The sequence below is a fragment of the Anopheles stephensi genome, chromosome 2, assembly GCF_013141755.1.
Source record: "Anopheles stephensi strain Indian chromosome 2, UCI_ANSTEP_V1.0, whole genome shotgun sequence".
Taxonomy (NCBI): domain Eukaryota; kingdom Metazoa; phylum Arthropoda; class Insecta; order Diptera; family Culicidae; genus Anopheles; species Anopheles stephensi.
This window is the reverse complement of record NC_050202.1, coordinates 68,936,175-69,192,798: the sequence shown is the minus strand read 5'-3', so window position 1 is coordinate 69,192,798 and position 256,624 is coordinate 68,936,175. Positions and strand designations below refer to the sequence as shown.

General features: G+C 44.1%; 4 protein-coding genes across 14 annotated transcripts; 2 read left to right on the top strand and 2 right to left on the bottom strand.

Moving 5' to 3' along the window:
• The first annotated feature begins 11,680 nt into the window (after positions 1-11,680).
• Positions 11,681-12,658, top strand: LOC118502447. The gene has a single exon (XM_036034676.1). The coding sequence runs from the start codon at positions 11,681-11,683 to the stop codon at positions 12,656-12,658; it is 978 nt and encodes a 325-aa protein (XP_035890569.1).
• A 22,587-nt stretch (positions 12,659-35,245) lies between these two features.
• On the bottom strand, positions 35,246-236,237 carry LOC118504520 (papilin-like). Of its 10 annotated transcripts, none has more exons than XM_036039052.1 (10): positions 236,164-236,236; positions 230,457-231,139; positions 213,072-213,140; positions 119,349-119,899; positions 116,884-117,854; positions 67,301-67,737; positions 53,001-53,223; positions 45,802-45,929; positions 40,940-41,108; positions 35,246-38,255 (listed from the first exon to the last, which is right to left on the bottom strand). In XM_036039052.1, exons 5-10 carry the CDS (start codon positions 116,951-116,953, stop codon positions 37,612-37,614), a joined length of 1,671 nt encoding a protein of 556 aa, XP_035894945.1. In that variant the 5' UTR covers positions 116,954-117,854; positions 119,349-119,899; positions 213,072-213,140; positions 230,457-231,139; positions 236,164-236,236; the 3' UTR covers positions 35,246-37,611. The 10 variants fall into 10 exon arrangements, with proteins under 10 accessions (XP_035894945.1, XP_035894946.1, XP_035894955.1 ...); XM_036039053.1 differs by having other exon boundaries at positions 119,655-119,899; XM_036039062.1 differs by lacking the exons at positions 119,349-119,899; positions 213,072-213,140 and having other exon boundaries at positions 35,246-38,233; positions 231,073-231,139; positions 236,164-236,237.
• Positions 132,673-134,409, bottom strand: LOC118504521 (histidine-rich glycoprotein-like). The gene has a single exon (XM_036039063.1). It carries the CDS (start codon positions 134,321-134,323, stop codon positions 132,710-132,712), a length of 1,614 nt encoding a protein of 537 aa, XP_035894956.1. The 5' UTR covers positions 134,324-134,409; the 3' UTR covers positions 132,673-132,709.
• Positions 180,936-185,085, top strand: LOC118504519. Of its 2 annotated transcripts, none has more exons than XM_036039051.1 (2): positions 180,936-182,291; positions 183,594-185,085. In XM_036039051.1, exons 1-2 carry the CDS (start codon positions 180,942-180,944, stop codon positions 184,935-184,937), a joined length of 2,694 nt encoding a protein of 897 aa, XP_035894944.1. In that variant the 5' UTR covers positions 180,936-180,941; the 3' UTR covers positions 184,938-185,085. The 2 variants fall into 2 exon arrangements, with proteins under 2 accessions (XP_035894944.1, XP_035894943.1); XM_036039050.1 differs by having other exon boundaries at positions 180,936-182,456; positions 183,711-185,085.
• Positions 236,238-256,624: the final 20,387 nt, after the last annotated feature.

Genomic DNA, 256,624 nt, shown 5'->3' with positions numbered 1-256,624 from the left:
GACGAATAAAAAGGAGAATTATTTGGAAGGAGAATGTAAGTGGAAAATGAAAACAGGGCGTGCTGATTAAAAGAAGATATTACTTATGTAATAGTACAATTCGTAGAGAATCCTGATGCTGGCCCTGATTCTGTGGAATAGTAAAAGGTAAGTACAACATACCATACCAAAGTTTGTTCCTCCCAGTTCGCAACCTTGATCATAAATCTTGTAAGTGTTTGGTTCCGTAGGAGCAACTGATGTTGTTGAACTTGCCGACCTGACCTACGTTATTCCATGGAATTATGACTATGTTAAACATACGGGCAGTCGACGCTGCGTCGTGTTAATTGTTGCTGCTACAGGCAAGCAGCAGTTCCTCGAAATTCTAGCTTTTCTGTTAAGAGGAACAGTCCCAGCCGATGCGTCTCGGTAGTAGTAGTACTAATGATGCTGATGCAGACATGTAATCACCGCTGCTTCTCGTTACATGTGAATCCTTCGCTAGAACAACCTCCGATTCCATGGGCAGCTATGTCCTGATCTGATTAAGCGTAGGAAAGATATGTTCTGTGTACGATCGAGTAAGTGATCGTAAATGGCACATGGGTACTAACGGAAAAAATCTTGGCCTTCGATTCTTGACGACATCAGTACAGGCCTCTATGACTTAACTGCTGGACTTCATGCCGTTACTATGAACAAAAACATTAAAGCAAGCCTTCGTTTGAAATTTCATCTAACGGCAAAATTCGAATTGCTTATTCACTTAACTCAAATATGACTGTTTATTTAATATTTACTCCTAACAAATTCAATCTTCCTCAGCACGAACCACAGCTAGTATGCACGTATCATTAGCGCAAAAGTGTGATCCGATTGTACAAGCAGAGCAGAGCACACACGTACATTCTCTGTGCACTTTTCACAAAATTGTTTGTTTCAAAATCTATTCCACAGCTTTGGTGGCGTGCCAACCGGAACTGTCGCGCAAAAAGATACACATCACGCCAACCGCCACCACCATCGACCATTACCACAAAAACCAACACCATTTTCGGTGGGTCTGAATCTTCATCCATCTGACAGAGCGCATTTCATTTCACCGGTTGCCAAGGAAACCAACACTGCACCGATTGCACACGTTCGAAATGCGATATCACCACCGAAAGTGTTTTCATTGCAAGAAACTCAACTTCAACTCCACCGCCGGCTTCCATCGAACCCTTTTTTGGGTGAGGTTGATTTTTCCGGGACGCTGCCTGTGTGTGTGGGGTGTGAAGCAATAGTTACCCCGAATCCACACCCTTAACCACCCATTCCTTTGCTCAACTCTATCGAGCGCAAGGACACCGCGATTGGGATATCCGCACCCCCTGCTGGGCTAAACTCTTTGGTAGCGCGTTTGTGTGCCGGTGTTGACCATGTCGACGCGCTCGGAACGCAAGATTGGCTCGTGCTGGTTGCGGTTTTGCGGTTGTAGCGCGCGATTCGCGCACGGGAGCGACAAACAATCGACCGCGGGCTGGATGCTAGTTGCGCTGGATGGTGTCGCGCAAACGTCAGACCGAGGTTTATTTATGCGAACGTGACAGTGAAATTCTTGTGTCAAAGCGAGAAAGCACACCAACGTTCAACTGTGATGACATTTTGACGAATGTATATTATTTATCTTACTTACAGTCGGAATGTCTGCTGCCATTTCAACCCGTTTGATATTGGTATTTCACTGTACTCCACGAAGACGTCCTCTTTGTCGCCTCGCTTTGCATCTCGCTGGTTGTGAGATATTGTTTCCTTGGAGGTGAAGGTCCTCTGCGGCCCTTTGCTTGTTCCCTTTCCCGACCAACAACACCGCTCCATTTACGAATGGGCGTGATGCATGCGAATGGTTCCGCAGTCGAGCGAACGGATAGCAGCGGTACGCAGTGCACCACAGCACCCGAAAACAGTCAAGGATGTTGGAAGTCGTGATGGGCTTCCTGAAGGCGTTGGTGCGGTTTTGTCTGTGGCTGCTGCAGGAAGGCTCAAGACAGCCGTATGATTTATGGTGATGGGTTAGAATATTTTGCCAAACAATTGGTATCGTACGGTAGATGAGACGCCGGTTTGGCATGGCGGTAATGTCACAGAATCTTGGTACGTACCGCCAAGGCGAGGGTTATTTGTAAGTTGACAAAGTCACCTGAAGGTAGTTTTGGGTCGTGAAAAGATAAGTGGAAAAAGAATGATTTCTGCAGAACCAACCGTACGAGCACGCTGGTTTGCCGAAATGATTGGCAAAGATACGTTTTTTGTTGTTGTTAGCTCATAGTGCAGCAGATGTAAGCTATATTAATGACGCTTTTCATCTGTTTTGCTCATGAAATAGAGTAAAACTTGATTTTAATTATTGATAGTTTGTCATCAGTTTCATGACCAAAACAACACAAAAAAAAAACCATCCTCCACTTCATTCCTGGCAAACAAAGTTAGTTTGTTACTCGTTTCCCCGAAACCTGTGCCATTCCCGGAACGCCATAAGAACTTCAGGAAAGTTGTGCAATGAAGTGAGCGTACAGTACTTAGCCAGACAACAAGTGACGACTCCGTTCCGAGCGATTTTCTTTTCTTATGCCCCGGTTGTTTTTGCTCGGCCCATTTCCCCAACTATTGGAGTAATTTAAGCCTTCCAGCCGGTCCAGCATCTGCACCATCCTAGCTGCAGCATTCGTCAGCAGCTTTTCACCAGGAAGGCGAACGACCAGCAAGCAGTAGAAAGGGAAGAAAACAAGCAACTTAAAACTCAACTCTACACAATGCGCTCGAGTGCGCCGTTTCTCGCATCCTTGGTCCTGCTTCAGGTTCCACCAGGGGTTTCCTCTGGTCCCTACCCCCCCTCCCGCAAATGGCCCAATGGTTACTAGGCTCATCATGTTCTCATTAGGCTTGACAGCAGTCTGAAGTGATGCTGCAAGTGCCGGCATTAAACCATTACATCGGTCGCTCTCGCTTCTACGCTGCTACCGTAACCTCATTAAAACTTCCATCCATGTCCATTTGCCAAGCGGGAACCGTTTTTTTTCTCGCATTGTTGATGTTTTTCCCGACCATCCGTCCGTTCGTGCGGGGACGTAAATTGGTGAGTTGTTTTTCATTTGCAAACGAGGCAGGCAACCGAACCGACACGCTGTAAAGGAGTGTAAGTGGGATCGCTTCCCAACCCACCGTGCTCGGCCGGATGGCGACCGGTGACGGCAATTGTTAGTTGGGCGAAAGTTTGAGTAAAATCTAAGGTAATTTGCATTCGTACTGCGGACCCCCCCCCTTCCCCTTCGCCTCCGAAATGCAAAGGCAAACTTTGGACCCCAAACCGACCGGCAGCTGAGTGGCGAATGAATTCAATTAAAATCGATTGTTTGTTCTGTGTGGGGAAGGGGGTAGGGAGGGCGGGACGGGGCTGGTGAGGAGACGGAGAGTTTCCTTCGCTCATAATTGGCCATTTCGGGGTGGAGAACTGAGGGAGTTAGTAGTTCTTACCTTTTCATTGTAACCGTTTGGCGTACGATTAAGGGTGGCGTGTGCAATGGAAAAATGTAACTCATATGAAATGTCAATTTTGCTTTGAATAATATCAAAAACATTTGTAACTATACAAAACTTACGAATAAATAAAGCTTTAAAATGTTTTGTAATTGAAACTGTTACCATATCTATAGCCAGCTTCTTCTCGAGTGATCGCCCGGTTGGGAAGTGAAGCAGAGGAACGAAGTTTTTTACGTAAATCGAAATTTAATATCTTATTGAAAGTATTTTATGGGGTTTTCCCTTCGTTCGAACGGAAAGTTTTTCCAGGCGCCCGGGAACCGAACGGTGCAGCAAGCACAATATGGTTCATTCTGTGGTCATCCGAAAACTATTTTTCGTAGGGATTGAAATTTGACCATTCCGAATGGGTTGTTGGTCGGCACCGGCCGAGCAGGTCGTTTCCTTAAGGATGGAAAAAGTTGTTCGTTCAATTTTTCGTCCTAAACGTCACCCCCAGTAGCTCGGCGAGAGTTTTTGGGAAGGGATGAGGTTTGAGAGGCAACGGTACCTTCGCGGCAATGGCATAACGTTTTTTTTTCTATCCCGAAAATCAGGCGAATCCTTTCGGGCGAAGATGCAGTTAGGTTTTCGGTGTGATTGATTCTAAAATGCATCCATTTCAGTAAAACGTGCCCAGATGCAGAAAAACTAACTCGGTTCGTGCGCAAACACACACACACACCTCACTCGCCGGAGTGGTGTGATTCCCGCAGCAGAGCATCGTCATTGTGGTGGACCGTTGTTACCTGACCTAATGTCGTGCTTGAAGGTGTTAGTTGTGTGTGTGTGTGGGGGGGAGAACTGTTTTTTGTACCCGTTCACTAACTGACTTTGGGGGGTTATACTCCCTGCTGCAAGAAGCAACCGGGCCAACCGTAGTATTTCCCAACGAGCTGGAAACCAACCGTATGCATGCACGGTAGGGCTTTCGCACCGCTGTGCAGGTCTGGAGCGATCCGTTTCAAGGAAGGCGAACAAAAATAAAACAAGTTGTTAGATGTCGTGAATGCAAGATGCACAATTATTTTCCCAATGTGCATCGGCCGGGAAAGGGAGGTTTCCAGGATGGTATAGGGCTGGGAGTAGAAGCATGGGTCAAATTCCAATTTCCCACATCCATCACCTGAGGGGACGCCGTGTGCACCGTGCGAACGGCACCGTCAGGCTACGGCAGCAAGTTTGCTGCCATCGAGTGGACGTATCCTGTCGTCGGAGCAAGTCCTGCGGTTCAAGTGGCGGAATTCGACCCGACACCGAGAAACTTTGCCCCATTCATCTCGGCCCGGCCGGGCAGGCGATGAAATCTGAGGCTCCGAAGTCGTCGTCGTCAGACGATGCCCGGGCCAAACCGGCCCGAGCCAAACGACGACGCTCGACAATATCTTCATCTATCTTGGGCAAACGGGCTTCGGACTGGTTTGGCAGGCGTGTGTCCGGGACGGAACGGCAAGCACGGCAAGCGGCGCGGTAAGTGCATGATGCCGTTGCATGAACAAAGTTCGTCAGGATCGTAGCTCATTTAGAATGCAGGGCGTAGAAACCCTAGCACGAAGTTCCACTCAAGTATCACGTAAATGGAAAATATTTAAAACTTTTATTTCCAAAGCTAAAGCGGCCAGGGTTTTCCATCCGCTCCTCCCCCCCTCGTATGCACCTGTTTTCTGTGTACTGTTCTGCGTGCCATTGCGATTGCACCGACAACAAAAGGCTCCAGCACACACTCCGGTTTCGGTACGGAATGTTACGCTTCACGCAGCAAAAACATCACATCGCCACGTACGGAGAAAAATAATAATAGTAAAATATCATCATCTAACTCCAACGCATCGATGCATCTTTTCGCCGGGGGGTTTTGTTTTTTTGTCAGAGGATGTTTTTCGTACAGCTCTGTCCATCGTCAGCAGTAGCTTCAACTTGCACGATGCATTCCATTTGCGCCATGCACGGTATTCCGGAACGGAAGAAGTATTGCCAGTAGGTGTCCTCAGATTCTGGAAAGGCAAATCAGTGTGACTGCGGTAGAACACCACAGTCAAGCTGGCGGCTGCATTATTGGGGGGAACATCTTCATTTGGTACCGGTGGTCTCGCTGCAAGACACTTTGAGATATTGTTTTGACTGCGTCGGAAAAAGCACGGTTCGGGTTCAGAAAGGAAAGCTGCCATATGTTGGCAATGTCAAGACGCCAGCAAACCGTACCGTTGACAAGACGAATAAGTTACGCGATGAGATTTAGAACCGAAGTCAAATAGTTCTCATGTTTGATGGTACAGATTGTGGGTTTTATTGCGATGCAACCGGTGAACTGGCCGAAGAGCTTTGGGCGGGATACGGCTGATGGTTTATGTATCTGAAAAATATTGCCTCAGTTAAGGCGATTAAATGAGAATATGGGGGATTCATTTATGTGTCACGATGTAAGAATAGCTGAAGATATTGCAAAACAAAAACTCGAGAGTAGTTTTTGATTGCGGTGGCTTTCACTGAAATCTGACAAACTTCTATCTAGTAAATCATTCGGTTGGCATTACCTTACTGGAAGAAGAAGACAATAAAATTCAAAGTGCGTTAAGGCTATAGGTTATGGCTATTCACGCATCTTCTAATTAGCATTAGAATTCAACACAGGTTGGAGCCTTCACAATTGGGGTCTTCATGGCTCATGGGAAATAACATGATGCGAAACTCAAACGAACTGAATGTACCCTTTTTGTTTTGAAGTTTCTTGAAATTATTTTTTTAAAGAATTCGGAACCTTTCTCCTTGATTTTGTGCTAATATCTGTTAGGGTAGTTCTTGCGATTCCAGATCTCGGATCCCGAATACCAAGATTTTGAATACCAAGATCCCAAGATCTTTGGGGTCCTGGATCTTAAGGTTCGAGAGCTTAGGATATCGGGATCTAGGGATCTTTGGATTTTTGGATCTTGGGTTCGGACCTTGAGATCAGTTTTCAGGGATATGGGATCTTGGGATCTTGGGATCTTGGGATTTTCGATTAGTTTCCCGGGATGTGGGATCTTGGGATCTTGGATTTGGAAATTCTGGGAACTTGATCTTGGGATCTGGGATGTGAGATTTTGGGACAGCGGGAGCCTGGTTTTTTATTTTTAAATATATGCTCTTTTTTAACGTTTAACAACTCATAGTTATTTTTTCCCGATTAAAGGGCTGCGCAACATAACTCTATGGCGTACGCAAACTCTACGTTATGTTCAGAAGAGTTCATATTTTAGCTTTATTTATTCATAAAGAACGGCCTGGCCGTATTGCTCATATTTTAGCTTCCTAGAAATAAATCGGAAGTCTAGTAAACGTCATATGCAATGTATCATATTCATGACGTGTTACAAAAAGTTGTTTAGAACGCACACAAGTTCAACAATGAATCGTTTATTATTTGCTATAGTTTTCTCCACATTTTGCGTAATGAATTTACCATGGGATTCGCTACAAAAAAAAGAAGAAAAGCTCTAGCGATTAATTAAATAAAGTTTTGTGAGCAAATAAACTTCCATCCTTCAATTGCGCTTTTCTCACGTTCCGCTCGTAGCCACGAATGATATCATTTGATTTGAAGCGGCACCGGTCCAACAACCGGAATTGAATGGCACGTTTGGGAAAGCACTAAAAGATTTCCACGCTGCCCTCATGGTGGGAGGGGATGAGAGAGGGAGAGAGGAGGAGAAAGAGCACATTAGATGTTCCCACCAGGTCGTTCACGCTTCCTATCCATCCAGAAAGCGCCGGGCCCGTGCTTCTTAAATAAAGCGAAAAATATTGCAATGATCTTGTGTGCCAGGGCACACATGGCAGCACACATCTCACGTGCTTCATGATTTATGATGAAGCATAAAACACTAATATCCGCCTTACCTTTCAATACCTGCCAGAATCACTATATTGTACGACGGTACGGTGCCCGTGCTGCCCGAGTGCACGTTTTTCACCTGATGCGAGCGAAGAATTCACTCGCCGGATCGAGTCTGACACCCTGCACCAACACTCCACACGCTCATTTCCCCCCCTCCCTTTCGCTCCTTCCTCCCCCTTCCCTAAGGGTGTGCATATTTCAGCAAAACAGAATGCATCTATGTGCCCCGGTACGGCATATGTGCACGGGGGGTTATGATTTGTTCGGCAGCCATGCAGCAAAGCATCGTATCGGGCCAGGATCTTGCCTGAGACACCTGCTTGCTGGTAGAAATGCGCGCGCGCGCGCGAAAGGCCGTTTCTTGCCCTTGCTCCCATGCCAGCATTACACGCAAAGCTAGCGAAAGAATATCGGGCAGGCGATCTTTACGGCATTGGCGGCCGGGGCCGGGAATGACAAACCGGGGAAAGCATCACCTTAATCTTCTGTTTTGTTGAGCGGGAATTGCTGCACGAGCTTTCCGGGGCAGCAAAGACCGGCACGTTGATGGGAGGGAAATGGTTTGAATGCATGAATGAGTTTCAGCGAGGAAATTTGATTAGTTTATGCAACCGTTATTCGGTTGCATTGCACCACATATCGACGTGAGATTGGTATGCTTAAGACATCTCTCGATGGTTGATGTGCTGAGGCTGTGGAATTCGTGGATTGTGGGTTATTTTCACATTTCATTCAAAATTCTTCTCTATTTGATAGAACTGATTGGGTAACAATAGTGCACTCCTCATGCAGCTTAGCATAAATAGTTTACGAAAAACAAAACGATTTAATTAAGAAAATGTTTGTTTCCATCGTTGTGTGGAAGGGGCACACAAAATCCACACATATGCATTTATTTTGATTGCCTGCAAGCCTTTATAAGCGCGTATTGCCAGCGCACGCACGGAAATTTTTCTTTGGAAAAACGTTCCCATTTTCCACCCTCTTTGCGTCGTACCGCAGTCGGGAGAGTAGGTACGTGAAGATTTGCGTTTTTGGGCGGCAAAGTTTTGTGAAATGGCAAAAGTTTTGTTACCGCGACGAATTGTGGTGTGCAGCATTTGCATTTGCCGTGCCGTTCGAGCGAAAATTGAGCCTTCGGGCACGTACCAATTTGTGGGGAGTGAATATGCACCCGGGATTACAGTGCCACACCACTGCCAAACCACAATGCTCGATGGTTGTTTGATGTGCGGTTGCATCGGGCGAATAATCGAATCGAAGCACCGCGGAAAAAGTTTGGGCGCCATGGGGCGAAAAGCAGTGACGGTGTGGTTGAAGATTTGACGAAACTCGTTCAATAAATTAATAAAGTGAGAGCGAGAATGGTAAAGTTGGAGCTGTTTTGAAATTTTGTACGCGCTTTCTTTGTGGTTGAGATATATATATTAATGGATATCAATGGTGATCTGCTGCATGTCGTGGGAGCATATTATTATTATAGCCACCGCTTCTGTAAAAAGCCGTGATTACCATTAACGATATCCCAGCTGAACCCCCAGACTCATCCATACCTTTTTCGTTGCGAATACGTCGCTGATGCAGATGGGTATGGATCATTCGAATTGTCTGGTCCACCAGATGTTTTGGATGGATCACAATGGGGGAATGCCTTTCCCCATGGTCATCTCTTTTCCGACCTGGGTATCTATACGACGTCTCATGACTCTAAAGTGAGGGCACTCAAACATCACGTGATTAGGTGTCTCTCTAAGCTCCGGACATTCCAGGACATTGTGCCTCCTGATTAAGCTTCATCCGCTCAAGGTAATTCTGAAGGAAGCAATGTCCTGTTATCAACTGTAAAGTGAAGAATTGAACTTCACCAAAAAGATGGAACGCACAGGAAGTCACTTGATGATCTGACGTGTCCATGCGTCAGGATCATACTCTTGCCATTTTCGCTTAAGCTGTTGCAGTGAGATCACCCTTGCGACTAAGCTAGTTGTTTGATGTTTGCAGTCAGTGTCGAGATTGATCGTGTTAGGCGTTCTGCATATGCTCGATGTCCTGTAGGTGTTCTTTTATAAAATTTTCAAGTGTTTTAAGAAAAGTTAGAAGCAACAAAAGTTTTAATATTATTTTTTTATAGATTATAATGCCAAGATTATCACCCCCCGATATATACCCCAAGATTGGGGCGGCCCGGTGGTAGATGCGACATCGGCGCCGGTCTTCACACGGCTTAAGACCAGAAGACTTTAAGACCCAAAGGATCTTAAATATTTCGTTCTAGAAAATCCTAATGTGTTGCCTTAATGGATGGAAGCTAATTATAGCTTTTTCGTTTATTAAATGTTATACCAATTTAACGCAAAACAATACCTAATCTGTAATCTGTGCTGTGCTTGTTCCGAACGAGACAATCAAACGAGCTAACAGCGTTTAATGCGTTTCTATTGAGTGAGTCAATGATAAAATACACAGAAACACACACAAATACACTACCCATCGTGCCCGCTGAATACATTAGCGAACTAATTAAGATGTTGTCAGGCGTTTGCAGTGCTTTTTTTCCTCTCACTTTCCACCGTTCAATACATATTTGCAAAATGCACTGCCACGCTTTGCATTAGCATCAGTGTTGATTTTGCTGTACTGTTGCCCGAACAGTTGTTAGGCGTCGGTAGGATGTCGTTAGCTCTCAAAACAGGATAGTTGAGTTACTGAAATGGAGCATAAATGAGCAAACTTTCGCACCGCCCGGCCACATAATTATATAGCTCCAGCAGCTTTGAGGTTGACCCGCGTCATGCACTGCGAATGAATGAATGAATGACACTAACATCCTGTCCGGACAAAGCGAAGGGTTTTGTTGGGATTTCCTTCCAGTGTGGCCGCCACTGCCCGACTGCACCGCTGTGGATGCTGTGGCGGAGATGTAGGTGCAATGATTTTGTGTAATTACAATGATTATCCAAGGTTCATTATTTGTAAATAGTGTCACGATAGCGGCGAGTGTTTTAATGATGCTGTTGCTGCGCGTTGTAATGACTGATGCCAGCGGTGTACAGTGCGGGACAAATAAGCTCAAGTGCTGTAAAGATTATGCTGCCGAATCATAATTCAATTGCTGTGGATGTGCTAAAAGAGCAGCTGTGCAAAAAGTTTGAGTTTGATGATAAAAGAGTAAAGTTACGGTAGTTAGAGATTTCTTTTTCGCAGCAAGTTAGCTAAGAATGTGGGAAATCATGACGAAATAATCGCTTCTTCACGCATGTGCGACCGTAAAGTATGTCAAACGTAAAGCAAATTTTAATTAAAACCAAAAGTCTCAAGCAGTGTACACTGCTTCGCTGGTGTCGACTAGACATGTATCTGAATGCTTCATTACAGTCAGTTGCAGGAACTTCCCAAGACGGGTCGCTAATGAGTGTCACGATGTAATTATAGAATGCATCTGGAGGGTTCTGCATCGTTACGGTTCTTTGCACGAGAAACAGTCGCCGAGCCCGAATGAAACGACGATCGTCGTCCGCTATCCGGTAGTATTTATCTCCTGCCAATGATGACGACGACGAATCGGATGGGCGCCATTTTCTTCCCCAGCTCCCCATGGTACGGCCAACTGTCAACGTTGCTCATACAAACTGTGTACACTGTGTACTAGTTTGCCGGTGCTGGGTGATTGTCGCATTGAACACGCCGTACATTGGGCTAAAGTTTTGGTACGGCCAATTCCTTGGGCACTTTTGGGACAGCACTAGAATATTCCGGGCCGAGGAGTACGGTTCCGGGTACTTGACGCCAGTTCATTACTGGCGGCTAGACGAAACGGCATACTCGCCTGAAGTTTCCGTCGGCAGGCAGGAAATCCTAAACACCCCATCGCATGTCCCAGTGGGTGCGGGAGAGAGCCCATTAATTGCCAAAAGTTAGTTCAAATCACCTCACCATTGCCATCAGTCTAGAAATGGTATTGCGCTCCGAACATTTTCCACGATTCCATCTTGGACTTCGTCACGTTCGATTGGTACTTCTTCGAGCTCCGTTGTTTTTACGTGTTTTCAACGTGTTCTGCGTGCCTTGCCGTGTGAAATTTGCTGTCTATAGTTGCACTGGTGTCTTGTCCTCAATTCGTGTCAGATTCCGGCCTGATTTGTTGCATCACCGCGCTGTTATCGACTATTATTCGAGCTAGCGTCCTCGACGTTTCACGCACTCGTTCTTGTTTTGTGTTAGTGCGTTTCGTTCCTGTGTCAGTGCAGCTCAGTGTTTACGATGGCTACGTCCTGTCCTTCGTGCTCCCTGCCTGTAAACAACGAAGAACTGTACAAGTGTGCGGGCTCCTGCGATACATCTTACCATCTTCGTTGTATTGGAGTCCCCGAAGCTGCTCTTCCGGAATTCACACGGCCCGATGCTCAAGCCCTCTGGATTTGCGCAAGTTGCAACGCATCGCGGCTTAGCGGTAGAGCTATATTCAATGAGCTCAATACCGCTCTCGATGTTCTGAAGGACGAGTTGCTTCGTGAATTTGACGGTCGTCTTACTGCCGTCTTGGATGCTGTGCGTGCTGATGTACTGTCGGCTGTTGACAGGAGCAATTCCAACACGCACACGTTGATGCCACTCGCACCACTAACATCATCAACCGCCGCAGCAACGCCATTAAGCTCCCGCCCCGGTGAACTGGACCGAGCGTCCCAAAACGCTCCTAACCGCAATGCGCCTAAACGTAGGCTTGTCGATTTCACGCCTCCTGATGCCGTTTCTGCGCCACCTCTCAACGTTGGCACTGCACCGATTTCACCATCGTCTCGTACCGTGCTGACCGTCCCGTTGAATGTGTCCAACGGGCCGAAATTCTGGTTATACCTTACCAGAATTGCTCCATCGGTGTCGGACTCCGATTTCAAGCTGATGGTGGCTTCTCAGCTAGGTACTGATGACGTCATCACTATTAGACTGGTGCCACGTGACAAGGATCCAGGCACTCTCAGCTTTATCTCCTTTAAAGTTGGGATGTCGCCTGACTTAAAAGAAAAGGCGCTTTCACCATCCACTTGGCACAACGGTATAGTGTTCCGTGAATTCACCGACCACCGCACTTCACAAACAGCACAGAATTTTTGGCACACAGGACCCCGGGAACCACTTCCGACCACCAGTACACGAGTCAACTTGCCGCCCAACCACCTGAATCCGCCGCTCTCCGATCCGCACCACGCCACTATGCCCGAGCCACCACTGCCTTAACTACACGTGTTCTCCGTGATACTCCGCCGACACATGCACAGGCTCCTAACTTAGAGCTTCTCCTATACTACCAGAACGTCAGAGGACTGCGCACCAAGCTGAACAACACCCGACTCGCATTATCTGAGGCTGATCTCGATGTATTGGTACTTACCGAAACCTGGCTCGACGAATCGATACCCAGCGCACTACTAGCTGACACGCAATTCATCGTATACCGTTGTGACCGAAGTACTGATAACAGCATACACTCTCGTGGTGGAGGTGTGCTCATCGCTTGTGCCGCTTCGTTAAACAGCTTCATGTTACGTCACGCTTTCTCATCGCTTGAGCTCCTGTGGGTGTGCGTAAAACTTCATCGCTGCAGCCTGTTCATCGGTGTGATCTACATCGCTCCTGAACGCAGTTCCTCTGTGGATGTGTTCGACAATCTGCATGAGAGTGTATGTGACATTTCCGAACGTATGTCGCAAAACGACCTACTGTTGCTGTTTGGTGACTTCAACATGCCAGCTATTACCTGGCATGCCGCTACCGACCCACCACGCCACTTCATGCCCAACTATTCATCATCCGGTTGCTCTCTCATCGATGGCATGACCTACAATGGATTGCTGCAATTGTCAGGGGTGAAAAATCATCGCGATCGCCAGCTGGATTTACTTTTCGCTAACCCTGCCGCCGCTGAAAGCTGTTCGTTTGTTCATTCCGCATCATGCCCCCTTGTGCCTATCGACCTGCATCACCCCGCACTGGAGACCACTATTTCGGTTCCGTCACCCCCAGCCGCTCATCTACCTCGCAGTGACCGTGGTCTCCGTGGATTCAACTTCCGGAAAATGAACCATTCGAGACTTATTGCCGTCCTGTCGGCTGTCGACTGGTCTTTCATCGAGGAATCCTGCAACATCGATGCTGCTGTCTCCAAGTTCAATGAGAAGATCACCGCTGCCTTTCCTTCCTGTTGTCCCTTCCTCTATCCCCCTCCTCACCCCCCATGGTCGAACAGATCGTTGCGCACTCTGAAATCCGACAGGAATCGAGCTTTTCGTAATTATCGTCGCAACCGTAACCCGACTACGCTTCGTATTTTTAAATATGCATCCAGCGCTTATCGCTCTTATAACCGTTGGCGCTACGCGTCCTTTGTAGTACGGCTACAAGACCGCTTCACAACCGACCCCAGATCTTTCTGGCGGTTCAGTAATGCGTGTCGTAATCCTAACGGCATCCCTTCTATCCTATCCCTTAATGATGAAACCGCCTCCAATCCTCTCGATCAATGCCGCCTCTTTGCCAAACACTTCTCTAGTGTTTTCGTTGATCCTTGCAGTAGTGCGGTGCCTTTAGTCGACGGTCTATCGTACACCCCTTGTGACGTCTTCTCCCTAAACGATGTTCACGTTGATGTTCCCTCTGTATTGTCTGCCCTGTCAAAGATCAAGTTGTCCTACTCGCCTGGTCCTGATGGTATCCCTTCCTCTGTCCTTAAGAAATGTGCTTCCTTTTTTGCTCCCCTTTTGACTCGCGTCTTTGTGAGATCCATCAATGAGGGTTCCTTTCCTACCATTTGGAAGTCTGCTTGGCTGGTCCCCCTTTTCAAAAAAGGTGACCGCTCTGTATGCTCCAATTACCGTGGTATTTCACTACTCCCCCCCATTTCCAAAATCCTTGAATCAATTATTCTCTCCTCCATCCTTCCTATCATTGTTGGTCACCTATCCCCGCGCCAACATGGATTCATTCCCAAACGCACAACTTCCTCCAACCTTATGTGTCTTGTATCCTCTGCTCTATCGAACATGTCATCCGGTGGTCAAACTGACGTCGTATACACCGACTTCAGTACTGCCTTTGACAGTGTTCCTCTCGATCTGCTGATTGCCAAACTCGAAAGACTTGGTATCGGGGGTCGTTTACTGTCCTGGCTGAAGACTTACCTGGTTGCGAGATCGTATAGAGTTAGAGTTACGTCTTGTCTGTCCGATTCCTTCGTAGGTTCCTCGGGTGTTCCTCAAGGTAGTGTCCTTAGTCCTATTTTATTTCTGTTATTTGTTAATGACTGTGTTTCCATCCTCCCCGCCGAAGGTTTTCTGTTTTACGCAGACGATCTTAAGATCTTCCTTCCTGTGTCCTCGTCTGCTGACTGTTGTCTTCTCCAAACTGTACTTGATTCCTTCTCTGTTTGGTGTCGTAAGAATGGCCTACTCCTGTCCCCCGATAAGTGTTGTGTGATCTCGTTTTCTCGTTCTCGTTCTCGTTTCCCGTTTAGCTACACCCTCTGTGATACAGTAATACGTCGTGTATCCTCTGTAAAGGATCTAGGTGTGTGGCTCGACGAAACGCTGTCCTTCAGTTCCCACGTTGATTATGTAATTAGCAAGGCTAATAAATCACTGGGTCTGATCATTAGGCTATCGTCCGAAATCCGCGATCCCCTCTGCTTGAAGTCCCTGTACTGCTGTTGGGTGCGATCCTCCTTGGAATACGCGGCTGTAGTCTGGTCTCCCCCAGGCTCCACTGCGATGGCAAGACTGGAGAGTGTTCAGCGCAAATTCACTCGTGTGGCTGTTCGTCGCTTCCTTAACGGCTATCATCTTGCTCTCCCTCCCTATCCAGTCCGTTGCCGTCTTCTTGGGCTAGAAACCATTGAGGATAGGCATTTCCATATCCGTGCTAGCTTCATTGCAGGTCTCCTGTTAAATGAACTTGATGTCCCTTCTCTTCTGTTTGCCATCCCCCTTTATGCTCCTTCCCGTCGCCTCCGCGATAGACCTCCCCTTTATATCCCATCCCGCCACACCCGTTACGGTTCGAACGATCCTCTGCTACGAGCTTTGTCGGCTTTCAACAAGTGCTATCACCTGTTCGACTATAATGTCTCCTTGTCTCGTTTTCGTGTCCGTCTTCGAGAAGTCTCTTTCCTTGCCACCTAATCCTGACTGTCATCCTCGCTTTCCCTTTAAGTGTTAATGAACATTGTTGAACCATCATTGGCGGACAATATGAACTAAATAAATAAATAAATAAATAAATAAATAAATTATTGAACGAAAATTGCACCGGAACTATAAGATGGAAGCTGTAAACTGTCCAGTTTGAAGCTTTTCGAAAAACTTCAGAACCACCACCACCAGGTTGCACTATTTTGACATGCAAGATCTCGTTTCTCGCAAGTCTACATAAGGGCACCGACTAAATAGAGTCATGAGAGGCAATAAAATCATTTCTCAAACACAACGGTTCCGGTGTCGAAGTGTCGAACGCCCATACCGTAGGTAGTAGGAGCGTGGCAGAAAACGGGAGCGTAAGTTTTTTGGGTTGGAAAAATTATTTGAGTAATTGAATTGATAAGTGGTATAAGCTTTTCCGAGAGCCGGCATGCATGCAAAAGTTCCCGATGAGTGTGTGTTGCAAAAGTTTGTTACGGAAAGATAATTGTTTTTCTTTTGGCTGGAAAGTCTCGTCTCCAACATGTACAAACTGTGTTTGAGTGTGTGTGTGTGTGCTCGCATAACAAATTTGCCAACAAAGTTTCAACATCCACTTGACAGAAATTTCATGTTTGGTTTCGAATTTGGTGAGCTTTCGATATGAAGTAATTGGTATGTGTACCGCTACGGCTTTTGATTCTCCGTAGGATAGTTTATTTGTTGTTGAAGATAATTGGGTTGTTAGCTGTGCTCTAGCAAAATGAATGTAAAGCTAATCTTAAATATGAAATTTTGCATATTTGCTACATAGTCCCAACTTATCTTTACCATTTAACCATTCAGTATAATAAAATTTCAAATACATGTTTGTTTTCTTCTTCAGTCAGTAGAACTTCGATGGGAACTTGGCTTGCTCAAGAGGACTTTCTTGACTTGATTTTCGTAAAATCTGGGAAGGAAGCCCTGTATTCGTGTAGACGTTCCTGGGGGGATTTGATATCCGAATCTGTGAAGTTAATGATTTTATTCGACAGGAACGGCCTTATTGCAGGCCTTAAATATTGATACAAATACAATCTCCAGACAAAAAAACATTGTTCATAAACATTCTATACCATACAGAGTCTTCTTTGTATCAGAGTATTTTCCGCCCAGAGTTCTTAGCGCAGTATTTTAATAATTTACTCCAAGGGTGTTGACTGATTGGGCAACAGCTTTTTGGTACCGTGCACCAAAGAAGTGTCACTACCTTTTTTCGCTTTGTCCGAGGGTGCAAAAGTTCGTTACGAGCCAGTCCAATTTTCCTGCGCCAAGTAATAGCAAAGTTGATTTTTTTTACGATCATTTTATCGCATCCTTCTTTCCCATCCAGCGGAGTGATCTCTAGAGCCTAGAGTCCAGTGTTTCCGGCCATTCCGATCCCTCCCCAGACCGAATCGCAACAGCAGCGGCTGGTACGGCTGCTGGTTCATATCATTTTCATATCTCATCCCGCTAGTGTCGCTAACCTACTGCACCCGGGGAAGTGGCTGTGAGCGAACGGAAAAGACAATCACTTTATTGCAGGAAAATTTCATCTTCCTCGGCCGTTTTACCGTGCCGCGTCCGTGACACACACCAAAAAAAAAGCTTATCATTTTCGCGCGTCTGCCTGTCATAAATTTTATTCCCATCCTCTCGGCTCCCGTTCCGGGACAATAATCGACCGGAAGTCGCCTGACGATTGTCTTTCCCTCTCTCTGTCTTTCCCAGTTCGGTCTACGGTTGACGAAAACTCCTCTTCCTGAACTTCAGGAACTTTGATCCACGCTTGACCTGTTTCGGGGCGTTTTCTATGATTCTTCTCGTGGTTGTGCGCGCACCAACGGACGGTGTAGGTAGGTGGCACGTGTGAGCACAGTACAGGATGTACAGTCTGCAAAGTAGCGCAAGATTCCTATTGAATTATGCTGCGATGCTGGTAGGATGGACGAGACCCTATCGCACATACGTGCGGCTTCTTCCGGCACAACTACACTGTGCACTGTACGAAATATTGGATATTTGATTGGATCGGTCAGCGGCTGGCATTTTTATAGAAGAATGTACCCAACGCATACCATCGTTCCCGTGTTCCCAATTCTACCGAATTCACCAGTTTGAAGCATTGCATGAGACTAGATAACATGGGAGGGCGAGAGAGAAAAAAAAAACATGCGAATTGATTGCAGCGCGTGTTTGGCCGTTTGATGCGCTCGTAAACCTATTCGCCGCCATTTCGGGGTGGGTTTTACGATACGGCAAGAGTTGAGCTATTTGTCAGGTTGCCCCTGGTAAGACATGGCGCTGCGTTTTCATTTTCGTCTTTGATTGCGCTGCCGGGTTGCTGGGGTGGGATTCGTCAGATTGTTGATTTGATAACGGCCAGTTCCATCAGATTGATTGATCCTTAACCCAGTAAATGGCAATCGGATCGTTTCGGTGTTTATGATTTTTGTGTGCGTTTTTATGCAAAATAGGTGATGACATGCTGACCATTGGACGCTTTATTGTGTCCGCCGACGGATGGTGGGCGATAGCAAATTTTTAGCTTGCAGGAAAACACATTACTTTGATTGCGTAGAAATCATTATTGGGATTTAATGTTCGCTGGCACGGGTAACGTAATAAATAGAATTGAGTGAATGCTTACCAGTTTTAATTCTTGATGATATAATATTAGTGGATATATTTTACGATGCAAACGAACAACAACCCAGAAGCATTATGATGCGTTGATAATATCAGCAATTTGAAAGCATTTTGCTTCAGCTGTAATAAGTCGATTTAAATTGGTGCCATTGTGTGCGCCGGAACAGAGCAGCTAGAAAAATATCCTCTCCCATGTTAGGGACTTGCCTTATAATCTCATAAATGGAAACCGTTGTAATCCAATGTAAGGAGTGATGTAGAGCATCCGAGCGGGAAAGCATCCGGCAAAAAAGGCAACAGAAACAGAGAAAATAATCCAACCTTTCCCTTTGCAAAACGGATCGTCAGACAGCCTCCGCACAATAGATTCAAATTAAGTAGAAATATCAAACGTTGAAGAAGGAAATAAAATAAAGTGCCGGGCAGGCAACGGCAGCGTCAACATATGAAGCATATCCTTCGCCGGCACGGGACCAGGGACCACATAATGGGCCAGCCCTGATGCCCGATCATCACGGCACATAATGATGTGCTGCTGGCCGCGACACAGGCGCGCTCGGCGAAATAAGAAGCAAAAACACACCCGCTCGACACATCCTTATCCTGTTTGTCTAACACAACTTAACGATTTCCCGCCGATTCCACCACGCAAACCAGCTAGCCAATGAAGGAAAATGGCTCACACATTTCCTCGCAGCACGCGTCGCTTAAGCTTTTTCCTTTCTATCGCATTCGCCCGGTGTCCTTCCGTTGGTCGATGCCACCGATAACGCCCGATCCAGCTTTACAACCAGCTCGTGCCGGCTAACTCGCAACGGGAAGAAGAGAAACACATCGGAAACGAAAGCAACACTGACCGATCCCCTTAAGAAAAATAACAACCCACTGCAAAATGGCCAATGGAGGCATTACCGCTTCGTGGTAGCAGCTCCGTAATGATGGTGAAGAAAACGAACCAACGAGGGGCAACAAAAACAAAAAAAAAAAACAATTTTGTTGAAATTAAATTATAGAGGATTTTATTAATAAAAACGAGATTACGCTGCTCAGTTATAAAATTGAATTTACAACCATGTCCTGCTGCGGTTGCTGCGGTCAGTACGATCAGTTCGGTAGTGAGGTTTCGGTGTGCCGGGTTCGGTTGTAGTTGTTGGTTTTTCTCCGGTTCGGTCCTCAACTTTGGTGTGCAATGGGCGCAGGGCCTGGGCATTCCCTGGTTATCAGTAACGAGCCAGTGTTAGAGGTGGTTTGCGTGTGTGCCTTCGTTTTCCGTGTTAAAGGATCATATTAGGTTGGCCCAATTTTGCAACATTATTTTGCTCTTTAATGGGGTAAAAAGGTGGAAGCACTGCCAGTGAGAAACAAGCTTTGGGATGCTGCTTTAAACAAAACCCTCCTTTTTTCTATTTACATCGAGTTATTCAATAAACCTCTGATCACGATTTAACTGATGCAAAACTGCACACAAGTGCATTGGAAACATCCGATTGACAGTGTGCAATGAATGGTTCCACTTTGGCCAAGGGTCGGAAATAGAGTTAAAAGTGGATTAAATCAATGCACCAAATCCTAACGACCGGTTTGTAAATGTCCTTCAATAGCGCCGAATCGCGTCGAATTGATTGAATGTAATGAAAATTGCTGTCGAGCAGTTGAACTGGTCGCTTTTCGGTTCATGTTCGTGTTTGAGAATGCGGGTCATGCGTTCAGCTCGACTGCTGTCGGTGTAGAACAATCAGTCCGTGCTGGAAGTGGGACTCCTCGCGAAGGGAAATATTTTGAAATTCAATTAGCCTGCTACTACATGCTTCAAATTGTTCGACGAGCTTAGAAGTTTAGGCCCCTTTCGCAGTGGCTGAAGCACATTCCGACAATCGACAAAAATCTAAAAATTCATCAATTGAGCTGACGGGACTTTTCGGATGAAAACTCGGGTGACAATTGATAGACATGTGATAAATGTTGCAAGAATTGTGTGAACTATATGCCCTACCTCGTGCTTGTAGAATTTTTCCCAAATTGAATCGCTGTAGGGCGCCATTTGCTTTGCGGGTTCGGAGCAGTAAAAGTATTTTCCTTACCCAGTTGGTAGCTCGCTGAAAAATGCCGGTAAGGATGGTCAGCACAACCAGCACACAAAAAACGGCATGTATAAATATGGACCATCCTGTTCGGTCGCAACCCACCCGGAAGCACAAATGAGCTTTCAATTATAGTCAAAGCACAGAAATGACCGTCTATGGACCGCTCCTTAGCTCGTTGTTGTCATCGTTACGGAAGGCCGATTTGAGACCAACCCCGATGACACCGGTGTCGGGGACTGTCGTGCTGGAACGTCACCACACCACAACAACCATTACACTCTTTAGCGCTGGATGCCACTGGCTGGGGGGTTCGAGTCAATCTTCGACCGCTACGTACTACGCAAAGCCGGTAAACTACGGCAACGGAAACCGAGGCTCAGGGAGAGGTTACAGTTGAAGCAGGGTGGGCGTGTGTGAAGAGGGGGGCAAAATAAAAACGGATGAAGTACGTACTGTTGGCAGGCAGGCAAAAGGCTACACCATCCAGGCACCAGCAAGGCAAATGGTGTCTCATAAACGAGCGAATTAATTTTATTTTTATTTCATTTTTATGTTATCATCCGCATTTCCATTTCTGCATCCGACTGTCGTTCCGGGCAGGACTCCGGTCCGATGACGGTGGACAGTGTGCCATGTGCTGTATGTGTGTGTATGTGTGTCCTGTTTCGGTTGTGCCAACCAGCTGAAGAGGGACGCACTTGGCACATCGTGACAAACGGGATGGGTTGTGGCATTAATCGGGCGCTTCAGCTTCCGGCCAGGTAAGGTCGAGCCGAAGGTAATATTAAAACTTATCATTATGGCGCGTGAATATGATTAAATGATGCGCGAATGGGCGCGAGCTTCGTGCCTTTGGAGCCCTCTGAGCGGTTGTACGTGTGCTGGAAGATGCTTCAGCTTTCATAGCAGCTTTTACGTTTGAGCGGCGGGATGATGCATATAAATGTACGCTTGAATTCGTTATTTGCCATTTATCACCCCGTTTCTAATGGAATTAAAGGGCACGGAGTGAATAAGAGATTCCAGGATTTTGTGTGTATGGGTTTTCATGTTATTTTAACAGTTTAAAAAATTATTAGCTAGGCAATACGGTCAGGCACACATGACACGGTAGTGACACATGAATAAAAAAAGGTAGTTTTCTGCTTGAAGTTTTAACAAACGATAATGATAATCCGTATTACTTAAGATGAGTTAAGATGGATTCTGGGAGATGGAATCTTATAATAGACATATAGATCTTTAATCATCTTAGATCATCAGACTTCACCTTAGCAACGACGTAAGCACTGAGTAAAGCAGCTAAGCATGCCAAGATTAAACGCCTATTCGGGGTGATACGGTGGCAGAGGCGAAAGCGGTGACGATCTTCACATGTCCTGACTATCCAACTACGGGTAAAAATCATGTCGCAGGAAGCAAGACAGCTAGGAACCTTTCCAAGTTTTAGTGCCAAAGGGGAAGAAGAAGTAACGCCTATTCATCAGGGAGTCGATGCTGGATTCGAATGTGATCTGATGATTGCTTGCTCAGATCTCTAACTACTGAGGTTCCAATAGGAGGAACCTGATTGATAGAAGATTCAATTGTGGTAAAGATACAAGTTGAAGGGATGCAGTTAAAGTTGCTATAATATGCTATAATATGCTATTATGCTCATACATTTTGAAGATCAGTACAATTATTGGGACCAAATGCTGAGTTAATACTCTTTAGGGTTGTCAGTTTCAGATTTGCTTAACGACCTGATAGGTCATGCGTTTGTCATTTTTATTTGATAACTTGATAATGAGTTCTTGCTGTGGTAAACGGTCCAGACGAAATTCAAAACCCGTTGCTGCCTTGCGAAAGAGCTCACTGCCCCATGAAGCCTTTTCATCGTAGGTTAAGATTACTTAACTGGGGGCAGCAATAGCAAGAGCAGCTCTGGACTATACACGGTAAGACCGGGGTTCAAATCCCACCCAGATCGCCTCACTGTACGCAGGACTGACTATAATTACTTCCATCCTTCCTTGGCCCTAGAGCATCGAAAGGTCTCCGCCTGTCATTTCTGTCATTTTGTGAATTGATTTTACCCGCAGTAAGATAATCAACCCTATGTATAATAAATAAAAGTTTCTTTTACTTTATGAAAAATCTATCGACGGAAGGAAGGATATTCTTGTGCGTGGAGTTTTTTAATAGTTTTATTTCCATTTTGAAAACATTGGTACCATACCATTTTCTTTTTATATCGTGATAAGACTACAGTCAGCCTTCTGAGAACGAGCTTAATGTAGTCGACTCGTTAAAGTATCAAATTTAATTAAAAAAAACGCTTCATACGATATAACATTTCAAATTTCAAAGAAACAACTTACCATTGATTTGCATAAATACAATGTAAAGCTACAACATTACTCTCTTTATGCACTGCATTCCATACATTCATGCTGGCAGACTTTTCCGGCTGTACTCATTAAACTTTAATGCAAAGTTTGTTTTACAACACACACTCTTACGCCGGATATACTCGGAAAGAAAGATTTGCAAATGTGTTTTTGTCATATAGATGAAACTTTTGTGCACTAAATGAAGGTGGCGCGCATGATTGCTTACCCGTCGTTTTGCTGTGAATGAATGGAATTGAAAACGCCACTCGCGTATTTCATTTAACAGAGGCCATTCTATCTTCCAACCACCTATTGAAATATAGCTTTAGGTTACCGAACGCACACCAACCAAACCCCTTTCGCAAAGGGGCTAGAAAATATATTAATTTAAATTATGAATGGTGGTGAGCGTGGGAAGGTGAAAATAATGTTCATCTCTGTTGCACTGCCTTTTTTTTGTTAGGTTGCTGCTCCTTCCGAACCGATATTTAATTAAAATGTTCACTTAAACTTCCTTTTCGAAAAACTCGCCCCACCGAACCAGCAGCGCAGATCGATGGAAAGTTTTTAATGGAAACAGAAATGAAATATTTTACCATCTGTACCGATTGCGAGGCTAGTTCTGAGGCGAGGGTTGAGCGTTTTTGGCAGCTACCGGGCAGAGGAGCTGAGAGAATGTGTAGGGAAATATACTTACTAGTTGCCGCCTTTCGCAATGTCCAACGAACCAGCCGCGGTTTATGGGCACGCGAAAGGGATAAACGATCACGCGCCGTTGAGCGATGAATGATGATGACTGGAGAACAGAAAACAGTGCTTAAAGTGCTTTTGCTGGTGGGTTTTTGCCAAACTCCGTCGCTCGATCGCTAAGCGAATCCGTGGGTTGTACCGGGACTGGCGTGTGGTGGTGGTTCGTGCTTGCTTCCAGGGAAAAGGCAGAACATTTCGAGTGGTGGAAATTGTAAGGCTGAACTGTGCTCGACCCACCCGGTGGAACTGAGAAGGCGGTACCGGTGGCTTTTTCAAGAGGGAAACGACAAACAAAAAAATGTAAACAAAACTTTTGAAAAACCAAAATACAAAACCCACTCTGTGTCGAACAACCTGGAGAGAGAGGGAGAGAGAGAGAGCGAGAGAGCGCAACAATTGGAGAGCTAGAGAGTGAACGAGCGCTATTGCCTGAAACCTTGATCTTTGACCGAAAAGGTTCGATTTGAAGTGAATTGCTTATGGCCGTGCTAACGTGGACCTTTTTCGAGCCCGAAGCTGAAAAAGCTGGCTGTGCTTCGAAGGTGAAAAATGAGCACTAGAGATTCCCCGGAAAGGGAAATAATATTAATATAAAAACCATACACACACACACAACAACAACGGGAAGGAATGATTTCTTGGGGATTCGAAAGGAAACTTCACCAGCGGTGGTGTTGAATGAATTTTCGTCTACCACACCGGCAGTAAACTGAAGATGTCGTTAAGAAAGTTTTAATTACTAAAGTTAAAGTGAATGATTATTTCACTGTCTTATTTATCGTTTTTGATCTTTAGTCGAACTTACTGCGGGGATGCGCTCCCGGCGGCACGATGCCGAAATTATGCACGGGTTCGGCAAACCCCGGTAACCGGGGTGGCTTATTAAATCAGATTGTTTTGGGGTGCTTTCGGTTCCTTTCCGCAATTTCTAAAGGAATGACGTAAATTTTTCACCGGGCCCGGTTTAGCGTTCGCTACCGAGGGCTCCACGGCACCGATTAGAGTTTAATGAATGGGAACAGGGAATGAAATGGAAATTGGCAAATAAATAGAAACGCAACGTGTGCCCAGTGAAAGTTTTATTTTGCGTTTGAGGTACGATTTATATTTGGATGCTTTGAGATGAATATTATTGGGACATTAAGGTCTTGCTGAGTTCTAGTGACAGATGCGGGAGGAAGAGTTGGAAAAGAGTTAGGAAGCACGTCAAGCGAGGCGTATTAAATTAAAAGACATTTTTGTTAAGAGTTCATGGGGCGATGTCGAGAATAGCTCAGTTGGATTTGCACACTCTAGCACTTGGAAGCTGTTTTGCTTCCGTCTTTTCTAGGATGTCCCTTGGTGGTAGATACTGGTTGACGAAGAATTTCACATGTTAAGCTTAGACATCTGCCAACATTACTAAGTTTGTTATAAAATGTTGAAGATGTCTGTAAGCTATGCAAAGCTGTGTATGGGACAGACAGGGCAAATATATTTCGAGGTTGTACAGCCAGAGAAGAAACAGAAACGGTTCTGTTGGGAATTGAACCTCTGTCCTGTCATGAGAAATGTGAATGCCGGTGCCGCTGTCCCCTCGACCTCCGGGCTGCCACAGTTTTTGTATTAAATTTACTGACTTTTCATGTACAGTGGATTACACGGCCAATTGTGGAGCCTAATCGTAACAGATGTCTCTAGGTGACAGATACTAATCGATGAAGAAAGTCATATCATAAGCCAGGACACTTGCCAACATACTTCAAATTAATGAGGATATCTGTAAGCTTTCCATAGCTTTGTAAGGGACAGGCAGGAAAGAACATCTTCCGAGGCAATAAATAAAAATGAGAGCTTCAAATATCAAGTTATAATTCGAGATCATGTAATGATAGCCATCTATAGTTTAAAAAAAGTAAAACAATTTAAAAAAATATCCCAAGCGTTGGTAAGTTTTGCTAAGCTTTCTTGGTATAAGTAAAACATAAATATATGTAATAAAAAAAATACAACCTCATCGTTGAGGGAAGAAAAGTATAACACTACCTTCTTTTGGGAGTTGTCTACAGGGAGCGCAAGGGAAGATGCACCACAACGAAAGACAAAAGCATAACGCTCAATTATCGACAAAGCATAAACAAACATAAAGCAATCCAATTATATTTGACTACAATGTTATCTTTCGTCGATGTTTGTGTCCCGATCCAATCAGACGAAGAGCAAAACAAAACCATTTATCGATCTTTATTGGAGTCTACATGGCGTGCTGTAAGCCACGCACATAGCCATACCGAGGCACACGTACGAAAAGGACACACAGCACACAAACGTGTGCGTACGTACGTACACACAGGCTACGCTCTATTTGTTTATGTGTTTTGAGAGACTGCTCCGGTCGGTCGGTCGGTGCGATGCGCTTACCGTGTTGGCCTTTGGTCTTCTGCACCAGGCTATAGCATTGCCGGCCTGTGTATGTGTGTGGGACGGTACCGGTTCCGTTGTTCCGTTGATGTGTAATTGTTCGTAAGCCGTTTCCATTGATGCTCCCAGGCTACGATGGATGCGAGGGATACGATGGGTTTGGAAAATATTTCCAACAGCCGGGCTGGCGTATCAGCAGTCCAGCAGTCGCATCCTGTTTTCTTATCTGCTTTATTGGGTAAGGTTGGCTAAGTCGAGAAAATATGAACACAACATGGACACTGCAGTAAAAGTGGAATCCCGATCGGTTGTTTTGGGTAGTGGGTGGCCAACGAATGTGCGATGTGTGTTGTTTGTGTGAGTGTGTGTGTGTGCCCACGTGTCGTATTCTCTTATGCGCTTTCCCATTGTGTACCACAGACACAAATGCAATAACGGTAAGTAGCTCAGCAAGGAGCTGGAAGGACTTGGATGACTTTTTTGGTTGTGGTTCAGGCAAGGTTGTGCCATGCGGGAGGAAACGCAGAGTTAGTAACGTACGGAATTTGTCCGGTTTTCCCGGTATTCGGGAGCCATGCGATGCGTCTTACAGTAAAGACGATCAGACAACGGTGCCGATGATGAGGGAGACAATGATGACCGATAATCTGCCCTTTTTGCAGAAAGGAGGGAGAGAAACCGAAACGAGGGCTACTGTTGGAAAATGTAATGCGCTTAACGGACCGATGCGGACAACAAGTGGGGATGGGTGGGGAAGGAGGAGGGTGGGAGGGTTCGTATAGGGACCTGTGCATTGTGTGGCAGCAGTGTGAAGCCGTTTCCCAACAATTGGCTTGAGATCGTAATGCTGTAATAAGTTGACAAGGTCCAGGAAGGAACGCTGAGCTCACGATGATGATGATGAGCGTTGCCTGTCAGGATGGTGGGTTGAAGGTTGAGCCGCGAGGGTCGATCGATAAAGGTCGATAGCTTTTAGAAAGAGAAGGAATGAGTTTGAGAAAGAACTTCTTTTTGAAATGGGACAGGTATGGCGATGGGGGATGCCTTAAACGGGTCGAATCCTAGGGCGGGGTTGGCGGTGTCGGTGTTTGTCATGTTCGTATCCTTGCAGCTCATGTGTGAAGATGATCGAAGTTGGTAAACAAGCCCTCACGAGACCGTGTTGCTATGGTAGGCTTAATCTGTTGAAGTTCCGGCGTAGCAGTGATACACGCGCTGCACCAATTCTTATGGTCTGAAGCGACTGATGGCTAGTAGAATACACTAGAACAGTCATAAACCTTTAAAGCTTGGAGTTCCAACGAACTTTGCAGTGGTTTTTGCTCTAAACGACTCTTGAACGTGTTGTTGGAAACACAACGCCAACAGAACGGATAATCTATATTGGTAGGTGCAAGAAATGAGTATCTGCATATTAAACGAATGGGATAATGAATGTGGCGGGTTTGACTTAACAATAAACTATTATGCTATCATCCTGCTCCAGGGTCTTTATTCCGGATGCCTTTAATTCGATTTCTTCACAATCTGTGCCTATGGATTTACGGGACTTGAATCCTGGTTTTTGGTTCTGGGATCTAGTTTCCCGATGTCAGATTCTGATTGTAAGACAATGTTTTACGACAAAATATTGCTCTAACTATGTATGCAATAAATGGAACTCACTGCGAGAACTCTTCAGTTTCGTGTACGACTTTGCTTACCTGCTGAACGTTGTATGGCGCAGCCCTGTAAATGGGTCACACCAACGAGTTTAATTAAACAGAATTACATTACACTCGATTGCACTAACCCGCAATTGAATCAATATCACCTTTGTCATGTTTTATCGGGCAATCGGAGAGCATTTAATTTTTATTTCGTACGCATGCATGCCGTACATCGGAGCTTGCCGTTTCATTTGGATCTTTTTCCTATTGGTCGGTTTCCAGGTCGCCGCGTCGTTTCTCGAACTCGAAGACAATTTCATATCAATGTGTCCCCACACATACACGCAAGGGTGCACTTTTGAGGTGCGTTTGGGTGCACAGGTTGAAGCAGCAACACCATCTTTCATGAGCATTCCTCATCGATGGCATCTGTCATCTGCCAACACACAGTGCCTCTGATTGCATTGGCATCGGAATCCTTTCGGTGCTTCCATCGCTTTTTCACCGTTTCTCCCAATTCTCCACCACACTCCAACCGATTGCCGCCGGGCTGGGTGTCACTTCCTTTTCATCAACGAAACGGAAACCAACATTGACGATGTAAGGGATTTTGCGGAAATTAAACTTTTAATTGCTCCTGGCTCTTGGGTTGCATTCGCCACTGTCTTTAAGCGCACGGCCCGGTACGGTACGGTAGAAAGTATCTCAAGCAGTTTTACCACCGGAACTGCAAGGCACAAGGAGTCCTTTTTTGTTGTTGCATTCCCCTTCTTGCACATCGCAGGGCCCGATGCGTTTCGGAAGGCTCAATTCAAACACGAGTTTTGAGCACGAGTGTATCTACCAACGTGCTGCCCTCTGCTATTGATTAATGGTTGAATATTCCTTGACCGTTGTGGCACTGCTTCACGTGTGCAATCCATTTGAAGTAGTGGAACTTATTCCTTCAAAACCGCCACTCCATTTTCCTCCGTGCCCCCCATGCCGGTGGATCCATCTTGTCTGTGACTGGCTGTATCCATTACGAAACTTTCCAACCACACCTGCTCTGCCGGTGCTGCCTTTGTTGCCGCCCGAATCGGCGGACAGCTGCGAAAGGTGGTGGAATGCCACCACCCGTACCGTGTCGGATTCTCTTCCGGGAAGAACAGCCAACCGATGGGTTGTTAGACAGCTTTTCCGAGGCTTCCTTGAGCAGCAGTTTGCTTTCTGACAAGTCACTTTGCTAATGCGAACGAGCATGGTACGCTTTTATTCCGGACCGGTACGCTTCCTGTGACGGTGCAACGTGCTCTATCACTTTTCAGATTGCTTCATCTATTTTCCGCTCCGGGACCATACCCGATGCCCGCTCCCCCCTCATCCCTCCACCCGATGTTCTAAGGTGCCTCGCCAGCTGTCTGTGGCGGAGCAGCTGATGGAGTTGGCGGCGGTCGAGTCGATCGAGTTCGGTTAAGGGGACGATTAGAAGTAGTTTTTCAATTCAGCAACCAAATGCCAGAGTGCATCGTAACGCGTTTCGGTACCCGGTGTGCCGTGTGTTGTCTTTGCTTTTTGTCCTAGCATCAGCGAATAGCGCCACTTGTAATTCTGCTAACTCGACCGGTTCGGTCGGTTCGGAGAACGTTGTACGTAGATTTAACACGGTGGCAGATGCCGGTGTGGAGTTTTGGGATGTGCACGGTGAGTGTGTGTGTCTGTGTTGAATGAAAGGAAACAGCACCGATCGGTAACGATTTGCATGTCAACTTTGCTGCACAATAACTCAAGCGTTGCTGCTGCTGCTGCTCGATGTCATGTATCCATAAAGGCTGTGTTCAATCATCATTCAGAGCACTTTTCTGGCGCACGAATCATGACGTTGATGTTCGCGGGATCGGAAAGTAGAAGGGAGATGGAGAAAATCTGCTTCGGATTTGGAGTGCATTACGCAGAGAGGTTTATTGTTTTTTTCAAGTATACCATTCAAAAGTTTATGCTCGTTGGACACTACCCGCTTGAAACGTGAGAGCTAAATTTGTTTTCAAAATGTTAGGAATCCAATAGGTTTAGCTGGTTAGAGTTTTATTTCGCTATACATTTAGTTTTGACCTAATAACGCAAGCGTTTGTCAATAATAAGTGTAGAATAGGAAAAAAATCAAAACCATTACGCATAGTTGGTGTAACCTCTTAACTTTGGTTGACTTCAAAACGCTTTTGATGTAATGAAATGCTACAGTAAGCTAAGGTTGACAGAACCGCACCGACCGGCACACTTCTTGGTTGGCATTTTCCGTAAGACGGTGAATTGAATATCCTGAACACTACCAGCGCCAGAGCCTGAACGGTTGGCAAACCTCAGACTCTCACCACAACCAATTCCACGAACCGATGGTGAAACGTTCTGTCAGATGTTTTGTCAGAAATCATTGACCGACTCGGGTTGTTTCATTTAGATTTGAGTAGATTGAGGTTAATTAAATAATTTGCACTAGCGATCTTGCTGGGTGATGGTTTTGCAGAAGGTGCAAGCGATAAGGATTTAATTAAATTAGATTTATTGTGACAGGCACTGTAAAGCAAATGAAACATGTCTGCCTTCCGACAGGGCAAGAGGGCAAGCAGTTGGGAGCAAAGTCATTACAGTGAAAATCAGTGTGTGTGTGTGTGTGGCGTGATGGAATGAATGCTGCTACTTTTGGTGAGTAATATAATGGTATTTAGTTTGATAAGTTTTTGTTGGAAAATACGTGAGTTTTGTGTTGAATTCCAATTTCAATAAAAATGTTGCAGTTTTAGGCCCACGTTTTGTTTGGCTAATGGGTTGGTTAGCTTGAGAACATTGGGAATTTTCAAACAAAAATTTATACAAAAAAAAACTGTTTAACATAACAATAAAATCAAAAATATTCATTGCTCTTGCTTTTATATTACTCTCTCACAGGACACTTACTTACACACACACTTGTTAGGACAGAGCTTTCTAGTGAGCCTCACGTTATAGGCAGAGCTTTTTTGTCGGAGAAGAGTTTGTTATTGATGAAAGACTCAATGTTCGAGGACAGAGCTGCGCTAGGAGGGAAGAGCTACCTATTTATGGCAGAACTCCTTTATTAGGGCAAAGCTACCAAGTGAGGTACCTAGAAATGCCCTTAAGATGTATAGCTGTATAATAAAGATAAAGCTAACTTACAGTAAGAGGACAGAGCTACCTGTAGCGAGAGCAGAGCTTCACAGTAGGAAAAGAGTTTTAAAGTAAGGGAGAAGATTCATAGTGAACTGTGGCGGATTGAGCCCTTTGGAGGGGCTAAGCAGCATGAATGTTGGAGGTCCTCACACAACGAATCTGCTGACTGAGCCAGAGTTAAAGGCCAAGCAAACACAAGGCCTCTTTTGGAGCAGTCGGCTATTTGCATAATCGAGTCTCCCGGGGATCTTATGTGAAGATACACCTATGTGAAAATGATCGAGGCCCATGAAAGCTCGGAGCTATGATCCTGACAGTGAGTCTCATGCTACTTTTTTACACAACAGAGCACAATGGAAGCAATCAATTTACTAAGGTGAGGTATCAGTGTAGTGATCGAGCTCAGTACCCAACACGAGGTATAATGATGCAAACCACTGGAATATTTTATGCTCATAAGTTTTGCTTCAATCAAATTTATACATGATTACATTAAATATTAAGTATTTTATGAAAACGGATGTTTTTTGTTAAATAAATTTATATTTTTTTCTATTCAACTATATATATATAGTCGTGACGTTATTGTTGATATCGTGACGTTTTTGTTTTATGAAATCCCGATCGAAAAACTAACTCCAAGCACATTAACAACACAACACAATGTTAAGTACAGCCACAGCTAACATATGTACTTGGTTGAGAGTTTTGAATTCGAATTGTAAACTGCGAGCACACTTTCGGGCTACATTAATTTGTAAAATCGTTTGATGTAGACTTCGCTCAACTGTACGATTTATGTTGCAGCCTGTTTTTCTTTTCTAGAAATGTGCTTCAATTGTTAATTCACTCCCAGTAAGTGTGTGTAACATTTCGGAAAATGGGAAACTTATGCTTATGTGTTCCACAAGCCACCATGTTCTCGTGTGTGTGTGATAAAAGGAAACTGTAGCAGGTAAGTTTACTGTGTGCGCTTGCCGGTGCGAAGGAAAGGTATGCAAATCACGCCTTGTGCAGTCTGGCGTATGCAAATATTTCATAACCAGCAGCAAACGGACCTGTTCGTGTCTGTGATTCAAGGAATCGTCGTTATGGTTTTCATGCCGGTTTAGTTTACTTGTAGCTTGCGATGTTATGCAATCGTTTTTTCTCTCTAATTGAGTAAATAACCAGGCCAACTTTAAGCATACGAATAGTAATGTGTTTAATGGAAAAAGACGGTTGTGAAAACTTTTTCTTCGCTGTGAATTGGTTGAGTATCTCACGTTTGAATTCATTTCTATGGTACTTCTTAGCATGTACATTCCATTTTTGCATGGTAAATCAATTGTAAGTACAAAGTTGATGGTTAAATATTGCAACCTTTTAAGCATTTGTGCACAAATCCATGCCAGTGGGCGTCCAAAGGAAACGTTCGACAACATTCTGGGGCTTAAGGGCAACGCCAATAAGCTCCTTTCTGGACACACTCACACACATACATCAACACCTTAGCTAGGTTGCCTTCCTTCCTGGGGACGAAAATGACAATCCTACGAGCGATTCGAACAACGTGGCGACATTTATAAGTATTAAATTCATAATGTCAAGAGTGTATGAGGCAATTAAAACGTAGAAAAGCCATAAAAACGCAGCCACTGTACGTTACTGTGGGGACTCGAACTGGAGCTGGTTTTGCCGTGGCGTGGAAGGTTTTGCTGCCGATCGTCGTTATGAGCGATTCCGTCGCTGTTTCGCTGTTCGTCTTTAATTAGTGATATTTATGGACTCGACATCGCACAGCTAAGGGGGTTGTGTCCCGTGTCAGCGCTGTGCCTGCTGTAAGCTTATGGCATCCTAGACGCCATAGTGGGCAGGGTTTTTTTTTATTCGTCACAACGACGTGCATCGGGGCGCTGGTGCAGCAGCTGGCTTACCCGTGCTGGATGGTGTAACACTTGGAAGCAGCCTAATAACTACATCGATAATATTACGATTTGCTGCCCCTTTTCGTAACCTTTTGGAGGCGCAAAGGGTCGATACCCTTGTTAACCGCACCGTGCACGTAATACGCTGTGGCGTCGGTGAGCGTGTTGGACCGTGTGTGTTTGTGTTGGGGTTAGAATCTGCTCGAATGCACATGTCGGTTGAGTGTGTGGTTTTATGCTGGGCGCGTGCACGTCAGCACTGGGTAAGGGCTCCACACACGGTCGCGCTATTGAAGTATTGAATGTGAGTAAATTAATATGTCGGGGTCGTAAGCATCTGGGTCGACGGTGGGTTATGTGGCTTCTGGAAATATTATCGCTCCTTAATTCAAGCGCTCCTGTGTGTGTGTATGTGTACTGGGTTTACCTACATAGTGGTTACTGCTCAAGCACAATTGGGGAGAACAACCCCATTAGAAGGAAATTATAATACGTGTTCCAGTTCAGCTACTTGGAAAGCAGCGGGTGGTTTGTAAAATCCGTGCATGTCGTGTAGCTTGCACAAGGCGGTCCGTTTACACACAAAAGCGAATAGGGTTTAATCAATAGCGCACATTTGTGTTTAACATTAAGAAGGTAAAGGTCTTGGTGCTATTTATGTTCGTTTATAATTATACATTCTGAATACAGTGAGACGCTCGGTACATCGATACAGAATAGTTTGATAAAGCACGTTTTTCTCTCAAGGTGCTTAGCGATCAACTTCTCAAAGATTCGCAAGCGTTCATATTCTGATCTTCTTGCTTGTGTGAGTTAAACACATTGAGGTACAGTTTAATCAAGATGGTCCGCTTTATTTCGACGACTTGTTCCAGTGAGGGTCTATGGCCGACAGAATTATTTTCATTAGTCACGGGTCAAACAACGTCAGTTTTCTTGTTGGTCAAAGTGCGGGACTGTAATTTACTTGTCGGACGATTATTCTGTTGGCGAACAGTGCTGAAGAACGACAGAATACGGAGAAGTCTGTTGCTTATTGGTATGTATATTCTTCCATGTACACGATCAATACCTGTACCGGATGAAAATGGTGACGTCTGTCATTGAGCTCTGGAAACCTGACAATCTCGAAAAATCATCAGTTGTAGCATTGGATGTCTAACTTTGGTCTTATAACATCATAACGCTCGGTTTACAGTTTTTTCAATGCTCATATCAGTGAATTTATAGCTCAATATGTTGAGTGCGCATTCAGAATCGCAACCATCGTTGCATTGGTTTTCCTTTGATTTTTGGTAATTAGACGTTGGTCTGTATTCAGCCTCCTTTCCAAAGATCGATGTAAGATCGGCGATTCTGCCATTGGGCAACTAGATCGATACAAATAACTATCACTTTGTGATAATTCTTTTGTAAATATGTATCATAAGAACTTCACCATTCGCCTGCAGAGGACTCACATTTGCACGTCGTTTGTCTACTGATCCTAAATGTCAACAGTTGACGTGAAGGACGGGGCTTAAAGAAGGTTTCCTGTAGATACCGGAGCTATGAGGGTTGTTCCCTCAGGGTTCTTTCACCAACTGTTAAGGTCTGACCAAGACCAAGCGCAGATTAGGACCAAATATATATTTTACATCTAATTGAATTGATGCCCTGATGCTCAAGGTGGGCCGTCGTCCAGTGATATTCTCTTACCACGTAGCGATGCGTTGTCATCATAACAGGCCGCTGTTCCCACGATCGTTTAAGTTTTAATGTTATTAGATTAAATTTCAAGTTTTTGTTGATTATGATATAAAAAGTTAAAAACCTTATTGCAATATCATGTCTTTCCTGATTTGCTATGGCAGAAGTGAATCAATTACTTTCTTAAATACAGATAAACCCAGGTTCTCAGTAGAACCATGAAATTGCAAGAGGTCTTTATTCAATCTTTTGTTTTTAGAATTTTGTGTGGTCCATTTGAGAGAGACCTCACAGGTTAGCTGAATGAGCTTGAACAGAATCGGATTTGAAGAGTATTTGAAGAATAATTGCACCTATTAGACCTATTGTTGTTTTTACTTGATGTATCTTCAAGATATGCAGAAACAATTTTATATTTTACATCTTGTTGAACCTTACGTTTGAAAAAATGATTTTATAGTAGATAATAGGTTGATACAGAAAATACAAAAAATGTACAGAACAGCATAGAATCATTTTTTTTTAAAACTTTAAAAACAACAGTTTAAAAAACGATTCTTTTTTAACTCTACCAATATCATATAACGATAATTTTAATATTGTTACATTGTAAGATTGTTCCAATGATTGGACGCAGGAAAATCTTTTACAAAGAAAATATTAAAAATAATTCTTTGCCAAAAAACCATTGCATACTTGTAGGCGATGTAAAACCAGGCCACCCCGTTCCCAGTACTGCTTGAACACGGTTAAATCAGCTGTGAAACTGAACTTAAATAAATTACCTTTACCATTGAAATGCCCACTGGGGTGCTACACATCGACACGGGGTTCGAAGAACTCTGTCAATGAACCACGCATTGTTTCGGATAGAACTCTCCAACTTGATCATGTTCTCTGTTGTAAGGTTTTATTTCATATATATTTTTCCATTATTTTGTACATTCATTTATCATATATTGTTTTTTTTCTCTCTCTTTCTCTTTCGCTTTCCATTTTGCTTTTCACTTTCTCTCACTTTGAACGGCCAGCCAACACCGCCACTATTTGCAACCTGCACTCGGTTCGGTGAAACGGTTACAAGTGCAGTTATATATTCATCTGTTCATCGTGTTGCGCTTCAGTGTTCAGGTTGATCCTGATTAAATTCATCGACTGGCCAGTGATCATTGGACAGTGCAATGAAAACATGATTTTTCTCAGGAGCTTTTTTAATATGTTTCACACAAAACCCCCTCCCCATCAACTTTGACTGCATCCACGTGTTGTGTGTGTGTGGATGGGAGTGATTTTTTTTTAATTTCTCCAGTCATTTGAACGCTCATATGTTGGCCGATAATGAGTGCTCGAAACGAGGACTTACACAGGTTCTCGATGCTATTCCCTACCCACACACACACACACACACACACCAACACGCGGTACAGACAGTTTCATTGTGTTTGGGTTTCGTGTTTCGTTCTGTTCGATGCAAAGCGTTATTACCATCTACAGCGCACACCCGTGAGATGCATGAAGGAAAACAAGGGCTGCTTTCCTCGTTACTTATGTCATTATTTAAATCTTTTTCATTTACTATTTTCTGCTGGAAATACGGTTATGGTTCAGTGTGAATGTGGGTGTATCTCTGCGTGTGTGATACAGTTTGATGATGGATTCTGTTGCTGTTCGGATGATTTTTTTATGCCCGTTGTTGTGTGTCTGTTTTTTTTTGTGAGACAGGTGTGAGATTGAGATAGATTTTTTAAATCCACATTTAACCGCCGACGAGCGCTGCCTCTCCAACGCTAGCCAGTTGCCGTGTACAGGGGGATGTTCGAAATATGAAAAATATCACTCAATTATTCCAATAATATTTCGTGTACTCGCTCCTTTTTTTCCGGATGTTTTTCCGCATTTTACCTTTTTTGTTGTTGTTGGTTTCCTCTTGTTATATTTTATCATAGTTTAACGAGTGTTTAAAATTAACTTAATAACGTTTCTATCTCTCTGTTTCCAGCGTTTTTGTTTTCTTTTCTTATGACCTTACTACCCATTTGTCTAGAGTGCCTGTTGATGTTCAACACTTAACAAAAGCAATTAATGACCCTTTCCTTTTTTTTGTATTAACTTTTTGCTCCTTCGCGCTCCTTCATTTGACTAACCTTTGGTTTGACCATGCGTTAGCTACTGACGTACGCATCTCCGACTTTTCCGAGAGACAACGTTTGTTTTATAGCGTGTTTTTGCTTGTTTGGAGGACATGTTCTTGTTTGCAGTTTGATTTACATACTTCCAGGGGGATGTTGGCTGTTGTGAATAGCGGGATGGTTTTTTTGTTTGTAATTTTATTTTATCTAAAGTCTGTCCCACCCGGATGTTTGCTACCATTTTTTTTCTAGCATTTCTTACCCCCATTCCCGCCCCATTTTCAGCTACACTTTCAAACCGGCACCGGATCATCGTCCATGGCATGTCTTAAAATGTACTTAGAACGTTTGCCGCCTCGCAGTATCTGCGGCCGGTAACGTTTGCATTATCCTAGTGACGGCAAACACGCGGTTACCGAATGTGTTTCCTTTTCTGCCTTTGCTTACTTTAATACTATATAAGAGATACCTAAAGATAAATCAGTTTAACAGACTTTTGCTTAACTTACACGTTAGATGTAATGTTGTCCCACTACCCACTGAACTCTCTTCTTCTCCAGCCTGTCTGTCCTTCTGGCCGTTCGGTCACTTTACGTTCATAAGCACTCTCGAACGATCGTTATTAGGTCACGCAGTTACTTTCGGCATTGTGTGTGTGAGAGAGTTTGTTTTGTTTTTAATATTTATTCTTTCACTCCTGTCTGTAATCTCACAATTAGCAGTATGATTAAATGGGGGATTCTCATTCCGACGTCTACCGTAGATGGTTGGATGTGCAAGTATTACGCTCGGAGTTGCTTGCTAGAGTAAATTTACAGCCTACACCAGCAGACGCCCCACAAACGGTGAGTTTGTGGTGATGGTAGTGGGTTTGTTTTTTTTTTTTACTATTTCCAAGTGATGTGGCGCTGATACTGCACTGCCGGACATAGCTTAACTGCTTTTGTAACGCGATTTTGTTCACGATCGGTTTTACATCTCTTTGTGTCTGCTTGTTTGATAGCGTAACCGCGTTTACAATCTACATGATCGTGAAGGAAGTGATCGGCTCAACTTCGGACAGCTCGAGAAAAGGGGTGGCTGGCTGGAAGGACTTTAAGCCTTCATGGAAAGATAACAAAGAGTGCCATTAGTGGTTGTGAGAGTGGCGTGTGGGTGTGTGTGTGTGTGTTTGTAAGAGTACAGAAAAGAACACGCTCTCATCGAACGGTGCAGGGATGGCCGCCGGCGATCCTTAACCGCCGTCGGGCAATTGTTGAAGTTGAGTTTTGACTGCAGCTCACACACGCTCGATAGTCTAGGGCGTCTAGTGCCGGCGGTTCCGCGGTCCGCCATCGGTGATTGTGATGGTACCAGAGGGGTGCGTGTGCGGTTGACTTTCCCCACCGGTCTCGTATGTGCGATGGGGCGGAAAAGCCGTCGCCGAGCGAGGTCGACCACAACGTCAACGGTAAGGGAGGGCACGTTCGGTGCGGCGCGGTGTGAAGTAAGGGGTGGCGCAGTTGCGCGGGAAGCCTCAGGCGCGCCAGGAAGGTGGACCGCGTCCCGCAGCACAGTCGGGTGCGTGCAATGGTGGCGACGCATATTAGTACGCTTCGGTGCAAGCAGACTACGACGAGACGAAAGACATTCTTGGCGGCCGCTGCGAGTGGGCGCGAGTGTTCGGGCCCGAACGCCCACCGGATGGGCTCGGTAGCCGCAGCATACCGATGGAGCAGAGCAAGGACGAGACAAGCGCCGAAGCCAGCACCAAAAGCGGATGGTTGAGTGGCGTGCGATGATGCGGTTGTCCCGCGCGCTGCATTGCTGCTGGGTACTCCCCTGGAAACGGAATGGGAAACACCTGTCAAATTTTTCCCTCAAACTGTTCTTAACCAGTTGGACAGAATATAGTTTTATATTTATATATAGTGGCAGATAGGATAGCGTACGGATCGGCGGGTATGAGCGTGGGGTGGCATGTAAATGAAGCAATATTATGAGTTGTTGTAATATAGTGTCCGTCGGCTAGTAAGTTAGATGTCATTAGGAAAGGATTATTTTATAGCACTCTTATTCCACTGATACGGTAGTTAGAAATCTGATAGATAGATAGTTAATATGAAAAAAGATGAGTAAGTAATATTGAATGATGATTACAAAATACCATTGATTTTCCAAATTATAGGAAGCCTACACTATAAAAAAACATATTACAATAAGAAATAAAAAAAAGTGTGCAACATAGGACTGTAAGTTGCAAAAAACTTGTATTTAAATTATTTTTTTGATCATTTTTAATGATTTTTATCCTGTTACTAAAAAAATAATCTTAAGCTTTCAAATGGTTTGAATCTTTCTCTCTCTCTCTCTCCTTCTTCTCAGAGCTTAGATTAGACTTAGACAAAAGCTTAGATTGTCTAAGCTATCCACTTAAGAAAACATTTTGTCTAGTGTCATGACTTGGCATATAATTACTGTTCGTTACATTAGTTTTATACCTGAGCGAGAATTTTTAAACAGTGAAAGCCTTGTGGCTTCCTGATGACGGATTACAATAGATTCGAGTTGCAACGTAGCTGACGTAGTAGCAACTTATCTCCAAGGCTCATATGAAACATGGAAAAAGCGAACTATTATTTTAAAGATAGCCATGGCTAAGTGAGTGTATAATTGCTGAGTAGCAACATTTTAAAAGAATGGTGCTTGGATGTATAAATCTACGTAAGTGTAATCTAACGAGTCATCCGAATCCACAAAAGTGATGAACAAATCATGACACAATTATAGGATAATAAATTTCCATTTCCACTACAAAAGCAGACAAAAATGCTGAAAAAAGCAATTAAGAAACTATTACACTTGTAGATGGAATGTCTCGCAATTCAATTTGTTTTCGCTTCTTTTGCCCCACCAGTATAATCGCTCGCACCCCATCAAAGCGAATAAAAAGGAATTTGAAGCAAAAAAAGAGAAAAAAAATGTCCCAAAATGTAATACCGTGCAAGACGGTTTGGCAAGTTCGCAGGACATTCCGGGTGCCGTGTGCAACGGCTGTAACCAATATTTCCATCCCGTCGTTAAACAAAGCAGATTATTGGCAAAGTTGGAACGAATCAGAAATTAACTTTCCATAATCATTTCCCCTATACCACGGGCCGGTTCATTTGATCGGTAAACTTTTTGCAAATCATCCCTACGGACGATGATAGCAGGACTTTGGATCGCTTTTGGTGTGAGATGCTTATGGTGCCAGAGATTGGCTGTTCTGGGCAACGAAAAAAAAAAGGATCGCTTAAACATAAATCAACCATCAACTGTCCGTTGCATGGGCACGAGTTTTTTTTTTGTTGTTGGCTAGTGTGTGCTTTTGGGAACGAAAATAGGATGAAATAAGATATTAACAAATTTAATATTGACCCTAGGTTAGTTAGTCCCGGGGAATAACATGGCGGACGCAAATGAAACCCCTCAGCTCAGTGTGAGTACGATTAGTTTGTCGTGTGGATCTGTCTGCCCGGGTGAAGATTGCGTGCTGAGATTGACATTGATAATATTGCAGTAAGTTTCTCGTTCCGGTTTAGCACCAATGAAATCGTTGTTAAATTCGTCTCCCACTCTCGTACCCTGGTGCGGCTGAGTGGAAGCATTTTAGTCGATTTAACAGCTTACGACCAGTGCCACAGCTCCGGTGTACCGTTGGGGATTGAAGAGGACGCCAGTGGGGGGTTTGAAAGTGGGCGCGCTGAAACACTAGCACAATACTGTCCAATGTGTCCTATTGCAGCGCGCAGACGATTCAAGAAAGGGACTGTCCGAGCAGGGGATGGAGATTTATTGACATTCCCCGGCAAAGGAAGGCACAATGGGTCGATAGCAATCCTTTCAGTCGAGCTCGTAGGTTGCTCGTTTCTCGGGGTTGTCTTGCAAACGGAGTGAAATATCGCGTCGAAACTTCTGCAAGAAAACCGATCGACAGTGAAGAGTTTTCCAAACAAACGCTCTCGCCATTCGTATGCAACTTCGGTGTAACGGAACCGTGTGCGTCCAGCGAGGAGCTTCGGCCCCGGGAGTCGGAAACGGAAGAGAAAGGATTCTCCGTCTGGGGAAACATTCATCAGCCGGTATTGTGGCACAGAGCACAGTGCCCTCGCCCTTTCTCGCTCTCGTTAGTTAGCTTGCTTGAATTCGCAATCTAATAAAAGTCCATTATTGGAACGATCAATCAAGATTCAAAATATACAGCAATATAAACGAGACCTTTGAGACGCCACAGCGGACATCGTTCGGGCGACGGACAGTTGGAATTTCTCAAGAAGCATAGGTGCATGGATGGACCACGGGAATTGCGGGCGGCAGCGAAAAGCTGGGGAAAATGGTAAGATGGGCAATGAAATAAAATGAGCTTGTCAGTGCGCTACGACGGTGGGTCCTCGACGGGTCCCGACGGGCGTTTGGGTGCCAAGGTTTTTGTAGTTGTTGTTTTTGTCGTGCTTCGTGGTTTTTGGTCGGGGATTTATGGCACGGGACATAAATTGGTAGACCTACCGTTTAGGACGTGCACGGTGACACTTTTGCTTTTGGCGTTGGACGGATTGCACGTGTACTGTCCGGAATCCGATGGCCGTGCGTTCTGGATGAGCAGGAACGAGGTTGTCGTGTCACCTTTTTCGGTAATGACCGAGACGCCACCGCGCGGTGAATCGTAGCTGATAATCTGTAAAAAAATAAATAACCAAATATGTAATTAAATGTTTGAATTGAAAGGTTTTGTACCAGCAGGACATGGGGAAAGTCCATCAAGTATAATTATGATTTTCAGTACGTTTAATTGAGGAACGCTAACTTTCGAGGACTTGGTAGCTGGCAAACATATAATTTTTAAAACACTTCGGGTGACTTGATTGAATAAGATGGTCAATACAATGTGTTTGATAAAGAGGGCCATTTCGATGACAGATGTGGTAGCGATTCCAGTTTTCACACGGCAGGGCCGGGAATTAAATTCCGTCCAGACTGTCTCCCAGTATGCAGAGCTTTCCAGTAATGGCTTAAAACTGAGTTAAAAATGCCATAAACTGGCAAGCTGGAACCTTTGGAGGTTATAGTGTAAGAGGCGAAGAAGTAAATGAGAAGGTGATAATTATAGATGCTGCCGAATTGAGGACCTTACCTTAGTATCTAACTGCCGTTCACAACTAATTTCCCTCACCTTGTAAAGTATTACCAATGGTCATATCGAACCGTGTATCGTTCGTAATTGAGTTTTTGTTTTCATGTCCGCCGTCGAAAAGTTGGGCAGGAAACAGCAGGCGTGTCAACAAAATGGTATCGAGAACGTCCCCGTTCCGAAATGTGTGGTCGTCGGTTTAGTGCAACTTGTTGATTGGGCTGTCAAGTACAGAGGGCAACGGCAACCGCTAATGATGACGGTGGCAACCGATGGGCTGTTGACCGTGGCAACAGTTTCTTTTTGTTTCCCTGTCCCCGTGGTCCGTGGGATGTGACGAACGAGCATTCATTTGCTGTGACGGTGTGTCAACAAATATGGTGGCCTTCGGTGGCTGCTTGTTTCTTCCCGTGCCACACATCCGCTTCTAGTCAATATCCGGCCAGCGGTTATCATAATCATCATTATCAGTGAACGAGATCGTCAATGGGTAGCGTCCGTCCGGGTCGTTCATCCCGTAACGGATTGTCTCGGATTGCTTCATTTTTGTGAGCTTTTCGCGTAAAATGTGGGTCGAATGTTTTCATCCGGCGTTTCCTGTGCGGTGGCGTTTGTTCGCCGGTTTTTTTTTCTTCCTGTCGGACTTTTACTGGTTGTGAAGCGTCTGCCGGTGGTTGGAGAGCAAACGCATGAGCACAATAGCTCACATCAGCAAATAAATAGAGCAACCATAACCGGCCGGGCCAGGCCAGCCAGGACCTTGAGCACTCCCGCTGGTCAACGATCGGGCGACGTAATTTTGTTTCATGAATTATTGATGAGTAAATATTTGCGAGTTGCGCAGCTGTTTATACTTTATCACAGCTAACCACCACCCACCGGCACGGGTTACGACTGTGTGAGTTTCGCATAAAACCGAAAGGTAAAAAAAAAGCAGGAGGAACATTTCACTGTGCAAAAGTTTTCCATTTTTCCATGGTTGTACATTCGCCGTTCCCAGTTCCTGTGTGCACGGAGATCGTTGCCGTTGTTTTGCACTCGAAACGATGCCAATCCATTTATCCGTTTCGCAGTAGTACATCAGCATCCCTTAGGTTCCAGGCGCTGGAAGTTTGTCAGCCCCGCCGGCCCGGGCTGGTCGGGCCCGGGTTTACCTTACCGTGAACGTTCCCGATAAACAGTGGAACCATTCCCGGTGGGAGAGTTATTTGTTTTTGCCTTTATTTTTCCTTGCAGGTGAACGTTGGCATGTGCCATTTTTTTATCGCTCGTTCCACCACTGGAAGCAGCGGACTTCTTCAACAGGTTAGTAGCACGGTGCTGGAGGTATCGACGGAAAGGCTAGCATCCGGCATCCGGCTTCCGGTTTCCGGTGTTTATCAGCAACATCAATATCAGATTTAATAATAAAAAAGGCGGCATACACACATTTACTTTTACGCACGCGTCCGATGGGTATGTATCGAGTGGTAAATCGAGTTTATGTAACGAAGTGAGCATGTGAAAAGAATGTGTTGCTTTTGCCAGTTTTGGTGAAGACTGGAGAATTTCAAACGAGCTTGATTTTAGGATACTTCATTTTTTTGAATCGACAAAATTCTGTTCCCGAATGATAAAGTCAAGCTTTGGGTTTCAGAAATTATTGTTGGTTCACTTGAGAACTCAAAATTGAAAAACCTTAAATAAATAAGAAAAGAATGAAACAAAATAAGTAAATGTATCGCAATTGAGTGACAATATTGAATGAAAACTTTCGAATCGCATATTTGTTATAAAACTTCAAATGAACTCCTTTAGCTGGTTCGAATCCCGTCCGTAAAGTCTTCTCGACCACATAGCTAGCTTTCTAGCTATGTGTACGTTGAAGACACTGAAGCCCGTAACGGCAGGACACTAACTGCTGAAGTGTTTGTGTCAATTGGGAAAGAAAAAAAATGAATGAAATGTATTTTTTGAGTCCATTTCCTGAATATATTAAAATTAATTTAAGCCAAATAAATGAATTTAAAAAGTTAATAAACGAAACTTTAAATCTAGGCTTTCGACAGAATGAAAACATCTTTGAGATTTGAAGGAACCTTAGCCTTTCACCCTTTACCTTTGATAGCTAAGTATAACCTTAGTAAAAGAAGAACTATAACGAAATCTTCTGAAGCAAGAGATTTTATCATTTAAAATTTGATACAAAATTAGCAATAATTAATTCAATTTCTAATTAATAATACACCATAAAAGAATTATTGAAGGAGGGAGTATCTTAGACATCTTTAGACACAAGAAATGTGAGGTTTTTTAGTGGTTCAGAAAAAAATGTGGAAGAAAGTTAATTTTTTATAGCTGTTTTAAAAATGCCTCGTTTTTAGATATCTGTTTGATGATCATTACTTTCAGAATATCAGCGTGAAGTTAATGACAGTGAAAGCTAGCTCAGTAAAGGTATGAAATGCTCTCCGACGTTCTACATCTACAACAGTTTGCATCCATTTTTCCCCCTATTCAATCACACCCGTGCCCCAATCACCATTATCATCACCATTTCGGTGACGCGAGTGAAGTTGTCAGCTGCATTTCCGGTGCCAAAATACTGTCAACGAGTCGGCGAAAAGCGTTCATTTCAATTTTCCACCTGACGAACCGGACCGGCAGACGGTGCCCGATTCCCAAATACTCTCCCAATGTTCAATATCCTATTAATTCATTTAGTTTTAGCTCATCTTTCCGACGCTACGGCAAAGAAGTGCGCTCAGCCAGAACGTGTACATCGCCGATGCTACACACACACACAGCCATGCCACACATTCGTTCGATTTGGCAGATTGGAATGCCCATTCGCGCAACGGTACCGGAGCGCAAGCAATCGGAATGGATAACGTGCAGTCGGCGCAGCACGGAGCGTAGCGAGGCGCACTGATGCGCCAATGTCATGCTTAATCTACCTGTCCATGCTAACGGCCAGTTCGACTGGTTCGGTCGGTAAATGGTTCCAGCCGTAGAACCCATTTGCACTGTCATTTATGTTGCACCAAGGGTTCGTACGGCCGAACCCTTCACTCAAATGCCCGGCGCTGTTAGTGCGCCGTGAATCGATGCCTTCGTTTGACACCGCGTGCCAAACCACCCGAAATCGCAAGCCAGGAAAGCATCGGGTGCATCGTGACCGTGCGCACTGCAGCTTAGCGCACCGTTGCATCCATGAATATGGTAATGGATTTTACGGGAGACTGAAGTTCCCGGGTGGAATATAAATTAGCAAACCAAGGTGAAACCAGATCCGCTCGGTTCGTCGCACACTTTGCCAGCGAAAGTGCAACCCTCGGCGTTGGACTGGGTGGTTTTTTTCTATCTGTTTTTTTTTTTCTGTTTGAGGTTACTCATCGTCCTCCGGACGTGATGCTGCTAAAACAGCTCATTCTAGGGGGGCGTGCGATACCGCAGCAACGTTCCCGGTTTTCCATGCTCCGGAAAGGATTTTTTGGCCTTTCGAGGCGGCAAATAATGGAAGAGAAAAAGAGAAATAAAGAGAGAGAGAGAGAGAGAGAGAGAGAGGAGGAAAAAAATGCAAAAAATGGAAATTTTGTATGCCTTACACCGCTCAAGGTAATTCCATAATGCTTATTACGGAAATGGTGAGGATTTTATCCAGCCCATCCAGCCCTCAAGGGTACCAAGATTTAAGTGGTGCAAGTAACACGGATGGTATATAAAAACGGAATGTAAAATCGAATCCCGTGCCAACATGGCCGATCGCGTGCACTTGGTTGGCGGGTGAGCCTTTGGAATCGATGGCAGCAGTTAGTACGAGAGCAATCAATTACTCCCATTATGTGCGACAGGAAAAATCAATTGGCGCTCTTACCCAGTTCATCAGCGGATGAGAGCGTTCGAAGTGTTTTAAAATTGGTTTTAGCTGGTGTTGAATAGCAAAGAGCGAGGAATTTGAAGAATAAGCTAGTTTAGCCAGAGCAGTGTGATCCGGTGACCTTCATTGGACATTTTCAGTTATAGCATTGTAAAGTCAGATTTGTTGTTTATTTAATATTTATTCACTGATGTGACAAGGAACCAAGTGCACCACTCTTCCCTAAAAAAGGGATAAGAAATTCTATTTCCAAGATAGTTTGCCATTCTTCAATTTTCCTGAGGATCACATCGGAATGGTGCACGTGGAAGTCAATATGTCGAGAGATGTTTGTCGTTTTTCCTTTTTGACAGTCGCTTGTCACGTACGCTTTGTACTCACCGCATTGTTATGGTTCCAGAAAATGTAAGCTGGCGGCTCGGGAGAATCCTTGACGACGCAGGTTAAATTTATCGTCGATCCACTCTCAATGTACAGATCCGGGGCGCCTATTATCTCGGTCGAGGGTTCTGTGAAAGATATGCACACGAGCGGTTAGTGCTTCCTGCTAAACCCGGCGCTATTGTGTATGTTTGGAGGCAAACTTTGGTGATAGCTTTAGAATTGTAATGAAAATAGATTGTGGTGTTCTTGGAAACTAAAGCAAGCAATGGAAATGTGTACATTAAACGATGGTGCCTTGTGTTTGATTCCAGCAGCATGTTATATGGCTGTATGAAAAGTGTGCGAAGTAAGTGTTGAGAAGTAAGCATTGGAATGGATGATAGCCATGGGTGTTTGGCTTAATTTTTTTAAGTCATTATTCATTGAATTGCAATAGAAATTTTTGACTGATGTGGCAAGGGTATATTTAGAATATTCTGAATGCTTCAATTTATAGTAAGAACTGGGCAGACATAATTCCAATCTGTCGTTTGCTGTCGGTACCAGCTTCTGTCAATCCATTATTCCGGCCGGCATTATCTACCACACTATCTATCCTGGGGGCTGGGTCGTCTGGTGTCATTCTCATGACATGACGAGCCCACCGGAGCCTGGCGAATCTAGTTCACTGCACGTTGGTAGGATCATCGTATAGCTCGTTTAGTTCGTGATAACAGCGACTCTTTCATTCCACAGATATGGGTGTAAAATTCCTTCTGAGTATTTTCCTCCCGAACGAGGCTAGGAGGGTTTCCTCTGTTTCGGACAGAGTCCATGTCTCAGAGGCGTATGTTAGTACTGGAACCATGCATGTCATATACAATCTTTATGTATACTTGCACATTATTAAATCTTTATTGAAAAGATGTCTAGAAAGTGGTGCAGAGTTAAAAAATATCTTCAACATCACCAGTTAACTTTAGAAACCTTGTGTTTTCCTCCATGATACTCTTTTTAAAGGAACAACCTACACATATTTCTATGAATAATTTTTCAGAGCAACAAATATTTGCCAATATGTCGCAGCTATAGCTCGAAGGTACGTTGTAATCTAAGAACGAAAAACCCATATTCAACTGATACAGAAAGAAACAGTCAAGAGACAAGGGATACCTGCCAAGTCCTAGAAATGGAGCCAAAGAAACCGAGCACTGTAAGCCGACGATGGTGTCACAGTTTTAAGGTTACTTTTTGCCAAACCCCTTTTTTTGTACCCACAATTCCGGTACGTTCAATCGACGGACTGCACACAAATACACACACTCCTTTCCGTGGGCAGCTTCGTAAGTGAATGGATCTTCTTTCTATTTACGTGCTATTATTTTGTGCTATTTCATTTCGAAAAGATTTATGCGCCCTGTGCCATCCTAGCGGGAAGGGTTGTGAAATTGGTTGTGAAGTAAGAAGGAAAAGGTTATTTTCCTTTGCTATTTGCCGCTAGTTTTGAAGAAGAAGAAGGAGCAAAAAACCTGCCATCCTGTGAATAATACCGAAGACGATACCTTATGTGGCAAGAAAACTGAGCGAAGGAAAATAAATAAACAACAAGCAGAAAACACATAACACAAAGGTGAAAACGGTTGTGTTGTGCCTTGTTTTTAGTGGTGGAATGGTTTCTGTGTTTTCTTTCGTTTTTTGAGAAAATGACCCCATGCTTGGGTTTTCATTTCGTGGACAGTATCAAGTTTCCAGCGAGGACTTTAGACTGGTAGGTAGGACAATTTTTCATGAGAAACAAAACAAACAAGCAAAGGGGCAAAAAATCGCCTCCGAAGGTCTGGTACGCCTCAACGGATGGTTGCAAAGGAATGTTCGTTGAGAAATGGGATAGCTTGTGTTTGGGTGCGTTTTGAAGGGATGGAATTAAACCAAAAAAGGAACGAGAATTTCCACAAACGGTAAGCTGAGCACAATCGTCGAACACGTTTCGACGTGGCCAGATATGTACCGGGTCGCCCCTTTTGTTTGACAAAACTCAATAGGCATTTATTTGCGTTCGCTTTCGAAGGTCCGTTCGATGGTTGAAGGTCCTCGCAGCTCGTATATGCCTTGCCATGCCGGCTTATTACTAACACGGCGAGTAATAAATCAAATATTTTCACTTGATTTTATTTCCTCCCAGCACCCGGTACAGCTACACGCCCGGTACAGCCATCCTTTCGCAACTGCTGCTTTAAATCTTCGGTGACGGAAATGATTGAAAACGGGATGGCTTTGATTGGGGCACGGTTTTTCGGTGGAATGGAGAGGAAAACTGCCACAGGTAGGTAGGACCCGGTTGCACATCCGGTTTGCCAAAGAATGTTCTTGTTTAGTGGATCGATAAGAAGCGTGGTAAAGATATTGGGCGTTAATTCCAAGCCTTACGGAACTTCTTCGTCCGTTCGATCGGCATTGCTTCATCATTCTGTCTGCCCTGTTGAGCCCTTTCTTGGCTGTTTATTGGTGTGCCAGAGGAGAGTGGGGAAAAGGGAGAATAGGGGAGACAGGGGAGGAGCTCAGTGTGGGAATCATCCTGTCACAGGAAGAAAATGGATGTCATTTTAATCCCGCGTATATTAAGCCAGATGTTTCGCATACGATCGGAATTGATGTGAGCGCGTGTGTGTGTGTGTGTATGGAATTTAGCCATTAACGGAATTTATGATAATTCATCAATTTGTGCGTTTTTTTTCTCTTCCTTGACGTCAGTGAGGAATGTCCTGCCCGGTGTTATGTCTTGAAATTCGGCAGAGGAAAATGTTTTATTTTTTGTTTGTTTGGTACGCAATTAGATTGAAAATTCCAAAGTAATTCTTGCTGATATTTATATTAAATCGTGAATCCTGTAACTATTTAACACGGTACAGCTTTACCGTTTTACCTTTACCAAGGTACACTATTACTTCACAAAACGGATGCTACGTACTCCTAGCTCCGTACAGAGTCCGAAACATTTGTCTGGCAGTGGTCTGCCCGATTTGAAGATAAGCTAACCTGTGCCCGGCAACGCGTTTGCCAATGTTGTAATCAAGTTTATTTCGGGCCTGGCGGAAGTTTCCCAGCGTACCGGTACCGTACTGCTGGCGTACGGAAATCCTTGAAACTTTCTGGAACGGTGCTCGGATCGACTCTGCCTTTATCAGCAAACGGCAGCAGCAGCAACGATGTGTGCTATTTTTGGGCCGGCATGTAACAAACAGCACCGTTGCACCGTCAGAGAATCGGGCACCGGACAAAAAGCGATTTCGCACTCGCAAATGTAACTTCCGGCCGAACGAAACTTTCGACCTTTTCTCAACAGGAAGTCCTCCCCGTCCGAGGGGTTTCACTTGAACGGCTGGCCCGTTGGCCGGAGGGGCGGTTAGTTCGGAGAAACTAAGCGAACTAGCCCGCTCTAATATTTATCGATGGTTTTAATTGCTCCACACTGAGTTTTATGAGTTTGTCGATTAAGTCGTGGTTTGGTTTATTCCTTTCGAATGCAAATGAGATGAGCACGGTTTATCGAAGCCATGAAGACGAAGAAACAGAAGAAGGTTATCGCTAGGGATGTACACTGGGTCGGGCCGGAGTGGTGTTGGGCGCAGAAAAACTACCACCCTTAATGGTGTGTGCAGTGTCACAACACTAGTCGACGAGCTTCATCATTCGACCCTCTTGGATGGTGTTGGTGGGTGATCCCTGTACGGCTGTAGTGGGATTTGATACGGAAAATTGCATTCGAGGTTTTGCAGTGATTTATTGTGACCGACCAACCAGGCGTCATCAACGGCGCTGCCTCGAATGGGCAGCAGCAAATTTGCGGTACATTCTGTTCTTCTGCGCCGTCACTCGCTTAAGGTTGCAGATTATGGGTGCAAGATTTAGTAGAACGTCTGACATGGATGCTTTTGTGTGTGTGTGTGTGTGTGTGTGTGTGTGTGTGTGTGTGTGAGTGGGCAGTATAAAGCATCACTATTAACTTCGTGGTTTGGAACTGTAATTAGTTTCATTTTATGTGCCGTTTGCTTCTTTATGCGTAGTCAATGGTGTAAGAGTAGGTCGTTCAAAACGTCCAACGCAATTAATAGCCGCCATTGCGAAGCAGTTAACAGGTTTTAACAGTCGTTTGAATGGTAATTTTTTGCTTAATTCATGGAGTGTTCATTTCTGTTAATAAACTGTATTTCAATTAATATCAAAACATTCAACTCCTTCGAACGAAAATCAGTGTGGTCAACTGTTTTGTAAAACCTTGTTTAAAAATAAATATTTTAAAGCATTAGATTAAAATTGAATCTAACATTGCACATTTTTCCCTCGAATCTTTTCTTGTTACTTTCGTGTTACAACGCAAATTGCTTTTACGTTTCTACCTGATATTGTAGTAAATTGGGGCCATGCAATACCGGCGCCGTTCTTCAAATCACTGAACCGGGGTTCAAATCCCATCCATACCGCCTCCCCTTTCGCAGGACTGATTTTCCAGATACGAACTAAATCAAGGTTATAGTACCAACAAAGAAGAAGTTGTAGTTGATAGAATAGCAGATAACAATGCTCGCGTGGAAGATGCTCCCATCTGTGTGACATCTTACACTATCGAAGATAGTTGAGACAATCTATCTTAGAGGATCGTCTTTTTGTCTATACTTGGTTCTTTGGAACTATAACTCCTAGCCCAGTCGAGCGAAGTCGGCCTACAGAGTTCAATCGTATGTTTGCGGTCAACGATGATATGGAATTAACAGGGATTGTCTGTTGATAATGTTAAAGCTTAGATTCAGAAGAAAAAGTAAGTTCGTAGCGAAATGCGAGAAGAGTAACCTTTTATTCCAGGAAGAACCAGATCATCTATGTCGTAATTTTCAAGGTAGCAGCCACATGATTTGGAGCCAAACTCTCCTGTACACTGAAGATGCCGTCATTTGGCCCTAAACGGTTAGATATAATCTTTGACATCATTGCAAAGAATGCACAATCTATAATAAAATGCTAATATTTGCTTGTTGATTTTGGAATTGTATTATTTTATTTAAAAATCCAAGTGATACCTCATCATGCGAATTGTTCTTAAGATTACAGAAACAGATACATATTATGAGAAATCATCATAAAAAATTATTTCGATTGCTGGTCTACTTAAAATTAACTGCGTAGAACAAATGTTATTTAGGTGTCATTTGCTGCTATTGGCCCTCAGTTAGATGGCTTCATGGCGTTTAAGTTATACAAATCCACCGCCATTGGCAACTGTATCGATGCATACGTTCCGCAGAAAGTCAATCGACTCAATGCAATCGCATTACATGGGCACCAACGCGTTTTCACTTCCCGTAGCTTAGCCCGAGATAATCTCTTAAGCGGTGGCCAGAGAAATTGCATATTCCACACACACTCAAGTGTGACAAAGCCGTTGATGGGTGAGTGCAAAAATCAAGCGCAAAAAAGGAAAGAAAAATACAGTTCAAAGAGCAGACTATCACCAAAGTAGTACAAGCTTTTAACGAACTTTCTACATGTTTCATACTATGGACACAGAGCCTTTTTTTGCCATCGATTTGAGTAATGAAATACCTTTGAAAACAATTCGAACTGCAGCAAAGCCATGCCCTGCACTGCCGTAACGCGATGCAGCTTTACTTTACAACTTGCAGATAGTGCAACGCAGATGCAATTGTTTGTGATATTCTTGACAATCGGTTTGTTTGCCAAACGATCTCATTGCGTGGTACGAAGCTTGCGCCGTAAAAGATGGTTCGAAGGGTCGCCACTGTTTATTTCGGTTCGCTGCCAAAGTAGTGCTGGCGATAAAGGATCGTTCGACATGGTTCGAATGAAATCGTTACGGAGCGGACGTTTGAACTTGTGCTGCATTGCGCAAGAGTGTCTAAATACGAGGTACGAGTGTCGAACTCTTCGAACCAGCGACCAATTCTTCGTTCCTTACCCAACATTGGCGTTGCGTTCGGCAAGTGTTCCTGGAAAAAGGCGATGGACTATTCCCCAAAATGGTTTCTGCCACCGACAAAACGCAATGATTATTTAATGGCACTGTTTACAGTCGGTAAAGATAGATTTTACGAACCTTGAATGAGAGTGTACGAAGTGTTGCTGGCAGAAATATGTGGAAGCACACGATTCTGCCAAGCAACGCACAAAGGATTGGGTAGCCAATGCACCACTCCTTGCTGTAAAGACAACGGGCTGCGGTTGGAAGAACGTTTAATTACTGCATCGTATTTGTTAGCTTAATCCGTTTTGTTGCGTTTTCAGAAGTTAACACATTTGTACGATTGAAGAAACTTGATTTGCTAAGCAGTTCTTAATCGTAGCGTGCAGCAAAATGTGCCAGCACATAAACTAGAATCGTTGGGGAAATATTTCCGGTGGCAAATAAAATTCAGTTTGCAAATGAGGCACGATTAGCAGATTTGTTTCTATTTCTATTTGAGAATCATTCTAAACTTCGTTTCGTGACATAAAAATGATATCGCCACGACAAATAATTGCAACTTTTAATTTAATCTAAAGCCGTAATGCATTGCATGAGATATTACAAATGTTGCAGTTGGACACATTTTCAGGTCAACCATTGTTGCTGCTAGTTTCTCTGGACCGTAGCTACAAATCTCGCTACACACATTGAAACGATCCGCAGCCCGAGCTGTCCGATTGAATTCCCCGAGTGCCATGTGGTGCTATATTTGCAAAACCCCGGCCCGGTACGGTGTACCGCTTTACATCTTTACAGTAACGTGTCGGTAGTGCATTTTGTTCGCCGGCGGGCAGCACCAGCACCCGGTGCTCGTCGGTATGACTTTACGATGCGGTCAAAGCGTTTGGGAATTAAAATTAATTTAGAAATTGCACTGCAAAACCACCGTGCTCGGTCGTCCGGATCTAAAGTTCGTCCAAGGATGAGGTTGAGTTATGCAAGGGATGCAGCTGCGCTTCCAGTGCAGTTTCGTGTGAGGATGGTCGGCGTTCACGGACGGGATGAACGGTCACGGACGATGGACGTCACGATTTGAGTGGAATTTAGGTGTGTTGAAGGCATCCTGGCATGCAAACCTACCCAACCCCCCCCTCGTTTTGCGCACGTACCTGAACGTGAGCAATGTGTGTAATGTATGGGTATGTGTGTGGGTGGGTGGAAAGTTTTCAAACACCTGCTGGTAGTGAAAGATACTTACCGATTACATTGAGATGCACGAAGTGGCTCATGTGGGGTGTCGTCGAAATCTGACACTCGTAGATGCCGGAATCGCGATGCTGCGGGTACTTGATCTGTAGGCTCCAGTCTTCCGTGTGGGGATGATGTATCGCCCGGAACCGCTGATCGGAAGTGTACGTGTAGCGGCCAACTGTCAGCAGATGAATGTCCCGGTGACGTACCCAGGACACCTGCAGCAACATCTGTTAATGGATACGGTATTCAGGGGTAGATTGGTTAGAAATTGTTGCCGCATGAATCACGAAGGCGTAACAATGAAAATTTAATTCGGAAGATGAGTTAAAAATATGTTTAATGTCTCCTTGAAAAGAAATCTGTACTATAGTATCTTCTCCCGAAAGAACAGGAAGGCAATCGCCACATTCTTTGTACACGATTCATTAAATTCTGACACACATTTTCACTTAATATCCATTCCGACACGAAACGATACCATTTGCGTTGAGTCATCGGACAAGACATTTTATGGAGCACTTCTGGAAGCGGCTTCTTGCAGCATCGAGCTATAAACCCGAAACCAAAACCTTTGACAGGTCTGGTTGTTGCTAAGCAACAGGCGGTAACATTGTTGAAGTTTATCATTTTAATAGTCATCTGGGTCAGTGAGCGGGCCTTTGGATAAAGCATTTTGCAGCACGTTAAACCGATCACCGGCTCACGGGTTGAAACCATCTTGCCATCTTTCCCCTTTCCGATTGTCTTGTCAGTGTGGTTTTGTGGTTGCTGTCCGGGGAAGGAATGTCCAACACAATGCAACTGCAGCTGACTTCAGACTGGAAAATCGCATTAATAGTTGTGCATTAGCCATATGGCAAATTGAAAATCTTTTTCAAACGCTTCAGCGTTAGTGCAATCCAGCTTGTTGCAAAACAAGACGTTTCAGAGGCAGAGCACATAATTGTGTACGAAAGAACAGTTAGGTAAGTTACGTTCAAAAGCCTTGTTAAATTGGGTAGGAAAATTTGATAATGTTTTAAACAATTCAATTTTTTAACCGACAAAAACTCAATGGTAATGTTCCTCGTAAAATATTCCCCTATCTATACAATTTTACGCTTAAAGCCACAGTACATTAACAGCATTTTGTTGTTGCTTGCCGAACGAACAGTAAGGGGAACATTTCCCAGATGCTGCCATAAGCAGAGGTTTTTGAAACAGAAAAGTGCAACGGACAGTATGACAATGTGCAATCCCATGAATAATGAAATCAATTAGTTGGTATCCCCTGGTAGGGACGCAACGGAGATCAGAAGCATCTGGCGAATGTCATTTCGGTTTGCCGGATCAGGGAATTTATGGCATGAAATCTTGCTTCTGCTGGCTGTGGCTCCCAGGGGACTATTTGAAGCGGTGCATGCATGATTGGAGTTTTCTCGAATCCAATTGGACTTTACTTTTATTAAGGTCATGTACGATATCTGCTAATAATTATTGGGAGAGCATTCAAGAGAACTATGTTCAAGTATTTTTGTTGGAACAGAGAAATAATTTGCATTGAATAGCTTTTTCAATCGTATATAGGTGAAGTGAATAAATATCTACTAACTTCCAAGTGCAATGCTAAACAATTCCTAATATTTTTAAATTTTAAAGTCCATTTATTTAATTCAAAACGAATTATCATTTGTTCCTTTCCATTTGTTTGGAATGCGCAAAACCAAACCAATAAACCACCACGTTAAAAAAGGGCGAATAAAATCAACTTGTGAAGCATCTGTATTTGATGTGTCGTGCTCTGAAGCAACTGTCGTACGGATGGAGGCGCCCGGTTGTTCAGATGGAGGCGCTTGGCCGGGCTGATGGAGGCCCCTGGTAGTAAAACCTTCCCGTTGGTTAAACAATCAATTTATCTTTTCCCACCATTTGAACGAGCCAATTTCGTAGCATGTCGGGTGTGAAAATTTATGAGCTCTCTATACTGAGAGCTGATATTATGGTATTATTTGGGCGTACCGTGTCCAGCACACGCTAGCTCGATGCACTCGAGGCAAAACGACCGAACATACTTTAGCACTTAAGCACGAAGATTAGACCATCACAAATCATGGACACGCAGAGTTAAAGCACGGAAGGAAAACAATAGAAAAAACACAAACAAACAACCACCTATCGTGGTTCGCCGGGTTAGGAGTGTACTTCTGGCGAGATTTGCGTATGACAGGCAAAATGACATACAAAAATGGTTTGAAGTAGTAAGAGAATGTAAAAATAAAAGGTTTTATGGATGTAGTTGAAGATTCCTTACTGGACACATGTCAACATGGTCACGCAATTGATTCATTCATGTTTGATCCACGGAAGTCTCACAGAATACAGTACAACGTTCTTTGTACAGATGGTAAATGGACTACGCTATCTGTTCGTTTGAGGATATAGCGTCGTTTTTTGCAAAAACCTTATTTAGATTTTGAATAACATAGACTTCTAAAGCTGAAATTGTTGACTTGACTGGAAACATTGTATGCTTTGTATTCTGTAAGAACACGTCATCAACGAGAGTCTTTTTAATCTCCATCTGTTCACGTTTCGGTGTCATAGATCCGATGCTGATACGATGTTATTATTTTGTCACGGTCCGTTCTTCAATACTGCATGCCATCAAGCGTTTGCTGTCGTTGAAGCAGATCGCCTCATATGTGGCGATGCGTGTGAATTCAAGTGGTCGTAAAATGTTCCTTCCCCGAAAACATAGGACTCATCCGAAGCAACCATTCGGTTGAGGCTTTCATTTCCGGTCACACACAACAGACCACGCTTTTCGCTGTGTGTGTGTTTTTTGTGCTGCTTTTCTGCTTCTTACTGTACACAAATGGCTGACGTAACTGAACCAATTTGCGATGGAGACAATCTAGCCGTGTCCTTGTACCGTGAAAATGGTTATGCGGCGGCGAACGATGTAGCGATTTTCCGGGTGAATTGGACATGCATGGACAAGGACGCACTGCATACGAGCGGCACGAACAAAATCTTGTCGAGCAAAAACGGACCAGACAATGAAAAGTATAAAACAAAACGCATACATTCATACCAAAAAAAAGCTTTCCATTCCTTTACTACCACCACCATCGCGAACCGTCACCCGGAGCAGAGTCAAGCGGTGGTAAAATAAATAAAATAAAATATATTTATTGCTTGTATGCTGCAGGAATAAATTATCCATGAATGTTTTGGTTCGCGGTGATGGAGGGTGTTGTTGTTGTTATGCAAAACGATGAAACAAAAAACCAAAAAAAAAGAAGCGGAACCTCATCGAAAGCAGAATTGTCTCACGTTAGCCCTATCGGATGTGGAACGAAGCGTGGTTTCAGCTAAATTTTTTTTTCACTGTGATCGTGAATTTACTTTTACAGCCAGCAATACTGGAGGTTGATAGTTTGGTGGGTCTGTTTTGTATTTTTTTTTTTTTGCTTAACCCTTTTGTGTTTCACTTCACACGGTGGACTTTTGAAGATGGGTCCGGTTTTTTTTCGGATTACAAAATGGGATCGGATAGTTGGTGCGCACGTGGACCTATTAATATCCGGCAGCGGAAAAGTGAATATCGGATCTCGTTTACGTTCGGTTTGGGGCCGAACGGAAAACTAAAAACGCGAAGGGAAACAAATACGGAACGCCTGTGGTTTTATTGTTTTATCCAGCAACGATCAACCCTATGTTTGAGGCTTTAATTATTTTGCTGATAGCGGGGAATGGATTCTTCGGATTCCGCTTGAAGCAGTGAATTACGAACAACACAGCTAATTTGCTGGTGATTTAATTAATGATGGTTTGTTTCATACGGGGTGCATAAAGATTGGAAAAGAAACTTCTTTTTGGAATTCATCCAAAGTAATAGTCTTACAGCTGATAGAACAAGTGCATTTGTAGAATACAATGTAAACATGTGAGAACATTTCCTACCAATATCCAAATTTTTTAAAGACTAAATGGTCATCTGCAGACCATGAATAAAGAAAAAAAGTCTTGTGTGTATAAGTGTTTGTTAGCAATACGGTCAAGCCGTCCTTCATGAATAAAAGCTGTGGTTAGTTGTTGGACAGTTTTATTAATCTTTTATTTATCATTTTTCCAAGAATCTTGAGAAATCAGTTATAAATTGATTTAAGAGAACATTCAAAGAGATGCGTATCCATACGATGATAAATCTTATGTTTATGGATTGGAAAGCTGTTCGAGTACATACAGTAACATATGGTTTTGTGGTTACCTTGATGAACAAGTTCCCTCGATTTTCAGTTATTTACGTAAACAGATTTCGTGGCGATATTTCTCCCACAGAACGTCAAAGAGTCTTGCTTACATTATTCGCCAAAAAACCGATAGGAAATTATTCATGAGCACCTCTTACAACTATTCCACCAGTCTCCTCAATACCATTTCCTTCAATATCCACGGAACTGCTCTGTCCAGCTGAGAAATATCATTTCTCATGTGATGTGATGTGTGGTAGATTTGGAAATGTTTTTAATTGTGAAATCAGCAATGGAAAATTTATTCCAAAGTTTGTCCTATGGTGTCCTGGTTAGCTTTATAAGCCAAATATTATCTTCTTCAAAATGAATTGATTGATTATCGCTTAATCCTCTGCAAGAACTGACTGAGAACTCTTCTCGGTAGATCACAGCATGATTACTCCACCCATACCCAGTCGTACCCGATGAAATTAGTTTACCAATTGAATCGGTATCGGTGGTCCCTCACAAAACAAAACAATTATGCACACTACCCATAAACGTCGTAAAGAGCCAAGCCAGCAACTGGATTTATGTCTTACGAAATCGAGTGATTATCATTAACTTTTCTCGCAGTTTGCATCATCATAAATAAACGGTATATATAATCCTGCAAAGCGTGCGGGAAACGTTCCACCCTACCGTGGTACGATATGCATGCAGTTCCAGCCCGGTCGGTTGACTCGTTCGGACGTTCCTCTTTGGCTGCTCGTCGTGTTTGAATAATGCATGAGACAACATAATCGAATATATTGATTGACTTTTCCAACAAAACCACTACCGTGCGGCTGCACAACACATCGTGAAGGTTGTCTCCCGGGTTGCCACCCTCCCCCGAAAGTTTGCTCGGTGCGAAGAGACAAGACAAAGTGTAACGAGCACCCAGTGTGGTGGTTCAAGTTGCCAGCTCGGTTCGTTTTCTCCGGGTGGAGTGGGCGAACACATGTTTTCTTTTTTGGGGTTTTAATTTTGTTGTCAAACATCGGGTAGGTGGGCATCGACGGTTTCTCGCTCTGGTTCTGGCGCTCTCGCCCCTCTAATAATGTCCCATTATGGAGTTCGAACAGTGTGTCAGCTACTATCCGTATCCGAAGTTGAAGCGGATGAATAGCGCACTTAACGAGACGTACTCAACGATGATCGTTCGGACGATGCTGGTGGATGCTGGTCGATGAGAGTGTAAAACATGCACCGCTAGCCCGGGGGGAGGTGGGTATATATCCATCAGCGTCACAACGGGACGAGTACTCCTCTAACTCCGATAAAAATCAATGAAGTAATAGTCTGTCTCGTTTAATATTAATGGGAATCAGTTTGAGTTTTTCTATCAAAAAAGTTGCTCGTTCTCGGGCTGTCGCGGTGTGGTACGTAGCGGGCGAATGAGTATACGAGCCGACCGTCTGCACTGTCGGCGGCGTCATCTCGTGGAGTGTAATTAAATTTCTGCTCCCACCAAAGCACCAAGAACGCAACACAGTACATTTACACCGTACACTCGGCACACAGGGAGAAAGCATATCGACGAGTGATGTTGCGAATTTTTCCTTCAATTTTATGACAATGCGCAGTGATGACGCTCGGCCACTTGATGGCAGAATGATGACACTGCCATCGGTCATTCACAGGACGGATGCAATGTTTCTTTATGCTCGTGCCAAACCTGTGTGCCTGAAACAACGTTGTCTTAATTGATTGAAACGATGTGCAGTAACGTTTGCGGTGAAAAGTTTTATGAAATAATTATTTGTGCCATTCTGACAAAAACATCTTTGTCACGAGACGAGACAGACTTTAATGAAAACTGTGTTTTATTACGTTTTGCGCAGATATTAAATTCTACGCTAGTCATAAAATTATTAACATGTTTATAACGTTTTATTTCTGCTCCTGCAAGCAGTCTGATGGTCTAGCAGACTAGCAGAAGCACCAACTTTTAAATTATCTTAGAGTACCTTTCTAAATCTAATTTTAATAAAGTAAAGTCTATAGATTTCTTTGTTTCCAAGGGTATAGAACTCGAGAAAAAAAACTGAGGGAAAACAGTCGCACCACTTCCATTCACTTGATTAGTTTGATTGAACGGCAATGAATTGAGAAAAAAATACCTAATCAAGAAAATTGTTTACTCGCGTGCCTTAGCACTGAGGAATTTATTGTGTTATCAGGGGAGGAACAACGAACGAAGGAGCACTTTCTGGTGGATGTTCTCTTCAATGTGGATCAAATTTGTTCTGGTGGTTGAGAGAAAATGAAGGTTACGAATGCTATCGATGGTGCGAGACAGAAAAGGGACATTTGAACTGCATTATCAAGAGTTTAGAAAGCTGGTAGTAAACAAGTACATAATAGTCCTCAAAATTTACACTAATGGCTCAGCGGAAAACCACTATGCCAGCAGAGAAATAGTAGCAATAAATGCAGAAAGCGATAGTAGAAAGCTTCCTGATAATGTTTCTATATTTTCAGCAAAAGCTTTTGCCATCTTAATAGCATCAGAAGAAACCAAAGATGTGAGCAGTTTTTCGTGAAATCATAGTTTGGCTCTTGGGTGTGGTTCGTCTAGACCAGCTTTAATATATCATTGCACAGTGCAATGGCCTGGTTGACAGAGAAGCTACGAAAAAGTAGGCAAAATGTTTGGAATAATGCATATTAGTGAAGCTCCATCTTTTAAAAATCAAGCAGACAGTGGATTACTGGGCCGATCCTTTGAACCAATGCGACTACGGAATGAAAACGAGATTGAGAATTGAGCATACTCGTTTGACTAACACACATCAATTAAAGAACTGTGGCCTTGAACTCACAGTGCATTGCATATTGTAGGATGGATCAAAGTGGAGCGAATAGGCTTTTTTTCATAAATATTTACTACAACAACGTCAACTTGAACTACTCATAAATATTCACTGAAATAAATAAGACAATTAAATAAACTGAACTGTTCACTGGAAGAGGAATCTACCAAAGATTATATGAATTTGACATATTGGGATCAAACCTTGATGGTAAATAAAAAAAAAATTAATAAATTCATTCAAATTTATCTACAACTCCCCTCATCGTATCACGAAATCTGTTAATTTGTTCACCATTCTCAAAGGGCTTGTAATTTCCATTTATGAGGTGCTACGCTGACTGCGGGTGGGCAAAGTTATGCCCTCTTAACAAGCCCCAACAATCAATCCACTACGACAGCTCGATGGTGCTTTCTTGGTCGTTGCATATGAAAGCACACCATTCGCCCAAAACGTTGGCCAGTTTAGCGTCATCCTCAGCACGAATGCATGGAAAGTTTGCATAAATATTTTCATACACTTCCTCTTCATCGGAGAGGTTTTGGAAATATTCTTCCGGCGCACGGTCTTCCGGTGCTCCGTTTCCACACCCAAAATCCCTCGTTCAAGATGAGTGTGTGTGTGGCAATGGGAAGGCAAAGAGAAGAAAACGGTGTCGAGTGTCCCGCGTCCCGTTTGCTTTCCGCTGCGTTCAGTTTCTCATCACTTTTATTGGCTCGTGCCTCATGCTAAGCGGATCTAGCCGAAGGGTTTTTTTTGTTTTTTTTTTCGGCTGATGCAAACACCGGAGCCGAATCCCGTTTTGCTGCAACCTGCCACTAAGGTTCTCCGCTCCGGTAGTCATGTCATGTTTTATTCATAGCCACCCAAAACACTGGATGCAATGAAAGGAATAATAATAATAATCATGTACGAAGGAAGTGGATCTTTCCTTTTTTCTCTCTCTCTCTCCCTCTCTCTCTCTCTCTCTCGCCGAGTAAACATATAAGCAAACACACGCCACACAAAGCGGTGTGCAGGCTTCTGGTGCAGACTTCACAAGTCATCCTGTTTGTTTTACGCTTTCACCCGCTGGAAAAACACCGTCCCCCAACGTTTCCGATCGCATCCAACGTTGCTCGCCCATTTGGCCAAAACGGTGACGATGGTGATGGAAAAACCAAAGAAAATGGTTACGAACGCGAGGCGGGTGAAAGATGAACAACGATGAGCGCGGTTGTGCAAGTACAATTGCTTTCGGTTTTTGGGTTTTTTGTTATTGTTGTTGGCTCCACCCGACGAGGTTCTGGCAGCCAAAAGGTTTTGCCCGTTTGTGATGACCAAACCAACCCGTTAGCCTGACGGTTCGGTGTCCCTCTTTTTTTCTGTGGATTGCATGCTGTGTGCAAAAAAGTGTCTAGTACCAGCCCCCGCTTCGTTTTCGAAGTAACTCACTTAGATTTATGCTTTTATCGAGTTCCTCCCGGAACGTACATCCTCGAAACGATAGGGTACATTCGTCAAATGTGAAGGAATAGGTCGGTCAAAGCCGATCGTCGAAACTGTCGTTTCGGGCCAGGTTGACGTCCATGCTATGGCAATGGTTCAGGCTCCAAACCCACCGATGAATGGCGTGGAAATTGGGGGAAGAAAGAGGGTAGAAAAGTGAAAAAAAGAAACTAAAATGAACAGCAAACAAAGATGTCATTTGTGCCAGAACGATAAATGGACTTGCTGTCTAATGCAGTAACGAATTTTGGTCCCTTCATCTCTTTTGACAGACGACCTTTTGCAGGGCAGGGACACTGACTTCCCTATCTTCCCAGGGACAATCTCTCGGTACGGATGTGTGAGTGTGCGTGTGTATGTTTGATTTGATGTCCCTTTTGGCTATCGTAGCGATGAGTTTTATGTGGTGAATTTTGCTGAAAGGATTGCACAATATTTAAGTCCACCGTTTCGCACCGCACGGTACGTAGTCCGAAGAAAAGGTTGAAGGTTAAAAAATTAAACCCCAAATTGTGTGTGTGTGTGTTGCCACTTCCCTTTCTGTCCTTTCAGTTTTGCTCAGTTTTGAGACACCGAAGCAGGTGTTGGTGAACGCTTTTCACTTACAACGCCTCACAGATGCTTGTGAGCACGAGGTTTCGGTACCAGGGGCTCTTCTATCGGGCTCGGCCCATCTTTACCCATCCCATCCGCTGTCCACATTAAGACTAATGAGCGAATGGCATTCCATTTTGTCGGTCTAATAGCCTCAACTAGGCCGGTAACGATAGGTGAATGTTGGAAGCCATTCTATGCCTAGTTAGATCGAACTTCTTTAAGCTCAGCAACGCGAACGGTGGAAAAATTAATGAAACTTTCATGAACTTACTCCCCTGACCGGTTGGGCCGGGCACTTGTGCGGACGCCGAAAAGCCACTGTAGTTGGCAGCAAAGCTCCGGGAAAATAAAACTATTCACATTCGGTGCGAACGCGCATTTCGGACGCGGTCGAAATCAACGACCAATTTAGGAGGTTGCTCCATCGCTTGAAGATCTTCTTAATTATGCTGCACTATGGTGGTGCAGTTTTCGGAGGCAAAACAAGTTATATTAAAGACAGTGAAAAAAAAGAGGTTCTCACCTAAAGTTTTATGGTGAGACGTGAGCTTACAGAGCAGAACTCTGCAATTCCCGGTTCGTATGGCTTCTATCGACTTTCCCCGTTGGGGGAGAAGCAACATGAGACACTCTTGCCAGAAACCTTTCAGCAAAAAACCTTCACCAAAAAAAAGGCTCCGGCTTGAGCCGAGTGCGCCTTATGGATAAGAAAATGAAAAAGGATTCAATCTCGCCCGGGCGGCTTTTCGGGACGCTTTCGGCGCAGAGAGTTCATGTCCTTTCGCTGGCACGGTTTGCCTTGAAAAGACAAAGTTCTAACAATGATGATGGTGTCCAATTCATAGTTCACTTCCCTTTTTTTTGCCTTCCACGGTGCAGGACGGGAAGTATGCTGGAAGTGCATGAGTCGCGAGATAGGAAGTATTTTTTTGTCTATATGTGTGTGTGTGCAAGGCTGTTGAAAAGTTGCTCCTGCAGTTTGCTTAACAGCTGAACATTGAACATCCGCCTAGGGGGATTTTGGAGTGGATCAGGGTTCGGGCAGGGATGGGATCGACCAAGGCGACAGCGGCCACAGCGGATCGGTATTATACAAAAGCGGATATGCCGACACCGTACCACTACTGGCCACTTCCACTTCCCGAGCATTTGATACCCCCCGGTCGATTGGGTCGAGATGGCAGCAGCTGAGCAAACATAATGAGAACGCTCTTGCACGGACGGGGTGTCGTTAATTACCGGAAAACTCAGCAGGCGGGGAAGGGGTGCTAGGCGAAGGATATTGGATAACAATAGGCGGCGGCTGGAACTCGGTCCGAAGAGCGCAGGACACTGGCGGGCGCTTGCATGTAGACGTTGTTGTGCAGAAGTTTTGAAAACACATTTGGCTCCCGGGATCCATTTAAGTTGGCCCGGAACGGCAGAGTTGAACCTGGGATAGTTTGATGGTTGCGCGGTGAAAGATGATCGACTGACTTGTGCAGTTCACATTCGATCGATTTGGCAAAACTTTCTTCGCTGGCTGTTTTTCGGGGGGGACGAGAGTGAAATCAGATCGCATGGGAGCAAAAGCAAGGAAAGTCCTGTTTTCCTCGTGTGCTTAGAAAAGCTTGCGGTTTTGCGGAAGTAAAACTACGAGTGTTGTGGTGCTGGATGCACAGAAAGATCTATATTTTGAAGAAAAGTTTAGCTATGCGTTGACAAGGAACATTGTTTTCGTGCTTTAGTCTTAACCATGGTGTTGTTATTAGTTCCTGGAATAAAATCCTATGAAAACCAGTGAAAATTGACCCAAAAAGATTGGACGATGAGAAGGAACTTGGAGAATTTCTGATTTCCAGTTCTGCTCTGGTTTAACCGTGAACTGGAACGCGCATTGATGCTCAAACGTAACATTATTTATTGATTATTTTGAGAATTTATGAGCTAGCCCACATAGATCGGGGCTTTCAGAGCTGTCAACGGTTAACGCCGGAATGATACAATGCTGGGACATGCACTGGCGGATCAAGCACCTTGGAGGGCTTAGGCGGATTAAAAAGTGGAGCTCCTATCAGCTAGTTGTATGATCTAGAGATCTTCTGGCTGGATAGGGGGAAAACTTGTTAACTGTTACAAGAGCAACGTAGCAGGCAATTGTGTTATTGGGGAAGGGTGTGCAATTGAGTAACGATTGGTCAATGAGGTCCTGGGTTCGTGTGACTAGAGGAGTAATTCTCAGCGAGGCACTTTTTGTGAGACCTCACCGTCACTTGTGGAGTAAGACTAATGGTTCTTCGATCAATTCCGTCCATAAGTTAATCCGCCACTGGAGACATGAACTCTGTTCAATACTGACGAAAACCCACATATTCGCTAAGGATTTTCGGCCTCATATATGAAGATCAACAAAGAAGGAACCGCTGCAATAAAGAGCCCTACTGGTAGTAATGTGATCTCGCCATTGAGCATCCAATTATACATATCATCCCTGGCCAGACAGCCAGGGTCATGTCATGAAAACAGTACCAGACAATCCAGCTCTTAAAGTATTTTTAGGCTGGATGTAGATAGAGACGGAGTGGTAGGTACAAATTGAGATGGAGTGATGGTGTTGGAGTGATGGTGTCCTTGAGAAAGGCATTCCATTCCTACGAAGCGGTTGAAGCGCCGAATAAGTCAGTTAGTATTTAAATTGTCCAGTCCTTCCTAGTTCTCGTCTGGATATATCTCAAACAATAGTTCTTGTTGAAAACTTTTGCTGCATGACTTAATGTAATACAATAGTTCACATATTTTTGTTTCAATCGTTTCAATTATAGTAAGACGTTTATTGGCCTAAGTTGACATGTATTGCAGGCGGGAATTATCCAATATCAAATAGTATCATACATTTAACCGAGGTGTGAACTGTCGAACGTAGTTGTAATTTCCTGTGAAAAATAATTTGCTCCAGTGGTTGTGAAGATGAACTGCAGCCACGAAATTGGATCGAAATCAATCTAACACAAACCATTCCGTCCGTTCGTACGTGTACAGAACACCGGGAAGCCGTGGCAGAACCAGCTACCCAACTCCATCGATCACATAAAAACGATCAGCACAAAACATGACGATGCTCGTCAAACGGTTGGCTAGTGTTTCGATGTTGGCATTGTGTTTTTTTTCTTTGCCCGCCATTTGCTCCATATTCCGGAACACAACCACGTACGAGCTCTGGTGGTACAAGTGGGCTTCCATCCTTGGTGCATCGAAACGATTGTCACCTTTTTTGTTGTTAGCAGGCCGCAACACGGGATGTTGCATCTCGAATACGTCGATGAACGCAATGAATTGTTGCTTGAAACCGCACGGCGAATCCAGCAAAGAACAATTCTGGCAACAGTGGGATCATATGGTTGTGGGCTGCTGCTACTTTAAGCAACCTGACTGCAGCTTTTCGCTTGTTCGTACCCTGGGCAATTGTACTTGTGAGCTTCAAACATAATTTTTTCTCTTACCCCTATTTCATACTAGATACGTTGCGTATGTGCTAGGCATTCTAGGCACCGTTCCGCTTTTTTCGCCATCCACCGTTCGATGGTGATGCGCTGCAATTGGCATGAACATTGGCACCACGGAAACATCGTACCGGACCAGCTGCAGAATCATCATCGTGCAATCGAACAGAACAACGCGCATTCTCATCGAGTTCAATGGACATCGTGTATGGCCTGGTATTTTTTTGTCACGGTTCTCCCTCTCTCTCTCTCTCTCTCTCTCTCTCTCTCGGTTGAGTAAGTAATGGTCTAAACCGTCAGATGTAGCAACGGTTCGGTCAGGAATGAATTGTTCAAATGCAAATCGATCCGGTTGCCGACCGTTGTCTTCACGCGATCAGGCGCACGGGAACCGACTGCTGGCGTTACTGGGCGCTCGTCCTGGACACCGAAACCTGCCAAATACATTCGCGAGATGATGTACCGAGGTTGGCGATGGTTTTTTGTGTGTGTGTGTGTGTGCTTTCCTTTTTGAGTTTCATCCTCGCGCTCTGCGAAATATGGCGGAATTCTCCGATTGGCTTCATCGCTGTGGTTATCTGGGGAGGGTTTTTCTGAATCTGAGCTTCCCGGGAAGTGTGAGCGAAGCAGCATGGATTTTGTGAGGGGGTTTGGACGCATTAGAGGGAGCCGTAAAGAACATGAATTTAACATTGCAACTGCAAACTGGTACGAGTTGAACATTTCAATGGCTTGAAAGAAACGGTTAGTCGAGTGTGGGTGGACTGGTAACATCAACCGGCGTTGGCGCTGCGTTAAGAGCTGCATTCGTCCCGATTGGCAACGGCGTGTCGGGCATGATCCGGTGGCCTTTTTTGTGAGATTTGCTTTTGGTTATAGATCCCGTCCGAAATTGAACAGCGCTATTGATTTACGTAAAGAATCGTTTCAATTAGATACGGGGTTGAAACATGTTAAAAAATCATTTCGCTTGAAAAATTTCCGTTTCCAATGTCTGTGAGGTAGAAATGATGTATGCTGTCTGCAACTAGTGCAAGTGCCTTTTTTAATAGGACCTAATATCCAGTTCCAATAAGTGTACAAATGCTTAGCGGGTTTTTGGAAAAGGGTTTAATCGTTGCATTTGCAGGTACATCCTAATGCTCTTTCTTTGCATAATGACCAATGGAGGATCAGTGATCAAAGATGGCCTGACAGAGGCTCACTGAATGCTTTCCACTTCTAACCATCGATGGGTTTTGTTTGACTCAAAAAATGGTGAAACGTTCAAGCAAACAGACATACCTGAGGGGGTGAGATTTGAGGGCTTCCCTGTAGGGGTTTTTTTTTACCGATTCCAAAGAATTGGGAACAATGTACCGACTGTTCGTAGTTGCATAAAGAAACGGCAAGCTGCTTCCGTTACTTTGAAGCCCATCTGCACGAGAAGACCTTTTTTGTGCAATGTTTTGCAAGCAAAAATCTTCTACCATCAGCAAACCTGGATGGGAGGAAGGATCTTAACCAAAAATTTCCCAGTAAGCCTCACCAAATGTTGCACAGGGCCAGTCAAAATCCCTTGCAGCTGCAACGTACAGTCGGTACAGTTTTGTGCCGGTGTGAATTTAATTAAATCAAAGTGAACACGAAAGACAACTTGATGCGCCTCGGATGGTTCGTACTTACCGTCTTGTTGCCGAGATTTTTAACCCGACAGTTGAGATACGCAGTTTTGCCGAGCAACGCTGTAACGTTCTTGGAGGCGGCCACGTCAAAGTACGGCCCAACGCGGGACTGTTCCGTCGGCAGGGCCGTCGTTTCTGCGTGGGTTGGCCTGCTGCTGCTACTACCACCGACGGATGCGCTACCGGCAGCACTGTTGCTGCTGCTGCTGCTGCTGCTGGTGGTGCTTATGCTGCTACTGCTGCTACTGCCAGCACTGGTGCTTGTGCTGCTGCTTACACTAGAACTACTGCTTACGCTACTACTACTACTGCTACTACTGCTGCCGCTACTACTGCTGCTGCTGCCGGCTAGCAAATTCGGCTGTCCTTGGTTGCTGTTGTCTTTCGTTGATGTGGTATGCTGCTGCTTCGGTATCGTTTCTCGTTGTGCTGCATTGACTGTGGAGGAGAGAAAGGCAAAACAAGGAAGGCAAGGTTAATTATGTAAACTTTTTGGTGAATACATAGTTGAAATCTCTTCCAATGAAAGAATATGTGGTGTTATGCGCCACCTGCCAAACAGCCTTAGGCTTAGCCTAAATTAGTCGCTCAACCCGTGAGCATAAACCGGGGCCGATTAGCTTCGAAGCAACGAAGGATATGTAGGATGAGGATTTAGGAACATAAATTGTACGGCCGCGCTCTTAAGCGAAAACCTTCGGCAAATCATCACCTAAGAAGCAAATTAACAAAAATTTTATTTTGTTTCGTAGCTTCAAAAATTACATAGATTTCTGAAATAGTTTTTAGAAGTGAATGAATCGAAAGAACAAAAGAGCCGCCATTAATGTTACCAATATTTTAAACAAATAGCTTTGTGGAATAGTGTCAAAAACTTCAGTAAAAAAGAAGAATTGCTCATGCAAAACCTGTTTCCACCGCATTTTCTGAAACAGCTTTCGCAGATAAATCGAATTTGCTTCCGTGTAAAAAGCTTTACATGCCTCGGGTCGGCGAACAACCGTAACCCAAACACTGCCAAACGCGTAATTTGCTGATTTATGGTGCCGGAGAGCGAATTTTGTCAGGCAGCAGAACATCCAGCGGGCAAGTTGTTTTGGTCGGCTGCCAAATGCACTTTGCCTGGTGTCTGGGCTGATCGAAGGCGGCAGGGGAGTGAGGGACCGGTGGGTTTGGGATGTAAAATGCAATCACTTAACCTCGGTTCCGCTATCACTGTCCCCCTCCCCGAACTCCGATCGAATATTTCCGGCTTACCGAGGACTTCCACCCGGTGAGCTTTAAATGAGTGAGCTGAGCCCACATCCGGCACAAATCCATTACACCATTGCTCACTCTTGCTCTCTGTGTCTGGCACTCGCCAAAGGGGGTGGGATGAAAATTTTGGGCAAAATTAATTTAGCCAAATGAACGCACTCGCAGGCAGCAAAACATTTGATCGATAGCGTCGTTGACTCGGGCGCTGTAAGCGATGTAATTCAATTTCGCGATGCAGCGATGCAGCCGGGAGAAATATTTTGCAGCGATCGAGCAGTGAATGCGCGCCAGGGAATGGTACGCTATGTTTTTTTTGTTTTAATTTCTTCACACGTGTTTTTGTCTGTTTTTGAATTCTCGGCATTCGAGGTGGGTGTTCGAGTTGCCAGGCATTGGATGTGGAATCATTTTCAATTTATTTCGATTTCAATTGGTTGAGCTGGTTCGCGCTGTTGATTAAAATGCACTTTACAACTGAACGAATTTTGAACGCAACCGAATCAATCCCTCTGCCCCCACCCTTCTGCTGGTGGCGGGAAGGGGGCAAGGGTGACTGGAGGAGGGGGCTGGTTTTATGGTGGGAGCAGCTTAATCATACACATTCGCCAGCAGGTGTTTACGGCTGGTATTGGTAAGCTTAATGCGTTTCTGCATCAAAAAGGGATTGATTTCATCCATTTTAAATAATTCCTGCTTAAAACGATGATAATGATGATGGAAAATGTAAATACGGCACCGAGAGCGGGCGAATAATCGTTACCATATTGCGCTTATTCTGTTTCGGTGGAAATGATCATCGTTTCGCAGGGAATCGATCTTCATTACGCAGCCATAAGTGAATTTGGGCCGGCATTCGGACGTTGCGTCGCTGGCTGACAGTGACAATGCGTGTAACGCGTGTAATTGATGCAATGCTGAGCGTGAGTTATTTTTGTTTTGTTTTTACGGGTAATGTGTAAGGTAATGTAACGCTTGTTTCACTGTTAGCGAAGCAATTGATTCATCAGGGTGATTGTGAGCTTATTATTTTTTAAGGTCTTATAAGGACTTGAAAACTAGTATTCTTAGTATATAATACAGAAATTTTGGAGTGCGTCATTATTAATTTTTCTTCATCATAACGTAGAATATTTTTCTTCGCTTGCGTAATTATTTTCACCCCGATTTCAATCTAACATTAATCACATTTCCAGGCGCAATTATTGAACTAAAATTATCTTCGCTTCTCAAAAAATTTATCGGCAAATCCCTCCGGCTCGAGAATAAGCATTTTCCACCTCCGAATGAAATTTAGGTCGCATGCATACATTTAAATACCCAAGTTAGAAAATAATGCCGGATGCGTGCTGCCCGGCGCAAGCCAAAATCAATCACCGGCCTGCGAAAAATTATTATGAAAATGAACCACAGCTCACGAAACCACCGGGCGGGGTGGGAATCCCCATTTACGGGCACAAAATGTCACATTATAGAATGATTTCCCGACGATTGCTTTTTCTTTGACGCGCTCCCCAAAATCGGGTTTGGCTTTTTGCGAAAGCCCATGATTAGAATAATCATTCATGGTGGGGCCGTGCGTGCATATCAATTTAAGCTAATTAGTGTCCCATAGTTGCGCGCCGTCGTGATCAAAACTTTCCGGTTGTTGCTCATCCGTTTGATCGATTTGCAGCACAATCGGTCCACACGGTTGGCAGGTGCGGTTGGCGCTAGGCTAAGCGCGACGGTGTGGTGCGGCTCATTAGCGAATTCAAAGCATTTTTCTCACCTTCCCTAAGCTAAAACTGTGCGCTGGGGTGGTCGGTGTTGTTGGTGTGGTTGTACATTGCCGATTGCCACTTAAAATCTGCACAACCACCCTTCCCCATCCGTGACAGAGCGTGACGGGCGCGTGACATGCTGGCGGTGGGCAGAAATCTCGTGATTGAAATCACTTGATCGAAAATAATCTCTCCGTCGGCGTCACGGGTGCCGTTTGTTCCCGGCTTTTGTACACCACAATGAATGGAGGCATCATTAATCTAATTAAAAATCAATCACCCTAGCGTGGTAGTAGCGGAAGAGTAGGGATGGGTTGATGGGGCACGGGGACAGTTGGGAAAATTCCCAAGGCCCACAATGTGTTTGTACAGGTGAGCCAGTCAGCGCGTACAAGCGCACTGCTTATTTTAATCTGAATGTTGATGCTTGTTGTTTTTTGGTGGTGAGCCACCATAGTCATTGCACAGGAAATCGATCGATAGTACAATATTTGTCGGCAAAAACTCATTTGCAGAAACGGCATCCGGTCGTCAAAGAGTTAAAAGTAGTCCCTGGGTGAAGGAGCAAAAACCGGAGGGGTCGTTTTGGGGTAAAGAAAATTGAATGTGCTGAGGTTTCATCTAACCCTCCAACAGCTCTATACGATGACCTAGAAAAGCCGAAGGAAGGTGGCTGTAAGATTAATCGCGCCGAAATCCGGTGGGAAACCAGCCGGTATAAACTGGGCCTTGGGAGGGTTCGAGTTTGAGAAAGGATAATGTAGCATTAGCTATCGGAACCGGCATCACGGAAGCCAAACAGAAGAGATGAAGAAGGGATGGTTGCGTGGAAGCAATGGTCGCTTTATTGGTTAACAAATTTACCAGCCACCGCAGAATGGTGCAAAAGCTCGGAAGAATGACGACGCTGAAAGTTCACGAACGTTTTTCATCCCCGACTGCGGCATAAACCCACCAAGAAGGTTTGATGAAAACGACGGAGAAAAGACAAAATGAAAACTATTCATCCAAAGAGACTTCTAGAGTTCTAGAGACTAGAGTTCGATTCATGACAACATCAACTCAAAGTGTCACCCATTAGATAGAATCGCGAGACCTTCCCGAACTGGGGTTTGAGCAGGGTGTTTAAAATAAAACAAACTAATTTCCCTTAATCTGGTGGCATTCATTTTCGAGATGAATGAAGATTAAATAATTTATAGTCAACTTTTCGCATTCCGTGTTCCTCCCCACCACACCCGAAACGTTTCAGCCTGATCGGACGAACTCGGGCGTAATTCGATTCGATTTCATCCCTGTTTCTGTTCATGATTCACCCGCCAGTTTTGGGGTAGACGCCCTGTCTTTATGGTTGCTAAATGGAGAGAAAATTTTTCAGCAATCATGCTCATTTTTCGCAGCCATCCCACTGACATACCACCCTTCACAACCTCTGTTTACTCGGACTCGGTTGAATTTGCCCCCGAAAAAACATTGTTTGTTTCTTATTTCGCGATAGAACAGAACCGATGGTGCACTTATTTACGCGCGTTGATTAATGAAGTTTATCTTCGTCTGGAATCCGTACGGTTTGTTCGGTTGGTTCGGTGACGGGACGATAAGGAAGTGTATGTATGTGTGTGTGTGTGTGTGTGTGTGTGTGTGTGTGTGTGTGTGTGTGTGTGTGTGTGTGTGTGTGTGTGTGTGTGTGTGTGTGTGTGTGTGTGTGTGTGTGTGTGTGTGTGTGTGTGTGTGTGTGTGTGTGTGTGGCTGTTTGATGTGTAGATAAAAGCCAACGGAAGGACAAACAGTGCCCGGATGGGCCGATAGTATGGTGGATTGTGTCAGATCGACAAGCTCATTTGTTTTTGCTTCCTGCCCCGTGATTTAGGCAATGCGAATCACACTATACTGGGTTGATGATTTTTGTGACATCATTCTTCTTGCTCCGGATCCTTTTAGTTGATCGTTTGAATTATTTCAAGCAAAAGTTTTTTTTATTGTGGATAGGGTTAAACTTAAAATAAATATAAGTTTTTTGAATTTCTGATAGCATTAAAAAAATAGTTTAATTTTTATTTAAAGTGTTTGACTGTTGAGTAAGCGTATCCATCAATATCAATTATTCTTAAACTTCCTTTAAGCATATGCTTTTTTTTGCTTATCTATGTCAAATCTTAACAATATTATTCATTACTGGAAACTTATCCTAACTCCAAAGGATTTGACTATGGGCCGAAGAATTTCTAGGGACTGCAAGCCAAACAACCAACACAACAAATATTTTGAACATTGAACTAGCAAACAGAACACAGTCTAGAGACATAAAGGCAACCAGAGAAATCACAAGTAAATCGTTTCAACACTCCATGCGTTTTGGCCATCGATGGTATAGGTGAGACCTGCGACCAGTCAAAGGCCTAGGTCCCTGAAGACAAAGACACGATTGACGCGAGACCTGATTGATATGGTGGATGGACAATGTATTGATGAAATATTTATACAAACATCAAAACGGAAAATTGAAATTGGTAATTAGGCCGAACAACGTTTCAACTAGTTAAGTTTCTTAGGTATTTAAAAATGAGTCGATCAATTAAAGGAGATACTTTTGCATTTGAAGGATGAATGTCAATCTCCGTACGTTATCCCGCTTCTCGGTTACACCATCTGGTTTCACAATTTTTAAGCTTCTAGGAATGTTTGAAATTTAAACCCCAAACGCTAACAGAATATGGAAAAGCATGTTATGCCATCCTCACCACGGCCCTATTGGGAACGATCACACAAACTCAAATCGTATTGTACAAAACTCGACTGACTGTTATCCAGTTATACGCTGCGTTAATCAATTTATCGTGGAAGAATAAATTATGGAAATGTAAACATTGTAAGAGGCATAATTTATTCAGCCGTGGCTGTGCTGTAGCTGTCTCCTCATTTTTTGTCGTGGAAACCATTTCGAAAACACGAGCCACTCACACACAATCCGACGCCCCCCTGGTCGTTGGTTCTCCCGTTCGGTTCGCACGTCCCCGTCCTTATTTTAATTATAATTTCACAAATGTTGCTAAACTGTCGTCTTTGAAAACTTTGGCACAACAACACCATCCACCAGCACCAAGTACCAGCTCATTTGCGACGGTTGGTAATGGTTGGGCTTGCAGTTGTAACATAACGCTTAATGTCCGACATAATGCATTTATTGTGCGCCGAAATTGTTGGCGCTGTGGTGCTGCTGCTTATGAACGACAATTACCGGCGGTGAACGGTGTGCGAATGCTGCCCATGCCCGTGGCGCATCTTGTCTGCGCGTTCGTATTCCCTTTTCGGCAGCGCTTTGAATATTTATAAGCATCCAAGGACCAGGTCGCCTGTGGTCGGCTTATCTGTATGGTCGTGTGTCCTCGCTTTCGTTCGTCTGTGTGTTGGTGGGGCTTTTTTCCTGCTATTGCTGCTGTTGTTGTTGTGTGGTTATTCCGGCGTCCATAAGATAGCTTCTTATTATTACTGTGCGGTGCCGCTTCTTGGCAGCCTCACTGCCCTTGAGCGTGTGGTTGAAAGGGACCGCTGTTTGCGCTGATAAGAATTGACAGATCCAATTAATTTAAACATCCTCTCTGTTTAATATTTGATTGAATTAATTTCTCCTCGGTTCGGGCTACTTTGCCCAGCTTATTACACACAGCGCTGCGGCGTGCTCTCAGCGCACGGCAATGGGAGAGTGAAAGCTCCCTGGCAGTAGATTTCAGTGGGTAACGACACAGACGACCGAAAACGGCGGGGAAAAACTCGCTCCAACGGTAGATGCCTAACACGGAGCTTACATGTTGGGCAAAAATGAACGATCCCAAAACAATTCTCCAAGGAAATCTGTGGCCGAAGTTTTCGCCTGACCAGCTTGTATTATTTGTTCACCGTATGTGTATGTGTGTGTCCGCGAGAATGTCGACTGAAATTGTTGTTCGTTTGCTCTTACGTTGGGAGCAAAAAAAAGCGGTTCACGGTCTGCTGCTTAGATTGTGATGTTCGAGCAAGGGACGATTAATTCCCGCGCTGGGACAGTGACGTTTGGATGAAAAACCGAAACAAAACCTAACGCAACAGAACAACTGCAAAACATGACGTCTTTACATGAGCTGAAGCAATCCGAAAAGAACGAAGGAGATATCGGGCGCTACACGGTCTGGTAAAAGAAAATACATTATGGAGGCACGCTAGAAACGATTTGAGCTGCAATGCTCAGTCAGACGTTTCGAGGCAACATTGTGGACGTTCTCGGAGTGTAACAGAAATAAAAGAACTGTAGTTTTTCTTTCAGGCAACCGGCTAGACAATTACTTAAAGTTAAAAAATTAGATATATTTGCAGCAATTTACTGTGGCGGTGAGTTTTCGCAGAAAACCAAAGCAAATGAAGACAGCAGCCTTTCGAAAATGTTCACTCCCTTCCGCCATCGTACCACCGAACCTTGAAATGAGATGTAAAACGAACAAAAGTAGCATCGGCACAAGACAAATAGAGATGAAAAGCTATCGATTATTTAATCAGTGCTCGTTTATCGGTTTTACGCTTCCCTCTAGGGTATCAAACCTACCCTCTGGACGGAGAAATGCCGGCCGGGACGAGTTAAAACCGATGAAGATCTTTACGTCACAATTTCTCCCGAGAGCACCGGAGAAGAAGAAACCCCTGCCCCCCAGATTCCTCTCCCGTATCGCTTGCCCGGTGAAGACAGTTTGGCGGGGGGACAGGATGGAACTCCATTTGCTAGGCGCCTTTCTTGATGCCTGATAGTAATTTTTCTTGTGCCTTGAAGTTGGCGTTGCTGTTGTTCCGTCCCTTGCATGATACTATTTATCTTGATGGTTTCAACGATTGCGCCGCGCGCAGCGTGTTGAGAGTTGATGATGTTTGCCGATGATGGTTGGAAAAGACAAAACCTAGCCGTAGTCGACATCTTCCACGGTGCTTTGTGCTTTGTCGACAAAAGATTCGAATGCTGCACGAGTCAACTACTCCACCGTACATGTCAGATAGGTCGGTTTTGGTGGGGCAGAAAAGTAGGTCAATCGTGTTGGAAAGGCGAGGCACAACCGTGGCAGCATCTTTGATAGTGAGCGAGTGTGGAGGAATAGAAGCGAATTAAATGCAGCGCTGATTTGGTTTGACTGTATTAATCCGATTGGAAGTCGATGGAGCTGTAGGATATGTGTAGAGTGTAGAAAATATTTGTTCACTAATAGCGGTACAGTAGAGTAGGCTCGTCAGCAAGAAGATGAGATTTTTTTTCTACGTAATCAAATAGATTCTTCAGGATATTCACATTTTTAAAGCATTGAAGAACATTTTTTTGTGTTGAGTTGCGTTTAGGCAAAGCTGAAAACCCAAATCAACAATGAAAAAAGCAAAACAACGCACACACAGAATCGGGGGCAATGGAGATGCACGAGGCAGTGAATTGTTCATGGAACGTTAGGACACCAGTTCTGCAAAACCCGTGTTTATTCATCGTGTGTAGGATGTGAAGTTTTCCAGCTCGCATTTCATGCCAGTGCATTTAGATGTGGCTCATACGCATTCAAATATGGTAAGCAAACATGAGAATCATAAAAGAAAACGATACGATCTGCTCACACCGATACACACGCACGCGCACAGATCTTCCCGTTCGCTTCATCCATTCGCCCCCAATCTGACCAGTACCCGTAGCTCGATTCTCGAAATGTTGAACCCTTTTTAAGGTATGGAATTAATGTTACTCACACAGAAAACCCCGTTCATGGCCCCGGGGGCCATCGGTGGAATGGGCACAGAGAGTGCTGCTGCGCAACCGGGTTCGGTAGGTTCCATGTAGCCGAAGAAAAATGAGCTAAAGCTGAAAGCAAAACTTGAAAGGCTTTCCATTGCATCCTTTTCCACCGAAATGTCTTCCAGCGTGCTCACATTTGCCGTAAAATGTGATTCAGCAGCAGCAGCAGCAGCAGCAGGCCAAAGCGAAACAGGCCAAAGGGAAAAACCGTTTCAAGACTCACCAGCGCTGAAAGTGACATAAAAAGCTTGCCCGAAAAGCTTACCCTTCATGGCCACACACACACACACACCCATATGGGCACAGCTAGCAAAAGTTGAACAAATTTGAATATGTTTTCCTTTCACTTTGAATGCGTTCCAGTCGGTCGGAGCTCACATGTGTTCGTGCGCGTTTTGTGTGGGTATGTGCGTGTTCCAGTGCTGTCAGTGCAAGGAAGGAAGAGAACTTTTCCTTAAGAACCGACCGCACCGACCGCCGTTTGGCATGCTCCCTTAATTTAGCTCCGATTCCAAAGTGGCATAAAATCTCTTTCCTTCGACCTTTGAAAGTCGAAAGGCAAGAAATCAAACGTCGTGCACGTATGTGTGTGTGTGTGTGTGCGTGGGTATGAATGTGTCAGCGTTAGTACGAATGTAGGTGTAGCTGTCCTCCCGTAGGCAAAGTTGCAGAACTATTTCAAAATGGAGACGAGTTGAGTGCTTGGTTTGTTCGTTCTGTTGGGTTGGCGATATCGGAGCTACATATACAGACACACGTTCATGCGCGTATCTGAGGTAGGCAACTACCGGAAACAGATCCTTCAGGATATGGAAATAAACAGAGCGAACGGTGGTTAGCCGGCCGAAGGAATGAGATGCTTGTTCCTGCTCCGGCTCCAGCAAACTGGAACGAACCGGTAGCACAGGTAGGGTTCCCTGGCTTTCCCTGGCCAAGAGCGTAAAGCTGCAGAAGGACGGAAGTTTATATTTGCTTCATTATATTCAATAAATAAATCCTTCGTTTTTGTGTCCGCTCGCATCCGCATCCGGTAAAAAGGGAGAACGGTTAGAGAAAATTGCTCGGTAAAATCTTTTCCACCGAACCGGATGGCCTTGGTTTGGGAGGGGGTTGAGTTCTTGAGAGCGTAAGGTTATCACACTATTCAACCGTTCCGGCATGTAGAGTACGGTGAGGTGTGCCGTGAAGATAAATGGGCCAACCCCGGTCAGAGTTTGTCGTAAAACAGTGTGGTTCACACAATTTTCCGTTCCCCTCAGTGACTTGGAATCTTACGCGAATTTGGATTCCAGCGTTTAACGCATACGGTAGCGTACCGTTCAGGCAGAACTTGTGAGATATTGGTGAGTAACAGGGAAGCACAACTCTAAACAGCTTTCGGTTCTACTGGTTCTCGGCGCTTGAGACGTGTCACAGCTTGTGTGTGTGTGTGTGGTGTGTGGCTCGTTTAAACCAACACCTGGGCACAGTAGCTTTGCTGGAGGGATTCACCACCACGACTCTAAGCCGGATTCTATCCATCCCACCGAACGATGTGTCCTGCTCTTTGGTGATCTCGTTCTGACCTCTGTCTACGGGGTTTTTGGTCACCCTGGACGCATGGTGTTGTATGGACAACGGGCAACAATCATAAATACCCTGGACAGATAGTGCCTCCCCGTTACACTGCTGCTGTTCAACATTCAAACAAGCCTTATCGGGGATGAGTTCCCGAGACTGGTTGGGGCAGGGAGCACATGATTGCCCTGAATAGTGCTTGTAGAGTTGCACTTTTCGAGTGGTCAGAATTTCACTTAAGCCTGAAACCAAAACATCCGCACGGCAAGGATTTCATCCGGCCCAACTACTATCAGGAAACAAAAAAAGTACACACACAGAGAGAAGCATGATGGATGGAAAGCACCACTAGACCACTTGGGCGAAGAAGTTGTTCTGTATGTGTGTGGGTGTGTGTGTGTGTATGCGAATTCTTCGTAGTAGGTCCAGTTCGGTGAGCCAGGATGGGATGCAGATTTTTACGGCACTTTACTGCCACTTCCAGCACCTAGGCCATTGGGCTCTGGGTTGTGTATGTGTGCGGGAGCAAAAAAATGTGTAAGTGCAAAAAGGGATGTAATTTATTTTGCTCTCTCATTTAAAATTAAATCCCATTTGTTTTCATTACCGGCTGTGGTTTGGAAGTGCCCCCAATCTGGCGCGAGGGGGTGCCCTCACTGCTCCACCCATCCGTCTGTCCCATCTATCAGGCTCGATGAGAACGTGCCTGTGCCAGTTGATTCCAGTGGCGATGGATAGTCCAGAGAAATTATATACTGTCCCGATTTCGGTAGCTTATTTCAGCAGCAATGATTTAAATGCAATGGTTGTGATTTGCATCGAGAGTAGTGAATTACAGGAGCAGTAGAAAAAACGTGCTGCGAAATTGACTATGTTGAAGAGCATTATTTTGGACAGCGATAATGAAGTTATGGAACTCATGCTGAACCCAGCGAAAAACAAAGCAGCAATTTAATATCCGTAGTTTTGATGTACGGAAAACTGTAAAATTTGTATTGCAGTCCCTTTGAAGATATGATCAATGCTTGTGGAGCCCATATTTCAACAAAGCAAAGTGCAGTGCACACAGAAAAGAACAAACCCCCTATTCAGGATTAAAAACACTCCTCGAGACTGTGCTTCCCTATCGATGGCGCTTTCCACTTTCGCAACAAACGAAACGGAACCGTTTTTCCCGAAACGACCAAAAATCAACAGTCCAGCTCAACGGGGTTTTTCCCAGGCCCACTACGGTCCCGCTTTTGCATGGCTACGGCACTGGGGCGAAACGCTCGTCAAGTGGTTCTTTCTTTTTCGACGGTTGGCTCGTTTGCCCGAGCGTTTGCTTTTGTTTATTCCGTAAGCCGTACCAAGGCCGTACGAAGCTGGGCACCGACCGATGCACAGTCCACCTGGTGCACCAGGAAAAGTTGGGCGTGAAGGTTGAGAATCGCGTGAGCAAGGCAACGACCAAATGCGCTAAGCTACGCTTAAGTAGCACTAACAGGAAAGCTTTCTCAGGCCGTTCTCATCGCCCGTGGGCACTGGTTCGGGTTCGTTCGCCAACGCCGGAGATGTTGCTCTGCGCGAACGATAACGTTTATCGTTCTACCCCAAAGGTAGACTAAACAAGACAGCGAAGGAAGCACGAGCGATACTCCCCAAATATCGTCCTTGTGTGCCGGGAGAGTTGCAGAAGAAAAATGGAGCAGCAACGAAAAGCAAAAAAAAATCTCCCGGCCCTGCCACAAAAGCGGTGAAGGGATTCACAGAAGCAAATCAGCAGATTCCACCGCGGACAGCAAGGAGCGACTGTGAAGAAGTGTGCATGTGTGGAAATTTGTGGCAGGGAAAGCTGTATGTGTGTGTTGGTAGCTAGAAATTGCCGCTTAAAATAGGCCAAGCAAACAGTGAAGGCATTTAAATTGGTACAGCATCTTGGTGCGCTGTCAGGGGGTTTTTCTGCGCCCGTTCCTGGGCACGATGCACGTAGACGAGCACCAAGGCAATGTCGAGAAACTGGTTAAGCTTAGTGCATCCAATAGTAATAGTAAAGAGTTGGAACAAATGGCCGGAAGCTAGCCAAGGCACGGTATGGCAGATACGAGCCTTTCTAGTGTCAGGTTTTTTTAGCGTTCTAATTTTCCCCGGAGTTTACATTCTATTTGCCATGTTCCAATTTTAGACGGTTAATGTAAATATTATACCTCGGTTGAGATGCGGTACGATATTAATGGCGAAACGCTTGCATTTACTTGGAGCGATTAGCTTGCATCAACACCGGTGTGAAAGGTTACCAACAGCTCTCGGAAAGATTTAGAAGTGGCTTATTAGTATGAAGTTGAAATGAAAATATAATCTAGATTTGAGCTTATATTTTGCTTAGAGGCATCAGTTAATGAGCAAACTGACTGAGGTCTTCTAGTAATGGGACAATGACAGGAGTATATGACAGGAGTTCAATATCTATTCTATCTAACCGTATCGTTATGCGGGACTGACTGCTGAATTACAGACTAAATGAAGTCAAGGAACTTATATACTTGCAGTTGCGGAGTAAAAACAGAAGAAAATCAATAATTTTAAAAATAAAAAATCGCGTGGATCGTGTAGATTAAATAGTTTAGATATCATTTGATCGGAATAACAACTTCTTTTACTAAAATAAAGACCCAGTTTAATTCATTTGTTTATTATTGGATGCCTTGGTTTATCTGGGACAATTGGCATGAAAAAGGAGTAAAAAGGTATAAAACATAAATAGAACGTAGGGATTGGCAGGATAATGGCCTCCAATTATTTTTATCCTAGTTTACTGTAATATTCAGATCAACTCAATTACTTAAGATATTGCATGTCTCCTTCAATTTGATAGTAAGGTCACTCGCACTTTGTGGTTGTGGATAAATGTGGCATCAATAATTACGGACATAGCTCTATGAAGTATAATTCACTATGCCTTCTTTCTGCTATTTACAAACGAGTCTAGTTGTTAAAAAGAAACATCAGTTTTAGCTTATTTAATCACACAATAGCACACTATTCTTCTGTGACCAGTGTATCATGGTCGTATAGGTGTATGTCTTCTATTCAATTTTTCTGCTAACGTAACGATTTCATTAGCTTCTTAATTGCATGTGTAACTATGTATAGATATAAACGCTCTTCAACTATCCCAGACAAAATAGTTGATTTTAGGCTCCATGTTTAAACTATAATACTCCTGTTTGTTCATCCGCAATGAACCACGATGAATGCAATCGTTACAGAAACGTCAGTGAATTCATAACGACGCATACCTCATTGTCAGCAGTGGCGATAATCTACGGTCCCGACTGCTAAATAGCAAAATACTGCTGCAAGGGCATATTTTACAGAATTATAATCCAAACGTGGGCACAAAAACCCTCGCTCCGATGCGGATCAAATGACGGGTACTGGGGTGAAAAGGAGAGAGAGAAAAAAACGGAACGCAAACCGCAGAACCACACCGAGCACTGTAGAAATGATTCCTGCGGTTGGTTTTTGGAAGAGATTGACATTCCACATTTTGCACCCCAGCCATTTAGCAATAGAGATAGAGAGAGAGAGAGTGGGAAGGAGAAAGAACAAGAGAGAGAAAGGGAGCACCTTTTGGCACTTGCAATGGCTTTTACATCAGCGCATAACAATTAAATGCACAGAAACGCTTTTTTCGCATTGCAACTCGTAAGAGAGAAAAAAAAGGAAGAAATGATCAAACGCTGCTCAAGCTCACTTTCCACACCGTTGCACCGTTGTGTACGCTTGGCTCATTTTAAATGTCCAGGTGAACGGGCTTTCTGGGTGCTGAGGAGGAACCTTTTGCCAGTGCTAAATGCTGACATTGCGGCGTTGCCAGGGATTCCGACTACCGAGAGCGCTTTTTGCACAATTTTTTTTCTGCCAAATCCACAATGGCTTTCTGTTTTACCCTGTACCCTGTTGGGTGCGCTTTTATTAAAGTGCCAAGCGAAAGACAAATAAAGTAAAACTGAAGTTGCACTTAGCATTGCAACTCGGTGCTTGGTACCCCGCTTTTCGGTGTTTTGTTCCACAGATCGCCTAGAGACACGTTCTTTGTCCAACTGTGGCCGATGATTGCACCGAAACTAATGGACAGTAGCTGGAATAGAAATACTTTCGCTGGAAGTGTGATTTTATCAAAACCCAAAGGCGCTCCGTTTGCTTCGTTGGTAATACAGAATAGTAGTAACAAGTTTTGTGGATGGATAAAGCCAAGATGCGAATCTTATTACTCTGTTACTGCAAAAAGCACTCTAAAGTAATTGCAGATTCTTCTTTTTTTTGAGGAAAACAGGAGGTTTATTGAAGTCTTATTGTGGGGAAAATCGATTATTATGCCATTTTGTTTACTATTTGACTTTCTTACTAGAGTATGTTAATGCGAATAGTAGTAATACTGTTGCCAGAACGAGGCTGCAAACATTTAGGATCACCTCTACTCACTCGGGGCGCCTTCAAGAAGGTTAGATTACCATACGAAGGTTAGATGCCATTTTTTTTCCATACGACCGAACGGAATGAGTGGCCATTTGTCGTCAGCTGATAAGCGGCAAACGGTTAGCAGAACAATTTCATGGCCCATTTTGAAGCCCTTATAGCTCATTTCGCTCGTCGCTATTATTTTTTTTCGCCAAAACGCCCTCCCCCAGTGCTGAGCGCTTTCACTTTCGCTACATTTTCCATACTTTTAAGCAAAGTATTTTGAGGCCACTTTGCGCAAAGCTTACCAACTGTCTCCGCTTCCTGTAGTAGGCCGTGTCGGAAGGAAGAACATTTTCACCTTGCAACCATTTTCTTTTCAAGCCCGCACTCAGCAACGCAAAGCTCGTCTTGTACCGTGCGGGCGCTGCGTTCGGCAAGACCGTTCGTTTGGGGCGCATCGTTCATCAGGACACGGGTCTTCAAGTTTTGTTTCCATTCGGGTAACCGGGCTTTCCGGCACGCCCGACTGACTGTAAGATGATAAGTGAAGACGCAAATGTAGTGTAAAGATGAATTTTCGCATTCATGCAGAAAATTTGCGGCCACTCAAGGAAGGGCAAAGGCACCGTAAATCGTTTTCTTCTTCTCTTCTGCCGCCATTTTTTCCTTGTGCTGCTTGGTGAACTGCTGCTGTTGATTTGTGATTGCGGTTGAAATGGTTTTTGTTCTTGCAGGTGCTGGGGGACAAGCAGTGTGGTGTGGAAATGATCTGCTGAGCATTTGCCTTCAAAAGATGTCCCTTTTTTGGGTGTCACAGCTACTGTGTTTTGGGGCTGCGAAAATTTCCCAGACATTGTTTGCAGAGGTCTGTTGGGTGATGTGTATTGGGCAGAATGGTAATGATTAACTGGCTGTTTGGTTTGTTGACATTTGGACGAACCTTGTTTGTTTATTGATTTTTTTGTACGGAAAATGGCATTGGAAAGGATATCGCATGGGTAGAATTTAAATATAAAATGCCTTCACAAATAACCTACAATTGAAGACTCTCACTTGATGGTGGAAGCATGTGCATATTACGTATTATATTATTCCAATGTGATTACACTGTGAAGTTGATAAATCACATCCTATTCCGACCAAAGCTGGTCGTAATTATGCTCATAGATTTAGCGCTGATTGTGCCGAATTCAATCGAACCTGATTGATCTTTTCCGGCTGCAGCGGACCCGTACGTAAGCAATGGCGGATCCCAGCGTAATGATCTTTCCAGCATTAGCTTCCGTCGAGTATCCGAGCAACACCCGTTATCCGTCGTTTTTTATGCTTTCAACCCGGAGCGGGTTAGAATGAAAATTGAATTATATTTATCGACGGTGTAATCCTATTCCGGGACAAAACCCTTCCCAGGAGAGTGATTTACATTTGATGAAAGTTTGATAAGATTTGATTAGATGACATTTAGTTGGTTCGTTCGGCAGAACCGATGATGGTATTCGACCTGTGTGTGTGTGCATTTGGGGAACACCATTTTGAGGATCATGACCTTTCGAGAGTCAAACACACATACATACACCTGTGCTTCCGACACGCACATCTTGGCGATTCACCTTCGATGAATATTTGATGTTCTAATCAGTACCCTTGGCACGTTTTTCACGCTCGCCCATGTAAAGGGCATGCCACGGGATGGATGTTTGTATTTTTTGTTATTGTTGTTTAACAATTTAGTAACGGAGCAAAGAAAAAGAATTATTCAAAAAGGGAAGCGATGAGCCATACCGGAAAATGGTAAAATAAATAGATCATGCTCAATTCTGTAGGAGAGCGAAACAAACCATAAACATAGGTAAAACATAATTCAACAAACAGGAAGGACAAGATTAATGCTTTTTAATGTTGTGAATACAAGTGACCAGTTTAATTTAAAGGCAACTTACTGTTTATTTGCTTTGGGTTCTTGTCTATATCTGGAATAATTGATGCCGCATACTTGGATAGTCAGTCCTCAGTATGAGGAAACAATCGGGACGGGATTTGAACCCCAGTCCTGTTGTGTGAAGACCGGCGCCGCTATCGCGTCTACCACCCAACTACCCTCATACTTTTACAATTACTGCTATATTTACTTGCCTTGTAGCATGCAACCAAATAGTATGCATTTAGGCGTAAACGGTGAAACAAGGGGAAAAATTCGAGTTTACTTGAACAAAATAATAATGGAAAGAGTTTTCAATATTCAGAGAGTTGGCATTCTTCTACACATTCAACCGAAATCAACTCCGGTGGGTGTTGATGAGACATTTATTCCGTTCCATTGGATGGAAAATTGGCACACAGCATTTAATTGAGCAAAAATGAGAAATGAGCTGCATGTGTGCGTGTGCCCGTTAAATGTATATGTGGTTCACTTATTGTCAATTAAGATAAACCGATGCTCTTTGCTGACCGGTCGCACAGCGATTGCAACGTGTTCGTTGTTCGAAGCCGGGCGGATCGGTGAAAAATAAGCCGGTGAGGGAAAATAGACCGTGAGCGCATGTTTACGGTTTGTAATTTATGCCAGTTTGTGCGTACGGGGTCCACTTTGCTGTACAACAATCCGATACAGTGAGTTCGATCAAAAGTTCGTTTGATTCGGTTTCTTGCTGGAATCGATTCGTGTCACGGGCGGGTTCTAGCGTGAACGATAAACAATGGCCGCGAACACGCAGCGTCACACACGCACAAACGAAACAGTGTTATTGTGAAGCAAATCAGCATTATAATTAATATTCAATTATTATGGTTTTATTATACTCACACCCTGCTTCTTCTTTTGTAACCCCGTTCGTTTCGTTTCGTACTACCATCTCTGCTTTTTGGCCGATCGATCGAATGGGCAGCAAATTGTGTTGTAAATGGAGCCGTTTTGTAGGATTGAATCGAATACTATACAGAGCTGGGGTTGTTTTCTCCGCGTTTTTCATATACACTACTTCATTTAAAGTTGAAGCTCCCCTTTTGCTGATTGAGTCATTTATGCTTCATTATATGCTTTATGGTATAAAGCCAGGAGTGTAAAAAAAACACTCAATTTATCGCTACCAGATATATTTACATTGAGTAAGATCAATTGATGGTAAATCGTATGTTTTAATGGTCATTAAATATAATTCCAGCAGCCACATCTTGTCTGTGAATGTAATGGTTTTCACCGTACACACCCTACACACATGTGCACATATTTTATTTAAAACTGTTTAATGAGATTTCAAGCGATTACCGAGGTGGTGCGACATCATTCATACGTGGTATTGCGCCCTGCAGCATAAAACATGCTAAAGGGTAAAAATGTAATTAACACTTTGCTTGAACTACAAACGTGATGCGCTCGTATTACGCTGCTCAATAGATACAGCGACTCGGTATGGCCATGAGCAACTAGCACGTCCTGACGTGTCACCCAACTATGGCAGGAATGTCGTCGTCGCGCTAGTTAAAAAGGTGGATCGAAATTCGTGGAAGAATTCATAATTACATGTAGCGTGGCCTTGCGTAGGTGGGAAGTTTTTTTCCTCCATACTTATCCTCGCATTATCATCACCTGCGTGTGCGTGTGTGTGTCTGTGGGCCTTTCATGTCATTCATCTCCGTTCGCGATGCTGGCAGCGGTGACGAGCGCGAATAGCACAGCACACTTAAGAATCGAGTGTCATGTTCCGCCAGTTATGCTCATCCTATCCGGACCAGCTGTGGTATTTCAATTATGTCGCATCAACTTCACCGATAGTGCGCTAGGTGTGTGCGTGTCGGCTACCGACCGAGTTTATGGCTCTATCGGCGAACGGAAAGCACATCCACTGGGAAAGTGGTGGCCGAAGTCGTAAAAATGAATGTAATGATTATGGGACACCCTCAGGAACGTCAATCGGTTCGATCGGTTCCTGCGATCGGTGTGGCAGCCCCCGTTCTTCTTACGGCAAGAATTTTCTCCCATTGCTCGAGACTCCGAGGTGCTCCGATCTGAGTGAGTGGACCAGTTGAGAAACGCACTTCTGCCCTTTTATGGGTGAGCGTACCAGCCCGGGCCAGCGACATCATGAATATGTGTGCCGTGGTAGGCTACGGGAAAATTTGAACTGACCCGAAAAAGGTGGTGTCAACGGTGAGATTATTGGGTACTTAAAGGGACAACTAATGTCGTCAATATCGAAATGGTTCGGCGAAGTTGTTTAGCGGTCGCCACCGGCACGCAAGCGAAACTCATTAGCCAGTTCGCCGGTCATTAGCAGCCGGTTGAGGTTGGGTTCCCAATTTCGCTCGATGCCATTGCCGCCTATTCAATTAGTGGGGCTATTGGGAATGATTTTTAATATAGTTATTTTGTTGGCCTACCGGCATAGACTGGCGTGGTTTTTGCGGCGTGTTCCGCTGTACAGGTGCTTATCTAACCGATATTTTTTCCTAAATGACCGTCAAATGCGATTACAAGCAAAATAAATGTGTAACATGCTGGCACGCTTTTACAATTCAGTGCGCGTGTGTGTGTGTGTGTGTTGAAGGCTGTACGCGAAACGCCATTTCGCCTAAACGCGCAACGAAAAAACATGTGTGCGGATGAATATTCCTCTAAGCGGAACGGTTACATGTCGAAGCCAGTAAATTCATATTTATTGCCATTTATTGCTATTGATTCATGGTTTCCGTTTTCCGCGTAACAGTAGCGGGCAATAATAACTTGTCACCGAACCGTGTCAGATTGCAAAACGGGCAGTCTATCAATCGGCCAACCACAAATCGTCGACTCGCCCAGCTGTGAACAAAACTGCAACCGGTGCTGCTGGAGCTGGGCGGTGAGGGTTTTATTTATTTCGATTCAAATATTCACAAAATGGCCACATCCTGTCGCCCCTGGGCGCTCCCTCGTACCGTCCATCCGTGTGTTTTTGTTTTGCAAAGCGCGAAACATACTCTTTGCGTGGGACCCCGTGCTTTGCAAGCATAAATCACATTCAACCCTAAAGCTGGCCTGGCTGGCGAAAAAAAACTGGCATTACACATTTCTAATGCCCACCCAGGGAAGATTTATGTACGGTGCTTGGCAGTGTAAACTTATGCGCTTTTCGTCTTCGTTGAACAGCACCACTGAATGTGTAAATTCTTCGCACAAAACTCCTCCATTTTGTTGCGACCGAAAATACCGTTCAAAAATGTTGAAACGAAGTGCGAAAAATAAACTGTTTTCTTGAGCGAAAAAGGATTAAACCGTATGGCGAGCACCTTGTGTGCCCATTCTCACCCAAGGTATATTGGGATTAGAGTGATAGAGTTTCGTGACCATTTGCGTGTGTGTCTAGGGATGGTAGATACGTCCGTTTTCTTTATTGCACTAGTTGCTCCCAGCTGGTCGCACAGGACCGAGGGTCAGGAAGATGAGTGGACAAGCCCGGCTCACAAGTACCACCCGACCAACAAAAAAACAGAAAAACAGTTCCCCAAAACGCTTGATCAGCGTATTATTTTGTTTGGTCTGCCGCAAGGCACACCGGGATTCAGGTTTGTGCCCCCGGTTTTGGGTTGGCTTCCGGGTTTTGCGGTTCCCTTCCGGCAGAGCATAAATCACTACGGTCCCCCCGGAAAAGCCGGATGTTGAAGCTTTTCCTAGGGGGTTTTAACGAACTAATGTGCTTGCCGCACATGGCCGTGTAGTACGGTCGGGCGACACTGTCAAGCTACTCTCGAACAATGGCGATCACGCAGAAATTTCTTTACGCGGAAATGCTCCAAAAACCGAGACAGCAGACATTTACTACGAGCAAGAGCGCTATATATCTTGTTGTTTATTTCTTTCATGTTGTTTGTGTGTGTGTGTGTGTGTGTGTGAGTGAAAGCTTTGTTTTTCTACCTTAATCCGATTAAAGTGCGTGTCGGGAAAGGAAGTATTTTTATGGCCATTTTATAAAACAAGAAATTGAAAAGATGAGATCTTGGTGATCGTAAAGTGAATTGGAATGATCGCATAAATTAGAGCATGAACATCAATGACTATTAACGCACATAAGTGGGGTTGAATGGTCTAAACAAATTGATTGATTTAGTAAAATAGGTTCGTTTAACTTTCGGTTGAATCGATGTGGAAATTTTTCCTTCTAATATTCAAAAATGTACAGGCGGCACATCACAGAATATTTGTCAGCAAATGTTGTTCATGTACTTCCTGTAATTTTCGCAAACAATACGCTTATAACTGTTGCGGGGACCTCGAAACTACCCATTTTGAATTGGTAAACTACATGTTGTGAATTCTAAAAAGTTACTTGAAATGCTCAATGCAATAGTTTGCCTGCTTACAGTGAAACAAAATTTGCCGAATGATTTTCCACGAATATCCTACACTGGCTTCGCCCATTCGTTTCCGGGCGTTTCTGTGTCAATGCGTTGAATTTTATGAATCACACTCGGCACGCTAGCACGGAAGTTTGATGGTTTTCCTGTACGTTGCACTTACAATGCGAACGCTTAACAGCTTTCTATTTCACAGAAATCTACGTGCACACGGTAGCATTTGCTCATAACCAAATAAAAAAGGAAGAAGCAAAGGACTCCACATCAAAGTTTTCTCATTTCACTGGAGCAGTGTAACGGAATTCGTGCAGCATTCTCTTTCATCTGGCTGAAAGTAATGCGATCTCTGCACCAAGGCCACCGACACCGAACAAGATCCACGTAGCTTAGCAATGTCTGGCATTCATCCGTAAGCTAATCAAACAATTGCAATTGTACCTGACGTTACGGCGTTGAGGGCAGGATGTTGCACGCCAAGTGAAGGAAACGTATTTGGCAAGAGAGCATAAAACAGGCTGCATAAAGAAAGAAATGGAGAAAATTTTTGATGTGATCTGGTGAAAGCGGGAGAAAAAAATAAACACACCGAAGAACATCGCTTTGTGTTGGATTCGTTGTGTGTACAATAAATGTTACGCAGTTTGATTTACTGTTCGGACGTCATTGCTGAAGTTCGTGAGAAAAGATGCAGTTGGGTTCTTTCTTAGATATCGTTTTACATATTAGTTAAATCTGAAACACAGCTTCTTTAAACGTTTCCTTTTTTACTGGTATGACATTTCTTTAAAGAAAACTTTAAATTATTCATTTATACTTCAGCTTAAGTTATTAAAAAAGCTGCTTCTGAAAATCTACCTTCTAGAAAGACTCTGAACTTAACAAAGGGTCTAGCTTTAATGAGAAAGCCAGTGAGAGCAAGTAAGATCTCTTGATGTTGTAGAACTTAGGAAGATTCATTCGCTCCAGACTGAAAAAATAGTTTGAGAAAAATTTAAAGAGTATTAAGCACTTGGAAAGATTTCACTAAACGTATGCAAATGCTAGCCCTATAGGCTCTCACATATCACCAGCTTGATCCATATACCTCCTAACAGACGGAAGAGTGGCGTGCTAATGTCCAATTGGTACACTTTTTGTGACCTCAAAAAACACCTTTTTACTTTTTTCCGACAGGAAACTCCAAAATAGCAACGTGCCATGTGACCTATTCAAGCACTCTCCTGCTCGCTCTATCTCTGAAAAAAAAAAACACTATGAAAATGCCGAAAAGGAAGGCAGGGTAGCGATTTATCTTTGCCCGTGTCGACTAAAGATACGCCATTTGGATTGATAAACAGCGCTAGTTTTGGAACGTGGCCAAGGTTTACCGCGGTCCCGAAAAGAGGGAATCCTGTTGTAGTTCAGGATTCAGGGATTAGGTATCGAAATGGACGGCCATATTTCACTTGACCTGTTTTGTGTGCTTGCCTTTTCGCGGCATGTGTCGTCCACTGCTTGTTGTAGGGCAGGATTTGTTCGTGAAAAAAAAAACGGAAAAAGATCGAAACGTTGGAAAAGTTTGTCATTACTTGAACAGATCGAGATCAGCAACATTCATTTGAAGCGTCCTGTAAGTTCGGATGCTTATTATCATAAATTTGCGTATGTAGCGTCAGATTTTAGAGAACATTTCGCATCTCAACTTTTGTTTAACATTAATACACACACTTGCCGGCTAACAATCCGGTACACAAAGACACATACGGATCTGCCGTTGTCAATTGAAAATCAAAACCATCAATTTGTGCGATTATGAGAGCATCATCAAGAAGCATCATCGGTTGTTACCGCGCTGGAAGTTGAAGTGAATACTGATTATGCATGAACGATAATTTCAGTAGCAGTTGTGTGCAAGCAGAACGATACGCAAACACACAGCTGGTTGACGCACAGTGGTTTGCAGAACAGGTCATGCCAATGCTACCTGACATTCCAATGCTACCAACACTACAATGATTGTGTCTGGAGGGAGATGGAATTGTTTCCCAAACATCTCCTCTGTGCGGTATCTGCTCGGGTGCCATGTTTTACCCAAGATCATCACCCAGCACCGTAAGTGCCCACATCTGGGGACATATTTCTTAAGAAAAATCGAAATGCGTTATCATTGAGAAGCAGCTCGCGTGCCTCGCCGGGTTTCAACTTATGTCTTGCCAAAATGATAATGCCTACATTCCCTTTCGCCCAGGTCCCCATCGCACCGCGACCCATAAGTCGCGCTCGAAAGAAGTCGCGGTAAACCTGATTTTCTTTAACGGTTTTCGATGGCGGCACTGGTGATGGCAGCATCAGCAGCAGTTACCTAACTTATTACCATAATTTAATTTAATTTATTTTCCGTTCCTCCGATTCCCCTGCTGCGGTTTGCGCTAAGAACACCACGATGGGCACGAGAGAAAACATCGACAAAATGACTGTACAAGTAATCTTACACGGTATCTCGTAAGACAGGTTTCGTCGAGCCGTCAGCTGGTCCGTGGTTTTTGGGAGATCTTGTGTCTAGTGAGGCGTGGCTGTGGTTCATCAAGCGAAACGCAACGCAAAAGGGGTAGTTGACAGGGATAAGTTATCATTTCGTGTATGGATCAATCAATGGAAGGATGTCGGTGATTGTCGGTGGTGTTTGTGCTCGTAAGTCAAACAAGGTGGTGGATAAAAATACTTTGTTTGGCTTCTAAGATTGAAAGTATGAGAAAGATTTGTGATGCTATAATACGTCTCTTTACCCAACATTATTAAATATTGTTTCTTACGTGTTTATCATTTTACTGAGCAAAGATGAAACGTAAAATGCCGGAGAGAAATGTAAAGATACCTCTACCACATATAAGCTGCAAAAAGGTGAACAAGAGACGATGTTCCACGAGTCAAAACTTTAACCAATGTTTGTGTCCCGTGGAAGAACCATAGCTCCATGGAAATAAACACAATTGAGCAGCGTACTTAGGCAGCTTGCGCCAGAAAGCACTTGAGAGATCCTTTACAAGGTCCCTTTTCAGGTTGTTTTATCTCCGGTGGGGCTGTCAGACGATACCAAGCTCGAATGACACTTGACACTGTTGGTTATGAAGCTTTAAATTCACGTTATAGTTTAGTGTAGTTGGCTCCCCACCTACACACACACACACAACCCACACGTGCCGAAGCTCGTTGGGGTACCTTGCTCGAGTGCTGCTGTCTTATCATGAAAACCTCATCCTTCGTTTTGGTTAGTTTGAACAATTTCCACTTGTCACCGCAATTGATACTGCTGGCGGTGCAGAGAGCACATGGAAATACAAACTCATTCCTCCTAAAATTTAAGGAGTGCCGTAACGTCGTCGTCCCTTCCGTCGGTGCTGGTTGTTCCCACGGTAAAATATTCGCTCGGCAAAGCAGCCACCATACGGTGGCACGCTTTGGTTTTCCCCGGGTAAGGGAAAAGCAGCAAGTTCTAACGTCGAGAGCACTCGCATAAATTGTGATTCCATTTCCCTGCCAGTGGCATGCTCGTAAAATATGAGACATTGAAATTCGAACCGAAACGCCACCGATGCCTTAACCTCTGCTATCACCTCCCCATTGCCCAAATAAAGCATTGCGCCAAGGAAAAAGCTTTGGCTGTCGTTCTGTGTGTGAGTGTTTTTTTTCTGCAACGATTTTATTTTTCCTTGTTACTTGCCCGCTTGCGTGCTTGCGTTTCGTTCATGGTGTTTCCTTGTGTAAAAGCCGCCGGCTGTATCATCTGCGTCCCCGGTGCAGTAGATTCTAGTGAGGAAGGGAAACAGTAGGAAGAAGAGGGAACACTTTCATCCCTGGACGAATGGAAAACGCGTCCCAAACATGATGCTCTCAAGGCACAGATCTGTTCGGAGGGAAGGAGACTCCGTTTCCTTCAGTCAATGCTCTGTGTGTGTGTGTTTTTTTTTGCTACTCTTCTGCATGCCATTCGTTTGAGGTTTAGCTGCCCGAGGGAAAACGCTACGTAAAGCGCACGGTATCCCGGATTCCTCCGCAAGAAGAAGCAAAAGACTGCGCACTAAATGGAACATTTTTGTCCCATAAATACCCACCGGCACGGGCAAGGAACCGGTCAGCAAGGAAGAGCGTTCGCAACTGTCTCCAGTTGGTTGAGGCGAGTTTTGTGTCACAAATCTGCATGCGCTAAATGTTGCCCTATCTTGACCTCTGCTCCTGTTTCCGTTCCAGGGCTAATCCAAAGCAGTTCGGTTAGCAAACGGTTTAGAAAAGTTCGGGGCAGATTGGTTGCCAGAAGAATGGCGGTCTAAAAACCACTTGGCAGCAGTTTAGCTTTTGCAGTGGTTTGTGATTATTTGTGTTGTTGCTTAGCCGCCAGTTTGTCACTTGAAGCTACTGAAGCGGTTGCTGGCGTGTGTTGCATTATGGCACCCGAAAATGCAAAACAGTTCGGCGATAGTTTATGTACTCGCGTACTGTTATTTCGGTTGTCAGTAGCCGTTGGAACACAAGTATAATGCGGTACACAAGTGAGCTTTGGTGCATTGTAGTCCCCGTGGGAAATGGTGTAATTTATGGCTTTCAGATAAGTGCGGTACAGTGAAGGTGGTAATGCAATAAAAATGTCTGCATGATTAGGGAAAAGTGCATTCGGTAAAGCGGTATTAATCATGGGAGTTACTAAGCCGGATGATAAACGCATTTTAACTAGGACAATCAAGTTGGTCCTCAGTAATTTATTCCCGTGTTAGCCTCTTTTTTCTTTCCATCAGAGAAGTGATGGGATCTACCACTCAGTAACGTGAATTAAATCAGAATGAATGAGTTAAATCATATTACGACTATTTTAGAGTTTAATCGAGACGAATGATTTAAGTCCCATGAAATGAAATCAACAACTCATTGGTGATTTAACTCTCCGTGCCAATTTAATTCTCCCTCACTAAGTTATAACTGACTCACTTCTTTTTAACTCACTCTTCCACTTTGACTCACTCATTCGTTATAATTCTTTCACCGGGTTTTGAATCACTCAGTACGTTTTCAATCGTGAGTTTTAAATTGTATTACACCATTTCTGTCGCAAACGCAAATTTTATTTACTCATCTTGTCATCGTGATTTAATTTTTCAATACAATCTTTAACTCCCGAGTGAGTGAGTAAGCCGGAAAAGAGAGTTAAATCATAAGTGAGGTTAAATAACTCTTCCTGATGTTTTAAAACACGCTGTTCTTTGCTTAGATCTAGCTCTATGACTTATTTTGACCTAGTTTGCACATCACTACATTACAGATTACACTATTTGGATGAATATCAAGTTACAAATAAATAATTGTAAATCAAGGAAGACAAAAGACCTGTCAACGATGAATGTTCCCTCTGCTTTGTCTAGATAAACTGTTGTTAACGTAACGCAACATGATGTAATCTCAGCCAAAAGATGAAAATCTGCATTATTTTTCACCCATATAAAAGTTCAGATTCGAAGTCGTCCGAGGGATTGTCAAACATCTAATCAATGTTGAAACACTTCCCTAACGTATGGCTTCCAATTAGGTACATTTTTGCTTTAATTCATTCGAGAGTGAAAAACAAAACCAAATAACCCATCACGGGCCACAGCTCCACTCTGTAGGGTCTGAGAAGCGAACGATGGGTGGAATTATTATGAGTTCATTATGCCAGACCAGCCCGTGTGCCCCCGGAGGGATGACGCACAGCACATAGGCACCAACGTTTCCAATTGGCCGTCACCGGGCGGACCGAGCGGACGGCAATAGTCAACGTCCACAAAACGTAATAATAGATTGAGCACGGTAATTTGCTTTCCGCAGCTTTGCGCTTGCTGCCTGCTGACGACGCAAGACACATCCCGAGTCGCCCGGGCCCTGTGTGCTGGCCGAAAGCATAGCTCAAGCAGCGCTACGGAGCTGCCGATGTCCAAGCCATTTTAGCAGCTGGCCCTCGACGACTGTGGTGGGCCATCCTTCCCTGGAGAGAGTGATGGCCGGTGGGGTTTCTGTTGGAAAAATGTTTCGCTTTCATTAAATTCTAATTTATTATTCATTCAATGTTTCAATCAATACCATGCGCCGGATTCGGCCCGACCAAGGATACCTGGTAGCGGCAGCCGAGGCAGTTGCTGTGTGTGTATATTGGCGACAGATGAGTGGGAGAGCTAGCAAAAGGGCAGCCTCCCTGCTACGGACCGGGCATCACGACAAAACGCACTTTTTATTTATGATTGCTTCCCAGCCGTCGGACGTCAAAATCATTCGCACGGAAAACGGACCGATGGAAATGAAACGAATGATAACGCAATCAAGCAGAGCGAGTGGCTGTCGCACTTTCCTTCGCCGGGCGAAGGATGATGGACGCGTCCAAGAAGCTGGCGCTGGTCGGGTGCACCATTCCAAAAGGTGATCGTTTTTCGGTGGTCTGGTTTTGATTCGAGCTTTCCTTCATCTGCCAGCGTACCTTTGGCAGCGTTGGTGGTCCCATTTCGCCGAAGTGGCTGTTGTGTTTTCTGCGTTATTTAGTGTGTGTGTGTTTTCTTTAACGTGCTCTATTTTTTCACGTTGAAGAAATTGAGACGATTTTTTACTTTTTATACTTCATCGTGCTACTTCACAGCCAATTTTATGCTGACCAATTTCGTGGAAACCCGCCGAAGAAGATCAAGCTTGCGGCGGTACGTAGACGGGGAGTGGTGCTTGGTGCGGTATGGCAAATGGTGTAAATGGGACCAATCTCCCGTTTTACCCAATCTCTCCCCCCATCCCCCCCTCCCCTCCGGATTGTCAGTTGTCCTTGCACCCCTAGCAGCAGTCAATTCAATTTTTAATTCACCCACGTTGCTAGCAAACATTAGCAGGGTGAGAAGATGCCTTGGCAACGTGGCCTGGCCCGTGCAACCAATCAATCGTGCTTTTGCGTGGTAATTGTTTTCCCAGGAAAAAGAAACCTTTCCGAGTGGAACGTTTTCACGATGGTTTGTTGTTTTTAGCAAATTTGACCCACATAATTGCAGATATGCCTTTCTGGAGATTAAATATTGAAAAAGGTATGGCGAGAAGATCCGTTCGCCATTGGTTTGCTTTCTAACTAATTAGCAATCCTGCAAACTGGTTGATGGATTGACAGCAGCACTTGTTTTGCTGGAACAGGGCGTTTTCTTTGTACGGTGTTGTGTATTTTTGTGAAGTTCCTTATAATTTATAGCTTTTCTAGAATGGTTGGCAGCTATGTTTTATAGAAAAAAGTTTGATCATTTTAATATCTTGAATTTTAGATAGAGTAACTCAATTTACGCAAACAGATGGTACATTTGTTCCGATGTTCCGATTTGGAAAGAAATTAAGAAAAAGCAGGATCATGTTGCTCGTGCTTGAAATGAAAATGACTTGATAAAAGTGTCCATACATCAAAGAGATAAGCTGCAATGAGTTCCTGATGAGATGAGCTCAGAGAAGAGAAGGACCACAGATGAAGACCATACAGATGAGCAACTAGTGAATTGTCCTTGCGTTATGATCTTGACTAGACAAAAAATAGTTTTCAGCAGAATTTGAACCCGAATCTTAACTCTTCTTTTGCACATGAAAATCACTTAAATAAACTGTACACAATCATGCGAGCAAATCGTGATCAGAAGTTTATCTGCCCTGCACGTCCACACGTGTTCCAGCTTTTGCAGCTTTGCACACTGTACACAAACTACTTAAGATCAATCTATCATGTTGCGCAACCTAGGAAAGGGTATCGCTAGAAAGATCCGTATCGTCTAAATATGCACGAGATGATGGAAAAGCCTTGGAAGTGAAAGGAAATTCAGTTTGAAGTCAAATTTACAGCCTAATCACGTTAAGTACTTGCGTAGCACCGGCGATAAAGTGGTGAAATTTGTTTCCCTCTTATGCGCCGCGCGCGCGTGTAACTTAGTTAAGTGAAATCTCATTAGCACGGCGCTTATGGCTTTACGCTAGAAGATGTTTCCAATCTACTGTAACCCCATGACGACGACAACGACGGTGACGACACCCGGGTGGCAACTACCAGTTGCAAATACGGAACGTAGTGCGCCCAGGAGAGCGTACACCGAAAACGTCAGACACACAAAAGTAGTTTGCTGCGAAAGTTTGCCCCGTTCCGTGAGTTGGGTGCATCGTGTCGCACCGTCTGCATCCCCAAGTTACCGTGCTGGATGAACGTGGAATGAACAGTGAAACAAGGTAAGTGATTTGCAGCAAGTAATTTATTTACCGGCTGTAGCAAATAGTCTTTTTCTCTGCTTTGCACTAGCGATTAAAGTTTACTCATAAGCAATGAGATGGCTTTGGAGGTATTCGTGTAGTGTGAAGCAATGCATGCCTTACTCTTAAGTAGCGCGGGAAGTTTGAGATCGAAAACATTATTGGAGCTACGGGAGAGATTAAATAGCTCAGGGGGATATTAATGGTAAAAAGCAAAGCATCATCAGAGCAGTGTCAGTCACTGTTGAAGACATGACCCGGGAGTATCAATCTTGTATCGATAGAGCAGAGCAGCTCTGTAAGATAATGGGTCACAAGTGTCAAGGACATTCTATTCTTTTCGGCATTGCATCCTTGAGAGCTCTCGATCTGTTATTTACCTGCAGCTGGATAGCCAGTCTTGAGCATCGGAAAATGGTCTGAAAGGGACTTGATACACAGTTCTGTCGTGTGAAATCTTGGCACCTCTACCGGCTTTACTATAGAGCCATACGGTATTACCCCGATAAAATGGAAAAGAAGTCTCTCCAGCTGCGTCCATGCTTTCGACTGTTCAATAAATAATTTCATAAATAAGTTCATAAAGCAAAGGCTAAGGACGTCCCGATTGATCTTATTTAGCAAAGTGCAATAGTTTTCAATTAGCTTTGTTTGGTGAAATAAATTATCCAATTTGTTTTATTGATAGCATTGTTCCATCGAGCGTTCGGTTTTTCTTTTGCCCTTTCACCACGAATTATCTATTCTCGTACGAAAGCCATTGAAGAAAAAAAAATGGAAGCTTTTCTGTGCCACTGTTGGATTGCCAATTTCAAAACAGGAAGTGACCAATATCATGCCAGCGATGAAAAATGGCATGATGCTACGCTACGCAAAAGCTACATTTCGGTGTACTACGCAGGTCAGCTAATGAATTGTGTTCGATTTCGGGAACCCGTTTTGCAGAAATTGCCCGTACTGATGGAAATTGGTTGGGAAATAGAAATTGAACAACATTTCTCAACGTATCGATTGCACATTAGTTTGGTGGCCGTACAATTCTTTCACAAGTTGATCGTTTTGGTGGAAGGAATGATGGTTTGCACAACGTAATTGCAACTCGCTACGTACATTGCACGAGGCACACGATTTACTCACTGTTGTTGGGCCATTTTTTAACCAATACTCTAGACTTATTTTCGGTGACGAACAATCGCATCCAGAAAAATATTGTTTTTTTTTTTTAGTGATGTTGAGTGCAGACGCACAGCCGTTCCGTTTGAACCTTTATTACGGTTAGTTGTTTGATTAATGAGATACATATAATTTACTCGGAAAGAACAGTAAAATATGCACTGTTCAGTGTTTGCTACATCGAATTAAACGTATAAGCAGCCTAAAATAATGATCGAATGCGGAAACGTACTGATATATGCATCTGTCAAATCGTATGAAGAATGGGTGAAACGTTTCTGGTTTTTTGCTTCCCTGCCTGAGTTTATAACATGCTACGGATGTTGCTTGAGGGTGCAGGGAGAAATATGACAAGCAAAAGTGTAGAAATAATGCTGAAAGTAAAGCCAATTACAATGTTGTTCATGGTGCGATGCAAACGACTTGAGTGCCCGGGTACTCCAATCGAACAGTGGAATAGAAATTGGCGTTCTCTTTCGGCAGCAGCCTCATCGATGATTCCCGGCCCAGTAGGGTATGTGTTAAATACCGTTTCGATGCATGGCACGATGTGCAAACGGTCCCTTCGGAAGGTAATTTCATTTGCACCACCATGCAGTAGGTGGGTTAGTTTTCCTTCGATTGACCGACAGGTACCAAATGCCAGCCTACCTAATATCCAGCTCGCACAACGGATGGCTTTCATGTAAAGCAGCGGCAGAGCTTGTTTGAACATTTGCTTAATGTTAGAGGTTCGATACAACACACACACACATTACGAGGTCATAATTCAAAGCACGAAGCAAGCTAGTGGAGGTTGGTCGGTGTACTACCACCCTGTGCGGTCTGGCGACTGGGGACAGGAATGACAGTCGAACGTAATTATTGGACGATAAATTATTCAACCACACATTCCCGACCCTGGGAAAGATCACCCGATCCGGCGAGGAAGTTCCCATTCGCTACCGAAGCCCTTCGAAAAGGCCTGACGGATAATAGCGATAATAATTCGCCTAAGCACAACTTCCAAGCAATGGTCGTAGTGTACTTGTCCCCGTGTAGTGTCCCCGTGAACAGGAAGGGATTGGTTTTGCTCAGCAATTGAGACGCTAGATCGTGTGTTGAAGGTAGGGCTGAGGCTGGAATTCACCATGCATATGCTCTGTACTCTCAGCGGACAGTGTGCATGGAATATAGAACGCTTACAAAGTCTAGCTGACCTACATCCCTTTCGAAATGTGCGCTCTGTTGGTTGAAAGCTCCGATTGCTCGTACCGTTGGCATAGTATTACATTACGAGCTGTAGACGCTAGTCATTTGCTTGATATATATACTATTGCTTGTGCTAAATTGTTCTATACTTATTTCGTGAAAGAGTGAAGTCAATACGAAAAGATCTTTCAGAGATATTATAAAACTGGTTCCAACCTTACTCATCACGTCCAACATCCCTTAACAAAGGAATATATTTTTCATACACAGTACTCAAGTCATCACGCCTCTAGATAGTTTTTAGCTGGTCGTAAACGTGTGTTATTCTTCTGCTTATAGATAAAAAGCTTAAGAGACTTTTACCATTCTGTCTAAGGGATCTTGGGTAGCCCTAGTAGCTCTCAGCGATATAATCCGACATCTTGATGCAAGTTGTGCCAAGTTTTACGCATACAAACTACGCACGCCGATACTCGCTCTCGATAGCATCTAATCTACGCTCAGCGTAGACCCTTTCGTTGCGTTCCAACCGTAAGAACTCGGAAAGGGTATTGAGAAATGCAAGCAAGAAGCAGCAGAACAGAGTATAAATAAAGCAAAATGACTCCTTTGGAATTGTTCATTGCGAGACATTCCGCTAGCAGCCGCACCGTTTGTGCTGTGCGATAAAACGATTTACACTTTTATAAATTGCGTCCATTAATCTGTGGAATACCGGAACCAGCGCGAGCAAAGTGGAATGCTCTTTATGCCATTGCGTTGCCCTTTTTTGTGTGTGTGTGCGGTCCTCCAATAAGTTCCAACTGGAAGGATCGTAAAACGGACGCTGAATCGCAGCACCAGCACAAAGAGGCACCACCACACCGCACCGACAACGATCAGCATCGCTCAGCGCAATCCGCTCACTTTTCTTTCGGGGTTGGAGCTTCGAGGAAAGTGTGCGAAAGCATTCGCAACCGCAGCAATTCGCTATGCAAAACACCGTACACCGAAACATAATCTTTTCCCTCAGTTTTTTTGCTCTCTCTTTCTCTCTTCCGTTTTTGACAAAACTGACAAAAAGAAGCAACGGCAGAGATTGCAAAAGGATGAAAGGTATTCCGAGCGCTGGTGGGACTACTGGGTGGGAATGCTGCTAGAGGGCGCATTTGTCATTGGAGGACACCTTTTTCGACACCTTCAGTCACCCGAACAGACAGATCTGATGGGTCAGGGTGATGACAGGTTTGCGCTGGCCATGGATGGTTTTTGGAATAAAATAACTTGCTTCTGTTTTCGTGAAGCAACTTCGGTTGAACAATGTGCATGTGCGGTAGAAGAACCTTTTTCATACGGATCCGGTACATTCCCGGGCTGTTTTATCTAGCATCAAACAGTCGGGATGTAAAAAGGATGTGCACCCATTTGCGGGAGAGTGTTAAAATGTGGGATTAAGAAGAATTTCTTTACGCTCCTGCGCCATTTGGCAACGAATGTGTTGGCCGTATCTATTTTGGGCCCATTATAACCCTCCGTATTTAGGGTCGGGAAGAGATCGTTTTGGAGTGAACAATCCTTCGAGATATGATTGAGGTATGCTTAAGACAAATAAGATACCATCTTAAAGAAATTTGTGTAATTTGTGAGGTTATTTTTGTGTTAAACAAGTGAAATACCGAGTAACCAATCAAAAGGCATAAGAAATACTAGTAATTTAAATCATTTCCTAAGCATAACTGAAAATTTACAGACCTTTGTGTCTGAAAGTTTCCTTTTACTTTGATTTTTTGATTTTGATATTGTTAAATTGTTAATATTGAATTGATGCGAGATTGAAAGATTTACATGATGCGCTCTGATTTATTGGAATTAAACATATTTAAGCTGTATTTCATTTATATTTTAATTATTACCGTAGGAGCCGTATTGTCACATACTTAAACTTTAAATACTGGTTACTATAAAAGGGACTTTAGATGGAATTTTTTAATTTATTTTCATCAGGTTTAAGAAGCTGAAGCAGTTTCGCGTGTAGTTACTGAAGTTACCGATCGAACCGACACCGTTTAGATTGATAGAGTGCCACCTGCCCTGGTGTCATTGAAATTAATGACGCTGGCTACTAAACATTTCTGCCTTATCTTTTCCCCATTTTTATCACCTAACAGTATCAAAATGTCATTCTGCCTCTAGCTTCCGTGGCGATAAGACGTGTTTCGCTGTGGAGCGTCAAACGGATCATTTGCGTACGGCAGATAGTGGTCATTGTCCTCGTGTGCGATTGCGTAATCAACGTGATTACCCGTATCGCACTAATCGGTGTCTCCGCCTTTCTCCGGCTTTCGCTCGGAGTTTGTGTTTATCGATCGAGTGGCGCCTAGCCCCGATCAACGTGTGTTCTTAGTGTTGTGAGTGTGTGTATCTGTCGATCGTTGCGATAAGCAAGCGTATCGCTGCATCGTCGCATCGATCGTGAACTGTCTTGTGTGCGTGTGTGTGTGTTTGCTCGTGCGCGCGTGGTTGCTTATCGTGTTTATCGGTAAGTTTGTCTACCCCTACTTCCCCCGTTGTCTCCGGTCCTAACATGGGGACCGACTTATCGGATTCGGAGAGAGAGATAGAGCCGAATGTGAAGCGTAAGCCTGGTCGCCCTAAGGCCGCTCCTGCCACCAAAAAGGTGGCATTGGAAGAGAAGCCTTCTTCCTCGAAGGCATCGAGTGCCCCGCCGACAAACAGTTTTTGTGCCCCGCTGGCGAAAAATAATGATCAGCAATCTGAGCATCGAGCTCGTGCTTACCCGGTGTCGTGGGAGGGTAAGCCATTGGTGTATTTTATGCCACGCACCAAGCAGCTCGACGTGAGGACGATCGCGGCATCGTTATTTAAGAAGTACCCGGGCGTTGCCGATGTGTTTCGGATGCGCCCTAATAAGATCAGGGTCACCGCAAAGGACCGGGCTCAAGCCAATGTCATTGCGGCTGATCCAGATTTTACGGAGCACTACCGGGTTTATATTCCCGGTAGTCTGGTTGAAGTTACCGGCGTGATCGAAGACTTCGATTATCCGGAGGAGGAGGTGGTTAAATTCGGTGTAGGTGCATTTCATGCACCAGACACGCCGAAAGTAAAAGTCCTTGAGGCAAAAAAGCTTTTTAAGCTAGATGCCTCATCGAAAGACGAAAAGAAATATATCCCGACCACATCCCTCCGGATCACGTTTGAGGGAACGGTACTTCCGCAGGCCCTCATTTTAGAAGGCCTCCGGATACCCATCGACCGGCCATACGTGCCAAGGGTGGCCACCTGTTCGAAGTGCAGCCGGATTGGACATGCCGATCCGTTCTGCACTCGCAAGATCTGCTGCGGAAAATGCAGAGGGGCTCACGCTACCGAGGAGTGCAAAGCCCCATCCCAGAAATGCTCGCATTGTCGGGAGGAGTGGCATGAGGTTGCATTGTGTCCTGTGTATCGGAAGCTGCAAAGGGAGCAGACCAAAACGATAGCCGAGCGGGCACGCGGCTCGTACAGCGATGCTCTAAAGGGAGCAAACGCATCGAACCCCTTTGCAGTGCTGGATAACACAGCTGCAAATGGCGAGGCCAATCCGACTGCACTCGAACAGGTGCCATTGAGATCGGTAAAAGTACTGAGAGTGCCTTATAAAAAGGTACAAAGGAAGGTACTTAAGTTAAAAAACAAACCTTTGGCACCACAGCGCCACGCTAAAGTTTCTTCCCCCGGTCCAAAACGTGACGCTGATCCCAAAACTCCCGCCCCCCAAATTGCCAGGAAGCAGCCCAAGAAGAAGCGATCACCTCGGGCCGAAGCTCCTTTGGAAAACCTAGCTTTTCCGACTGAGCCCAAGGGCTTCCCGAGGATCCCTACTCCGTCCCTTTCCGAGATCCTAGAATCCCTCCTCTTGACCCTTAACCTCCCGCAGCATCTGCACATGATCGCAACTTGGGCCCTTCCTTTCCTGAAGGGGATGATCAAACAGTGGCTGGCTCAATGGCCATGCTTAAGTATGATGGTCCGTTTGGATGATTAATGGCTCCTACGGCTACTATCATGCAGTGGAACTGTAGGAGTTTGCTTGGCAAGCTAAACTCTTTTAAAGCATTAGTGGGCGAACACAACTGCGATGTGTTTGCCCTCTGTGAAACATGGCTATCGGATGAAATTAAATTAACCTTCCCGGGATATAACATAATCCGTGAAGATCGCGTTACTAGGGGTGGGGGGGTACTGATTGGTGTTCGAAAGAGTCACACTTTCACCAGAATACCCACCCCTAGACAAGAAATGATAGAAACTGTCGCAGTTAAGGCAAAACTGGGCGTTCTTCACGTGACAATTGCATCCATCTATATCCCCCCGATAGCCAATAATGAAAAGGAAAAAATTGAAAAGTTCAAAGAGGATCTTGGAAATTTAGCAGTGGTCTTGCCTGGACCGCTTTTGATCCTGGGAGACTTTAACTCCCATGGAATCGACTGGGGGTGCGAAAAGGATGACATTCGCACTCCTATCATCCGAGATTTCTGCGACAGATTTGGGTTTTCGATTCTCAACTCAGGAGAGGCAACTAGGATGCAGACACCTCTAAGTAGGGCGAGTGCACTGGACCTGTCTCTATGTCCATCAGCAATGGCCCTGGATTTTAGTTGGAAGGTGATCCAGGACCCTATCGGCAGTGACCACTTGCCGATAGAAATTTCCTTTATCAAGGGAGGATGTCCAGTAGAAGGAACCCCCGTTAAATGTGACTTAACGAGGAACATCGACTGGACGAGATACGGCGAATTAATAGCCGCTTCGCTTTCTCTTGACTTGGAAGATTTGTCTCCTGTCAAGGAGTACGAAAAACTTGTTTCAATTATAAACAAGTGCGCCCTTGAGGCCCAAACAAGGCGCTCCCACCAAGCAAGGACATTTAAAAAACCTCCCACTCCTTGGTGGGACAAGGATTGCCAAGCGGCTTTCACCAAGAAGCGTGAGGCATTTAAAGCCTTCCGGGACACGGGCTCGAGGTCCTTATATGAAAAATATAAAGGACTGGAGAGAACGTGCAAAAACCTGTTGAAGGCGAAGAAAAAGGGTTATTGGCGTAGATACGTCAATAATCTAGACCCTGCCACTTCACTTAATTCGCTTTGGAGAATGGCTAGAAGGATGCGAAACAGCAACAACATCAATGAGAGCGAAAGCTTTTCTGGCGAGTGGCTGTATGAATTTGCCCACAAGCTTTGTCCCGATTTCGTTCCTGCGCAAAGCTTTACACAACATGCGCCTGGTAGTGACCCTAGGATGGATTCACCGTTCTCAATGGTAGAGCTATCACTTGCTCTCCTATCAAGCAAAAACTCCTCCCCAGGTCTGGATCAGATTGGTAGCAAATTGCTTCAAAATCTTCCTGACATAGGGAGGAAACGTCTGTTAAGTATTTTCAACAATATGTTGGAGGTCAACAGCGTTCCGCAAGAGTGGAGAGAAGTGAAAGTTGTCACTATCTTGAAGCCTGGCAAACCGCCATCAAGACACGATTCGTATCGGCCAATATCGTTACTGTCGTGTCTGAGGAAACTCCTTGAAAGGATGATTCTTTTCCGGTTAGAAGAATGGTTGGAATCGAACAACCTTCTCTCAAATACCCAGTTTGGTTTTCGTAAAGCCAGGGGTACTAATGACTGCTTAGCCCTTCTGGTTACAGAAATAGAGCTTGCTCGTGCACGCAAGCAGAACATGGGATCTATTTTCCTGGATATACAGGGGGCATTTGACTCAGTATCACCATACAAGCTGAGTCAAAAATTAGAAAATGTGGGGCTGGGTCCAAAGTTGAACAACTTTCTGTTCAACCTTTTGTCGGAAAAAGCTATGAATTTCAACAATGGTCATGTTCAGCTAAAGCGGACCAGTTTCCATGGACTAGCACAAGGGTCCTGCTTGAGCCCCCTGCTATATAACTTCTATGTCAGTGAAATAGATTCTTGTCTAGCACCGAACTGCAGCATTAGACAATTGGCTGACGACGGCGTCATATCTTTTGCAAGCAAGGACGCTGCCGAAATACAACTGGCTTTACAAACCACTTTGGACAATCTTTCCGAGTGGTCTGAAAATCTTGGTATCAAGTTCTCTGCAAAGAAAACTGAGATGGTAGTCTTTTCTCCTTTCAGCGACACGACGAAAAACAGGGAGAAAAGACTATTTGACCCGAAAATTGATGTCTTTTTATACGGTGAAAAGATATCAACTACCGACAATTTTCGATACCTTGGTGTTTGGTTCAACTCAAGGCTAAACTGGAGTACACACATCACCCATCTGGTGCAAAAATGCAGTAAAAGAATCAACTTTCTAAGGACAGTCACAGGATTCTGGTGGGGCGCACATCCATCAGACGTCCTGCGACTGTATAAGACAACGGTACTATCCGTGTTGGAATATGGAAGCATATGCTTTCATTGGGCATCCAACACGCATATCCTCAAGCTAGAGAGGCTACAGTATCGTTGTCTTAGACTCGCACTAGGGAGCATGAAATCAACACACAACATGTCCCTAGAAGTGATGACCGGAGTGATGCCGCTAAAACTTCGTTTTGAAATGCTGTCGCTTCGCCTTCTAGTCCGTTCTTCAGTATCAAATCCCTTGATCGAAGAAAATTTTAAAGCGCTTCTAGAGACAGGTTCTAAGAGCAAGATCTTGAAAATCTATGAAGATTTTGTTGCCCTACAAGTGCATCCTAGCGCCCCACAGGCATTAAACCGTGCTGCCCTTCCTGAGACCTACAGTTCCCTTTTAACAACAGATTCCTCGTTGAACGAGGAAATTAAGACCATACCGAATGATCTTCGCCCGATGGTAGTTCCGGGCATTTTCAGGGATAAGTATGGCCATTTAGACCAAAGAAGCCAGTATTATACTGATGGATCATCTTCTAAGGAAGGCACCGGCTTCGGCGTTTTTAGTGAGTCCGCCGAAGCATTTTTCAAATTGCGGGAGCCGTGTAGTGTCTACACCGCAGAACTAGCCGCAATCTTGTACGCACTATTGATTATAGCAGCGAGACCTTCGGATCAGTACTTCATTTTTACAGATAGCCTTAGCGCTATCGAAGCACTAAGATCCCCGAAGGCTGTTAAGAGTCAGGATTTCCTTGTCATTAAAATCATAGAATTGCTTGGCTCCATGTTCGACAAGGCGTTCAGGATTTCGCTAATTTGGGTACCTTCTCATTGTGGAATTCCCGGCAACGAGAAGGCAGACTCACTGGCCAAAACAGGCGTCCAACAAGGCGCATTTTACGACCGTCCGATCTCGGCCCGAGAGTTTCTTCGCCTACCACAGCAACTTTTCCTGTCTCGCTGGCAGAGCATGTGGGAGGCGGACGATCTCGGGCGATTCCTTTTCTCGATCTCTCCGCAAGTGTCCCTGCGGCCTTGGTTCGGTGGGCTCTCTGTAGACCGGGCGTTCATACGCATGATGTCTCGACTTATGTCGAATCATTTCGCGTTGAACGCTCATCTGCAGCGTATAACTCTGGCTCAGACGAAGGTGTGTGGCTGCGGTGACGGATTTCACGATGTGGATCACCTTCTGTGGTCCTGCGTGGAGTTTGAAACCGCAAGACCCTCCTTGTTAAGCGCAGTCGAGGGCATCGGCAGACGACCGGGCACAGAAATTAGAGAAGTGTTGGCGACCAGAGACCTCGCATACATGAGGCTCATCTTTCGATTCGCCAGAGACAACGGTCTTATCCTTTGATTCCACATCCCCATTATCCTACCAAACCATATCCGCCATTCCTTTTTTGTTATTCGTTGTGTTGTCTTTGTCTTAAGTGTTAAGTTTTTTTTGTAGTGCCACGGGTGATCCGTTGACGAAGCAACAGCATCCGGGGTCAAAGTCGGCACTGTCGTAAGAAGGGAGGCAGAATTTTCTGGAACAGTGTTCTTCATCTCTGTCTAGCCTTGATGGGGCGAGCTCGGCCTTGCTGGCGTTGGGTTCGGAGGTGGTCGGCGGGTTCAACCCCGTAATTAGCAGAGACCCTGCTGTTACGGGATGGAACTCGCCGATAGCTTCTGAGTTCGGTGCTGGCTTGATCGAGCTTGGGCTATCACTGCTGGGCAGTTTGAGGAACACTGTGCGCAGGTAAATGTTTGTACTGTACATATTACTGTTTTCTTTTTGTATTGTTACAGTCCAGATCCGCTACACGGAAGGATGTTCCGTTCCACACACCACACTACCACCAACATAGCAACAGAAAGCAATAGACCCGGACCAAACCATCAACACAACCTCCACAATAGACATGATACCACACTGCAAACTCCACACACCGACAACCGAGCATGCCCGGGATAAGGCAGAATAACAGGGAGGAAATGCCTTGTTAATTTATTTGTACTTGTATTCGTCAACACACGCGGTGTTGTCAATACGGCGCCAAGCCGTCTAACTATAAATATAAATAAATAAATAAATAAGTATCAAAATGTTCCTTGCACGGGAGTAAGCTTCGGACCCAGAAGCTGTTCACCTGTCCACGTTAATGCTCATAATAATCAACATTGCCATAATTTATTCTGCTTCGGCTTTACTCACACCCCAAACGCGCATTTACCGTCATCAGCAGTCTACTGCTTACTCGCCGTAGAAGAAAATGTATTGAATACGAGCAAGAAACGGCGGCACAAGAAAAAAAAAACACTTTCTTTCATCCACATCTTCATACACCGTCCAGGAAGGTTTGGTTGGACGAAAAGCGAACCCGAAAACCGTTTACAATTTGGCTTCGAATTGTTCCGTAGCTATGCAACAGTTAGCAGAAACAAGGTTCAACATGACGCAAGGCTTGTCTTATTTCTGCTTAGTTGTCATAATCCTGACAACGAAAGCGAAATAAATGGCTCCCACAAAAACGGACCGAAAAAGTTGGGGAGTGTATTGCGGGAACGATTGTTTAGTTTTTTTTTTTTTTTTTTTTTGGTGGAAAAGTCTAGCGGTCGAACACAATGGAGGACTGTCTTACTTACGGGCGGGTGTTTTACCAGCTTCCGGTTGCTGAGTTTTGTGTTGGATCAGCGTGCAATAAAAGGTCAGTTCGAAAGGAATCTTAAAGCTGAAGAAGGCAAACGTATCTGGAACTGTAATATCTTTATAAAACTTAAATCAGGTTGCTTCTAAAAGTTCATAAAACTTAAATTTATATAAGTAATTTGTTTTCCTTCTCCATCTAAGAAAGCCGAAAGTAAAAAATTCTAAATACAAAATTCCACTATAATTTAAATGGTCAAACATTCTCCGAGGTTTTTCATCGCGGAAAAAGGGACACATTTTATTTAGGGTCACAGCGGAGAACTTGTGCTGGTGGGTTGGGAGGTCTTTTGCGGTGCGGTACGAAGAAAACATTCTTAGGGATTAGCAAACATTTTCCGAGAGTCGACGGTCGGTCGGTCGGTCGGTCGGTCGGTTGGTTGCGGATTAGCTTCCCAGTCCCGGGACGGGGCCAACATTTTCGCATCGCATGCCACCTCCGGCTGGTCGGGACATGTCTTGGAGCCTCCGGTCTTCGTGTGCCCCGTGTACCAAACCCGTGACTCGGCGATGGTGCTATTTTGTCATCATTACAGGGCTGCCGAGGCTTGTTGTGCCGAGGCTGGTGGTTGCCGGTGTCAGTCATGTATCTTCATAATGGTGACCGAAAAAGCTAATACCGAGCTCCACAAACAAATGCCGACCACTAACATGGTGACAATCTACCAGTCCGCCTCCGACGAACGCCGTGATGCTACCACCAGTCAAGAGATTAACCATTTTTATTTGCATACATTAACTGCTAGACTTCGCTTACACGGCCCGTAAATTCAAATTAGCTGCACGTCGCAATTAGCCAGCGTGCTTGTGGTTTCGGAAGCGAAAAGCTGCCCGTTCCCCATAGCTTTGAGCGATAACTGGGCGTGTTAATAAATTGGCTGATAGATGGGACGGTTCACGGGTGTGACCACCCCCGTGCTTTACTATCCTTGAGCAGTCCCTGCGAGACCAGAACTCACACGCGAAGTTCTTGGCCTGTCGCGGGAAAGTAGTTCGGTAAATATATCTTGATTATTGACAGGCAAAGCAGCACAAAGAAGGCGTAAGGCGGCTTCTCGGGAGTGGGTTTAATGTTGCATTCTTCACAAAGCTGTTGCCGACCAAGGGTACGAAAAATGTCTCTTGGTAACATTGATACATGAGTATTGATAAAAATCGGCCACTTCTATGGTACCAATAAATTATTGTAACGATAGGATGTGTTTTGGTGAGTCGGAGTGTGTGGTGTGTCTAGTTTCCATTAGTCGCCACCGCACGGGTGATGATAAAATATTGTTATTGATGTGATGTGAATTGCTGGATGCTTGAGTTAGGTTCATGCTACTGCAGTTGACAACGAAACCCACAAGTGTGTGCATGAATCGTCCCTAATTTAATCTCAATTGTTGATGGAAGGTTTATTAATAGGCGCATTTGATTGGTTGTTATCAAAAACATGTTATTTGATACTATTGGGTAGCAAGAATCATTAAAGATGTAATTATTAAAACGTTAGGTACCGGAGCATTTAGTTTTAATTAAAAACCAAATAATTAATGTCAAACTCTTCAGCGAATTGAAAACCAGCTACAACTGTATCGGATGAAATATTTTTCTTTCTCAGGAAAAACCGATAACCACCAGCTCATCATATTGCATTAATATGGATTAAATAATAAATTCAATCACCACAACTCGGCAAACTGTAGAATTAATTGACTCGCTGTTTGAATTGAAAAATTGAACTTAGGTGGAAAAAAGAAACATGCTTTACAATATTTCTTCGAAAACCGCAAACACTCGACAATGCTCACCAGGTCTCGCTTTTCACGAAACCCAGCTCACTAGCATCACTCCGTACTTCGCTACTCTACCGAGCAGATCGGCTCCACTGCACTGAAAAAAAAAACGAAGAACGGCGAACGGAACGCAAGGGATAGCAGCAATGTGGCAACGAGATCCGGTGCACGGATTTTTCCACGTGCAAGGGTTCCAACCGTATGATGGAGTTTGATTTATTCTGCATAATCAGCATGGTCGTAAATATTTCTACTTTGAAGGCAAGCAACAGCGCGCTGGCCATCCGAATGTCCGTCCGTAGTCGACGCCGAGACTGGACCCGGTTTCAGCTTAGTCAGGATTTTATTTGACGTGAGTGTTGTGTTCTTGCGTGCCCGTGCCATTCGTTTCCTTCACCCCTTGTGCACGGTGTCCCTAGCGCAGAGGATTAGTTGTGGCGGTCCGGGCAGCAGGGTCCGGAAATGAACCAGGGTCAGATGATTGGACAGTGGGGCGTCCGAAGCGGAAGCAATCACTGAAAAAAGGTTTCCAGAATTGTAGGCGAGCGTTGCATGTGCTATTTTGGCTGGGTGTGTGCGTTTTTTTAAGTTGTTGCCGATTTATTCCTTTGCCCTGGCCATATTGTTTTCCCATAATGTTTTCGATCATGTTTACGGTATCGATATGGTCGGGCAATGAATGTGAACAATTTTGATTGGTTTAGCGGAACAGATTGATGATGAAAATGGAGGGATTTAGAGTTTCGGGGAAAATCCGTACTCGAGCGCAAGGATGCAGTGATTGACAAAATTTTAACGATAACCATACCATCGTGCTGGTAGAATTTTAAGCCGGATGTGTAACACATTGCACGCAGAGATTAATTCCACTCCCGGAGGAAGGTACAGTAGTGGAACGGGAGATTGTTTTCGTAATCACATTAAAGCGATTGGATCGTTAGCTTTGTGCGTCGTGTAACGTGGAGTACAAATGTGACATGGAATTCCTTTTTTTGTTCTGAATTCGAGAAAATGCAGTCGGAAATCAACAACCGAATGGGTTTTCAAATAATTATACTGTTGCCAGTGTTCACTGCCTCGCACAGTCATTAGCGTCGAATGCGAGTGTTCATTTTCGAAACAGCATACTTAACGAATTAATTTTAACATCATTTGCGTATTTGTTAGTGGAATCTCGTGCCGATCATGCCCAAACCTGCCTTGCGCGTGGGAAAATAAACTGTTTACTTTATCCCTGGAACATTGTTGTTCTGGCGCATCGACATTTTCTGGCATCAACGCACACACACGCGCGTTGTTTATCTTGTTGGGATGTAAAATTCATTAAATTTCAGCATGCCCGCAGAACGATGATGTGAAATTAAATGTCATTGTTTTTGGTTCAGAGTCCCTTTTTTTAAGCTGTTTTGTTTTGTGAGTTATCCACATGAAGATAATATTTATGGAACACCATGAATATCGCAGTGTGTGTGTGTGTTTTTGTGATAAAAATCCAGTTTTACGCATGCATACCGCTAGCGATCGCCGGTTTCGTAAATGCAATTCGATGAAATTGCGTTTCGCGATACGCCCTTTAGCTTTAATGTTGGTTTTTCTCCCGCCAAAGCCGAAGCGGAATCGATCCATAAAATGGGCAAAACCATCGTGGCGCAAAAGCACGAAAAGAAAGTATTGGTGAGCAACAGTACACCGCTCACGGCAACTTAGCGAAGCGTTCGAGTGGTTTTAATGTGTAAATGTGGTTTCACACTTTGCCCACAACGACCGACCGACCGATTGAATCGATTGCTGTTGCTGCCAAACGAGGGTTCAGGTTTTCGTGCCCGAGCACCTTACACGAAAGGACCATCTTCCAGCAGCGAAAACCTTGAAAGAAAGTGGAGCGACTCTCCTACCGGTGAACTTTCCATTGTGTGTACAGTTGCGTTGAACAATCGATTCGTACTATTCTTTCTGCGCTGTCTTCCATTCTCAACCCAGCTAAACGGTTCGGCACTAACGCATTGAGCACATCGAATTCATTACTATTATCGCATAACTTTGGCGCAAGATAACGATGCGGGGGAACGGGGTCGAGTGATGAAGCATAAACGAACTGTCCGTCCCATAACGGGCGGCTGTAAGCGGGCGCGAAACCAATGCATCCGATGGGAACTGGAAGGAGCGAATGGTGGTGGGCGACAAGGGTCAGGGTATTGCGGTTGATTTGATCAATGATACGTTTCAGCGATTTTTCCAACCACCACCAGCGAATGGAAAAGCATAATTAACGATTATTGCTTCCAATCCGGCGTGCTTTGGTGATTTCTGCGTGTTACGTTTCGAAGATTGGATTTTTTTTCCAGTGTTCTGCACGATCTCGCTCCATCTCTCTTTTGCTCGCTGTGTGTATGTGTGTGTGAGGGGCAGAACAGGGGTTTAACGTAGTGAGGCAAAAATGGGAAGTCCGATCTGCTTACACACAGCTAACGAAGCAGAACTCGGTCAAGCTTTAATTGTGCTTCACCAAGGGTGAATCAAAATTTAGGTGAATCACATCGATAAAAATAAAGTATAAAACTGGCAAACGCAATGAACGTTAGCGTTGAATGTTGGTAGATGGGTGAAATATGTTGAAGAGCTTTGTTGAAATATTGTTAATGAAAGATTTACTTAATAGAAAAAAGATCAATGTTTAAACAGACAGTATATAATAATAATAATAGTATATTAGTAGGTTACCGGTAATAACTTGATTAAGTGTAGTATATTCGAATCTTTATATATTTTGCTATGAAGCTTAAGCTAATTGATTGGATTGTCATAATCGAGCATCAGCTATCGATTGATCCCAACGAATAAAACCAAACTGATGTTTGATTACATGACTCAAATAATATTAAGGGAATCAAATGGAATATTTTTAGTTGGCAATTTAGTTAATTATGCTAACTCAACTCTTTTCAATGTAAAGTGTAGATAGACTAAGTAAAGATAGAGTTGGATCTACCTTGCATGTTACAAGTGATGTTTGAAGTTTGGAAGTTATATTTTACCTTCGTATTTAGTGATCTGGTTTGCTTACTTATCTACTTATCAGGCGCCGCAACTATTTCTCGGGTTTTTCTTGAAGACCTCGACACCATTCAATGTCGAGCGCAGAGGACGCCAATCTATTCCATTCTAAGCCCGATGATTCTGACGGATACTTCAATGCAAATAAACATCAACTTTTTATTTCCTAAATATAATGTCCTTGCAGACATTTACAAATCATCTAATGAGAGTAACATGGCCAAGGCCACATTTACATAGACGAAGGAAAATTGTTTATATTCAATACAATCATCAAGAAACGTCTGTATTCAAAACGCTGTCAAACTAGCAGGAATATGCTTACACTTATGATCTTATTCACCTGACTTAGTCTTAGTTTCAGTGGACGAAGCAAAGGATTTGCTGACCTTTATTTGTCCTGTATTCATTGAAAAAATAATCAATCCAACTCACACTATGCGTAAACATGATAGATTAAAATGTTTAATGTCGTTAATAAACAAAATTTCAATGAATATTAAATATGTTTGCTAAGTGAAAGCAGCGTTAAAATTTAATCGTAATATTCATGAATCTAATCCACTGATGATTGTAATAAAATAAGCACATGATAAAACTGTTGGTTTTAGTTCAGCTTTTTGAATGCATTATGGATGCCGTGGATTAAGTTTGTGGTTTCGTTTATCGTTTTATTTCAAGCTCACTTCTTTAGTGTTCAGTAAAAGACCTTCGTTTTATAGGTAGGATTCCGTTCCTGCATTCAAATCAGCAGTACAAGAATAAAATCATTGTCTTCCAACCCGGGGGGTGATTATGAATTTAATGCCAGTGTATTATTTACCGTCTGTTTAACATAAGCCAATCGCTTGATTACGGACATAAATCAAACATCAGAAATAGAAATTGCGATTAATCATACGAAGCTAGCCCAGAGCCTAGGAAACTTCCATTCCCACCTGAGTCTATGTGCCCCACGAATGCTCTCAAGCGGCAAATAATTCTTCCCGAACTTTTATCACTGTAAATAAACGTAAAAATTTATATTTGTTTCCAAACCGTGAAGGACAGTTGCAGGAAGCACATACACACGCACACACCAAGCTCAGGCAAATGTTTCGCTTCGTTATAAAACACCAGGCGTCTCCATTGAGTCATAAAAGCTCGCTTTAAAACATTTGCCCGCAGGCTCACGCTCACGCTTCACTGCACACTTACTTGTGCAGGGTTGTGCACTTAAAGTGCGCTCCCATTTATGGAAGTCACTCGATCCACTCGGTGCTGCCTCTCGAAAACTCGGTGTTAAACAACAAACACACACACTCGCACATCATAGGAGGTGCAAAGTTTGTCGGATTGTGATTATTTGACAAGCAGGAGGCAGGCACAAGTAATCAGCCTAGACCGATAAAGTCGAAAAGTTTATTTCACCCTCGTACCACAATTCTTTCCCCGTCCCCCACTCCCAATACAAACCCGCTCCACTTGGTTGGGGTGGTATGTACGTGCGGCACACCGAGTAAACCGATGGTAGTACAACAATTCCAGTTTTATGTCAATCATCAAACGATTCTTTGACGACGAAATCCAGACAACAAGCGATGGGATGCAATCAGCGGAAGGAGTGCTTTTCCGCGCGTTAAGTACTTGCGGAGTGTGGTGCTATCGGTGCTGGGGGATGGAAAAGGGGGTCGGTGGTGGGGGACGGTGCGAGGTAAAAATAAAACCGGATATTTGCATTTGATTTTTGTTTCTTCTTTCAACCGTCGCAATTTTGCCTCATTTCAGCGGGAAATGGGAAATTTACCGTGGAGATGGGGATGGCTATGTCCCACACCCCGCAGCTCAGGGAATCCCGCAGGGATGTGAGCCAAGATTTTGATGGCTTATTCAATTTCTTTTCGGAATGTATGGAAATACCATCGGGCGCCCGGTATTCGATTTTCCGTTTATCCGCATTCCGGGCCAACCAAACAACCCAAGTCCCACCGAAGAAGGCATTTCGAGTTCGCTTTGGCGTTGATCATTTGCATGCGGAATTACGATGAGACTGTTGGCTGTGTGTGTGTGTGTGTGTGAGTGACAACAGGTGCAGGTAGAGACGAGGGAGGTGGTAGCGGATACGGATCCGTTTGGTATTTTAATATTGATACGCAACGCAAACATCAGCACCGTTCACTTGGTGGATCATATATCATCAGGCCAAAGTTTGGGCAGGCTGATCGAAACATTTGGCTGCCGCCCGGCTACCCGACCGAACTGCTCGGTTGTGCTGCTGTTTATTTAGGCAGCACGAGTTTGTTGAGCGATCCGAGTGTGGCAAAGCAGCCAAGCAAATACACATTAATGGAAGCGACCGGCGGATGGGTTGCGTAGGCGAAGAGGAAGTGTGGCAAGCGAGAAGGCTCTCATCGCACTCATCGCACAGTGTCTTTCGAGTGTCGAAGTAGGGGGTGGAGGACTTTTAGCAAAGGATGCGGTTTCCATAATTCAGTGCTTCTAATGCAAATCTTTTATTTGCTTTGGCGTACACTTATCCCAGTCCTTTTCTTTGCTCGAACAATTAGGAAAGATATTTGGGATTGTTTTGATGAAAAGTTGTTCGAGCGAAATGAGTGAATTTATTAAGGGTATCAATCCGGCGCGGCACGATGTATCGACGTAGTTTCCAGCTCAGGGCAGATAGAAAACAGAATAAAATTCAAATTTCAATCGGTTGATGATAAGTAGTTACCAAACGAAGTAAAGTGATCGAGATGATGGAATAAATCTTGAAACAATCAACTTGTAGTCGGTGGAAAGCGTTCTGATACGCTTATGGAAAGAGTGGTATAGCAGAATTAGAATAGTAAAATTACTACAGATAACTTAATGAAAATTGGTTGTTACGTCAGTTGAGAGGCTTGTCGATCGACTAAGTGTTGACTACCAACTGCCTATATATTTTCATAATACTGCAGGATATTTGTCACTATGAAGGTGGGTGATCGGACCCCTGGATCCAAGTTTTAGTGAGATATATCGCCAGACCATAAAGCGTTGTTATCTACGTTAGCATCTCATTCTTTTCAGGGTCCTTGTTTTATATGACAAGCCCGAAGGGCAAAAATAGTAGCGGCGCTAGCTATCCACAAGCTTTGGTAGAGGGCCAAACTATCTGGAATTTCAAGCAACGATTATATTGATTCGAGGTCATCTCCAGCTCAAGAATTCATGAGGTTGTAGGATCAAAAATGAATGTGAAGAAAGGTCCTATAGCAATGTTGCAGTCCTACCAGTTGAGGTCTTTATATTTTGTAAAAAAAACAATGCATATCCTCCCTGTTATTTATCCCGGGCGTACTCGGTAGGTTTGTGAAATACTTGAGAGTTATATTTAGTAAATATATCATTGTTATGACAGCTAATACAAATTTTAAAACAGCGGAAGTTTTTTTGTCGATGAGTCTTTGATGGTTTTTAAGAATAACGCGAAAAGTTTATGATTATTATAACTTCTCTCATAAATACTTTCAACTTTATAGTTGATACAAAAACTCATGCCTTACAACACAATACATGACTTTTCCATCAAGGCGTAGATGCCCTCTTAACCGTTCTTCAGAAGATTCCGTGGAAGAAGCACTGGTCCTTCTATGATAAATGAGCTCAATTTCTCTTTAGTTTTTCTTAGAAATGCTGATAGACATGACAGGCTCTTGTCCATATCTGGCGTCGGAAGAAGGTGCAAGTAGCTAAATAGCTTAAACGATACCATCATTTGTTACTACAAATCACTGAGAAGTGGCTGGGAAAAGAGAACTGAAATTAAAGCTACAGACACCAACCCGCGCACAACCCTAACGATCGACTCTTATGCACGACCGTTGGCTAGTGAGTAGTTGCGCCATGAAACATAACAACAACAAAAACAACGACCCAACTACGGAAGTCTTACCTGTGCTGCTCGAGCAGAAGAAAATAATCATCCACAAGATGCACAATATGTGTGCCTTCGTCATTGTCATTTTGAATGCGCTCAGCCACTCGGGAGGGAAAGCTGTGTCCCGCTCGGTGGGTTTTCCCGCTGTCGTTGCCGTAATCTGTTCCGCTTCCTGTTCCGGGTTGTTTCTCGGGCTCTCCCCACCGTCCCGCGTTGGTTTCGAGCTCGATCGGGTGGTTCACTCGCTTCCGGCCGTTCACCGGGGATAGCACCGCCGGGCAGACGGCAAACACTTTTTTTAAGTTGTTTTCTTTCCTTTTCTTTTAACACTTTCCACCCAACCGCTTCGCACACTCTCACACACTCCCACCTTCACTGTCGATCGGATTGGCTCACTCACAGGAGCGCAGCGTAGTGAACAGATAGCGCGTTGTGCGCACGGCATTTGCATACGGCCAATTGCACTCTATACCACATCCACTGTTTCGGGTGGAGCTTTATCTTTCGCTGCACTGCATCTTCGAATGCACTTGGGGTCGTCGTGAGCGAAACCTTTTTTTTTGCCCTGTTTTGAAAACCTCAACTAGCACAAACCCGGCCACTACCCGTACACCACACACGGACTTGCGGCCCGGGCGGTTACACTGTAAAGGTCACACGCGTACACAGACAGCCACATTCTCGCCACCCGCATGGTGATGGTGGTTGGTTGCTGGTTCACTGCTCACTTTTCCCTGGCGCTCAGGCTCAAGGTGCTGCCGGGGCAAACGTAAAAGGAAACACTCGTTCTCGTCCACTTTGCATGATCAAAGGAAAAGCAGTCGCGCTTTCCGGGTTCCGTTCTTCCTTCCTGCTAGCTTCACCGTGATCGGCTAACTTCGAGCCTTAACTCGGTTTTTAGTTTTGCTGGATGCAAATGTGCATCCCTTCCGGGTTACTTTCAGGCCGTTGTTGCACTCTGCACTGTGTCACAAACACTTACACTGCTGCCACGCAAAAGGGAGAGAGAAAGAAGGAAAAAAGTTCGAAGCGATTCGATTATTGAAGTACACAGACACAGTAACTCGTAAGACGGTCCTGCATAGTGCGGTCGTTTCCGGCAGCGCAGTAAACGAGAGCCGCCGAGATTCGCCCAAGGTAAGTACACTTGTTTGCGTCTTCGTGTTCGTGTATTCGTTCCTGTTGCCTGCTACCGTACGGTAATGGGTCTTCTCGAAAGGGTGGTGAGCTGTTCCTGGATGAAAAGCACTACATGGCACCTCACACACACACACACAGACACACGAGCGTTGGTTTCTTTGGCGAGAGATTGTGTGTGTGGGATCATGTGCACGTGAGGATGCACACCGTCCTAGCAATTAGGATTTCACCGCCGTTCCTGTCCCGAAAGGATACAGCGAATGGGGTTTTCTTCGGACTTCCGGTTTTCCCCTCAAAATGGATGCCGGAAGGATAATTTCTAACACTACCCTATGCACACAAGCACACACACTCACACTCGGCGTAAGTTTGAAAACCTTCAAAGCACTCAGGATTCTCGGTGGTGGTGGTCGCGTTCGTGCGCTGCCTTGTTGTTTTATTTTCTGGTGTGTAGTTTTTATTTATCTCTTCGCAGCATTTTTCCCTGCCGAACCGTGTAGTGTGCCTGCATCAAAATCCCGGGAGGGTTGAAAATTTCTTGCTTCCCACACTTCCCGGAGGTGGTGTGCCGTTGTGTTACGTACGATGCTTTGAATATTTTATTATTTTCGCCTCTCGAAACCGGGTGCTCTAACCGATTCGCAGCACTCGGCAAGCATGGGAACAAAACATAGCGAACATTTTGTCTCTCCTTTGCCTATACACAGACGCACACACACACACACACACACTCACTTACACAACTCACACAGGCTAGAACCGGGACGACAGTTTGAGTGGGCCGTTATTTCATTTTACAAAGCTTCACGCTTTCCGCTAGCGCCGGGTCGGTGCAGATCTGATTTTTCACTCCCGAGAGCCCGGGAGAACCGGGAGAACCCAAATCTCGTTTTTGTTTTTTTTGCTGCAACCACTTGGCCGCCAGGATGGTTGCTGGCTGACTGGATTAGGATAAGTTTATTTTCGCCTCACTAAATGATTCATCCTTCAAGCACATTCACACACACACACACGCGCGAATCACAAAATCCTAACAGACCACTGGACTCCGGATGAACCTCATCGACGGGGCAGGTTGGGCAGGCCAGTCCTGTGAGAGATCAGTTAGCGACCAGCGGCATGCCAACAGCCGTAGCAACACCGACGTCATCCGCAAACCTTTTGCCACCGAACCTTTATGGTTGTGTGCACCCGGCGGGTATATTATTGTATTCTTTTATAACCATTCTGACTCGGTGGCACCGTGGCAACAATCGGTCCCATCGGTAATCTGGCCAGCAGTGGAGCCGTACTCAACACCGCCCGGTTGCATCGTAGATGAGCACTATATTTCAAACTACCTGCTGTGAGTGTGTGTGTGTGTGGCTGTGTGATTTTAACTGTTTTTCACCGCACAACAACCATGCAATCACCCGTCGCAGGATGGACTCGGGCTTTTCCGCGGCAAAAGGTTCGCACTTCCGGCCACGAATTCGCGAGTGCGCTTAACGATTGCTGCCAGGCGTCTCCGTTGCGCTTCCGACTGCTGCAATCTCGAACGATTGAGGGAACTATCCTGTTTGGCTTATCGGTGCCGAAGCTAAACGATCTGGAAGGCTTGCTGCCCTGCCGTATCAGCAAACCGGCAACCTGATGGTTAGCGATACCTAGCACTTGCTGGTGTGTTCCTGTTCTTTTTTGCTGTTGCTTCTGCTACCAATTTGAAGTCACTTGTGTAGCTGCAGAGCAAAAGCGATGCATCCGCGCACCCGATCGATAGGTCCACGGCTTTTTTTTTGTTTTGTTTCACCCAATTTATTTATTTCACTGACGCTGGCTGTGCTGCAAGGTTTTTGCACGTGTACGCCAGCTTCACGTTGATTTGCCAGCTCGCGACAGCGAAACCTGAGGGCTGCGAGAGGAAGATGGAAGGAGAAAACGAGAAAAGAAAATGTAGGTTAGTAAGCTGACAAACTGTACAAACAAGCGCTATGGTTGATCAAGCTTCCCGCGTGTGGTGCACACGTGTATGTGTGTTGTTTATACGGTGTGAAAATTGATTGGTTAAATGAGAGGGTCTTGTTTGACGAGTGTTGCGAAAAGCGAAAATGATCATGTGACCGTGTGCTCACTGGAGTGGAGCTTCGTTAGGGGACGACGATATCATTTTGCCAATATTTGGTTCACGTCCGGGAGATATGCGAGTAGGGTGCGTGGAATTGAAAACAAATACAATGATACGAGACTCGTGATGCGTTTTACCGGGATTTATTTCATGATTTATTGTATGAAATCTCTTTCACAAAAAGGTGGTAGTTCTAGAAAGAGAGCCAAGGATAGATTAAATAATTTGTCGCGATTTTAATAATAACTCTGGAATAGATTACTGCAGATAGGAAAGCGATAGTCAATTTAGAATATTGAAAACAACAGTGCAATAAGAGTCTTTAAGTCTTGGACGATGGGATTTTTAAAGTACTTTTCAGACCAACTAACAACTCCCAGAATATCTTCGAGAGCTCTTCTCTTCTTCTTTCTTGGCCTAACGACCTCTGAGGTCATGCCTGTCATTTCTGGCTTACTAGACTTCTTCTTACCACATAGTTGGATAGTCAAGCCTCACAATGGGGGAACGGTCTGGATGGAATTTGAACACCGAACCTTTAATGTGAAGAAGAGCACCGTTGTTGCATCGACCACCCAGCCACTCTCACACTTATACTATTACTGCTGTATTGACTTGCCTAATAGCCTGCAATGCAACCATGTTTGTTTATACTGTTCTACAATTGCTCCCTGCAGTGATTGTCCCTAGAAGAATTTAAAACACTTTATTTAGAGACTTATAAGAGCTAAGAGATTTTGGCTCCTTGCGCAGGGGTGACTTCTTTGACCAAGAAGAGCTAAGAGACGTTCATTATCCAACATCACACAAAACTTCATTAACAACAACAGTATTTCCATCTAATTGGCTACTACACTTTTCAAAAACTCCTTTTGTATTTCCCTCTCTCCCTCACCAATATGTCCTGCGACATCAATGATTGATTGTAACTCAAAGATTTTGGGTGCCTAGATTGATGGTTAATTTAAAATTTTCTCTTTTCCTTCTGCTTTGCATAGTAAGATTAGCCCAATTCTGTACACATGTTAGCATTTCTGGGAATAAGTACGGATCGTTTCTATCGTGTCTGTTCGGTGCCTAAATTTCCTTCCAGCATAACATCTGTTCCGGTTTATAAGTGTTGTACGAAAGGGATGTTCAATTATTTGCACACATACGCAGCACATAGAAAGCGATTTTTCCCCCCTCTCTGCACACAACAAGTCCTTGTCCATTACTTTTCCACGCTGAGGCTGAAAATGTAAACGATGGTGCTATGATTTTTATTTCGTGTTTGATTTTGCCATTGCGTGAGAAGGGGACGAAAATGAGAAAATAAAACACTCACAATGTCCCGAAATCCCTCGACAACCGAAAATCAACACGTCATCCAACCAAACACACCCGGGCGATGTATGTAGGTTGGTGAGTGTATATATCGCCCAACACCGTGGTATATTACATCAAACGGGTACAGTACACGAACCATTTGCCGAAGGGAAACATCAAGCCAAATAAGAAGCGAGAAAGTGCTCGCCGTTCCTTCCAAGACCAAACTCGAATAGACGTGCTTATGTACATCAAACGGATTGAGCAAATGTTTCTCATCCTTCGTGGGCTAACCGAACCAAACCCGAACCGAACGTACGAAGTGTACACAAACCGCAATAAAGATGTAAAAACATTTGCGTAACGAAAATTTTAAGCATCCTTCTACGTGTTTGCAGCAGTGTGTTGGTGAGGGTGCCTGCTGCCCTACTGTCGCATGCCGAGTGTGTATGTCTTTTCCGCCAGCGTTCCCGCACAAACGAAGCCGTAAGTACACGTGACTCTCGGTACGAGTACTGAACCGCTTCCTCTTCTACCTTCCACCATCTTGTCAATAGAAAACAAAACATTGATGTGGCATCGTTATGGGGGAGAAACTGGGCATGGGATGGGAATGCAGGGAACACACATTGCGCCCGGCATATTATTACGCTTTTATGAATGTCAAATTTTCTTCCGACACGCAATGGGTCTTCGATCGAAGGGTGAAGCTGTCAGAGTTGGAGCTGTTTTGCCATAAAATATCCGGCTCGAGTTTTATTCAACCATCACCGATAACTGGCTGTCCATTACATGTTCAATTGTATTTGCCAATAAATTAGCTAAACTTTGGGGGAAAAAGAAACTGAAGTAGGTCCATACAGCAGGTAGGGAATATAAGAAGTATTCGAGTTCACCAAAAGATGCTCAAAACAGTAGAATCTAAATTTAAAAGAGGACTTGGTTCAGCACGAACGAGCCTTCGAGCGGTTTGCTTTTATTTGCAGATTATCTGACGAACATAATGCAGTTGGTTGAGTCTGTACTCTTGCGAGTGGACCAGCCATCTTAACTGACATAAAGGCTCTTGACTTGGTTAAAAATAAAAGAACCCATTTAAGATCTTTAGCTTTGAAACGATCTTAGATCTGTTTCATATTCTGGCGCTTGGCACATACGTTCCTCTTCAATTCAGTGATCCTTACTTATAAGATTGTTATTGCTGTTTTAACTGTTTGAAAAATCCACTTATGAACAAAAATAGATGAATGAATGAATTATAGTGCATTTATGAAGAGTAACAAAATTATGAAATATTATTAGTTGTTCTAAATTCTTGAACCAATTGGAATTCTTTAAGTCTGAAGCTTATTAGATGGAAAGAAAAGGTTGATTGACTAAGGTCATCAAGAAGCTCTCTTTGTAAGAAAGTTAAACTTCACTTAGACCAAACTCGATTAAACGATCGAAAAATCCACTGTGGTTGATCAAATTTTAACTCATCAAAAAGCAGAACTCGTTACAGCCAAACCAAAAGCTAATAAAATGATGATGAAGATGATGATGGGGCTGTTGCTTTTTTATTAAAAGTGTCACTGAACGCTCAAGCAAGTCGGTCTTGCGACGCAGCTCTGCCGAAGAAAAGGTTGACTTATTTTTATTAATTACATCAGCGCCAATTTTCCCTCTTGGGCCACCTTTGCAAAATCATCGCATTTGTCACTTGCCAAACCCGAGTTGCCAAGGCCTGTTTACTGTCCACCAAAATAGGGCTTTTTTGTGTTGCGCCTACTGCCTACTCGACTGCATGTATCTGTGTGACGTTTGGTGTGTTTGTGGTGTGCGGTCGCGAACGTGACATTCCGAATCGTTCCAAATTTTCGCTGATGATGACCAGTTCGACTACGGTACCAACCAACCTACTGGCTCCATCGTACTTGTGTCCTGTCCCAACCCGACACCCCGCGCACGGGTGATAAGTAGATCCGATTTCGATGGCGTTTTGACGAATTGCTGACTGAAGCTGGGTATTTTTTTTTGGAAACGGGCCGGCTGAAACGTGTTGCGATGCGAACGGTGCCTCGGGCATGCCGGTGATGACATTCCCCAGCATTCCCGATCAATATCGAGCCGGTGCGAGCTTAACGCCGCAACGATCATGAAGGGCGCTGTCATCCCGATTTGGTGATGATTGGGTGATTGCATTATTAGATTTTTCCGCGGCTCGACGGTGAAACCGAAGGCCGTAGGTGTTTTCGGGTGAAAATGTGTTCGGAAGAAGTGACACTCAGGCTCATCGCACGTTTCGATGGCACTGTCAACACTGAAATCATCTGTTAAATTGGAAAGCTCCCTGCTAGGGGCGTGTACAATGATACTTCACTCTCGCATTCAATGCGATAAGGGTTCGTGTTAATATGCACCGGCGATGCTTTCCCGGGTAAATCCGTTAATTTGTTAAGTAAATTTTGTTAAGTTTAATAATTGGTAAAAGGGTAATGTATTGAAAGTTGTTATACAATTACTATACAATTTGTTTAAATCTTGGGTGCTGTGAAGAAATAATAAAGACCGGTCATACATTGATGCAGAAACTTTCCGAAAACTTTATCCTTCCTAATGTTTGATTGATTTGTTTCCATCATCTTCTGGTTCACCGTAACCGCTCAGATGTGCCCTTCCTTACGCTGCTAATCATTCATTATCGCCTGATGCAATTAGCAAAGTCGTCCAATGTTTATTGAACTCCCGGGCGCTACGAGAACGAGATAAGTTTGGCTCTGTTTGGCTGTTTAAGGATCGCAAAGTCACACAGACACTAAATCACTCACCAGCACACTCGCGCAGAGCAATCGGAACGGAAATGCAAGTGCCGTACGTTCGCACTGCAGAATGTTGCAAAAGTTCGACAACTTTCGCGTGGAAGCTATTGCCTGGTGCCAGCCGGAGCCGCACCGGGCCTGGAACACGTTGATGAATTTCGTCCAAATTCTCGAGTGCCATTTGGTTGGTTGGTTCATCGCAGAGCACGAGCGAGGCTGTTATTTTTTTTACGTTTTTCGATTCGCTGTATGCACATCCCACAATAAAGTTGTTCGAACGTTCCCTCCCCAAAACTTTGGCAAATCGATGCGCGCGAATAGACAAATAGTTAAATAACAAGGAAACTTTCTTCGAAAACAACATCCCCGCCTACCGGGTGGTTGTGGTTTTCGGCAGCTTTTGGGTTGGTTGGTTGGGCCGCGCCGTGTTGAGCTCAAACTTTCAATCTACCCATCCGCCGATCGCTGATGCATTGAGCAACTTTCCACCGGTGCGGGAAGACAATCTCGATCTTCGATACTTTTGCTCGGCCGGTTTGCTGGATGCTTATTTATTTGATCGAGCAGAAGCAAACTGGCTCACTAGGGGAAGCAAAGATGGTAGCTCTTGAGAAGATTGATTTTTTTTTGTGCTGTGTAGCTTTGGTGAAGTTTTCCCCTGAACTATTCCAGCTTGAGTGAGGATTAAGGGTGAAGTCGGCAGATTAAGCGGCCGTGAGAGGAAGACTAGCTTGATCTGACAAATATGCTCGCTCCATATGCAAGTAGGAATGTGTGACAATTATGCTATGCAAACATGAAACCGTATCAACTCAAACCGGTTCAAGGTTAACCGGGTACGATGGATAAAGTTGAGCAACCATATTGCTTTGCATGGCACACACTCCCATACGCGTGTCACGGCCTACGCTTCATTGGAAACCCTTTGTATGAAGGTAGGAAAAAGTGGGGAGAGAGTGCTAGAGAGCCAGACCGACTAGAACCAACAAACAATACCAAGTCCCGAGAAACAATCAAACACAACAGAACACAAATGCGCCAAAAAGTATGTCACCCGTCGATGCAATAGTTGGGCCCGGGGTTTTGTTCATCTGCCATCGAGCGCACAAAAACAGTTCTTTGGTTTGCGTTGGCTTTGTTGGGAAAGTTTTCCATTCGCGCTTGCTACGTATATGGGTGTGTGTATTTTCTTCGTCCTTGGTCATTACCATCGCTGTTGCGCCGGGGCGAATGAAATCTTCCTGCCCGAGAAGCATGTTTGTGCTTCGGGTGTTGCACGCCGGGGCGCCCACGAGCACTTCGTTATCATGGAAGTTCAGGGCAATGGCAAAGTTTTCCTCCACCGTGCCGATTTTCCAAAATGGTGGTGGCATCTGCCACCATGTTTTTACTGCCACCGTTAAGATACGGCAGGAGAGGCCGCCGGTGCCTATCCACGGGCGGCAGGGAGTTCCCGCGTTGGCAGAGTGGCAGTGTCGCAATTTTGTTGCAGCTGCAGAAGAAATCGTGAAAGTATGCACAAGAAATAGCTCTTAGCCCCGTTTGTTTTCTTTGTGCGGTGCGATGCTATTCTTTCGCGTGACGGTAATGTTGGTGCGGTGTGGCGTTGGCTCAGGTGAAGTGTGCAGGTGGCGCTCGGATGGAGCATCGGGCTTTCGCCTGATCGCATTGCAACAATTTACTTCCTGCTGGTGTCCGGTGCGCACAACAACTTTTTGATATACTACCCTCCGGGGCATAGTGGAATTTTGCTATTGGCTGTAAATTCGCGGAGCTGGGAGAGTGGTCTGGATAGGGCAATGTAGTGTTTATTATTGGAAGGAACATTCAAATATCTTGGATTACTTGACAATTGAGCATTACTGCCTGTGCGTTGGAATTCACTTTCGGGCAATATCGCTGTGAGATTTAACTGTATTTTGGTAAAACCATAACTGCGGAACATCGTCAATAAGGCATACAGAATGTATTGTTTGTCCTTGCTCTTGAGATAATTATGGCGTACCGCAACTACATCCAGTACAAATTCGCAGCATCATCAAGCTATACACAAAAGTGTTTGTGATGTTTTGTTTTGTTGGTGTGCAATTACATTATTTCGCACAAACAATCAAACCGTTCTGTGTGTGTATGTGGCTGTTTTGTGTGAGTTGCCGAAGCTTGGTGGATTGGCTCATCGCCATCGGGGCTCAAATGTCCACCACGAATAAGCATACACGAGACACTTTTGCTAGGAACAACTTTTCGCCCACCGCACGCCTGCGCTTCCAGCCCCATACTTCAGCGACTAGCCTGCACTGCCGACGCTGAGACAAAGTTTTGCGTGATGAAAACAAAACTCCGTACCGCTCGGTCGTACATTGACATTGGGTACGGGTTTTATTTTCTGGCAAGTTGCTATTTGGTCAAAGTTGCAAATGATTGACACTGACGTTGGTCAGAAAGTTGCGCGCGTAAGAATAAACTCAAACCGCCCGGGTCCTCGCACCACGCACCGTGCCGAACACATTACGGTCCACCAACAAGTCCGGCCGGCGCTCTTTTCATTGTGTGAATGTTTCATTCGGTTGCCTGTTTGTCTGTCGGTCGGTTCGTTTTCGTAAACAATTTGTAGGTTTTGGTTTCCTGCTTTGTTGTCGTGCGGATATGTTGGTTGGGTTGCGACCGGTGCAAGCACCATTTATGCTGGCCGAATCGTTTTCACAGCCGTCACACGACACTGGTTCAGGAAGGGTAATTGAAAGCACAAAGTAATGGGAGTTTTTTTTTTTATTCGAACCATATGAAAGGGCAATATAATATGTCTTCATTACTGAAAACTTGAATGTCGTTACATTAGGTTTCCGTTAGTGTTTGATGCAAAACGATTACGTACAATCTCATACAGTTACCCTTTTTTCCTGTTTCTCTTTCTGCAACATCAAACATCAACAGTATATACCTCAAGCTTTCGCAAACAAATGCAAAACGAATCCAATCTGCCAGTGTGCTCCATTTCTTGTTACAAACATCGTACACTGCAATCGTGAATCGGTTGACAGAAAAACTAGAACGGGGACAAATTTAAAAACGCATCGCGCACCTCCTCAAGGCTTCTTTCGAACGGTCTTTTCAGTGCTTTCTTTTTCGTTGCTCTCGACCGAAGAGCAGTGAAAAAAAGAAGACCCCAACAAACCCACCACACTGAACAACATTCCCATCGCATCAGGTTGTGTGTGTGTGTGTGTGTGCATGAGTGCAACACAGCTACGCTATAAAATTCATAGCTCATCTATATGCAAAGATGCTCGCACGTCGACACAGTCATCATCATATTGACTTGGCATTGGAGTTTGAAGGTGCCATCTCCCGGTGCTTGTTTATTGTAGCGCAAAGTACACACCGAAACAAGCAAATTGGCAACAAACCCGAAAGCTATGAAATGATCGACAGCTTAGCGTACCCGGTTGACAGACTACGGCGTTGGCGAATCAGGTCCTGTTAACGGGTACGAAGCCAATGTGCGAAAACTTTCTTTCGAAGTAGGGTTGGCGTTTCGTGGAAATAATAAATATTATGGGGCAATGTGGTGGTAGCTTCTGGTTCCGGTTCCACGAATAACCATTTATCGAGGGATTTAAGCGAGATGCACACAAACATTGGTGGTTGGGTTTATTGAATTTTTGGAAATCGTTGGTGGGAAAACGAAAAGCAAAGTGTGAACTAGTGACAAATTTCTTCGTAACAGCGATGCAGATTACAAGCGATCGAGTTAAATGGAGGGAAACAATGGTTTCTACTGTTTGTTTATTGTTAAAATATTCTAAAACAAAACTTCTATAGATGAGCAAGAACTTTGGAGATTAAGAGAAATGGAACTAGATGACTAGATGAGAGACTGATTGAATAGTCTCTCAATAGCTTTCAATAGCCCGAAGCGGCCCGGCGAAAGAGGCGACTACGGAGCCGGTTTTCATACGGCAAATCTGGGGCTCAAATCCCAACCAGACCGTTCCCTGTAGTGAGGATTGACTATCCAACTACGTAAGAGGTCATAAGGCCAAGAAGAGCGAGTGAGAGTTAAGTGTCCATCATAAGATGATTAAGATGATTTACAGTTGAGATTTCTTTGTTCTTCTTATTTTGAAGTTATTTAATTTTAATAGGAAGTATTCTTTCGAACAATTGAGTTAGTTAATTTTTGACAATTTAACTAAAATTTCAAATCGTGATTTGTCGTCTACCTTTGACGACTGCGTCACACAATCACTCTTATTAGAACCATTTATTGTTCCAGCACCATACCACACACGCAGCCCCACGGTGGGAAACAATTTCCACCACAAACGTTTGATTTATTGGTGGCAAACAAAAATGGATAAACACTCATCCGTAAGTGTGCATCGCTTTTGCAGCGGCAGTGTTAAAAATATTCATAGCCTCATTTAGGACTAACAAGCACGGAGCAAAAATGTGCCCGCTCCATCCTTAATGGGGACCAATTTTTCTCCCCAGAAATGGTAGCGATTCATCGAAGACAACAGAGGAAAAAATGGAATGGTAGAGAATATGTCCAACCCACGGCCGGAAAGCTTTGGGCCCGTTCGGTTGGGAAAAGAAATCGGTGCTTCTTCATCCGGGCACCGAGCATCGGTTCCGGGCGCACATAAATAATCCATTCGTTTTCTGTCATGCGCCTAAATGGAGGCAACTTATCTGGTAATTTACTTCTTATTTATATTCCCAGCCCAACACACACACACACTGGCGCGCTGGGGAAGCGTTTCATCCGTAGTGGTAGCTGCTTCGGGTGAAGAAAACAATCACAACGCCACCTTCGTCACCTGCACGGCTGGGAGAAACTTTCCGAATCTGGTCCGTGCGGTCGGTCTGCCGGTTGTTCTTTGGTCTTCTTCGGTACTCGCAGTCTCATGCCTTCACAATAATGTCACAACATGATTTACGGAACCGTGTGACAAATAACAAGAACAAAAAAAGAGCACACCAGAACCTGAAAAACCCGAAGCCACCGATGCTGGCCGGATGCTGAGCGGCCTTTGGAGTCTCCGTTAGACTGGGTGGTGGAAAAATCCAATACACAGGGTTCACAGTAAAATGAAGCCAAAACGAGCGAGAACCGTTGAATGGGTGCTAGGTTTCGGTAGTACGGTAAACTTATCACCCGGCGTTGGCGCACGTTTTTCGCTCGAATAACATTTTCCAAATTATGATCCGATGATTGATGGCTCGTCAGGCCAAACATTGCCGGTTCGCGCTGTCGCCCGGCCAACGACCGCCGTACTGTAGCATAATGGAACATCGTACGAACGACACCGGATGCTTTATACGGGACAGAGGTAGAGAAGCTCGAAGGTGTGATGGGGCAAACGTGGACGGATTGTCTGTGCCGGGTTAAATTTTCAACATGCTGAAGTTAAACGATTGTCATCTTGGCATGCCGTGCGTGAAGGAAAGGCCTACAGCACCGTTCAAAATGTACGCTGAAACAGGCCGCAACGTAACAACGACTACAGGCAAATAATTAGTGCCGGAGATGTACAAATAGGGTAAAGTTTGAGGATAGCATAAAGATGCACTTTAACATTCAATTTTCCACCTTAGATTGAATTAGTGGTGTACAACCCGCACCAATCTTTGCATGCCTACTCCACCACAACACGCTCATTGACCTTATGTACATCGACGGTTTAATTTAATGCTACAATGCCCTATTGTGTGCCATAAAATAGTAGCAATTTATTGGTGCTTGGTGTAGGACGGTAGGCCCAAGTCAGTTTGACCCATGCTCCCAACTGTCCCAAGTGTGTCTGTCGGACTTTGTAAAGGCTTCACCGTGTCCTAATAACGCGCTCGTTCCAACGGAGGCCAAACATCACGCATCGGTTCTGACGGTACCGACCTATCAGTTCTTCATTATTCTCCACTCCACCGATGCTCTTCGCGTACGTTCGCGTCATTTGCGTCCAATTTACCCAGACGATACGATGCCTCCTAACCTCCGGATGTATTTGCACGAAATTTAGAGCCCAGGTCCAAGGCTATCCAGTGCTCCATCCAGTTCGCATGCAACATTGCCCGGGTCCCGTGCGAAACCGCCGATCGAAATAGGCCGACGACCAACAGCAGCAACGACCGTTTGGGCTTGGGATCATGTTAAGTAGACTGGAGAAACCGGAGCATTGATTTATTGGAGGCATAATCATACATCACAGTGACGGATGGGCGTCGCCGTCGTCGTCGAGTATCACGTCGGATCTTCCGCGCCGCTACGCTAATATTCGCTTTAGTTCGCGAACGTGGCTTGGTCGTGGATCTCGGGCGGGCGTTGCGACGTGATGCTAACAATTTTTGACATACGACGCGACTCAACCGAACCGTTCCGTCACTACCGACCAGAGCGAGAGATAGCGAGCAGCAAGGTTGACTTTCATCATCATGCCTCCTATCGAACCAACGCATCCGGCGGTGTACATTACAGTGTGATTCATCCGACCGAGGATAGTGGTCCCTGGTCAGTGGCGCGGGAGCGAAAGTCAAAGTCATTATCAAACAAATTGACTTCAAACTTGTTCCCATGGAGAAACCACCCGTGCGGTGATGTCGGTGGCGAATGTTTCCGCGGAAGATTTCCCTCATCCTTCTCGGATCGCAGCATGAGATACTAACAGAATGACTGTTGATATAAACGGATCGGGCGCACGGGTACAAAATTTCGTGTGCGTGTATCATCATGCGCCCGGAATGACCGGCAAACCCTTTCCCCCGACAGAGCGGTCGGAGCTTGTTCCGAGAAATATAAAATTTCTCATCCGAAATAGTAACCCGCTCACGGTTTGTCAATCGATCGGTTGTGCGTTGATCCTGGGACTGCACGGGCCGTCCCGAATATGGCAAGGCCACGGTACACGCTTTGACATTTAACACATTGATGGATCGTTTGCCGAGAACGGGTAACAATATCCGGAGAATGAACAGAAGGCAGCAGCAGACCAAAAAAGGTAGGAAAAACAGGAAAATCCCCACACTGCGTATGATTAATTTTGTCTCCGAACGCACATGACACACGGGCTCGGGTTCAAAAATCGCACAACATTGCTACCAACGTTGCACGGACTTCGTTTGGAGGCTGCTGTTGGCAACCCGTGTGTAAAGAACGCAATAAAAATGAAATAAAAACAACCTTTCAACCAGCGACGGTGGCCGTAGCAGCAGAAGGAGCGTCCTTTACCGCTACGGAAGGATACGGTGACGAGAATGGAATATTGGATGCTTTGCTAACGAGAGAACCGATTCCTGGTAGGGTGTAACGGGGTGCCACGCTTGAATATTATGCCATCAGGATCCTATTGAATTTTGCCACCTTCTGTAATATCGTTGATGAGTGGGAACAAAGCGGACTCTAGCAGAAACGGTTGGGTTCATTGGGTCGAAGCAAAATTAATGTTTTCGCAGGGCGGTGAAAGAAGAGTTGGGGGTTTGCTGGTATTGCTTCCCCCCAAGAACCCCACAATAGGTGATGATGTCTCGGTTTTATTATCTTTTACAAAAGCGGTCATATTTTTCCGACAGGAACCTGGCCGGAAATGTGATTGTATTAAAAACATATCTTTTGGGTCATTTGCAAACGATAAGCTTTTTGCGGCCTGGTTCGACACCGTTTTATGGAAGTTGATTGAGAAAGGGATGGTTGGGATGGTTAAATGATTCTGTATTGGCTTAAACAAGATAAAGCAATGCTTTAAGGTAATAAGTGCGAGCGGTACGGTTGGAACATTTTAATACCTGTTCTAGCGTTATCAAATTGGAGCTTTATAATCAGCATGCCGTTCAGAATGGGTAGCTTATGCATAATTTTTTGTACGAAAAAAGGGAAGTTTTACCTTCTTTATCGAGTGATATTATAATTTAATAAAGCTGTCAGCACTGCCCAACTGAAGAATGATAATAATCACCTTCCGAACACCCGTCTCGATTTGTAACAGCTGGACTAGTTTGGCAACTGTTTGAGCGCGTTAATGTACCAGACGACGATTACCCAAAAATCAGGCCACTTTTGCTTTGCTGCTTACTTGATTAATGCCTGCGTCTATGATTAATGACTTGTCAACTGTGATCCGAAAAGTTTGATAATATATTATGAAGCTGATGGAGAGGACTGTACCAGTCGAAACCATATGTGTACCTCTTGATTTTTCTTTCATAATAGAAGCGAGTCACGAAACAAATAATCGTAATGCTTTGGAGATTTCAAGGGAAAATTATGATAGTAATCAGCATGGTTAGTAAAAATAATTGATGTAACCATAAAATTATAGCTTCTTTCAATAAGAGTAATCAAAGCCGTAAGTAAAATTCAGAAGCAATGTTATTCAAGATCTGAAAAGATATATCATACGCAAATAAATTTCTCAAACTTTTCCACCAACTGCAATTGAAGAACCATTTCAAGAATTAATGTTGCGATTACTTTATTAGAAACTGTTATCACTTATTCCGTTTTCTCCTCCTTCTGTTCCGGCTCCGGAGCGGCAAAGCGGAATGACAGCTCCGAGGCAGCTTCGTGTCCACCGTATCCACCGTGATGTCCATAGCCATGATGTTCGTGCACTGGCTGGCAAGGAACCTTCGAGACCGATGGGGCACAACCGACGAGCAGGTTCGCTCCACACTTCACTGGGGCGGCGTGTCCACCGTATCCACCGTGGGATGGTTGGTGATGAGTGACCGGGGCCGTGTAAGACGCGGACCGGTAGTGCATCTTCTTGTGCTCGTATCCGCCGTGGCCATGACCATGCGCTTCGTGTCCGTAACCGTGTCCGGCGTGAGCCTCATGTCCATGTCCATGGCCGTATCCGTGTGCTTCGTGGCCGTGTCCGTATCCCTTGTGCTCGTGTCCGTATCCCTTGTGCTCGTGGCCTCCGTGCCCGTAACCCTTGTGCTCGTGTCCGTATCCCTTGTGCTCGTGTCCTCCGTGTCCGTATCCCTTATGCTCGTGTCCGTAACCCTTGTGTTCGTGTCCTCCGTGTCCGTATCCCTTATGCTCATGGCCATAACCCTTGTGCTCGTGGCCATATCCCTTATGCTCGTGTCCACCGTGTCCGTATCCCTTGTGCTCGTGTCCGTATCCTTTATGCTCGTGCCCATAACCCCTGTGCTCGTGTCCGTATCCCTTGTGCTCATGGCCACCATGTCCGTATCCCTTATGCTCGTGTCCTCCGTGCCCGTACCCCTTGTGCTCGTGGCCCTTGTGCTCGTGTCCGTACCCGCCATGCTCCATATGTCCACCATGTCCGTATCCCTTGTGCTCGTGTCCATATCCACCATGCTGCATATGGCCTCCGTGTCCCTTCGCCTCATGATGTCCGTAGCCACCGTGTCCCTTTGCCTCATGATGTCCATAGCCACCGTGTCCCTTCGCTTCATGATGTCCGTAGCCACCGTGTCCCTTCGCCTCATGATGTCCGTATCCGCCATGACCCTTCGCCTCATGATGTCCATATCCGCCATGACCCTTCGCCTCATGATAGCCACCGTGGCCCTTCGCATCATGATGCCCATAGCCGCCGTGGCCCTTCGCCTCATGATGTCCATATGCACCGTGTCCCTTCGCCTCATGATGTTCGTAACCATGGCCTCCGTGATGGCCACCATGTCCTCCGTACGAACGCTCGAACGCCACCGCACTGTCCAATGCACTGCTCTCCGCGTCCTGGTCCTGATCGCACACCGTCCGCATAACGCCATCATCTCCTAAGAGTTCGGTACATGCAACTGATCGCTTCGACCGAGAACTAGCACTCATTTCACTACCTTCGACAGCCTCACCATCGGCCGCATCCTCCTGCACGTAGTTGCTCACTTGCTCGACCGCATCGACGACGGCCGCATCCTGTTCCTTCTCTGCTGCAACAGCCACCGTATCAGCATGTGCAGCCGGCGCATCCGCACTTTCCGCCTGCTTCAGCTCCGTCACTGGTCTCAGCTCTTTCTTGTTCGGCTCGGCATTGGCGGGCAACTGTTCCGCATTCACCGGTGCTGCAAATGTCAGCTGCAACGCGGAAAACACTACACCAAACACCAACAATACTGTGACGAACTTCATCCTGCTGCACTACTGTTTCTCGGTTTGCTCCGTACGACGGCACACCGATCCCGAACCACAAACGCAACTAGCCGGCGATCAGCGATCGATGCTTTGTTTTATTGACGGTCGATCGGTCAGCGAGCGTTTGATCGGTCAGCGAAATTGGAAAAATAAACAACTTTTTACCTGTCGATCGATTGGGCAGCTGCACAAAAGCTGCACCGAATGAGGGTCGTTTGGTTTTCCTCATTGCAAGCGTCATCAAATTAATAGGAATGAATGTAGGGCACACGTAGGTTTGTTTGGTTTCCGTGTCGTGCACGGTAACAAAAACGATTGCTTGAGTAAGGTGTTTTCTGTCCCTCAATTCGGTTAGATGAGACAAATACTGTTTCCTACTAGACAGCATTCGGAGGGTGTATCAATACCTCCATTAAAGAAGAAACCAAAAATGTTAATACATACATACATTAGTAAATTGAGATGGACGGATTTTCTATCTCTCGCTCCAGCTGAGACTGATTGACTAATTTCGTAAAGTGTAGCCCTTCAATGTTGTGTGCAATATTAATACTCAATCCTATCTAATGCTCGTTACCGCCAGCTTGGTCTGAATATTCCGAATGAAACAAATTATGCATCGAGTTTGCTTTCCGCCGACCAGCTCAGCTAATTACATTACTTTTCTGTTCCCATAACATATCTTCTTAATTATGTATCCACATTCAGTTATATGCTATAGTATAGAGAACGCTTATGAGCTCAAACAGCTCATTGGGGCTAATAATAAATTGTATTGCTGTATTAAATAATGCCTCAAATGATCTTAATAATGTAAGTTATTTCGATGTAACCGGTTCTTAAGTTCACGAAAAAAAAACCTCCATGCGCTAAGCACACAAAAAGGTTCATTCGACACAAACGTACATGCAAACAGCTGTTCATGCGGAAATGGTGCGTCCTAGATTGATTCGTCCAAAGCTAGAGATTTAATTTCATAACTTGAATAGCAATTGCTTGCTTACTGCTTTAAAGCCCACCAGGCTTCAAACGACAAACTTGTGTGTTTGAAGAATTTGAGCACAGCCATAACAAATGATTGTTGATTGTGGTTGTAATGTGAGCGCACCGTGCTGGAACGCCAAGCGTTATGCGTTACGAATAGTTCTGATGCAATCCGAGCAACGATTTTTGCTTTCGTTTTGCTGACGTTGCCAATGCATTTGTTTTTCTTCGTGAAGACCCACATTCATGTTTGTTGGTTAGTTTTTGTCACATTCTTGCTGGTAATCGAGTTTGCCGGCGGTCGTAGACCCCATATTGTTGACGTTGGTACAATTTTTCTGACCGTTGCAGTAGGAAATTAACTGCCTCTTTTGCACTGAATGCTAGTTTGCCAAGAAAAACATTTTTTTTTTTACATCGAAAGAGCAAGTAAACAGGGGCAAATGGTACAGTGAGATAATGTTAATAATAAATTGCCTGAAATTTTATGGAATTTAGGATTTAATTATCCTACATCCTATCCCAATCCTATTCTTTAGTTAAAGAAACCTTACCAAATGATCGTTTACTCCATATTTGTTTTTCCTCAACGCTTTTCCTCAAGAAAATATGCACATTATGCATGAAAATTTGCGTGCGATTCTTTCGAGCAGCTCTATCGCTCTTAAACGCACGCTTACTTCAAGCAAAATTGTCGTGCTTTGTATATGCAGCGTACCGTACAACGCTTACATATTGCTTGGAAAAGTTTTTCCTCATTCAAAAACCAAAGCCTTTCACCAACAAGCGCACGGACGCTCGAAAGCATAAACAACTAGAAGCTCTATATGCGAAGCTCATATGTTTTCCCTCGCTAGGTAACGGCGCTGCTTTTTGCCCTTACTTGAAGAAAGTGGTAACAATTTTCAACTTTAATCACCCAAAATGGCAACGAGCGATAGTTTCACCTGTTCCAGCGAAACCCAATAACCCCAAAACACTTAACAGGGTCCAGTACACCGTTTTACCCGCCAGCTTGCTAGTGCTGGGTCGTGTTATTTAATGGCGTACACGAAGCTAGCGCCACTAATCGATTCTAGCTTTCGGAACTGACGGAGGCACTAACGCTTCCCGTGACCCATGCCCATAGAACCCGTACATAAAATGCAGGAGGAACAAAGAAAAACAAGGAAAAGGGGCTTGGATGGTTCCGGACTGTTTGGTTGTTAACGACACGCTGGTGTGATAGTGATGATCCAGGCGGGTACATCTCCAGGCTTTACTGGACATTGAGCTGCTTCATTGCATCATTTTTCTTTGCTTATTTTTATAGGTAAAAAAGGTTTTGCTGTCACAAGAAAATTAGGTAATTCCATTTGAAACATTAGAAGAAAACAATTAGCAGAATTATTTTTCCAATGTAGGTAAAGTATTTCGAACGAAAGCTCATTGCAGACAGAACTGTAATATCATTGATGACAGAGAAAATGGTGACTTATAAAACCCCAAGCAATCGTGAATCGTGGCCAACAGCGCAGCGTCTCGGATTTCTTACCCAGGAAAGATGTCCTTGAGCAGTTCTGCCAAAACCATCGGTTCAACTTTGCTCGCCCATTCGTTCGCGTGCGCCGAAAGTTTGCCTACACACACACATCCCCCTTGCTCGGTTGCCTTGGAACCCGCGCCGTGCTTCGTAAAAACTGTTTCCGAAACTCATTAGCAGTAAATTTTACAGCTAACATATTGATTTCCCAGGTGTGCCAGCGAACGTAGGCCAGAAAGTTATACTACCCACGGGCGTACCCGCAAGCTTCGAGACCGAGTTAGTGGAACTGAAGCTGGCCGGAGGTGGATGGGAATCGTCAATTTTGCTGCAAATATCGATACTTGTGAAGTGATTTCCGATCTATTCTTGAGGCAATTGCTTCCTCCGCACATGGATTTTGCCGAAAAGTTGCCCAATTTTTGATTGTATATTTAAACTATTCTTTAGAACGTGAAACCACTTGGTAGCACTGAAAGGAAAGCAAAAAAAAAAAACCATACGCAATAAGCTTGCCCTATCAACATAATCTGCAGGTTACTTAAATATGCAATACGATTTGGTCGTAAATTTTTCAATTGCCAATATCATTTCGTCCGGCTCGATAGCTCGCATGCAGATAGCCGTACCATCCATTTTTCTCCCAGCATTAGGTTATTATGCCACCCTATACGACAACCGTATACCGTAATCACAAAAGCACATCCGAGCAGGCCGTCCGAAGGCGCACACACACTAATGCCACCTAATCCAATTTTTCATTTTAGGATGGAAGGAAAATGCAAAACTGCCACAAAACCTCATATTACCCCAAGCCCTAGCTGGCCACCGGTTTGCGAAAGATGATTCCTGGCTGGCTGCAATGTTTACACGCGATCAGCAAGAGCGTGGAAGGATTCGATTATCCGAAACTGTGGTGGCCGGGGGCGGGCGAGAAGGATTGTTTTCTACAATCCGCATAGAACCGTCCCGGAACTTGCAAGCGTATACCGGGCACGAAGTTGACAGGTTCCACGGGTTTCGGTATGCGTATGGAATTATAAGCGTTCCTATCAACAAAAAACCAGCATGACTGAAGCAAAAACAACCTGCGAACATTCGCAGATATGTGTCGTCCGGTGGCAATGCCGGAGTTCTGCCAGCTTTCTTTTTTCTTCTTTCGTTACGTGCTGTGGACTTAAGACGATGAGTGAAAGAAGGAAGGAGAACTGGCAAGCGAACCGGCATGAATCGAATCGAGCATTTCGATACAAGGGACCACGGGTCTATAAGCTTCAAAACCACAATCTTCTCATACCACGGCGGGATACCGCAGCGTGCCAGTGTCGTTTTTCGGTATTTGATGTCTGCATACAAGAGGCTCGGTCTCGCCTTCTGTTGGTTGGGAAAATTGGGAAAGAAAGAAAAAAAGGGAAACACTCTTACGATGCGATAATCCGAAATTGCTTTCCTTCTACTTTGGTTTGCATTTGGATGGAATCGGAATCGGGCTGAAGGTAGTTTAATTTTTTTTCCATTCGTTTTACGCGTAAGATTCTTTCACGGATAGATTTTTTTCTATTCTTTTCCTTTCCATGTGAAAACTACTGCAAATAAAAATTTCATCAGCAGTAGTTGCGGAATGGAATTGAATTTGTGTACCGTCAAGTACGCTCAATTGAATGGAAAAAATGCTGTTTTTTATTTATGGGTTTATTTCATAATTAATACTAACGCATAGCATTTAGTTTGATGATGTGGTTTGAAAATATTGGCCAAGAAATTTCTTAGCTTCAAGTAAAAAAAAAAGTTCATCAGCAAATTTGTCATTGTTCACAATCAGTGCTTGCATCACTTCCTCGGGTTTTAAGTAAATTAGTGAAAAGATATTAAATTTCTCAACCTTCGCAAAAGTAATCCGATCCACCCTAACTCCTTATCAGACACACTGCCACCACTCGTAAGAATTCAGTGCCACATTTCATTGGTTTCCTTAAAACCTCCACTCATTGCTTTTCGTTCCTGCTTTGTCTGCATAATTCATGAACGTGTGCCAAGACAATTACCGCACAGCACACCCACAAAAGCCTGTCTTTACGTACAATGAATTTGAAACTTCATTGATCTTGTATAGCCACCGGGAAACCCCCCTTTTACATCGATTTTCTTTATGCAGTAGCCAGGCCTCGCATATTTTGCATCAAAATCCCCAACGTTTGCCGTGTTGCCGTGTTGGAAAAACGCAGAGGTTTTAAAGTAGCGAGTAGCTCTTCGTATTTTATGATTGCGCAGAAACACATTCGAGTTGCCTCCCGTACATCTTCACAGCCCTTTTACGGGTACGGTTTTTTGTTGTTGCTGTTGCTGTTGCTGTTTGAGACTTTTTTATGTTTAACAAAGTTGAACGGTTTCCAAGTGTTACGAGGATTGGACCCATATTAAAATGAACATTTCATACGACCCACCGTCGGGCGGTCGTATCGAGAGGACCGTGTTTTGTATCCAGTGTCATCGTATTTTACATTTACCATCGTTTATTGAGGGGGAATTAGCGTTGTGGTGTTTAAGGTGAAGATAGAGCATCGAGTAGTAGGTTTGATAAAGGTATAAAATGAATTCTTTATTTAGTTTTTAAATAGCAGAGCATTCATAAGTGTAGGAAATGATAACCAATCCTTCAAAATTATCTCTCACTCTTAAAGTCGTTCATTATTTGATGCGAACTATTCACTCACAATTCTATTTTTATAGCCAGACAGACAATTGGCTAGACTACCACTCAAACACCTCAGCGTCTCACGACTTCAAGCTGTGGCAGTGCGTAATGAAGTTAATACGGTTGCCTTCACGTCATGTGTCCGGAAACAGCGTGGTATCTATTTTATAAATGAATCATCGGACGTACACATTTACCATCCTGTTCCCCATCTCACCAAACGCTATGCATGCATGAAGAAGCAGCACTAACCTAATTTTCCTTCTGTGACAACAGTGAACTCTGGTCCACGTACTGAGCAAGACCAAACAATACACCCGTAAACATTATCTGGTAGCAAAGCACGATAGACGGAGCGTCGTCGTGGACAGGCCAGGAAGGCGCACAGAGCGACCGGATAGACGTCAACGTAAAACGACAGGTTGATACTATCACTCACTTTGTCTGTCTATTACTGGTCACGTTACACCCGAGCAGCACAATAAGCAGTCGCTTTTATCCAGATGCTACCCCGGGTCTTATATACCGGGGCGCAAGACGAGCGCAAACGAGCAAGCGGGAATGCTACTCCCGGCCGGAGTACAAATGCAGCCCGGTGGTCCTTCCATCGTGCAGGAGACCGGGGACCCGTTGCGTGACCTTAGTGATTGCAACCCGGACTCGGTTCCGGTTGCTACTTTTCAGGTGATGCTTTGAGACAACGTGCGCCGTATCGTTCATCGAAAGATGGAGTTGAAGTCGAATGTCAAGAGTTGCCTCACGGTGGAGACGGGTGAAGCGTAGGTAATGGAGCACATTGGCCGGGACGGAATCATGCTGCACGCAATGGTGAATTAATGTAGCGCTTATAAATTATTGATTCAATTATATGCGTTCATCTGAAGGAAGGTGTTCGAAACGTGCGATCAATAGTCAAATGCTGCAATTGGTCATTCAGCATTAAACAGGTACGGGATTATACCAACAAGAATGCACACCAGATCGGTTCATAATTACGGTAATGATGAGAATGATTAAGAGCTGAGAGATTTGATAGGATATGATGGTTTGATTAGTTTTTGCTTATGGCGTTATCTTCCTATACAATGTAGAACTTCGTTCAATACAAATTATTCGAGTTGACATTTGTTTTGAAGTTCAATTACTGTTTATAAAATAGGTTTGATTTTTTTCTTTTACATACCAGTTTAAATATTTGAAAACGCTTCTTCATTATCCTTTTAAGTAGTACATTTGTTCTAAAACGAAACTAATCTAAAAACTCTGAACATTTACTTAACCCTATTGCTTACCCGTAAACCACACCGGATCATCAAGCATTCATTATATTACGGCACGGGCAGACAACGATACCACGAGAAATGAATCACGACCAATCGCCTGCTCACCGTTAGCGAGCACTCCATCGTAACACACTACTACCCGGTGATTTTGAGCCAGTGACGAAGATTTCGATAATGACACGATGATCACGGACGAGCCCGGGCGTGAGCGCTGGGCGCCCGGATGTAGGCAGCGCTCGGTGCACGCTCCACATTTGCATAAGATTAGATCGGCCCTGCACATTATCATTATCATGCTTGTGTAGCATAAATGAATTGATTACGTTGTGACAATATTGGATAGATAAAGTGGAATGATTAATGCTTCCGATAGAGAGACGGACCGAGTTGTGTGTGTCCCGTGTCGTGTCGAGAGTTGCCCACTGCGCCCGGGACACACAAAAGGCCTGCACTCGAGCACAGCACATCACACGTGAGCGGCGCGTTGCATTTGCTGCATTGTGCTGCACTTGTCATGCAGTGCCCGAGGGGGAACCATTGTGGCTGGTTCGGTCGGGGCCCGCGATCCGTGCCGGGAAGTTTTCTGCGACCGACCGATCGATCCGGGAAACGCAATGTTGACAATCGAGAGTGCTTTACCCCGATGCGAAAGGATTCTCATTTTCACATTCCAGCCAAGTGCAGCGGGATGTATTGCATTGCTCAGCGTTACGCGTTTGCTAGTGGGAGAATGGATGGAAGCGAACTAGAAATTGTAAGCCCAAACATCAGACGCAGCCGGCGGAGTCCTCATGCAATAAAGCGAATCGGAATGTGTTTGATGTTTTCTGCACAAAGTGCTGAAATTGTGTTAGGTTTTGGCGAAACAAAATCACCCTCCTTGCGTATTGATGGCGCCGCTTTGTAGGCGATTGAAGCGCGAATGCGAGTATGGAAGTGCAAAACAATTTAAATGTGAAATAATTTCCATTTGCAAATATTGGATTACAGCAATTTCGAACAAAATAACCACCATGCTGAGGGACCACTCTGAACTTACATGAAATTTCTGTTCTATAATATCCTGGACTATTCGTAACACAAAATGCTTCGATCGTTTCTTTATATGCAATACACTGATTTTGATCGGTGTTCAGGTTAGATCGTTTTATTTTCGACCACGGCACGGTACGACGGCACGTACTGTTTGAGTAAGTTATTAAAATATGAACCAGCCCAGCAAAAGGAGAGCATAAATGGAAAACAAAAGATTAGAAAGAAAAGGAAAGCAAACCCACTCCCCAAAAAAGTATAACTGTCAGCAAAACGTGCAAGATACAACGAACGGGAAAAAAGGACGCTTCGTTGTATGGGAGAAAGAAAAAAACCGGTTAGCAAGAGATGTTTGGTCGGAAAATGCCGAAAATCAGCAAAATGGATGAACCGTTTCGATCCGCGGGCCGTTCAAGGGACAAACTATAACGCCACACGGATCAGGATCTAAACAAACAGCAGTGAGTAGGGGCATAAAAAAAATCTGAGAAAAGAAAAATATTTTTTCCCTTTCTTGTTGTGTCGTTTTGCTGGAAAACCATAACAAAACCCTCGGCGAAGGCAGGTTTCGCAAGCAAATTTTCCACCTAGTGCTAATTCTGAAGGGTGTTTGTTTTCGTAATTAAATTATTCCTAGGAGAGTTTGTGTTTAAATATTCAACAGCAGCTACTCCCGAATTCACTCACACATAACCACACGCACCCACACACACACACACACACACGCACACACTTTGGATAGGACCGAATGGAAAGGGCACGCAGGTTCGAAGAAAACGATACGATCCGGCCCCGGTTGTCCCTGGTTGGCCATTTTATCTGCCCCGGGTACGAATGTCCAGCGAATGTTCCATTGATTGTAACGTATCCCAAGCGCTCGCCGAGTAGGACCACCGAAACGCCCGACAGAAGACTTTTGCATATTTTATCTTAAAAACTAGCCTACCAAACCTTGAAGCTTTAGATGGGTCCGGGAGGCCTGTTGCTACATTTTCAACTCACAACACACACATACACACAGACAGAAAGGCGTTTTCGGGCGAAAGTTTTCCATCTTCGCGCGTTTGGGGACCGACCGAGCCTGGGTTGGCGAGTGAAAAAGTTTCCCAACCGAGCGGACCATGAAAAGACAATTGACCGGTGCTTGACTGCATCCGGGAGTTGGCTACTTGGTTGTTCCGATCCATTGTTCGAACTTTGTCCATTGTTTTCTATTTTTCCCCTCCAGAGCACGAAGCAGTCCTTCGCCCGGCCCGGTACTCTATGTATGTGTGTGGGTGTTACGACGAAAGAAGTCAGCGAGCCACATGCCTATCCGGTGAGTTCTCGGGAAGCGTAGAACCCGTCCAGCAAAGGAACCATTCTTTTCGAATTGCGAACGCCAAGTGACAAAAAGACATGCTCGTAGCTAATTTGCCCTGGTTCCTGGTTACTAAAGCTGCGAACAATTGTCCCAAGCTGCGGAGCACAACTCTTGGCTCTAAAACCGTTTCTCGTGCTCGTTAGGAGTGTTTCGCAGGTCTCGTCACGGCGAGCTGATGGGCGGACAGTGTCATCAGCCCACCGTTGGTCACCGTTTTCTAATCGCTTTTCACACCATAATGAACCGGGGCCGGAGTGTCTGGTGGGGAGCGGGTGCTTTTTATTTCCCTCCGCAGCCAGCCACCAGCGGAGGGATTGTTAAATTTTAATTAGTTTTCAATTTTTATCGTGCTGCCGGCACCATGGTACGAGCTGGTGAGAAAAATTAATTAAAAGCTTGACACTGGGTGGGCTTGGGCCCGGTTCGTCGAGTTTGTGTAGCAGTTTGCAGCACGGTGCTCCAAGGGATTGCCGGAACTTGTTGAAAGTTTTATCCGATGATGATAGCGTAATCGATAGTGAGATCTTTCGCAATCAAACTCATACCGCTGTGTACGTAAAGTGAGCCATCAAGTAGGCTCAACAGCTGTTCCGTGTGCGTGTTTCTGTCAGAAAGCGAATTGTGTCCGTAATTTGAAATTACACAGCAAATCGGGCACGATCGTGCACAACAGCAAAAAATGATTGGTTTGATTAAAATGAAATAACATTAATCGTTGGATGGCGCTAATTTTAAGCTTAATTCAGCGTAAAGTCAAATGTTTTGAGAACGAATAATCAAATGAGACAGCAGTGTAATTCTCGAGACGTTTTGCCCCAGCAAAGCGTACAGCCATCGGGAAGAAGTTTCATGTCCTGTACGTATGATACGGTAGAGAAATCCACCCCGGAAAAACGGAAAAGGAAAACCCCCTGCGAAATAACACAGCTCGCTTACGTTTGCAATCAACTAGTTGTGATGGGCAAAGCAGAGCCGCAAAACGCAAACAGCTATCGATTTTACATCAAAATGCTAAAGCAGCCGGGACGCTTTTCCACTCCCGGTCAGCCGTGTGTTTCGGTGCGGTAGGCCTCGGGGCCAATCTTTTGCTTTCCTTGCATGTTCACGTTAAAGCGTCCGAACTGGCAAAGCAAAAACAAAACACAAAATGTGCCAAACGGTGACCAGTGTTGTTTTTACGATTCACTTACCAATAAAAGCGGCGAGTAGGTGGGCGAGAAGAATTTTTTTCCTCTTTTCGTTTGGTTGCTCCATGCCAAGTAGGAGCTTTGCGCGAACGAAGGTACGTACGTGCGGATTCACATAAATTAACGAACAGAAATTATTTTCCGCTTGATTTATGTTCCGAGTACGCCGAGTACGGTGTGCTTGACCCTGTTTGTGGACACGCGCATTTATCCTGCGGCATAAACGTTTTCAAGGTCACGGGTTTATGGGAAAGTTCTGAGAATCTTTTTACAGTGGAGTAAAGTCTTTCGGCTGGTTCAAGAATATGTTGTTCAAGACAATAGGGACACGGTTGTTTAATTATAATTAAATAATTAAAACCAACAAAATGATCTACGACAAATAATTGCAAGCTCGCGAGCTACAGCTCCGGTACACTCACTTTAGCATACCAGCCTCACATGAACCATATCGATCCTCGGTGAACGGTGAAGAAATTAGCACTCACTGTTAAAAGCTCTTAATTATTTCAAAACACTCTTCATTCAGCGGCGGCGCTAGCAACCATCGGCCCAAGATCAAAAGATTTCAGTCCCGATCCCGCCGGTACCGGTTCGATGATGGACGCACGGCTGACTTTTGCTGACGGTTTAGATATTTTGTAGTTAAAAATCGCTTCTCTCGCTCACCCGTTTTGAGGGGAAGACGGGCAATGATGAGTGGGGAAAGGTGGTCGAGAATTTTGTCTGCTTTGAAGATGCCGAAGACGCGCTCGAGGGTGTGTGGAGCGCTTCTGCCTGATCAAAGTCCAGCGCAGGCGGCAAGTGTTAATTAATATTCGGCTGTAATTGGAACATCGCCGCGGTTGAAGTGCGAACTAATCTTGGGACCGATCAACAGCAGCACTGGCAGTGGGTGGGTAGTAACACAGTTGGTAACGCTTTTCCTCGCCAGGTGTTATGTGCTGCGGTGCTGTCTGCAACAGGTATAGAGCGAAAGCCTGTTTATCCTGCTGGTTAGACTGGCTTGCTGTCGGAAAGCAAGCAAAAAATCGATATAAACACCTTAATTTAATGATGGGAACGGCACAGCGTGCTGAGGTTCTGAGGCCGAACTTAAAGGCATTTTAAAGAGAGAACAAACAGTTTTGTTTTTGTATGCGGTAAGAGCCATAGAAATGGTAATATAAATATTATCAAAGGCAATAGAACAATTACGATCTTCGTCTTGGTGAAAAAGACTCTTGTTCGCTTTATTTGTTTTTGTGTAGTAATAGTTCGAAATATGACATGTAAAGAGAAAACTTAATTCAGTTTCTTGTGAAAGTTGTTTCGCTGGATGAAGTAATAGGATTTGCGCTTTATCAGAGCAAAGTAGTAGTAGAATGGGAAAATTGCTCTTTTAATTGCTATGTTTTTCGTTGGCCAATTTAGCCTTCCATTCTCGTATAACAGGTGATATGATGTTTTTCCTTACTTTTCAAACTTTTAATGAAGCTTTATCGGGAACTTTTAATAATTAAAATCAGCTACAAAAGGGGAAAAACGACCCAATGTTTATCATGTGGATGCTTATTTTGTTTACACGAGTAATGGATAACCTTTAGCCAAACGGAACATCCATCATTACGCACCGCAGTACACCGGCACTGACTTTCTCACCGGAAGCTCACTCCTTCGAAACTGTACCGTCTTGCAAAAAGTCAGTGTCATAAATTAACGTTCGTCTCACATAGCTACACAGTTTGCGGCACCACAGCCAAGGTATCCATCGTCATTTCTTAAGGAGACAACGTGGGGCAGAAAGGGGCGCACCGTGTTAAAACACATGTGAAACGAGCCTGTTCTGCTGGCGAAAGCCTAAAAGTTCATCCCTGCCGCATGCCCGAGTAGCATTTCGGTGCGTGATAACGTTACCCCTGGCGCGTGTGTGCACAGCAGTGAGCCTAGACAAACAATAGACTTAACCAGACAAGAAAACACGTGTTCGCTCGGCGCGTCCCTTCCAACCGTCGCAGCCGGGTCGTGCTAAGAGAGCATTTCCGGCGAAAGCGATATGGCACAACATAAATTAAAACATGCAAACAAAAAGCCACAGAGCGCGCGCCAATGATATTGAAGCCGGGCCGGGACAATATTTGGCCAGCGTCATCGTTCAACCGGTTGATGGCGAGAACCGGTTCGAAGAAGTTACCGATGCGCAACGGTTTATGCCGCATCATTCGGTAGGCGCACAAATCGTGAAAGCATGATTGGGGACTTGTTATTGAATCGACTTAGCCTGGTGGTTCGATGGTAGCTGCAAACAGAGAAAGGATCACGTCCACCACATTCCCAGTGGCCAGCTACAACGCTCGACTGCGACGACCTTCATGGTGGGGAAAGAAAAAAAAAATATGTGAGATGACCTTATTTGAGGTTTTACAGTCCGACTGGCTGTCGTGTCAAGTAAATCTGTAGCTTTTTTCCGCTCTTGTAACGGGATTAGAATATCTGCATGGTTACAGAGGTCGTAGTGGCAGCGGACATGTCTGCATGACAGATGACGAACTGGGGTATTTTTTTTGCCTACAGAAGGTTCGCACACAGTTCGATTGTGCCCGAACGCTGAAAGTCTCTGACAGATCTGTCAAGCTTGATTGAAGCGACATTTCTCACGGATGCAAATGGATTTAGAACGATGATGATAAATTGGCTTCCGTGCTGATGTTACAGCATGCCAACAGGCGGGTTACTACTACAGCTTTGTTGCTGTTAGCAATTAGTATTTGCTGACAATGCAGCCATGTAATGAAAAAGTGAAAAAAGCTATGGGAATGCCATGACTCGCTCAGCGAACTATTCAAACAGTTTTGAAAATGTTGCTGAAGTGTGTATCTTAGATGGTCCAGAGGGGTAAAATTAGAACTCATTCATAATACTAAGAAAGTTGAGATTTTTAGGAATATGTATAGGGCTTCTTTTTTACAAGGTCTGTGACTTAATTCCATCTACAGGATGTATTATTTCATCTCTCATTGGTTTGTGTAATCTCAAATGTCCTTAAAGGCTAGGTGATGACCATTAAATAGGTCTGTTTTTTAATTCAAAATCAAAACTATCTCCAAAATTTCATCAAATAAAATAAGTTGTGTGGACATAGTTGGAAAAGCGCAAGCACAACGGAACATAACTTTAACGACACCCACCAGAATCATAGTTTGAATATAGCCCGCGGTGAATGATTATCCTTCTTGGAAGAACACGTGAAACCTTGCTCGTTGAGTTCTGCTTATAGACTTTTTTTTTCGACGTTCCACGTGCAAACGCATGGGCAAGTTGATAAAGCAGAATGAGAATGACAAAAAAAACACACACTCACAGGTCAAAGTGTAATAGCTAGCTTGGGCTGTAATGCAAAACCTTCTTTAAGCGGAACGACGCTGGTGTTGGAACCTAAGCACCGACACCGACGTTAGCATTACCGAGCAGACCATCCCGGTCCCCGGGCCGGGTATGCTGGATCGTGTTTGCCTTTGTCCAATACTTCGTTTGATATTAACCCGGGCCCTTCTTAGTTGACAGATATGATAATGTTTAACCAATGGGGATAGGACCGTCCCGCCGGGCCTGTTGGGGACGATGCTGCGTTACTGCGCCTCCGGGCCCGGTAACAGACGGACTGTGTTGGATGTTGGACAAGTTTAGGTGCTTTGCTACGAGCAAACATTTATCTATCAAAAATGAATTTCGGTGCAAATATTCGATGGCAATGGCGAGGCTGAGGCGTAACCCGGCGTACAGCTGCGTAACGTGCGTTGGATGGCAAGTGGTGGAAATTGTTTAATTCACCAGACCCAAGCAGGCAGACAGGCTCCGCCCCGGCTGCAGGCCGTTAAGTGATTGGTTTGCGTCGTCAGCTCGCTCAGTTCGCTCGAATCTGTCCAGAAGTTTCTTTGAATGATGATTTAAGTGTAAATTTCAAAGAAAACCCAGTCTTGTGCTTTAAATGAATGCAAAGCAATTTGGAAATTGCTGAGATAGTTGCACACCGGCTGCCAGATGACGCAGTTAGTTTTGATCGTTTTCGCCCGAAAGGAAAATGGGATGGGATCCGCTTTCGGCAGAGGCTATCGCTTCTGAAAACAAATACTTCATTAAACGGACACTGATCAGTTGAGTTCATCTGAATGCGTGCAAACACTCGCACACCTTCTGATGAAAATCGCTATCCGATAGGTTCCAAATAGTCGGAACTCGGAGCGATCGTTTATTTGATATTGCTTCAAACACTTTAGCAACGGGAGGATTTTTTTTGGTGATGGAAGATTTGCGGAATCTTAAAACGGGTTGGATATTTTACACGTTCCTTCACAAGTTGGTCCCCTTCCACGCCACGCCAGGGGTCGAAGGCCTAAATAAAAAAGGGACGAATAAAGCCAACAGCCAAGACACACTCACACACAAAAAACGCGCTGAAGAAACCGAGAAACTTCGAACAGCCCGTTTTCCGGCTTTGATGTCAGTGTCCGACAGCGAATCGCAGACCCTTTTTCTTGAAGGACTGCTAAAGAAACCGTACACGAAACCGCGGCGGATTGACCGGAGGCTACACTTGGGATGAGTTCAGAGGACTCATCCAGCTCTAGACGTGCGACAGCCGCCCCGGTACCCCCGAGCCATGCTTTGGTTAACCTTTTTTTCCTGTGCGGCCGTTGTTTTGGTTTTGTTTGCCTGGTTCGATGAGATTTTCACCCAGAACTCGACCGAAGGGTGTCTAAATCGTGTTCGATCCGGAGGCTTTGCACGGCAAAAGGTGATTGGTATTTTAGGTGGCAACCTCTTTTTCACTCCCATTCCCGTGTTGGCCCGAAGCTCTTTGTGTGTTTGTGTTTTTGGGTGGAGGATGTGGTGGGCCTGCCAGAGGTAAGTGGCGAAACGCTACGGGAGGATGCGGTTCGGTGACCGCAGTCCAAGTGGAAAAACAGATTGAAAATTATCACCAACAGAGGGAGAACGGGACGCCGGATGCTAGAACGCACCGGCAGCCATTGACGGCAGCCCGATGCCCGGAAGTCCGGACTTTCGACACTGAAGACATCGACAGCGTGTCTCTAAGCAGCAGCACAGAAACGTGCAAAGCAGGTAAACAGTCGGTTTCGGAGCCGAGTCGCAAGCGTTTGCAGAAAATGCTCGAAAAACGTCCAAGCATCATCAGCAAACGTGAACCAGATAATAGAAAGGTGCCGAGTTGATAGCTTCGGGGGATATTTCGATGCGTTTTTTTACCCTTTTTGAGTTTTTTTTTCGTAAATTAAAACGAAACTGTCAAAAGGGTACATAAAAATTCACTATCGGTTTGTATCGGATCGGATGTTCAACTTCAAAGTGTTTCCTTTCCTGTTCTGCCCCACAATCGTTCACTATCTCTTTCTGCCAGGACGGAAGCAATAAGTACGAAGGTAGAACGTTTCAGAGCCTGACCAGCTAAACAAAATAATTACGATCCCTTTCGGGGGAGGTTAGAAATGAACTGGGTAAGAACATGAGCAACATAAAAGCCTGTTTGATAGTGAAAGAGGTGAAGCTTAAAATCTGAACCTTTTTAATTTCTTGAAGGTGTAGGGACAAATCGTTTGACATTTACAGGTTTGGTCCTTTTTCGTAATCGATAATAAAGGTAAAGCGCTTGCTATTATGTTAGCTCGCCTGAGAACGGTCAAATTTTGTAACATTTGCTGAAAACGAAACATTTTCTACAAAAAAAAAAAAAAAAATGAAAGGAACTCAAATCACCAGGCTCTGGTGAAGTACAAAAGTGATAAGTTGTTACTATAATGAAATCAACCCACTAATCGCTCACAGGTTAGGCGTAACGCAATACATTGAATTGCATAACTTTAGGCGTATAAAATTACCAGGAACGAGCTGAATGTGCTCGTAAAACATCCGTAAAACGTTAAACATTGGTGAAAAATTCAAAGACAGAGCAGTTTTCATAAGTAGATTAAACTAAACGTACGTTATTATTCTTTACAAATTCTTGCAACATAGTTTATAATAATATCCAACTAAACTATAGCAAACTGAACGTCTGAAGTTGTAACGTTTCCTTCAACCAGCAGCTCATTGAATTTGAAAACCACTTTTGTAGAGAAAATCTCGCATTAATTATAAATTAATCAAAAAGCTGCCGTACCGAGCGTGTCTCCAAGCAAAACCTTAAAACACCGACCTGATTTGATTTTAAATGCTTTCAACTACTTATCGTGCAGCACAACCGGTTCTCTCGATATCTTCAATTGCATCCAAATCATCCCCATTCACTAAACAAAATGCTTGTCTGTTCAGTATAAGTCGTAACACACAGACACACGGCGAACGATGAACATTGGGCTGGCCTGTTTTGCTGGTAAGCACTTGTTAGCCACTACACACCACACGGCAGCACACATGTGCATGTTTCCTTCCCATGCGCACCCTTACATCCCATGCCGTAGCTTTTGGGGGCGGTGAGTCGGACGATTGTGGAGGATGGCTACGGCCCGGGATAAACATGATGTTGATCGATTTTTGATTAATTTCCTCCCGCACCCGACCATAGGCGGGCGAGATCGCATCGTCAGGACCAGCATAAGTTTGACCTCCAACAAGACACACTCTATCGCTTGCCGGAGCGGACGACGGGCTCGTGTCTGCGCCCGGTTGATGATGTTGATGATGATGATGGTTATGCTGGTGTGATTTGGGGATTGAAGGAAAAGAAGGCAACAACAACAACAACAATAACAAAAAACCATCCACCCCGAGACACGAACGGTACGGTTGTCAAAGGAGAAAATAGAAAGAGGAGAGACAGCAAGAAAAATAGCACCGAACTGTAATGGCTTAAATGTGCTTCCGAACAGCAAGTACGGGTACGATGAATGTGATATGCAGCAGCAGCAGCAGCAGGCTCAAACGATCCCCCAATACACTCTGAACATGGGGAAAATCTAGAGAAGAAGCATCATCAGTGTCGAAAGCAGCTCGCCAATCAAGTGGGTTGGCCATGTAGTTGTTTTTCGAGAGGGTGGACGGAAAATCATCACACGAACATGAAACATGTTCCGTTTGCGTGGTGTGTGTGTGTGTGTGTGTGTGTGTGTGTGTGTGTGTGTGTGTGTGTGTGTGTGTGTGTGTGTGTTTGTGCTTGTTCCGTGTGTATGTGTTGAAAAAGGAGACGATAGATGGGAAAAAGGGGATGGAAAACAGAATCCAGTGAAGGCGACAAGACTGATTGCATAACCGTGGCCATGATGTTGTTCTCGAGGCCTTCATCCTAGTAAGGGTGCTGCCGTTCTCGGAACTCTGAATTTTCGGTTTTATTTTTATTTATTTTGCTTGTTTGTGTTTTTTTTTCTTCGTTGTCGTTATTTCACTGCAAAAGGTGTGACAGTGTCGGTTAGTGAACATATTGGATTCAACATGCACCGTGTGCGAGATGCTGTTGATGATTGTAAAAGTGTCGACGGTACATTAGAGGGCGTACAGAGGAAACTCTTGCCAACACGGACACACGATGCGAGCGAGAGAAAAGCGGAAAGTCTTGCATAAATCCATTTGCTTCGAGCACTAGCCGAGCAAACGATCAGCAACGAGTGTTTAGGGAATTGCGCAAGCTTAAGAGCAATCTGACGATGCAAAGAAGCAACAAAACGATGAGATAAAAAATCCCAAACAAGCGTTGACCGAAAACACCGAGCGCCACCAAGCACGGGATGACATTCCACCCCCAGGGTAGGTAGGAAGGCAAATCAAAGCCCAACCAGCCAAGGCTAAATGCAGCGGTGAACGAACAAATTTAAACACAATCAAGTACGATTGGGAAATAATCTGGCGCAGAATTAGAAAGCAATTTGGTAAATAAGCGACTGACCTTTTTTTTGTTGTTTGGATTATTATTTTGCTTGCCATTTCGGGAGCAAAAATAGTCCAACGCTCTACGTCAACTACGCGAAACTTTCGCGCATCATATTTCGACAGATGGCACAAAACCAACTTCGCGTCGCGGTGATGAAGTTTTTATCTTCTCCCTTCCCGGTGCTGTTCCATCCGTGGAACCGCTGCCAAAATTGCTGAGCATCGAAAAAACGCAAAATTGTGCTCAAAGTTTGGACCAGAAATGGCATCGACTTACTTGCTCCCTTTTGCCACCGCCGGAAGTCACCGGATCTTGGGTGGTGAGTCGTTTTCGGGTACGTACCATTTGACGGAAGCGTTAATTAAATTATCATTTTTGAGAAAATGCTTATTGAACAGAGGGCAAACGTTTGTTTTTTGATTTTTTTTATTTTATTCCTAGAACAGCAAGCTTAAGCTTACCAAAAAGATTACAATCAAAAAGATTACAAAGGGACGCGGAGTTTGAGCCATAATAAAAATAGATTCAATTTAAGTTAACAACTTTATTTACAATTACGTTAGCCTGTCTGGGAAAGAAAATAAATCGATAGCAAAAATACAACTGCAATCGACTGCGCTACCATCGCTGAAATGGCGTAGTCGATGACGCAAAGCTCAAAGTTCTAATCTACCCTGCAAATGGCGTCACAGCATAAGAATGGCACATTCCTTAGTGTAAAAGTTGGATGTGCGAGCTGCAAAAAGGGTTTGACTTTCCTTCTTGAAAGGATGAAAATATTGAGAATCTGAGGACACGTTTGAAGTGATGGGAGTGAAATCAGATCTGATAAAATAACATCCCTCGTATCAGTTGGGCACGATCAGGTCGATACTGCAAACGATTTCTGTTTTGCAGAATCTTCCCCCTATTCACAGCAGAGAAGATAAAACAGATATCAGATGTCGCTGGAAAACAAAAGGATCGTAGATGGAAGTTTGGGCTAAGGAACAGTAGTCACATCCATGAATCTATTTTATAAAATAAGCAAATGAAACAGTTTTGTTTTAGGTGCCTGAGTGGGTTGAATGGGTATCGAGCTTACGATTGAATAGAAATAAAGTTGTTAGTTTAATGGAGAGATTGATTAACATTTATAAAAATTCTTTTGTTTGTCTTACATGTCGATTGTTTACAATTAGAAATACACTTTAAAGAAAGTTTTAAAAATGTAGTTTTACTGCTGCAGGTAGCCGTAAATTGATTATTATATTGTATTTCAGGAACTTTGATGGAGGCGCCCAGTACTTTTTCCAAAATTGCGTTTAAATTATTTTCAAATCATGTAAACAGTCAAAAATAACAGAAAACATCTCTAAAATACTAAACATAAATAAAAACCAATTGTTCTGGTTTCGCAAAATGCTCAAATTTATCAATAAAATTTCAATTCCATTGCTGTCATTTGATGTTTGAAAACATGAAGGCAGGGACTGTTTAATTTTTTAGCAATAATCGCTCTTATAATAAATTGTAAAATCCACATCGTGTATCAACCTCTGCAAAAACAAAACTGAAAAGCTAGCTGCACTCCCAAACAAAAGGATGAAAGGCACGTTCTAAGCATTTTTTTATTTCTTTCCTTTCTGCGGTCGCCATCGTAGCCGCCGTTATTGTACAATCCACTGTAATGCTTGTGCAGTGTTCCTAGAATTATGCGCTTTTGTCAAATAATAGACAGCTTCGAAGTAAAATCATCTAAAAAGCTTTAAGATAAGTTTCTCCTGCTGTCAGTGGCATATTATTAAATTGAATCAACATGACGTTCAATTTCCTTGCATTCATGCACTGAAGGAATTGTTATTAAAATATCAAAGAACTAGTAATTGAGGTTTTTTGTACATACTTCTTTACGTATTCTTCAGTCAGGGGACTGGTTCGATCAATCCTACGACAGTTTCAGACATCTTAATTTCCCGAAATAACAAGATAGTGGACTGCAAACCATGCGGCTGCATTATTTGCTAGTGGTGAATATGAAGCAACTAAGGTCGGAGGGAGAAATATATAAAACTGGACTACGATAAAGCTCGTTTGGCCGAGTATTGGACAAGTGACTAGATGTGACCATATGGAAGAATCCATTTCCGTTCCGACACAGATTGTATAGATTGAGTAGGTGTTGGTCCTTCCAAAATGATTGCAGTATGAGTGAAGAAATTTCCCGCTGTGAAAGGTGAATTGACACGACCCGTCGACTAACTGTACTCAAATGTATCGAATATTTAATAGTTTTCCTATTTTTATGAGCCTACTCGGTTTTATCTATCGTTTTTTTTTCTTATTTACATAATTTACAAAATAGTTTATCTAAAGTAAAGAGAGGAGATGATGTTCACGATAGGAATTGCTTGGATTTTTTGCTGAGCAGAGTGATATAAAAGAAGGTAGCTCTATTTTGTATCTTCTATGTAAAACAAAAAAACTTCACTTTTGTTCAAATTTTGCGAAAATTAGCAGACCAACATAAGATTGAAGCGTGCATAAAATATATGAATGTTTGTTTCATGAGGTTTTTGAAAGAGCGGCTGATCAATCCAATTCCAACAACGCGATAACAGCACACTCCATAGAATAGAGCTAAAAGAAAACATCACACGATACACCATCGCTATTTTTTCGTTAGCTGCTAAAGCTACGGGCTAAAGAATCCGTAAGCAACAAAGCAACAAACATTGAGCCAGTCATTCTAAGGTTCTGGCAAAGCATGCTCTCAGTTTGACGTAAATACGACGGCAAAGATGATGATATTGTGGCTGTACACGTATACAGAAAACCTTTGTTCAATTTGCAGCTCAATGTGTGGCTGTGTGCGTGTGCGTGGAAATTTTCTTCTGCTTTTGTTCCTCCTTCTACATAAATAGGTTGCATTCCGTTCCGCACATATCCGCTTTCGCCGAATCGGACGCGTTCTGCCCTGCCGGTAAAACACAGGGATCAGCCGAGTGCTGCCTATGCTCGGTTTCAATTTGCTACACAATGCAATTAACTACAAAACGAATCACGTGGTAAATCCGTTATGTAGGAAGCACGGTCGATGGCCACGCAACGTCATGAATGGTTTGCGGATGATGGGCAAAATTTTGCTCCGGCGAAATCCATACCTAATGATGATTGCGTACGCACAAAAATTGCCCAACAATAGTCTCGTGGCTGTCTCGCCTATAGAATGCTTTAACCTTTCTTTCACGTGACGCTTGAACCATGGGCTCGAACAATAAGGCGAGAACATAGCATGTAAAACAGCGTGTAGATTTGTTTTATGTATGAGGAAAAATTAAATACAAAGGGAAATGTTAGTTGAACAGTAGTTAAGCTAAATACGCATTAATATGTGACATAATTCAGTAAGACACCAAACTCAACATAAAGTGAACAACAGAATGGTTGCACTCCATTGTTAGCCAACCGGAGTGCTGGAGTGTTGCCGATTGCTTTGAGCTTTATCTTATCCGGTGTGAATTGTCCTCTCATGTTCTATTCCACTGTAAAGGCTTATGTCCTTTATTTGTCACCCCTTAACAATCGTTGCTGGTTCACATTGCTACAGCCCACGCGGATAATCCATTTCAGTGACACGTGACATTCGATTATAGTTTTGTCAGTTTGTGTTTTGTATGTTTTTATTTCATGTACACATTCCTCGAATGCGTCGATTGCTTCCTGTACGTCACCGGTGCTTTAATGTGCTGTTTATTTTTTGGAACAGTGAGCTGTACATGTGAAATGACTTTTCCATTAATTGTTACACTACACTTTGAAGAGCTTATATTCACATTGGATGCGCTTTGAAGAGATGAATTGGATTACAGTTAAACAATCCTGAGGGTCAAATTTTTTATATTTTCACGAAAACCCTCAACTATGTAAATCGTTAAATTTTTTAAGTGTTTTGCACAACGCCAATTTTTAAGTAAATCTTTTCAACAAAACAATAAAAGTTCAAACTTTCTACAAACCTTGCGACCCTGGGTGACGCTTTAATGATTCATAAATCCAATCAGCAATTCAAACGCGCAAGCAAAGGTCGAAGGATTAATAATTAAAGCACGGTGAAATGCGTTCGCGCTTTTCGCACTGCTCCAGAGTCGTGCCATATTTAAACAATAGAGATACGACATAGCCATCTCACGCTTCGCTTTGGTTGAACAGCAAAAGGTGTGAATCTTCTACCCCTTATTGCCATACTGCTTTGCACCCATTTCCCCGGCCAAGTTCAACCGGACTGCAAAATGAGCTCTGGCACGAAAGCTTACCACACTCGGTCGTTTCGCAGCAAATGCGTCACGAGCTGTTTGGGATGATTGCGATGGAAAATTACAGAGATCCTTCAAAAGTCCTTCGGCTGGTGTTTCTTCGGATATGGTTAAGGAGTGTGACGTGAACCCTCCTGCACTCCTTCTCGCTTTCCTACGAGAGAAAGCAGGGTTTTGCGTTTCGGAGCCGGCGAAACTGTCTGCACTCGGCATTGAGAACAGTTTGTGCCAAAAGAATAGCGAGATTTCCTTGCGAGTTCTTGCGTTGCACTGCCGTCGACAGTAAGTATTGCTAACCACCCTTGACAGGGTGACTGCGCCTGGAGAACGGCTCAGAACGGCGGAGAAAAAGCGACAGAAACCCGAGCGCTCAAGGAGAGAGAGAAGTGAAAATCTAATGGATGGAAAATTTATCGGCACTTTAGTCGAGAGTGGTGAAGAAGCGTCGAAAGCGCTACCCTGGGCGCTTTTGCCATCCCCAGCATAACTCCGGCGATATGGCGTCGCATCGTTGAACGTAAAGTATGTCTGTTTGTTTGATTGCAATCTGCAATCGTTGCACTTTGCCGTGGAGCAGCACCGAAACGCGAAGAACAGTGCACCGGAGCGGAGGGTGAGGTGCGAGTGCATCGGCGTAAATTATGGTACATAATATTTACATTCGAATGGTCGACTGCATCTCTTGCCGGGCAAACAACGGCAATGGATGGAATTTAATTTGACACCGTAAGCCGGCGGGAAATAAAATGACACACAGCGCATACCACAGCAGGCAATGGCATCACCGCTAATGCCAGCGGGTTGTCTGATCGGCAACGAGCGGCTTTAAGATGTTTATGCTACAGTGTGCGCCATTTGATTGGTGGTTTGTTTTTTGCTTCACCCTCAAAACTTGTGCAACTTTATAGCATCAAGGAGAAGACATCATGGGAAACGATGCATTGACGAATCGCCGTGGGAACGATTGGTAGCAGTCGAATATTGGTTGTCGTTGACATATTTTATTATCGGTTAAGGACCTTTCCGACTGTTTACGGGTGTGTTCTAGTGGTTCTAGCAGTAACCGAAGAAAACGACGTTGGCTCAATGGCAACTTACCCAGCTGATAGCATCGATAGGATTGGACTGTGTTTCGGAAATTGCTACGAGGTGCTATGTGTTCGGAAACACGATGAATGTTTATAACGATAGTAAAACAAGTGACATGATGCAACCACTATAAGGCAGTAAAATAAAACCGGTTGTGGTTGTTTGAGTGTGTTGAGGTGATGTGGATATTAGGTTTGGGGAAAGAAAAGCATTCATTTCTTTTCGGTTGCACTTCAAAACATGATTGCACTGGTTTTGGTTTGGTCTATTTGGGTGTAATAACTATCGATTGGTTTTCAACATCAAGAAGCATATTTTCTGTCTAATAGATGATTTACAATAAATCGAGGGATTTAAAAACCTTACTAAGAGCATTCAAGAGTTTTCTTTAACTAAAAATCGTTATCACCTAACAAGTTCATAGATGTGAACTAATGATCTTAGAAATTCTAATGCTAGAAAATTTTCAGATTTCAAATTTTCAATTTATACTTGTGACTATCTGGTCATTATCTGTATCTCTACTGTCCAACTAAGCTAAGTTTTTAAGTCTCAAAATCTTTAAAGGATCCATTGACGAACAGAAGAAAAATATCACAAACTTTTAATGGCGAGGTTGCAATGCCTTTACTGAGATATATTGCTTAGCTATGAGAATGATGGGTAAATAGTTTCGTTAAAGATTAAGGGGTTTGTTGTTGCTGTAATAAGCATGTTTAACAGTTCCCTATGTTTTCAGTAATCCTTTGTTTATTTGTATGCATTTGTTTCATATATGTTTATCCTTGTACAACAGACAGTATATTTAATTTAATACTGTTTAGTCCTCCGACAGCACTAGACAGTTGATTAAATACTTAGCAAAGTAGTTTAGCCCTGCGTACGGGGACGCGGTCCGGATGGGATCTGAACCGCTCCAACAAATCCGCAAACAACAGGTAAAAAAACGGATGAAAATTGTAACAATAAGAGTTAAATTAGCTTTCATCCTAAAATTGTTTTGCCTTTGCGACATGATTAATGTCCGGCAGCTGAGAATCACCTGTAGAAACAACAAAACACTTGACATGTGCTTGAAATAAGAAGTGGTTTTTCCCCGCCAGCTTCATATCGCTCACATTACCATGGTGATAACAAGAGCAATCAACCGAACTCCAAAAGCTCTGTTTTGTTCACTACAAGAGTTGCGATGTTTTTAGCAATATGTGTTACGTAAAACAACCCCTTTCCGAGTTCCTTTTAACGCTCCACCTTAGCTCGACTTTAGGTGTGCATTTGATTAAAAGCATTAAACCCCATTTTGAAAGCCCATCTCCATCCCTGTTTGATTGAATTTGTCAGGTGTTTTGATGTTTACGGCATCGACGCTAACTGGAAATAGATTACCAACGAATGGACGAAAATTGATGGACCGTGAAAGACACTACCTAAAGGGGAGAGAAAAGCTTCCTGCCAATACACAGACCAAGGCCAAGCGAAACGAACTGGTAAGACATTCGAAGCTCGCGCATCAGTATGTGTTGGAGTTCATGCATCGTTTTAAAAGGGGAAAAAAGTGCGAACCTTCCCAAACCTGGGAACGTTTTCTTGAAACCCCCCCCACTCCGTATCGTCAACGCAGCCAACGGTTGTTCCAGTTATCGCACACCACGCCACAACCGAACTTTTTGCCGTGAATGTTTGTGCTGGAATGTCGGTACACCGGTCCTTTTTGGCTTTTGGAAGCCACGGCCGATGGGACGAAACGAAAACTGCCATGACAACAGACAAGTTTTAAAGGATACTGGCACGACAACAAGCGCACGAAGCGAGCACGAGATAGAGACAGACCTGGTTTTCCCCGAGCCCTTACGCACGTACGCACTCGGTGTGTACGTATATGCCCCAGCCCACATTTACATAAGCGCACAAGCCGCCCACAAGCTTCACCAGTCGGGGACAGATCGAGTTTTTCGTTTGTCAAGCCTTGTCATTGGCGTTGTCAGAAAAATTACGCTTCCTTTGTGTAAGTGGCCGTCTGTGTGTGTTTGTGTGTGTGAGCGTTTTTCCGTCCTTCCATTTTCTGCTTTTGCTTTGCATATTGCTTTTCCGTCGCCGTCGGATATGTGTTCCAACGCTTACCGGTGGATAGAAAATATAGGTACGCCATGTGCGTGTGTGTTCGTTGGAATGTAGCGGGCGGGCTGTGCTCTTTGTTCTTTGCTGTTTTGGAGTTGGCAGTTATCCGATTCTAGCTGTGCGCCGTTCACCTATTCACAGGAACGGAAATGATCGCGCTGTGGAATGGAAGCTTTCGGTGAACTGCTTCACTTTTTTTCCATTTTACCTGCGGTTTTCCAGGAACCAGAAGCATTTCGATGAGCAAATATTCTTTTACCAAGAAATAATTCTGCCGGATGCGCAAATTTCTTTTCTTCACACATCAAAGCGGTTTGAGGGAAAATTTCGTTCATATTGTGCGTGTGTTGAGCAATAAATTGATTCCTGGACTTAGCGTTGTTGCAGCTTGTATGAAGTGCCTATTGGGGCTAGACAGAGAAAAAAAATTTATGAGGATGGAGGAGTTTAGGAATTTGTCGTATTTAATGGCCGCTTAATTGAGTAACGTACGGGAACGTAATAAACTCGGTGCGCTACACATCGGATTGCAATGAAAGAAGCAGTCTAAACCAAGCAGTTGTTTCAGATTTTAAGCTAATGATGTTTTTTGTGCCTCATTTCCTTTTTCTATTTGTCGAAGCAAAACTATCTAAACAACTCTTGAGTGCTTGCCGGACCTGTCGGAAGACGACACGGAACGGTTTACCGAGCGAGCACAGAATGACAAGTGACAAAACCGTACAAAAAAGGTGAAGCCCAAAGCGCGCGCTGTAAAAAAGCTATTCCAGCACGCCCAACCCAGCGGCCAACGCTGATGCTATCAGCGTGTCAACCTCGAGGGTTTCATAATTTTCTGCCACACAATTCCGCCCGGATGCTCGGGTTGTGGTAAACCGATGGCCACGATGATGCCATCGTGCATGAAATGTCACAGCATCGCTGACATCGCTTCTTGGTGCGGGTTACCGCTGTTGTGAGGGACGAAGGACGAACGACGGAAAAAAGAAGCAAGAGTAGAAGTACTGTAAAAAAATATACACACAAACTGGAAAGGTTACCATTGCTGCCTGCAGGGAGCGTTCGGGCAGATCCGATCTTTCAGTTTCGGTCCCTTTAATGGTTTTTAGTAAAGCTCGCACCAGCGACGACCACATCTCGAAAGTGCCACTTTGCTTTCCAACCGTTCCAGGCGCAAGGAAGTATGTGTGTGTTTATTTGTGTTGTCCTTTTTCGGCTTCAAACATCTTACATGTAGACCAGCACTCAGTGTGTGGTTAGGACGGGACAGAAGCAAAGAGAGCAACAACAAAATAGCCGTGGATCGATCTACTTCATTCCAAAGAAGCGGGCCCGGTTCATTTGGTCCTTTAATTCAGCCGCCCATAATTATTTGCACGACAAAGACAGTAACGCCCACCGGTGGCAGTCCTTCCTTCCGGTCACTTGATTTGCTGTGCGTGAGTGTAAGTGATCTTCGTGTTATTTGCTACTTTTTGTGTGCGTGCTTGTGTTTGTGTGTGTGTGTGTGTGGTTGGTTTGCATTACTTTTTAGGACCGTCATGAACAACACGAGCTCTGGAGTTCTCTGCCTAGTTCTGAAGAGCCCATTCCTGCCGATGATGGTTAGTGGTGGAAAAAAAGAAGCAAAGATCCGACCGTAATTATGTTACTCCAGACTGAGTAACTAGCACGCTCAAGGGGAGCTCGGTTTTTTTATTTATTAAATTACACGCTTTCGGTGAAGTGGTGAAACTATAAAAACACCAGTTTCATCAGCAAAAAGAGATCACGTGAGTTAATATAGCAAATGCTAGTGAAGGAAGAAATCAGGCTTGGGCTTTTTTATCGTATGCTTGACGGAGTTTTCCTCATACAAATGCTTCGTGTTTCAATAAACAAATTAAGAAAATAGCTCGGGAGTCTTTTATTTAAATGTTAATTTGCTCGTGGTTTTTTTACAGATAGCTTTTTTTTTAAATTAAATTGCTGTTGGTTTTTTATTGAAATGCTTAACTTCTCTGGGCAGCAATATTTTACCCCTTTTAAATGATAAAAAAGAGCTGACAATCGATCCATTCCTTAGTCCATCTTTATTTTTTTACAAAACAGGAGATTAAACGAACTTTTTTTTTTACTGAGCAAGATATCTTATTTTTAAGCTTGTATCGATGTTTGTTACTCATTGATCTCAACCCTCAGGCGTTAGGATTATGACTATAAATATTTTGCAATACGCATTTATGGAGAAGCCTGGTACTTCATAGAAATCCTGCAAGTGCGAAACACTTCAAAGAGCATTAAAACAGAGTAATACATTACAACAAAATTAAATGCAGAACCTGTTTGAAAGTAAGTTGCATAATTTTTTTTAAAAATATAAACAAAAAAAAAGTTTAAAATCAACCACTGGGGAGCTGTTAATCACAAATTTAAGTATATTCAAACAAAGTTCAACTGTAACATTAAATAGGAGTTAATATATTAAACCTTGTTGTATTTTGCAATCAAGTGATATCACTTATGTTTGTAATGTAATTTTATTCATTTACGATCCTCAGATGAACAATCGACGTAGATCGTTGTTCTGTGCACAAAAAACTGCTTCTCGTTTCAAGAGGATTGTCTTTTTAATTACATCGAAGGCATCCTTAAACATAACTTTATTTGAAAATTGTGCACAATATATCAGATGTACCATTATTTAACCTCTCAGTAATAGCCGTTCAAACAGAATCGTAAATTAAATCAAGATCACCTATCAAAGCGATAAACCTCCCTAGAGAGCCATGTCATTATGTAACCTCTCACCGAAAGTGCTTTCCATCATCTAGCTGCGCTTGTTCCTTCCAAATAGTTTTCTCTTCAATTTTTGAGTCTTTTTGCAAAGAACTGCACCATTTCGTGAGAGAGATTTAATCTGATGAAAATAATTATACGAACGAACGAAACGGCTGCTGGCTGTGGCTGATGCGAGGTTAAATTTGATTGTGAACCTGAGTCCACAAACATCGTGTTACAGCGTTCCGAGAGTATAAAGCTCAATTTGATACTAACCAGTATTGGGAGCAGCGCGTCAAAATTCGATCTACGTGAGGTAGCTAGGACGTATGTTTGCCTGGCGTTGATGCTGGACTGCCTTTTACCGTTTGCTTCCATGTGGGATGAACGCTTGCAAAAGAAGTGGCAATGAAATATGAACGGTCCAGGAGTGAGCAGCTTTTCAAGCTCTTCGAACACATCACATGATGTGAGGAGGAGGAACGAGGAAGGGTGGAAGGATGGGAGGAGGGGCCAGAAGGTAGGAAGGCGTACAGAATGAAGCGATGAATATTTTATCGAACGATGGACCAACCGGATGGTCGGAGTAGAGCGATTGAGACTCAAGTGCAACGAGCGCGTATACACACAAGCACAAACACACACACCCCCGATTGGGTGAAGGGGGTGGGGGAACGAAAGGGTAGCTGAAAGGATTCGTTCACGGTGAGTAAAAGGATGAAATAAATCCCCACAAGATTTATCGACCTCCTGTATCGAATATTTATCGCTGCCCGGTTTCGATGAACTTGAACTGCTTCCTCGAAGGGTTTCTCACACAGGGCGGGAGAGGGTGCAATGGGGATTCCCCTAGGGGGAGGTGTACGCGTAGCCGGAAGGATGCTAAGGGACAGGCATTTTCGTGGAAGGGATAAGAAATGTGATGTGCGAGGTAAGAAAGTATCCTTTCAGATGTAGAAAGCGCACACTGGGGTAAAGTAATTTGTGTGAACTTTGAGCAAAATCCATTCCTAGAAATTGATTTTGTTTTTTTTTTTCTCGATCTGTATGCTGCTCCACGGAGTAGTCGGTAAGAACCACCGGCAGATTTCGCTTACGATTACTGCAGAAACATAGCAAACGAGCAGACGCAATGTGCTAATGTATGCTGCCGAACATGTGCAAACATAAGTGGACCCGAGGTTGATTTAGTTAAATGTGGTTTAATTCTGCTGCATGGTAAACTTGAGGAAAGAATTCGTTAAGCACTGGTTGTGTCTTTTCAATATCCAGACGAACGTCTGCTAAGACTACAAAGCACTAACGCACACTAGCTTCCTTATCAGATGGCATCACACTCGATCGATTTGGAAATCTGAACACGCGCTCTTTGAACCATACTATGACCCAATAAAGCTATAATAAACTCCAAACCATCTTATGCATACATTGTGGTATAAACCAAATCATTTCACTCGATGCAGTTTCTGTTTCGTGGAAATCTATATCGAACGAACGCTTTTTATTGAAAATGGAATCATAGCTGCTTTTGCTGCGTCTGTTGCATCACCGTTCGGATTTGGAAAAGAACTTGCGATACAACTGCCGCCGTTTCTGGTCCGTTCCGATGGTTGTCGGTGGTTTGTGCTGGCGCTGGGCTTTTCCCTGATCGGTAATCATGTCACTGCTTGGGGAATATGTGGCCATCCAAAACCCCAACCCCTTGAGAGCGGAGCATAAAGCCACGGGAGCCACATTCAAGTTTTCGTTGGCCAATTCATTCGTGTCCGGTTCGTTTACTTCGATGCTGCTTTTGGTCGATTTCTTCCTTGATTGCTATCACGGACATGGCCGCTCCCAGCTGGGGTTTGGGCAAATATCTCCCCAGAGAAGTGGTACCGATTGCAAAATTATTTCGCCCGACATTCCATCGCTTTGTTTTGTGTTGTTTCTTGCTTTACTGTGGGAGGCTGGTGCCAACATTTCTCTTGAGACAAGTGAAAAACAGAAAAGGGGATAGATCATCCCTGTATTGCTGCTGTCCCCATAGTGTGGCCTTTGAGTAGCGTTGTTTTGTTTTGTGTTTATCCTTAATGGTGAATTGTGATATGCACCGTGCCCACCAAGCTTACCATGTCCAGCGAAACTTCAAATTCAATTTATCTTCAATCCTCATTAATGACTGTGCAAGTGTTTGTCGTTCCGATCAGTTCACCCCGAAAAACCGCCCTTCACTTTGTCAGCATCACATTAGTGCCGCAATTTTACTCCACTCATTTCTTCTACGCCCCACCTTGCCGTGTACTTTGTCCTCGCGCTGGTTCATCGGAAGCTCTCTTATTGCGTTTCCCACTAGGATTTTGATATCTCCAATGATTGATGAAAAATACGGCGCAAACCCGAATGTCAAACGCAGCAGGCATTAGAAAAGACAACAAGCACCCGGGAGAGTTCGATTGTGGCGAGGGAGCCATTTTTTTGTTGTTCTCGGCTTATACCCCGAATACAAGCACTGGCACAGATCGCGTCCACAGTTTGTTTGCTTCATTTCACTTTCTTTTTAACCATCAAATGCCATGGGAAAAAAGGGAAGCTGGAGGCTGGTTTAATTTTTCATTTAAGCGAAACTGATTGATGTTACCGAACGCGGTGGTGGAACTGTCAAAAACTCATCCCAGCGACTGGGCCCAACGATCGATGGCGAAGCGTCGGGAGAATGTGTGTTGTGATCAGCTTTACGATAATGGGAACTGCGTGGAATCGATTAGATATGCGAACTGTTTGAATTATTATCCATCATCGAGAGTGTTCCGTAAGCTTAATAATGTGTTCGCACCTGTGAGTACATTATCAGTTAATCTTTTTCTACTGTTCGTTTAACACTCGATAAAGACATACTTTCTTGATTCAAAACTACAAAACTTTATCAACTACACATCGCGCTCCTACAGAAGTCGTCCACAGCACACGCTCAACTATCGAACGATGTGACATGTTGTTTACGAATGTTCGATCCCGAACTAAAATAACAACAACAGTGGATCCAGAGCACACAGGCACCAATAAGAACAATAACGAATCCACGCCACACGTGCCGCCGTTTCCATACTCGGCTTCCAAGAAGTCGAACCGTGTGGAGCGCTTTTGTCAAAGCGTTCCAGAAAGTGTGAGCTGCCGTGCGACGAGAAAGTGCTCGTCGCAGAAATTTAGAACACTCGGCTTCTTTTCCGAAAGCTATAAAAGAGGTGCTGATCGCAAAGCGCGGTCATTCTCGATCACACCGCGGAGGGAAGCCAAGCCAATCCAATCGGCTCTTTTCAGAGCCACCTAATAATTGAAAGAGAATATTGGTTTCAACAAAAAAAAAAAAAAAAACACAACGTAGGCCGTCTTCGGACGTAACATTTGGTGCCGTGACCAGGATTGGCGGGCTTCAGCACTCCTGTGATCCGTGAGTAAAGTGCGTACGTATTTTTTCTCACGCGTTTCGTGTCGTCGCGCAAGTGCGTGCGTGTAACGATTAAGCGAGTTTGTGTCCTCGCGCGTGTACGGGTGTGATATACCACGAGTTCGTGTCCTCGTGTGTATATGTGCGACTCTCCGTGAGTGTGCTTCATCGTGCGTGTGTGTGTGACTTGTCACGAGTTCGTGTCCTCGTGCGAGTGCGTGCATTCTTTTATTCAGCGAGTTTGTGTCCTCGCTTGTGTGGCTAACCACGAGTTTTGTGTCCTCGTGTATGTGATTGTGTTACTCTCCGCGAGTTCGTGTCCTCGTGTGTGTGTGTGACTCTGCAGTTGTGTGTGATTCGCCGTGAGTTCGTGTCCTCGCGTGCGTGTGACTTTGCGCGAGTGTGTTTTCGCGCGCGTGTGTGGTTGCCGCGAGTTCGTGCCCTCGCGTGCCTGTGACTTTGCGTGTGAGTGTAGTTTTTAGTCCAAAATGACCAAGGCGGACAAGCTTAAGGCCAAGCAGGCCAAAAGGCGATCGCTGATTGAGTCTATGCGACGCTCACTGCAGTTCGCAGTGGATTACACCCCCGAGCTACAAGATCAAGTGCCTGATCGTCTTGCAAGATTGGTGAAGTGTTGGGAATGTTTCCAATCGATCCATGAAGAGTGTGAAGAGCTAGATGAATCGGAAAACGCTACCAGAAGCAACGATGATATCCTAGCGCAAACGGAAGATCTATTTTTCGAAACCAAGGCTGCGTTATCAAAGCTAGTGAAAAAGGAGAAAGAAGAGCAACCACGCTCAAAGCTCGTAAGCGTGAAACTACCCACTATATCGTTGCCGGTTTTTAGTGGCGAGGTAACGCAATGGTTGTTATTTCATGACACTTTTGTTTCTCTTGTGCACAACTGTGACGATATCGCACCTATACAAAAGTTTCATTACCTGCGCGCGTCATTGAAAGGGGAAGCGGCAGGAATAGTGCACCCAATTCCCATTTCTTCGGAAAATTATACTGTGGCATGGAAAGCTTTGCTTGACCGGTATGGTAACAAGCCGTATCTACGTAAAATGCACACGCGTGAATTATTTGGGTTGCCTTCCATGATCAATAGTGGTGCGCAAGAGCTTCGACAATTAGTGAGCAAATTCCAGCTGCATATTGACATTCTAAAACAGCTAGGAGAAACCGTTTCGGATGATAGTAGCATTATCATGGAAATTTTGGCCAGCAAGCTCGACAAGGCATCGTTGAAGGCTTGGGAAGAACACTACGCTCAGGAGGAAGCTTTGTTAACCTATCCTAGCATGACAGCATTTCTGCTTAAAAGAGCGCAAGCGAGTGAGTCTCTAGCGTTGCAGGTAGGAAATCGTGTTAGCTCTTCCAACGCAAAGGTACCAAACCAGAAAACATCTAAAAGGCTTAGTGTCAATGCTGCAAGCATGAAAGGGAACAATGTGGTTCCTTGTGTTTTGTGCTCTAAAGACCATTATTTATGGCAATGCCAAGCATTTCTGGATCTTAAGCCTAAGGATCGACAGAGTGCTGTTAATGGCAAAGAACTTTGTGGCAATTGCCTACAAAAGGGGCATTTTGCAAAATCATGCCGATCAAGATATACGTGCCAGCAATGCAAAAAGAAGCATCACACATTGCTACATTTCGTGGAAGATGCTAAACAGCCCTGTGAAAAAGGTTCGTCTGATTCGAGCATTATGGCAGCTGCGCATGTAAATAGTGTTGATCGTGTATCCAAAAACGTGTTGCTTTCAACTGTGTTGTTGGAAGTAAATGATGCATATGGACAAAGGCATCTCGTGCGTGCGCTGTTGGACAATGGTTCGCAACCTAACGCCATTAGTGAGTCGCTGTGTCAACAATTGCATTTGCCGCGGAAAAAAGTGAACATTTTGATCGTTGGTGTCGACGGAATAGAAACCAGTGCCAATCATGAAGTTCGTGCAAAGGTACAGTCGCGCGTTACCAACTATTCGGCGGAAATGGACTTCTTAGTGTTGCGAAAAGTGGCGTGTGATACTCCATCCCACGAAGTCCCAGTGCAAAAGTGGAATATACCTGCATCATATCCTCTCGCAGACCCGCATTTCTGCACGCCCGGTCGTATCGATATGATTATTGGAGCAGGGTATTTCTACTCACTATTGTGTGACGGTAGATATAGTCTACCAAACAAAGGCGTGCTGGTCGAAAGTGTTTTCGGCTGGATTATGACCGGTGACATTCCTGCTATATCGAGTGATGCGGTTCGGTGCAATGTGGTAGCCGTCCGTCCTACGATCGAAGAACAATTGGAGCGATTCTGGAAGATCGAGGAACTCCAGGTGAGCGAATACTCTTTTGATGAAAAGGAGTGTGAAAGGCATTTTCAACAAACCGTTTCGCGTGATGGAAGCGGCCGTTATATTGTTCAAATGCCCAAGCAGCCCAACTTCAAGGAAATAATAGGTGAGTCGAAAACCAATGCATTGAAAAGATTTCACCTTCTTGAGAAAAGATTGTCGAAGGATGCTTGCCTCAAAAGCCAATACCACGACTTCATGCAGGAATATTTAGACCTGGGGCACATGGCTGTTGTTTCTGAAAATCAAGAAGAAAAAATCGGTGCATATTATCTTCCACATCATCCGGTGTTGAAAGAGTCCAGTTCTACTACGAAACTGAGAGTTGTTTTCGACGCCTCTGCAAAAACTACGACTGGAAAGTCATTGAACGAAGCTCTGCTAGTTGGTCCCGTGGTTCAGGAGGAGTTGCTAACTTTAGTAATTCGTTTCCGAAAATATCGTGTAGCTATTGTCGCTGACATAGCAAAGATGTACCGACAAGTAACAATGCATCCAGATGATCGGCATCTGCAACGTATTTTATGGAGATTTGACAATGCTCAGCCCATCCGATCATACGAACTAAGCACAGTGACATATGGCTTGGCACCCTCAGCATTCTTAGCAACACGCACATTGTTACAGCTTGCTCATGATGAAGGTAAGCAATACCCCAAAGCCAGTGCCGCTGTGAAACAAAACCTGTATGTGGATGATCTACTAGCAGGAGCGGGAAGTATTGCAGAAGCAAAAGAACTGCGTGATCAACTCAATGCTCTTCTCGAAAAAGGTGGATTTTGTCTTCGAAAGTGGTGTTCCAATTCGCTAGAGGTGCTAGCGGATCTCCCTGCAGAACTTCTTGGAACACAATCCGCCATAAAGTTTGAAGCTGAAGAAAGCATCAAGACACTGGGCATTTGCTGGGAACCCGAAGCAGATTCATTTCGTATGAATGTCTCTATTGAAAACAAGTCCACTATTCACACAAAACGCAGTATATTGTCATCAATAGCTCAACTCTATGATCCCCTCGGTCTTATTACACCAGTGACTATACGTGCGAAAATCATCATGCAACAATTGTGGTTGCAGAGCTTGGACTGGGATGTGCCAGTTCCTCATAAGTTGCAAGAAAAGTGGACAGAATTTCTGCAACAAATAGCAAACTTAGCACAATTTCGCATAGCTAGGTTTGCATTCATACCAGAACATCAGCATGCAGAGCTACATTGCTTTGTTGATGCTTCTGAAGTGGCCTATGGTGCATGCATATACATCAGATCAATCGACAGCAACGGTTCAATATGCATAACATTATTAGCGTCGAAATCAAGAGTGGCTCCACTGAAACCTTTAACAATTCCGCGATTAGAGCTGTCTGCCGCCTTGCTTGGAGCTCGACTCTACCAAAAGGTGGTGTATGCATTAGACACCAAATTCGACGAGTGTTTCTTTTGGTCTGATTCAACTGTTACGCTTCAGTGGGTCAAGGCAGCTCCCAGAACATGGAAACCGTTTGTGGCCAACCGGGTAGCTGAAGTACAAGACATAACACATGGTGCGCAGTGGCAACATGTCTCCGGAAAAGAAAACCCAGCCGATATGATCTCTCGGGGTATATCAACAGTCGAGCTTCTAAACAGTGATCTATGGAGAAATGGTCCCTCGTGGCTTGGCGGAGTCAAATCATCTTGGCCTTCTCAACACTTCGGCGAGAAAGGTGAAACAGAGTTGGAGAAAAGAGCCATCGTTCTCACGGCTCAAGTTGCTGAGACGGATCTAATCTTCAAGCGATTTTCATCGTTTCAACGGCTGTTAAGGGTTTTTGGATTCTGTGTTAGATTCATCAACAATATTCGCAAGCGTGAACCAAAACAGTTTTCGTCTTCGTTAACAGTGAAAGAGTTACAGTCGGCTAAAACGATCCTGTTCCATATGGTGCAAAGAGAAGTGTTTTCAGACGATATTCGCGCTATCACAAAGGGAAAGTGTCTAACAAAGAGCTCATCCATTCGATTGTTGAATCCATTCCTCGATTCTTGTGGATTATTACGCGTTGGTGGCCGGTTGCGTGAATCAAATATGGCATTTGATGGGAAGCATCCAGTTCTTTTGCCAGCATTTCACCCATTTACGCGTCTTTTGATCAGGGATCAGCATCATAAAACATTACACGGTGGAGTTACAATGACCCTTTCGTCCCTGCGTGATGAAGTGTGGATTCTGAATGGCATGCGGGCCGTTCGTAGTGTACTTCGAACCTGCTATCGGTGCATAAGGGCCAATCCAGTTCCAATAGCACAACCTATTGGTCAGCTACCAGTGTCACGTGTTACGGTAAACGAAGTGTTCGCTTGCGTTGGAATCGATTACTGTGGACCGTTTTATTTGCGCCCAACACACCGTAAGGCAGCTTCTCCCAAGTGTTACGTGTCAGTGTTTGTTTGTATGAGCACAAAGGCTGTTCATTTAGAACTCGTTAGTGATCTGAGTACCCCTTCTTTCTTAATGGCGCTGGATAGATTTGTGGCCAGAAGGGGCAAGCCGAAGCATTTGTATTCCGACAATGGCACTAATTTCGTAGGTGCCAAACATGCCTTGCACGAACTATACGTTCTTCTTCAGCGTGACAGTGAAAAAATCAGTGACTATATGGCCAAAGACAGTATCCAGTGGCATATGATTCCACCTCGCGCTCCCAACTTCGGCGGCTTATGGGAAGCTGCAGTAAAGGTGGCAAAAACTCACTTAGTACGTCAGCTTGGTGCAGCTCAGTTGGCTTACGAAGCTATGATTACTATCTTAGCAAAGATAGAAGGCCATATGAATTCCAGACCTCTTGTCCCCCTTTCACAAGATCCTAATGACCTAGAGGCGTTAACTCCTGCACATTTTTTGATGCTCAAGAAACCACAAGTAATTCCCGAACCTGAACTATCCCATCTCCCGCTTAATCGCCTGTCGCAGTATCAGCTTGTTCAGAGATATGCCCAGGGTTTCTGGCACCGTTGGCGCAACGAGTATGTGAAGTCGTTAAACGGTCATCGCAACGTCAAACGGAGCATTCAGGAGCTGAATGTAGGTGATTTGGTGATAGTGAAAGACGAGCAATTACCAGCAGTGAAGTGGCCTTTGGCGCGTATAGTGGAAAAACATCCTGGACCAGATTCAGTGACACGTGTCGTGACTCTTCGTACAGCGAATGGGATCATCAAACGTCCAGTTTCCAAAATTTGTGCATTGGAGTGTCATCAGGAAGTGTAAATTTTGGGAAATGTATTCCCAAAAGGTGGCCGGTATGTTCGATCCCGAACTAAAATAACAACAACAGTGGATCCAGAGCACACAGGCACCAATAAGAACAATAACGAATCCACGCCACACGTGCCGCCGTTTCCATACTCGGCTTCCAAGAAGTCGAACCGTGTGGAGCGCTTTTGTCAAAGCGTTCCAGAAAGTGTGAGCTGCCGTGCGACGAGAAAGTGCTCGTCGCAGAAATTTAGAACACTCGGCTTCTTTTCCGAAAGCTATAAAAGAGGTGCTGATCGCAAAGCGCGGTCATTCTCGATCACACCGCGGAGGGAAGCCAAGCCAATCCAATCGGCTCTTTTCAGAGCCACCTAATAATTGAAAGAGAATATTGGTTTCAACAAAAAAAAAAAAAAACACAACGTAGGCCGTCTTCGGACGTAACAACGAAGTTTAGCTTATTTTAGGAAAAATGACGAGAAACCATACATTTTTAATAAAACTTTCCAAAATCGAATCAGATCGATTTCTTGACAGCTGTCGCAGTGCTTCTAGAACGTTGCGTCTTGATAAGAAACAGCAGCAGGAACTTCTACAGCGAAGTGAATTTAAAACTAAAAATTACCTTTCGTGTATACCTGGCGTGTAGTTTGCACCTTACTGCTCCGTTCACCGTCCAAAGAACTCTATCGTGAAGGTAAGAAATTACCATTTTAATAACGTCTAGCAAGAAGTGCCAGATTTGCGCCACATCTTGTAGTGCGCGATGTAATCGCTGACATTGACATACAAGTTCGTCGAAAACATATTCCACAACTTGTATATTATTTTTAACGTGAACACATGAGAATTTGTCTGAAAATAGATTAAGGTAGTTTGGTTTGGGAAGCATCTCATTTATCATCTAACATATGTTTCCAGATTCACTATAACTTGGTGAGCAATTTGAACAGAAGTGAAACCAATAACAGGAGCTTAAGTCAATATCTTACATAATGAAATGTATCTTATATACTCATCCAATATTGGATTTTGTTGAAGATTATATCAAACAAAGAAATATCATTTTATTATTATTTTATTATTTTAAATCTATTGTTTTATATTGGTAGTCAGAACTGTGGAGGATTTCGCAAAGACTGTTAGTTAGGTAGACTACTAACCTCGATTCTAACACTTATTGATCTATTTTGTCGAAACAACACTCTAAAAACGTCTTAATCCTTGAACATTTTCAAGCACGACTTAAGACCTATCTTTTTCTTAGTGGACATAATGAACTTCAAGGTCATGCCTTTCTTATAAAATCGTAGATGGCTTACGTTTATAGCTTTCACGCATGCCGCGAAGATTCGAGCTGTCGAAGCCTGTCATTCACGCTTTTTATGACCAACGTACCGAATTTAAGTAGCGAAATATTTACAATTCGCATGAAATTTTACATCACCATGCGCTCAGTAAACATGAAAATTTGTTTTCTTAGCTGCCGTGCTTCACAACGGCGTGCGTGTTAAATTGCATCAGTCCCCTCCATAATGTGTTTCGATTTCCGTCACGTCTTTTGCGAAATGGTTTCAATCAGTACACCAGGTGAGAGCGAGAGCAGGAAATACGCCACTTATAGGAAGATTCGTCACTCGGACGCATCACTTCGAGCAGCGGGTGAAAAGTTCACTGACAATAAGTGTCTATTTCCGAAGGGCCTGCAGCACTTGGTCACGGATATACGGTACTTGAGACACATAAGCACATGAGTCGGTGAGGTGAGAATGGGGTCTGGAGAGGAAAGGTTGGAGCGTTCGAGCATGTTCACCGCAACAATACTATGTGGGGCGCCCGATCTTTACGGATCTCGCCGCCCGTTCCTGGTGGGTTTCGTATTAGCGGCTGTCAATCAAAACTGTAGCACACACTCTAAACAAAGCTGTCTTACATCCGGGGCGTCATGCGGCGAAGGTCAAACCGGGGCCATAGTTTTGCGCCTTCTTCGGAGGTTTTGTCGAAGTCATCGAAGGAAATCTCCCGCCGGATGAGCGTTCGCTCAAAGCGTTTTCCGAGCTGGGAAATCAAATTGTTGAAGCAACCAGTTTCAAATTTCTGGGTTAGGTTGATTGAGCTACACTTTCCCATTAATAGTGCGCTCTCGGGCGAGGGAAGTAAAACACAACGTGTGTTGATAGCAACGAGACACATAGTGCTGCAACTCGGGCTGAAACATTTTACCACTTGCAAACTTTAAATGGTATCGTTTACAGGGTTTCCGTTTCCCAATCTTTTACGTTGGAAATTTCTTTTCCATAATGCATCAAACAGTGTTGGCTTTGTCGATGTTTAAAAACTGTCTCAACAAACAGGTTTAAAAAATCGAAAAAAAAACAACAAATTGCATGCCTAGGTTATGTGACACGCTCTAGAACAAGCTAAGAATAGATGTGTCTAAGTTATTCCCAACACCAGTCACGGTTTTTATCACATCAAGCGACCCCCACCGAGGATCTCGCCTAATCGAAAAGGCATTTCACCGTCCAAGCAAGTGGAGTTGTTTTTCAGCGTTTGCCTTTAGCCGGGCGCCTGCGGTTCACACTCATCTTTAATGGAAAATTAATTGAATGTGTCAAACCGAGCGTTGATGGCGTCCATACACACTCACACTCGCTCCACTCATGGGCTGCCAATCTTGAACGCCACAGGGGTGTCAGCGCACACTTTTCTAACTCCACTTTTCAGTACGCCTCGTGTATGTGCGTGTGTGTTTTTTCGTTGTTGTGCCCTGTGTTTTCTTCTACAACAGCAACTTTGTTCGTGTTTTCCGCCACCCACCCGGTAGTGTGTGCATGGGATGGAAAATGTCAACAAGCGAATGGATTTCTAAACAGTTACCGCCATCTGAGAGCAGAACCAGCCGTAAGATTGTGTGTTCTTCATGTCTCTTATGCATGCGAGCCATTGTGAACTGTGCTTGTTCGGAGATGGCATTTGTCGTTTTTCTGCTGCTGCTGACGTAGAATTGATTGCACATTAGCTCCGGCCAGTGGGGTGTGCCAGTGGTGAATCACGACTTTGACGAACCACTAGCGCTTCCGGTCGTGTGAGATTGGGTTGATGATTATATTATTTGGAAATTATCGTTCGTATTTTTGATTATTTTCAAAGGAATTCCTTAAAACATGTAAAAGGTTTTCAATAACATTTTCTCGCTGTAAACAGGGTTTGAAACTCTCAGTTCCAAATAAATCAAGGAACTCTATTTCTATAATTCTGCTGTCCAACAGGGTTGACCCAAACACTCAGCAGAATAACCACGGTTGATGGAATAGTCTCATTTTTTCAAGATTTCACTATATGATTGTAAACATCTACAATGGACTGGCAATAGTTCATAATCGTTAACATTGACTTAGAATTGAAGTCTCTGTAAGATTTGCTTTTAATGTAGTGCTTGAACAGTATTTGATCTTCTAGAACTATAAAGCATTCGGATAAACTACCCTTTACGAAATGTGCGTTTTATTATCCACAATTCTAATTTTCATTCCCGTTCCCGTATCGCAAGAGTAAATGAACTGCCGTTAATTACTGCCGCTCGTTTCCCAAGCCAAACCTTCCCCACCCCGGTGCATCAAAAATCGCCACGAAGGAAGCAACATTTCGCGCTCCGAATAAAACTACCAAACTTAAGCCAAATTCACCCAGGCTGCTAGTCAATGTACGTCGGACACGCCAATGCATTAGCTCGTTTGATAAATGAACCTCCTGCTAAATTACTACCGCACAATATTTTCCCATTGCAGTGGAAATTTATCCGGCCAGTGTTCCGCGGGTGCGCCCCGGAGGGCGAAAACTGGGAAGCGTGCGGCAAATTAAAACTTAAACCGTACCGAGTGAGTGCTGGCTGCACACTGTGGCCCTTCCTGGTGGTGTTCCTGGTTTGGGTAAGGAAGATTGCACTAGCAACCCCGTTCGATGCTGGTCGCGATAGCGCATTAGTTGGCATGATTACGGGCAAAAAAGTTTTCCACGCGTTCGTAGCTAGTTTTGAATGTGGTTTTGATTTCTGAACAGTGCTGATTGGGTTGGGTGCACCGGTAGTTTCGATAATATTCGCTATTTTTCAACCGGTATTTACCGTGCGATGCGCTGCCGTACATCAACGTTACTGTAATAGCACAGCATTCGAGACGAGCATTTATCAAAGGAATGCATCGAAGGGACGAAGCCCTGTAGAGCCCTGTGCGCTCGAAACAGAGGAAATGATCTCCCAAGAAATTGACGTAAATAAACGAATAAAAAGGATAATAGCTCATCAGTACGAGGTGTACGGTAGAGAACAGCATGGCGTGGCGATTTAAATATTTACCGTTGTTCCCCGTTTTGTATTCTATCGCGTACGCCTGAATGTAGACTCATCGCACGACTCATAACCATTAGCCCGGCGTCCATCGTCATCTCTCTCGCTCTTCCAAGATGTTTGACATGTTCGGTCCATTTCGTTAGTGCAATGAGGAAATTTAATTCAGTAATTAATCCTTCAGGACCTGCTCTACCAGGAACGGGGGTGATGGGGTGGGTGATGCGCGACGTTAAAGGCTAGCCGTAGATGGAAGTTTTGTGACAGGATGGGAGCTTTTTATTTTGTTTTTTTTTGTTCTACTTCATTCCCGCTCAACCCATTCGTTATCGTGCAGCATAATTTTCCATATTTAGTGCCAGCCATATAGCCCTACCCCTTGGGTCGCTGGACCAAGCGAAACGGTACGACGGTTCGTAAATTTAATATTAGCCCTGTTGTTATGCAAGGGGCAGAAACAGGACAAATGTAGCCGCAGAGCGAGTGTTGCTCGGTGGTGGTGTGCTGGAAGCATAAATGCGATTGCGATGCAGTGGTAAAGTTGCATCGTACCTTCAAAGCGCGCTAATAGGTCCAAAACCTCCGTGACCCGAACGGGGGAAAGACTGTAGCGATGGAGTTGGCAATTCTGCTGGAAAATGTAGGATGCACGATAGCTAATCAGGAACAACAAAAAAAAAAAAGATGAAGATTGCGAACAGTGATGCGGCGAGATAGTACAAAAGGCAAATGGATGGTGTTATTTTTACTTTGTTGTGGCATGGTACGAGCTGTTGTGTCTTTCAACATTGGTCCAAGCCCAACGGGGAGCACGGACAGTCCAGCCCAAGGGGGCCGTGCTCATACCGTGAAAGAACTATGGAAATGAATTGCACGAAACACTTGTGCATAATTTGTGTACGGCTTTGAATTCGTGCCGAGCGAATCGGGTACCGTACTGTAAATATGTGCTCAGTTCTTATTAGACTGGTTTTAAATCTTCCAATAAAGGGATCGCAATAACGGACAAATATAATCCATCCGAAGCAAGCTGAACCATTAAAACTGTGCCTCTTGCTCCCGAAAAGAAGCAGTAAAGTAAGTCGACAAAAACCTTGTTTTTTTCTGATGCTCTCACTGCACGCGTCTGATGTTGCGGGAAATGATGGACTAGAACTTTTGAGCGCAAGAAAACTTTCCAATTGGCAGTGAGGCCGTTAGGCTGCGGGGAAAAAGGGTAGCGCGCCGCCTTTTGTGTACGGTCCTTTTTAAAGTCGAAGATGAGGACAAACAGATAGACAGCGAAAAGCCTTAAAACTTAAATTAGAGTTTTGCGAAACTTTCGTCGCGCGTACTGCACAGTTTTGTTTTGCCCCCCCTGCCCGGAAATGACTTGTCGTGACCCGCATCGAATTCGTTCGCATTGTCCGGCAGTGGCTATGGCAGTAGCTGGAAAATGTTTTCTCCCAGTCCGGTCTGGATGTCTTGAAACGTTGGTAGAAGGACAGAAGAATGAATAAAAAACACACGGAAGAACTGCTGAACGGAGACCAATTGTAGCCAATTTCGGCATGACAAAGCGCAAACGATGCCATCGAGCGCGTGACCAGACACTGTCAGAACATGGGCGTATAAGATTCCGACGGTGACTGGTGACTGTTGAAAGGTCACACAGCAGGACGGATATTTTGGAAGTTTATGAAATCGTGAAAGACGCAGTCAACGTTTTATAGTTTTGTTGTTTTGTTGTTTTTTGGAATGAAGTTTCTCGCTAGAAACTAATATAGAAAATCAATGGGGTGGATTAATTTTGACGATATAATAATTGTATGACTAGAATATTTCATTAATTTAACTTACTGTGCTGATTGCATTGTAGTGAATACTCCATTTGTCCAATTACCTGAAACAAAAGACAAGCAATTTTGTAAAGATCAATAAATAGATATTTTATTAGGTTAAGATTCAAGACAAAATACAAAAAAATAACAAAAGAAATATTAGACTTATTCGTAGCTCTCTTAGTTTGAAAGAAAAGTGAATGAATTGACAGTGTCGTCTTTCGTTCCGAGAAGTTATGTTGTAGCGTCAGATAGGGAAGTAAGTTACGTTCACGTTATGCATGGCAACACGCGTGTGTTAACAAGCAACCTGCAAATGGAATAGATTCCTTGACGTTGTTCCTGATTGCTTTGACCTATAGAGGCTGGATGGGTCCTTGAAACATCCAGAAGAAAATAAAAAGATGCAAGTCCATATGCATATTTCAATACATTTCTCTGTATCGCTAAAGGCTAAATATAGATTCGACTAAGAAACGGACGTTACAGCTATGCAACACTTTCTGCTCAATAGAAGTTATACGTTCGAGCTCACAATATGCAAATATACGCATACGTTTCAAGATTCAACGAAACTGTAGAGCATTTTATTCCGTCTGCAAACGAACAGAAAAATCACTTACAAAAAAAAATCGCTTACGAAGGTAAAACACGCATCAACTACCACCATGGGTCCTAAGACACAAAGTGTTAGCCCGGAGCTTTTTTTTTCTTCATCTTTCCGTGTAGCTTTACAAAAATTCGCAGAAAAGTGTCTAAAGATCGCGTAATGGAAAACTCGGGCCGGAAAACAATGTGCGGGTTTCTCAAAGCGTACCGGCAAATTTGCTTGCTCCGGCTACGAGTGTAAATGTGACATATGGAACTGGAAGTGCTGCTTACGAATGGTAATAAGATAAAAGGCCCGCCACAGGGAGGGCGAAGACGAATGGTTTCTGCGGCACGAGAGCCATCGGTGGAAGGTGCCCGCGAAAAATCGAGCAGGTGTTTGAAATTCCGGGAAAGTTTTACTTCCTCAAATAATGGTGGTGTATATTGTTGCTGCTGATGTTGAAACCCCGTCACAATTGCTGGGGGAATGAGCGGTGGCAAGATTTGCGTGTATATTGTTTGTCCTATTTTTACCGTGCCATTTTGCAACCAACACCCTTTATTCTTTCGCTTGCTTTTGCGCTGCGGAATGTTTTCTCATTCGTTGTTTTTCTTTCGTTTTCACGGGTTTAGCGACACAGTCCCCCGGTTTGCGTTGGGTGCGAACTTTTTCTAATTCCATTTTTCACTCAGGCGCAAAGATTTGTGAGTAATTTTTGCCTGGTTCTGGTAATTACTGCTTCGCCCACATGCCAATTTATTTGTGGTTTTGGCACGTGGGAAGGGATAGAGAAGACCGTGTCAGACACAGTCACAAGCTGTTGGTTTGTTTTTCCGCTGAATGAATTTTGCATCGTTAAATGGATTTGCTTCTTTGGGTGTTGCGTTCGGTGGAGCACCATCAGGTCTAGACATTAGTGATGCGCGGAAACACAATTTTAATGCTACCGATTACTGCAAGCTTCTTGATGGGAACAGAAAGAAAACCCATCGTCGAGCTGATGGTATTAGAAACGAAGCGTAGATGCTTATGTCACTATGAGGATTGTTCTCTTTTAATAAAACATAAAACCAAAACTATGACTATAATATAAACTAAAACATAAAAATGACATGGCTAAATTATATCTCATCTGCATGTTTTTGTTGAGATATCATCAATTGCGTCAGCTTTCCAGTCACTATACACACAGGTCAATAAAAATGATTAGCGTCATTGTTTATTACATTCTCAAACACATCAGGAGTACCGCAAAGAAGCATTCAAGGGACGTTGTTATTAGTTATTTTTACAAACGATATTGTGATCTGTCTTCCAGATTTTTGCAAAATACTACTCACCAATGACCTAACAATCTACCTACGTGAAACCCAATGAACCGACAGTCAAGCTTTACAAAATTGTTTGATTAAATTTACCTGAATTTGATTAGCCATGAAGCGAAAATCTCAAAATGTAGTGTCATAACGGTTTCGAGGAAAAACTCGCCCTTAATTTATGACTACATGAAAGCTGATTTAGCGTTTTCTCGCTGAGGTGAAGTTCGTGATCTTGGAGTGCTTCTTGATAGCAGGATAACTGCTCAGAATCACTTAGACTTGACAATTTCGAAATCTCTATGTGCATTAGGTTTCTTCGTTCGTTTATGTAAAGAGTTTAAAGATCCTTTTTGTGGAAATCGTTATTTTGTTCGCTAGTACGCTCCATCAATGAGTTAATACTCATCCTGAGAAGAGTGTGAGCAAAATAGAGAAGTCACAAGAAGATAGCATTTGGTAATTATTTTGATTAAAAACTTTTAACACTTGCTGCGAATTAAATGTCAATTCATAAACAAAGATGACTTTCTGGAAACGAGATTTCAAAAGCATTGACTGCGACTACATTACCCCCGACAGGATCCTTTAAATTAATTAAACCCCATTCCAATAACATAAACAAATGAGGCTCTCTTGCCATTTCTCGCCTTTTGCGAATTCTATTTGATATTAAATTTTGATTATAAATGTAAAATCAAAAACGTTAGTTGGGTAGCAGGCAGGATCACCCTGTACCGAGTAAAATGAGAAGGATCACCTTGGGCAGAGGATGAAAAGTAGATCAGTAGCGAAACGTCAGCAGAGCGATAAGGTCATGAAATAAAGTTGCTGCTCCGTAAATTCTTCAGTTGTTCCATTTCTCCCATTATTATATTGTTACATTTGGTGTCAGAAGTGGGATATACCTATTCCCAAAACCCGTTTGCTGTGTGCGGCTGGTCGTATTAGTGGTTGCTGTGTGCGCCAAAATAAAGACCTGCACGGGTGTGAATATACCGATACGCGGAAAAGGTTCGCTTTACTAGCTGTGTGCGGCAGGTCGTGTGAGTGGTTGCTGTGTGCGCCAAGGGATCGACGTGCGCGTGTGTGGTAGGCGATTCCTGGAAAGTATTCGGTGCTTCGGCTGTGTGCTGTTATTCATGTGAGTGTGCTGTGTGCACTAAAAAAGAAACAATCGACGTGTATGTGAGCTGTGTGTTACAGGTCGTGCGGTGTGAATAAACTATGGAACGATTGGTGGAAGAATTTACGCGTGTTGGCCTAGTGCGAAAGTGTGAAATGGCTGGCTTGGCTACGTCCGGCAGTAAAGAGGACCTAGCGAAACGGATCATGGATTCCGGAATGACGTTAGAAGCCGTTCCCGAACAAAATCCCATCGAAGATGCCGCGAACACAACGGGCTATATGGATGCGGAAAGCGGATCGCTAGTAGACGCGACAAAAACGGCCATAATCCATACACCAGTGCAGCCATACTCATTCCGAGATGTGGAGGACGGAATTGAGCCCTATGGAGCGGATTTGACAAAGGATATTAGAGCGTGGTTCGACGATTTTGAGGGTGTCGCAAAAATGGCACTGTGGTCCGAAGACCAAATGTTCATCATGTGTCGACGTAAGATGGTGGGCATTGCGAGAAGTTTCCTGGCGACGGAAAAAACTTTATCATCCTACCCGGTGTTACGATCTAAACTGATAAAGGAATTCGAAAAGATAGTACGCTCGGGTGATGTTCATAGAAGGCTTATGGCTCGACGGAAAACGCATAAGGAAACTATGCTTGAGTACGTATATGAAATGCAACGCATAGCTCGTGACGCCGATATTGACGAATGCAGCCTAATCGAATACATCGTGGACGGCGTGACCCATGAAACAAGAATGCGTGCGTCACTGTATCGAACGAGCAACATGACCGAGCTAAAGCAGGAATTGTTATTCCTTGAAAGAGCAGAAGCCAAAAGAACATCGGAAAAGAGTGTTACGCGAGTTGAACCAAGAAATCAACGAAAATGTTACAATTGTGGCGATGTCGGACATGAAGCTAAGAAGTGTGTTAAAGAAGAAAACCCGAAAAAATGCTTCGAGTGTGATGGTGTTGGTCATCGAGCAAGGGAATGTGATTCTCGAACAAAAGGACCGAAATGTTATTCGTGCGGTGAGCGCGGCCACGTGTCGAACAGTTGTCCAAGAAATCGAAACAGGCACAATCCTGGGAATACGAACCTCGTTTCGAGTGAAAATAGTGGAACTGTTGACATGCGCATCGGGCAATACTATTTCAAAACGCTTTTTGACACCGGCAGCGAATACAGTTTGTTACAATACAGTGTTATGAACAAAATCGGTAGCCTATTGTTGGCAAAGACCGACATGGTATTCAACGGTTTTGGTGGGAAAAAAACAAAGGCATTGGGTCGGGTAGAAACCGAAGTGTGTATCGACGGGCAAAATTATCCGGTAATGTCTTTTTATGTGGTCCCAGACAATAGCAGTGTTTACGAAGTGATTTTGGGAAGGGATGCGTTGTGTGCGATGGACGCCTTGGTAACTGCGGAGGGCGTTAAAATAAAACCAAGAGTGAGCGAGAATCAGGAACAATGCGATGTGTTGTGTGCGAATGCCTTGACGATAAACGGCGCAAATGAAGTATCAATACATCATCAGTATCGGAATGAGATAGGGCAAATGATCGAGGATTTCAAAGATAAGGAGAAAACCAACTCGAAATGGTCATGTAAAAGTCCGGTTGAACTGGAAATTGTTCCCGATGGACAAATAATGCCATTTAGGCATGCGCCCAGCAGGCTGCCTTTCGTGCAGGAACAAGCAGTAAACAAACAAGTCGATGAGTGGATTAAGAGCGGAATTATAAGGGCGTCTACATCAAACTTCGCGAGTCGTGTCGTGGTAGTAAAAAAAAAGGATGGGTCAAATCGTGTGTGTATTGATTTTCGGAAATTAAACAGCATGGTATTGAAAGATGCATTTCCAATACCGGTGATAGACGACGTTCTAGTGAAGTTGCAAGCAGCAAAATGGTTCTCGGTGATGGACTTAGAGAATGGTTTCTTCCACGTGCCAATAAAGGAAGAGAGCAAGAAGTTTACGGCTTTCGTGACAAGCAGAGGTTTATACGAATTCAATCGTACGCCATTTGGTTTCTGCAACTCACCCGCGGTGTTTATTCGTTTCGTTAACCATGTGTTTCAACAACTAATTGATGATAATGTGTTAGAGTTGTATATGGACGATATTATAGTGCATGGGAAAACGGCGGAAGAGTGTCTAGCCAGAACAAAGAAGGTGTTGAGTACGGCGGCAGAATTCGGACTGAAGATAAAATGGAAAAAATGTCTTTTTATGCAGCGATCTGTTAACTTTTTGGGCCATTATATCGAGAACGGGACAGTTTCCCCTGGAATGGAAAAAACGAAAGCAGTAAGGGAATTCAAAACTCCGAGCAATGTAAAAGCGGTGCAAGCCTTCTTAGGGCTTACCGGGTTCTTTAGGAAGTTTATCAAGTCGTATTCCATCATAGCTAGACCTTTAACGGATTTGCTAAAGAATGAGGCTAAATTTAGCATTGGTGAAAGAGAGTTGAATGCTATAAACGCGGTAAAGGAAGCATTAGTGCGCGAACCAGTGTTGAAGTTGTATCAGAGAGGTGCAGAAACTGAACTCCATACCGATGCGTCAAAAGAAGGGTTTGGTGCAGCATTATTACAACGGTTTGAAGGGAAAATGCATCCAGTTTCATTCTGGAGCAAGAAAACAACTCAGGCAGAGTCGAGTTTGCACAGCTATATTTTAGAAGCAAAAGCGGTGTATTTATCGGTGAAAAAATTTAGGTTCTACCTGTTAGGAAATCAGTTTAAATTAGTAACGGACTGTATAGCTTTCAAGCAGACACTGAAAAAAGCAGAGGTTCCTAAAGATGTTTTGCCATGGGTGATGTTCTTACAAGATTTTACGTTCGAGACAGAACATCGGCCCGGAAAAAATTTAAAGCATGTGGATTGCTTGAGTCGATATCCGTTGAGTGTAATGAATATTGCAGCTGATGTGTCGGTGCGGATTAGAGAAAATCAATTAAAAGACGATCAGTTGAAAGCAATCATGGCTGTGTTAGAGAAAGCAAAGTACGATCCTTACAAAATGAAAAACGGTCTATTACATCGAGCTGTGGAAGGGCAAGACTTGTTGGTGGTTCCGCGTCTGATGGAAAGGCAGATAATATCAGATGCTCACAACGCAGGTCACATTGGAGTACAAAAGATGATGCATGGTATAAGACAAAAGTTTTGGATCCCTCATTTGGAGATGAAGGTGCGACAACACATTGGCAATTGTGTTCCGTGTATTTTGCACAATAAAAAGCTTGGATTGAAGGAGGGTTACTTGAGTCCTATTCCGAAAGGGGACGTGCCTTTGCACACACTTCATATGGACCACGTAGGCCCCATGGATACCACAGCGAAACAATACAGGTATATTCTAACAATAGTTGATAGTTTTTCTAAATTTGTTTGGTTATACCCCACACGTACTACAACTGCTGAGGAAGTACTACGGAAACTGGAGTGTTGGTCAGCCGTGTTTGGAAATCCGACAAGGATTATCACCGATAGAGGATCAGCGTTCACGTCCAATACGTTTGCTGCGCACGTTCAGAACCAGGGTATCGAGCACATCGTTTCTACTACCGGAGTGCCACGGGGAAATGGACAAGCGGAGCGAGTTAACCGGACGGCTATAGAAATGCTGGCGAAACTATCGACAGAAGATCCGTCAAAATGGTTTAAGTGGGTGAACCGAGTGCAACGTGCGATAAATGCGTATTATCATTCAACAACGGGCAAAACACCGTTTGAACTGATGTTTGGCGTGAAGATGAAAAATAGCAGTGATGATCAGCTGAGGGAAATTATAAATAAAGAATGGTATGAATATCATGATAACGTAAGGCAGGAATTGCGAAAAGACGCTCGTATTGCTATAGAACAAGCGCAGCGGCGCTACAAGGATCAATTCGATAAGAAACGAAAACCTGCGTCAGGGTATAAGCTAGGAGAGTTGGTAGCTATCAAACGAACGCAATTTGTTGCTGGTAAGAAACTTGCCAGCGAATACTTGGGTCCCTACGAAATTATGCATGTAAACCGCAACGGGCGGTATCGCGTTAGGAAAGTAGGACTTGGCGAAGGACCGCTAGAGACGAGTACAAGTGAAGATAATATGAGGCTATGGGCTTATGCGTTAACAGCAGAAGAGGGAGATGATGAAGATCAAGGGTCTGACTTCAATCAGGACGACCGGATGTAAAATCAAAAACGTTAGTTGGGTAGCAGGCAGGATCACCCTGTACCGAGTAAAATGAGAAGGATCACCTTGGGCAGAGGATGAAAAGTAGATCAGTAGCGAAACGTCAGCAGAGCGATAAGGTCATGAAATAAAGTTGCTGCTCCGTAAATTCTTCAGTTGTTCCATTTCTCCCATTATTATATTGTTACATAAATTAACAACGCTGACTTTGCTTAACAACATTTGCCTAACGAATTGGTAAGCTCGCTTTTTTTGTTTTTGCTTGTTCACACAAGTTTTTGTCTACATTTTGTTTGCAGGATCCCACCCCGTAAATTATTTTTTTTCCACGTATTTTCCACCTTGGGCAGTGGGGAAGCTTCCTGCCTTGCTTAAAAGGTGCCACGCGAATGTGAGCATAATTCACCATCATGCGATAAACTTAAGCGCCGTCTCTGCTGGGTGTTTCCTCCCACAGGGGCCCAGATCGATCCGGCTTCAAGGAAAAGTTTTTCCACCCGATTCGATTCAGAGCGCAAGAGATTCAAGCGAAGGGTGGCCCATTACGAAAGGGCGGATACGTATTTTCTGACAGCACTTACCCCTATTCAAAGCCACTCGGGTGGCATCCAGAGTCGTTTTTGCTTTCTGGAGGGGTTGCCCCCCCTTCCCCCCCGAAAACAAAGCGACACGGAGAGGCTCAGTTGCACCTGCGAGTAAAATGTCATTGTCAAAACATATAATCTTGAAAAGTAATTGCGAACATTTATCAGTTTGATTTTAGGCCCGTTCGTTTGCTCTCATCCGCCTGCCCTTGCCCGTGCTAGCTCATGGTTTCTTATCCTTGGCTTTTTTTCACCATTTTCACCGGTAAAGTTTCTACGGGATCACGAAGGGAAGAGAAAATCTGTTTTTGTGCGTCTGCTACAGTTGAAGCGTGTTCTTTAACACTGTTTAGCTACATTGGTGAGAATTCTTGGTAGCTCCAACGACTCTGGTGTTAAAAAACCGTGGAAAAATAACAAGGAAAATTCTCCATTCTAAAAAATTCTAGAATTCCGCTCTGCTCCCAGAAATAAAGCAAGCATTACAATGCATGATCAACGTGAAAAACGTGGGAAAACTCAATCGAGGCAGTAATCGCAACGTTTCCATTTCACTGACGCGGGCACAGGAAAAAAAGGAGCATGGAATCCCGTTGAAGCCAAAATGATAATTCTTCGATGGAAATACCCCCACCCGAAATGCGATTCAGCGTTCGCACTGCCATCACGATCCAATTTATTTTCATTCCACTCATTGTCTCACGCAGCTGAGCCGGTTTGAACTACTGCCGATTGCGAACGGAGCGAGGAAGCTCACTGTGGAAAACATCCCCCAGCCAAGGGATGAACGTCGTGTTAGTGGAGTGGCAATCGTTCCTAGCCGGAAAGCCGGAGCTTAGCTCGACGAGCTTCTTCCGCTGATTATTGTTTCTTGGTCAGCTAGGTCGGCAGGACAATATTGTTTGGAAAGGTATCACTAATAGGTGCGCCCTTCCAGAACGTTTTCTTATCTTATTTCGACCACTTCTTCGTTTTTTTTTTTGCTGTGCCGCTAACTCGTACAATCCTTCCAGAAAAACCTTCCCGGGGCCGACGTGCAGGATTTTTCCCCCTATTCTGAATGTGCTCGGTTCGTCCGAAAAACCAAATCATAGCGTTTCTCGTACATTGCCAGTTCGTTCTTACTTGCTTTCATAAATATTTTCTCGTTAAGGTTTTGTGTGCCATTCTCATACTTTGGCGTGTGCTCAATTCACTCACGCCCCGTGGGGTTGGGAAGGTTTGAAGCCCGCTATTGATGTTATTGCCAACGGAATGTTTCTTCGACTTTCGCGCGCGCCGTCCGTGCGACATTGTTTTGCTTCTCTTCACGCACAAAAAAACCGGTGCCAAAAATGAACCTTCCCGTTACGTGTGGGGAGCCACAGGCCAGTGAGAAGGAGAAGACAGCAACAGCAAAAAAAAAGGCAGCCGGCTATTATTTCTTCAGCCCCATTGGTTTGTGGCGCGGGAAAAAGGAGGATAAAAATTACGCTCATCAATTTTGCTCGATGTTCACTGAAGCATTTAAGGAATAATTGAAGAGCCAGCCGTTGCAGTAAATGTCGCAGTAATTACAGCCTAACCCGTTGGCTTCTTTTTTGTTTGCCTCCTTTTGCTTCAGCACAAAAACTGTTTTCCCAAGGTTTTTCCTTCGTACCAATACGTAAATGTTTAGTTGCGATCGATGCCTATTTCTAATGCTTGTCCGTAACGTACATGTGAGCGGGCAGGTTTGAGCCTGGGGAAGGTTTGTTTTCTGAAGTTCATTTATGTTTCATGTGCCTTCAACGTTTTTGGATGCGATACGTTTGGCTTTCGTTCAAGTGTTTTCCTGGTACTGGTAACGGTCCAAAAGAAGTGTTATAGGTGCATGCTTTTTAACAAACGAAGGTCCTTGGTGCTGCCGAATTGTTTGTTCCAATGTTTGTAAAACATGAAAAGTACAGATTTAACATACTTTGCAAAAGATAAGCTAACTTAATTCGTTTTCACTACAAATCCCTACATTAAACTTTGACTCATTCGCATTTCTACATTTAATAAAAATTCTTGCTCATTGGAAATCCACAAGCCCCAACACAAGGGCACAAATGAAATGATGCACAACAAAGGGAAATATTCATTTTCAAATAAAGGAACAGGCTGTACAAAAACAACGGCAACACCAACCAAACTACGGCAATCAGAGAGCACCAGCACGGTCGAGGCACAGCCGCCTAATGTTGATCTGGGATCAGCATAAAACAGAAACATCTAAACAACAAAGGACCGAAAGAATGCCACTCAAACCAGGGCAGTGCGCTGTGCGTTCGTGCAAAATGAAACATAGAACGAAAACAAAACGAAAAATGGCAAAGAGCACTCAAAACGAGCAGTAGCAGCAGCGTCATTGCCCGTCCGTTGGGCGGAGTGGTGGAAAACTCAAACATCTATAATTTTATGCTAATTATGGCCAATGTTGTCCCCGCTATGCTCTGTTATTTTTATGCTTCACTTTCATTTCATCGTTTTATTTCGGACTGGATGTTGCGACGGCAAATCCTTTGAATCTGCTGATTGGAACCGTACACTGGGTGTGGTGGGCCGGGAAATGCAGCGAAGGGAGGAGGTGGAGGCGGCTCGAGGAAACATAACATGAAGGCAGTGGAATGTTGTGTTTTATTTTGTTTTTTTTTTTCGAGTTTGGTTTGCCAGTTGATGTTGTTGTCGATTTTACCGTACTGATGGAGGAAGGCACCGTTTTAATGATTCTATTTCGTTCCGCATTATAGATAAGCGCCCGGTGTCCGAGCGTGGTATGGTACGGTGCTCTTTCACGGGCGGACAGGTCGGATCGATTCGCTGTTTCGGATGACGAGAATGTGTGTCTAACGACACGGATGTGTCGCTTTACCAGCCCGTGAAACGTACTGCAAATGGATATTACCGTTGAATCTTATCGAGTTTAGCAAATTTTTTGCTCATTTGTTGAAAATTTATTTCTCATCTATAGAAATAAAACAGTTCATAAAACATTTTACTACAACTGTATTTAAAAATGCAGGGGTTTTTAGCTGTCAGGAAATAGCTATCTTCAGCATTACTTTATATTTAAAAGCTAAACAGGAAGCGACATTTAATACGACAAAGCTTCCGAATTGAACTGCTCACTTGAAAATTCGCAATTTGAATTAACATCATTAACATTCCCGTCCGTTCAACAAATTCAACGCACGATTAAGTAGAAAGTACGATTATCTCTTCCAAAGAACAGTTTGTAAAGAACCAAGAAACTCTTCCTTGCTTTAATTTTTACTGCTCTAAACTAGCTCAATGACTAGGCGTAATAGATCACTTTTTTTACTAGATGGAATATCCTATGTAGTAGGGAATAACACTTTCGGATGACCATGTGGACATCCAAGTATTAACGATGCTTGGGTTATTGCTGCGTTCAAAATTTTGAGAATGAGTTTATACGATACTAGCCTTAGTAAAGCTCAAGTTTTCGATATTCTCCATTTAAGCAAAGAGAAAGTATGTAGCTTTAGGAGATGCTCTTGTTTTAAAACTGAAACTTGAAAAAGGTACACACCTTGATGACAAATGATTATAATCCTCAATACCGAATCTTGTGCGAATGAGGACTGTAAAACGAGACTCCAAATATAAAACTAATTTGTATTGAAGACAAAATCTGTAGTTGGTGTTTTAATCTTTCTAAATTCATTCTACAAATTACATTGAATTCATGAATTCCGCACCAATTCTATAAACTTCTTTAGCTCCCACGGGTTTTCAGACAATTAAACAATAGCACTTCTAGCTCTTGAACTTCTTCGCGAGGAAGATTCAAAAATATTACACGTACAATCCATCAGTAAACAGGCATAAGAAGAAGCCAGTGGAGGCAAATAACCCCAAACTCGGACCCACAATCAGTTCATGGTTCTCCAGAAAGAAAGGGAGGAAAACCCATTGGCGAGAGGTAAAACGTCCGGCACGATGGATCCCATATAGCACCTGTTCTACATAACCTACCGGCGAAGTAGATTCGTTTCACCTTGAAAGCAACCAACCGACCGAGGAGTTTGCCAAATCGCTCCGTGAGCTAGCCACGACCATAACCCACCACCAGACACCATCAGGCTCGCGCTGCTTCGCTTCCTTTTTGGCCAACAGCTACCAAACCAAATTCAACGGGGAGGCATATTGTTGTACCCTTTCGGTGGTTGTACTCCGTTGCGTTGGAGTTTGCAAAACCGTGCCTGTTGTTGTTTAGCTAGAAATTCAATTTACGTAAGGTAAAAGTTTAACGATGTTTGATTGATCGACGGTTGGCTGATCAACCGATGCGTGGGTGTTTGTTGTTGTGCAGGTAAGGAGCGGGCACCATCAGGAACCTGGTGAATGTGGGAATCAAGTTAAGAATCGCCGTACGACAATCGAGCGTATGGGAACGCTTCATGGCTCGCACCAAAGAAACTAGTCATCTGGCACGGTTACAAACATTCTAAACCATTCCTGAGCAAAAGCAAAGGTAAAGGAAACCTCCCAAACACACACACAACCACACAGGGCGGTTAGCGACCGTTTTACTGTTCGATCGGGTGGGTGGCCAATAGTTGTGCGGTTACGGCATGCCGCAGTGAATGGTGATAAAAAATATGAATAAAATATGCTCGAATCACGAAAGTGTGGAGAATTTCTGAAAGGGCATCCCTTCCGGTAACGGTATACGGGACGGGCAGGTTCTGAGTTTCTTCATCCGCCCCTAGGGCCCCTCGGTGGAGGTAGAGGACGGTGGCGGACGGTGAGGTCGGAAGTCGTGCCACATTTCAGTGAATAGTTTCATCGCAGTGAAACGCTAGTTTTGCCAGTGCTTGCGTAAAGCACAAGGTGTAACTTTTGAGAATCCATTCGTCCAGGACACGAGGCTCCAAATGGAAGGAGTAATTACAGGGATCGACTTTCGGGTGGGTACCTTGAGCGATGGAAAGTGATCCCTTTCGGTATGGGTCTTCCTTTGCCTCCCATTAAACTACCCCGTGAGGTCTCTCCGCCCCAACGATCTATTAATGGGTGCTGGGCCGAGTAGGGAGCGTTGAACACCGCAAGCGATTGGGCGAAAGTTCTGTGGCATTATCGATAGCAAATTGCTATTTTCGTTGGCCACAGTTTATAATCGTAACTTTCATCACGCAATCCATCATTCGACGGCTGCCACACACTATCCCGGTTCCCGGGTGGCCTTGCAAGCAGTTCCTTCCAACTCACGGGTTGAATAAAGAGGAGGTGGTTGATGGTTAGGACGGTTAGATTCGAGGTTTCATCCATTAGTTTCGATTGCTGTAAGTCGATCGTAACCGTAGTGGGGGGGGGGGATTGCTCCAAGGTCCCGGGTAAACCGAAAGTTTCTCTATCGAAGTGAGTTGATTTACAGTTCTTCATTTCAGCTCCCGTTCGGATGGAGGGAAAGAGGGTGGGTAGAGGAAGTTGGTGGAAATGAAGCACTAAACAAACAGCATAACCCAGCGAACCGAACACCGAGGTAGCTTTGGTAATTTGTTTCGTTTTTCGGGTGCTGAATTATGTTTCCTTCGTCTGTCGTCGTAAGCGGGTGATTATTTTAATCGTTTGTTCGATTGCTTTTCTAGCGAAAGCAGCGGGTGCGAGTATGTGTTTATGAGTGTTTAATATGGAGTTGGCAGGGTGTGGATATTTGTCGTGAGGATGATACACTATCTTATCGAGCAAGTACAAACGAATCAATCATGCCAAGTATTTGTCAATCCTCTTGCACATCGTTTGTTGTCACAATTCAATGGTCTAGACATGACATTAGATTGCATTATCAGACAAGTTCGGGGAACTTGAGCTCAACTGGGTCATACTATAGTCTTATGGAATATCACATAAACTCATGAAACTCAGGAAACTCAACAAACTATGGCGACTGACGAAGGGGGGAATGTATTAAACAGCTACAGCCTTAGTAGTTACATACGTTTTTGAACGTGTACTTTGTTTAAATCTGTCCGTCTTTGCAACATGAATATGTACAAATAAATTGCTGGTCTGGTATAGAGGAACCGCTGCAGTGACGAAACATATGAGCTGAGGATATGAGGATGACTCTATCAATGTGGAGCAAATTACACTCTCTTGGCTCTTGTGTGCTGTTGAAACGCACGATAATCGAGTAAATAAGAGCATTCCATGGTCTATGATCCTACGTAGCCTAACATTTAGGAACTACTTGCGAAAAATTGTTGGTAGCGAATTTTTTATCCCCGAACGAAAAGTAAGACTTCATGAGGAATCCCTTAAAAGACGATTATTAACGGTTCGATCGTTACAGCTCAATTAATTTCGAAGCAATCGAAAATTACTATGTTTCCAAAGTCCTCTTAGTATTTATATAAGCATAAATTTGTGTACATATGTTAACCTCTTGCCATTCATAGATGATATTTGTCAAATGGTCCTGAGACTGCTTGGATTCCTTTGTCGCATTATCGATTTGTAGCTTTTCCATACAAATAAAGTGATTCTTCGTGCAATCATACTTGTCAACCCAACAGAGACCACACAGACACACTCTACGGACCAACAAAATGGGTTGAAAAATGAGAACGCAATTTCATTAAATCATGCTCTTCGTCCTCATCCATCCATCCTTCCTTCCAGCTCCGATACGTCTCAATCACACGGACAGGGGACGGGGTAAAAATTGCATCTCCTTTCGAAGAAGCACAAATCATATTCCAGCTCCGTAGTACACACCCAGCACGGAAAGTGCGCAAGTCTTCCGCAGCTCCACATTCAAGGTGTTATGCAAATGAAATTGATACCGACTCGCAAAAAAAAAAAGGAATCAAACCGTACCGTACACAGCGAGCACAGAGCGCCGGTGATACACTTCCGACAAGCGTCAGATCCTCGCACCTCGGAAAACTGCCAGAAAATTTCCACTTTTCCCGTCTGCCGGCAGCCGGAAGCGTGGTTGTCGTGAATCTTCTACGGCTCGAAGCAGGTGTAAATACGTTCCTGCTTTCCGCGTCGCGTTTCGGGCAACAGTTGGGTGTACGGTGGTGGTGTTCCTTGGGCACGAATTCGACAACCGATATCACTCGTCACTGTCAAAGTTATATTCGGGCAAACAGCAATCCCATCATAATTTCATCGCCGCTCGGCAGCTTCTAACGCAGCCCGGATTCCGCAGTATATGCAAAGCAGTTATCACGTTTCCAGGTTGGCCCTGGAAAAACAATGGAACGCAATTTCCACACCTTCCACTTCATCGGACTCGCTCCGATGGTTTGCTTGCTGTTGTTGGAAGCGGCCAGAAGAGAACACCTTTCGCGGCAAGGAGAGAGCAGATGGGAGAAGTGGCCGGATGAAGTATGGAAAGAACTTGGAGGAGCTTTTCCTTGAGGCGGCGCAAGACGGCCATAATTTATCCCCTTCAATTTGGGCCGAGCCCGATCACGATTCAGGGGAGGGTGGTGGCCCCAATGGTGATGGTCGTGGTGGTGATGATGTATGGTTCGGTTCTACGTACACCGGAACACGAGTTCTCGTGTTAGCTCGATGGTGGAAAAGTATGCCGAATAGTTTTGATGTGCTACCAGCATCAAATGGTGGTACGCCTACTCGCCACGTTCCGTTTCGGACGGGGCGCTATTCTACCTCTTGACATTAACCTTGCCCATTCATGAGAGCTTCATGAGCATCATCATCATCATCATCATCAGCGGCAGTATCGTTCTCATGGGCGTCAGCGGTTGCGTCGCGACCATCACGAGTGAAAAATTATCCTTCCAAGCGAATCGCTATTCTGGCTGATGAAAAAAGGTAGGAAGAAAACAACACGCGCGTGCACACACATACAAACACACACACAGACATACACACTAATACACAAGACAAAACAAAACACCAGCAAATGGGCGAAAGACGTTTGAAGGACCTTGAAGTTGTTCCAAGTTCTTCGTCTTCGCCGCAAGCTCTGGCGCTCTCCACCGGCGCCTGCTCCTACTCCCCTTGCCCATCCCACAGCTTTGCGCACCTGTGTTCAGCCTGGGGAAAATGAAAACCCCACCGAGCCGAGGTATCTTTTGCAGCCGAACGGTCGAGGCCCAGCCGAACGGTGCTGAACCCCACCGCGGGGGTCTCTGAGTGCTAACGAATTTGCGGTAGACCACCTTTAACCTTTATTTATTTAGCACCTTGCCGGCGGCTGAGCTAGAAAATAGGAAAAACCGTTCCATTCCGTTGTTCCGCTGTGTTCCGTGGAACGGCCCTTTCCCGGCCGTCACCTGGGTACGCCCTACACAGCTCAGTCAGCCGTGCTCCGAGCGGTTCACTTTTGGATCGAATTGGTTATGACGGGTTCGTGCCAGAGTGGTGGAAATATTTCCTCCTCGCCCTTCTTCAACTCCCCTCTCCCACCTCATTCATCACCACCTGAGCACATGGAAAGCGAAAGCCCGGAAAGATGCATGCGGGGAAGACTATGGGGCAGCAAGGCTGCGATGGAAAATAGGCGAATTATTATTAAAATATGCACAACACATTTTTCATTCTGTCAAATCGGAAAAGACAAAAAAGGGGGTTGGGGTGGGGAGCTTCACCACCGGGAGGGTGGAACCAAAAGACCGTGCGCACCATGATAAGCTCAATCGAGGCGATGCTTGCAGCGAAAGCGTTGCGTTGGTCGCTGTATGCGCACAGCCTGGAGGAGAAATTAGAAATGACAGACGACAGTGTACCCACGGTGTGGTGAACATGACCGGCAAGGTGGAGCAGTGGGAAAAAAGAAAAAGAAATAGGAACCTCAAACGACCACCCTCTATAACGTCTTCGATGGGTGAAAAACGCACGCCGCCCGAAAGAAACAACAGCAACAGTCCTGCCGAAGGACTTCTTATCTTGCGTGGCAGAATCTTCACCTTTTCGCACACCTTTCGGGGCCACTTTTTCGCCGCCCGAGAGTGTGGGTGGAAATTTGGTGAAAATTGTTCGGTATAAAGCCACCACCCAGCTTCGGCCAGTCACGGGGGAATTTTCCATGCGTTGGTGTCGGTGATTACGGGCTGATGATGCCACTTTCGATGCAGCTCTCAACGATGATGATGATTGTTGCCCCCAAAAAACGGGCATAATCATTATGATCATTACACCTCCTGGCAGACGAGACTTGGAAATTGGATGAGCGAATGATCTCCGACGAGACTCTGCCACCGGTGAACGAATTGTGCCTACCGCGCAGGGAAATTAGATAGGGGAAATTGTTTTCCCATCGGGTTCCTTGCTTCTAGCAGGTAAAAGCGGAGGCTTCTGAAGCTGGTGATAAAAAAAGAAGCTAACGGATCGCTTTTCAGGATGATCCATTTTGGCTCCATCATGCTGGAAAGTAGATGTCGATTCGAATGTTCGTGACATTCCGAAAACCCCCTTTCCATCTCATTCGCCCCGTGATAAGGGGTTGTTAATTCAAGTGGACCCGGTTATTGGATCAAACTGACAAACCACCGGCACCAGCTGTCGCTTTCCATTCGTAAACTTTCCGGGTGACAATTTTCCGCCTCGGCTCGGAGATAAAGATGCTGAGACGGGTGTTAGGCTTAACCACCTGAAGATTTTCATCCGATTCACAGTTTCGACCGGTGATGAAAGATTAGATTAGTTTGATACGTTGACGGTTGATTCGTCAGGTTCAGGTAACAGTCAGACCCGATGTGTGGTCCTTTTCTCCGGTGGAAGGACTTTTAGCACGAAAACATTCTCGATTACCGAAACAACACTTACGTGAGATTTCTTACAGCAGCCGTCGGTGCGTTTGCCTGTACGAAACGGGGGTTTTCCTATTAAAAGTTGAAATGCAATCAGTGCAAATGGTTTTTGTGTTGGTGAGCTCGAATGTATTATTGGATTCTGCCAGATAAATCATGCAAGTGATGTAACTGTTCACCCTTCATGATTGAGCCGCTCCAATGTGTACAATGAATTTAAAAGAAGAACATCAGAACAACAACGTTTTGAGTTCCAGGCACCAATGACTGTCCGAGGCGAAACGAGAATTGCTTCATTATGCAATTTTCCACACAAGCGCACAATAATTGCAACATTTTTCTTGGTAGCTAACTGGACTGCTGGATTGATTCTTATCGTACGAAAATTCCACGAAATTTACTGCATTTGCAAATGCTCCACTGCAAGAATAGCACAATAAATTAACAAGTATTATAAGATATCGTTTTCCATTCGTTTATCTTCCCGCATGTACGAACATTTCCTACAGCCAACCAGTGTACTGTGCCGCATCGGAAAAGAGATTCACATTCAATGCTGTGTTCCATCTCCTGTTTACTACGAACCTGATAAAAGATGTCCCAGCTTCGAAAGGGGGAAAAAGGAGATACCAAGAAATCCTTCCAACCTGTCGCTCGAGGCTAACCGGTCAATGTGAACAAAAAGTGTCCTTGGCATTGCGTATCGGAATGTCATCCCTCCTACGAGAATGTCTGCTGCAGCACCACCAGATACCAGAACTAGAATGGCAACCGGCGTTTGGCAACTCGGCACAAAGCACAGAGTTACAACCATTCCGCCCGAAGCGTCGAATGTTATGGAAGAAGCAAATGAAAAGCTGTTGTCGGAACTTATCCAGATATCTGAACCACGGTCGCGAGGACAGCCGGTCCCGCCAGCTATGCAAAGTCATGCTCGAGACGTCGATGATCTGGAAAGATGTGTTCCCGGACCCATGTCGACTGCCGCGGATCGGGTTTTGCGTCGAAGCGTTCGTACGCTTTCCGTGAGCAAAACCGGGAAACCGACCATCAGCACAAGGATTGAGTCCGTACACTCGACGAAAATCTCCCTCCCCCGCCGTTCCTGGGCCCTCGGTTCTACTGTGCCATTACGGTGCGTCCAGACAGCAAGAAAACGGCGCTGGCAATTAGCCAGACGCGTAACCAGAACGTGCAAAACGAACGTCTTCTAATTACGGGAACTACTACGTGCCGACTGCTCACGGCACTTTGCGCTAAAATGTGTGTATGTGGCGCTTCGTCCTGACGTCGTGGCGTGTGCCAATTTGCAATCCAAACTCTTTCCAACCATTTGCTGCTGGATGGTTTGCAAAACAAACAAGCTGTTTCCAGTTAGCGTAGTCTTCTTTTGCTTTGCGAGTGCTTTTCCAGCGCAGCATTTAACGTTAGACGAGCGCTTGTACGCGACAGATGCATAATGATGGAAGTTGGTGGAATCATATCGAGTTTATTTGTTCATAAAAGCAAAACTGTCGTAACATTATGTTTGAAAGCGCTTATCATGAGACAGTGACGGGGTGGTATGAAATTGGTCAAAAAACAAGCTGCTTTACTTAATCTACCATAAAGCTGGCACGATTTATTGAAATTTGGTAAGCCAAGAGATAGACCCAAACACCCAAATCAAGTAATCAACCAACCTTTTTGCAAGCCTTTCTGCAGGTGCTTTTTAACGCTTTGTCGTGATCTTTTCGAGGACGCAGTTTTAAGTATAGAGAGTTTTCTCTTTTCACCAGGTGAATATTTCCGCCCACCCTCTCAGCCCGGCCACTCTAGAGGTTAAGGAAAGGTTGCTGTTCAAAAAGAAAAATGGTACAGCAACGAACGCAATGAATCGCAAACAAAACAAACCAAAGAAAAGCTTGCGAATAGCGGTATAAGAAGAAAGCTCTTCCGAAAAAATGCCTTACAAACGGCCGGCAACAAGAATGCAAAGAAAGGGCGAAGATGAAGGCGAACACGACCTACTACAGAAAAAAAGAATGCAGATATTAATTTATTACAGAAAAGGCCAGCGAAGCATAAATCTCTCTAGCCGTTGGCACTTTTTCAAATTGAGCACAGAAGATTTTGTTTACACGAGTTGTCTGCTATAAATTGTTACCGCCTGTCAAAAGGGCTGGCCATTTTATGAGCGAAACGCACGTGTACACCGGCACGACAGCGGATAGGTGAGCCAGAAATAAGGTGTACATCGTGCTAGAAAATTGAAAAGTGAGCTTGAAGGGGTATTTTATGGGAAAAACATACTTTTAATCAAGAAACATGCAAGCGTGGCAATGTGCAAGTTGGTTCTAAAAAGCTTAAATATCATTAAAGCATTTGCTTTTTTACCGTAACGTCTTGGCAAATCAAGCTCTCTGGATGGAAAAGTATTGTTCTTCCTCTTTCAGACGTTGAATCGGGCATCTTATTCTTGTTGACCAAATTTTGATAAACATCATGTGACACTCGAGGCATATTCAGGCATTTTACGATGATGGATTACCTGTGTAAACCTAGTAATCCAGTTGGTTTATTTAAACTATTTCCTTTTTTATGGATCTTAATTGATTTTAATCGATTTTTATTGATTTTCATAAAAAATAGAGTAATTTTACTTCACGCGATTTCGGAATTTGATTTTGCTTGTTATGTATTTTGATGTTTTAATGCTCTTTTGAATGTTTCCCACACACGATATCGATGAAGTACCAGGCGCCTCCATTAATGCTTGTAATAGAGTTTTTATAGTCATATCCTTAAATAATCTTTTTTATTTCATAGACTTGCCCAAACACTTTACATTGAATTAATTGGTATCATTTATACCTTTTTTGTTTTATCAAAAATTACCTATGGCTTCGAAGCATAAAATGAATGCCTAGTAAGACGTATGATAAACACATTTTTTCTTATGTTATGTCTTCTTCTAACGCCCCAAATTAATTTTCAACAAATTGCCGGGCTCAAATAGCCTCTTAGGCTTTTCATTAATAGAGAAGAAGTTTATTTACAGACCTTTCTAATGGCAACTCCTTCCAGTGTTTCTGTAATGAATGGGTTAAGTTGAGGCATTAGTTTCAAACAATAAAATCAAATTGCATCGAACCGGAATAACCCTTTAAACGTTTTTTCACACATCAACACCATGTTTATCGCCATGTATGACGTATGGAAGTGTTTTGCCGGAACAGTAAATGACTAGCTGCCCGATGATCCTTGTCCATTCATTTCCACCTCTGTTTGTCATCTTATCTAGGCTAGTAAATGATGTTTTTAGGGCAATAACTGGTCGAAAAAATTAACCCACTCCCCTCCTTTTCTTCTTTCCTCCCTCCTCCTGCCACAATGATACGCTTCATCGAGGCAGAGCAGTTTTGCGTAAAACCATCGCTGGCAGAAGAAAAGCCAAACCGAATCACCGAAAACTTTATTGCCTAATTAGATTTGAAGAGGGTCGTAAACTTACAATTTGATAAATGGGTAGCGCATGAATTTTGGCCCCGGGAAACGCGCTAAAACACTCGTTCGTATTGCACAGTGCGGGACATATTGCCAGCGAAGCCTACATGCTTCCTTGCCATTTGTCAGCAGTGGGGAAAAGGCGTGGACAGCAAACGGTTTCGGCACGAGAGCATTGCAACATTCGAACATAGGGTAGCGTGCGGTGGATAAAGTTTCGATTTACCAAAAAACCCTTTTCCCGAGACAAAAAAAAAAGATAGACACAACTAAAAACTGTATTAACACCACAAAACGGTTGGGAAGCGCCGAAGAAGAGGAACCGTTTTGCTGCTAGTTAAGTTGTCATTAAACGGCTTTATGTGTGTGCGCGTGTGTGTGTGTGATCTAGCGGTGTAGTACATGAAACTCTTTTGCCAAACCGGTGGTTAACCTTCACCATTCAAACAACTCGGGCGTAGGTGCCAAAAACTAGAACCTACACACACAAACACACGTGCTGACGTGCGCCGGGAACTAACCAGTGATAGCACTCCACACACACATACACACCAGGGTTCACACACAGGCGCAGAAGTGAGTGGAGAAAATTAGGCTACCCTTCAACGACTCCAACCAGGGCAACCCCATGACGGTGGTCCTTTTACAGTTAAACGACTTTATAACTTTGAATGGGCCAAAGGACCGTCGGTGGTAGCGGAAAAAAGAGGACTGTAGAGTGCGCGAACACCGGATAAACCCAATGGTTGTAATACGCCCTCGGTTACCGCAGCATGTTGGTACTGTTTTTCGGTCGTAAATAAACAACATCTGCCTCCGCCAGCATCCAACTTCCCGAAAATAAACCAACGCCCGCCAGATCGCACGCAGGAAAACGCTATCTTCAATCCCCATTAGAAGACACTCAGAGCCCCCGGATTCCCGGAGTGATCAAAGACGTTCGAGTGCCGAGCCGTTTGTGAATCATTGCAAAAGTTTTAACATTTTTAAAGCAGTGTGTGTGTGCCGCTCTTGAGAAATCTATGTTTTCGAGCATCTGCTACCGAGCCTGTGCTGTGGTTTGGTTCGCTTAAGCAGCTATCAATAATAATTATTAGCACTTGAAACTCCACATAAAATTATTTGACCATTCTTCTGCGGAATAACGTTGCACATAAAATACGACCAAACAACCGATTCGAACCTTCCAGCGAAAATAAACCACACCGTTGGTCTAACCGGCCATCCCATCGCTTTCGGTTGTGGTCAATCATAACTTTGATCGATCTTAGATTGTTTTATGAGCAAACAGTGGCAAATCGCGCGTTTTAATGAAGGCTTCAGTTTATGGGATTGTTGCCTACTGGCGGAGAAAGACAAACTACCCTATTGGCTATTTTTGGACGTTTGCTAGTAAACTTCGGCAAACGACTATTTAATGTTTTTCTTCATAAAATGATGCAATTTGGTGACTGAGGTTTAGATGGCTCTTTGTTTGCAAATGATTATCGGAAGAATGTAACAAACTTTTGTTTGGTTTTGATCATCTCAGCCCTTGCTCCTGCGTCTTGTTCCCAACCAAGGTCAGTCTCCGATAACTCAATTAATGTTCGTTTGTGGTCTATATATATTTCGGAACAGCTTGGTCCACGCGCCACATGTCATTGCAATTTTGCTGCGTGTCGGCAATTGTCCATGGCTGCGTGTGCACAATATGCCCAACCGTTCAATATTAATGTGGTGCGAAAATGAAATAAAATAAAACGGAGCAAAACATGTGTTGACGGTGCTAAAAAATGCATAATGCCCGGCTGGAATGGTGGTTTGCTCGTTTGGTTTTTTTTGCTTCTCCTTCCTGGAGGCCTTTTTCCCCTTTGCATTAAATCCATGATTGGGCAGCCTTAAATCAAACTATGTTCATGATTTTAAAATGAGGTTCGAGTGTGAGAAAAACGATTTAAAAAAAAAAAAAACATTGCACCTCGCTTTTCCTCCATTGTCCGTTGAATCGATCGGACCAGGCTGACAATGGCTACCAGTGGCCACATTACCATACACACGTGTCGCTCGCACATGGAAGCTGATTCGGATATTCCCTCCCGGGCCACAACAAAAGCTCAGCTCAATCAACTTTCGTCCAGCGCACGTTCCAGCACCGGAAGCTGCATTGCAGACATCGCTGACAGCATCACCACCAGTACGGTCTCCGGTCCGGTGGGGACCGACCGTGGACTGTTGTTTGCGCTCATCATAATGTCCATACCACTCTGCCCAACCGAGAAGCGTGGAACAACGGTCGATTCAAACCCCGCACACTGGTACTTCCAACAAAAAGGGTAGGAATGGGATGTGCAGTCACGGCACATCAGGAACCCTCGCTACATCATTCGCATCTGACGGTGATTCATCGCCCCCTTGGGGGAGGAAAAGAGGGGGGCAGGAAGGAAGTCCAACGCAGCGGGAACAACAGCATTCCGGGAAAGTGGACACTGGTTTTTGGGGTTCTCAAATGTCGTCTACGATAGTGTGCGGAGTAGTAGCTGGGTGCCAAACTCCTTCTGGTCGATTCAAGCGCATCAAATCCAACGAGCGAGCAAACAGCTTACGACCCCTCAGCGAACACCGAAATTGTGTTCGCCGCGTAAACTCTCAACGTCAAACGATAATTAAATTTAATGTCGAATTAGCATCTTCATCCATTACTCGCTTAATTTATGGCGTGACACAAATCGCGAACGACAAGCTCACTCGGGCCAACCATCGGACTGCTTCAAGGCGCGACATCAGGGTCTTCTTTTGCATTTCTTTTTTTTCACTTTACAGTTCTTTGCTACATTCGATTTGGACGGGAAATCGGTAAGGCTCGGGCAAGAGTAAGGCTTGTGCCCGAGGTTGCAATGAACCATATCATATTGATTGGGTAAAGTGGTTCTGAAAATAGTCGCCGGGGTGTATGTGTGAACGAAATGCAAATTAGAGAGCAAACCTATTCGATTGGAAAGCAGAAACTGTCGCGTCTAATAAGCTGCCACCACGGCACGAGGACTTAACAAAGCGCACGTTTGGTTTGGGTATAAAGCATCTCTTTATCATCACATGTGAAAGATACATACATGGATTAAAGAGGTGCAGAGAGAAAAATGGTGAGAAGAATGAAGACATAAAAGCCTTAAAGGCTGGAAGACATAACCATATACCGATAGGAGACGAATAACAAGATCATTTAATGATTCGCTCTTGTTAGCGCTGGTTTTTATGTTTAGATTAATCTTTTCATTCAGCAATTATCTTGTTTATTATTGACTATATCAATAGATATCTCCTAGCCAGGCTCATTGATGTACCAAATACATTCTTGTCTTAACCATTAGTGATTGAACATTTCTTCTACTTTGTATCGATGCTTACTTGTTTTTCTCTTTCTTCTTTCATTTGTAATGGCATTTAAATCTCAGAGGGACTCGGCATTTTGTTTATCTTTTCTTAGGTTCTTGTTTCCTGGGCTAAACGACCTCTTAGACCATGCCTTTCATTTCGGGCTTACTAGCCTTATTAATTCCATGTAGTTGGATAGTCAGCCCTCATTACGGCGTAACGGCTCGGAAGAGATTTGAACTTCGGTTCATCCGTGTGAAGATCGGAGCCGCTGTCGTCTCTACGACCTGGTAGCCCGTTATTTTCTTTGATTGTATTATCCCTTACCTTTATAGTCAGTAATAGATGAGGAAGTGATTGATTCTTATAAGCCGTTGCCCGTTACGCGTAATCAACTATTCACTCTTTTGGACTATATTTTTATTATTTACGAGCTGCAATATTTTGGGATAGAAAAATAACTTAAAAAATACATACATACATACATACATACATACATACATACATACATACATACATATTCTAACACAAGAGTAATGACAGCGGTGAGTGATTTATAAAAGGATGACGAATATTCAAGAATGATAGAATAAGTCTTCACTATTCATAATTGTGAATGGTCCAACAGTGTTGGTGTATTTTTTTTTGAGTAGTCAATTATTTTAATTTTGTAAAGAATAACCTCGTATTGAGGTTTGGGCATAATAATATATTTGTTTTTATTCTTAAAGAATGATCAGCCATCTGGCCACGCTGCATTAAATTACAATGTATGTACAAATATTTGAGCTAAATCATTTTTATTTCAATTTAATTATTGAAAAAGCAGGGCTGTGTTTGCATAACCACTTTGCCAACGCATCTGTGGACTAAAATAAAACAATTGATAGATAAGTCATTTACCAACAAAAAAACCTGCGAAGAATTTTTAAATCAATTTGAATCCATCACAAAAATCGTTCAACGATTCATCTTCCATACCAAAAAAAAAAAACATTCTTTAACTTTAACTTCTGTTAACTTTTCGTTCAACACAGTTTCTTTATCCAAACATAGAACACGTCCAGGCACCCAGACAAAAACCTAACTCGATCCAACCTTAAACTTAAACACAATTTAGTGTATCCCGCTTCGTCATGAATAATGTAACACTCTTTAAAAACTTTGTTATTTATATCAACATAGACAGGAATGTTCCCGTGTCCCCTACATTCGCCAGCGCTGAGCCATTCGGCTGGACGGACGGACACGTCTGGTATCTTAAACAAAATGTCTATTCGTTAACATTCTCATTATAGCGACGTTGTGCGCCAGGTGTTCGCCGAGCAACGCAGAGAAGTAGGGAAGAGACCGAAGGAGATAACGAATAGGGAAAACAGTGACCTTTGCCATCACGATGTCAAATTATTGAAACAACCAATAGAATAGGCACAATGACAGGTCACAAATAATCTAGCACGAGTACAGTGCTTGAGAAAAAAGAAAACTCCGGCTACAATTGTTCAAAACAAAATACGAAAAATTGAAAGAAATTGTACTTCGGCATTCGAATAAGAAATGATAAAATGACAGTTGAAAACACTTTCCACGGGTTTTGTTTTCTTCTTCTTCGTCAATTCCTGACTATTACTGGTATTGCGTTTGGTACAGTCAAAAGTTTCCATTTGTATTTTACTGTCCCTTTTACAAGAGAATAGATTTATTATCATGATTCATTATTACGAGATAAGAAGTACCTTTGTATTGTTTGACTTGTAAGATTGTTTACCTTTTTTTCTTCGAGCTGAGACACAATAATGAGTTACTGTTAAATGATGCACTGTAGCTGATATTTCTTCGGAACCATAAACGCTCGTGACCAAAAACTTCCCAAAACGATATACGAAACAAAATGGACTCACGGGCGGAAACGTCCAGGAAACTTCGGGGAAGCAGAAAATAGCACAGAACTGTCGTCCCACACGATGGTTTTCAGTTCCAGCATTCGTTCCCTAAGCCTTCCTCATTCGCGTTTGCCGAATCCAGCTCCCAGCTCGGATCCAACTGTCGGCCGTCTTTATCGGTACGTTTGATCTGGATGGAGCGAGGAAACTTTCGCTACGAAGCAGTCGCCATGCTGGATGACAATGGTCGAACCGGTGAAAAACATAGCGCAATGATTATTATGCAAATGTTGTTCCCTATCGTTCGCTTTAGTTGACTCGAGACACAGTCGTCCTGGGTGGTTGTCCTTAAATTCTACGTGCATTTTTTCCATCCGTTTCTTGGCTGGAGTTTTGTGTTTTGTTCTGATGATTTTTTTCGCCTCGCTTTTTTTTGTCTGTGTTGGATTGTTCCTTCCTTAAAATTTTTTTCCCCTCATTTTTTTTTTTGTTTCCTTGACAAGACCATCTCCACGCTTTCCCATCGTTAGCCTTCGTTAGTCAACGTGCTTCCGGGGGTTGTGTTGGAAGAATTTGCTTTGTACATTTGCAAGAGCAAAAAAGTTCATTTCTTCCAGTTATTTGAGTGTGTGTGTGTATGTTTGGGTGGGGTATTTTATTTTGTCTCTTTAGCTTTTTATTTGACAAATAAGGTTGCAAGTCACTGAATCAAATGTTGTTGTCTGCATACAAACAACTGGTAGAAGATCGAAAAGATAATTTCATATCAATATTTCAATTCATCCAATCGCTTTTAATCTGAGTGTCGTTGTAACACTGAACTAATCTGTTACTTAAAATTCTTAGTAAATATAGTGTCCATCGAGTAATCAAGTTGCTGTATTAAACATTGCGACAATTTATTCTGAAACCAAAAATAGAAAAAAACACAAGCCTCAATTCAATTGTTTCATTTTAAATCCAACAACTTTACTTTCCACCAAGGAAAGAATCGTCCCGAAAGAACGAGCGCAGAAATGAATTTAAATTTCATCTGTTTGAAGGTAAAGCCCACTTCCCCCCTCCTGGATAAGTCGCATTATTCGTTGAGCTCAGCACAAAAACAATCGAGCAAGGCTCACCTTCACCAAAAACCGGAGGCGAATAGCACGAAAGCTAATAAAACAGATCAGGTAAATTTGTGAACCGTATCCACGCACTTCCGGTACTCTAATTTAGCAAATAGCAGCAACAGCAGCAGCAGTTTGGAATTAGCCTCCGAGTTTTACTGCCACCGTTGGCGCGAAAAGGTTTTCGAGGATAGCGAATTGGATTTCGAAGGCTTTCCGAGACGGGCAATGCTCCTGTTCCGACTTGCTCACCGGGAAGCTACCGACCGACCGACCGACTGGCTGTGCTTAACGATAGCCGCCGGTGATCACAGATTGGGGACGGAGTCTTTTTCACCCGTAGTTCGGAGACACCGAGGGACACAGCTCTTTTTGCCGGAGCCGGAATATCTTAATGCTAATTAGGCAACGAACCCTGAAACCCTTTCCGTACACACAGCTTTGTCAGTGATTGTTCCGACAGAACTTTTCTTATCACGATAATTGTGAAAGTTTTTCTCTGCTCTCCGGCTGGTTTGTATCTTTTTCTGTGTGCGCCTGTGTACCGTTTGACGTGTCGAATACGGCTACAATACATCTCTTACTCATTTTGGTTTAACGACGAGGAGCAAAAGCATGGCTTTCGGTAAATCGAACTAGAATTGAAATGAAAATTCGTTTGTCGAATAGGTTTCATGGGAAAATGATCGGTTCATGTGAAGCAGGTTCAATAATGAATAACGTTGGTTTGTTTTTCAATTAGGGCAGTATTTCTCTAATGAAATGTTAAGCCCTTTAATTTATGCACTTGTTCAAAAGCATTCAAGCACTCAATTGCTTAGCAGCATCGATTATTCCAATGTTTATTGCTAAACGAAAATTTTAAATATTAAAAAAGCATAATTTAAGTAAGTTTCTAATAAAACTACTTAGTTTCGCCATCAGCACAACCTCGATTTCGACTAATTCGCTCATTGATAAAGAAAAACTAAACGCTCGAAATTGAAATTCGTTTGAAGTTAATCCGAACAATCGAAAACCATTACACACCTGTTTGATGTGAGATGCCAGAGTGTGGCAGTGCGGCGACGTTTTTGATGTTAAACAATTGTAGCAGCTAGATTTACCCACCCTAAATGCATGCACCGGGGTCGGTGAGCATTGTTCGAAAGTTGCCCTTCAGTAAAGAGCTGGAAAATGCGGTTTGTTAGTTTATCGCTGATGGAAACCAGTGAAAGGGCTCGCAGCATTTATTTTCCACACGCAGGCAAAAAGTGAAAGAGGTGCAATCGGGAGCACTATTTCGGATGCAGAGTGAAATCGTGCTAAAGTGACGCTTTATTCAAATTTCGTATTTAATTTTAACCCTGCCTCACCAAAACGCTCGCCACTGCCGGAAGGCAAGCGCATTGTTCACAGATCAATGGCCACTCTAAAGTCTGTTTGTTTTTTGTCCTTTGCCGTGCGGCCACCCCCAACGTGTGTGGAAATTCGGTGGAAACGGTGCTGCAGGAAAATGCGACGATGTGAAAGAACAACAAAGTGATATGGAAAATAGGCGAAAGGGGTGGCAAAAAATTGAACAATATAGCCGCCGGTGGAAGAATCTGATTGAAAACAAAAATTGAAATATTTGTGCAACGACGAGAATCGATTGGGAAGTGGTCACCATTCGAACCGGGGCATCACAACGCACCGAATGCATTCCTGAACCGTGTGCCTTGTCGCTTGCTGAACCGTCACCCTGTTTGGGGTTATTTCAAAGCAGCAGGATAGTGGAAACCCGTACCCAGAATGTGGTTAGTAATATTAATTTGGATATGAGTTGGTTTTTTTTTTTCTTAAATTTTTCAATTTATCGTTCCGTTCCTTTGCTACTATTGATTCTGGTTATTGACACCGATTGAGTATTTATAAAAATGTTATGAAGAATTGAGTTGCAGCACTCGGGCAATAAATTCCTCAAATTATAGCTTAGGTATGCCTTGTGATTGGTATCTTTACACCATCTTCTCTACAAACATGAAGGGAGTAAAGCTAGAATGCAGCAAACACAGATGTATTACGGTGCTGAATAGCTAAGATTTTCTTTCCTTACACTAAAACATTTATCTGTTTCATTCGGGGAGCAGATAGTTGGAAACTATAAGAGAGGATTCCGAAACGGAAAATCAACCTCCGACCAGATCTGAACCATGCGATAATTCTTGGCTGAGGCAGCAAAGCAGCTGCTTTGCTCTTACCATTTCTTCATCGACAATAAAGTTATATACAACACTTTTCTCTGTCTAAACTATACAATGCAATAAACTCTTCCGGAAACCAAGCCTAGCTTATCAGGTTTGTTGGTATGACAATGATCAACATCAAATGTCAGGTGAAAGCAGTGGTCCATGAGTGGTTCTAGGACCGCAACAGCGAGTAAGTAAGCTTGGTTCTGCACTTAACATCCCGATACGCAGGCACGTGTGCACCGTGTTTAATGAGATCCTTTTTTTCTAGCACCACCGGACCACAACCACCGTGGACATGAATTTTATTTCTGGAAAAACTTTCAAATACAATCTGTGATAGTGACTCTGCATGGTTAATTCCTGTGCATATTGGGGCGGTAGTTCATCGACGATGGTGGTGCACTTAACGAGTGATGAAACCCGTTTGTCCGAAACCGACTGACATTTTCCATCCGTAAACTGTCAATGCAAACCAGCAACTTCAATCAAATTGAAGCTCGTACGCTGAAACCACACAATGAAGCGTTGCAGAAGCGCTGCATCATGTGTTTAGTTTGGCTAACCGCATTACAAAACCCTATTTCCAAAATTCAATGCACACTGCAGACTTTTGCACTTGACTGCATCAAATCGCCCAAATTGATTGATCTAGAGCGTACGAAGGAGGAAAAATTAAAGCTTCATTTGCTGTTTGCTGGTTAGCTTTAATCTTCAACCGTTATCCGTATCTGACCAGAGCTTAGAGTAATGAAGAATACGCACACAAAACCCATTACAAAATGACTGAAAGGCTTTCAACTTGTTCTCAAACCAAAAACAAACAAAAATCGTCATAAAACATAACGCAACGCACCGCGACATGGGAAGGAAACAAATTTTTCAAAACGCAAATGTTTGAAATTGTGAGATATTTCTTAATGTCCATCATAAAATCTGAGCCTACGATAAATGTTTGCCAAACAGAGGGGACAGAAAAGCGGTCACGGTCTACGTGGTTTGTGTCGTTAAGCACAAACAATTGGAAAACTCGGTTTTGTCAGCGCACCAGCCACTACTACCGCCTGTGGACCCGGTGGGGGGTGAGTTTTATGCTGCAACGTATTGTTCGTTTCAGTTTGCTGAGGCGCCAACATTTGGACCGAAGGGTTGTGGCGCAGTAGTTTTTTTTTTCTCTTCCTAGCACTCCCTCTCCCTTTCTCTCTGGCTGGACCAATAAAAACTCGACTGACTCGGAAAGCTTTTCGCACGAGATGGAGGCTTTTTTCCAATCCTTTTGCATCACGCAAAGGCAGCAGTAGCAGCAGCAGCATAAACCAGTTACGGTACGTTTATATGTGTGTACGATTCTGTTTACTTAACCTGATTAAAGAAACACCAATCAGTTGACTCCATAAAAATGCTCCATTCGGCCTACCTCCACCTTCTTCGCTTCCCCCTCATATGCCCTTCTACTCAACCATCTCGTATTGTCTCAGGTTGCTACCATCGACCCCAAACGAAAGAAAAAAAACTCAAGAGACGGGATGCAAAGCTGGTGCCGCGCCGGGCAGGCCGGATGCATGTTGGCAAGAAATGGTTTTTAGTGATTTAGTCGCACGCAAACACAATGAAAAATGCAAATAAACAGACCACGGTTACGAATGGATAAATTGTCACAAATTATGTTTGCGCTGGCACCGTGTCTCGTGTCTCGCGTGAGCAAACTGTAACCCCTCCTTTCCGTGTCCCGCCGCCACCTCTCTACCCTTCCATCCATCTCACTCTCTCCTCGTTCCCCATACCGGTGGATCCGTCTTGGTTGGGTTGTTTGAGTATACTGCCGGCCGGTAAGTGTACGTGATTCTCGGTGCAAAAGCGAGCATGTGTGAACGTATGTTTAAGGTTTCACACTGCCACACACACACACACATAAACAGCGAATAGAGCGACCATGTTAGGCATTCTTGCGTGCGTGGTGATAAGCTGAAAGAACAGATCTCATGTCGAGAACAAATTTAACCAGCGGAAAATTAGAGCTAGGAACCCGCGAAAATTCCTTCGATGCAAATGAAGCACTTTTTCACCAAACACTGCAAAAGCCAATTTGTGGTGGCAATCGGTAGCCAGGAAAGGAACTTACCGTTTGCGGTTAGCAAATAGGCAACAACAGGCAAGTTTATCCAAAATTTATGTTCTCACTACATGGCACTGTCATAAAAATCGGCCATTGTTTTCTGGGTATCGATTTGGAAGCGAAACACACTTAAAGCTCTTGTAAGTGAAGATGCTTTTTATTAATGCAAGAGAACACATACACACACATACACTAGCCGAACACTAATGCAGTTGATCATTGCTGAAGCACCTCTAAACCGTATACGGGAGAAAATGGTTTTCCAAAAATCCTCGGGCCCGTTCCGGTCCTCGACACTAAGCGAGCTGCCCACTGTGTGTGTGTATGTGTGTTACGATGTTGATTTAATTGGAAAACTTTGCCACTCTGGAATTCGCTCGAGAGTTGTTAGCATTGTTTGGCATTTTACCCAGCACTCGGCCAGCTACAGCTACAATTTTCCCTGAGCTGCTCCGGAAACTGAGCAGGCTGAAACAAATACGATCCTGCAAATTTCAATAACAACCGGTATGAGGTTTTTCCGCCCAAAAGTGGTTGGAAGGAGGTGTGGGCATTACACCTCTAACCACTTTCTAGACGGCAGCTAACGCATAAACACCCGGCTCGTGTGCTTTGGTATGAAACAATGAATGTATGTAAATGTCGTTGCTAGTTACCGATTGAAGTTTTCACTGTTGGCCGGTGGTTTAAAAATGGAAATTTAATTATTTTACCACAAACTTCAAGCACGATACAGTGACCATGGCCAGCTTACAATTCGATTATCAAGTAACTCCTTTCCATGCTTATTATTTGGTAAAAGTTTCCAAAACATTTAAAAAGTATCACCAGATCATCAAATTTTTATCATAGAAAATTAAATTATGAAAAATTGAAAAAATTTGAATCATAAAATTTTAAAAACTGAAAGGGCACGTTATCGCCACTGTGTTAAAAATGAAAAACAGAAAAAAGAATGCCAAATTTATTTTTAATTATGACGACTCTTAGCCGTATTGTCACAATTAAGCGTTGTGTTAGGTTGGTGAACCAATTCTAGTGTCCGTCATAGTAATATGTTGAAGATGTAAATTGTCAGTTCAATTTGCTCTTACAAGTCCGTAGTCACTAAGAACCAAAAACAAAAAACTCTCATATAAACAGTAGGTTAAAATCAAACATTCAAGCGCAGCGTTTTGCCTTAAAATTTTAATCTTGCATACCTCCCATATCAAGCCATAAAAACTGAGCCCATGAAACCATAAGCAGAATACATATAATCTGAGGAAAATTGATACGCACCGTCCCAAAGCTGGAAATGAACAGAAGTGCCCCATTAACGTGTTCTCCCACCCTGGTCATATGCACACATTACACAATTCTGACTTGTCTTCAGCTCCACCGAAGCAGAACGCCGTGCATCGAGCCGTACTTTATGGTACTTTGTTTATTTTACTAGTTATCCCTAGCTATCTTAGCCAAATCGATGCCAACGACTCCTGCAGCAATGTTTTCCAGTTTTGTCTTTTTATAGCCTTCAAAACTTCCTCCACCGAATGGATTTACGCATCGAAGCGTCAATGAAAAACAAAAAACCAGCAACAAACCTAAACGCCCGGAAAACTCCAATCAAAACCGATTGTACGGGAAGAAACAACCGAGACAACCATTTCCCCCCGGGAAGGGCACGCATCGTCCGCCACCCATTTCCTTGCCACCAGCTCCCTGCAGCTCGCATTTCCTCGGAAAATGCCGTGTGGCCAAACGACAGCTGTTGTTGTTTTAAGCCGCGGGCATCTTTCCCACTTGCATCGCGAACCGCAAAAGGGGCATTGTTTTAGACGTGTTTGCCCGAAAGCTGGAATCCCTTCTTTTCGTGGCGGTGGCTTTTTCGGGGCCCGGGTCGCGAAAACCACCAACAATTCGGGGTTTGGCGATCCAGCCGCGAACCCTCAAAGTGGCTGGTTTTCACGGTAGCCATTTGGCATTAAATTTTAAGGCTCTCTTCTCTCTTTTTGGTTGGAAAAGGCACACACACACACACACATACCCTGGAAAAAGGAACGTTGGTGAGCAGGAACGAATGTAAGTTTGTTTTTTTCGTTTCTCTCCCATAAACGTACATTTCCTTTCCGCGGACCTTTTGCATCGTGTGGCCCTGTTGTTTGTAATTTTGACGCTTTCGTTTCCTTTTTTTTTGGTTGCTTGCTGTTGGTTTATTCGATCCACCATCATCCACTTCGTCCATGCTGTCGAAAGTTTCAAACCCGACAATCACAAGCATCCCACTCGGTTCGTTTATTCACACGCCTTTCCCGGGTATCCCTTTTCGGCCGCCGCATTTTGAATTCAACGTCGAAAGGACTGTCTCACTCGCTCGCATCAGCTCAGCACTGGTGATCCGGATCCAAAATGCTTCGATCCCTCACGTACTCGTGTTGGCGCCCTCGGCCATTTTCTTCGACCACCATCACCACCACCAGCGGATTGCCCTTGATGGTCGCAAAAGTTTACCGAACGCAGCCACCGTAAGGGAAGGATCAGGGCACGACATTCTGATCCGTGTGCTAGCGAAACACACTACGTGTAGATAACATTTGAGCCATTCCGAGGAAGCTTGTAATCCAACGAGGCTCAAACTGATTCCAACCATCGCCTTCTCTGCCAGTACCACCTCCATCTCCCTTTACCATAACCCGCGGGTAAAAGTAAAGAGAACAATAAATTTTGGCAGGCAGCGATGTTCTTATTTTCTCACCCAACTTCTGTCTTCTTACACGCCAACTGACACCGGGGAGGCTTAGACTGGTGTTGGTCGGCTGGTCGGCCAGTTTCAAAGATACTCTCCAGAACCAGAAAACCATCGCAGCAAGTAAATGCACCCGTTTCACTAACACGCTAGCACGCAGCGGTCCTGCGAGCGACACATTCCTCTTGTCATACAATTTGAGCCGAGTACTTAGTTGTGTGCCACCGACCGAACGGCCCGAAAAAAGTTTCGAATAATCAATTTAATCCTTCGAGATTGAAACGGCTGCTTTTCACCCGCGCTTCGTCTAAAGCTTCGTGAAAGCTGTTAGGCATACAATGGGCACAGGTTTTGGTGTCCCGGAAAGGGTGCGGTACGAGGGAGGGCAAAAGGCTTCCAAACATCAGCAAGTCACAATCGAGCGGAAAATCAGCTTACATCAAGAGCTGACGCCGTGCGGCGCTCGTGAAGTTCGTCCAAGCGTAACCCGGGGATCAACGGTTGAAGGATAGCCACTAAAAGCAGCCGGGCCTTTTGCGCGAGACCTAGCGCAGCGATGTCGTAGCGAAAGTTTGAGACAAGGATTGCTTAAAGTGACGCGGTCGAACCAGACGATGCATGCGAAATAACATTGACCATGGCGCTTTAACGAGGTTCAGGCCGTGGACGTTGATTGGGTACGGACGGCAAGAGCTTTAAATCATCCAATTCAGAATTAACCGATCATTGAATTGAGGTTAACTAGGTTATGTAAAGTATTTGGCCATTTTGTAAGCAATAACGTCGATAATTGTCAGTTATATCAATCGATTAAGCTAATAAAGATGTAGAAACGAGATTAGAAACTCTTGTAAGAAGTTCATGATTGAAATTTTATCGATAACAGAAAACAGGCGAAGAACTCACCTGATATTTGCGATTTTGCACTATTGCTGTGATGTGCCCGGTAGATTTCTCTTGCATCTAAGACATGACCTGCAAAGAACCAAGCAAACAATATATTTAGTAGATCAGTATCAAAAAAATTTAAACAGCAATTCGTATAACATAAGCTATCTTACAGCAAAGAAGGCTTTTTTTTGGCAAATAAAATCATGTTGAGCTATTTTTTGGTCTAGGAAAGTGAGTTCCTGAAAGTTATGCTAATTTTTTCACTAGAATGAATTTTGACATCAATTAAAATTGTCATTCTCAACACATGCGGTGTTGACAATACGGCGTCAAGCCGTAATCCTAAAAATATAAATAAATAAATAAATAAAATTGTAATTCTGTTTAAAAAGACAAATTTTCTGTATAGTTTTATAAATTTTAGCACAATAAGAGTGAAAAAGTGACATTACCGTAGCCTATAAGAAAAAGTACTTGCTACTACCCTGAAGTAATATTCCAAGATATCGAATGAATTTCAATCTTCCTTGTTTACCTTCTTTGGTTCAAAAACCTCGAGAGATCTTGGCCTGCCATAGCTGGCTTTTCTGACTTGATTATACCCATAGCTGGAAAAAAAAGCCGTGCTTCCGGGAAAACTATCCCAACAAGACTCAACTTCAGATGCTGTCCTGAGAAGACCGGTGCCGCTAATGCTACTGCCATCTGATTGTCCTTGCTTCTAGGGGCTTGATCCAGAATTGATTAGGGAATAAAACTACTTCAGTTGTATTTAAATCCATGAAGTTGTTAAGTATAAACCTTAATTATCCCTTTCACGATCTATAAGCAGCGTGCTTACGCATAACAAAGGCGACCTATTGCATAATTGAATGATGTTACCAGTGTGGCTACATTTTCCCAAACCACGCAACCTCGTCAATCAATACTCTTTGGTTCTCAAAACTGATGTGCACTCACACTTGACCCACATTGAATCAATCCATTCACGGGCACCAACTGTCCATTTGCTTCACTTCAATCCCGTTCACCATTCACCAAACACCCATCCATCATTCCCGAGCGTGCACAGTGCGCTTTTGTGCCGGGGAAAAGCGCGAGGCTATTGTTGAAGCTTGATTAAAATTATTTACTCAACGCGATGCTCCACTACGCCACGGCTGATGCCTGTATCGTTCGCTTATCTACCATCCGCCCGAAGGGACGAAGAAGCTGAATCGAATCGATACCGCACATCACCAGAAGCAGCAGCAGCAGCAGGGTATTTGGTCGGCCCGATTGCCACGCTCTCGAGCAATATGATGAATGTCGGCAAATCCTCCAGTCGGCAATTCGTTATCAATTGCACAAACAAGCTGTCTTAAGTCACCGTCGGTACTGCGAGCTGCGTTGCTAAGCTCGACTTCTTCTTGCCCAACGAAACCGAACAGTCAGTGGAAACCAGGGAGCGCCACGTTCGGTTCGGCACGTTCAATATAGAGCACATACCCCGATACGTACCGAGCGAGAACGTCTCATAATTTATGATGTCCTTTCATCGCATCGAACTGGCTAGATCCGGCCTGGAAACCGGAAACCAAGGAAGTATTCACCGGCGTCGTCGTCGTTTTCGCCATCTGAGTGAACCAGGCTTAAAGCCATAAACGAATGGAAAATCCGACAGACGTGAGAGAGGAAGCTGGAGAAGCGAAAGAAAATTCCGTCAATCGTAACCCCGGGAATGCCCGATGGTCACAATGCCAGTGGGCGCTGGAAATTAACACTCCCGGAAGGGATGGTCTTTCGAAGTAAACGTGTGGGTAGAATGGTGGATAACTGGTAAAGTATTTGACCGATGATTTATGAGCGTATTTTTTACGTGACGTATATGTCCTCAGAACGAGAGAAAGAACCGAAAAAAACCGTTTGAAAAAGGACAAACAAAAACGAAATTACGCTTCTTATCCTGATGCACCTTTCCGTCACAGTGCACAGTGGGAAAAGCAATTGAATCATGTTGAAACAAGCTTGCCAAGCGAATATTACGCCGCTCTAATTAGCAAAGTTTGCTGACGCATACGTTTGAGCGAGGATAAAAAATCGAGCTCGAAAGGTGGAACACATTTTTAATCCAAAACGAAAACCTGAAGGTACTTCAGTTGAATAGTTGATGAGCTTGTTAACTTATCGTCAAACTGGAATACGAATGAATGGGACTTATCCATTCGAATTGAGTTTATATAACAACTATGAAGCTGGTACAAGAGCTTCCAATGCAGCTTTTTATACATTGCTTAGCGTACTAACTATCCGTTGGTAAGTTCTTTAATTTATAGCTGTATTCCATCAATTGTTAATGTACCAGCTATAAAAATTAGTAATTTTACCCGAAAGTTCCCTACCTGAACATTTTATCTTCTTGTAACTTGAGTTTCAGTCTGGGTGGGATTTGAACCTCGGTCCTGTCGAGGGTCCCGGTAAGACTGGTGCAGGTATCACTTCTGCCATCGAATCATCCCAATACAGTTCCATTATCAACTTTCGCAATATACAAAAGTATTTTCCAAACCATACCGGGAAAGATCCGATAGACCAAGACCTCTTCCATTCCATTCCAACAAGTCTTCCATTCCAACAGTTGCTTATCGGTATTAAAAATGCTAAAAATCAATGAGCCCCACCGTTCCTGTTGCATGTGTGCGCTCGCAGCGTTAGAACCTGTCGCGTGACCCCATATACATAATCATGAAAATGCTGATTAATTCGAGAACCATATTCTTTCGACGCCACCGTCGACCTGTGCCAAATAGCTTGTTGCATTTTTATTGCCAATTATTTTCCATCCCGGTGCACGATATCAATTCGAACGATGGACACCGTACACCCGTCAAGGGCATATACTTTCGGTTCCGTGTTCATAATAATGTCACCGAGTTCATTACCGACTGGCGCAGCATCCCGGCATCGGCATCGCCCACCGATCCCCCCCGAGGCAGTTATAAATATGGTCGATGGAAGCGACCCGGTCGAAGAACAATCCAGATCCAACCTCATTATCAGTCGCCGCGTGGCCATTATGAGGGCATGCTTTATTACTACGATTGGTAATGTTATTGTTATTGCGAGTGCTTAACTATAGCCGCCTCCAACAAACGATCGTCGATGGAAGGCAATTAATTAGCTTGCGTGTCCGGCTAAAGTGCCAACTTTCTTCCGCGGGCAGGTCGTCCGCCACGGTGACGGTGAAGGACACCGCGAGACAAACGTCACACTGACAGCCGACCTGTCAGGTGGCCGGCAATCAACGTTGAAACAGAAACCATTCAAACCGACCATTGCGTCCGACGCGTAAAACGAATCGAAGCAGCGCGCGGAACTAGCGAACGGGTGGCTCAGCAGGTGGTAATGATTAATCAATGTCAGCGTGACAATAACCCGGCACCACCGGAAAAGGTAGGCAAAGTGTGAACGACGCGGATTGTAGCGAAGAAACTTGACGAATAGAAATTAAAATGAGAGAGAGAGGGAGAGCTGGTGCGAATAGGAAGAAAAAAGGGAGGAAAACAATCTTACACACCGTACACAAATCAGAGTTTCTGCTGCCATTCAAATAAGTCAACCATCTCGGCACGTCAACGTGACGAATGATTTTCAGCACGATGACGCCCTGCCGGTGCTTTCCGGTTTCCGATATTACCATCGGCTCTGACACTGACCATCTGGGTGCTGTGTGTGTGTGTGTGTGGGGCTGTGATACCTGCCCGGTGGGCTTTTCAAATGGCGTCATGATCTACATCCTCCCAATGAATAGCTCTCACAGCACAACAGCTCTCACCCGTCACAGCACTATTCTCGCTTGCCCGGTCTATCTCTCCATTTCCCATACAAATATCCCACTGGCTGCTTCTTTTTCCTGTAAAGTTTCCTTTTTTTCTGCCCCTGTTCAACAAGCTAATGGTATCCACATTGACAAGCCACACAGAAGGGATCCATCAACATTATCACCTCAACCGCACAGCAACAGCACAACGTTCAGGCTGGAGCTGGGAAAACGCTCCCGCGTTTTCCGAGAGTCGACAAACACTCCATCATCGAATCGACGCTAGGTAGCGCTCGACAACATCATTAAGATAAACGTTGTAAAGCTATCGAGCTTTGGTTTATGTCGTCTCGATTCTCGGCCCCGAAAACTCCCACCGATGCTTGGCGCATCACTGATTGAGCGTAAAAGTTTTAGCTCGAGCAAGAAGATCACCACAAACGAAAAACGAAGACGTTCTAAATTGTTTGCCGCACTGTCCCAAACCGGAGTGAAGTTTCTTTTCCGATAGCGGGCTGATGCTGATGTTCGAACCGGATAAGAAGGGTACAGCCCCGGGTTCCTTACAGTCAACCATGGTTCATAAAGCGCGTTGCAACACAAAAAGCGGAACTAGTAATCTGGTCGCTCGGTCTGGTCTGGGACGGTTTGCAGCAACGGTCCGATAGGTACCGCCACCGACTGGCACGTCGTCAGATATTTCTTTTGTCCTATTTATCCTATCGATCCACATTCGGTGTACGTGTCCTTCGAGCACGGACGGACAGGACGATCCAGTTTTGTTCCAGCCGGTGCTGCTCCAACTCAAACCGTGTGTTGTTTGAGGTAGCAGCAGCAGCAGCAAAATAAAATCGATAGCCTCCGCTGTCCTTAAAAAGATTATGGCCACTTGAGTCACTGTTGTTTCTGGTGTATTTCCATTTCCACTTCGAACACCGTTGCCTGCCTCGGCCGTATCGATGCGTACCATGTGCTGCCCGACAATGATAGCGCATAAACGAGTTCGAGCTACTTGTGGGGATGATTCTCTGGCCGAGCCGGATCGTACCGAAACGGACGTCTCACACAACAAAAACACACACACATACTTACAGAGACACATTTGGGTAGAGGAATATCCGGAATACGATCACCGACATGCTACTCGAGCCATTCTCTGTTTGTCCTTTAATCAAGTGCAAATCGATTCGAGCTGCTGTACGTTGGTGGTGACGAATTTCCCATCCCACCTCTACCGCATGCTGACCCAGCAGAGCTTCTTGGTTGACACAAATTCGATTGATATGATTCAATATAGCCTCGAAATTCGTAAAAACAATACGAGGCTACGTTACAACTAGCACCACAATGTGTTTCCTGAACTCGTGTGTGAGTGTTGAATGTAGTGATGGATAAAGAGTATTGCGAAGCTTTGCATTGCGATAGGTGTAGGCTGGGTAACAAGAAGAGCTTCTATAAAACATATTAAATTGATCCTTTTCACTGCTTTTTGCTGCCTGTCTCAATAAATCTAAACCTTGACGCACACTGACCGACGCAACTTAATTTATATGAATCCCCCCGTATATTAGGTGACTAATTTTTTACAACTTTTCTATACGTTTCACCCTTGTGCCTCCCGTTTACTGTTTCACCTAGCTGTCCTGCCCAGAAATGGATGGTTTAATTTATGCAATGAAAGGTCTCGGTCAGAACTCGGTCCTCTGTAACGGTGACTCCATTTACCAGACCATCGCAACCGCTGCTCCGTGCGAACTGCCTCCTCCAGAAAAACGTTTTTCAAAAACTCGACATCTTAGACAGACACAGAACACAAAAAAGCCATCACAAATCATCAGCGCGGGTGAAAGTAAAAGGTTTGTCAGTGGACAGGCACGACAATAGGAGCGGAGAGTCCCTGAGAGGAGTCGATAAAACATCCTGCACTTCAACTCAACCCCCCAAAAGTTGGATGGGTGGAGAGACCAAGGGAGTAAGAGACAAGAAATAAACAAACAAAATCCTAAATTTGCCTTATCGCTACTCGTTACTCATAAATAACAGACGCCAGCAAAAACCCAACCCATCAAGCTCAAGCCTGATGATAGCTGGAGGGAATGGACGAAAACAAAACAAGACAAAACAAATCAGAAGAAAGTTGGAAAAACCACGAGGATCCTTCAGGATAATCTGGCGTACTGCTCGTACTATCATTAACTCATTCCCGCCCGCCATTTTCCCTTGTCCGGGGGGTACGTTTGATGCTCCTTGCACCCAACATCCAGGACCTATTTTCAGTTAGTATAATTTCACAAAAGCTTCACAGTGTGCCTTCATTTTAGCACCAGCACGCTGCTGGGAGTTTGCTCATTTGAAGACGACAAGATTAACTGACAAGATTGCGTATCGCTTGTATCGCTTGCCGTAACTTTGCCGTGGACTCACTGAACTCGGTACTCGCTTACTCATAGCTCAACACGCTTTAATAGCAGCAACATACGAAACAGAACAATGGAAACTGCAGGAGCCATTGGTAACAATAACAAGCCGTACCGGGATGAGGGGGCGGGCTAAATGGCGAAGGCTGAAGGAAGGACGGAAGGAAGGAAGGCAAAGTCTTGATATCTTGAGTAATAAATTTCCGTTTACAGCGGGAAGCTCTCACTGTAGAGGCAGCGTTTCCCAGGCCCTTTTCCTCCCTCACTCAAGCATCTGTCACTCTTGCCTTGGGAATGAAGTCGTGAGAAATGGTTAAAGGTTGGCGCAATGGTTGATGAGCCTGAAGGATCTTGAGGGGGATGGTTGCGCCGGAGTGATTTCTTTTCACCATCTTCAATCCATCCATTGCTTTCACTCGAACACGCACCAACCGTTCCACACACACAGACACACACACCGAAGTGTGAGCTATTTGTGTCTCTGTTTCTATCCTGTATATTCGGAACAAAAACTTGCTTCAAGAAAAGTTGAGTATCGGGGTAATAGGCAGAAAGGTAGGCAGGAAGGGTCAAAGGTGGAGTAGTGATGCTTCCAACAGGCAATGCCACTTTGCGCCTTGGTCGACGTGCACTAGTTTCGCCACTCAACGTCTACTATCGGCGACAACGAACGAAGTGGACGTCGATTAGATTGAGAGGATATGTATGTGCTGCCATCCTTCCAATGGCGTACAGTCACACACAAACACACACACACGTCGTTCGTTGGTACTGGTGGAATGGGGAACCAGTTTTTCACAGCACCCGTTCACAGCAAGGATAGTTCCGAAAGATGGATCAACTTAGTAGCAAGGACCGGAATGCTCATCCAACTGCACGGTCGCCCTACGTTCACGCGACGTTTCCCGCACTGTCGTCAGTCGCCAGTAACACTTTGTCACCCGGTGATAATAGTCGGATATGACAAATATGCGAACGCGACAGAGTATGTCAGTGGCGGAGCGAATCCGAGGATAGCGCTGCACGGGAAGGAAGTGAACATCAACGACAGAGCGTCGCATGTTAAGCTCTTCCGAAATCCCAATCGTCCTATCCTTCAACGAGCCACGCACACACATAGTGACAGAAAAACACATGCACACACACACACACACACACACACACACACACACACACACACACACACACACACACACACACACACACGACCAAGGCCAATCCAGCACTGTTGAAGAATGTTAGGGCTCGAGTGAAGTGGTTCCGGAGCAGTTTCTTCGAAACGATCCACCAAACGCCAATAGACAAAGCCATTATGAGAGGCCACTTCCTTGGATGTAAAGGGCCTGGTAACACTGGGGAAGCTACGGGCACACGCGCGACGGGATCATTTTCCAATTCCCGTGAACTGTTAGGAACGAATTTCTAGTCCTTTGGTCCATTATTTTACGCGACCAGCAAGAAGGAAGCGTTTGGGCAAACAATCGCTCTCCTACAAAGTATCCGGATGGTTGCGCTCTTTGTGGGATCGGGACTCCTTTGAAGAGGTGGCACCACTATCGGCAGGCAGTACAAGTACTCGGTGGGCTTTTGTTTTGGTTGATACCATTTCCGGCCGAGTGGTTCCGAACATGGGTGGGAAGGATGTTGTCTGATCTGTAGCTGAAGGAGCGTACCACCGTCGATGCCATTGATTGACGAACTTTATGAACACACACACACAACAAACTGACAAGACGTTAGGTGCCTCGTACGGCTGAAACGGACCAGGCGCCTCCATGTCTGGAGGATGTGTTTTTCGGTGGAATGTTTTTGGGACGGATTGTATTGTTCATCAATTTTGCGCTGATAAACCGGGCCAGATTACGCGCCACCGAAGCCCACCCATCACAATTTCATATCTTGTCCATTCAACTGAACACTCTCCATCGCGGTCGGGGAGCCATCGGGCTAACAAAGCGAATCGTTCCACGCTTACAGGCCGTGGTCAGGAGAGAGTAAGATCGGAGTAGAGGGAGTGTGACAAAGATGTTGAAAAGTAAACAGCACCCTAAGAACTCCCGGCGGTTTATCAGTACTGGCCATCGGGATTTATCTGCGGTTGCGAAACTTGAAGCTAACTCTATTAGTTTGTTATGGTGTAGCTTTGCCGTGCCGCACGAAAGAAATGCTGCTTCTCGAGGGGATCGAAAAATTGGTCAAACAAGACAAGACCACACCATTCTCGGCATCTATGCCATCGCTGGATGGTGCAAACACCGCTCAAAGTAATAACCGTCACCCATTGTCAAAGTGAGACGAGCGTTCCCGGTACTGCACCACCGTGGAGGATATCCTTCTACATGGCCACTTTTTGCAACAATTTTCCGATCGGAAAAAGGAAAAATTTATGGTTTAATAAAATATTATTGGTTTAGAGGATTTTTCTTTTCTACTCGACCCCCCTCCTCCCGTGTTTTCTCTGCATCAGATCGGAACCACGACTGCCGGGTCGCTATCGTCACGGATTCTATCATTTTGATGTTGATGTTTTCTTTATTTTGCACTCATAAAAATACAATCCAATGATGAAGAAAATGTTCAAAATTGGATACACCAGAGCGACAGTGAGCGCGAACAGTTTCGTATCGTATCGCTTACTGGTGGGCGGGTGAAGTATATGAGTCGTTTACTTCTTGCTTTGCTTGTGTGCCTGTTTTTTTTCTTTTCTTTTTGTTGTCCGCTTTTCCTTGGGACCACCGTACGAAATACAGCTGACAGTGTAGTGTGCCATAATTTCAAGCAAAATACGATTACGATTCGCTTCACTTTCTTTGCCCGACCGTAAGTGACACGAAAACTGGGTGTTTTCTTCTCAAACACTGATAACATTACTGTCTATCTTGAGCGCCAGCATGGGCATGGGACCCGGGATATGGAGCTTGATATTTTATTTTTTCATATACTTTACACGGTACGCGGTATGTGTTGCCGTAAATTGTGCAAACGGGGACCATTGAAACGATCAACAAACAGTTTGTGTTCTGGCTTGTGATAAATATTTTCTTCATAGCTTTGATTCCATGCTGATAGTTATAAAACTGAGCGTTGTTTTGTAAAATTGCATGTGATTGCTATGCAATTAGGGTTGGCTTAGATTTTAAGTAAAAAATTGGATTTTTTTTATATTAATTGGAGCCATTTTTTACCAGAATGAAAATGGAATTGTAATTAATAAGGTATTATAATAAGGTTGAGAATTTCTTGCTCTTGCATACTGGAATATGAGATTGATATCTAACATTAAATTTTTTGAATACGGAAAATACAGTGCAATCTAAATAATGGTTTGATAAATGTTACTTAGACTTTCAGATTCAAAGAACTCAAGTGAATGTTCAATGAAACGATTGGACAAAACAATATTTATTTTCTGACCTAAAATAATCCGTACTTTGTACATGATATCTATAAGTTTTATTTTTTCTCTCTACAATCTGCATTATGAAAATGAAATTTTGCAAACACAAGCTATTTTCTTAATAACGACAAAGACTTATCGAACCACCTAATAACATACTCGAGGGTTTAGTTTTGAGATCGACATTAAGATACTAACTAATTAAGAACTAACTGAAAGCAAAGATATCAAATAACTCACGTAAGTCCGTAGTAAAACCTACAAAAAATATACATTTTCAAAAACATACATTTTACACGACTATGGCTCGAAAAATTTTGCTCAATAATTTATACAAGAGACTCTACAAAATGGACTTATTCTGATTATCAGTTTTTCAACTGTTTAACTTTTTTTTTCAGTATCTTGTTCTTCGTGGTTTAGTGGTCTTCTAGGTCATTCCCCTTCTTTTTTACCTCACCAGACTTATTCATGCATCGTATTTGGAAAGTCACTATGGGTGAACGACCCAAAAGGGTATGGAACCTTAGCTCTACCCATTCCTGAGTGAAAACAAGCGCTACTATAGTCTTTACCACCTGGTGTGCCGAAGGCAATACAAGTATTTTTTGGTTTCAACGAGATCGGTGCTTCACTAAATTTATTTTCAACGTTATTGAAATATTCATAGCACATTTCTTTTATGTAATTATACCCATGTAAAGCTAATGACGCGCACCACATACGACACTGCACTGCACCCACAGAGACTATTTACGAACCCACGAACCGATCTACAGCAACACGGCAATCGTTTCAACCGCAGAAATGACACCCAGTGCTATAATCTTTCATCCAACACTACACTGAGACACGCGGGAAAGCCGACGCGAAACGGAAAACCCCCACGACTCAATAGGTATAAAAACAGGATGTCTAAAGCGCAGCCCAAAAACGAAAACAAAAACAACAACCGAAACACTGGTTCGCTAGCGGAATAAAAGAAAATTGTCACAATAAAGAAACTACTCGAAGCTCGCAGTCACCGAAGTAGGAATCTTCGGCTCGTGAAATAAACGCATATCTCGGGCCGTACAACGGCTTTCAATTCTGATGAGCACCACTTGTGTAACAAGTCCCTTGCGTGTCATTATCCGAACGTCAACCATGCCCGAGACATTGGATCCGTGCGTCCGCAGCGTCAACGACACTCGTGAGCGATAGAAACCCATCGTCGGTTTTGAACAACCCCAATCAAATCTGCGAATCGGGCCCAAACCTCGTCAAGACGAAGGCTCGCAAAACTCCTTACTCTTCGCGCTCCGCCTGCCATACTCAATAAACAAACGGACGGAGTAAGAGGAAAAAAATACAGAAATATTTCCTACGACATGTATTCTTGCCATACAGAACCTCAAGGTTTCACCATGGGGACAGTCGTCCATCGTCACGATAGTATTATATTAAAAACACAGCGCACTTAAACGCATACACCCAGAAAAAAATTATAATTCCGAGGACGACCAGGCTTAACGATAGGCTGTGGGTGGAAATTACCCCACTACCACATCCACCCATCCAACCACCCGCCCTCTCTTACGTCACATGCTGTTGTTTCCCTCCATTCTTTTTACCGTTCCCGTTCCCGAAAGAGAACTTCATCTTTTTATTACACTGAACAAACTAGCGGAAACACGATTGTGGCGATATGGAAATAATGGCACCGACGCAAAACATCACGGGGGAAAAAATATCGCTCAACAACGATTTTAACAGCCTGACGCCATGCTGGGGCACGCATGGTAAGGGCCCGGGTTTCAAGATGAAGTGGTCGCGCAGTGTGCCGTAAGAGCGACACTCTTATGATTCGTTGCGCCCTTCAGCACATGCCGACGCTGGACGGCGATGGTGTAAAGCGAGCTAATGATTCCTGTAGTCAAGCGAACGAAAATCCATGATGGTCGCGAAGAACCGACTCGCTATTACGTTGATTATTATGGCACAAGTTCGAGTTAAGGTTGATTATGTACAGGCAGTTTGGATAGAAAACGTGGTAATCGGGTGGTAATCGGTTGTGACAAAACTTTGTTTGGGTGCTTATTCTTAAGCGGTGGCTAATATAGTTTGCTAATGTTGACCAAGAAGGCAAATCCAACTCTTTTTTCTTATCAAATTTCATAATTTATGAATGTAATTTTAACCACTCTGCGCCATCACAATATCCCATAGTATCGTACATTATTTTCCAACTCCCACTTATGGGAATGATTTCACACACAACTTTGCTCTTTACCAACCGACAAAATTATGTCGGGTTTTACGTCTCCCACCACTGCTCCATTCCATTCCACGCCACCGCCTGTCTCGAATTCCGCGCACCATCCCCTAATGGTTTCGGGAAATGGACGGCGAAGGAGGGGAGAAAATTTCATATATATGATCACCTTGTCAGTCTTGCCGTGCCGTGCATACCATTATCCCGGTGGTATCGCTGAGACTGGCCCGAGACTGAATCCTTTTGAGTCACTTGTTTACCAGTCGGTTCATTCGGCAATCCCACCGGTCGTTTCTAACTGGGATTGCCGGCGGGCACAGACAGGCATTATGCTTGCGCATAATTCCTTACAATCTTCATTACCCCGGGAGACAGCTTGCCAGCACGGCGTTACCGCCTGGGTGCCCCCTGCCGGGAGACCCAGCGTCGTGCGAAAAAGGATGAGATATTCTTCACACCTTTACACCTGTCCCAAAACCCACTCGCTGGTTTTCAACGCAACACACACACACACAACGCCAAGGCCTAAGTGGCGCCGGGGGATGAAAAATAAAATATGAACAAAAAAAACAAAAACAACACCCACATAGCACATAGCAAAACAACAAAACCATGTCCTTCTTTATAGAACTGCTTCTGGTTTGCAAAGCAGAGAGAAAAAAAAGTTATCATTTTACAGAAGGGCAAAAAAAAAACTTGACGACTTCCCTTCTGGAGGATACGCACAATAGCACGCGACAGTGCAAATGGGAGTTAGGGGCAGCAAAAAAGAGGTTGAATGGCTTTAAAAATGTTCGATGTGTTGGTGTAGCAATGAGGATGCATAATCATGCTCGCTATTACACCACCGGTAGTCGATGATGACCTCGGTCGAGGGGTTAGTCCACAAAAAATGATGGAATCAGTTCGTTTTAATAGACTTAGAGGCACACAAACAGACACACACAGTGTCTCGGTGGAAATTGGTGGGATGGAAAAATAAGCACCAAGTTACAGGGACTTGTCAGCACACTATCTTCAAAATACCATCGTCCTGGTGCGTTGTCGACTAAATGACACAGGCAGCTACCATTAAAGACATGGCTCGCGACAGCAGCAAACAGCGAACGACCGAAACCGTTGGTCAGCAAGGAATGATAAACGGACGACCTATTGTGTGAACGCCGACGGAGGAACACCGCCTGGTGAAGTTCTCTAATTATGTCATGATTATTTTACCACATTTCCGAGCATTATTTGTTCAGTTTTTGGGGATCGGGGTGGGTTTGGCGAGCCTACGTGACAAACGTCCCACTGAGGAGTGAGGCCTTTTTTGTTTGTTTAGTTTGGGGGAAAAGATATCACCACGCATAGTGAAAAGCCGAAAAGTGGCCACCCGGTTCGAAACACATTTCCGGGTGATGAAGGTCTCGAGCGACTTGTGGTGGGCTGGGGGCGAGAGCTGAATCCGGACAGCAATTGGCTGACCTGATACGTTCGAATGATAACGAGCGGTGGTGCAAAAATAAATGATGCGATAAAGTTGAATTAGATTCCGGTTGTTTTTGGGGTGGACTTCAAGCAATGAGGGTTACCGGTTCATCCCGTGGCTGAATGCGTTGGTGACTGGGAGGAGATCTATCCGGTCTGGAGGAGAAACGAGACAAATTTAGGACATTTTTGGAAGCACCGTGCCTTCCGGTTCCAATCGAATGAGTTTGTGCAGTGTAAAGTGTTCATCGGGGGGTTGGAGTCTAGCACGGGGTTGTTCAATTTTATAAATAATGCCCCATCAAGCATTTAAATTTTTGGTTTTCTCCCTTCCCCAAAAAAAGGTTCCAGCCGAAAACACGCAGCACTCGAGTGTGTTTGCCGTGTAATTGAATTCCGCTAATGCTGGGGGGAAAATTGGGCATTGCGGTTTAGAGGGATTGATAGGCACTGCCGCAGGTTCGCGAGGTCGGTGTCACACGGAGTGCTGGAAAGTAATTTATTCCTGGTTTGTTTGTGGAGCATGGGCTGCCTAGAAAAGTGAACTAAGCAACTGATTAAAGTTATCAACAAGCTGGTTGATAATAATTAGTAATTGTGTTTCGTTTCTGAATAGACACTTTTACAACTGTTAATTGTGCAAAATGTGCTGTGGAAAATTAGTCAGTTTTCCATCAGTTACAAGTAAGTTACGAAATTCAGTGTTTTGGGGACTATTCATCATGCATATTGAATGTACACTCAGTGTTGATATTTTTTATCCTTAAACCAATAAATATTCAATTATGAACAAACTTTCATTCCGCAAAACCGTTTAGCCGTGCTTTAATAAATTGTTAATCAGAAAACACAAATCACCCAACACGGTATTTGGAAAGTTCACCGTTTCGGAATGCTTCTTCATGTTTCATTCGACATCAAACGATTCGTACGAACGAATCAACGATTGAAATCGACCGACCGACCGAAAAATCTCGCGCCCTGCTTCCCACGCCCAAACGCTAGCGGAGAAGGAGTTGTATCACGCCTGGGAACTATCATTTTCCCCGATACCTGAGGCGTTAATAAGATCGTTTGAAGCGCCAACACTCGCAGCTTAGACAGCGTCTACCTATTCGATTAAAAGCAGAAGGGTGAAACGGTCTGGGAGGTTGAGACGTTCCGAACACTGGCGTAGGGAAAATGTTGTGCAATGCCTTACGGATTCCTTCTTTCATGACACATTAATTAAATTCCGAATTCAATTTCAACGTAATGCGAAATACCTGGAGGCGTGTGGCGCAAAACCGATTCCCAATGCTCAGTCGCGTAATCGTTGCCTTGAAATGCTTTCACACTTGAATGTTACTGAAATAGCTGTGCGTAAACTATTCGCTTCCACTGGCAAACTATTGGAAGGAAGGCAATTCAAAACGGGGTATGCGCGAGCAGTGAGCAACAACAGATTAAAGACTAATGAGGAACCAGCTTTTCAGCACGAAACTGTTGGCAATTTTAGGGCAAACAAATACACCTTCCATAAAAGCTTCGAATTTGATTTGAATCGAGAATAACAATGAAGCTAGGAAAATGCTTCCAATGTTAGATGCTCACACATTAAGCTCCTATTTCCAACCGGCGCTTGTGCTACGACGCTATGCAATCGGCGAGAGTTTCCCATCGATCAATTTACAGATCATTAGTGGAAGAGGTATTTTTATTTAATAAATTTAGCATGACCTACAAACGAGCAGGCTGGAAGCCGACGGAGCCTAGCCGACCGTTTATAGTTCAAGGAGTGCAGGACCCGAACGTAACCTCTGTTCCGACGACGAACCGGCACCGTATCGATGGAAGCCCTTCAAACCGGTGTGGCCAAGCAAAACCAGTGGAGCAGAACCGGAGGGGTAAAAATAATAAACCATCCAGAGAAACAAACAACCGTTGCTAAAGCCTCGATAAGGGCGCTTACCGACTGGAGTGGTGGTGCGACTCCGTTTGGCGTTTCTTTTCATCCCCGGCAAAACAATTTGAGGCGTTTCGCCTCTCGAGCACATTCGACGACGACGACGTCAACAACAACAACAACAATATCGACAAGGGTGGCGAAACGAGCGCTCGCGCTAAAGCCCTCTGGCCTACGCCCGTACAGTACCTCGGTGGCGAGAAAATTAATTAACGATTCAATTTTCTTCTTCCCCTAGCAGAAAAACTGTTGGCAGCCCTGCAGTCGATCGGTGTATGGGTGTGTATGGTAGAGCCAAGGTGCGGTGCACGTGCTAGAGAGATGGCTATGCGCCATCAGTTCGGTGTGCCATCCCTCACCGACGACAGGTTGATCAGGGATTACTGCAGCAGTTGGGCACAAATTGGCAAAGCTCAGGCAAGGGCATGGTTTTACACACACACACATTTGGCCTTTCCGGTTTCGCGTTTTAGCTAGCTGACAGTTATTATACAGAGTTATTCATTTCGAGGGTTCTCTATGCCTGTTGTCGTTTATTTCCTAACAACATCAATCAAGCAATGTTTGACCCTATTTTTTAATTCAACTTCTTTTCTTAAGTTCGGAAGAATTTATTTATGCAGTAGAATTATGCAAACCAATGTATTGTGTTTATTTAAATAATTAAAAAAGGCGAAACATTATAACAAATGAAAGTATTTTCATGTACAATTAAACAATGCCATTCCACGAAAAAGCACCCCTCGTTGACTCATTCACATCAATTGAATCGAGCCCGAAATCGGACAAGAAACTGTGGGTTTTAAATTGCAAATGAACTAATTGCTATCGAACGTTTTTGGTGAAGAACCGGGATCACCTTCACCGTGTCAGGTATCGGTTTTCCCTGCTGTAATCGAGCATGAGTCAGGTTTATACCAGCGAGACAGTACACCCGGGCACATTCGAGCCGCGATCCACCACGGGATCCGACTGTTGTGCACGGTAAGCTGGTGGCCGGGACCGTAGTAGGCTCAAATTACAGCCATTTTGCATTCTTTTTGCATACTTGATGATTTTATTTCTGCACTGTTTACCCACCGCGGTTGAAGCAATTCAATTAAAAGATCAAATTTCTTCAAGGGTGGAATATTTAATTGGCTGGAAATCTTTCTGTTTAATTAACACAAGTCTCATTACATTCGCACCGGTGGCTGTGTGTGTGGAAGTGGGCAAGCTAGCAAGAAAGTGTCGAATGAAACGTTACGGATTAATATGCGCATAAAACATTTCCTCAGTTGTTGGTTCTATGAATTCTATTAAAACTTTTTTTTGAGAAAAATGCATAAAACTTAACAGTCTTCCCAGGAGTGTTTTACAAGAAACAGTTGTGTTAGTGCTTTTAATGTTCGCAAATCAAATGTAAAACGCTAGGTATGAGTTTTAAACAGCTGCACGTGGAGCTTTTTATTACGCAACCAGTCTTACTTTAACGCGTAGCGCTTATCTCATACCTTTAACGGTCAATCCACCACCGACGGCCGTGCGATGGAGCCGCCTGGTCATGGAGACGCCCAGTACTTCACTTCAAACGGTCAGCGGATTGAACCATTTTTCCTTGTACAAAATTCATGAAGTCCATCCACGTCTAATGCGAAATGCCAGCTACGTCCAAACCTACACAGCAACCAGCCAGCAACCATCCAAGCTAGCAGTAAGCTACAAATCAGGTGCCGAGTTTCGCGAGCATCGCAAAGCCATTAATGGTAAAGTTTGTAGCTCGACCCGGGCTCTACTCCGCGTAATGACCTTACTGGTGCCTCTATGCGTCCTTTCACCCTCAACGTCTCCCCCCCCCCCCCTCCCCTTCCTCCCCTTCCTGCACGTGCCATATCATTAGAGAGCACGGTTGAACGGCTTGGGGTGGCTACCGGTGCTACCGTTTGGCGAAAAACTCAATCTCGCAAATGCGTGTATGCTTTATGCTGCTGGTTAATGGGCGGAATGTGTTTCTTATGTTTACATCCTCATCGCGTGGGCGTCAAAAATGGGTTTGGATGTGGAGAAGAAGCGGACGCACGCGTAACAAAATGCAATAAAACCAGTGGAAAATAAAGCTCGGCACGAGCATGAGCTTACCAATCCGGGTGCTTCCGAAGCTCTGTGTTTGCACATGCGAAAGGCGTCAGCTAGTTACTTTCACCGCCCTACGGTGTACGCACACGCACGCACATACACGCAGCCACAGATCCGAGGGCTACAATGGGCGATGGCCCCATCTACGTTCACATCGAGTTGTTCCCATTCGAGGCCTCTCGGATGGGAATCACCTTTGCCGTCAGTTTTCGGTCGCTGTTTGTACAACATCCGTGTTGGGCTGGATCAAAGCATGACTCTCGATGTGAAACCGTGCCAGTTGATCTATCGACACACCCCGATACACGAAAGCAACCAAGAAACAACGGGAACACAATTTCGGGTAAAGACTTTTTCACACACACTCGACAAAGCTTGTCGTTGATCGGCGTATGTTTTGCACTGTTTATTCTTACTTTTCACGCCCTAAATCGATGAAGGCTAACCATCTATCTATGCCACCTTTTTACGATAAGCTTCACTCGTTACGATCACTCACTGCGCACACACCTTTACGCTCAAAGCACACACTAGCACATCTAAAAAATTCACTTGCTACCTTTGATGTCTTCATACAGTAGCCAGTCGATCCGGCTGATGGATGACAAATCTTACTCACTTTCACTGTTTAGCGCCCGTTTTGCTGTGGCAGAGCCATCCTACAGGCCGCTCAAATTTACCTGTGCCTGTTGGAAAATAGAAAACCCAGAACTTAAAGCCAGCACGACAAACACTGATGGATGCCATATGTCATTCCAACCACGCACTCACACACTGACACTGATAGTATCCACCGTCACTCGCTTGCCAGCTGCAAAAGTAATTGCCATCAACGGAGGATTAAATGTTCCATTTGATCCATCACAGAAGCCTACTGTGCGATGAATGGTTTAGTTGTGTACGTGTGTATGTGTTTGTTTACCTACGGGCGAATGTGTTTATGCAGCATGTTGACTTAAGCCCATCAACAAATTCATCAGGCAGCAGCAGTAGCAGCAGCATCACTCAGGATCAACCATTCCACTAAGCTTCATTTACTCTTTTGCTGCGCTGTGCTGTTTGACTGTATATGTGTGTCTATGCGTATGAGTTGCGATTTTTTTATAAACATGCTAAGTCGCCCATGTACCAATCAGCACCAAAAACCCCGTCGGAACGGGGGGCCAAACAGAGATGTCGACTCGTACACACACACACACACACACACACGCACACAACATTATCTTGCGTGAATAACACTTTCTACCTCGAATCGTGTCCATTTCCTTTTTTTGGTGAAAATTTGTTTTTCGCACTGGAATGTCATAAAAAGCTTCTATGTTTTTTGTGTTGGCTTTTCAGTTAGCTGCAAACTAGAGCTTTCCACCGATCGCGGCGGCGGACACACCCAAAAACGTTACCGACCCTGTCTGCGTCAGAGCCTCGTCAACGTGGATTAATTTTTCATTTCATCCATCACTGCAAGCCGACGCGCGCGCGATTTGGTTTAACGCGCTTGCGACAATATTAACCACACCGCGAGTACAGACAAGCGCGTTTCGACAAAAAAGGAAGCCAAAATCCCGTACAGTGATTTTTCCAAACCCATATCAAATGGGCATCCATTTTGCAGCAGTGTGTCGTGTTACTCGGTACACCTTCACGGCCCGCCTCCCTCAAAAAACAAACCCTTCGCTAAACTGTTTATTTATGAGTAAGCTTAATCTTCTGCCCAAAGTTATGCGAATAATTGAGCAAACTTAATACAGTTCACAGTTTGCAGGAATCGCTTGCTCGGTGTGAAGATAATATCATTGCCAAGTTTCATGACCATTTTTTTTGTTGTTGCCATTGCTGTTGCTGGACATCTTCGACGGTGCAAAAGGGATCAGAAAGGAATACAACACCAAAAAAAAACTCGGCTAACCTCATTGTTGCCAATTATGGGTAGGAGTTTTTCTTTGTCTGTTATCGCTCGCTCTTTCTATCTCTCCAGTATTGGGTGTTGTGTTTCATCCATTGTTTTCTTTTCTACGTGACTGGTTTTTTCCAGACCTTGGGCTTTTTGTTCCCGTTCTCGCTCACTCCATTCTAATACTATCCGTAAGCCGGATTTCCCACGCATCGGCCGGAACAGCGAAGGGCAGAAGAAAATTTCGACAAGAATACAATTAAGTTCCACCAAGGGCCTAGCTTCACCGGTTCGCCAGGTTGATCTGTTTTGGATGTAGTAGGAATTAATGGATTTCTTGCCGCGCGCAATTTTGCTGCTCTCCATTTGTTTCCCGTTTGCAGGAGGTTTTTTTTTGCGCGTGTTTTTGCCTTTGGCATTTTGTTCGCTAACGGGCACTTGATACCTTTGCGTGAAGAGCGTCTATTTCACGACCATGTCACAAACATGTCAAAGGCAAGGCCGTAATCTCTTGCCCATGTTTATCAAGAAGCAAAAAGGAAACGCTGACTACAGAAGAGACCAGAGCCAACAAAAAATAGTTCGGGAAAAGCAAGAGACAAACGTCCTTTCTGGAGGGCAAAAACTGGCCAAAAACAGATGAATTGAGTCTCGAAGTTAAGGTGGCTTATGTTAAGCATGTTGGGAAAGTGAAAAAAGGGGACAGCGAGAGAGAGAGGGAAAAAAAGATGTCCATACACTGTTATAATGATATCCTTTCGCCTAGCGAGAGGAAAGTGCCTAACAAAACACAGACTGAAGGGTGAGTTTTTTTCTTGTTTCGTTCTTGTGTGTGTGTCTAGGTTTTCCCGAGAATCGTAAGCGTTAACCGATCCAACACCTGTTTTTTGTGACTGTTGTTGTGACGCGCTCTTCCCATGCGGATTATAAAACACCCATCGTTGCCTTGAATCGATTATTCAATCAGCGTTTGTTTGGAAAATAAATGATGAAAACTCAACATATATGGTGGTGCAAAATAGAAAACTATAGCCGAAAACACTTGCTGTCTAATAAGCTTTAACTACGTTTTCTTCACCTTTAACCCTTGAAGATCACTAAACCTTCCGTGTGATAGAAACAAAACAATCCCTTAACGGTTCTTTGCCTACCAAATTGAAACAAAAAGCCCGTCGGCTCAAAGGTATTCGTATCAAATCGGTTGGCAAGAAAAAAATATTTCAATTTTCTCCTCAGTGAAACAAGCTGACCTAGGAATAGCGTACATGATTTTCGTCCCATCAAAGGGAAACAAACTTGGGGTTGAAAATGTTGGCGCATCTCACTTACGCATCAAATTCTCGTCTTCCTAGCAAAACAACAAAATCCTAACCTATGACCAAAAACAACACCAAGAAAAAGCGCTTTACCGGCTCGAACCATGCACACAGCGACACATCAGTGTGTTGGATCAGTGTGTCGTAGTGCATGGTTTTTGCCTGTGTTGTGTTGTTTTTGTGTTCCTCCCCAGCTTCTTACGCTAGTCTGCGGCATCTAGAATATGCCATCGCTCGAAAGATGCTGACAAAATTTATTGTAATTTATTCAAAAGCATTTCCAACATAATTGAATCACTTTTCGGGATCGCAGTTGCTTCCTGGCGCGTCACAGTAGCGCCAGTTTCGCTGCGTTTGCGTCGGTGTAGTGATGTTTGGAGCCTTCCGCCTTTTAATCCTACGTTGAGCGAAACATTTTTTTTGCAAAGTGTGGGAAGTTAAGGAAAACACTACCGGCATGTAAACATCTATATGAAACGGAATCTTTGAAACTGATGAGAAACTATTTGGTTCCTCTTGGATTTTTTTGTTTTTACTTAGATATCCTTCAATTATATCTCCAGAAGCTTCACCAATATTTATCCGGTGGAAAAACGTCTTCGGAAAATGTTTGCATCGCTTCACTCATCCGTTCCACACATTCCGAAAAGCCGAAGGCCACAGGGATCGAAGTCAATTCCCATTTAGCTACGCGCGGTTCGTTCGACTGCACTCGGGCAGGTTCCAGCTGCACGCCCCGGGCCGGGCATAGGTGCGACGGGCATCCTTCGCTTTTGGGTCAACTCTCTGCACAACGGTCGCTGCCTCACGTACATATCCTTTCGTGCTCTATCACTTGGCCTGCTTCACCTCCTATCTCGTTCGCACTTTCGCGCACGGGCTTCACTCACAGTCGCACTCGCCCGGACTGAACGCTCAACTCTCACTAAGCCGCTCTCGAGGGGGATGAGCAGTAGCGCCAATCTCACCGTGACTTCTTTGAAATTACTAGAACACGACTCTTACATTTTGGATGCTTCAACTCTTCACCACTACCCACTGTGCACTTGTGTGTTGTCACTGCTTCAGCTTGCCCCCCGGCTTTCCCCCCACACAAGAACTCCACCTCAACGGGGTGGAAATCGTACGACTCCATCGCTTGCCATCCTCACCTTAGAGCGTACGTCGTGCGTCGGGCTGACGCTACCTTCTACGACACATACACCAGCTCGACTGTCGACCGGGAGTGAATAGTTAATTATTCATTAGCATCGATTTTTCAACAACACTCACTCACAACACACCTCGCTTGGGGTGTACGACCACACATACACACATATACGGTTTCGTATTCATCGACACCTTTTGCAACTTCGCTCACCCAAGCAAGCCGAGGCCTGGAACGAACGCCTGAAGATGCGACCGTGCTGGGAGACGGCGTTAAGGACATCCACGTGGGAGCGTAGAAGCCGTAGGCCTTGCTTTCACCAAATTCAATGAACCGTGCACCGTTGATTGAAAATAAACTAGTCCCCCGTGCTTTTGACGGTGGCACCGGTGATGTATCCTCATGAAAATGGGAATCCTTTCGCTGGTGGGATCTTCACACCTTTTGACACATTGATTTCTCAACCACCGATACAGGCGCGCGTAGTAAGCTGGTACGAACTCGGTTAAAGAATCTGTGTTGAGGTCCTTTGCCGTTTTCACATATGTATGTGTAGCTGTGTGTGTTTGCACTAGCTGTTTGTTGGTGTGAGTGTACTCCAAACCATTCTTCTCGAAACGCTCAATCCAACGAACCAATTTTACGAGGACCTCCGGAGCACAATCTCCTACCACATACACACACACACACACACACACACACACACACTTTCACGTGCCAAATCGCATAAATAAAACACACTTCACACGCAAAAACATAATTTCCCAAACTGTGGCCACGAGAAATCACACTATCTCACATACATTCCAGACCACATACACACAGACGTTCGGCATAGTCGGACGAGCTAGCCCCTATCCCAAGGGGATTTTCATTGGGAGGCGCCCAGGTGTCTTCCCGTTTTCCCCGGATAACACACTCAGCATGTTCGATTTTTCCTTCCGTTTTGTTTTGCTCCTTTCGTTCCGAACGGGAAGAACTACGTTTTACTTAGGAACAGAGAGAGGGAGAGAAAGAGAGAGAGCGAGCTAGAGCACGCACGAACGAAAGCTCTCACTTGACATCTTTAGCCACACAGGAATTCACCAACAACAGTGCTTGTTCGTAGTTCCAATCTACCGCGGATGCAACTATTTCTTTCAAGAACTTTATCCGCTCGAAAACTAGCATTAGGATATGCTTCCAAACATTCTACTCTTAAGCTTTGTAAATTTGTTTGCCTAAACTAAACTAAATTATAGATGAACTCCGATGCCGCAGTGCAGCAGATTGTGTGGCAGGCAACGTCGTGGCCGGCGGGGTACGAGGTGTGTCGGCCGTCGGGGAAAAAGCGAGCCCAAAACGTCAAACGCTTACCATAGCAAAAGTGGAACTCCGGTTAGTACGTACGCACTGGAACGAACGAACGCGACGGTTGCCAATTTCCAACTGATTCCCCAACCGACTGGACCGGTGCCTCAGACGGAAAATTCCGAACCCGAAACCGTTCGGCCGGGAAATTGGGCCACATTTTCGGCACACCACTCACCGCGAGCCCACTTCCCGTTCGGTGTTCGACGGCGACACTTTCCAATGCACCTGCGCACTTCGAACCAATCAACTGTCATTTTCGATCCGGCTGCTCTGAGCATATTCGTGAGTGACGGCACTCTACAACGGAGCGGCAAGGATTGTTCGGTTTGCTCGCAACCTTTGATGCGTACTGATGGTGAGAGTTAAGCGAAACGGTAGGTTTTTGGGTATTTTGAAAGCAATTAAGGAAGAGTACATTCGCCGAGCGTGGCCTGTGTACGGGTAATGGATTTTTCCACTTCAAACACAAGATGAAATGAAGCTTAGGTTTGCAAACCAAAAGTGAAGTTATTGTTATCAAACTGTTCATTTAGATTCTCTAATATTTTTCACACAGGGCAATAATTATTTCATACTCCTTTGTACCTGAAACCCCACCCAAAGCTCAACAAACTATTAACCAGGATGCATAAAATCATGATCCACGAAGTGTGGTGTACTAGCCTAGCTGTCATCGAAACAATTGGGGGAGACTTCGCCGATTGTTCATCTCAGCGCGAGTTACCACTTGCGTCACTCACGCGCCCGCTGAGTGAAAGTCTCCACGGAGCAAAGTCTGGGCACGCAAGGAAAATGGTGGTTCCGGAGGTTCACCTCCGACCAGCTGGAGCTGGAACTGACCATCGACCAACATGGTTGCATTAATCCTGGAACGTGCGTGAGAGTATGTTTTGCCACTCCATTGTATATACGTTTCTCTTTGCCAGTCTCATTTTCTCTCCCAGATGGATAAAATGCTCTTGTGTTTTCCTCTGTTTTTCGCTCCGAATTTTCGTCTCCCGTTCTGTAGCTGACATCTTTTGGATTGTTTGCAGCCGGTCTCTTGCGTGACAGCTCTTTTGCCCAGTTCAATATCGACCATGCTGGTGTTTGCCGAGCAGCCAGAAACCTTCTCGTGAAGAGCAAACCTCTCTCACGCAAACACTACACCGAAGAGCTTCGCGCGATTTTGTCCGATTTTCGTGCCACATTTTTCCCGGTGGGTGGGGTGGGAACATTCCAAAACATGTACTCTCCGCTGGTGGCTGCAGAAAAAAATACAGAGAGCAGCTCTGTTTATCCGGCCGAATCAACCCTACGATGCTGAACGGTGGCACGACACGCTCGGGATTTGTTGTGCACGTCCTTCGGAGTCTCGGTGCCAGAGCTGACAGATCTGGGATCCTCCCAGTGAGAAGCGCGGAGAGCGCAAAAATCGATTGTTAGAGCTAGAGCAGGTAGCACCAGCCCTTGCTTAGAACGTGGTGGCGTTTGTAGAGATTTTGGCGAACCTGGTCCGAGTGGAGAAAATGGGCCCCCAGTTCTGGTGAATATTTTATGTCTAGGCTCACACTGCCCGTCCGGTGGCACAGCAGCGTCATTCTCCGCTCGTAGGTGGACGATGACGCAAGCTGGCTGGTCGAATTACCGTATTTAGATGGGAACGTTAGAGTTATGAAATATACATAAATAAGGCAACATAAATTGTTCGCCGTTGTACATTTTGCGCAGAAGGATGACTATTTATTTACAATAAAAATCCAATACTTGAGACTACTATCGTCAAGATATGTTAAGCAGTGTCTGAAACTTCTATTTGTATATTTAGTACAGGATTGTTTAACACATTATGTTGTCATCAATTCACTTAATTTTAGTTCTTTTAATGTTTAGTAATAATTTAAATGAAAATAATTTTATAATAATTTAGTGTGTAAATGAAAAAATCAGGTAAAATACTTGTTCTCTTTACATATTTTTAAAACAAATGCATATATATTCAATAAATTATGTTTTGAAATAACAGTTAAAAGTAATTTAAACTCTAAAACAATTGTTTATTTTATTCTCACAAAGTTTCTTATATCTACACGACAATGTCAATCCTTATTTGCTATGAGCTGTCAACGTTGATGTAAAAGTTGATGATTCAATCGAAAGGTGTAATGTTTGCATTACCTTCTTTTCAGTCCTCTTGTGGCTAACCGCACACTATGCACAGCAAAGTCATCTCACGCAGCATAACTTACGACATTAGCAGGCAAGTAGAGTTATGTGAGTGCGTTCCAGAAACTCTTCCAGCCCCCGAACACTTCTATAAGGCACACAGTACCGGTTTGTTGTTAAGTTCATACCGGAAAGCGATCCGAAATGCTTTCTTTGAAAACCTTCCCAAAAAAGCATCCATTTCAGCTGGCATCGGTTCCTCGGGGAAGAGTCCATGGGCCGGCATGACGGCTTCGACCGACTCGGCATGGGCGGGAAACAGGCAACTGAAAGGACACAAAAGCTTGACTTTTCATCGCGTTTGTTCATTCCGTACTCTCTTTTTCTTTTTGTTAGTGCCTCTGTTTTGCTTCCCCGCCTCATCCTAAGTGGCTCTCGACTTGACTCGAGCTGAGGATCACGACGACGACGGCTACAGGCCGAACGGTGGGGATGTGGACGTACGCTGCACCCACAACTTGGCAGGCCAAACTAAGTCCTAAATGCTTCTCGAATTGGATGGCGTTTAAAGTCTCGTTACCTCGAGTTGCCAGATGAACTTTTAATGGAAAAGCGTCACCGAGAATTTTCCGCTTACCGTCGGGTAAGCCTTTCAGCGGGACGCCCACCGCGCGGGTGGTAGCCACCGATCGCGCTTGCAGCGTCAGCGCTTTACTTCAGAAATCATAACTCCATCCAAAAACCGCCAAGATGTTGACTTTAAGCGAAATCCACTTCTTGAAGCACGGCCAAGAAAGAAGGAAACTTTTCACACTTCTAGAACCATCTTCCGCCCAACACGCCGGCAAAGTGGGCGCCCCGAGTGACGATGTACGTTTTCAACACGTTCGGCGCGATCGATTCGATTGTTTAGTAAACCATTTCAATTATTGTAACTCAACATAAGAAGTGTTGTATGAAGCCGCACCGTGCATGCAGAGATATGTTCATACTAAATATGGTTTATACTAATAAGTAATGGGAAACGGAAATCAAATTAGTTTGAATGTGTTTCATCATGGAAAAACGTTAGGCAACTGATTTTTTTCCCTCTGCACACGAAAACCATTTCACCAGCATTGCTAGCAAATATGCTGTCTTCAATTGAAACGAGTATGAATGCGTTAGCCAGCACGTGGTTGGATTTACGATCCATTACACACGGGAAAAGCATGAGCGAATGTTTAGTATGCTGCCGGTGTGGCTTCTCCAGGTTGCTGGGCCTGTGCCTGAGCTTAGTACGCTCATCGGGAAATATTTAAGTAACTAAATTAGGATGTACAGCTGATTGGTATTGGCTGTATATGAATGCTGCATCTAAATTGAATACGTTTGCAAAAAGCGAACGTCTCCTGAACCATAACCGCAGCGTACCTTCGATGGGAAAATCCATTTCCCATTAACTGGGGCAATCTTTGTGTGTATTGGATTTATTATTTTTTCCCCACCTTCCGACATGTTTCTTAAATCGGTAGGATGAAAAGAAATAGAAATATAAACGCTGTGTTCCGTTCACGTGCCAAATATCGCTTATGTACTTAATTAATGTGCGGTAAGGGTATGTACAACTGTTAATTACTGTAACTGTTTGAAATATATTTTATTTTGAAGCTTTATTGCTTCGAAATATACTCTAAACACATCAAGGCCAACTGGTTAGAACTTATTTTGGTGGTATCCTTAAACGTTGACAGTTATACTTACAGACCATTTATATATTGCTGAATCAGTGGCAGGAAGAATCGATGGTGCATGTTTGAAAGGTTACATGTCTAGTTAAACATAATTCAAAAAATTTCAGTTTGAACTCCATGAATTAATTTGTGTTATGCTTCATACAAATGCAGCGCTGGCATAACATAATTTAACCGTTACTGGATGGACAACTATGCGGCCAGGAGTGGTCCGGATAGGATCTGATACCATTACGGATGTGATAGAAATCATCAACGCTACAAAACAACAATGTTTGGAACAAAATTCGTTTTAGTCATGAAGAAAGGATAGTTGTGCATGATCTTGAACGCAGGATATACAGGAAACGCTAGTCTATACTCTCTTGTGCAGGAATAAAAAGACATAAAAGGATTATATCAAAACATGTCACAATGTAAATTCTTAAAGTAATTATTCAAACGGAGGTCCTTATTATTATCATCTTCTTCTTCTCGCTTGGCACTACAACCTCGTGAGATCTCATCCTGCCATTTCTGGCTTACTGTGACTTGATTTTACCCGTAACAAAGTAGTCAGCTCTGCGTACGAGGAGGCGGTCGAGATGGGTTTTGAACCACGGTCCTGTCGTGTGAAGGCTGACGCCACTGTCTCCTCATCCATCACACCAACCAAAAAAAAATTATTTACTCAAAAGAAATTATGATTTGAATTTGAACTCTTCAAAAATGTGCATGAAAACCCGAAAATATCAAGTAAGACGTCTGCATACTCGAAGAAACGTTCAACACTTAACTGACAATCTGCATACAGCTGAGTACGTACCACCCCAGGGTACCCAACAAACACGCAAAATCAATGCTCTCGACCCATGCTCCATGTTTTAAAGCGAACACAATCTCGTACATGGGCATTCATGCAAGTGGTTAGTGAAATGATTATAACTAGTGATGGAAACCAGTTATTTTCCTTTCGTAATTCATTTCCAACCCAACGTAACACATGGGCCGCCCAACATGACCCCATCCCCCTGACAGTGTGGACATTGTGTAAACCTGTGTTTTACGTGACCAAACATTTTACAGAGACTGCCAATTTTTCCGTCCATACCCTTCACCGGTCACCCTTTCCCTGGTCAGTGTTTTTGCATATGGCCACCCCGGTCACTGCCGGTGCCTATTCCTATCCCTGGGCATGGTTACCTTTGACCGGTCGTTTGCCGTGACGAGAGAGAACCCTTCGCTTTGGCACACTAACGGAGAAGAACGCACACACACACACACACCCATGCATGAAAAATACACCGAAAGAAAAAAAAGCAACAAATCCTTCATGATGTTATGCTTTTCCAGGAGCTGGGCGCTTGTCGGTTTCGGAAGCCTGGCAGAGCTTTCAACGTCCAACATTCTTACGCCGGCCTTTGTTGACCAATCAGTAGCTCCCGGTAGCTGTTGGCTGGCTTGGGTTTGGCGGCGTTCGGGGGGTTGGTACACTTGCCTGTGTGGTCGGTGCCTTTCGGAGCGGAACTGAACCAAGCCACCGAAGGAACTGGCTGCATGTGCTGGCTGCTGACCGAGGGCAAGAAAATGTGTCCTGTTGAATATTCATGAGTCTCGCACTGGTTTTTATGTTTGAAGGTGGTTCGGGAAAAATACCTACTACTATGATTCACACACACACATTCATAGCCACACAGCCACGCACATTGTCATCCTCGTCATCGTTGGGGCTGTGTAGTGAATTTCATGGTGCTTAGGTTTTCGGTTCTTGGTCCGTCCAAGGTTGGTCCGTAGTTCTTACACTCCCCGTTCGGCTTGCGGCCAGTTTCTTCCATCCGTTTTTACCATCCGTAGCGCAACAGGCACATAACACGACGGGCGTGTTGAGTGGCCACCACGAAGTTCCTCCCCATGCCCTTCCTCCCTTCTCATCTTACCGCTCCTCTTGCTTCCTGCTCCACGTACATGATGCTGGAACCTCCCTGTCTGGGCCGCGCTAGCAAGCGTAGCCATCGATGACGCCCCGAGGGCGATGCAAAATGCGCCACACTAATTAGATCGGTAAATGTTCACCAAAATAATTTTGTTCCCGCAGAAAATGCTTGTACCTGGGAAATCGTGATGGTCACGTTACGCTCGGGGTGACTGGGAGTGTGGAAAAGCGCCGAGGTCAGTAATTAAGATGAATCGAAAGCTCTAAATGGTGCTCCATTTCAGAAGGCAATTTAGATAGATGCATATAATTTGCGTTTTGCGAACTGCTCTCCGTTCGGGATGCAACACACGGAGAGGGGAACGGGGGATGCGGAGGTAAAGGGCAGAAAGATGTGAGACAAAATGATATTCCTACCTGCATCCCGGGCTAACAGTGTCATCAATATTCATCAATAACACTCATCGGTCGCAAACGGAATGCTGTTATGGGTGCAATCTTGCAACGAGGGCGGTGCATTTCGATGATTTCGGTTCAATCGATTGCCCCGGTGCCCGGGTTTTAAACGGCGAACGCTTTCCGCGGTATATTAATGGTAGTTGTTTGTCGATTATTTGGTCTCAAAATTGATGAGACCCCTGGCTCCCCTTGCCTCGCTGTGCCCTTTTTACCGCTCCGCCCAACACCACACGCTGCTCGAGTGCCATTCGTTTTGCAATTCCTGTTGTTGTTGTTTAAATATTATAGAGATTTTGGACCACTTGGGTCTCTTTCGTCTCTTTTACTGGGATTGTGGATGTTGAAGGAATTGGAATGTTGGATAGGTTGTGTGAGAGGGTTACTGAGACGTTAAGGTGTCCCATTCCTTTCGACTTTAGAAGTATCAGACTATTTTCAATAGTTGAATCTTTTTCTAAGTTTGTACTTGAGTTGTTGAGGTAACTCAGTCCTTTTTTGTGTTGTGGACGACAGACTACTGCAGTAGTCGAATTCACCACATTGTTTAGTTTTCCTCTCTAATGTTGAGTGTGTTTCTTTATTATTGTTATTATATTTTTTTTCCCCCTTTTTTTACCGGCTTAATTATATTTGGTTGTATAGGTTTGTTTTTCTTAAAAATTTCAATACTTTTTTCTCTTCTTTAGAATCTGGTCCTAAAATGCAGTCAATATTGGAATTTAACTTAAGGTGGTGTCGCTCCCTTTCATATCCTCGGCATTCCGTTAGGATATGATGTATAGTGACTTGGGTTCCACAATACTGGCAAAGTGGCGCTGGTGCTTTAGCTAATAGGTGGCTATGGGTTAGATTTGTGTGTCCAATCCGTAATCTGGATAATATCTTTTGATCTTTGTTGTTATCTGGGTCTTTCCAAGGTTGGATTGTTACTTTTACTGATCTCAACAGGTTGTCTATTTCCTTATTCCAAGCTCTCTGCCATGATTTTTCTATTAAATATTTGCATTGTTTTAGTGCATCCCTCTTAGAGATAGGAGGGGAGTTGTCAGTTGGTAATTGTCGACCTTCATTTGCCAGTCTATCTGCTTTTTCATTGCCTATTATACCAGTATGGCTTGGGATCCAACAGAAGGAAATGTTTTTAGCATGGTCTATTGCATCTATTGCCTGAATATGGGGATCTTTTGAACGACCATGTTCTACTGCAGCTAATACACTTGCACTGTCGGAGAAAATTACGGTAGGTCTGCCTGGATCAATGTTTTCATCTGCTGCTATATAAATAGCAGTGGCCTCAGCTGAAAAAATTGATGAGTAGTCAGGAAGTTTTATCGCGCAACTAGAATTATCAGAGTAAATGCCACACCCTGCGGAGTTCATATAGATTGACCCGTCGGTGTAAATTTTGTGATGGTTGAAATATTTACTGTTGATATGCTCTATTGAAATTTGGTATGCTTGTTTATTGTTTTGTCTAAGTTGATCGTAAATAGTCCAGTCTATTTTATGTGAGTTCTGGAACCATGGGCGTTCCGAATTTCTAGTTATTTTTAGAATATCTGGTAGGAGATGATTAGTGGTCCTTTTAAACATGTCTTTTGCTCTCTGAATTAAATTCGGGCATTCTACTCTTTTCTCTAAATTGCGTAAAGCCGTGCCTATCAAACGGAGTGTTATTATCTGTGGAAAAGGAAGAAGACCACTTTCACATATAAGTGATTTTATAGGGCTAGTAATGAATGCACCGGTGGCGCATCTTATAGCTGAATGGTAGATAGGAGCTAAAATATTATTAATACCGTCAAACTCTAAACTAATAAGTTCTATTCCGAACAAAATTTTTGGGAGAAGCCATCCATTAATCAATCGAATCATTATGAGACGAGATGCCCTGATTTTTCCATATCCTATCATTTTGAAGACATTTATGTACGATGTAGAGGATGTTTTGATATTTTTCAGATGTGGTTTGAATGATAGTTTTGAGTCGAGAGTAATTCCTAAGATTTTAGCTTGATTAACGTTCGGAATAATGCTGTTTTCTATTGAAATCTTCTTAAGATTTTTTGTCTTCTGGGTTTTACAAATTCGTAAGATTTTGCATTTTTCTGGTGCTATTTGGAAACCTGTTGAATCACACCATTTTTTTAGATTATTTATGCCAGTTTGGAGAGCCTTTCTCGATTTACTGGAAGAGACATCCGAGGAAATTAATAGAATGTCGTCTGCATATATGAGGGGGGTGATATTATTAGGGACATGTGTGAAAAGGGACTCGATACTAATAAGGAAAAGGGTGGGAGAAAGGATAGCACCTTGCGGAACTCCATTTTCTAAGTGTTTGATTTGCGAAAATGTATTGCCAATACTAATCCTAAAGGTACGGTTTTCTAAAAAGTTTTGTATAAAGATAGGTAAATTTCCTTGGAAGCCCCATCTTTCCAATTGATGTAAAATGCCATGTCGCCAAGTCAAGTCATAAGCCTTGGCAAGGTCAACAATGGCTAGGTCTATGTGTTTATTATTGTTCTTTGCGGTTGTCAATATGTTTTCTAGTGTGGCGAAATATGTTTCCGTACCGTGACCGCTGCGGAAAGCGTGTTGGTTTTTATGGAGTAATTTTTTAGATTCTAGTTCATGACAGAGTCTTCTGTTAACTATACGTTCGAGAATTTTAGAAATACAGTTTAATAAAGAGATTGGCCGGTAGCTGTCAACGTTAAAAGGTGATTTAAGTGGTTTGGGAATAGGAATTATATAACTGTTTTTCCAGTGCAGCGGGATTTTACCTGTGCACCATATGTTGTTATAAATTTGGAGGAGATATTCTAAAGCACCACTGGGTAGATGTTGAAGTAATGGGTATCCCACTCCATCTGGTCCGGCAGACTTTCCATTACATTTGCTAAGTGCATGAGAAAGTTCTTTTATTGAAAATAGTTTGTTGTATTGTAAATCTTGGGATGTTTGAAAGGATGTTTTTTTCCGTTCCATAGCTCTTTTGTGCTTTAAAAACTTGTCGGAATAACTATGACTCGAAGATATGGATTGAAAATGTTTTGAGAATTCTTCCGCTATGGCAACTGAGTCATTAATAGGATTTTCAGGGTTGAGTAGGGAAGGGAAATTTGTGTTGGATTTCTTCCCGTTCAAAATGTTTATTCGCCGCCACATTTCCTTTGAGGATATGGACGGATCGATTTCTTGTATGAATTTTTCCCAGCTATTTTGTTTTGATTTAGCTATTAATAACTTGGCTTGTTTATTTGCTTCTTTGTATTTTTGTAATATTGCTGGTTGGATATGGTCGTTAGTGATTGAGGTTGACAATTTCCTGAGCTTTCTTAGGTACTTCCTACGAGTTTTTATTGCTTCAGCAACTTCCTCATTCCACCAGGGAACGTATTTTTTGGGAATTTTCCCACTGCTTTTAGGAATGCTTTGGGAAGCAGCCTCTAGGATTATCAATGAATCTATGTTCATTTACCTTCATCCTGCTCCACGGAATATTGTTCAATATTTGTTTATATTTTGACCAATCCGCCATGTCGTACTTCCAACGAGGACGGAAGGAAGGAAAATTGTTGTATAGATTAGTAGGATTAAGTTTAACTGTAAGTGGGAAGTGGTCACTGCCATAGAGGTCATTTTCAACAGTGAGAACACACCTCGATGCTATGTTATCCGATGTAGCACAATGATCTATAGAGCTCATTTGACCGGTCGAAGGATCGATACGGGTAGGTAGGTTATTATGGAGAGGAAATATTTGATTTTGTTGTAAAATGTTATGGATGTCTGTGCCTCGTTTGTTGGTTTGGGAACAACCCCACTGTGTGTTTTGTGCGTTTAAATCTCCAATAATGAGGATAGGATTTGGAATTTTTGCAAGGAGGTTGTTCAGCTCTGTTACAATGTTATTATTATAATTTGGCGATAAGTAAACACTTAGGATATTTAACTCTATTGGGCTTCTAATGTGAATGCATACTGAAGGTATGGAAGTTTTAATGCGAATTCTTGTGTAAGGTATGCTTTTGTGGATTCCCATGCAGGTGCTGTGGGATGTGATAGGGGAATTGTTAGTTATCCAATGATAACTGCTTAGTGGTGTTCTATTGAGCAGAATAGGGTTTGTGTAGGCTTCTTGTAATGTTATTATTTTCGGCTCATGTTTGTTTATTAATATTTTTAATTCATCTAAATTTTTTGAGAAGCTACGTATATTCCAATTCAAAACAAGTTTAGTTTCACCTGGAAAAATTGTCCTGATAGAATTATTTGTAGATTGTGCTGTCATGATTAAAATTTTAGGCTAAAAAAGATTTGCTGATGCGATGATTAGGTTAATGAATTGTTTTTTTTTTTTTCTATTTACGATGTCCTTTCCTTGTCTTTTTGGCCGAGAGTTCTTCGCTAGAGGATGTCAATGGATGCTTGAAGGTGGATGGTTTGTTATTTTTATTTGTGATAATTGTGTTACCTGCGGTGTCTTCTGTATCTGAGTCCGAGATGAGGTTTTGGCATTCAGTTTTGTTCTGTTTTGTTTGAGTGAATTTTTCAATGGTTTTTGTGAGAACAGCAATCTGGTCTTTCAGTAGGTTAACAGTTTGAGTGAGATTTTCTATAATTTTATCTTTCGGGTCTATTGCTTGGGCTGCAGCGATTCTTTGTTGAGCAAAACTGTTTGACATTTGCTTATGCGTGTTTTGTTCGTATGCTAATCTAGCCTCGCGGAAGGAGCAGTTGTTGTCGGTTTTAATTTTTATAATCTCCGCTTCTTTGGTGTAGTGTGGACATTTTTTGTCAAAAGTGTTGTGATGTTCGTTACAATTAACGCACGTTGGTGACACTGTGCAGTGACCGTGGGCATCTTGTCCGCAATTTGCACAGATTTCTTTGTTTGCGCAGTTTTTCGTAGTATGGCCAAATCGGAGGCATCTGTTGCAGCGCATAGGTCGGGGATAATAAACCCTTGTTTTTATCTTCTCTAGCCCGATGTACACATATTCCGGAATTGCCACTGCTTGCATAGTCACCACATATGCATTTGTTTGCACAATTTGGCCATTCACTCTTTTTGTGAATCTGTATACGTCGGTGATACCTTCTGCTCCCATATGTTCTATTATCTCTTCTGATTTTAAGGCGCCAATCGAGCTGCACGTAAACACAAACTTTACGGCGTTCAGTGTAGGATGTGGTGTAATTGAGATCTTGTCGCCGTTCATCAAGGAATTGATCTTCTGCAGTTCGGTAAACACTTTTTCTGATCGTGTTTCCAGCAGGAATGTTTTGGAATCCAACGGTCGGCCAGTAACAATTTTACCAATTGCACGTTTAATCGTGTCGCTCAGTATCCATGGATTCGCGGGAAGGGTTTTTTCCCCCACTGTACGTAACAGCAAAAACCGTTTTTCTCCGTACTCGCCGTTTCTATCCATATACAATGGCAACGTTCTCCCCCTCTGCTCTATAGTAGAGAGTGGGGGGAACATAGCTGCGGCCGCCGACGGGCCCGTCATTGGGATTGTTTGACTTTCTCAGAATCTGTCGTTTTGCGTGCACTGTGACGTTAAAAAAAAAAAGGGGGATTTCGCTAGGAATAGAGGAGTAGCAATATCGCTAACTAACACACACAAACACACACAATATCACTCGTGAGTCGCGCGCGCAAGAGAAAACACGTCCGATCACATCAACGTTTCGACAGCAACTAATTGCAATTCCTGTGGTTCGAGCTAGCCAGAGCCACCGGATCAGGAAGGTCAGCGTAATATTTGAAGTATGATGAAGTGTAATATGTGCACTAGAAATGATTGCACAGAGATGGTAGAAAAATTCACTTTCTATGCTTTGTGCTGTAAAAATACTGTGGCATTTATTGATCGACCGGAAAATGTAGTGCAAATTTGTAGAATAACTACCATACCGTGTAGCTGGATTGTTGTGGGTGGATATACCATTCAATTTTTTTTTAGAAATTTCTAACATTTGACGCGTTTATTTGAGTGCTTTTATTCGAAAACAGTATAACTTATTGCGTCAATAAAGTAATAAATCATGCAACACCGTTGATCAGCTCCTTTTTTATCGTGTATTTGTGTTAGCAATTATGGTGGATCAAACTTGGTGGATCAAAAAAACTGGTGGTTTTTTTACTGTTGATTCTTTTCTGTTGATACTTCATCAAAAAAATAATGCAATTTTTTTTTAATAATACCGATGTTTGAACATGTTCCTGATTCCAATTCGATGATTCTCTCAAATAGTTTGACTGAGTGCAAATGGTATTTAGGATCAATATAAGTTACCTAACGTGAGTTGTCAGCATTCAAAATGGCGAGAAGATGGTTGTTTTTTGAGACTGTGAGAATGGTGTATTTATTCCTTCCAAACGAACATTCTGAACGTCCCTAGATTCAGATGGCGATTGGGCTAATCTTTTCTTTTGGAATCTAGTCACTTACTAACGTTCTTACTTCATATTTATGTAACTGTGAGAAATCATATAAATAATCGACTTTTGGCGACTGTTGTTTATTAGTTCTAAAGTTCATGTAAAGAACTCAACCATCAAACGCTAAACTATTCGTAATTGAGTCTAAGTAAACGTACATTACTGCAACGAAATGTTACATTGATTCATTGAATCTATGAAAATCTCTCATTACCCTGTAACTGTTGCAATGAGGCAGCGATGTTCGTTCCGTAGTCGGTTCACATGATCTGCATCCTTGTGATGAAGCAACTGTTATTGGATATTTCTCCCCAGTTGTTAGCTTTAGAGAAGCGAAAAGTATCTGCAATAGATTTTATGTTCTTTAATATAGTTTTTAAATGTATATGTAACTTTTACTAAAACAATAAAGCAACTAGCTTTAAACTTTATCACAAACTCTAACGAAATTCATTAAACGCAGCTCTTTAAGGCTGATGCAAATTTCACCACTATACCGCTGCATCTCCACCGACACTTTTAGCTTTAGTTGCTATAGCTCACGGTCCCATCTGAAGGATGTGTTTTCACTTTGCCCGCCCGACAGTTCCCTTCCGGGAAAACTCTTCCCGACGCGCCCTAATTGGCTCTGTTTGGCTAGCACATTTAATTTCCTCTCATCGCCATCACTCCCGCTCACCCTTTCCATATCCGCCAAATTGCTCCGCGGTAACAGAGCTCCAACTCGGATGGCTTTCGGATTTCCTGCACCACAAAATGCATCGAGCCTAGATGAACCGCCCTTGCACCGTCGAGCGCCAAATGAGCGCAGAAATTGGTGTGCCCAAGTTTTCGAAATGGTTACTCGCTCGCTCGCTCGCTCCCGCTTCCTTTCGATTTCAGGTTTCAGGGAAAACAGAGGAAACAGTTTCATCCCCAAAAAACACTGTCCCCAAAAACAGAACAGGACGTTTGGAGCCTGGAGCCTGCTCGATAGTCGCTCGGTGGAATTAAATTATTCTTTGATTTCAAACCTAGTACGCTCGGGGATCCACCAAACACAGGCCGCACATACACGAAAAAACGAGCATCGAATAGAAGCTGACACAAGGATCGCGAAACAAGAAACTCGTGTTCCGAACATTCCCATCTCATTACATTCCCGCGGCGTGCCACCATTTCCACCGACCACAGTGCGCTGTTGTCCACTTCAGCGGGTAAAATTTCATGCTGTCGTCACCCGTATATCATGCCGGGTCGCAGCATCGTCACGGGGCGAAAAAGGTATGGAAAATGGTTGAGTTAGTCAAGGCCACTGCTGGCCGTCATCTGCCCGCCAGTGGTAGTTGTACATTGGTTTAGCAAATGTATGCAACGCTCGTAGCGTTTTGCGATCGTGGTTCGGGACCTAAGCTCTCTGGTAGGCGTAAACCGGAATGGACTAAGCTGTGGACGTTGATTTGAGCTCGGTCAACGTGGAACGTTCGCGGGAAGGGTCGTGGTAAATCGTTTTTCAAAATCATTCACCCTCCACAGACGATGTTCCCACGTTCGGCTTATGTTTGTCCGGGTTACACCGGCGACTGTTCTTGGCCATAAACTTTGCACCGTTTGCATCGGGCATCGAGTTGTGCGTACTGCTGTTTGAACGAATCTCTATTTTAATGTAGGAGGAAACATACCTACACCATTATCGTCGCCGCGCACGTTGGACGACACAGCACCGGGAAACTCTTGTGCCCGAGCTATTGATCCCGGGATTAGCTGTACATCATTCGGTATGCTCATCCTAATCATCCACTGGCTTATCGTACGCACTACATAAAAGTTTTTAATGTACGATAATAGATCGAAACACAAATAAAACTCTCCCGCGCTGCCTAATTACTGAGTACTGAAATAAGGCTATTTACTTAATTCACCACCGAATGGACATGAAATATTTGGAAAGCGTAATTAAACTTTGCTAATTATTTGGCTGGAAAATGTTATCTTTAACCACGACGGAAACATTTTCCTTTTCAACCAAAAACTGCCGCATAATCAATCTATCCATCTCTCTTCTCTCTCTCTCTCTCTCTCTCTCTCTCTCTCTCTCTCGCTTCTTCTTCGCAAACAAGCTGCCGTACCAGTTGGTTGATGCCAAAAACTGAAATAATTGCAAAACCCGCTCAATGCTCGCTCTATTTCTATTTGGTGCAAACTTTAATTTCAATCTCCATTGCTTCTGGTGGAGAAAAAGTTGCCTTCTCCCGAGTTTTTTTTTTCCCAGGAATTATACCAACTACTGCTGCTGCTGTTGCTGCTGCGGCTACCACTACTACTAATCCGGCTGTGAAGCGAAAACTGCAAGTAAATCATAACTTCCAGTATCGAACTTTTCCAATTAATTATTTCAAAATAATAATAATAATAAATACCGTCCCTGTGTGCTGTCAGCCATCGTGGCGACGCTGAGTATGAGCGTTAAGATGATAGCGAGAACAGTTGAGGGTGCACTCACACAGATACATTCATATTTTGGGTATAAATCTTTGGGATTATACGGGGGTCAGATATATTTGCCATCTAGATAAGCTTTAAGAAAGATAAACTCTTCATATGTTTGTTAGACATTAGGCACAAATGATGCGTTAGAGAACTGACAATGTTTTCGAGTGATGTCTCCAAAACATAATTAATTATTTAAATCTAAAACTTATTGAAGGTTGTTTGAAGAATGTTCGTTTCATTTTATTTTGTTCCCTTTTTTACATCTCTCACGCTGGATGAGACAGTTTCCCTTACGCTTTCCTCCAATAATTTACATCCACATGTCAAACACCGACAAAAAAAAAATCCTCAGCCGGAATGGCCACGGAAAACCCCCATGCCCACGCAATGTTGGTGCAGCGTACCTGTCGGAGAATAATTACTGCATAAAAGGAGTCAAACAGTCGACGACAGCGCACAAACATGCACACGACGTGATTATGGAAGCTGCAGCTCATCCGGCACTCACACACACACTCCAACCGTACCCGCTTTCCTTTGTCCAACCGGCGGACATCAGTGACGAGGCAGCAGAAGAATAATGTTGCCGGGGTCGGTGGCGGAAACCAGCGTGAAGCCGAACGCGAACCAACCAGACCCGCTTAAACGGAAAAGGCGCACAGAAAGCGGGAACGATGTTTTCCTCGGTAGAAAATCGTTCGGTACGCTTGAAGGCAACATGAGCTTCCGCTTTTCCGGATATTTTCCGGCATCCCGACTCCCAGGACCAGCAATCGAGCCACCAGTAGGCCACCCAACGGTGGGTGCGTTTGTGTGTGTTGGTGGGGGGGAGTGAACTTACACACGTACAGAAGGTTAAACTTTGCTGGCTTACGGTTGCCATTATGAGCGACGCGCTTACGGGTTTTCCATAGACAGGCGAACCATTCAAGAATGGGAGATAGAACAGGGTAGGGTGTTTTTTTGTTGTCCTGAAGGGTGTTTGATGCATATGATGAGTATGTATATGTGTGTGTGTGAGGTGGGGTGCTAAAAAAGCAAAATGAGGCATACGGAAAAAGGAGAGAGAGACAGACCGTTGAACTGCATTTTTTTGCATCCACCATCCGTACATGGAATGCATTTCGCACTCTCTTTCCGTTGCACCGGCCGTAGGGAAGTCGTATGGCCCGTTCAACTGCCGCTTCAACCCGGCAAACTCGGCTGGCAGACACTGGCTGGTGGAAAGCAGCAAACGGAAGAAACGTTGCTCACTTGTACATTGTACGCAAGCGGACATTTACCGACACCGCCAGCACTACATGAAGTCATTAGAACTTTCATCGGACGACATCAAATTGCAACGACAACGACGAGGATGAGTCTCGCGCGCGCTGCAAAACGGATAGCCGAAACCGAAAAGTCGGACACTGGTGGAGGCAGCCACCCTTTTAGGAAAACTATCAAAGAGTGCGAAGACAAATGAATGAGATGCAAACGAACGCGAAGCTGCTAGCGCGGCCCGACCTTTCGCTGTGTGTGTGCGCCGTGCAACAGGGTAAAAGGTTGCCTCCGGGTGCAACAGTTCACCGGTTTCCGGAAGGTGGTCGTAGCACACACACACACACACACCGTACGTCACCGTGCTCCGGAGTACCGGACAGCAAGGCAAGCCTTGAAACGACCATTCTCCTGGCTTTCTACCGGGTTTTTTCGTGTAGCTTGCTTGCTTGCTTCTACTTTCAAATAGCCTCCGGCTGGACTGCCGGATGTTTCCGTCCATGCATATACACGAACGCTGTCGACGACCGTGGGAAAACGGAAAACGTCACAAAATTGTATCGCTTTTGCCACGTCCGCTCTTCATTCGCAACGTTCGGAAACATCAAGTGAGATTACAGGAAATGCGCGCACACTACAGGTTGAACAATATAAGGCGAACCGTACTTATGTCGGACAGCAGCAGCACCACTACGAAGGGAAAATTGAGGGCGAATTGAGTAACTGATGGTTTTGCATTTCGTTTACTTTTCTTCGGTCAAATAAATGATCATAAACAGTACCTTGGGGATTGGATCAATTTAATTTAGTTTATTGGAAAAAACGAATGCATGATTCAATTTTATGTAGTTTATCGGGAAAATAATGTTTGTTTCGTTCAAGAGAACAACTTAAGAAGCAATGGCAATTGCATTTGACTTGTAGTTCATATTTGAACGGAACGGTAAACTAATGTTTGTCCTTAACGTGTACAACTCAAACATAACATGACATCGTGGAGTAGAACACCCCTGCACAAATATGGTCCATTCTCAAGATGGACATGTGCTGCGTATCACGAAAAGTCTGTACCCAAGAGGGTCGTTTGAATCTATGAAAAGTTTTGAAAGCTTTAAACAGAAAATTTAGTATGAATATTGCAACTTTCTTATTTTAATTGAAATATTGTGAATTTTTGATTACATTACATCTAACCTTCAATAACTCTCTTACTAACTCTAAATTTGCCGAATATAATCCTAGATTCAGGGCATTTTTACCGTACGCACTAATCAGCCACTAAGATTAAATCAAATGTTTCCATAAATTATTGGAAATTGCCTCTTTATTAATGAGTTACAAGAAAATGAATGCAAGGGCAGCTATTTTATAAAATTTTAAAAATAAATCAATCAATAAGCTTCTTTTTTTTGTGAAGTCCCAGTATGCATACGGCTCCGAGACATGGACCCTGTCCAAAACTGACGCAACTTTGTTAGCCACGTTCGAGAGGAAGTTGCTCAGAAGGATTTTTGGACCCATATGTGTGGAAGGAGAATATAGCGACCATAACAAGGACGAGCCGTATGAGCTGTTAGGTGATCTCACCATTTTGTAGTCATTAAGATTCGAAAGACCTGATGAGAATGACACCAGACGACCCAACTCGTAAAATCCGCTTAGACCGTTTATATGGCGAGAGGAGGTGTAGCAGGCACAAATTGAAATGATGAACGGCGCTAAACTATGAGTGGTATCGAGTTGTGGCAGGCCAAGGTCGCGAAGCGTTTGTAGCGCCCGCTAAGGAAGTAAGTTAGATCATTTGTACAACCTATTTCTTTTAGCTTATATGAAATGCCCATACCACATTGACATTACAAAAAGGGCATAATCGTCATCGTCTTTTGTTTTGATATGGTTATTCCCTGTGTACTTCAGAATCTTCTGGCTCAGATTTCAGAGTAAGAGGATGTTTGCCATCTGGCTGCCAAGTTAATCTCTGTAGCTGGTAAGCCAATTCCTCTTGAATTATATGTTTATTCTATATTTGAATATTTAAAGAACTTGTTAGTCAATGTATAAAGATAGTAGTTATAATCTCAAGTACATTCTCTGACAATAATTACTATTTCTGTAACGTAATCAAGAACCATTGGCCCACTGTAAAAAATCAGATAGCATCTCACAATCAAAAACCTTAAACCCCACCGTCCTTAAATTGAAAAGTTATCGCAAAGTTTATTTTCTCTAATCAGTGATTTACAGAGCAACTTCGACATGTGCTGTAAACCATGTCCGGAGCGGGCCATGTTTTTTTCCTGCAAACCTCCTCCATCACCGTGTGTAGCAATCTGGTTTGCTCACCTTTTTCACCTCATAAACTTTCCTGTATACGATTATGGTCTGGTGACAGGTTTTTTCGCACAGTACACATCCAACACATCCAAACGGTGTTACAATGTGTGGCACAGTGGTACAGAAAGCAAAAAAAAAAAAAGAAACTCATAGAAACAAAGACATTGTGCCCGTCCCGACATGTCAATTTGGCTTTAACAACTATCGACAGCAGTACACTTTGCTTCGGGCAGTTTTCCTCCACCCTATTCTAGAAGCAAAACTTAGAACTGTCCTCCATTTTCGCGAGACAGTAAGAAAACAAAAACCCGGCACCATTACCTGTGCCGCACATCATCCCATGGTCATGGTTCCCTTCCATCTGACTGCACCATCAGCTCAAGATGAAGCTGTTATCCGCAAACTGACTGGTTTCTTGCTGGTCGGATTTTCTTTTTGTCCATAATTTCCACCACCATCCAACCCATCTTCCTCCGACAACCCGCTCACTCTTGGTTCTAATGATTAAAATGCAGCAAAGTCTTTTCCGCAATGGCACAACGCCGAACACGGTGCGTGGAAAACAAAGCGCCAACAGGGAAACACATCCTTCATCCGCCCCAGCGTTCCCTGCCAGCGTACGACTCCATGCCAACAGCGCCATTGGGACAAGTAATTTATTTCTTATTTATTCCACGCTCCCGAAGTAGCAATCTTTCCATTCGACCGTTCGGCGATCGTTTTTCGTGCCGTATTTCTTGTTCCCATCCTTTACAACCATCGGCCCTAATCGCCCTAAACACAGCAGCAGTAGCAATGTGTACTGAAGCCGCTATAATTCTTCCCCAGGAATTCTGCCCAGAGTTGCCCGGCTAAGACATCGGTTCGCAAATATCTTCGCAAACTGGCCGAAAAATGCTAACACGCGCATTTCGGGGTCGGTCGGTGTGTTGTTGTGCGTGTTGAAGCCCTTCCAAACGATCGAAGAAAAACATTGCCTTTTTTGGGGTGATGGTTCTTACTGCTGGTCGGCCACGGTCCGCTCCCCATTTGAGGACAAAATTTTTACGACATCCCGGTGTCCCCGGTGGTGTGTGATGTGGTGGAGCCGGCACTTCTGGACTGCGCTAATTTATCACGCAGCGACACAGTTAAAGCTCTTATTATCATGTTAATTAAATTGTCCGCCTCGCGTGATCGAACCACGGTACGGTCGAAATCGGTCGCAGCCGAAATGAATCATGCCGCCAATGGTTCACCCACCGGCAACTTCGGCTCGAGAGCGATTAAAGATAAAGAGTTTCGGTTTGGGCACACTGTCCAATTAGTGTGGCGCAAGGAAACACGAGTGTGGGAAACACTTTAAATGGAATCGGCCGGCTGTCGAGCTTAGTGCTCGTATTGCATTCTGGGCACGCTCGGGGAAATGCGCGGTTTTCAGTTTGAAGATGTTCCGGCTTGTGAACGCAACCTCAAAACTCGTACTTCAGCTCACCGTTTTCACTCAAACCAAAAACACTTCGGCACGCTCAGACAACCCAACTAGGAGCTATAGGGGGAAAGCGCTGGTGGTGGAACAACTTTTCACGATAACTCCACCAGACAGAAGCGCAAGATGAGGGATGGCGTTGGAAGAAGGCATTCCATCATACCCAACCACGTTGCCACGCCACACTTGTAGTCTCCAATCTGCTTGCTGGATTTAGTATT

What these genes read in the sequence shown, in the direction of transcription:
- LOC118502447 (XM_036034676.1), top strand. Translation starts at nt 11,681, where the DNA reads ATGGCTACGTCCTGTCCTTCGTGCTCCCTGCCTGTAAACAACGAAGAA.
- LOC118504520 (XM_036039052.1), bottom strand. Translation starts at nt 116,953, where the DNA reads ATGACAATGACGAAGGCACACATATTGTGCATCTTGTGGATGATTATT. An exon ending in CGTGCATCTCAATGTAATCG is followed by an intron (nt 45,930 to 53,000) that starts GTAAGTATCTTT and finishes TATCTTTCACAG; the next exon opens with AACCCTCGACCGAGATAATA. An exon ending in CACCGTGCACGTCCTAAACG is followed by an intron (nt 38,256 to 40,939) that starts GTAGGTCTACCA and finishes AAAATTTGACAG; the next exon opens with GTGTTTCCCATTCCGTTTCC.
- LOC118504521 (XM_036039063.1), bottom strand. Translation starts at nt 134,323, where the DNA reads ATGAAGTTCGTCACAGTATTGTTGGTGTTTGGTGTAGTGTTTTCCGCG.
- LOC118504519 (XM_036039050.1), top strand. Translation starts at nt 180,942, where the DNA reads ATGGATTCCGGAATGACGTTAGAAGCCGTTCCCGAACAAAATCCCATC. An exon ending in AACAAGCAGTAAACAAACAA is followed by an intron (nt 182,457 to 183,710) that starts GTCGATGAGTGG and finishes AATCAATTAAAA; the next exon opens with GACGATCAGTTGAAAGCAAT.